The sequence below is a fragment of the Rhinolophus hipposideros genome, assembly GCF_964194185.1.
Source record: "Rhinolophus hipposideros genome assembly, chromosome: 3".
Classification (NCBI taxonomy): domain Eukaryota; kingdom Metazoa; phylum Chordata; class Mammalia; order Chiroptera; family Rhinolophidae; genus Rhinolophus; species Rhinolophus hipposideros.
Window position 1 is genome coordinate 96,778,500 of NC_138049.1, and position 288,358 is coordinate 97,066,857.

Here is a 288,358-nt window from a genome sequence, read left to right on the forward strand (position 1 = left end):
TATGAGCATTGCGCTCTAACAAACCGGCCGCCCTAACTTTTTTTTTTTAGATTACCTTTTAACCTTCCTCTTTCAGGTCTATCCAATGGTTCCAATCTTTACTGAGAGAAGGAATTTTTTTTTTTTTTTGTAAGAAAGCCACTGCTCATAGTGGCCCATGTGGGAATCGAACTGGCAACCTTGGTGTTATTAGCACCATGTTCTACCCAAGTGAGCTAACTGGCTATCCCCGATATAGAAATTTAAAGAAATAAAAACAAACAAGACAGAAAATTACGTGTGCCTTTTGGTAGCAAAACCGACCTCCTAAAATGAAGAAGTCCTTCTCCATTTATTTTAGACATATTCTGCCTGTTTTATTGCCAAAAAGTTTTTGATTTTCTCAAGAGGGTTCTGAGAAAACATTCCTCTACTTACTAGCCTTGCTGTAGTTATTCTATCCAAGCTGTGGCTTAAGACTTTGGCTGTCGGTGGTAGCAGATTTGCCTTTTAATATGAGACCTCTGACCAGCTATGTCTATGTTTCTTTTTATGACTTGTTGTGCCCATGAGTTAGTGGTTATCTGTTCCCTCTTCAGTGAAGAATAACTTTCTCTGTGGTGTCTTCTGAAACAGAACCCTTCTTACCCCAACACACACACACCTGACACACTGCCTAACTAGAAAGAAACAACAAGGTCAAACATTTCTTTTACAACACCATTAAATTAAAGTTATGATTACCTTCAGCAGTCCAGTGCCATGTGGAGTAGACATTTATATACATTTCCTCACCTATTCTGATTTTGGAAATCTGACATCCTTTCTAAATAGTTGCACCTATCTTTCCACTCTCACTTTCACCAGTAAAGATAAATGAGTTACCTCCACACATACCAAATTTCTGCCCCACTTTTCCTCCTCAGGGAAGTTCAATAGCTGTTTATATGTCTATAGCTATATTAATATAGCTATAGATGGATAGATACACATAATCTCATACTTCAGGAATTCTAAATCCATGTGTTATGAAGATTAAATGAGAAAACACATGAAAATATTTCTTGGTACTCAGTAGGCTCAAAAAATAGATGTCAATTGGACATATCTCTAGTCTCTACATAGAGATGGCATCTAAGGGTAGATTTTTTTTAAATGCAAATAATAATTCCCTAATGCATTCGTTTTCAAATGCATTTATTTTCAAAGTTTATCATATATTTATAGTATTGGCGTGCCAGTCTGTGTGCCTGTGTTTCTATTTTCAGAGGCAGTGTAAACTCTAGGAAGCCATGAGTGATTTATACTCATACTCTGAGTCTTCCCCCCACCAGAAGGCCTGATGCTCTGCATGATTTTTCCGTATACATGTGATGTTCATGGCTGACCTTAGTGTATGAGTATGAATCTCCAGGGGACTCAGGGAAAATGAAGTTAGTCTCCCTCTCACCTTCCATGTCAAATACTGCACATAGACTCACTCAGCTCCACTCCTACTCTCTTGTTGTGGCCTTGCTAAATGCTTCAGATAGGGAGCATTTTCTCAATTCCTTGAGACTTTGCTTTCCAGCAATTGTCATCACTTTGGCTCAAATAAACTCTTATAAGCTTTCCAATAATAAACAAACAAACAAATAAATAAGTAAATAAATAAATAAATAAATGCTTCAGATAAAATAAGAAAGACTACATATTTCCTGGACTCCTTGACAGCTTCAGTTCCGAGTCCATCAAGGAAACACTTCCGAATTTGGAAGGCAGGAATAGGAAGACGTCATACTTTTACTGTTTTCTGTCATTTCTGCTGGTGTGCATGCAAGTAGAGATGGGTTGGGTTCTTCTCTGATAACAGTGGCAGGAATCCCCGTGTCTGGTTCTTAGCTTGGTGGGTGTCGGGAGCAAAATGGTTCTAGAGCTTCCTGATTTCTCAACTTACTAGTGTTGACAGATTGCTGACTCCCTTTGTGGGCCACTTCTACCATCTTATTCTGAGGAGATATTATTGGAAGCTCATCCTAGGGCTCTTTGACAGCCCTTCAATCAATTTTGTAAGCATGTAATTCCCTTATTAAGGGTTGTTTAGACTAGCCAAAGTGGTTTCTGATATCTGCAGGTAGACCCTGACTGATAGATCTTATAAGCGCCCCCTCCTTTCACATCCCCACATTCCCTCCACCAAGGCTGGTGACTATAATTCTAGCTGGAAAACATACTCCATTTGCTTGAGACTTTGAGTCCTATAAAAGCTTACCAACTCTTGGAATATATAACCCATTGAAGGATATTCTCAACCAATTATAGCTCAGAACAATAAATTTAGATTTCTCCTGGTGAAAGATTTTGGATGTGTGGAGAAAAAGGAAGGAAGGAAGGAAGGAAGGAAGGAAGGAAGGAAGGAAGGAAGGAAGGAAGGAAGGAAGGAAGGAAGGAGAAAGAAGAGAAAGAAAGAAAGAAAGGTAGGAAGGTAGGAAGAAAAGGAGGGAGGGAGAAGAAAGAAAGGAAGAAAAGGAGTGAAAGAGAAGAAAGAGAAAGAAAAAAGAAAGGAAGGAAGGAAGGAAAGAAGGAAGAAAGGGAAAGGAAGGGAAGGGAAGGGAAGGGAAGGGAAGGGAAGGGAAGGGAAGGGAAGGGAAGGGAAGGGAAGGGAAGGGGAAGGAAAGAGATGGAAGGGAAGGGAAAGAAAGGAAAAGAACTATAGGCACAAAAGGCACCTTTGGAGAGGAGTTACCACGAATAGGGGAGAACCAGACGCTGAGCCAGAAGTTAAGTTCTGCCACCTTCACAGTTTTACCCCACAGCTTCCTCTGATTATGATGAGTTTGGTTTTAGAGCAGAGTTTCAGGAAAACCAAGTAACTGAGAAAGTGGTTGGAGAAGTCACCCATCTCAACTGCTCTCCTTGCTTGGTTCTGCATATATGATGCGAATTTCCCCAAATGCTCTGTTTAGCAAATAAAGAGTTGGCTGTGGTATCCAGAAAAATCCCTGACACTTTGTACCCTCCCCAAACACTCAGGAGAATTTTTTTTTAATTTAAAAGTAAAATGTAGTTATTTTTAAAGACAGCTCCCCATCTTGAAAGCATTTACATTTTTTTCTTCCCCTATTTACAGCCTATTTCCTGAAAAATGTTGAGAAGATTTAAGTGTCTAATATTTTCCAAGGCCATCTCATGATTCATCAGTTTATTATTTGTTAAAAAATCAGCCTCAAGAAACTGGCTTGAATGGGAATGTCCATCTGGATTTTCTCTTCTGATTTACTCATGGATGACACAAGAATGAATTAAAAGATTAAAAAGTCAATGTTGTGCTGAATCCCTTGAATAACAAAGAGGCCCTGTAAGACCCAAGTGAAGTCACCCCTCTCCTACAATATAGAATCACAAATTAATAGAATTTGTAACCAGAAGGGGCCTGAGACCTGTCACCTCATTTCACAGAGGAAGAAACCAGGCCCTAGAGAAGGGAAATGACTAACTCAGGATCACACCCTTAGCCAGTAGCGAAACTAGGATTAGAATTCAGGTCCCCTGAGATTTACCCTCCAGTGTTCTTTCTCCTACCTCATTATTTTCAAGGGTACCCTTTTTGATTATTCTGCCTTTTCCTGCTCTCCAGCTATTTCTACTGTAGTATGAGTCAGACACATTTCTCAGCATCCCTACTGTGTGAGAAATCAGAGGTTATTTCAATAGCTGAGCACTTCCTTTTCACTTAGAGCTCCATAAAAGTCGGGACTCCCATGGCCCTTATGCAGGTGAGGAAGATAAAGTTCAGAGATGGTTTGACTTGCCCAAAGCCACACAGCTAAGACTCAAGCTCAGGCTTCCACACCCAAGCCAATGTCCTTCCCAGAACATTCTCATTGGTGGCCTGCTACATGACGTGACTGCGCTGTCCTTTTGTTTTAAGAAGTATATATAATAAGCAGAATCTGGTCTAAGCAAAAGCCATCCAAGAGGGATTAATGAAGTACAAAAAGGACCTCATTAATGGGAACTGTCCTCTAAAAGGCAGGCCAATGGCAGTTACCTTTCCAAGGGGAACATTAGAAAGCAGTTTCTCTGTAATTTTCCAATCATTTAACTTTAAGATTTCTATCTGTAGAGTATACATGGTCTGCATGTCCTTTTAGGGTGGCCTGAATTAAGGTTGGCTTGAGCAGAAAGCTGCTAAGGTCAATGATTCTGAGCTATTAGCTCTCTTCGTGTATAATTGCTTAACTTATGAAAGTAACATAAATACATTACAGAGCTTTGAAAAACTTAGGAAAGCAAAATATATACCCATAATTCTACCATCCATCATGCTATTGTTATTATTTTGTATACTTCTGTTCTGTCTTTTTTCTAGAAGTGTTTTTACATAGTTTTAAGTGGTCTTCCTCTCATTTTCATTTCATTCATACAACATTGTATCCTCTTCCCGCCTCTGTGACATTATATCATAAATATTTTTCATGTAACACATTGTCTTGATAAGCATCCTGTTTAATGGCTGCAAAACAGTCCACCTTCTGAGGGTCCCATAACGTGTCTGTGATCCTCTGCAAGATCCATGAACATTATTCCAGTAAATGCCAAGAAATATGGAACATTATTCCGCATTCAAAGATCACAATGGCATTTATTTGCATTTCAGAAGTAAAAAGTAGTTCAATTAGTAATTAAAACATTTCCCCTTTAAAGCTGAGCGGTGAGAAAATCCCTGGGGGTGTGTCTGGTGAAAACAGACAACAGGATTAGTGGAGATCTGAACCATCCCTCGGCTCCTACTCCACTCAACATAATACTATAGGACTATATAACCAACCCTGGGACAGTTATAAATTGTCTTTATTCCTTATTGAATTATTCAGTCTACACTCATAATGAATTACAGGCTAACAACAGAAAGAATAAGGAATACTGTCATTAAAATATAATAAGTTAATGAGAAGCATTAAAATTATAATTCTGTACTGACACATACTACAACATGGAGGAACCTTAAAAACATTATACTAAATGAAAGAGGCCATGCACAAAAGGCCACACATATTGTATGATTCCATTTATATGAGATATTCAGAATAGGCAAATCCATAGAGACAGAAAGCAGATTAGTGGTTGCCAGGGGCTGGGGGGAGGGGGAGTAGGGAGTGACTGCTTAATAGTTATGAGGTTTCCTTTTGGGCTGATGGAAATGTTCTGGAATTAGAAAGTGGTGATGGTTGCACAACATCGTAAATGTACTAAATGTCACTAGTGGTAATTTTTATGTTACGTGTATTTTACCCCAATAAAAAATTATAATTCTGAAATTTTTCCTTGAGATAGTCCTTACCAGATACGTAAGTTTTATTTATTTTATCATTCTAATAACCTGAATTCAATCAAAACATGTCTGATATGTTAAAATCTGTTTTGAAAGTTGCGAAGAGGAATTCATTAATGGGGAATAATGATTATCCACACCCAAATTCCATTCCTAAATGTATTTGTAGAGAAGTATTTGCAAATAGCCTGAAATCTGTCTCTTCCCTTCATTTGGAAACAAAATATAAAAATTATAAAAATAAAACAGTTGATATTTTAACTAAAAAGTAAGAATCTTATACATTAGGCAATGAAAATAATTTTTGCCCACTTTAATGCCATGGTATGTAGTTTCTTTCAATCTATATTAAATATAGATTTTTGTCCCTAAACAAAACATAATAAATGACTCCACTTAAAAATGTATATCACAAATTATGCTTTTTCTTATATAATTATTTTAAAGTTATGTCACATATTAATAGAAGGTTAAATTTTGTCTTAAGAACATGGATATTAATGAAGGTTGTAGTAAAATAATATTTATCATATAATTTTAATAGTAGCTTATTAAAAATAAAATATTTTACAAAAAATTTTAAAACATATGTCAATGAGCTAATATTTATAAATACAATATTTTTGAAGTGCTTAGAACAATGCCAGGCACATATTAAGTACTATATGTGTTGTTTGCTAAATAAAAATAATGTAAAAATTACAAAATGATTTTTACAAATACTATGAATCTTATGAGATTTTACATGAGCTGACAAATGAGACTTGCATAAAGAAAAAAAAATTCTGTATCTATATACGTGCATATATAAGGAAAGGTAGGTTTATGTAATGATTCCACCCTTGTTGGCTATTTGGGTTACAGCCAGTGTCTTGCTTTTGTAAGGATTATTATGATGAACAGTTTTCCAAGCATAATGATCATTCTACAGTTTGTTATTTTCTTAGGGTATATTCTAAGAATTAGGGTTATTCGTCCAAATTTTAGGATGACATGTGTTACTTTTAATATGTGTCATCATCGCTATTCTTATCTGCTTATCTAAGCATGGGGGAAAATGTGCTTATGTTTAAAATGTCCCAACTCATACCTCCCCTGTACCAACTTTATCTTTTTTGATCTTCATAATAACTCTATAGAGTAGGAAGTGTTGTATTTCTATTATCTAGGTGGGTAAACTGAGACTTGAAGAGATAATCCGTTGTGACCTGATATCTAGGAGGGCATACACACTTTTAACTGTGGGGACATCAAGAGGGAAAGACTGTCTTGTGTGGTCAGTCTCTTTCTCTTGGCTGAAGAGATGGGTGTGTGTGTGCATGTGATCAATTTATTGTCATCATCTACAAGGAACCAACAGTCTTACAGTTAAAGATTGAAAAGATGGAAAATAGGTTGGAGAGGGCATCAAGGGTGACTGGTAGGGTTATGTGATGTATCCATTTCCTAGGGCTGCTGTAACAAATTACTACAAATTGGCTGGCTTAAAACAACAGAAATGTATTCTCTCTCAGTTTCAGAGGCTAGAAGTTTGAAATCAAGGTGTCAGCAGGGCCATGCTCCCTTCAAAGGCTCTAGAAGGTATTGTTCCTTGCCTCTTCTCGTTTCTGGTAGTTGCTGGCAATCTTTGGCATTCCTTGATCTGTAGATACAGCACTCTGATTTTGGCCTCTGTCTTCACTACGTCTGCAAAGACCCTATTTCTAAACATGGTCATAATCACAGATTCTGGGTGAGCATGAATTTTGGGTAGACACCAGTCAACCCAGTACACTTGCGTAGGAAGAGGCTGATAGTTCTGCCCTTCCCCACTTCCCACTTTGTGCCATGCAGTGGATAGCAGAGTGAAGGGAACCCCTTGGGCACAGGAGGCAAGATAGCATCTTGGGAGGCTGATGATACCCAGAAACAGAGAGCCTCCCCACACTCAGAAAGCCAGATATGGGCTCATCCCCATTTTCCTCCCCAACAGCTGCTGGAAGCAGGTTTTAATAAACAACTCCCATAGTCAGGATAACAGAGACTCTCAAAGGAAATGATGTACACGGAGCCAAGAATTAATAAATACATCATAAAAGAGAAGCACAAAATGCAACCCATGACTAGTATTTGTGAAACAGTTAATAGAACTCACAGAAGGTGATTTTAAGGGAAATATGATTACAGTCTTCGCAGGGGTAAGAGACATAATTGAACCCATAAGACAAAAAGGAACTTATAAAAAAGAGCCAAGTAGAGATCTTGGAAATGAAACGTTTTCAAAAGAAGGGGAAAAAGCAGAATGAATACAGATGAAGAACTAGTAAACTAGAAATGATAGCCAAGGATTCTTTCAGAATGTAGTACAAGAGGACAGAAAGTATGAAAGAAATGTTTAGAAACATGGAGGACAGAACCAGAGGTTCCCAAACCTATTTATTTTCCAGAAGAAAAAAAAACACCAGAGAAGATGAAAGGGAGGAAAAAATTTAAATATAATAAAAGAAAAATTTCCAGAGTTAAAGAAACACACAAGTCTTCAGGTTCAGGTTGGGAACTAAATAAGACAAATAAGAAATGATATGAGAGAAAGAGAGAGAGAGAGAGAGAGAGAGAGAGAGAGAGAGAGAGAGAGAGAGAGATTACACCTAGATACACAGAGTGAAATTTTAGAACAATAGGCATTAGAAAAATGCCTAAAAACATCCAAATTTTTTGAAAAACATTTCTACAAAGACTAATATCAGAATTTTCAATGGAGACACGTTGGACACAAGAAGGCAATAGAAATATATTTTCAAATTTCGAGAGAAAAATGGTTTTGAATCTAGAATTCTATACTAAACTATTCAAGTGTGAATGCAAAATAAATACATTCATAGATATTCAAGGACACAGAAAATTTACCACGAATAAAGTATTCATAGAGGCAGCGCTTACCTAGAAAAATGGAGGGAAAAATGTAATTCCCGAAGCAGTATCTTACCGTGTTTCCCCAAAAATAAGACTTAACCAAAAAAGCCCTAGTATGATTTTTCAGGATGATATCCCCTGAACATAAACCCTAATGCGTCTTTTGGAGCAAAATTTAATATAAGAACCGGTCTTATTTTCAGGGAAACACGTTATTTGAATTGTGAAACAGTTAATAGAACTCACAGAAGGTGCTTTTAAGGGAAATATGATTACAGTCTTCGCAGGGGTAAGAGAGATAATTGAACCCATAGTTGAACACCATAATAATTGTGTATTATTGAAGAAATCAGTGAAACTTATTGTAAATCCATATGTTAAGGTAATCTCTGGAAGAAATAGTAAGTACAAGTTTCATGTTTTAAAAAGGATAAAATAGGACAAATAAAATGCAATCAATCTTACAAAAGAGAAAAGAAACAACAAAAATTCAGAGTAAGTAAAAAAGGCAAAATGAGATGGGAGTTCAGATGTATCAATATCACACTGAGTGTGATTGGGTTAAGTTCATGGATGACAAGATAATCTTATATATGATTTTTAAAATCTAGCTTTTATAAGAGACACATGTAAAGTAAAACCACCTAAGAAGGCTGATAATAAAGTGATGGAGAGTTCTGGTTAAAATGGCGGAGTAGGTAAATGCTGTGTGTGCCTCCTCTTATGACCACATCAAAATTACTACTAAACTACAAAACAAACATCATTGAGAATCACCTGAAGTCTAGCTGAACAGAAGTCCTACAACTAAGGAGATACAGAAGATGCCACATCAAGGCTGGTAGGAGGGGCAGAGACACTGAATGGGCTATTTATCTGAAGAAACACAAAATGCTACTTTGAAGAGACATTAGCTTCCATATGTTCATTGCAGCATTATTTACAGTAACCAAGATATGGAAGCAACCTGGGTGTTCATCGATGGATGAATGGATAAAGAAGAGGTGGTACATACATACAATGGCATGGTACTCAGCCATAACAAAGAATGAAATCCTGCCATCTGCAACAACATGGATAGACCTGGAGGGTACTGTGCTAAGTGGAGTAAGTCAGACAAAGAAAGACAAATACCATATGATTTCACTTATATGTGGAATCTAAAGAACAAAATAAATGGACAAACAAAACAGAAACAGACTCATGGATACAGAGAACATTTTGATGGTTGCCAGGTGTGAGGGCGGTTGAGGGGAATGGGTGGAAAAGGTGAAGGGATTAAGAAGTACAAATTGGCAGTTACAAAACAGTCATGGGGATGTGAAGTACAGCATAAGGAATATGGTCAGTAGTATTGTAATTACTATATATAGTGTCAAATGGGTACCGGAGTTATCAGGTTGATCACTTCGTAAGTTATATAAATGTCTAATCACTATGTTGTACACCTGAAACTAATATAATATTGTATGTCAACTGTATTAAGAAATGAAAAAATAGTTTTAAAAAGTTTGCATGGTGACTGATGATTACTAGAATAAGTGGGGTGATCACATTATAAGGCATACAAATGTCAAATTACTATATTTTCACTGGAAACTAATATAACCAATATAATATTGTATACCAACTATACTTAAATGTAAAATTTTTTTAAAAAGAAAAAGTGATGGAGAAAGATATTCGAAGAAAAAATGAATAAAAATGAACTATGTCATTATATTTAAAGCAAATAAATAGAATTCAAGAAAGGCCTAGAAAGTGGATGTACCCAGTAGTAGCAACACTGATACCGAAATAGTGGTCTCTAAACATCATTTCCCACTAAAAGGAATGAGTGTTCAATTGGGAAAAGGCTGGTTTCAGGTCGGGGGTAGGAAAGTACAAGATGAGCCTGGAACAAGTTGTTGTATCAGAGACAAGAAAGCTAAATACAGAGAATGTCAGAAACACTTAGGAACCATCTTCAAGAGGCTCCAACTGGCCGAAGAGGTGACAATTTTGCATTAATAAAAATAATAACTGCACTGTATTAAAATACTTCAAATTTAAGTTCAGCATGATGCGATAATTTTAAAAAAAAATCCTTATTGGCCGCTTTGTGCAAGAAACAGGACAGAAAAACACATTAAACAACACCCTAGGGATATAATCACTAAAATCCAGATTGTAAGGAAAGTTTACAGAACGAGTGATTCAGTTCCTTCAACAACAAAAAGAATCCAAGGAAGAAAGAAAGTTTTGGGGGGATGGAGGGTGGGCAGCAAGGTGCTATATCGATTAAAAGAGACCTAAAAGACATACCACCCAATTCCATGTATAGACCTTAATTGGATCTTGATACAAACAAATACACTGTTAGAATATTTAGGAGATATGCAGAGAAATTTGAGCACCAACTGGGTATTTAATGATATTGTGGTAATGTTTTTTAAAAAGTTCTTATATTTTGGAGATAACATGATGAAATATTTATAGATGAAACGGTGATGTCAAAGATTTGCTTCAAAATGATAATTGCTATGAGTGGGTCATTTTTGGCTTTGAGTTAGTAAGTGGGAGTTTATCAGATTATTTTCTGTATTTCGATAAATTTTTTTAAAGTTAGAAAAAAGACACTAAGCCTAAGTGGTTTTATGGGTAAGTACCACCAAACGTTCCAAAAAGAGAATTTCTATGTAATATACTCGTATATTATTCTAGTGTTCCAAAGCTATCCAACTCATTTTGTGAGACCAGCAAAGCAGGGATGCCAACCTGAATATCAACCTCACTTGAAGGACAGATGTGAAAATCCTATTTAAATTTCAGTAATTTACAATAAATATACAACCGTATATCAATGACAAAGGGAGGTTAATTACAGAAATTCAAGAATCTAATTTTAACTTAGAAAGTTTATATAATTCACTACATTTACAGATTAAAGTATCTGATTATTAATTCATAACATTAATCTGAAAATGAGTTAATAAAATTTAACGTCTGTTAATGATTTTTAAAGAAAACTCTAAGCAGCTAGCTACCAAAGGGAAATTTCTTAAGTTAATAAAAAGACCTACCCAAAACCTTCAGCTATCATAATACTTACAGGTGATTTTAGAGATAATCCTATTAAAATAGGAACAAGACAAGGATTCCTGCTTTCATGCTACTATATAACATTAAACTGGGAAATCTAGTCAATGCAATAAAACAAGAAAAATAAATAAATGAGGATATTTTTATTTACAAGTAACAGAAAATCTAATTTGAAATAGCTTATACAATAAATAAATTTTATTATCTCACATAAGAAATACAGTTGGTTAATTCAGTGGTTTATAGACATCATTAAGGACCCAGTTCTTTCTATATTTTTTAATTAAAGTTTATTGGGATGACAATGGTCAGTAAAGTTACATAGGTTTCAAGTATACAATTCTGTAATACATCATCTGTATATCACATTGTGTGTTCACCACCCAGAGTCAGTTCTCCTTCCATCACCATATATTTGACCCATTTATCCTCATCTACTACCCTCCCCCTTACCCTCTGGTAACCACTAAACTATTGTCTGTGTCTATGAGTTTTTATTTGTTTGTCTTGTTCCTTTGTTGCTTTCAGTTTTATATCCCACATATCAGTTCTCGACTTTTTCTGTGTGACCTATTTCGCTTCGCATAATAATCTCAAGAAGATGTGGTTCTTTCTATTTTTAACTCTAACATACCCAGGAGGTCAGATTTGCCATTATCTCAAGTTTGCCCCTCTCACAGCAACAAGATGGCTCCCATATTATCAAGCATCCTATGTAAGTAAACCTGTGACACCAAAGTGGTGTTTATTCCTGTTTGCCTCTTTTCAAGACTGAGGAAATGTTTCCCAGAAGCACTCCAGAATATTTCATCACATCTTATGGCCAGAACTATGTCATTTTCCCATCCCAGATCTACAGAATAGAGTTCACAGTCTTCTCATGATGAACATTTAGTGGGAGAAAGAAAGAAAATCTTGGTTGTTAGACTACTGAGGTTTTACACTACTGAGATTTTGATGTGCTCATTACTGCAGCATAACCAAGCCTGTCCTGACTTGATTAATGAAACCTAAAGTTAATCAACATCTTTATCCTCCTTCTGAACAATAAATCCAGTCACTCCCTTTCCTTCTGCTGTGCTACCACACTTCCCTTCTTTCTGTAGTCAAACACTTTTATTAGTTTCTTTTGAATGCTTCCAATATTTCTTTAAGCATATACAAACAAATAAGAATATATATGTTTTTATCCTTTCTCTTGCATTAAAGGCAGAACATTATTACTAATTTGCACCTTTCTTTTGTTACTTAAAACAGATCCTAGAGGTCTTTTCCTATCAGTACATTAAAAGCTTCCAATTTTTTTTTAGAGCTTTGTTGTGCTCCACGAGTAAATAGAGAGCAGTTTTGTTTCACCAGTTTCTTATTGATGGGCATGTGGCTGTTTCCGATCTTTTTCTATTGTAGATGGTGATGCAATGATGAATTACCCTATACTGTACATACGTCACTTTGTCAGTGTTCAGGGAACATATAAAATTTCCAGAAGTGGAAATGTCAGGTCAGAGGGTAAACGAACTATTGCTAATTGCCTTCCATTATAGTTGTGTCTTTTTCACTCCTGCTGACAATATATGAGATGACCTGATTCCCCATAGCCTTGCTAACAGAAACTACTGTTTAACTTTTGGGTTTTTCCTAATTTAATAGTTATCTCAGTTTAGTTTCAATTTGCATTTTTCCTAGTGTGAGTTAAAGGAAGTTTACTTTCTTTTTATACGCATCAGAACCATTTGTATGTCTTTTTTCTGTGAACTTTCTATTCTTGTACTTTGCCAATTTTTCTTTTAAAATATTGATCTTTATTGGCCTTTTTAAATTGATGTATTGATATTGATAACATAATTCCTTATATACTTGGAGAATCAATGCTTCATCTATAATGTAAGTTGCAAATATATTTTCCCAGTTTGTCATTTGCCTTTCAACATTGCTTATAGCTTATTTTTCCATGCACTTAAAAAATTTTTTTTATATAGTCAAAATTACTAATCTTTTTGTGTGTCTTTTATGTTTTGAGTCATAGTTAGCTCTTAAAGAAATTCGCCCTTGTTTTTTTTGGATAGTTTCATTTTTTAATATTAAGCTTTTAGAGATATTTGCCTTTTTCCTAGTACATGATGAGAGGTATCGATTCAATTTTATGTTTTTTCCAGGTGGCTACCAGTTGTTTATTTAAAATTCTTTCTTGCCACTCTGATTTTGAGTTGCCATCTTTTCATACACTAAATTTTTGGATGTATTTTGTTTTATTTTTGCACTTTTTATTCTCCTCCTTTAGTCTGTCTAGTCATGCAACATTATCATACTGTTGTAGTTATTGGGATCTGTTAGTATGTTTTAATATCTGTTAGTATGTTTCGGATAGCTCCACCACATTGTTCTTCCATTTCAAAGTTTTTTATAGTTACTCTTGCTTATTTATTTTTTTGAATGAATGTAGAAACTTACCTATTTCCTGGAAAAAAATTATAAATTTAAGATTGATTGACAGAGAATGCACTTTTTACCATGTTGAAATTTTCTTTCAAAGAAAATGATCTCTAGTTCCATTGTTCAGTTCTAGTTTTGTGTCCCATAGTAATGTTTTGAAATTGCTTCATAAAGATGTATATTTCTTAACTTTATTCTTGTTTTTCTCCTTTTTCCTCCAAAGGATTTCAGAATTTAACCTGTTTGCTTTTCTTTACACTGAGACCCACTTTACACTCACCACCCACTGAGACTTTAGCTTTTTCATATCTGGGAAGCTCTTTATCTGTCCTTCAATTCTAGTATATGTGCTGCCGAAGCGAGCACATCTGTCCTTCAATTCTAAATGATAGCTTTGCTGAGTAGAATAATCTTGGTTATAAGTCCTTGTTTTTCATCACTTTGATATTTTGTGCCAAAATTCTTTCTGGTCTGCAAAGTTTCTGTTGAGAAATCAACTAACAGTCTTATTGGAGCTCCCTTGTAGGTAACTAACTGCTTTTCTCTTGCTGCTTTTAAGATTCTCACTTTGTCTTTAACATTTTGCACTTTAATTATGATGTGTCTTGGTGTGGGCCTCTTTGGGTTCATCTTGTTTGGGACTCCCTGTGCTTCTGGGCTTGTATATCTACTTCCTTTTCTAGGTTAAGAAAGTTTTCAGTCATTATTTCTTGAAATAGGTTTCCAATTCCTTGCTCTCTTCTCCTGATACTCTATGATGTGACTATTGGTATGCTTGATTGCTTGACGTCCCTGAGGCCCCTTAAACTAGTCTCATTTGTTTGGATTTTTTTTGTTGTTGTTGTTCTGATTGGGTGTTTTCTGCTACCTTATCTTCTAAATCACTAATTCGATCCTCTGCTTCATCTAATCTGCCGTTGATTCCCTCTACTGTATTTTTCATTTCAGTTATTGTAGTCTTTATTTTTGACTGGTTCTTTTTTATGTTTTCTATGTCCATTTTTATGTTTCTTATCTCTTTGTTGAAGTTCTAAGATCATTGAGCATCCTTATGACCAGTGATGTGAACTCTGTCTGGTAGATTGCTTGTCTCCATTATGTTTAGTTGTTTTTCTAGAGGTTTGTTCTGTTCTTTCAGTTGGGACATGTTCCTCTGTCTCCCATTTGGCTGCCTCCCTGTGTTTGTGTCTATATAGGGCTGCTATGCTTCCTGGTCTTAGTAGAGTGGCCTTACGTAGCAGGTGTCCTGTGGACTCAGCGGTGCAGTCTCCCTGGTCATCAGAGCCAGGTGCTCCAGGTGTGTCCCTTGTGTGCCCTCCTTTTGTTGTTGAGACTGGATTGCTGTTTGCATGTCAGTGGGAGGGATTGACCCACAGGCTGATTGGTTGTGAGGACTGGCTGTGACTACAGTGGATGAGCGATTGTGAAGTGCTAACTCTAGAGAGCATGGTTCACTTCGGTGCGGCACTAGTGCCTGTCCAGCCTTCCCTTTGTGCATGTTGTCCTTGAAAGTAGCCAGGTGATGATCTGGCCCAGTCTAAAGCTGGCCACTGGGCCTGCCAGTACTGGGGCCTCCTGGGTGGGGGCCCGCTGCAGGCCAAGTTCAGCCGCAGTCTGTATATTGCCCAAGGCACCTGGCATAAGCCACAAAACAATCTAGAGATGGCTGCCACTTGTGCTGTGCTTGGAGATGCCTTGAGAGGCCAAGACACAAACCAAGGCCAGCTGTCACTAGTACTGGGCTGAAGGCTGCTCAGCCAGAGGTACAGGACATGCTGAAGCCAGATGCTACTTGTTTGGGTTTTGTGAACTTTTGAGAGACTTTTAAAAAGTCCTCAGCGTGAGCCAAGGCAGGCTGTTTATACAGAGAAGCCACTGGAAGCAGCTTGGGTGGGGTGTGGTCTCAGGGAATCACTAGGGTGGGGCAGACAAAAGGTGATAGCCGATTTGATGGAGACTCAGACATGGCGTCTGCCCACATCTGCATGCAGGGCTGGGGAGGGTTCAACAAAGAAATGATGGCTTCTGCCAGCTCCTCTATCTGGGAGAAAGATGCCCCTCTAGCCTTCACCCTGTAGCTAGACAATTCGGTTCCTTCTTGTATGTTCCTGGAGCCTTTCAAGCCGCTACCACAGGGCTAGAGCCCAGAGCGATTGAGTCCATCAGTGAGTAAGTCTGTGTGTGGTCCTTTTAAGAAGAGCACCTGGCAGTACAGCCACCCTCTGTCTCACTCAGCCACAATCTCTGCTGGTTTTCACAGCCAGAAGTTATGGGGACTTCTTTCTCTGGCACTGAAACCCTGGGCTGGGGAGGGGCTGGGACCCCTCACTCAGGCGGGCAACCTCTGTAGCCAAGATATTTCTCCCGATTTTTAATGATCACACGCAGGTTTGGGACCAGCCTGTTTCGCATCTCTGCTCTTTCTACCAGTCGTGAAGTGGCTTCTTCTGTGTGTCCATAGTTGAAGGGCTTCAGTTCAACTACTTCAGGTAAGTCTCAATAATGGTTGTTCTGTGGTTTAGTTGTAATTGATGTGATCATGAAAGGAGGTGAGCACAGTGTTTACCTATTCCACCATCTTGACCAGAAGTCTGTGTGTGGTCCCTTTAACACCTGGGACTGTTTCCACCCTCAACTCACTCAGACACAATCTCCACTGGTTTCCACAACCAAAAGTTATGGGGACTGCTCCTCCTAGCACTGGAACCCTAGGCGGGGAGCCTGCTGTGGGGCTGGGACCCCTTGCTCCTCAAAGGGGGGATCTCTGTAGCCAAGATATACTTCCTGATTTTTGACCACCACCTGTGAGTGTGGGGCCAGCCCATTCTGCAACTCTGCTCTTTCTACCAGTCTCCATATGGCTTCTTCTGTATTTCCTTAGTTGTAGTACTTCTGTTCAGCTAGACTTCACGTGGTTCTCAATGATGGTTGTTTTGTAATTTAGTTGTAATTTTGATGTGGTCGTTAAAGGAGGCAAGCACAGTGTTTACCTGCTGTGCCACCTTGACTGGAACTCTATTCTTATGTAGTTTATCTATGCGTTGTTTTTGCTGTTACAGATGTGGTCTTGTTTTCCATTGCATTTTTTAACTGGTATTACTTTATATAGGAAACTTATTCATTGCTGTATATTAATTTTATATCCTCCAATTCACTGGATTCTATTATTTATAGCAATTTTTCAGTTGATTCTATTAAATATAAAATCATGTCATTTGAAAATAGTGACAATTTTACCATCTCTTTTACAATTCTCATACTTTCTCTTATCTAATTATATTTGTTAATATCTTCAGGACAATATTAAATAGCAGTGATAATAGTGGGTATTTTTGCCTTGTTTCTTACTTTTGCATGAGTTCTTCTGGTTTTCTCTATTAAGATTGACTCTGGTTTCAGGATTAATAAATCATGTCATTCATGTCAAATACATCATCTATTTATATTTTGGGGGTGTTTTTGAAAATCAACAATGGGTTTTGCTCTGTTCCAAATCCTTGTTAGCATCAGTTGAGATAATCATATACATTTTTATTTAGTATATAATGTTAGTGTTATTTCATATTCAGTAGTGTTGGGATAATTGGGGGGAAAAATAAGGCTACCATTCTCAAAATTAAATTCCAGATGAATTAAAGGGCGAAACATAAAAACAAAAACAACAACAACAAAATCACCAAGTTATGAAAGTATTAGATGAAAATACAGACAAAAAATTATATATATATGTATATATGTTTTCTGAGAAGAAGGAAGGATCCTTTAAATCAAACACACACACATACACACAAAATCATGCAGGAAAATATAGACAGATATTTATAACCCATGGGATAGGGAAAATTTTCTAAAGCAGGACACACATTCACAAAAAGCTTTACAGAAAAGATTGATAAATTTGATCCTCAAAACAAAACTATTCTTATAAAATATACCAAAACAAAAGTGAAAGAAAAGGCAAGAGGCTAGAAGAAAAGATTTGTATCATATATACAGTAACAAAAAATTAATATAAAAAATATGTTAGTCAGCAAGAAAAAAGCAATTCAAAAGAAAAATTGTCATAGGCTATAAAGAAGCAAAACAAAAAGCCAATAAAGATCTTAAAAGATAACTTTTATAGTCAGTCAGGGAAATGCAGATCTTAACAACAACATGATACTTTTTCTTAACTGTGACGTAGACAAGAATTTCATATTGGTTATGTCAAGGGCAGGCAAATATATAGAAAATTGATATTCTATATTCAGTTTCTGGGAATTTAAATTGATATAATCTTTTTGGAAGATGATTTAGTGATATCAAAATACTAAAAAAATGCATACTATTTTATGTAAGAATGATACTTACACAGCATACACATAATATATATGTATATATAATATATATATAATATATATAATATATAATATATATATACTTGTAGAAATTAATATACTCACTAATGTGTGTACATGTGAGTATATTAATTTCTACAAGTATTTTATGTCCACAAAAATTCATGCCATAATAAAATTTTGCTCATTTATAGTGTGAAATGTAACTCCCAAGCAGACCACATCCTTGCTTCTTATGGTCACATCATCCCTATCTGTCTGTCTCGCTCTAACTCTATCTCTATCTCTATCTCTTATCTCTATATCTGTATCTCAGCTACATAGCAAGTCAAGTTCTCAAGGACTGCCATGAAGTTAAAACAAGAAGAGATGGATGATGCTACTATTGAACAGTGTCCAACTCTGAAATCATGATGCATTCATAGCCAACAGCAAAGAGATTTAATTGATTTTTAGTTGTTTATAACTATCCTGTAGATAAAGCTTAGAAGACTTAGTTATAATGTAAATGTTATGAACCTTGATAATACAAAAGTCAAGTATAGATGACAGAAGGTACAAAGCGAAGTGTAGAATTGCTGAATGGACGGGTTGGGGAGCTAACATCTTAATTGTATAAGGAGCATTAAAAGCTATTGATAGAACAAAAGATAAAGGTTAGGATGTTATTTATAGTTATAAAGGTTATCAATAGAGCAACTAAAAGAGGAGGTAGAAGGCAGCTAAAAAATGAGCTAATTTTTTCATTTATCATATGACAGATTAAATAGATAATGTCTGATATTGATAAACCAAGAAATGGCAGTAGAAGCATATTTAGGAATATGGAAGTATATCAGTTAGGGTGCTTTTCCCCCAATAACAACAATAACACTAATTCAATTTTACTTGGATTGTAAGGAAATGTATTGGCTCTCATTACTAAAGATCAAGAGGTAGGGCAAGTTCAAGTTTGATCCAATCCAGTATCTCTAGCTCTGTTTTCCTGCACTTCTCTTGGCCCTGGAACTTATTCATGGGTTGGCTTAATCCTCAGACTGGTATCAAGATGGCTGTCATTCCAGGTCTTTCCACATTTCCAAGTCTTGAAAACACTGATCTCTAGTTCCCAGAAGGAAAATAAAATTTCACTTTTCCCACTCTCATTTAAGAGTCTTCTTACATTTTTATATTCCAAGGGAAAATAAGCCGATTTGCAGAATGATTGGTGGTGGGAACACCCATACTTCATAGAAAAGAAAGACTTGGATCACTTCTGCGGTAGAGGTTGAGCCATGTGGAGGCATGCCAGGAATATGGCCAGGGACTTGCCTGGGCTTAGGAAGTAATTATAACTTGTTCTTCAGTGGTACACCCTGCAGATTACTCTTAACTTCCAGTAGGTATAATTAATGTTATATATCAGTCCTAATACTGCTGGGAAAATTAGGACAGAACTGGTGCCCAGGCTTTGGGCAAAGACTTAGAAGGAAAAGTGGAATCCCTTGCCCTTGGGCAAAGATGGTTAGCAGTACCAGTCAGCAGAAGAGAGTTGTGTCTAGGAGAACATTGAGTTCCGAGGTGTGGATTGAGGCGAAGCTTCTCAAACACATTGGGGGATGTGTGTGGTAATTTAGAGCAAGTAATCTACTAGGAGTTTGAGTCATAATTATTTGGGTATAATTATTTGTGTATAAAGACAATGAATGACCTAATTTTATATATGGGTTTCAAATAGATTGGGTCTCACCCCAATCAATCTTCTCTTTTTGGGAATATTTTTCCCAGGAAAGATGTTCCATTATTCTACAGAAAAGTCACTCCCTTCTATAAATGAGTTTCCAGGAGAGAATTCATGACCTGGACAATGGAGGGAAGGCTCTCTATTTATGACATGAATAACTCCTTATCCACTTAGCTACTGATTTGATTTTTTTAAAAACTACTATCTGTGTGTCCTGTGTGTAGGTGTGCCTGTTTATGTTCAATCAAAAATTTTAGGGACCCGCCCAGTTGCTCAGGTGGTTGGAGCCCCGTGCTCCTAACACCAAGGTCACCAGTTGGATTCCCACATGGGCCAGTGCGCTGCACCCTCTACAGCTAAGATTGTGAACAATGGCTCTCCCTGGAGCTGGGCTGCTGTGAGCAGCCAGAGGTCGGTGTGAGCTGCCATGGGGTGCTGTGAGCGGCTGGTGACCGACTGCCTCAGCCAGGGTGGAGCGCAAGTCTCATAATACCTGCATGGGCCAGGGAGCTGTGTCGTCCACAACTAGACTGAGAAACAACAGCTTCAACCAGAGTGGGGCGAGGGGCATGGGGCGGAGGGGAGGGGAGAATGTGGAAGAAGTGGGGGGAAATTTGTTTTTTAATTTTAAAAAATTTTTAAAAATTATAGCAAGTCAGAGACTGGACCTGAAGATTTCTCCTTTCATTATCCCTGCCCTGTCACTATGTATAAATGGGTTTCTAATAAGAGATTCCATATATTGGTGATGTCCTTCTAGAACTATCTTTCTAGGACAGTTGTGTAGCTGGAGATGTAGCTATTTTGATCAAATATGAAAGAATCTTTAAAGGCTAGACAAGATGATCTGAGAAAGCAATGGGTTTTCTAATTCCTAGAGACCTTTATGAAAGGAAGGGATTGAAACTTGTCCTGATAGTTTAGCTGTTCATCTATCTATCTGAAGAAAGAGTGTAAAATTAGATATTCTTTCAAGGTCCTTTTCCAGTTTGGGGTTTTTACATATTTAAAATTTAAAAGCACAAATAAAATTTAAGCTTCCCATTTTATTTTGCCCCCAAGATAGATAAGTTTGACACAGAACACAGAAATGCTAAGTGGAAAGAAAAAATGTAAACTTGAATTTAAACTTGTTTTCCCTGAAAATGACAAATGTACTATTTGCCACAAATTCTATGCAGGTTTGGAACAGAATTCTTCTTCCATTTATTCCTAGGAATTATTGTATTTAGGTGAAATGCATAAAGAAGAGTGTTTCTTTGTAAATAAGATTTTATTCAAGGTTGGCAGCCATCAATGTTCTAGGAAATAATAATAGGGTAATAATCATTTGTTCTGCCTGCAAAGTGCTTTTCCCTGGAAGGACCTTGAAGAACATTTAGAAATGGTGACCTCATTAATCCCAGCCACGTTTGTGCGAAAGAACAGGTACACGTGTGTGACAATATTATAGACAGTCAAAGGGCTGCAAAGGAAATTTAAGTCAAAGGTCCACTTACAGATCCCTAGGAACAGTTTAATAATCATTTTCTTATATTTTAATCACTGACCACATAATGTGTTTCTCTTCCAAGAGTATGGGAACATCTTAAGTCTTTGGAATAAACGTTTTCTTTAAAACATAATTTCTTTTACTTGCCCAGATTATGAAAGTAGTGCATGATCATTGTGGAAAATTTGGAAAACAGGAAAACAGTAGGAAGGTGGAAAATGTCACAATAACCCCTCTCAAAAACCCACTCTCAAAAACAATATCCTTTCCTTCTTGAAATATCTGGAATGGCGTCTGATTTCTTCATCAAGCCCTGACTGATACATTGGGCCATATGGTTCAAAAATCTACTGTGGGAGTTTTTCATGCTAGATGGCTGGGGTCCATATCATAGGTTATAGATGCCGATTCAGGGAGGTCAGCATTAGAGGGCAAAATAAATGAAAGAAGACATGGTTAGAGAGAATTGTACAGGCATGTAAAGTCCTTGTTTCTCCTTTGCCTAAAATATAACAAAATTAACCAGATGACATTAAACCCAACCCATACATCTTTCATCCTGTGGGCTCCTTTGGGTCATTGGGAAAGCTTTCCTCATTCAACCCGTGACCTAGTAATGGCCTTCTCCCTTGTCTTTAACTGCCATCTCTTCTTTTTCTTTCTTTTCTTTGCATCTTACAGGTACGTTTATTCATGCCCGAAAGAAAATGGCACATCTACAAGCATACAGCGATGTTCCATGTTCCTATCTAACATAGCTTGCTGAAATTTACAGCCAAACGGACATCCATCTACAATACACTTCAAGTAAAGCTGGTTAATGACCCTGAGCAGGTGCAGGACTCGAAGTTTCAAAGCTTTACTTCTTTTTTTTTATTTAATTTATTGGGGTGACATTTGTTAGTAAAATTACATAGATTTCAGGTGTACAATTCTGTATTACATCATCTATAAATCCCATTGTGTGTTCACCACCCAGAGTCAGTTCAAAGCTTTACTTCTTTTATCAGCACTCCTAATTGTATAAACGATGAAGTCCATCAACCTCATTCTTACCCAAATCTCCTGATAAACCTGTGTGAATGTAGTAGGGCTTCATGGAGACCCAAACGTTTTAATGAGGCTTTGAAGCATCTAGGATTAATGGCTCAGGCCACCTGCAATCCGCACGGCTGACTTGAGAAAGTATTTCTTAAATAATGACTTCATCTGTAAGGATAAAAACTATGCAGTGGAAACAATAGCAACTTTTGAAATTGGAGCATAAGATCAATGGGATGACTTTAAAGGGAGCAATTGCAATATTAATGAGGATGAGGACTGTTATTGTTACCAAACTCAAAGTGTTCACCGCTTGGGCTGTTCTATTCAAGAACACAACGTGGTTGTCGTTAGTTTTATTTACTTGCAGCAAGTAAAGGAGACAGGGGGTTCACATCCAAAGCTCTTCTCCCTGAAGGGAGGCTTAGCCATTGCTTATGTACATTATTTGGTTAATTACACATTGATTTCTTCTTTACTGTTGGCTACACTTATCCATAAAGTGAGTTCCTGTCAAGCTCATCCTATTTACAGATGCATCTGCAAAATACTGTGCTACATTTTAACATTTAGCATTTTGTAAGAACTGCCCAGTCATTGAGACCCTTGTCCTAGCTGACATTATGGGTCAGAAGGAAAATATTTTCAAGCTTTAACAAATAGCTTTGGAGAATTTATCATGTGAAGGTCTGACAATTGAGTTTGCGAACTTGTTGCAACGATGTCGCTCACCTTATTTGATCTCAGAGGGATTATTCATTATGAATTTGTACCAACTGGACAAACAGTTCACCAAGTTTACTATTTGGAAGTGCTGAAAAGGCTGCGTGAAAAAGTTAGACGACCTGAACTTTTCGCCAACAATTCATGGCTCTTGCATCACGACAATGCACCAGCTCACAGGGCACTGTCTGTGAGGGAGTTTTTAGCCAGTAAACAAACAACTGTGTTGGGACACCCTCCCTACTCACCTGATCTGGCCCCCAATGACTTCTTTCTTTACCTGAAGATAAAGGAAATATTGAAAGGAAGACATTTTGATGACATTCAGGACATCAAAGGCAATAGATGACAGCTCTGATGGCCATTCCAGAAGAAGAGTTCCAAAATTGCTTTGAAGGGTGGACTAGGCATCGGTGCATAGCTTCCCAATGGGAGGACTTCGAAGGTGACCATAGTGATTTTCAGCAATGTAGTATGGAGCATTTTTTCTAGGATGAGTTCAGGAACTTAATTGTCAGACCTCGTATACTGTGTCAGGCACTGTTGATGATACAATGGTTAAAAAGCTGATCTGCCCTCAAGAAGCTGGACTGGACAAGAAGTGGATTTAACTGTGTGAAATAACAATGGCTTAAACATAAAAGTGTTTGTTCTTTTCCAGAAAAGAAGTCTAGAGGAAGTAATCCAGGAGAGGAATAGTTGTTCCATGAAGTCATTGGATACTGGGCTCCTTCTGTCTTTCTATTCCATTATCCTTTGCTGGTGGCTTCCATCTTGAAGGTCACCCCATGATTCAAGATGGCTTTCTTAGCTCGAGCTATCCCTTCTTCACCTCAAAAAGCATGATGGTGGAAGGAGGAAAGGACAAAAGGTCCAACCTTCCACCTGAATCTATTCTCCGTAAGCAGTCTTCCTGTAAGTTCCAGAAAACATTTCTCCTTATATTTCATTGATCAGAATTTAGGCACATGACCAGACTTGGAGAGGGTAATTTCCATGTGGGTTTATTGCCACGTAGAATAATTAGGGCTTTGTTACTAAAAGATGGGGGAGAATGGATGTTGGTGGCAATTTACAATTTCTGCCTTAAGAAACTAAAATCTACTTGGGGAAATAAGAAGCTATAGGCTTGAAAATACGATTTATAGCATACTGGGAAGGGCCAAGCAATGTGTTGCTGCAGTTTGGAAAAAGAAGAGATGGTATCAGGGCAGTTTGGGTCAGCTTCTTGGAAGAATTAGGATTTGAACTGCCCTTTGAAGATGTGAGACAGGTTCAGTAGGCACCAAAGAGTGCCAGCAGGCGGCACTGACGTGAGCAGAAGCCTGGAAGCCAGACAATGCAGATCAGCCTTGGGCAGGAGCAACACTGACCAGATGTGAAGCTGGGATGTAATGGAGTCTTTGGCTGGAAGAGAAGGAATAATGACTGATTTTTGTTTTTAATTACCCAAGGCGAAAGGGTTCCAAGACCACTTTGCCAGGATAAAATGTGAATACTGAATTTGCTTCCCAGTCACTGGAATTGACACTCCTATGTTCTATACATGACTCATGCCAGCCGAAATGATCGCATTAATTGACTTGAGTGAATTCCCCTAGTTTTGGATTGTCCAAATAGCACAAAGACTGTAATAAGTGAATAGATGACAATAGTAATCAAAATAAATACATGGGACGACTAAGACCACAGTCCAAGGCTATTAAATGGCGGAGGGGGCAGAAAAGTCTACCAATAGAAGGTTCTGGGCCCCTTTCCTAAATATTAATTGTTTACTTCATGATTCTTCTCAGCTCTAAACAGACCTTAAACTGCCCCTTCCTAATATGCTCCCATAAAGGATTATAAACTAGAGAGGAGGTTGGTTTAAACAAAGTAATCAGAAAGTAAGCAATCTTCTCTTTCTCTCTGGCTCAAAGCTTGTTTTGTCTGTTAGGAACTTTTCTCTTCAGTGCACAGACCTCAAGGTCAAACAGAGGTCACTCTTCTGCTTTTTGAGGTATGGGTGCTTTCACATTATTTGCTCACTTTTATTGCTGAGAATAACCATCCATTTGCCCACATAACGCGAGCCTCCCCAACACAAAGACTTGAGAGTGGGTGCTGGCCGGGGCTGGGGGCGGGGGATTAATCCCATTCCACACAAAGCAAACAAGTTCAAATCTCATCAAATGTCGGACTTTGCAGCAAGAATACAAACATTTCCAATTTAGCAAAGGAAGATAGAAATGTGACATAGAAGTATTCTAATCATTTAGTAGAATAAATCGTACCAACATGATACTAAAACTGTCAACTTGGTGGAAAGAAGAGGATAAAACTCCATTAATAATACAACAGCAATGCTTACTTTTTCACATGAGGAAAATTCCATTACAACAAACAGCCCGGGGCTCTCAAATTGCTTTTGTTCTAGATCAGTGGAATATTGTTATAAAGAATATATTTCTAGCAATGATAACTTGGATTTGAAGATGAAACATAACCGATGTTATAGAGTGAACGATGGTGGTGGTGGCACACAGGGCCACCTGTGAGTAATTTTTTGTGCATGTTTTAAAAGGTAGACCCTTCACGTGGGCACACAGCTTGGTAAGTGGAACGCAGGCTGGCACTCAGCTCCATTTGCCCCCTCAGCCAGGCCACAACTTACAACCTTTTGCAGAGGCCCTGGTTGCACAAGATTGTTCTTTTCAGACCTGTTTGTAAGGTGATTCTCTGAAATATTTTTCCTTAATTCTACCCCAGGACAGGACTCATGATATGCAGCCTTTTTAGTGAGAATGTTCTCTACGATAGAATTTCCCATTTAAGGATCTGAACAAATGCTTTTCCCCTGGTTTTAGAAGCTCTTCAGATTCATCCTCCAAGGGTCCTGTGAGCCTCCCTCCCTCAACAATGTCATGGTCCTGGGGCACCTGGCAAGATATGGGCCAAGAACATCCAGGATTCTCAACGGATGTGTGATCCCCAAGGGGACTGTCTTAGCGGGGGTTCCCCTAAAAGCAGGCCTTAAGACCAGGATTTGGATCTAAATCGTTTATTTCAGAGGTGGTCCCAGGAAACACAGCGAGGAGTTGGGGAATTGAGACAAGGAAAGAGGGAGTGGCAAGAAAGAATGCATCACTGAGCAGGCTACTGCAGTGAGCGGCTGGGGCCCGATCCCCCTGGGGACCCTCTGAAAGATTGTATAAAACGCGCCTTGGAATTGTCTCACTGAGAGCGAGGAAACCGAGATTTTTATTCACTAACTCCCACCCTGATTGATTAACGATTTTTCCTGGGAGTGTGGACTGACGTGCTACTGGGACCAGAGAAGGCTCCGGGCCAGGAGAAGCAGGGGCCTGGCATACGAAGCTGCTGGTGTACACAGGAAGGCCCACCTCTGCTGCAGGTGGGCTCTCAGGTGGGCGGAGGGGGTGTGGAGCATCGAGGGGCACTGACAATGTCTCCCTCAGAAGCCCCGGTCACACATCAGATCCTGACATGGCCATGGGCACTTTGTGTGCCCTCCTTCAATGTGCTGAGACAGAAAAGGCTTGAGAGTCATTTGTGAACTGAGCGGCCATTGAGACCTCTCTCACGATCTTAGGAGATTGTCCTTTCTCCCCCTTAACTCTCTAAACCAGTACCTTTGGATCTTCTGCATGTAACTGAACACAGAAAAGAGCCCATGTGTACAGCGTATTGGTTTCCTCAAGGTTTGCTTTAAGAGGAACAGAAATTAAGAGGCTGCTCCTTGGAGGAGATGCCAACAAGAGTAAAGAAGTTCTGGCAAACATGAGGGGAAAGGGACTTTCTACCCCAGTCCTCAGCCGGTCCCTGCCCACCAGCGTGGGTGGGCACGCTCTGGGCCTGGATCCTCCTGCTCACCAAGTCCTGCTGATGTTCCTTTATACCAGTGGTTCTAACTCTTCTGTGGTCAGCGGCCCCTCTGAGAATCAAATGAGAACCATGGACTTGCTCCATAGAATAATGTGCAAATACACACACTGGGATATATAATTTGCATGTAGTTTCAGGGGATCCACATACCCCCTGAAGCTCATCCTGGGACAGTCTAATAATTGAGTGATGGTATTGCATGGGTGTTTCCATTTCCCTCCATTTCCACAGGCCAAATGCCTCCATTGTGTTTGCCCCGCTTCCTGACTCTGTCTTTGATGTGATACAATGAAGTGATAAAGAGCCAGATAGCCAGGTATTATCTTAGCTGTGCTGCACATTAGCTGTGTGCCTTTGGGCAGAGCTCTTAACCTCTCTGTGCATCGGTTTTCTCATCTGTACAATGAGGATCATAATAATACTTACCTTCGAGGGTGGTTATGAGGGTCGGAGAGTTAGTAAATGGAAAACGCTTAGGGGACCATGTGTGGCTCATAGCAAGTGCCATGTAAGTGTAAGCTATTGTTATTGTTGTTGTTATTGGGATGGAGGCCATTGCTTTGGAAGGTAGAGACTTAATGGAAAGAGTTCAGCTTTGATGTCAGTCAGCAATGAGTGTAAACCTTTCCTCTCTCAATTACCAACTGCGCCATCTTGGGGTAAGTGAGGTGTTTTTCACTCTCATATCCAAAATTTCCTTATCAATAAACCATGAATTTACTGATTCTCAATAAACACTTTATAATGTCCTTTTTCTATAAACATGAAATCCATAGATAATATGATCATTCTACACATACAATTAAAAAATAATTATAATGCCCAGATATAAAGACGAAATAAAAGAAGAGTAGTATATCATCAAACTATATAAAATGTATAGGCCTAACTATAATAGAAAACACAGTGAAGTTGTCAGATCCTTCTACCTACGTATAGAATCACTGTGAAGGTGAGAGTTTCAACTGAGGACCAGTGTGTAGCTTGTATTGGTGACTTAAATGCCATGATCAATGTTGTTGAGTGTCAGATTTTTTTTTTTTTAATCTTGGCAAAGCTCTGAACAAAATGAAGTTAGAATCTTCTCTCAGTTTAGGTAGTAGTTTGCATTCCTGGAATAATCAGTGTGAACTCATTAAGACCCTCTGTGATTCGAGTTAGGCGCTAGGCTTGATCATTATGAATAGGCTTTCCCCCCATATAAATGTCCAGCAGGACTTTTGAACATTATGTGGAGCAGTCGTGGAAATTCTTCATTGAGTAGGACTGTCCCATGCATAGAAGGAAGTGTAGAACCCCTCGTCCCAGCCCACTAATACCAGTAATACCAATCCTCTAATCATTGTGATAATCAAAAATTCCCCCAAATTTCCAAAAACACACCCTGGTGGAGATATACATCTATCATTGAGAACCACTGGGTTAACTGGTCTTAAATTTAAAAAGCCTGAAAAACTCAAGACCAGAAAAAGCCTTTCTCAGTGAAGATTTTACTACAACCTCCACTTTGTGTCAACCTCTCCCAGAGCTCAGGACTCCATCTCTGGGGAAAGGGAGCAGAGCTGACGGGACAAGTGGCTACAGCCGGCCCTGGAAGGGACCTTGAAGAAGGTAAATGGTACCTCTAGCTTCTTCTAGGTTTGTCTCCTCCTTTATCCGCAGGGCCTTTTCCACTTTTTTCTCCATCTCAGGTTTTCTCTTTATTAGAACTCTCTTTCAGAAGTGGAGATGATAGCAGGAATTTATATCTTGGTATGAATATGTGTTAATTTTATATTTCTCAAATCCAAATGACCTATGAACATATAAAAAGATGCTTAACCTCACTACAAATTAAGGTAGCGAAAATGTATAACAATGATGAGATACAATTTCAGTCATCAAACTGGCAAAAATCTCAAAGTTCACCAATACCAAACGTAGGAAGAAAGGTGGAGAAATTGGTACAACCACTTTAGGGAGCAATATGATTTTATCTGTTAAGACTGGAAATGCTCCTGTTCCTACATCCCAGGAAATCTCCTCTTAGGTCTATACCTTAGAGAAACTTTATTTGGTTGCCCCAGGAGATATGTATGTTTGTGGCAGCATTGCTTTGAATAGTGAAAAACTAAATCAACTGGACCATTTAAATGTCATTAATAGATCAGATTCATATATCATCGTGTATTCATACAAGGGAATATTTGACAGCAGTTCCAATGAGGAATCACAGCTTTGTGTCAGCACAATGATAAATCTTAAAAACAATACAGAAAAGCTAATTGCAGGGTATGTAGAGCGTGACCATTAAAATAGTTTAAAACCCTGCAAAACAGTACCATATATTGTTTATAGATACATGAATATGTAGTAAAAGCAGAAAACATGTATGATAATGATTAACGCTGACTTCCTGATCTTGGTTATTTCTGGAGAAGAAAGAGAAATGAGATGGGGAAGAGTAGACACAGCCCTCAGTTGTATCTGCAATGCTTTTGTTCTCTAAAAAAATAATCTGAAGGAAATGTGGCAAACTGTTAAGGTTTAATGTGCTACCAATAGTGCTAGATATACAAGGTGTTCATTATATCTTTTATGTATTTCTATGAGAAATATATCATAATAAAAATAATTTTAAAATTGATGCATCTCTAAGGGGTATTTGTATTCTTTTTTAAAAAACCTTTTTTTAAAAAAAAACTTTTTGATTTATTTTAAGTGTGTTTTTCCAGGACCCATCAGCTCCAAGTCAAGTAGTTGTTTCAATCTAGTTGTGGAGGGCGCAGCTCACAGTGGCCCATGTGGGGATCGAACTGGCAACCTTGTTTTAAGAGCACTATGCTCTAACCAACCGAGTTAACCAGCCAGCCCCGGGTATTTGTATTCTTTTTTTTTTTTTTTTAAAGAGGTATTTTTTTTTAATGTTTATTGGGGAACAGTGTGTACTTCCAGGACTTTTTTCCAAGTCAAGTTGTTGTCCTTTCAGTCTTGGTTGTGGAGGGCGCAGCTCAGCTCCAGGTCCAGTTGCGGTTGCTAGTTGCAGGGGTCGCAGCCCACCATCCCCTGCGGGAGTCGAACCCGCAACCTTGTGGTTGAGAGGACGCGCTCCGACCAACTGAGCCATCCGGGAGCTCAGCTGCAGCTCAGCACAAGGTGCCGTGTTCAATCTTAGTTGCAGGGGGCAGAGCCCACCATCCCTCGAGGAACTTGAGGAATTGAACCTGCAACCTTGTGATGTATCCTGATTTAACAAATTATTTCCACCTTCTAAGCACTAGGTGCTGAGACAGAGAACTCAACACTGAATGAGATACAATCCCAGTCTTTCGACAGTGGTTCTCAAACTCTATTGTGCATCAGTCGCTGCAGGGCAGCTTAAAACACAGACGGCTGAGCTCACCCCTGGAGGTTCTGATCCACATCGTCTGGGGTGGGGTCTGAGAATTTGCATTCCCAACAAATTCCCAGGTGAAGTTGCTGCTGATGCTGCTGGTTTTGGAACCACACTTCTCCTTAAGTCATTTAACGTGACTGTGGAAGGACAGTCCTTATTCCTGCTATAAAGATTCCAAGAACTGATGGGAGAACTATTTTCTCAATGGCATGCTTGGCCAAGTCTCTAAAAGTAAACTTATGCTACCCACCCTGGGCCACAAGAAACACATCTTCCTGGCTTGTCAAGGAATGTAACTCTATCTTTTTCTCCATTCTTACTTGTGGTTGTATGTATTTCAATTCATTGCATTAACATTTTAGCTCCCTTGAGGCAAACATATGTCCAGTTTGGTGTTCACCCTACACACAATGTAAACAGTGGTTATTCTTGAGGGTGGAATTATGGGTAATTTAAAAATCTTTTTGCTTGGGCAGCCAGATGGCTCAGTTGGTTAGAGCACATGCTCTTAGCGACAGGTTTGCTGATTCGATTCCCACATGGGCCAGTGAGCTGGGCCCTCCACACTAGATTAAAGACAACAACTTGACGTGGAGCTGATGGGCTCTGGAAAACACACTGTTCCTCAATTTAAAAAAAAAAATTTAAAAATCTTTTTGCTTGTCTGCTTATCTAACATTTCCATAATGAATATTTTCATTATGAACAAGTATTAATTATATAAATGATATTATAGTAAAATAAATGTATATTAAGTTGTGTTAGGCTCTGTGATGAGGACGGAAATGCTAAAAAGTAGATGCTAAGAAGTCATAGGAATATGTACTTGCCTTTAAGAGGTTTCTGATCACATTCATAACAGAGAACGTATATTGGAACAATATTTAGATAAGACAAGGTATTCAGGAAACAGTGGTCATTGAGAACTAAATGAACAACTGCAAAGTACTACGGAAGAAAAAAATGATTGGGCTGAGTGGCCTTAGGACGGGCCCGTGGGACCAGCCTTAGATGATAAACCAGCTTGGCATCTGCCAGCACCTGGGCAGAGGGTGAGGGAGGATGCAGACGTCTTTGCAGACCCCCACGTTGCCTCTGTGACCTAACACAGCAGGTGTTCAGTGAGCACTGTTGAAGCGAAGTGAAGCATTGAACAATTATTGAATTCATATAGAAACTTCTTTTGGGCCCAAGTACAAATGTAGCATAATAGTGGCTCATACCCTTCTCAGACTGCAGGCACAAGACACAAAAACAGAAACCAAAATTGATTTCATTGTGTGTTTATGACAAGTCAAATGTAGGGGGAAAGTCTGTTATTTTCTTCTTTTATATCATTTCTGCATTGATGACTACATCCCAAAGTGCATCTATGAGTGTGCAAAGAAAGATCCCTCTGGACTGAATGCACCTCTTAGGTGTGCTCTCCACTTTTGCCCTTATGATTGGGGAGTTCTCTGTGGATCACTGTTCTTCTAGTTTCTCTGTTCAAAACTATACTTACCATGAGGGAGCATCTCTTTAATTCCTTGTGTTTAGATTGTTAATATTTTTCTCTATTTTAAAAGTACTGGGGAGGGAAGAAAAACAAAACAGCCTGGAAGCACAAAGTACCATTAAAAAAAAAGATACTCCCATGCTATTAATTGGATAATTTCCCTTTCTTTTAGCAGACTTTTAAAAATTACTATTAAGTATAAGTGAATATACAGTGAAAAATACTTCCATGCTATCTAACTGAATAATTTCCCCTTACCAGATTTGTTATTACTATCAAACATGGGTAGATATACTGTGAAGCTAATGAAGTTAAAGCTTCCTGACCCTCATTTCTAGAGTTCTTACCAAAGTCCTGTACCTAATTTTTGATATGTAATTGTGTTTTCCTTTTTAAAAGAGGCCCCAAATTGTAGAAGATTTGGGCTCCACAAACCTTGGATACAATCCTACTGATAAAAGGTGCTAAAGGAGTGTGATGTCAGCAAATTGTTCCCATTACTATTGCAGACAGGACACAGGCACCCAAAGAAATTTAGCACTATGGTCACTACGCTTAGAGCATCATTCTGTCCTTGGATTAGCCTTTGTAGAGTTGGCGAAAGCAGCCAAGGAGCTGTGTCTAATATGTAAGACTTTCTCACTCTCTTTCTTACCAGTTGCTTTATCTGGAGGGACCAGGGTGTGAAGGAGAAAAATGGCCCAATAAGTATAATTCATTTTCAGCAGCTCATGAATGTTCGTTTCCTGCCTCCTTCAACAGCAATCCAGAATTGAGCAAACAGTATAATATAGGAGAGCTTTGCCTTAAGGGGTCTGTGTGACCGAACCTCGGGGAATTTTAGTTCCAACACCTCCAGAGAAGGGGTCTTGAAATGATCATGAAAATAAGATATTTTACTATGTTTGGACCACATTTTACACTCTTCTGAATAAAATATCTTTGCTCTTCCTGTATGCTTCAGCCCCTCAGTATAAGCTCAGTGCCTTCCTCCCATAATTGCCTTCCCAGATCTAACCAGTCTAGAGTGAAATCTTCCTCCCCAAAACCTAGCACTTAAGATATGTACCATTCTTGAGGGTATTAGGAGTTTAGACTCCAGCTCCTATAACCATGTGATCTTGGGTAAGTGATAACATTTCTGAGCTTATAGTTACCTCATAATAATTCATTTCTACACTAATATGTGTTAATTTTGTAATTATAATATTTTCTGATGGCAATAATAATTCCTACTAATGTCACAGTTGGCACTAAGCTTAACTAAGACAATATATGTAAACATCTCTTGTAAACTATAAAATGCTATATACATATAAAGTACAGGCAGAGGTTATATTCCAAATATTTAATGACTGACAGGCACTGGTCTTGACCAATCAGAATAGTCTTCAGAACATAACAGTTCTAGAGCAGGGTCCAGTAGGCTCCCTGCTGGGCCAGACATTAACTCTTTAGTTGCTCGATTAAAGGAAGGTTTGGGGTTTCCTGAAGGAGAAGTTAAGGTAATGGGGTCTAGTGGAAAGAAATTGAAGGACTAGGGCCACAGCTATCAAAAATATTTTAATACTTTAACAAGTATTTTAACTTGTATATCCATACAACATATTATTGATTAACAAAGCAATACTCTTTTATTCATTTGCTAAACAATAGAGTTCAACATGAACCCTTATGTACATATTCAGTGTATGCTTTTTTCAAAAAAGTATGTCCAATCCTCTTATATTCCAGTGGTTTGTAATGATATTATAGAACTCAGTTAAACTTGACAAACACATCCTAATTTTTGAGGCCTCTTTTTTTCACTCTTAGAAATGTCCAGGATACAATCCAGCATTAATCTGCATACAAGGACCAGGAAAATCTCAACTAATAAGGGAAAAGAAAATCAACAGACACTAACACAGAGAAGATACAAATGTTGTAATTATGAGATAAAAAGTTTTAAACAACAGTTATAACCATGCTCAAAGAAGTAGAGATGAAAAAACTTGAAACAAATGAAAATATAGAAAGTCTCAGTGAAGAAATAGGAAAGATAAAAAATTGAATGGAAACATTTTCAATAAAAAACATTAATTAAAAACTCACTGGATGAGTTCAGTAGCAGAATGGAGATGACAGAGAGAAGATGACAGATCAATAGAAATGATTCAATCTTAACAATAGAGAGAAAAAAATGAACAGAGCCTCAGAGATCCATGAAACCATACCTAAAGTTCTAACATACATGTCATGAGATATTTAGATAATCCAAAAGAAATAAGGAAGGGGAAACAGAGGAACAAAAACCAGAAAACAAGTAGTAAAAAAAAGGTAACTATAAGTCCAAATATAACAAAAATTACATGAAAAGCAAAGAATTAATCACATCAATTAAAAGACAGGGATTGTCAGAATTGTTTTCTTAAAAAAGAAATCCAAAGATATGCTGTCTATAAGGAACAAAGTTTAAACTTAATACCATAAATAACGTAAATAGAAGATATATCATGCAAACACTAAGCAAAAGAAAACTTGAATGGCTATATTAATATTAGACAAAATAGACTTCAAACAAGAGAAATTAACAAGCATAAAGAGGGACATTACATAATGATAAATGGGTTACTTCATTAAGAAGACATAATAATCCTGATGTATATGCACTAACAACTGAGCTTCAAGATACATGAAACAAAAACAGACAAATTCACAATTGTCGTTGGTGATTTCAATACTTCTCTCTCATTAATAAATGAAACAACCAGACAGAAAATTAGCAAGGATATAAAAAAAGCAACACTATTAAACAACTGAATCTAACAGACATTTGTAAAATATTCCATCCAATAAGATCAGAATACATGTTTTTTCAAATAAACATGGAAACTATCAAGACAGACCACATCCTGCCAATAAAATAAAATTCAACAAATTTAAAGGAATTGAAATCATATAAAGTATGTTCTCTGACCATAATGGACTTGAACTAGAAATTAGTAACAGAAAGATAACTGGTAAATCTCCACACCCTTGGAAATTAAAGACATACCTAAATAATCTATGGGTCAAAGAGAAAGTCCCAAAGGATATTAAAAAATATTTTTGACTGAACAAAAAGGAAAACACAACACATATGTCAACTATACTTTAATAGATCACAACACATAAAACTTTGTGTGATGAGGTGAAAGCAGTGCTTAAAGGAAAAATTTATAGCATTAAAATGCTTATATTAGAAAAGAAGAAAAGTCTCAAATCAACAAATTAAGCTTGCATCTTAAGAAACTAAGAGAGCAAAATAAACACAATGTAAGCAGAAGGAAGGAAGTAATAAAAAGCAGAAATTGATGACATTGAAAACAGAAAAACAATAGAAAAAATTCTTAAAAGCCACAAACTTCCAAAATTCACCCAAGAACAAATGGGTAACATATACATTAAAGAAATTGAATCCATAGGTAAAAACCTAAAAACCAAACAAACAAAAAACTCCAGGCCTGTATGTTTTCACTGGTGCAGTCTACCAAACATTTAAAAAACAAATTGCACCAATTCTACACACTCTCTTCTAGAAAAATGGAAGAGAAGTCTATTTCATTTCATGGGGCTAGAATTGCCTTCATACTAAAACTAGACATAGACAGTACAAGAAAAGAAAACTACAAATCAATATTCCTCATAAACAGTACACAAAAATTCTCATAAAAATATTAGGAAATGAAATCCTGCAATATATCTAAAAGAATAATACTCCATGAACAAGTAGGGTTTATTTTAGGAATGCAAGGTTGGTTCCAAATTCAAAATCATTGTAATTCACCATATTAAAAAACTAAAGAGGAAAAATGATGATAGCATATCAAACAATGCAGAAAAAGCATTTGAAAACATCCAGCACCCATTCATGATAAAAACTCTCAGCAATCTACAAACAGAAGGGAAAGGGAATTGCCTTAATTTTGATAAAGGGCTTCTCCAAAATACCTATAGCTAACATCATGCATAATGGTGAAAGACTTTCCCCTAAGAGCAGGAACAAAGCAAGGATGTCCTCTCTCATAGTGCCTATTCAATATAGTACAGGAAGTTCTAGTCGGAGCAATAAGGCCAAGAAAGAAAGTAAAAGCCATACAGATTAGAAAGAGAATGTTGTGCCTATTTGCAGGTGACACAGTTTTCCATATAGAAAATCCCAAGGAATCTACAAGAACATGTCCTAAATTAATAAATGAGTTCCACACAACCACAGAATATGAGGTCAACTCACCAAAAAATGCATCATATTTCTATATACTTACAATAATAATTTGGAAACTAAAATTTAATAAATATATAATTTAAAAATTTAAAAAGAGAAATACTTAGGTATCAATTGAACAAAACTCATACAGAATCTGAATGTTGACAACTACAAACACCAAGAAAGAAATCAAAGGACATAAATAAATGGAGAGACATACTGTGTTTATGAGTTTTAAGACTCAATTTAGTTAAACATGGCAATTTTCTCCAAATAAACCTATCGATCTAATGCAACTCCAACAAAAATTCCAAAAGGATTTCTGGAGATATAGAAAAGCTGATTCTAAAATTTATTTGGAAAGACAAAAGGACCAGAATAGACAAAACGATTTTGGAAAAGATGGAAAACATGAAAGGAATCAGTCTACACGATTTTAAGACTTACTATAAATCAACAGTAATCGAGACAACGTGAAGGAATAGAGGCATAGATCAATGGTTCAGAATAGAATTCCAGTCATTGATTCACAAAATGTGGATTGTTGGCAAAGGTACAAAGGTCATTCAATGGATAGTCTTTTCAACACATGGTGTTGGAACAACTGACCATCCACAGGCAAAAGTATCCCACAAAAAAATCTAAAAACAAAAATTTTGAACTCAACCTCCCACTTTATGCAAAAATTAACTCCGAAAATGAATCATAGATGTAAAAATAAAATGTAAAACTAAAAACTTTCAGAAGAAAATATAGTAGAAATGTTAATGATTTGGGATTAGGGAAAGTTTTCTTAGACTTGATACTAAAATCCACCCCCCCAAAAAAAAAAAATGGATACATTGGACTTCATTAATGAAAACCTTTTGCTTTTTGAAAGACACTAATAGAATGAACAGCTACAGGGGAAAATATTTTAACTTTAGCACTAGGGGAAAATATTTTCAAATCACATATCCAACAAAGAACTTATACCTAGAAAAACTCTTAAAACTCTATAATATGAAAACAACCCAATAAAAAAAAATGAGGAAAGCATCTTGTTCTAGTTTAATTCTTATAATTCTTAAAACAAAGATGCTTATCACGATACTAGGAAATAATGACCAATAGCTTTTGTTTGTTCATTTGCAATGACTTTCTAAAATACTGTACTTCCTGGATAATTTGCATCACTATAAATGAGAACAAAAGTAATTGAGCTTTAAATTTTAATTCTGTTTAATATTATGGGAAAAGCTAAGCATTTTATTCACTTCCTTTTAATTCAAGTGATTAGCTCCTCCAGAAAGTTTTCTTTGACCTTGAAGTATGACTTCAGTGTCCCTCCGCTGCGCGTTGCCAGGTTCCTGTGCATACCTTTGTCACACCATCTCTTTATCTTACAGTATTAACCTGTCCGTGTCTTAAGGGGACCTTTCACTTTCTTGCTAAACCCTGTCAAGCAGTAATCACTCAGTGGGTTTGCTGAACAGCTAAAGGCTTGAAAAAAAAATTATTGATAAAATAATTAAACGACAACAACAACAACAAAACCCAATAAATCTGATGCTTTTAGAATGTTGCCTGATACATAGTAAATACTCAATAAATGTTCGTTCTTTATTCAAGAAATATTAGTGAGATATCTACTATGTGTGAAGCACTATTATAGGTAATAGGGTATTGTAAGCTACAAGCTTTTTAGCACATAGCTGTTAGCACAGAGCAAAATCCCTGCCCTTGTGGAACTTACATTTTTATGGGGGAGACAGACAATAAGTAAAATAAATAGGTGAAATATGTAGTTTGTTAGATGGTTATCAAAAAAAAAAAATAGGTGAGGGGCAAAAGACAAATATCTAGGCACTTCACCAAAGTGGATATGTAGGTGGAAAATAAGCACATAAAAAGATGCTTACTATCATTAGTTGTTAGGAAAATGCAAATTAAAACCATGATGAGATACGACTAGACAACTACTGTATTAGAATGGAAAAAAAGAAACAGTAACAACAAAAGCCTGACAGTACTTACTGATGGCAAATTTGTGGAGCAACTGGAATGCTCCTTCATTGCTGGTAGAAAATATAAAATGGTACTCAGCTAACAATTTGCCTATTTTCTTATAAAGTTGAACACACACTTACCATATGACACAGGGATTCCCCCTTTTAAGTATTTATTTTAGAGAAACAAATCTTAATGTTCACTCAAAACCTTGCACATTATATTGGCTTTATTTGTAATCATCGCCAAACATTGGAGACAACCCAGATGGCCTTCAATGGGTGGATAAACTGGGTACATTCATACTATTTAGCATTAAAATACGATTTAGCAATAAATACTCTTGCTAGTATAATGTGAATATTATTTAGCAATAAAAAGGAATGAACTGTTATTACATGCAGCAACATGAATGCATCTCAAAGGCATTATGTGGAGTGAAAGAAGCCAGTCTCAAAGGATTATATACTGTATGATTCCATTTATATAACATTCAGGACAGAGAAAAGGTAAAAGAGTGATGGCAAACAGACCAGTGGTTGCCAGGGGTTGGGGGTGGGGGGAGAGTGTGACTCTAAAGACACAGTACAAGGAATTTTGCCTTGGGTTATAGATCTGTCTCTATCCTGATGTGTTGCATGTTACACACAGAACTGTACACACACACGTCAATTTTATTTACTATATGTTAATTTAAAGAGAAAGAAAAGAAAGCTTACACCTAGGCAGGAGATCTGAATCCATCTGAAAGATACAGTTTGCCAAAATTTTGTGTTTCCTGTTCAATTCCAATTTTTTTTCCAAAAGGAGCAAACAAATATTCTTAAGTCAAAGCAATAAATTGTTTAAAAAAGCAAGAAGAAAACCAAAATCACACCTTCTATGTGTAGTCTCAACACAACACCAGAGTTGATTTATTAGGTAAATACTATCCTACACTGCTATACAATCACGTTTCAAATTATTAAAGGCAATAAGCTGAATTAAAAAAAACCTAGGTTGGAGTGCTTTCTGATGTGAAATTGTTACCATTCAGAGTCCTACTGTGTTGTTTTTCTTCATTGACTTAATTTCATTTTCTATTTCAGGATGGATCTATTGATAAGCACTCGGGCTAGTTTTATTTTACAAAAGTATATGTAGAGGGGTTCACAGTGGGTTATAAGCAATCTATTTTCTTTTTGCATGTATTACTTTTATAAACCAATAACAATAAATTATAAACACTCAAGTGAATTACTAACTAGAGTATCTTTCACATAGAAATTTTTTGGGACAGTACTTTATTTTGTAGGCAAGAATGGGCTTACTTACTCTAGGTATGAAACAAGTGATTGTAAACAAGTGCTTCTAAAAGGACTTCAAACAGTGAGTTCCCTTAAAAAGATTAAGTGTAAACAATTTGGCAGTTCCTCAAAAAAGTTAAACTAGAATTACCATATGACCCAGAAATTCCACTCCTATGTGTATTCCCAAAAGAACTGAAAACAGGTATTCAAATAAGTACATGTACACTCATGTTCATAGCAACATTATTTACAATTGCCCAAAGGTGGGAACAACCCAAATGTCCATCAACTGATGAATGGGTAAAGAAAATGTTATATATCCATACAATAAAATATCATCCAGCCATAAAAAGAAACGAAGCACTGATACATGCTATAGCATGGATGAATCTCAAAAACATTATGCTAAGTGAAAGAAGCCAGAGAGAAAAGGTGACATATTGTACGATTCATTCATATGCAATATCCAGAATAGGTAAATGTAGAGACAGAAGGCATGTTAGTGGTTGTCAGGGGCTGGGGGGAGGGGAGAATGTGGAGTGACTGCTGAACGGGTATGGGGTTTCCCTTTGGGGTAATGAAAATGTTTTGGAACTAGATAGAGGTGATAGCTAGACAACATTGTGAATATATTAAATGTCACAGAATTGTACACTTTAAAATGATTAATTTTGTGTTCTGTGACTTTTACCTCAATTAAAAAAAAAAAGACCAAGTGAGTCCCTGCAATCTTATTCGCATTTGTAGCAAAATTTTTGTTTTCCAAGGAAATGATAAAGGATTAATTTAGTTTAGCTCATATCTGAATAGTTAGGAACTCTGAGTGGAATGTAAATTAATCAGTGATATGTACTTTTTTGAAAGTGATCTGAATACAATAGTCCCCATTTATCCAAGCGGGATACATTCCAATACCAGTGGGTACCATAGATAGTACTGGACCCTATATATATGCTATGTTTTACCCATATACATATAGACCCATGATAAAGTTTAAATTTTTAATTAGGCACAGTAAGATATCAACAACATTAACTAATAGTAAAATAGAACAATTATAACTGCAATATAATTAATACAATATACTGTCATAAAAGGTATGTGAATGTGGCATTATTAAGTAAAATAAGTGTTACTTGAGCACAAGCACTATGACTCCATGACAGTCAATCTGACAACCTGGATGGCTACTAGGTGACTAATGGGTGGGTGGAATCTACAGTGTGGATATTCTGGACAAAAGGCATGCTTCATATCCTTGGTGGGATGGAGCAGGATAGCACGAGATTTCATCACACGATTCAGGACGGTGCACAGTTTAAAACTTATGAATTGTTTGTTTCTGGAACTTTCCATTGAATACTTTTGGACCTCGGTTGCCATGGGCAACTTGAAACTGCTGAAAGCAAAACCATGGACAAGGGGGAACTACTATAGTCTAAAAATGTTCAGAGGAATTGAGAAGTTGGAATGTCTACAAATCATATTGAACTCCCTTTGTACGAGCTCTCTAATGCTCCTCATGTGCAAAAGGTACCTCCAAACACTTAATAATACCATAATCCTCTGTTGGAGTACCTCTCTCCAGCTGCTATTGCCCTAGTGGCCCTTGCCATTCCTGGGATGTTGTGCCTACCACAGATATCTTTTGTTGTGATGTTGGCCTAAGTGTGAGAGAAGTAAAGGTGAGGGGGAATGGGGTGTTGTCGGCAAAATTTGATTTGGGGCCTGGCATGTTTCTAAAATTTTGAAATCCTGGGCTTCTGTCTTCACTTACAATGGCTCTTTCAAATACTCAAGACTCTTTTCATGAAAGTTCATCTTGTTTTTCCTTTGAAAGTGTGTATAAACCTGTGCATGCTGCATACAAATCATCATCCTTTAAAAATCACCCCCAAGTGCTTCACTGACATGCACTGTTTGTGTCATTTCCACTTTCTTTACTCTTAACCCTGATCCTGAGTACTTCAGGTAAAAGTCCTGAGCTGGGTATTCTCTGCCCTTTCCAGACTCACTCTTACCTTTTCCCATCATACCCTATGCCCTGCAGGCTGATTTCATCAATGGGCTCCCAGACCCCCCAGCTTCCTCGTTAGTTCGGACAACGGGAAGTACATGCAGGTCAGAGGGCAGGTTAGAGAGAAGTTGGGTAGTTATCACCTGCCTCCCTCTCTTAGGCTACAGGTTGACTATGGCTGTGTTCTTTCATAGAAGGCCACCACTTCCGTTGTGTGACCCTCTCCAATAGCTACAGCCATAGCTGTAACTTCAGCGACAGCTCTCTCCCTGTTCCAGCTATTTCTCTTTCTTGCCCTTTCTGACTTAGGGGTGGTAAAGGCTGTACGCGGATTTTAGTCCTTTGGTGCTAAACCATCCCTTCTATGGCATATAACACCGCTCAGAGGACTCACTGCATAATTTGTGGGGTCCAGTGCACAGTGAAAATGCAGGAACCTGTGTTCCAAAATTACTAAGAATTTCAAGATGGCAACCACAGGCATTGAACTAAGGGCCGGACTTTTCTAAGTGTGGGGGTCCTGTGTGACTGTGTAGGTTGCACATCCAAGAAGCCCACCCTGCCTGTACACTATTGTAAATAGCACTTAACTTAAACGCTCCTCAGTTACCTGGTGAGTGTGCCACCTGTTTCCTGCCAGGATCCTTTCTAAATACAAAGTCTCATGGGTTCTCTCTCCCACTTAAAAAAAATTGCGGCTCCATTAGGGGTTCCGGAAAAGTAGCTGTTATCTACACTTACGTTTAAACACTGTGCAATTTAATAGATTTGCATCTGCAGCAGAAAATTCACTTAATCTCTCCCTCACCCTCACCGCTAATAAAGCCACTCATTTGGGAACCATCGTGGGCCACCACAGCCCTTGAGTACCACTTACCATGTAGCTGAAACGTGTGACTCCCAAGAATACCTTCTGGGCAGGTGCAGAACTTTTAGCAGTGATTTCAACCAATTAGTCCCTTTTCATTTTTTGTATTAGATACAGGATCTACTACATATCCTAGCTTTTTAGTTTTTTCTTGGACCAACTGAGAACACTGTCATAACCTGGAACCTATTTTCTCTGTCTGGCTAGAAACTGGCCTGATACTGATTACTAAACAAGCACCAGTGAGGCCTCCTGTCTTGGGTAAGGCCTGCTCTCTCAACACCATCCTTAACAGACTTGGAGGTTGAGGTGACTATCGACGAATTATGCTGTCTTATTGGTTTTAAAATGGGAGACCTATAAGCCCTTCTGTGCCATAACTTTTTGCTTTCATTCCTTTCATTGGTTGTTACTGATTCAAGAATGGGAAAGAAACTAGAGTTTGAGAAATACCCCACAACCATATTGTTTCACTGCTTGAACTTGCCAGACTCCTTTGCTCTTGAGTACTAAGCCTTCGACAGTAAGGGACACCCATCACTCATTCCTAAAGCATACACTAGACAGTAAGGGACATTCATCGCTCATTCCTAAAGCATACACTGGACGTGTTCTGTTCTCAGGGTACCTGTTTTGGTCACATGGCCCCTTAGAGCCTTGTTCTGTAGCCTTGGAGAGAGCAGGAAGCACAGGTGATATTTGCTTTCCAAGCTCTTCTGCCTCCCCGCAACCCCCCATTTCTCCATGCCTCCAGTTTTTCCAGCTTTTAAGAAGCTCTCCTGAAGAGCCACTTTAACATAAAGGGACGTATTATGCAGAAGTGTTCACTTCTTTAAAGAGTTACCAAATATATTCTCATCTTTTCTCCGAAACACAAATTTTTTGGTCAAAAAGGATAAACTTTCATTTCAAATCAGGATCATATGTAAAAATAATTCCAGCTGTTGAAATTCAGAGCACCGAAAAATTACTCCTAGAACACATGGATGCTTGTGGGGCCTAAAACATTTCATTTGGTTATGAATTGGCTACATTTTCATTTCCATTAGGCTCTGATCTATTCTTGAGATAGGCGAATAACCAGTGTGGCCTCAGAAATGATCCTTCTCTTGACAAAGCCGCCAGCATTCCTTAGACTTCCAGTCTGGACGGCTGCAAGGGGCCAGAGAGGTCTTGCACCCAAACAACAAACAAATGAGGGAAAGCAGAGCCGCAGTTCTGGGCTGGGTGACGGAACTGTTAAGCAGAGCTGAGAATTTCACCCAGCTCATCAGATCCCTAATCCATTCGATTTTGAAGTGGCTCTGCAGAGATGTACATTTTGGAGGTGTACATTTTGGGGGAACTTCTGCCCGCAATTTTAATTTACCTGTTCCTGTCACCCAGTCCTCTTGCCCTTTTCCTTCCTGTACATTGTCCTCTGTGTGGTTGAATAGGTCCTTAATAATGGGTCCTTGCTATCTGCAGGGTTCATTCCCACTCCCCCAACCCCAGAGCTGGCTTACCTGCCTGACACAGGTGCTGTTCTGAATGTCTCACAGTAACAAAATTGCCATTTTTTCATGTCTACTATAAGCCAGTACTGTATTTCAATAATTTACATTAAAATTTCGTAATTATTAATAACAATTCACAACAGTTGTATAAACCTGACAATTAAAAATTTTAATGCTTTAGAATGTTTTATCTTTAAATTTATTTCAAACATTTCAAGCATTCAGTAGAAGGGAGAACAGTATGATGAACAGTTTCAACGATTATCCATACTTGGCTAATTTTGTTTTATCTCCTGTTTTTTTGTGGGGGAAGAGGTGATTGGAGCATTTGAAGATAAATCCTAGATATACTTTCACCCAAAATGCCTCATTATGCATCTCTAACAGATAAGAACTGAAGAAAAAATCCTAATGACAATGCCATTACCATATCTAATAAAATTAATAATTTAACATCTATGTCAAGTTACATTTTATTACCCTAATTGTCTCAACAATGTCTTTTTGACATTGGTTTATTCAAATCAGAGCCACCCAAGATCTAAACATTGCATGTGGTTTACTAGGCATTTTAAAAAGCATTATTTACATGCATTTGACCGTTACATTAAGCCAATGAAAAATGTATGGTCCCAGTTCAAAGGTGGGTGACCTGGGGCTGAGAGAAGTTAAGAAACCTATCTAAGATCTCATTGCTGGTGAGGGCCAGACTCAGAATTTGAACTAAGGTCTGCTCAAGTCCAAAGACTCCATTTTACTCCTTCTCCTCAGGCTCCCAGATTTTTTTCTTTGTTGCAGAGAGAGGCAAGTGGTTAAGACAGAGGTTTCGGGCTCAGGTTGGCCTGGATGAAAATTGGAGCAAGTTATGTAATCTCTCTGATCCTCTACTTCTGTCTACATCTGTAAAATAAGAATACTGTAATGATGATGGTTTGGGCTGATTAAATAGGATAATGCATGTCTCAGCAGTGCTTGGCACATAAAAAAAGCACTTGATAAATCTTAGTGAATATTATTAGTACAGAGGAGGAGAAAGAACCATGAAGTGTTTGCTTTTGTCAGTAACTCAGGAAACAATGGTTCACCATTGTTTATACAACCTGTTTGGGACTGAGGCTGAAGGGCTGGGAAGGGTGGGAGTACGGTGATGATTCTGCCTGGATTGGAGAAGGGAGCCCTGGACATAAAGTATTAAGTAGACACCCAAGGAGTTTTCCTGAGGCCTCACTTGGAAAAACAGTTAAATGCCTCCTGAAGGCTAACCCGAGTTGTCTCCACAGAGGGAAAACCATTGGGTGGCAGTAGGGGCTGGGGAGACTTCAATATTTGAATTTGGAGCTATGTAGATGCATTCAACATGTTCCAAAAAATGAATTGTATTTTAAAAAACCTCTTTTACCAATGGGGTAAGTGCTGAGAATGGGAAGACTAGAATCTAATGATAATAAAAATAATCCCCTTACAGTTTTTGCAGCCCTGGGAGAGCTTTGGTCATATAGGGCAGGACTTGCACCAGGATTGGGACTATTTATACCTGACTCGGATCTCAAAGATCCAAGGTAAATTTTCAATTTCAGTCATCCTCCCTGACACTCATTCTGAGTCCACAACCAGCAGTCAGATTTGGGATTGTTCACCCCTTGGATTGTCTTCAAGCATATGCATTGTTGAGGTTTGAATCTATTGGCTAAATAAGGTGTTTGTATGGATTGTCTGTGCATTTCCCAGGTTTTTAGGCCATAGATCATTTCTGATACTTAAATCACTTAAGACTCCGGGGACCTTATTTTCTAGAGTCCTTGGGAAGGGAGGGAGCATAAAACCCCACTCACAAATAATCAAGAACTTGCATGGAAACTGTTCTAAGGGCTTTATGTATGTTAATTCATTTAAATCTCATAATAATACTAACTGTAGGTATCATTATTCTGATTTTACAGGCAAAGAAAGAGAATCAAGTAAGATTAAGTAACTTGCCCAAGAGACTGCAGACTGACCATTAGGCCATACTACCTCTCGGTTGGCAGCGGGCCAATCACGTAGAGGTCCTTTGACGGTGACAGAAGCACCCTTAGCTGTGTAGCAGCAATACTTTGAGTCCCAAATCCCAAATCCTTCCGTCTCTACAGCTTCTGGTTTAGGAGCAGGAAAGACCGGGGTGTGAATTTCCTCATTGACCTCCGGCAATTTACTCACTCCCCCTTAGCTTCAGATTCCTTATCTGTGCTGGGGAGGAGTTTTATAGATTAAAAGACCTCTCCTCACACTACTGTGGGTGTGGGTCTGTGCTGGGGGTGGGAGGTGGAGAGGTTTCTGAGCAGTGCGCAGCTTTTCTCAGGTCTCTTGAGGAAATAGGGTGTTTTGAGGGTCTGTCCTGGCCAATTCCCTACCAGGAGGTCAGGCCCCCAGGCAATGATCGCGCCTTTTAAAGCTCGACAATTACTCCTTCGCTTAGAAAAGGGCTGCCACTGGGGCCAGCTCCGACCACTGCCAGGAGGTCTAGGGAGGGTTTTTTTCCTTGAGGGAGTTAGAGATTATTGTATCCTCAGGAAGGCTTCTTAGAGGTAGTGACAGTTGAGTCCTGAGGGTTTAGCAGGAGTTAGTAAGAAGTGGACAGGGAAGGGTTAGCGTCCCTCACCCCACCCTCCAGCCCCAGAACAAAGAAGCACGACCAGCTTACGGTATAGGAGGAGGAGCTGTAAGGGTGGAGTGGTCCGTAGAGGGGAAATCACAAGGGGGCTTCATAGCTTGGCTTTATTCTAAGAGAAATTGGGAGGGGTTTGGAAGAACGTAGTCAGGAGTTTTAGAGACTCCTCTAGCCGCTCTTGGGAAGAATGGGTCAGAGAGGGATAGGAGGCTATCATAGAAAGCATTCGGGTTGGAAGATGACCGACGACTGAGGAAAAGGGGGGGGGACAAGGACCGAGCATCCGAGCCTTTCTCAGTCTCCGCGACACTGTGCGCTATCCCTGGATTTTCTCTGCTTATGTGGAAGGGCCCCATAGGGGGCTGGGCGCCGGCCAAATTCTCATTGAGCAAACAGCCCAGAGCTCGCTCCTTTTTCGGGGGCTCTGGCCCAGGTGCCCCCAAATTGTCAGGGTTATGCGATAGAACTTACCACTGCTGAAGATGGAGAACCGTTACCCCTCAAAATACACAAAAATCTCGGCCGCTTTTGGCAGCAGACTCCTGGGTCCATGAACTCACGCTTTAAGCTCCCTTATAGCCTTCCCCCGCCCTGTCCACACCCATCGCCGAGTGGGGGTAGGGTGGGGGATAGTGGCGATGGTCTGGGGAGCGAGAGAACCTTATTTATCCTGCGTGAGATTTGGGGGAAGGGGCGCCACGATCTCTCCATTCTGCAAAAAGCATGGTTTAACTTTCCCTTGAGCAAAAAAGACTCGCCGCCGTGGGCCCTCCATGAGATAGATACCTCGAACCCGGCTCGAGGTGGTCTGTTGAACTGAACCATCTTTGGTTTATGTTTCCTGGGACCAGGAAAGAAGCCTGGAAATGCTGGGGTCCTGGGCTGAAGCGAGAGGCCACAGAGCCTTCGCGGGACCTGGGGGCTGTCCCGGTCTCGCCCTCCTGGCGCCGCCGAGGTTTGAACCCTGAGCTCGCCTTTCAGCCCGCGCCCTGCCCCCTGCTCGCAGCTGCTCTCGGTTTGGGTGCAGCGGTTTCCCCCGCAGAGGAGGAGGAGACAGAGCGAGGAGCGACTCCCGGCTCGGGTTTCCGCACCAATGCCGAGCGGCCCCGGGCGGCCCCCGGCGGCCGTCCCTCCTCCCCGGCACCACGTTCCACAGTCATGGCGCGCGAGGAGGGGCGAGCCCGCGTCGCGGCTGCACCCGCGCCCCCTCCCCTCCGCCGCCCGGCCCGGCCCCTCTCCTAGGCAACCTCCCTCCCCAGCCTACTGCGCCGCGGAGACGGAGACCCCCTCCCCAGAGAGCTGCGTTTCCAGCGCCGCCTGCAGCACCCGCTCCCCGCCCCCACCGGGGCGGAGGGATGGAGCCGCGCGCTTCGCGAACCTCCAGCCCCTTCCCGGGAGCCCCGACTCCTCTCCCAGCCCCTCCGAGGCGGGGGTGCAGTGGGGGTAGGCGCAGACCGTCTCCCTGCAGCCCACCTAGACCTTGGTATCTTTAGAGCCCTTTTCACAAAATAAGCCAAAAACCCAAACCCCAGTCGTTAGATTGCAAAGCGCGTTACAATAACCGGGACGGCTACGCAGGAAGCAATCCTGCACTGGTCTGGGTTTAAGGCGGCAGCTTCCCGGCCACGCCGCCTTCTCCTGGGCCTCGATTTTCCGGCTTCGCCGGAGAGTCTGCCACACCTCGGGGCTGACAGGTCCCGCGCCCGGCCGCAACTCGGTCCGCACCCCCCGCCCCATCCTCGTCCAGAGTCTCTCCAGCCTACAAAAGGTGCAACCTCACGCACATGCAGAGCACACAAATAAGGTCGGCAGCGCATCGCCGGGAAGATTGCGAACAATGCGCCGGACGGCCCGCGCCTGCCGGAGCGCGGTGCCCCGGGGGACAGGGGGCGCGGGCGGGGGCCGGGGCTGAGGACTCGCTGGCCGCGGCGCTGGACACCTTACTTCCTGCTTCCCCGCCCGCGGCCAGACCCAGCTCTGCGGAGGGATATCTCTCCCCTCCTCTGTCCCCCTCTCTCCCTTCCCCCGCCCTCCCCCCTTTTTTTTGCTTCTGCTCCCCCCCCCACTCCGCCTTTCTCCTTTTGCAAGAAAATAATTTGACAGTCGATTTGCTGACAGGGGAGGAATTTGCATCCTGGATTAAAAAAAAAAAAAGGCCGAGAGGAGCTTGGGAACGGTTGCTAGGGGTGGGTAATGGGTGAAAAAAGGGGGGCGCCGGGGAGCGGATAAGGAGGGTTAAGGGAGGGGGCGAGGCTGGGGAGCAATGCAAAAGGTAAGGCCAGGTTACCGCGGCTCGGCCCCGAGTGGGCTGCGGCCGGGGGAGGGGCGAGAGATACATATGTATTTCTGTCTCCCTAGCACACCCCCTTCCCTCTAAGCGATGGCTGAGAGGCGGTGCATGCAGATGGGGAGTAAGTTTCCTGAAGGGGAGGGTGGATGCACGCGCGCGGCCCCGCGCTGCAAATTTTCACCGGGGAGGGAGAGTGGCTGGATGCGGAGAGTTTGGAGTTGCTTGCGGCGGAGGACAGGAAGGGGAGCAGGGCCGGGAAGGGGGCTGGCGGGCGTTATATCTGGGAGTAAGTTTCCAGGATCAGGAGAGCCTGCACGCTTGCTTGCTAGTAAGTTTCTGGCCGGGGAGGGCGCGTGGGGAGGAGGAGAGGGAGGGGTGCATGTATATAGAAGGGGGGAGGGGGGAGCAGATTTCCTGCGGGGAGGCTGAATGCATATGGAGAGTAGATTTCCTGAAGGGAGGGTGGAGGCGTAGACGGACCGAGTAAGTTTCTTGCTAGGGTGGTGGCGGAGGTGGTGGGTTGGTGCTTTGAAAACCCGGAGCTTCCTACCGGGGGTGGGGGAGCACGGGCTGTTGGAGGGGGGCCAGAGGCCAGGTTCCCTGCTGGGGAGAGGGGCTTACATCTGGGGAGTATGTTTCCTGGCGGAGCGATATTTGTTTACAGGCTGCGGGCAGTACTGTAAGTGAGTAGCGCTTCGAGAAGGCGGCTCTGACATAAATTAATATTGAAATTACTCCATCAGCTTTGCTCGCCCCCCATCTCACCCCCCGAGCGGAGATTGGTCTTGTCGGATTGCCCATGCACTTGTTGCAGAAACAGCCAAGGTAGGCAAGAAGCTTAAGTTTCATTTTTAAAAAAATTAGTTGGGGGATGCTCCGTGAGAAGACGGGGGTGGGGGAGGGGAGGGGATAAAGTGGGGGACAGAGAAGGGAAAGTCTCCCCCCATTTCTTTACTTTCAGTATGTTAGTAGGGCCTTCTCTCTGCTTCCCTTCTTCCCTCTTTGGGCTGCACGGCATCCCAGCAAAGGGGGAGGGGTGAGGTGGGCGCTATAATTGGCAGCCCCGGCCTAAAGGGTGGTGGTGGGGCTTGCAATTGAAGGTTGTGATGTTATAAAGCCTTCATTCTTCCAGCCAAGAAACCGCAGGACCCTAGGGATGTGCCTTTTGGGGTTTTTGACATGATGCATGTGTGTATGTATTTGCGCCTGTGGGCTCTGTGGGGGCTGGGTACCCCCCAGAAGTTAAAGTGGCCACCCAGATGGGAGAAATGTGTGAGGGGTAAAACCTGCCCCTCAACTCCCCAAACTTCAATTTGGGAGACTGGGAAGTTGCTGCTGCTGGTCTGAAGAAATAGATATTAGAAAACAACACAAAACCACCCATTCACTGGCAGAGGCCGAGAGCACCTGGCCGGCAACCTCTGGCCAGCCCTGGGCGGCATGTACGCCTGCCATCCTTAGGTTAAAAGAAAATGACTTCTGGTTCTTCCGTGTGCCTTCGACTGGCCGGTTAGAGCCAGCTTTGTGGAAACTCTTCCCAGACGAGACGCGGCTTTGGCAAGTAAACGTGCTGAAGCCGGTTGCTGACAGCCTGGCCTGGGCTGTCTTGTGAAGTGCGTGGAAGTGATGCTTAGGAACGAGGGATCCAGGGATGGCTGAAGAGTTCTTTAAAAAATGCCTCCCGAAAGCCGGCTAGATGCACTTTTTAGCAGACCGTGGAGAAGAGCTTGCAGAAAGGAGTTTTTAGTTGTCCTAGTTGGTACCAACCTCCTGCATCATTAACTGTTTCAAGAAAGCCTGGTGAGGGAGGATGTGGTTTTGATGCCCACTGGAATTATAGCAAGCCAGAGTACTCAACAGTTAACTAGTTCACCAGCAGTCTTTGCTTCTGCTTGCCTCTGGGTGCCTGGTTCTCAGCCTACTGGTTTCTGCAGATGGGTTGTGGTGCTGTCAGGTATCTGCATGATGCTGGGGGTTTGAACTTGCCAGGATAATAATGTTAGCAGCAGAGGTACAAACCCAGGCATGTTTCGTAGGGTCAGGGTAAACTCTAGACAGTGCGGTGAACGAAAAGTTGGTTAAGCTTTCTGTTGTTCTGTAACCAGACTCAATAATAGCAGGGGGGAAAAAAAGCTCTCTACATGTTACTGATGGACAGACAGGCTGTTTTCCTTTCTTTCCTGCCATCAGATTTCCAGACTGAGAATTTGATATTGGCAGCTTGACAGTTGAGTTTGTTGGAAATTAAATATTATTGCCATTTATCAAATGTTCCTAACTAAGCATTAGTTAAACAAATTAGCTATTATTTTTACCCTGCTGAAAATCGGAGTCTGGTTGGTGTGTGTGCTGGGAGGGTAAACATGATCTTTATGTGTGTTTATCCCAGGATAGTGGAATTATTGTCATGCCTACCCTCGAAGCCAAGAGCAGCCCTTCAGTGATTTTTCCTTATATTTATGAGATTTATTTTATTGTCTTGCTTTGGCCATTAATCAATTCACAGGAGCTTTTTTTCCCGCCTCTTCTGCTGGGAATGTTCTTGTGGTAATGAAGGCCCATGAATCATAATTCATTCTTTTTTAAAATATTGTGGTGATTTTCAGGATTTGATTTATAGGAATTGATACCGGGAGTGACACACCTCTTTGGGCCCCACCCTTTTAGGCATGTCCATTTTTGCCGAAGGATTGTTTAGAAGCCAGCTTGACATCTCAAGAAAGAGCATTTCCTTTCTGCTTTATGGGCACTGAGAAGATTAATTTTTACAGGTTCAATAGTAAACATGGGTCTTTTCACAGCTTTGTAATCAGGCTTTCACATAGAGGCATGTGTTAATATCACATAGCATTTCTGTGAACTTGCTGCGAAAACAGCAAGTTGTTGTGTGTGTGGAAAGTGCTCAGTTTTGCCCCCTTTAACCTGCTTGGGCCTGTGTTTTCTGTTGAGGTATGAGCATTAATCATAAGAGAGGACTATGGCTAATATAATAAAATGTGTGGTCACAAAACCGAAGCTTATTTATAATATTCTTTTCTTCCTCCTTTGGTGGTTGGGTTGGTCATAATAATCAAAAGCATTTTTTAGGGGGAGAGGGAGGAAGTATAAGTATTTTCCATAAGGTCAATTAATCAGAAAGTGTTAACGTTGTCTTTCATTCTTTAGTTGGTTCAAGTTTACAGTATTTGTAAAGTGACAAAGGACTTTTAACGTGGTTTGATGCTCAATGCAGGGAGAGAAACATCATTAAAAAGTGGGGAGGGTACCAGTTTGTAGCATTTCTAGGCTTTGCATGTTTTATATTAAAAAAGCACAGTTTGATCCATGAGTTCCATCCGTGTCGGAACTTCTACGACTCCGTCTATGGAGAGAGGTCTCCAGAGGTCTCTACAGTGTCTTCCTGGGCCAACGGCCAAATTGCTTCATGGACTTGGGTGAGTTGATTAACTTCTGTTTTTGTCTTCTCATGGAGAGAGTGGATTTGTACCTTGGCATTCCAGAAAAGACTCTTGAGTGGCTTGCTAATCTTGGCCTTCAAACGTAAGGAAATATTTAGGAAAAGTCTGCCGCTGTCTTGGTTAAAAAAAAGGTGCATGATTGATACCCAGTTATTTGTACTAATAGAGAATAGGGCACATAATTTCAGGCACCAAAAATAATTTCAGTTCATCTTGGAAGTTTCCCTACAGCCAGCTGGTTCACCTATCTAATTATGCTTGGTCAAGTCTAAGGTTAATTGAGCAGTTATTCCAGGCAACAGAAGGAGATAGTCTGGCAGATGAGGGGGAGACCAGAAAGCCTAGGGTGGCTTTACACCACCTTCTGTGGAGAAATCACATGTTGGTAATTGGGATTTGGTTGTATATTTGCATTAGGGTCATGATAATGATATTGTATTGCTGTCACTTCTGGAATATCAGATACTTCACCACAGGCATTTTTGGGGAAAAAGCTCTTGATATTTTTGTTGCACATTGATGTGAAAAGTAAGGATCCAGATAAGTGACTCAGATCCTGGGCAGTACAAGTGGGTGCTGATTGTCCTGCTGTAAAAGCAGCTGAATTCAACTCATTTTACTTCTGACTTCATAAAACTGTGATTTAGGGAAGAGAGAGGATTAGAATCAGCTGGGATCTTGTGGATTAGTAATATTTTTGCATTTGCTTGTTGGAGGGGAACCAGTAAAGAGGAAAATAAAACATAGTTGATTTCTTTTGTGGGGAGAGGGAGAGAAGAGCAGCTGGATTCCAGTTATTAGCATGCTTTTCAACAAGGGTATGGTGGCATTTTAAGGAATAATATATAGGCTTGATAACGTGAGTTTGAACCCATGGCTCTCTTAGTACATCTTTTCTTCTGTGTTAAAGAGAATACACAAGAAAAAGCCCCTGTGATATTTTCTAAGAATTTTCCAGTTCTCAGGGCAGCTGCCTGTAGGGTCTTCTGGTTAATTTGGGTTTACTGAGGAAATGGATAATTTTTGCTTTTTTCTCGTGGCCGGCAACAAGCGGGGGGTGGGTAGGATATGCCGAGCTATTGGGCTGTTGGTTCAACAGTGTTAAAACTTTTGATTGCGAGTAAGGGGAAAAATAACCTGTGTGGCTAAATGGCAGTGATAACTCTGGGCTCCTAGAAGGTAAAAGGTATTTTCATGCCGTAAGTGGCTCTGGTTTAGTCATTAGTACCCTTGGCAGCTACTTATTGAGCACCTACTATTTGGAAGGCACTGTGTTAAGCCTCCGTTGATAATTCCAACAGACATCATCATCTCTCTATCCATCCGCCACCCCACCCCCTGATTTACAGTCCAGAGGGGAGGTAGACATGCAAAGAAATATGTATTGCAAAATGTGATGAAACCCCAGGGAGCAGTGACCTGGACTTACTTAGCTAAAGTAGCCTAGAAAAGCGTCTCTGAGGATTGGGGGTTGGGGAGACAGAGGGCACCAGGCAGAGGAGAACCTGCAATGGAAGGACCGTAAGCTTTGGAAGGCACAGGTGGACCAGGCAGAGGGAGAGACGGCAGCATGAAATGGGAGATGCTTGTGCAGGGCTCTGGGGGTTTTGAAATGGTTTGGGTTTCATTCGAAGTGTAGTGGGAAGTCATTGATAGTTTGCAGTGGGAAGTGACACCCCCTCACTCACATAGAAAGGGGATTGCATTGGTGGAGAGGGACAGATGTGGAATTGGGGAGCACAGGGAAGAGGCAGTTGGAGCAGGCCAGGTGAAGAGGTGACAGGAGGGGAGCAGGTGGATGTGACATGCACATTAGAGTTAGGTAGAATGGGCAGGGCTTGCTGATGGATTTGGGAGGGGGTGGGGAGGAGGAATCTAGGATAACAGGTTTCTGGCTTGACAGTTGGGGAGATGGGTGGTACTATTTGCTGAGATGGAGAAGAGGGGAGAGGGAGGGGAACAGCATCAGGCTGTTTGAGTTTGGGCACCGTTAAATTTGAGATGCCTGTTAGACACAAGTAGAGATGGTAAGCAGGCAGTCTGATACAGAGGCGTGGCCAGGCAAGAGATGAAAATGTGGGCACCACCGGCCAGGGGTGGTATTTTAATCCAGGACTCTGGATGAGATGTCCCAAGGAGCCTGAAGAGAGGAGAAAAGGCAACGTGTATGTGGGTGTGAGTGATAAGGCCAGAAAAATCACCATTGGATTTGGCAAAATGGAAGCCATTGGGGACTTTGTGACGAACAGTTTCAGTGGAGTGATGGATTGGGTAGGAGTGAGAACGGAGAGGGTTGGGCGGGGCGGGGAATGTGAAGTGAGGAAACTGGTAGTAGCATGTGTAGACAACTTTTGGGCAAACTTGACCGTGAAAGGGGGGCAGAGAAATAAAACAGGAGCTGGAAGGACATGTGGTAAAGGGAAGGTTTTCTTGTGATTTTTCTTTTTTGGGGGGGGTGTGTGCTAATAGGAAAGATCATTGGAAAGGGGGTTATTGATCAAGAGCAATGGATTGAGTCAGCTGAGCAAAAGCCCTTGAGGTCTGTGGCGGAAGATCTGGCCTTTCCTGGAGGAGGGACACTTCCTCCATTTGGCTGGAGAGAAAATCAGAGAAGAGAAGGTGAGGGAGCTGTGCTTGGACCCTCAGGTGTTCTGCCTGTCCAGGCTGAAGCCACACCCTCCTGGGGAAGGGCTTTGGGCTCAGAACTTGACACCAACCAGAGCCTGCAGGGGTTAAGACTGCATGAGAAAATTGTACTGCATTTTTCTGAACATTTGACTGCATTACTGAGCAGTACAGAGGAAAGAGCAGATTCTTTCGCTGGGGGAAAAGAGTCTTCAGTTAAAGTTATTTGGGCCTCATATTAGACGTATTTGAAAACTGATTGGAAAAAGACATCTGTGATTTTCAGCCCTGTTCAAAAGTTGGTGGGCACTGTGTCATATGTTTTGAACAAGAAGCTAAAAAAAAAAAAAAAAAAAAGGCAAAAGGCCGCCTCTTTTTCAGGCTACCTTTCATAAAAATATGCTGTAGACTGCTACCCTCTGTGGCCAACATGGGGTCTGTATGGAAGGTGCTCAGGTGAGGAGAGAGTCAGAAGACCAGGGTTAGAGTCTAGCTCTGCCTTTGGTTCTGGACAAGTCAGCCTCTGAGCCTGTCTCTGCATCTGCATAAAGAAGGTGATACCATCTGTCTCCTCGCTGAGTTGTGAGGATGGAATCAGATAATGTACGGAAAGTGCTGTAAACTGTAAGAGGCATCGTAGGTACACAGGCAGCAGTGAGGTGAGCTGATCTTCAGCCAGATCTCCTTTTCAGATATCAAAACCAGATATCACAACCAATGAAACATTTCCCTTAATTTCCCAAAGCTTCTACTGAAAACTGTTCACCCTGTGCATTCCCACTGACGTTCCCTCCTCAAGGCCACTTTCTATTTGGGGTTTTTCAAGACCTCTGTGATCCCTTTAGCGAAACTGCGCTTACTGTTGGAATTCTGGCATCTGAATGCTGGCTGTCAGTCAGTGTAGCTTCAGACTCTGATGCCATGTTTAGAATTTGAGTCCTGTCCCCCCAAAGGGCCAAATTAACTTGGTTTGTGAACTGGGTGCAGGGGAACCTTGAACCTACTCCAGAAACCCTACCATAGTCCCATGGTCTAGCAGTCTTCATGTGGATTTAGTGTTTCGTTTGCAAATGAAGATTGTTCTATAAAGGCGAGTCTACCTAAAAACAGCCCTTAGCCCTTACTTAGTCTTACTCTGTGTGCTGATTTAAAAATCATTTCCAGTTTTAAAAAATATCCAGTGCTTTTCATTGATGGGACCCCTGCAATCTGTCTAATAGGATGAGGCTTTCTTTTCTTTTTTGTTTTCTTTTCCTTTTCTCCTCTCTCTCTCTCTCTCTCTCTCTCTCTCTCTCTCTCTCTCTCTCTCTCTCTCTCTCTCTCCCTTCTGTTAATTTTTATTATGAAAAATCTTTAAACATGCACAAGAGCAGACAGACTAGTATCATGAATTCCCTGGCACCTCTCACCTAGATTTAGCAGGCAGATTTTGTACACCTGTGGATAACGGGACCTCTTGCATTTATATAATAAATATAAGTTGTCAGTTTTGAGATATCTGTGAAGCCGATATCAATCTTGTTTCATAGAGGGGAGAATAATCAACGAAAAATCAGAGAGAGAGGAAATGGATGCCGTCACTGAAATAACTAATGTTTACTTAGCATTTTATAGGTTCAAAGCCTTTTTGGTATGTCTTATTTTATCTGTCTTGCAATAACCCTAGGAGGTAGCTAATGTTCTCATTTTGTAGCTGAGAAAGGGGAGCTCAAGAAGAAGAATAGAAAAAATATAAGTATGTGATTAACCCAGAGTCACATGTCTAACAAGCATCCAAAGCCGTTGTTTAATGCCAAAATTTGAACGGTCTCCAAATTTGATGTACTCTCAAATAGATAATGCCGTACAGAATTACATAAAAATGTGATACAGAATATATGCAAAAGATCATGGAAACCAACATGGTCATCTTGGAATTTCAGGCTTATTACTCCAGTGACCTTAGTTGGAAATACTCAGATGACTTAAGCATGTTTTGGGCATTACATTTTTAAAAAACTTGAATTGTCTGGCTTAGTCTGGAGCACACAGCTTTAAGGCTGCCTCATAATTAAAGCCAAAACTTGACTTTAACAAATCTCATGGCTATTCTCCATCAGCCTCCTACTCTCAGCCCTGTCCCTTCTGTGGGCCCCTCTGTGGAGGACCAGGACAATCGTGGTCGTTTCTACATAGTGTGGCCTTTAGTCTCCAGGCTCCAGCTTTGGATATAACTGGGCCCTGAGCAGTTTGCTACCTTCGAAAGCTTCTTGAGGGCCCCAGGGGTTTTTGTCATAACAGAGGCTGCTCTCAGGGCCTCTCCTTGTCTTTGGGAAACCGCCTCCAATCTAACTTCTTTGAAAGATTCTTTTAAAAAGGAAAAGAAAAAAGATGGATTTGATGCCCAGGGAGTTTTAATAGGAGTGTCTCTTGAGTTCCCTCTGTTGTCATCACAATGGGAGATACCAAACTCTCTTAACATTCAACTGAACGATACCAGTAATGAGGCTGATTCTTAAGTATTGGGACTTGTTCACTTTTCTTTTTTAATTGGATGAACACATGTGAGCTGAGGGGTTTTCATGGGGAGCCACAGTAGGTAGGACGTTTAGGGGCCTCCTTCCTTTTGAAGAGTATGAGCTCCTTTAGAAACTGGTATGGAATTCAAAAAATTTCACTGTGCAGACACTCATTCCTTAAATCTTTCTTGAGGGCTCTTATGTGCCGCGTTGTGGGTTAGGGCCATGGGGTGGTCCCGAGGGGATGCACTTGGGCTCCTGCAGCCCTTGGTGCTGTTGTCATACTTAACCACTGGGCGTGACTTCCACCCTTGGGGAGGGCAGAACTGGGTCATCACTCATTTTTGTACCCCCAGCACCTAGCACTGAGCCTGGCACTAGTTGGTGCAGGGTAAATGCTATTTAAGAATCTGCTGGGTTTTTTGGTGTGTGTGTGGGGGGTTTGTTTGATTTGCCTCTGGTTTCCTCCCCACTGGTTCTTGTTGGAGGAGAAACCCAGGCCTCTCTGCCACCAGGGTCAGTTCTTGCAGCCGCTGAAGGAGACCAGACTAGAGAAAAATGTTTCCTTCCCTCTGGCCCCACAGCTTTTAGCTGGGGTGGTTTAACTGAGCTCTCAAATGCAAATTTGGCCCCATCCCCCACCCCCTTTAATAAGTGACATTTTGTTAAATCAGTTATTCAAGGCCTTATCTATATTTCTGTCTGTGCTGGCTTAGTCAAAATAGGAAAGAGAGTGAATATTAGATTTCTTTACCCGCCCCCTCCGCCCTCCCCTTTGAGCAACTCTACGTAAGATTTCTGATAGGGGAGGGGTGCTGTGTCCTTGAAGAAGTAAATGCTGCTACGTGCAGAAAAAATGTGGAGGGCTTTGACTTGTAGCGAATGCTGTTTTTCAGCAGCTGTGATTTTTCCATTTTTCTTTTTCTTTCTGTTTTGATTAGTGGAACTCATTGTGCTCCGGGGTTGAGATTGCGTTGGGGGAGGGCGCAGAGGGAAAGGCTTTTACTGGGAGCGCTGGAGTTGGGGAGGAGGAAGGAGAGAAGGGATTTATTGAAAATATATGTCTACTTCTGCTATGATAAAGCGGCTGGCATGTACAAATGCAAGGGGGAAATCATTATTGTGGTAATGCAGGCAGAGCTCTGCTTTCTCATTAACAGAGCTTAGCCCACGTGGAGGAGGAGGCGGCGGGGCTGCTTTGAGAGTTGGGGTAGTCAATAGGAGAAACTCAGGGGATGGCCTCCATCCCCCCCCACCCCCTCCAGCTGCCTTCTCCTTTCTTTCTCAGATCAGTTTGTAACCTTTTCAGAGCTGCTTGTTGGATTTCATGGTCTCCTTCCTCACCCCTGCCGCCCCCAAATGCTGTAAGGACTGTTTAATTTTTAAAGTTAGAGGGAATTAAAATACGTTTTCTCTTGGGGACCTGAGGAGAATTTTGGCAACACTTTGTGAGTCAGAGATTGGATCATAGCCCCTGCATCCCAGAGGGCACCAAGAAGCAGCAATTTAGGGGCTTAGAAATTTGCATATTCTGTGGGGGTTATCCAGATGGGGGTTCCAGAGCACTTTAGTGGTGGTAGCTACTGTTTATAGAGAACTTACTCTGTGCTTGGCCTTGTGCAGATGTGTTAGTTATTTCAGCCTCACAACAATTGTAGGAGGCGAATGTGATGCCCACTGTTCATTTGAAGCAATGGCCTCAGGGCATTTCAGCACCTTGCTTTAAGGACACGCAGGTGATGCGTTGCCAATCTCGTCCCCAGACCGAGGACTAACTCCAAAGACTTGTTCCTGAACATTAGGCTGTGCTGCCTTTAAAAACTGGCTGGTTGCTTTCCTTGTACAGACGTCTAGATGCTAGGAACCTGGGCAAAATAGAGCCACCCACAAGGCCTGCCTTGGATGCTTATGGGTAGAGTGATCAAGAAGTTCATGAGGACTTGTCAGGAGTCCCTGGACAGAACTGTCATTCTAAGGAAGGTCAAGGTTAGGGGCTCACATCTGTGTGAGAAGAGGTCAGTGCCCCGCCCCCATCCCTGCCAGGCTGCAGTGACTTTGCTGACAGTTTCTTCACCAAGCATTTATTGAGTGCCTCCCATGTGCCAAGGTTGAACCAGTGGCTGGAAATACCAGGACAAATAAGAGATGGAGCTCACAGTCTAGTGGAAGATGGTTATGAGATCATATAAATATGATGCACAGTGAGGCCTGCCTAGAAAAAGACAACATTTCAGAAGTAGTAAGTGGGAGAGGCTGTGCAGAGCAGCCTTGGAAGTCTTCAGAGAGAGGTGGTACATGGGTGGGCTTGTGTGGGTTCAGCGGGAGGGAGCAACAGATAGCATGGTGAGTATAGGAAGCCACATGCAGTCTGGCCTGACTGAGTCATCACTTCAAGGCTTACCTATCTCTTCATTTTCTATCACCTTCAGTTTAATACTCTAGAACTGTCCAATACTGTAGCCATTAGCCATGCATGGCTATTGAAATTAGTGAAAGATTAAATACCATTAACAGTCCAGTTCCCCAGTTGTACTAGCCACATGTCAAGGGAACATGGAGAGCATATAGAACATTTGCAATAGTGCAGAAAGTTCTGTTACTAATGCTGCTCACACACTTCTCTGTGAGATTTCTTCTGAATGGAATGTTTCCTCCTTTGCCCCTCACCTGGCTCACTCCCACTTCCTCCAGAGGCCTGCCCTAAACACCCCATGCTGAGCTTCCATCCCACTGGCCATCTGGATTGCAACAATCCCTTTCTGTGTCTGTCTCCCCGACAGGACTTTCAGCTTCTTAAGGGCATAAGCTGGGTCTCGTTTATCCTTGTGTTATGTCCTGTTTATCACTGTGTCCCCAGCACCTGGCTGGAGCCTCACCTGTAGGATGTTCTCAGTGACAGTTGCAGGTGATGAGGCTGGAGAGGTAAGTGGGGATTGGGCAGAGAGGACCCCGTGCCCCATTATGGTCTTGACCCTGTAGGCTGTGGGGGGTCACTGAAGAGTTTGGGATGAGGAGGGGTGTGTGTGGGGGAATGGGGTCGAGGCAGATTTATGTATTCGAAAGATCCCTCTGACATGTGTGGAGGACAGGCTGGAATGGCTGAGGCTGCAGATCAAGATACCAGTTAGGAAAGTGCTAGAAACACGGGCAAGATAGCTAAGGCTTGGGCTCTTAGGCCGTTGCAGTGATCTTGGAAGAGTAGTATCACCATCTTGCCACGTCAGGACCTCCTACCATTTCTGTCTCCATTTTGTATGCTCTTCAGTTTGTAAGGGAAACTCAGAAACACTTTCCTCTCACTTCTTCTGGGTCCCTCAACCCTTTTCCTCTTTGAGGCCCCTGGCCATGTGTGCTGTAACCTCCCCTTTCCACTGTCTGCTTGGTTGGTGGGCTGCCCTCTTTCCCCCTTCCCTTTCTGCCCTGTGCTCACCTGTTTGTTTCCCCTTGGGGTATGTCGTCTCTTGTCTAAACCCTTGAGATGGCATCTGAGCAGAAGCTCAGAGCACAGAGCGGTTTTTAGCCTTCTGTTTTCATCAGCTTGTGCCAGGTTCTTCTCTGAAGACAGTTTTGGGTGCTTACATTTAAGAAGCTTGCAGAGAGAGTTTTGAAAAGGAATCTGGGAAGTAATGAGATCTATCTAGTCTTTTTGAGACAGTTAAGAAAGAACCAGGATAGCAAAATTTAGAGATGCTAAGAGGATTATTTTCTTGTGGAAGGTGGAGACAGTATGCTTTGGCCATGGTGAGCTCACATTGTATATGTTTGGGAGATAATGATACGTTTCAAAATACAACAGCTGCCTGCTAAGTGGAGGCATATGCCGTCATTTTACATATATTACCTCATTGGTCATATATGTAAGGAAGGCATCATTGTCCCCATTATACAGGTGAGGAAATGGAGGCACAAAGGGGTGAAGAGGCTGGCTGAAGGGGTGGCTAGTAAATGGCAGACCAGGGATTTAAACTTGGGAACCAGACCCGGGTGGCTATAAAAGCAGGTGCTTTACCTCCTTTCTTCCCATTGCCTTACCAGCCTGCGCAGCCTGCGTTGTGTTCAGAAATATGGCTGTTATAATAGAGTGGAACGGGCACCACACCCACCATCTGGGGTATTCTGGGACAGCAGTCGAAGTCTCAGCCTCATCTTCCTTGACCTTAGCACCTTTGCTTTACTGGCCGAAAAGGTTTACTTTGAGAGTCAAAGGGGATAAAAGATACAAACGTGCTTGGAAGAACTATAAGCCATACTTTTACTCTTCTGCGTAATTGCTTTCTGAACGGGCAAAGTTCTGTGAGGGTCGGGTCCCAGGGCTGTATCTGAGTTTTGGGCAGGATGTACGTGTGGGTCACACAATCTCTATTGTTAACTTCCAGAAGTGCTCGGGCCTAAACGTGCTCTCAGCTCCACCCTAGTTGTTCCACATGGTTTGGAGGAACGGTTGGTGAGGCGCTAGACCTTTGACCAGAGCTGGAGTGCCCTGCATGACCTTGGGTAAGGTCACTTCACCTTCCTAAACCTCTGTTTCCTGAAATGGTCACATCGACTTGGATGGGTCATTGGGAAGATTAATGGCAGAATACACATAAGAACCAGCACCTTGGTAAGCCGTATGGTGACATATATTTGTGGAATGGAAGTCATGGACTCCAGTCTGTTGAGCAGACTCTTGGCCCATCCCCTTTCCCTGGTCAGAATGTCGTGGCTCAGGATTTACACAATATCGTGGATATACACAGTATTCTCTCCTGCTTTTAAGGCCTGGAGAAGATGTGATTCAAAGCTTCATTAGAGCTAAGAATATTTTTCACTGAAGTTGTGTAAATGATAAGTAAGAGTTGTTTATAAAACTTTCTTTTGGAGAGGGAGACTACAAATAGTACACGGTAATCATGGAGAATTTGGAAAATACTGAAAGGTATAAGGAAGAAAATAAAAATAGTCTTTATTCCTTCCTGTTAACATTTTAGTAATTTCCTTCCAGAATTTTTCTAGGCAATATAGTCTGGTAATTAAGAGTATGAGCTCTGGAGTCAGACTTCCTGGGTTTGAATCCAGGAGACTTCACTCACTGGAAACAATAACAATGACCTGTAGGGCTGGGTGAGGTATAATGAGATGACACATGTAAAACATCCTCGGCTGTGCCTGGCACATACTAAGTTCTCAATAAACATTAATTATATTATATTGTAAAATAGTATTGGGGTTGTTTTGAATGTGCTTTAATATATTGATTATTAAATATTCCTTGGAAACTTTCTTAAATACTTGTTTACTGTCTTCTCAAATGGATTCAGTGTTCAGTAAATATTTATGGAGCACCTACTGTGTGCCAGCCACTGGGTACCCTAATTTATTTAACTCATTATTTAATTAATAGTCCCTATTATTAGAAACTTAGATTGTTTATCATTTTTGACTAGTATAAATAATGCTTTGATGAACATCCTTGTACTTAAATCTTTGATCACATCTCAGATTAGTTTCTTAAGATAAATTCCTGGAAAGGAGAATTCCTATGTTAAAGAGAGTGGGCATTTTTAAGGTTCTCAATAATATTTCCTAATTGTTCCTCACAAAAATTTAATAATTTTTATTCACACTACCAGCATATGAGAGTACCCACCTCTTTTCAGCAGCCCTAATAATACTGTTTTTCAAAAATGGTAATTCTTGTGTAGCACGGATTACCTTCTAAACAAGAAACATCACTTCTCTGGGCTCCATTTTTTCTTGCTGCAAGGTGGAGTATGCATGTGTCTTGCATGATGACTATTATTTGTTAATTTAGCAAGATCTTTGTATTTCTGTTGTGGAAAGACTGCAGATAACCTGCATTCCTATCAAAAGTGATTCTTTCTGCTGAGTTAAAATTTCCTCATGTTTATGGGAAGACGACTTCAGGAGTGCTTCTCTCACACCAAACACCAAGTGAGTGAGGAGTCATTCCCTGTCTGGGGTGCAGAATATGTCAGATATCTGGTCAGTGTAGGCAGGCGAACAGCATTCTTCACTCTTACGAACAAATGTTGCTAATTGGCTGCAGAATTATAGGGTCTCCATCCATTTTCTAGGAATTTGTACTTTTTGAAACTATAGGAAAATGAAGGCTACTTTTACCTCCCTCAACTATAAGAAAATACTGTAGTATTTTTATATGAAACTAAATATTAAGGAAAAAATTATTCGACTGAAAATGCTGAAAAGTATAAAGAAAATGAAAACCAGTAATCTCATCATCTTGATAGAACCTCTGTTAACAAAATGGTGTGTTTCTTTCTAGTATTAATCTATCTATCTGTCTATCTATCTATCTATCTATCTATCTATCTATCTATCTATCTATCTATCTTATCTATCTGTCATCTATTTGGATGCTTTGTATGATTTTTTGAGCCTACCCTAAATTAATTCTTTAACCATTTCCTGGACAATACAAGCTTCTTATGACACTTAGACTCCTTTTATCACCTTAATGCCTTTTGAGGCCTTGTTGTGATTTTAATTATCTGTATATTAAACCCCATAAGTCATTGTTTTAAAAAGTCAATAATAACTTAGATTAATCCACAATTTTTACTCTTTTTGGTGTTCTTCATTTCTTCTTGTATAATCATGCTCCTGCTCCTCTCTCGGATTAATTTCCTTCTGTCTGAAAACTCCCTTTAGTTTTTCGCGTGTGTGTGTGTGTGTGTGTGTGTGTGTGTGTGTGTGTGTGTAGAGTGTCTGCTGGTATCATAATTCTCTTGGTTTTTATTTGTTTGAAAATGTTTTTTCACCTTCATATTTGGAGGATATTTTCACTGGGTATAGAATTATAGCTTGTCTTTAAAAAAATACTTTGAAGGTATTATTTCATTGTCTTCGGGATTCCTTCATTTCTATTAAAAAGTCATCTGTCAATTTTATTGTGGCTCCTTTGAAAGTAAAGCATTTTTTTCTCTTTAGCTTTATTTTTTAGCAGTTTTACTAAGATATGCATATGCATAAGTGTGCGTGCACATGGAGTTTGGAGAGCTTCTAGAATTCATGGCTTGATTTTTGTGTGTGTGTCAGTTTTAGAAAGTTCTCGGGCTCTTCAAATAGTTCTTTTGCCCCATTATTTCTCTTCTCTTAGATTTCATGAGATACCGTATACCCTTTCATGGTATCCTACATGTCCCTGAAGCTTATTTATATTTTCTGTGCTTCAATATGACTTTTTTTTTTTTTTTACTGACCTATCTTCCAGTTCACCATTTGTGTGATTCTCTTTTCTCTGGGAACTTGGCCTTGGTCAAATCCAGGATATCTTCATAGCCCTGAATTCCAGTTTTTGTCTTTCCAGTCCAGGAAGAAAGCTGCTGCGAGCTTTAATTTGCTGCTTTCTGTTTTACCTCAGTGTTCCTTCTACCAGATTAGAAAATGTCCTGAGGGGAAATGTTAGCTACTGATATACACCTCACTGAGCTTCCCTTTCCTTTAGAGGTGTAGTCCCTCAAGTACTAGCTGTCTTGTACTTCCATACTTTCACACAGTTGTTATTATTGTTATTATTGTTTGGTATTTTATCTGTCTTTTATAGGTGTTCTGTATAGGAGGGTTAGTTTAATAGCTGTTTTGTCATAATAGCTGAAAGTGAAGTCTAATTTTGTATCTTTTATTATTTGGCATTGTACGTATTTCTGTGTCTTTAAAATTTCTTCATTAGGTGATTTTTAATATCTGCACAAAACCCTTGTTTACTTTATAATCTACTCAGTCATTCTTTTATTGTCAGATATTTAAGTCATTTCCCATAATTTACTTTTGTAAATAATGCTGCAATAAATATCTTTGTGCCAAAACATTTTATTAATATTTTAAAAGAATGGAATAGGAATTACCAGAATTGAAAATATTAATCAGTAGGGATTGTTTTCATGCATAAGTCATGTACATAATAAAAACTGTAGACCTTTTCTCTCTGATGGTTCAGAAGGAAGTTTCCATTTTCTAAAAAAAAAGTATTTTTCTTTCTTTGGAAATATTCATATAATGCTTACCATGTACCAGACATTCTTTTACGTGCTTTTATAACACAAACTGTAATTCTGCTAAAAGCCCTAGGACACAGGTACTAAAAATGATCCTATTAGTGCCTATTTCTAGGGTCCTCTTCGTTACTGGCTCCTTATCTTTCTCTGTCTTTGGAACTGTCCTCTGTCCCATGTCCTCTCTTGCTGGGTCACCTCCTTCTTGTCTCAGGCCAGGCACGGCCTCCTTTCTCATCTTTTTAAAGGTGAGGAATCTCTGGCATTGAGAGGGTAGATAACTTGTCTACTGTCACACAGGTAACTTCCAAAGTCACACACGTAGCCAAATGCAGAGCTGTGTTGTACATTCTGGCTGTAGATCCCATAGCCCATGCTTTTAGCTACTACACTGTACCACTTTGAGCTAATTGTTTTATTTTATTATTTTGGTTATAAATTTTTAAAAAAATTTCTTTTTAATTGGGGAATATTGGGGAACAGTGTGTTTTTCCGGGACCCGTCAGTCATTATCCTTCAATCTAGTTGTGGAAGGCGCAGCTCAGCTTGAAGTTCAGTTGCTGTTTTCAATCTTAGTGGTGGGGGAGCACAGCCCACCATCCCATGTGGGAATTGAACCGGCATCCTTGTTGACAGCTTGTGTTCTGACCGACTGAGCCCATCCAACCACCCCACCGGCAGCTCGCTGTCTTCTATGTAGCTGTGGAGGGCGCAGCTCACTGGCCCATGTGGGACTCGAACTGGCAACCCTGTTGTTCAGAGCTCCCGCTCTGAGCCATCCGGCCACCCTGAGCTAATTGTTTTAATGTATTTATTGCTTCCTTTCTACCAATTTTAGATTATTCCAGGGCTTCCCCAGCCTTTTCTTCATTGGGCATTATTTTTCTCCTCTGCAGTGTGGTTGCTGGGGGATGAGTGTGAATGTGGGGACAGTTTGGGGAAGGAGGTGCCATGGACAGAAGTTGCTGTTGGGATTGGGGCTGTGTGATGGCAGCTCACTTTATAGAGTGACCAGGGAAGGTTGCCTAGTGGCTGGTGGTGAATCTGTTGGCAATCCCTGATGTGGATTTAATGACAAGGGACTTTCTGCTTCCATCTCTGGTTTGACTGGTTAGTGTTAGCTGGGCTGCTCACTCCCTTTGCAGTTTAGAGAGGAAGAGTAATCTTTCTCTTTCCTCTCTTCCCAGTTCCACTTAACATCAGGATAAAGAGTAGAGAGGTATAAAGAGAGGGCTCATCCACTGACTGGAGTATCAGGCCAGCCACAGGGCAGCAGAGATTGAAAAGGTTAAGCGCTGGTGCTTTGGACTTAGTAAACTAACTGCAGGAAGTGGATGAAGAGGGAGGCACCTGATGAATTTTGCCTCTCTTTGGAGCTTTCTTTACTTTTCCATGTATATCTTCGTGTCCCTTTCTGTTTGTCACATTTTCCTGGTACCCATTCCCCTCTGCATCTTATTACTCACTTTGCCTTTTGGGTCCAGAGTTGGTTGGAGGGGAGTGTAGGTATGAGAATTGGCTGTTTTTCTTTGAGTTGTTTGAGTTAATAATTTGCAATGATTAGTTAGAGAAGGTTTTGCAGGGGAGATCGCTTTGAGCCCTTTTATTCAATCGTACCAAAGGAAGTGGCCAGGAAGAATGGTGGGAGGGCAGAGAATGAAAGGGGAACCTATCTCTTCCCTGCTTACAGCCTTTCAGTGGCCCCTTCCTCAGTCATTGAAAGCCAGAGTCCTTACGATGGTCTGGAGACACTGCCCCCTCTCCACCGTGCTTCTGTGACACTAGCTTCGTTCTACTGTTCTCCACTTTACTGAGGCTGCTCCAGCCACTCTGGCCTCCTGGCTGTTCCTTGAACATACCTGGCATGTTCTTGCCAGGGCCTTTGCACAGGCCATTCTCTCTGCTTGATTGCTCTTCCAGAACCTAGGTACCCACCTGTATTACTCACTCTCCTCCTTCCGGTCTTTGCTCAGGTGTCTCTCTTTCTCGTTGAGGCTGCTGGAGTTAACCCTGCCTTCTGCCTGATTTCCCCATCCCCTTTATCCGTTTTTTTCCTTTTCCCCCCAAACACTTTAACCTCGAACATCTCATATAGTTTACTTGTTCATTATCTTTATCGTCTGTCTCCTCCCTCCTAGACTATGAGCTCCCAGAAGCCAGGGATCTTTGTGTATTTGCTCACTGCGGCATCCTAAGCACCCAGAATCCTGCCAGACGCCTAGTTGGCACCTAGGAAATGTATGTTGAATGCTGGATCCTTGGGGGGCTCTGTAGGAACCCCAGCTCAAGAGAGTTATCACATCTTAGAATCTGGAAAATCTCTTTGCCTGTAGGAATTTCTTTTAAATGAAGATTTTTATCATTGTCATCCCCTTCCCCCTTTCCAGTTCATTTAAGACTGTTATGAAACAAAACTCATTATGCTTCAAAATCTGACAGAGCTGAGGCCCCGGGGAAAGTGAGAGGAGGCAGCAGTGACGGGTGCTTCCTTGCATTCCCCTGCCTTGGTGTTCTCATGTGGTTGGTCCACTTAGGATGGCTTGAAGTCCACTGGGGTAAGGTGAGCAGGGTCCCCAGACCTCCTAGGAAGGGTATCTCTGAGGAAGGGTTTACTGTCAGCCAGAAAGGAGAACGCGACCTTCCTGCAGTGAAAGGTTTCTCCAGTCACCAGTACTCAGGGTGGAAGGAAAAAGGCAGGCTGGAGAGAGCCGAGAGGAGAGAGGAAAGAGAAGTGAGAAGAGAGGTGCGTTTCCCGTGGTTCAGTTGAAGGAATTAGGGATGTGGTCTTCCTTGAGTGTGACTTCGTTTTCACTTAAAATAATGAGTGCATTTCATTCATTTGTTTGGTAGCAGCTATGGAGTGCCTCTTGTGGTACAGACAGGCCTGAAGGGGCTGCGGGCCTGGGAATGATGTCAAATCTCTAGTCACCGCTCCTTCTACAGGAGGGACATGACCAGGGGACCTTGGGTGTAACCCAGTGGCTGAGAGCCAGTGTGTTGAACTTCTCCTGGATCTGTGGGTTCCTGGGAAGTGGGAAGGCCTGCTGGGAATAATTAATGTGTGTGGAAGGGAGGGAGGAGGCAGCGGCCTATGAGGAAGTGGCCTAGACTCCTCCCAGCATTCTTTTTGAAACATTTCCCTAAATGAATCCATGCTCAGGCTTTTCAGAGTGGGGTAGACCTGTCTCCTGACTTCAGCAGGCCAAGGATTTGTTCTAGGCCTTAGAGCTCTGATTCTGAATCTCCTTTGGACTCTTGGTTTTTCTTCATGAACACAGGAGGAATATTCTTGGATCAATACAAGAGTATAACAGAGTTATTGATAGGCTATCAACGTTTAGTGGTGTCAGATGTGGAGATCTGAGAATAGGCCTGACGGGAGCCTTGGCTCTTAAGACCTGGGGTTTCACCCCTACCACTCTGCCACCCCAATCTTGGTATCTCATCTGCTAATAAAGTAGCAACACTAACTGATTATAGTTTCACATCCTTTCATTTCCTCTCTCCTATCTTCTGGTTCCCGGGGCCATAATGAGCTTCAGAAAGCCACTAGCAGAATGATTAGCCTCTGAGAAGTTGAGTCTGCAGAACTAAAAATATACAATTGCCTTATAATGCAGATGTACTGATACATTAAGGGGAAAATAATAGAGCTTACAATTGTTTACTGATGCATTGTCTCGGCCAGAATTTACATAGGAGATAAATGAAGTGCTTTCACCCTGCTTGGTTCTCGGCCTGTATCTTAGTTGTTTAGAATATGAGGCTAAGACAGCCAAAAGCCTGCTTTGAGCCTCACTTGGGTATTATTACAGCATCTTGACAGGTTACCCAGACTTGACTCCTGCTACTGGCCCAGGTGGCCTGCCAAGCGCCTACCTGCTGTCTGTCACTGCGTCTCTGGACTCTGTATGACTCAGTGTGCTCCATCTCTACCACGGGAGAAGAAACTGCTCTAAGACGTCAGGAGTCTCTCCCCTCCCCCTTTTCTTTCCTATTTGCTGGGCATCTGTTATCATGTGTCCTTTGTTCTTATGTGTTAGCTTGATTTGAGCTTATTTGAAATAACTAATTCAATAAATATTATTGAATCCTCACTCTATGCAGAATACCAAGCTAAGCATTAGATGAAGGATCGGCAAACTTTTCATAAAAGGCTAGAGAGTAAATATTTTCAGCTTTGTGGGCCATGTTTCTGTCCTAAGTACTCAACTCTGCCATGGGATAGACGACATAGAGTATAGACAAGCAGCTATGGACATACATGGACGCGTTGCCATCAAACTGTCTTTACAAAACCAGGGGGTGGGCGGGCTTTAGCAGGCAGGCTCCAGTTGCTTACCCCTTCAACCCCTTCGTTAGAGATACAGCTACGAAGAAAACAGACATGACCCTCAGGGAGCTTTCATTCTTGCTGGGAATAATTCTTTGCTACCGTTGGTAGCATTGCTTTGCAACTCGTTATACATAGTTGACAAGTAGCTCTGCGGGGGAGGCATAGGAAACTTAAGCAACTTTGCTAAAGAAAAGGTTCGAGTGAACACTCAGTTCCGTTTACATTATCTACCAGTGTCCCTGGGGGTACTGTGTATACTTAATTTGGCATATAGATACTATTTTTGAGTTGCTTTTTCCCCCCACTTAACATAATTTCACCTGCATATTTCCATGCATTGGCCTGGATTGTATAATTTGAATGGTTATATAGTATTTCTTGCTGAGGTAAGGCCTGTCTTGTGCCCCAGGTATAGTAGGTATTTGTTAGATATTTGTTGCCAGTTGCAGTAAAAATCTTTTCAAAGTTGAAAAGGAGCTGGTTTCTGCAGAACCTCCATTGGTTAGAAGAAATTGGGAGCGCCAGGCATGGGTGATGTCCTTGTGTCACCTCTAGCATCCTGCAGCCAGGGGTCTGCCAGGTTAGTGTGTGTCCAGTGCAAATGTTTATGTGCAGATGGACCTTTTACTTGAGCACCACTCCCCCAGTGCAGGGAGAACATCTGTGGACTGTGGAGAACAACTTGGAATCTGAGGAGCTTTGTGGGGGTGATTGGGGAGGAAAGGCAACCCCTTGCAGAGAAGTCAGAAAACCTCAAGGTATAGGGTAGGCACAGGTGTGTGGAAAGGGAATGGGTTCTGGGGCGAGTCAGACCTGTATTTGACTCTGGCTCTGGGTTTGTCCCTTATGTACCGTGTGGATACTTCCTTAGACTCTCTGAGCCTGTTTCCTTTGCTGTAAAATGGGGCGGTCATATCCATTTCCTAGAGATGTTGTAAGGATCAGATGAATAATCCAGTAAGCATGTAACAGTGCTTGCCGTATAATGAGCATGCTATATAAATAAGAGCTGTTACTATTTGGTGTGAAGTGTGTGGTCCATTATTAGGCCCACAATTACAACAGTAGTTATTTTACTCTTATTGGTTTAAGGACCAAGACTGGACTTGGCTCTGTCCTCTGTGGACCTTTCCCTCCCTTCAATCCAAGTTCAGAGGCTCTGTAATACCTTATCTCTGTCCCTACCTTGATACCTCAGTTGGGGAGATCAGACGCTGACTCATGAACGCAGGCTTTTAATAAAATCAGGTTAGAGCCTGAAGACTAACTGGATCGTCTCATTTACACAGCTGTTCATGCATTTATTCATGCAACACATACACAGAGGCTCTACTTTGTGCTTGTTGTAAAATGTGCAGTGGTAAAGAAAACAGGCCTGGTGATGGGCTTTAATCAAATAATCCCACAAATGTTTAATTATAGACTCTGATAAGAGCTGTGAAAGAAAAGTATAGGGCATTAGGTTGGGAGAGACACTTAATTCCATTAGTAATCATGGAATACAAATCACAAGGAGATTCCATCTTATCCCCATTTGATTGTCTGTCAAACATTGAGAAGTTGTGTAATAGCAAGCGTCGGAGAAGACATCGATTGCTATGGTCCCTTACATACTGCTGGTAAGGAGGATAAACCGATGCACTCACTTTGGAAACCAGTTTGGGATTATCATTTTGTAAAGTTGTACATGCACATACTGTATGGCCTGGCATTTCCACTGCTAGGTACGTAATAATCATGGAAACGCATTTATGTGGGCACCAGGAGATGTATACTAAGAATGTTCCTAGTAGCACTGGGAGAAAGCTGGAAACTCAAATGCCCATCAGCTGGAGGATGGGTACACACATCATGGCATCTGATGGGCTGTTTATAGCAGCAGCATGAACCAACAACATGTACTTGCAGCCATAGGAGTGAATCTTAGTAATCTAAGGTCGAATTTTAAAAAGCAAGGACCAGAATATTCCATATAGCATGGTACTTTTCAGTACATTTTAAAGTCAACAAAAAGTTTAAAATACATTGTTCAGTGATGCAGATATATATATATATATATATATATATATATATATATATATATATATATGTAATAAAACCTTAAGTGTTGGGTGGTGGGTGTGGGAAGTTCCCTTCTAGGGGAGAGACTCTTGAATATTTGTGACAAGATCTCCAAGTACCATGATAGAAATGGGCGTGAGGAGGAACCGGCTCACATTTGAAGGCCTAGTAGACGTTCTTTGTTTCTGCTTTGGAAACTTTTTCTTGTCTTTAAACCCAAATTACAAAATGTTAACCATCAGAGTAGCGACACTAGGTACATGTGTATGCATTTTATTTATTTTTTAGTACCACGAACGGATCTTTTGATGACCACAGGTGCAGATAGGAAATGGGAAACTGTGGCTGTATCTGATATCTAGCATTTCCTGCACATGCAAGGTGGTGCTGGGAGATCTCAGCTCTGAAGGGCTGGGTTTGCAACCAGGTGGGAGATTCCCTATCACGGGGCTGCTTTCACCATGAAGGGACAGGCTGGCTGGGTGATGAGGCCCCTCGGTGTGGTTCCAGGTTTAGCAGGCAGAGCTAGTTCAGAGATGAGTAAGAAGGGAGCATTTTCTGGGGGTAGATTCGGGTTCTGATAGACATATCGAAACTCTTCCTCACTTTCGCTCTTCTCGGCGATGGGCCTTGAGGCGTCCTAATGTCATTTGTGGAAGGACAGAGTAGGAACTAGAGGGAACACCTTAGTGTGAAAGAACCAGAGAGGAGTCGGCTGGGTGGTTCAGTGATGTAGAGATATATGTATGTAATATATATATATCTACCGTGTTACCCCCAAAATAAGACCTAACCGGAAAAGAAGCCCTAGGATGATTTTTCAGGATGCTCATAATATAAAATAAAACCCTACCATATTTCCCCGAAAATAAGACCGGTTCTTGTATTAATTTTTGCTCCAAAAGATGCATTAGGACTTATTTTATATTACGAGCATCCTGAAAAATCCTGCTGCGGCTTATTTTCTGGTTAGGTCTTATTTTTAGGGAAACACGGTAGTAGATGAGTTCCTCTGGAGATGAAGAGTGCATCTGGTGGGAAGGTCTGAAAAGATGTTCGGGTCAGGCTGCTTGACCTGAGGTGACCTAGAAGCCACTGAGGAGCAGAGCACTTGCTAAGTGGGCGTGGCCCTTCTGGACAGCAGTGAATGAAGGAGGAAAGCTTGCCAAGGAAGGAAAGAGTCCAGAGGAAGAGATGTAGATGAAGTGGGATCGGGAAGCCAGATCACAAACAGTGAGTGACTGCGAGAACACGGAATGCTTCAAATGCTTAAAAATTCACCATGTGGATGATGGTGCGAAGTTGTTCTGTGTGGTTCCAGAAGGTAAAGCTAGGATTGAAAGGTAGAAGCTACAGGGGGAGATATTTGGTCTTCGTAAGTCAGTGTTTTTCAAAGTGCAATTTGCAATCTATTACGGGGTTGTGTCGTCAATTTAGTAATCAAGACTGGCAATTTAAAAAACTGAAATAGAATAGGAAGGAATAGAATAAGGGGCAAAAAAATCATGAGTGGATCAGATGTGTATGGATTAGCATTGTTTCTTGAAAATAATTTGTTCAGTTTTCTATATATTTTTTGACAGAATGTTATGGTTTTATTAACACAATACAATGTGCACAAAAGCTGTCTGTTCATTTGCTTTGCCGTGCAGCCTGGCATTGGGATTGGTGACTGATGACCAGCTGGGCTGGTCTTTCCACAATGGCTTTGCGGTTCTGAGGAGACGTGACAGTCTCAGCACAGAAAGATTTATTGCACATCAGCAGCACTTCCAGCTCCTTGACATTGTGGACCAGGAACTTCCGAAAGCCATTGGGCAGCACGTGCTCAGTTTTCTTGTTACTCCCATCACCAATGGTGGACATCACGATCTGGTCCTTGACTCTTCTGTGCACCTGGTTATTGTCAATGCCCTGGGTTTCCGCCAGTTATGCTTAATGTTGACATATCTTTTGTCTGACTGGTGCTGGATGACCTTCTTGGTCATTTTTTGATGATCTTGGGCTTTATGACGGGTCTGAGGGCAGCCATGATGCTGAGTAGTAAGTGGCTGCCACCTTCATAGGCAGCGCTGAGGAAGAGAGCTATATGAGTATATAGAGATTTTGTGTATTGTGTCATGATATAAAGTATAATTTCTTTGATAGGGATAAGGTGGAAAAAGTTGGAAAACTATTGTTATGAGCTACCATTTAATAATACTATTCGCTGTTTATGGAGCGCTTACGCTGGGCTAGGCACTTTGCTGAGTGCTTAATAATATTTTCTCATTGAAATCTCACGATGACTTTTTCGTGCATATATTGTCATCCCGATCTTAGCAATGAGGATATTCAAGTTCAAAGAGGTTAGGTGACTTTCCCAGGGTCCTGGAGCATAGAGGAGACCGTGTGTGTAATTGAACCCACGTCCAGGTCTCTCACTAGCCTTTGGGAATAACCTTTGAGAGTGTTCCCAAAACGGCCCAGGCTGCCTGGAAAAGGGCTGGAAAGTAGGAAGTGTTCAAGCAGAGGCTGAGTGGCCACCTGTTAGGGACAGTGGAGATAGGGGCTTGGACTGGATCATTACTCTGGATCCCTGACTGTTCCCCCTGACATCATATGGTATGGCTCAGGATTCTACCTGTACGTCTCAAGGTCAGTTCCAACTCTTGGGTTTCTTTGAGTCTCAATGGGACTGTGATTTAATTAACAAATAGAATTAGATTTGTTTGCAATTGGGACTTCCTTTAAACAAGTGTCTGATTTTTCTGTAATGACTGTATATTTATTTTATGATTTTTTAAAAAAGTTATTAAAAATAAAATGTTTTTTTTTGGTTGTCAATTTTATAATTTAAAAAGTCATTAAAAAGGAAATAATATTGCAATGCAACAAAGAACTTTAATTAAGAATTCTTCCTGACAAGTTGGCGAAGACAGCTGGCAGCTGGCCGTTTCTCCTCTTCTGTGGGCTGGGGGAGCTCTGTGTGGACTATGGGAGGCGATTGGTGGATAGATTCTTTGTGTCCTACAGCTTCTATCAGTTGCCTGGACCAGCCCATCCTCCCTGTACAGATCGGGATGACGCAAGGGCCGTGGCTCGGGGGAGCCCCTATTCCCTCCTAATTGCAAAGTGAAGCTTCCATTGATTCCCTTTAAAGCAGGAAAGGGTCTTAGATGTCATCTCCACTAACCTCTTCACGTCAGAGAAAAGGAAACTTAAGTCCTGAAGAGGGGATGTGACTTTGCTTTGTCCTTTGCCCATCTCACAAAGGGCAGAACCGTACCCACTCTCCGATGGGTTGAATAACGTGTTGCTTCCCCAAGAGAAAGGGGGTCCTAAAGGCTGGTTGTGGTTGGGGGGGAATAAAGAGAGCAAACCAGTGGCAAACTTTCTGATTTCATAGGGAAGTTCCAAAGTGGAGGTGAGGGGCGTGTGATTTAGTTGAAAGAACCTCGATCTGGGAGTTGAAGGACCTAAGTTCTGCTCCCAGCTTTGAAACTCACTGTGTGATCTTGGGTGAGTGGTTTGCTCCCGGCCCTTGCAGGGCAGATTCATTCTTGTTTCCTTAGGTATTGCTTAGTCAACTTACCCCTAGCAGAACATGTCCTCAGGTGTATTTCCTTTCAGAGCCAAAGGCCTAGTCTTCACCGAAGAGTTGTCATTAGCTATATTCTGTAGAATTTTAGGCGACAGTACAGGAAATTCTCCAGATTGGTGGGTGCTAGCCATCGGGGAACTTAAAGTATGGCTGCTGCATGATCATGGGATGCTATATCTCCTCTTCAACCAGTTCTCAAGTTCAGGTATTGTGTTTTCTGAATGCCCACAGTACAGTAGGGTGCTGAGGTTCTGTACATGTTAGACACCTGATTCATTGAATTGATAGCTGTGTGTGTGTGTGTGTGTGTGTGTGTGTGTGTGTGTGTAGTTTCTGGATCACATGGAGGCGGGGTCCAGGTCTACCTTTGAACAATCTGTTGATGGACCACCCGTCTCATTTCCAAGCATGACAGGCATGCAGCTTGAAACACAGGCCACCTGATTTCAGAATAGAGCCCTGTCGAGGAGCTCTCTGGTTTGTCATGGGGTTGAAGTGGGTCACTCTGCGCCTAGTTTGGTGACCTGAGGGGAGGTGGGGAGGAGCAGAAACTTCTTCCAGGCTTCCCAGTTACCCAAGGAGATGGGAGCAGTAAAGAAGTTGCTAGGATTGGGGCAGATTGCGATCGGTTTCCAGAATCTTCTTAGAGGATCATAAAACAGCTGATAAATTTCTCTTGCATGGTCCATCGCCGCCGATAGGAGATGCTCACTGGTTAAATGTGTTTTCCCTTGATCCGGATGTAATGTAATGCAAATGTTAGCTTGACTGACGGCCTCACTGAGAGGAAAGGCAAACGGGGTTGTTGTTGGGTTTGTTTTACGCTCTGTTATCAAGGCTAATAATATGACGCTTTAAGGCTTTATGACTTGATTAGTGGCATCAACACTTGAAAGAGCTGGCTTAGGACTGCTGTGAAAGGTTACTGGGAGAGTAATTAGATGGTGGTTGTGAAATGCAGGGGTGGTTTCCATTTACTAATAGCTTCGAGGGAGCCCTGCCTGTTACTGAACCCTGCGGTGAATTTTTTTTTAATAGATAATGAGTTGGTTAGTTTGGGTGCTCTGCTGTAGACCCCAGACACCCTTCAGCTCTCTCTCTGCTTGTAATTAATGCCCATAATCGGCTGCCTGCTACTCAAAGCCTGGCCCTTGGATCAGTGGCATCCGGCATCAGCCTCCCCCCCACCCCGCCCGGCTTCTTAGATGTCAATGCAGAACCCACAGTTGCAGAATCAGGATCTGCAGTTTTCACAAGATCCTCAGGTGATCCGGGTATACTGTAACATTTGAGAAGAGCTGGGCAGAACACAGATGCCCCCTGAGGTTAGAGATTTGTGGCAATGTGGTTTTTATTGTGTAGTGCAATAAACTATTTAAACCCTAGTGCCCTGGTATGATTCCAGTCTTTAATTAGAACCTGGGCACTGTGTGTGTGTGTGTGTGTGTGTGTGTGTGTGTGTGTGTGTGTGTGTCCATTGTCACTTGTGGCATCGGTATAGGGTTGTGGTTTACGGCCCTTCCCCACAGCTCACCGAGTTCTTGGCACAGCTAGTCATTTCTCTGAACGCAAGTCTGACATAATAGAATATGGGGGTGTGGCCAAAACTCCACTCTATTCCTGTTACTGCCCTGCAAAGGAGCCCCCAGTGGCTCCCGCTGCCTGCTGTGTCATGTCTAAACTTCTCACTGGGGCTCTCAGGTCCCCTGGGCCCAGGCTCATCTGCCTGCCCCCCTCTCTGGCCAGGCAGCATCCATACCGCATACCATCAGCGCACGGGGCTGATCCTCCTTTGGGTCCCTCGCTTGAAGTATATTTCCCACTGCCTCTCTGAACGCCCAGAGATTTCTCTGTCCTCTGTACTCTTCTTTGCTCTTCTGAGCTACTTTGTACGTAGTCGTTCTGGGCCTTGTTATTACTTGTGGGCAGGTCTTTACCTGTCACTCAAATAACAAGCTTTTAGGGCAGGACCCTTGTATGCCAGGTACCCCAGGCATCTGGCACGTGCCTGGTGATGAACACCTGTGGCTTCCTTGATGATGTCTCTCCATCAGGAGCCTGAGGATTTGGTGTGAGTGAGGTGAAGTGGCTGCCGGCCTCAAAGGTGGGGTAGGGGGAGGGCTCTGAAAAGAAGCTCAGAAGAATTGCGAAGGGACTCCACTGAGGGAGGTGGAGGGAGTTGGGTCAGTTGCCTACAGTCCTTCCTTGATGGGACTGGAGGTGCACGAGGAGCAGTAGCGTGTTTCTGGTTTATTGCAAAACTATCTGTTCTCTTCGTACATGAATGTGACGGTGAGAAACGATAAGGTCTTAGGAGGAGTCAGGGGATGGGTGCAGAAATTAGGAACCAGGCTGTTTGGGGTGGAGGCTATATTTACTTCTTACAGTGGTGCTGGTAGGATCTTTTTCTAAGTTTAGAAACAGTTTATGTAACATGAGAGTATGTGTTCTTTAAAAATTAAAACAAAAACCCAAACTGACACCAGAATAGAATAAAATTTAAACAGACCAATTATCATAGGAGAAATTGACAAAGTTATTAAAGAGTTTTTTCTTAAAATAGTTGTAGGACCAGATAGTTTCACAGGTAAATTTTTTCAAATATCGAAGGCATTGGTGATTCTAGTGCCATTTAAATTCTAGAGCAAACAACAAAGGAATGCTTAAATTCTTTTTATGAAACTAGTGTAACAAAATGTGACAAAGGAACAGCGTGTGCACACACAGAACTGCAAAGTGATCTCAGTTTTGCATATTGATGCATAATCCTAATAACATGATTAACAAATACAATCCAGCAGCCCAATGAAAACACCCCATGGGCATATGGGTTTCAGAACAGGAATGCAAGGATAGGTTACTTTTAGGATTTCTATTAATATTAAAGGATCTAAGGAGAAAATAAGATGCTGAAAAGGTTTATGAAAAATTAAGCATCTGTTTCTAATAAAAACTCATAATGTAGGAATAATTAGATATCATCATGAGAAAATACATCTTTGTCAAGCTGGTAGCCAAATTTTGCTTAGCATAGAAATGGTGAGTCTTAGATGCATTCCCATTAAAATCATGATTAAGCACCATAATTATATAACCTTGTTTTGGAGGGATAAGCTAGTATAATTAGATAAGAGAAAGACATAAGAGGTATGAAAACTAGAAGAAGGCAAAAGTAAAACAATTAAAGAATTCAGTAAGGTAGTTGGGTAAATAAATAATACACAAAAATCAATATCTTGCCCACATAAACAATACCCAACTAGAAAGCATGATGGAAGAAAAAAAAATCTATGTAAGCAACAAAAGAGATAAAATATCTAGTTATAAGCTTAATAAAATTATATGTAACTTCAGTGCTACAAAGGGGCATAAAACACTTAAACAGAAAGATAATATAACCCCAGCAAGAAAGAGTCAAGTGTTACAAAAATATCACTTCTATACATTTAAAATGTGATCACAATAAAATTACCAGTAGGATTATTTTGATGGTAATAAAGCTGATTCTAAGTTCATCTGGAAAAATTTACATGCAAAAAATTATGAAAAAGAAAAGGGAGTGTCTAGCTCTTAATAGATAGTAAGTATTTTAAAAGCTACAATAATTAAGATAATTTAGTATTAAACAGATTAAACAAGTGATGAGTCAGAATAGAGAAGCCCCCCAATAAATATGCGTGTGTGTGTGTGTGTGTGCGTGTGTGTGTGTGTGTGTAATTTGCGATAAAGACAGTATTTCAAATTTGTGGAGAAAGATCGTATCTTCACAACTCGATAGCTGTCTGGGGCGGGGGCAAGTGTGCAGAAAGCAGGATCTCTACTTTGTGCCTTAGACCAAAATAAGTCTATCAAAGATAGATCAAAGATTTAAAGAAAAAATGAAAGCATAAAAGTACCAGAAGAGTTTTCTACAGTCTTGGAATAGAGAGACCTTCTTAAGTTCGACACAAATCCCAAAAGACATAAAATAAAAAATTGATAAACTTGATAACATAAAAACGAGAACTTCTGCATTAGAAAAACACCACAAAGTGAAAAGGTGATAATCTGAGGAAAAAGTAGTTGCAACTATATGATAAAAGCAGCTAATTTTTTTTTTAATATGCAAAAATACAGAAGGATCTTGGACTTGAAGGATGGGCAAAAGACAGGAACAGAAATTCACAGGAAGCGTAAATGACTTGTAAAAACAGAATGTGCACAAATTCTCTTCAAATAAAACATGCAAATCAGAAGTACAGTGAAATGGCATTTGTGACCTATCAGATTAGAAAAGATCAAAACATTTGCTAATACACTGAGTTGGTGAGGGTGTAAAGAAAAGGTGCTTTTGTGCATTGCTGATGAAAGTTAATGGGTACAGCTGCTTTGGAGGGCAGTGTGTGCTATTTATCTAAATTATAAATGCCCATGTCTTAGGACCCTGTGGTTCCACTCCTGGTTATCTGCCCTAGAGAAGCATTCACGTGCACAGTGTTCGTTGACCATTGTTGTAATAGTGGAAAATTGAAGACCACAATGTAAATATCCATCAGCGGGATGGATAAATAAATAAATATTTATTTAGTAAGGGCTAAATAAGACTGGGACTGTTCAGACCATTAGTGGGGTCAGTAAATCAACTTAATGGGTTGTGACACAGTGTGAAACAGAATAGAAAATAACCGAGTGCATTGCACATAGTGTGGTTGACTATTTGGTGAGATTTTTGTTTCAGTTTTGCATATTCACAAGTGTGAACAGTTTTGCATATTCACAAGTGTCACAATAGAAAATATATTTCTTACTGCACGACTCAGTCCAAAAACTTGGAGAAACGCTGCAAGAGTAGTTGAAAGGAGTATATTAGATTGATACCTTGGGATACGAGTAGGTCTCAAAAATGTGATGTTGAATGATGAAAGCAAATTGATAAAAGCGGAACGATATGTACAAGGTGATGCCATTTTTGAAAAAGAAAACGGCATATTTTTGATAGTATCATATGTATGGTGGAATCCTGTATTCCTACAAAACAGGCCTCCAAGATGTGCTGCATGCAGGCTTAGCAGGGGTGCCCTTTGGGGACTGGAGAGATATTTAGAGCGGCCTCAGCTTTAAATTGCATGCTTTCATTTGTAAAACGGAAAGTATGAATGTTTTGCTTATACTTACTCATTTAAGTGATTAAAAAATGTTTGCACATTATGGAAAGACTTTCCAAGGAACCCATTGACCCCAAGTGCTTTTCTTTAAGTTTTTTTTTCTTTGCCTTTTTAAAAATTCCTCTTGTTACTGTTTAGTTAAGTGTCTTTCTTTCCTTTTGCTTCAATTTGGGTAGCTTATAAATTTGTATCATCTTAACTTTGTTTTTCAGTTATTAGTTTCCAGTTTCACTTAAAATTCCTTAAACAGTGTATATCAATGGCTCATTTATAGAGGCTTTTATTTCTTTTCTAACTTTTGCAGTTAATTCTTTTGAAATTAATTGGTCCCATGGTTTAGTAATTTCATTGTTTTTCTAAAAGCCAGCTTTTGGCTTTTGTTCTTTCCTGATGTTTGCTCACATTCTCATTTGTTAATTCTATTTTCACTCTTAACTTTTCTTTTACCCTTCATTTTTTAATTCCCTGAATTTCCATCCACAAAAATCCAGCAGTGCTTTTTTAACTTTAAGGTGCACACGAATCACCTTGTTAGATGCAGGTTCTGACCCAGCAGGCGGGGAATGAGGTCTAGAGGGAATGGCACTTGCTTTTCCTTTGACCAGAGGGCACTAAGTCTCCAAGTGTCCGGCTAATCAGCAAATCCATTAGCTGTATAAAGATGATGCTTCTAACTATTGCAATAAAATTCATACTGTTCTCTTTTAAAGTCATGAAGATGCAAGGCCTTGACCCACCCAATCACTTTCTCTGGTTTCAATAGTGACCACACACTTTCCAGATGGTCTGAGATGGTAGAAGAGCCTTTGTGGCTACAGAATGTCTTTGCTCATACTTGGTTGGTTGAGCTGACTGGCCTGGGCTCAGGACTGCTGTCTAGCCTCCACTGATTTAGCTGGCATTTGGATCAGTTGTTCTGAGCCTTTTGATCCATGGAGCCCTGTGGGAATATGATGGAAGCTATGGACGTCTTCTTCAGAAATACACCCCTATTCACGCACACCAAAACCCCCAATTTTTCTTTTGTTTGTATGGGCTTCAACTATCCTGAAGTCTGTGAATAGATCATAGGACCCCTGATTTCAAGGGTACTGCTAAGGGGAAGACTCCCAAGATGAGGAACAGAATCCATCTGGTCCAACCCTGTCCACTTTACAAGAGAAGGAAACCAAAGGTCAAGGTTTTCAGCCTTTTATTCGAAGTCAGATTCTCCATGTTCCACAAGCTCCCGTTCTAAATGCAGGTGGTGTTGTCTGTGGCAGCGGAGGGCCTGCTTGGCTAGACCCTGGTTCTCATTGCTGTCTTGCAGAGCTGAAAGGGTCATACCCACCCCAGACCCACCCAGCCTGCATCATCCCAGGTGAGGCCAGCGCCACCGGTAACTTCCTGCAGTTCAGCCCTGACCTTAGCTCTTAGAGTTACATATGGTCTGAGGAAGTAGAGACTTAGATCCCTTCCGGCCAGAATTCTGGGTTCAGACACTGTTCTGGATTTGACAAGGCAAGGCCTCCTGCCTTGTTCCTGTGTCCCGTTTCCTTCTCTAAGTCTCAGTTCTTCTAAGAGGCTTGTGTGTTGTTGGTTCCTGTTCTGCTAACATGCCTGATATCCGGGTTCTGTGGTGGGGACCAAGACCCAGGGTAGGCCCTTTGCTAGAGAGAGCAAGTGGTAGGAAAACATCAGTTTGAATTCTAGTTCATCCATTTACTGGTTGTGTGGTACTGTGGGTAAATTATATGTAACCTGACTGGCCCAGTTTCTTTGTATGTGTGATGGGAACTATAGAATATACCTCCAAGGGTGGTTGGAAAGATAATTGTATAAGGTGTCAGGTTCAGAGTATATGTATTGATAACCAGTCACTAGCATGACTGGTCCTACTTTCAAGGGTGGGAGTCTTGCTTCATCCAGCCAGCTGGGTGACCTTCCATAGAGGTCCCGATGCCTGTGTTACAGAGGGTCACCTGTCCTGGCTCCCTCCATCACAGGGCTTTGTCCATCTGTTGGGACTGTTTGTCACTTCCATCTTATGCTGTCTCCTTCCTTCCCTGATGTCACTATGAGCCAACTTCTAGCTGGTGATCTCCAGTATTTCCTCGGCCAGGAGACCTGCCCAGGGACGACAGCTCCTCTGTGTGCATGGAATCGGGCTGGCTTGTCTATGCCCTGCTGATCCCAAGAAGGATTTTACAGATCAATTTCACTTAAAAATGAAAAATGCAAAAATGCAAAAATCATCAGTGAAATAAATTAATAGGTGAATGACCTAACTACTTCAGGAATTATTTATTGAGCAACTCCCATCCACTAGTGGTGGTGCCTAGTATTGGTGACCTACCCATGCTTCTGTGTACAGGGCAGTAATCGAGTCGGGTTGGGGGGGCAGAGACACACACATTTGACTGCATTTTAGTCCCCGAGACAAATGTGATAACGGAGGGCGGGCGGACAGTGGGATCCCAGAGAAAGGAGCTGAGAACTCTGCTTCGGGAAAGTGAGAGTTGGGAAGGCTTCTTGGAGTAGATGACATTTGAATTGGTTCTTGGAGTTTGATATTTCAGTATTCTTGTCTGTTAATTTTTCCAGATGAATTTTATAGTCACTTAGGCGCTTGAAAAATTACCAAGCAGGGCTCATTCCAGGAATACATGTCTGGTTCGATACAAAGACTAATCTTAATAGAAATAAACCATAAAATTCAGAACATTCAATATTTAGCACAGTGCCTGGAATATAATCAATGCTCAACAAATACTTCATGAATGAATGAAGTTGGTCTCAGTAGATGTAGAAAAATACTGGAAATAATTATGATTGCATTATAAAGCATCATAAAACTAAAAGTAGGTGTGTTGGGGGGATTTACCCCTAAGTATGATAAAAAGCTTGCTTGTGTATAGTCATATACGCAGGCTTCCCTGCAGATGCTAAGTGGAGAAATACTAGAAGCATGCCCCAAAAAACAGGAACTAAACCAAAATGTCCCTTATCACGACTCTTATTTAACATAGTTTAACAGACTCTTGTCGTAACAATATAGGAACAAAAAGAAACTAGAGGGATTGGTACAGGGAAGGAAGAGATAAAAATATCGCTGTTTGCAAATGACACAATTTCTATTCAAAGAAAATTACAAAATCCTACATGGCTGCTTCTGATCAGAAGTTAGAGCATTGGAAGGTCAATATCCTAAGGGTTTTGCCTAGATTTCACGTCCTGGCAGTTCAAATATCAATGAAATACTTTATAAAGCATGAAGAACAATAATAATAATCAGGAAAAATTGGTGGGCAAGCTTACCGAAATATGTTTTGAAAATCTTTCAGCAGTGGGTTCCTCTAAGCAAACTAAGCAGGTAAGCTGTAGTTATTAAAACTGTACAGTATTAGCATAAAATGGAAAAAATGGATCTAAATAAATGGAAGACATATAAATGACAAATTTAGAAAGGCAAACCAATAGTGAAAGAAATGATTTTAAAGTAAATGGTTCATGGGAAAAACTAGATAACAATATGGAGAAAATGAACTCAGATTTATGTCTCACCATATGTTATAAATTTTAGATGTATTAAAAACTTAGTGTTAGAAACTCTTTAAAACTCAGAAAGCAGGTGGAATATTTATCCTCACTGATGAGAGCAAGTGTTTTTGTGAAAATTCCATAAAAACGATCACTGATGAAATGGGATGTGTTCAACTCTAAAAGACGACAATCTGTAAAATAAAAAAAAATACCCATGCACCCAGTCATTTTATCACAGACTGTGTGGCCTGGGGGTTGGGGTGGAGCTCTTACAGTGACATGTTTATAGCTGGGCGTGACTCAGTAAAATGGATTTTAAAAAATAATAATATCATGTTTCCCTGAAAATAAGACCTAGCCGGACAAGCAGCTCTAATGCATCTTTTGGAGCAAAAATTAGTATAAGACCCGGTCTTATTTTACTATAATGTAAGACTGGGTCTTTAATTAATATAATATAATATAATATAATATAATATAATATAATATAATATAATATAATATGATTAATGTAATATAATTAATATAATATAATATAATATCGGGTTTTATTTTACTATAATATAAGACCGGGTCTTATATTAATTTTTGCTCTAAAAGACACATTAGAGCTGATTGTCCGGCCAGGTCTTATTTTCAGGGAAACAGGTAATAGAAATTGTGCTAAAGGGGAAGGTAATAGACAAGGGAAACAGTTGTGATAAATTGGTGGATGAGAATATGTCAGAACTGATAAAGGTCTTTAAGGCAGACAGTGAGATGATATTGGTAAAACAACAAGGCACGGGGACAGATCATTTCATATGAAGTCCAGTTGATAAACTGAGATGTGCAAAAGCGTTCAGCTTCCTAAACACAAAAGATAGGTACGTTAAAACAGCTCTGCGGTAGTATTTCAGTTGGCCTATTATAGTAGTGACAGATATATCAAATTTATAAAGCCCATTGTTGAGGCCCATGGTAAAGAGAACAGGGTACCCCTAGTGTTACTTAAAAGGGGAGCAGTTTTTCTGGAGAGCATGGCTGCTTTGGATGACGGCAGCCGTGACATTGTTCATGCCTTTTGACCAGTGTTTTTGCTTATGGGAATAAGTCCCAGACACAATCTCAAAAGGGCAGAAAACCAGTTTGTCCAAAGATGGAGGTGGGGGGGGAGATGGAAATAATCCCAATGTAGGTAATTAAGGAATTAATGGGTAAGTAAACCCTGTGACAACAGTACTGTGGAATACTAGGCCACCTATAGTTACGTGGAATAAAGTTCAGTGCAGCAAGAACATGGATAGCTTACCTGCGTTAGTGGCAACCAAAATCGATGCAGACGTATTGATAAAAATCTGGAAAAGTGCAGGGCTTATTTGATGTGTTTTCGATCGGGTTCCACCCCCCGCCCCCTGTCAAATTGTTAATATGTAATTCAGGTTTTTAAAAGAAAAAAGGAAGGGGGAAATTCTGGTAGTAAAAACAGTAAACGTAGGCAACGTGTTGTGGTAGAGAGAGCACTGGGCAAGGCATCCACATGGGCTGGGTTTGAGTCACTGCGTTGCCATGTGGTTTGGGGCAAGTCACATATCTCCCCCAGCTCCCTTGTTTCCACACCAGAAGGAGGTAATGGTGACACCCACAAACTAGACCCCAGGCGTTCTTGGCTTCTGAGCAAACACTCTTTTCATTAACTGCTTTGCAGAATGCTGGGGTCCCTCATGTTGTCCCCATCTCTGCAGAATGTCTGTAGCTCAGTGGCAGGTCCACTTCGAGTGTGGCAGCAGAAAGCGGAAGCAGACGAACATGTTCCCAAATAAGCAACCTAGAGAGCCATTGCACATAACCCTGAGAAGGCACTGCAGCCCCCAGGGAACAAACGTGTGCCCTTCCATTCGGAACCCCACATGGCTCGAGAGGAAGAGACTTAAAGAGAACATTCTGGCAATAGGATTTAGATGTACCATGCTGTTGAGCTGCTTTAGAAGACTCGCTTGTAGAGAAGGCAAGAAGGGAAGGAGGCCAGCCACTTGTCTGGTGTGTTCAGGACACTTTGGGGTCTAACTAAATTGCCACTAAATTCTAGTGACAAACTCCTCTACTTGGCAGCTAGGTGAACTTGACCTTCTTAACCCGAGCTCCAGTTTCCTCATTGTGAGGAAACGCTCCATCTCCCTAGTTTGTTGTAAGACTGACTTAGGCTGTTGCGCTTAAATGTTCTCTGTGCTTTCAGTTACGGTTTGTCAGGATTTTCTCCCTGGATGCATGTCAAAAAAAGGCATGATGCTGGAATCCCATAGGGAATACAGAACTGTCTGAGTTATTGTCCCTGCCTCTGGGGCGCTTTACCCAAAACCCTACAAAGATATAACCCAGAGGGAGTGATTACCCAAATCCCTACAAAGGTATGTCATGAGAAGGCAGCAAGATTAGGATGGTGTTTTTAGGATGAGGGAAACGGGGGCCATTTAGGGCAAGAGGCTAGTGACTAGTCAAGAGGCAGAACGATGTGCGAGAGAGAGTTGGTATTTGTGGGGGAAGATTCTAGAAGGCCTGAGATGGATTTGTGTAGCCCTGTAGGATGCACTGAACACATCCATGTCTATTACCTCATGGGAGCCTTCTAGCAACCCTGGAGATGAGGTGAGCTTTGCAGGCACGGAAGGGGTGTAAGCTACTTCCTGGGCTGACTTGGGCCTAAGACAGAGTCCTCTTGCCTCCTCTCCTGTGCTCCTTCATCTGTACCACACGCCTTCCCTCTCAAGATGAGTCGTGGACTCTGACTGATGAGAGTTCAGCTTCTCTGAGTGAAGAGAGGGGGAGAGGAGAAGAGGATGAAAGAAGGGCAGGAAATTTTTGAGGTGGAGAAGAGGGAAAGTGAAGGTCATGAAGGGGGTCAGACTGATATGTGGGAGGCAGTGATTAGGACATGGGACCTGGAGTCAGTCACCTGGGGTCAGTCCGTTTTACAACTGCCAGTCATCCTGACCAAGACCAAGTTAATCCACTTTTCTGAGCTTTATTTTCTCCCTCTGTGGAATGGGGATGACCATCTCACTTCATATGGGTCTGGGGGAACCAACTCATTGGGAGTTGTACATGGAAAATGTTTGGCGCTAAGACTTCCATACGCAATAGCGGCCATTATTATTTTTGTGATCACAAAGGATTGGTGCCTCTCGGAAATGATGGTGTTTCTGTGTTCCTGGATTTGCTGTCTAGTGGGTCAGTAACACTTTTTAATTTACATAGGCAGATGTGAGGGTAGATGCTTCTCTCTGTCTCTGCCCCTTTCTAGGTTCAATTTAAAGCAACTAACCTTGATTAAGCACCTTCTATACGACAGACATTTGGTTCAGCAATTATACATACATTAGCTCATTGAAATCTTCCCACTAATTCTTTGAGGGCAGGTTAATTATTTTTGTTTTTCAGATTAGGAAATTGAGGCTTAGAGCGTCCCACAGGAGGAGATTTCTGTCTGGATCCCTGAGCAAACATACAGTGGAGCACTGTGCTGGGCCAGGTGGTGGGGGGCCCGAGTGAGCCAAATTTCCTGCCCCTTCCTCGTCAGTGAAGTGGGGTGGTCCTTTATCGCTGCCCTTTTCCTTCCTAACTGTAAGAGTTTGAGTCAAGGTACTTAACCCCTCTGTGCCTTGCTCTTCTGTTTGTAAAGTGGCAGTGATAGGGTTATTGTGAAGATTAAAGAAGTTGATACCCAAGGCTATGGCTGTAAGTGGTGGCTGCAACCTCAGGCACTCTCCAGTCCCGTCCCCCCCAAAGGGACCTGTTTTCTGGCTTTAGCCTGCGGAGTCGGAGTCCGTATATTAGCCTTGACTAACTATATAAACAGTGTAGTGACTCTCCAACCTGCCGTTTGTGCCCTCAAGCAAGAGGAGTGTCTGAGAACTGCAAGTGTGAACTGAGCTCCACTTTTGATGAATCCAAAGAAAGCTCAATGTGAGAATTTCTGGTGAGAGAAAGCAGGCAGCCCTAAGGTACTGTGCAGACTTCTTGGGGCCTTTGGTTCTACAGTTGCTTAGCTAGCACAGGAAGGAGGAATTAGCCAAGAGAACAGTTAGAGAGAGGGTAGGTTCCAGAGGCAGGCGGGAGGGGAGTGTCTCGCTGAGCTGGGAGGATAGGGAAATGAGGTTGGGTGGGGCTCCTGACTGAGCAAAGGCCTATGAATCAGCCAGAAGCCTCAGGCTGGGTGCCGTGGGACCCGAGGACAGGTTTTCTGAGAGCTGTGCTTCTCCCAGTTGTCTTGGCTGTGGTATTCGGGACGACTGGATCGGGGTCGGGGGTAGAGAAAAAGGAGTCCTCCTCCTAGAGGAATGAAAACCCATGATGTGGCCACAGAGAAATCTGAGTGGGAAAGGAGGTAGAATTGTGCTCCAGTCATAAGGTTGAAAAAGTGAGAGTAGAATGGACACAGTGGGTGACGCCTTGGTTGTAGAAGTGTGCAGGAAAGACGAGGGTGAACCCCAGTTTTAGGGCGATGATCGGGGGTTTGGCAGTACCACCAACAGAGGTGGGGGGAACCCAACAGAAACACAGTGGAAAGATGTGGAGCTGAGCTCACTTGGGGTCATGTTGAGTTTGAGAAACCTGTGAGAATGCCAGGTGGAGGCATCTGGTCAAAAGAATGTCTTGGCTGAGGTTGGGGTGCTATCTGCACGCCAGTTCTGGTACTTGAAGCCACAGTGGTGGATGAGACCAGCAAGCAGAGTGTGGGCCGGAAGAAGCATATGGAGGGTGGAGCCCCGGAGGGCACTAACAGGTATACTGCGTTTCCCCGAAAATAAGACCTAGTCGGATCATCAGCTCTAATGCGTCTTTTGGAGCAAAAATTAATATAACACCTGGTCTTATTTTACTATAATGTAAATAGGCCAAAAAAGCAGGTCAAAGTGAGGCCTATACTGGGTTGAACAGTGTCCCCCAAAATTCATGACCACCAGGAACCTCAGAATATGATCTTATTAAAAAATATGATCTTATTTTTCTATAATGTAAGACTGAGTCTTATTTTATATTATTTATATTATCTTTATATTTATATCATCTTATATTAAAATAAGATCCGGTCTTATATGATACAATATAATATAAGACCGGGTCTTATATTAATTTTTGCTCCAAAAGATGCATTAGAGCTGATTGTCCGGCTAGGTCTTATTTTCGGGGAAACACGGTAGGTCTGGAGTCCACAGATTTAAAGTGTGGGTATAAGCTCCAGAGTGATTTTTATAAAACAGCCCCACCCTGAATGTACCCCCACTCTGCTGCTTAAAATCTGCCCCACCACCTGCGAGGAGAATCCAAACTCCTTAACCGGCGTGTACGGCTTGTCCAGAGCAGGCCTTGCATTAGCCTCCTAGGGCTGTGGGGCAAAGTCTCAAAAGCTGGGTGACTTAAAACAACAGAAATGTATTCTCTCCCAGTTCTGGAGGGCAGAAGTTCGAAATCAAGGTGTTGGCGGGCTTGGTTCCCTCCAAAGGCTCTGAGGGCGAATCTGTTCCATGTCTCTCTCCTAGCTTCAGCTTGCTGCCAGCAGTCCTTAACATTCCTTGGCTTTTGACCCATCCCTCCAATCTGCCTCTGTGGTCACATGGTCTCCTCTGTGTGTCTGTCTCTGCTTCCTCTCCTTATAAGGCCACCAGTCGTTGGATTAGGGTGGGCTTGAGATGAGAATGACCCCATGTTAACTAATTACACCTGCAAAGACCCTATTCTTTAGTAAGATCATATTCTGAGGTTCCTGGTGGTCATGAATTTTGGGGGGACACTGTTCAACCCAGTATAGGCCTCACTTCGACCTGCTTTTTTGGCCTTATTCCCACCTCCCCCACCATGGCCTCCTCTTGGGAAGATGTCCAGAATCATCCCAGCTGAGGTTCATGTTCTTGTGAGCTTCTCCCGCTATGTGCACTGCAATACTCTTTATTGTGCGTGTCCTCCACGGGGCTTGAGCTCCTCGAGATGTGACTGACCTTGCCCGTCCCTCTTTAGTACAGGTAACGTGGTATCTGAGAGCCCAGCCCCGAAGTGCTGTGGAAGGGGATTTGAGTCCTGGGTCTCCGCCTGACTAACCATGTGACCCTGCTCTACCCTCCCAGCCTCAGTTTCCCCATCTGAAGTGAAAATTTAATAAATTAAGTGAGAAAACATGTGTACAGCAGCTAGTGCAGGACTCACAAGTCCAGGAGGGTAGGTGCCATGTTTGTTTATTTTCCTTTGTGGATCTGGCACTTGGTAGGTGCTCCATAAATATTTGTTGAATGAGTGACCGCATGAGGAGACTTGATGAGAAGTGACACTTCTTTGTTTATGGATGTGACCCTTCCTTAGAAACCCCCCTTCTTCCTGCCCTCGGTCCTTAAGAGCTGGGTAATTACACTTTGAGTTTCAGCTAAATGCTGACGAGTGGCGAGTGGCGGTGAACAGGGGTCGCAGTTTGAGTCAGGCTCCTAGCCCTGCACCCAGCGTTTCTCTTTCATGTGGATGGAACAAACTTTGGTTTATTACATTAGCGGTACCTATGGTGGCTGCAACATATGAGTCACCATTTACAGTAAAGCTTTCAGATGCCCGGCAGACACATGCCAGTCGGGAGAGGCAAGGCCTCCCGCAATCAGGCGATCTAACTATGAGCCCCTAAAAAGACACATACAGTAGTTCTCGAGGGCCCAAGTAACAGGAAGATATTGGGTGACGACGGCCCACAGTCCTCTGAAGCTCCCTCCTTCCCAAATTTCCTCCTGGAGTTTTATTTTGATCTGTAAAACAGTTACGAGCATATTTTGAAGTCAGTGAAATAAGTCTGTGCAAATTTGTGTTTGCTTGTTTCTTAACTAGAGGTTATGCTTGTGTCTGGTTTTGGTTTTGCGTGGAATATTAAAAAAAAATTTTAAGGGACCTACTCTTGTTTCTTCATCATGGGCCCCTGAGAGCAAAGCTTCATTCATATCCTGAGACCTTTTTATCCTGAGAGGTAGGAACTTCTTTGGCTCCTGGCTGCCTGCAGGTAATGGTTTTCTTTTCCTTTCAAGAGATGAACCTGTGAAATTCCATTTGGTCTGCAGTGGTAGACAGGGCTTGGGGCATGTCAGTCTTTGAGGATGAACTCAGTTGTGAAAAACTAAAAAGCCTCTCAGGCAAAAAGGCTCCCTCTTGCAGGTGGGGCTGGGTGGGGCAGGGTGTGGGGAGTGGGGAGTGGCTGGAGAGGCTTTCATGGTGTGCCCTGTACATGCCCGGCACCATTCTAAGAACTACAAGCGGGCTACATGGCAGGGCTTGGGGCATTCATGAGATTAAAAATCTGATGAACGGTGAAAACAGTTTTGTGCATGTCTGTGTGTATATCTGTGCCACGGGGCCTTGGGTAAATTATATAACCTCTCAGCCTCAGTTTCTTCATCTGTAAAATGGGCCTACTGACACTTTCCTCAGTTGGATGGTTTTAAGGATTTGATGACATATTTAAGGCACCTCGTACAGTTCTGGTACATAGTAGGGCTCAAAAAGTGGTACCTAGCTGTAATTATGAGAAGTTCTCAGAATCTTTTATTTTGAGAGCAGGATTGATGGAGGGAGCCCTTTGGTGTTCAGAAGACGGGAGTTAAGTTGTTCCACTTAGATAATCAGTGGCAACTCCCCCGCCCCTTTTTTATTTGATGGTAATTAAATCCATGTCTTAAGTTGGCTTCTGTGTTCATTTGATTGGTTTCTGCTTTTCCACCTTGGATTTGCTGTTGATCCATGTGGAATACCCTCTTTCCCTTCCTCCTTGGCCCTTCTCCTCCTCTTGGGCTTCTCTCATAATTGGCCAGACCATGCTTTTCTGGTGTATTTAGAGGATGACCATGAGCCCCTGCAATTCAGTTTACACCCTCCCACATGCCCTGGCCAGTCAGACGGAGGAGGTGATCCTAAGGCGTGAGTCAGGTCTTGAATCTCCCAGAGATTTTTGTGCCTCGCATGGAAACAGGAGAACATCTATTTGGGATTCTGACGTTTGGGGCTCTCAGGGACATAGCCAAGGTATAGGGGAGGGGTGGGGGCAGTGGTGACAGACTCTTTGCAATCGGGCCTTTGGGGACATTTAGAATAATGGTTGCCATTGCTGGACGTTATCTGCAGTGAAGGACCAGGGAGAAAGGGACCGTCATTGCTTCTGCCCTTTTCCTCAATGTTGGTGTCTCCCAGTCCATTCTCCTCCCATCTGCAGCTTTGGAAGGTGGGGGTTGTTACCTAGAGCAGAGCACCCCTGCTTCTCGAATTTGTCACAGTGACATTGTTGCCTCTTCCAGCCTGGTGTTTACTGCCCTCCAGAGGGTACAGGCCTCGGTGGGGGGACTTTGTGTCTTATTTCTGCAGCATCCCCAGAGCGCACCCTCAGTAAGCCAGGGAGGGAGTGAATGAATGAAGGGCCCCATGAAAGCCCCTCACAATGAGCGAAAATTCAGACAGGATGGAATTGCTGACTCCTACCCCCCCGGAAGGGGGCAGTTATAATTTGTTCTTCTCTTTTCTTTGTATGTGTTTGTGTGCTGGGCTGGGTAGCTGTCATTTTAGTTGTACCACACTGAGGCAGAGAGATCCCTCGGCTTGGTTTTCCTTAGTGTAATGGTAATGCTTTAGGGTATGGCGGGCCAGGGACAGGGGGACAGTTCGTGACTGGCACCAGGAGTGTTTTTCTTGCACAAGAGATACGGGTCCTATGACCTCTGTTTCATGATCACTGGACCCAATGGGAGAAAGAGCCTACTCATGTCGGTGGACCAGACATGGGTGGCCCCTCGCATAATAATCAGGATTCTAACGCGGTTCTGACTCCAAAGATAGTGTTCCTTGTGCTGCACTGACTCCTGGAATACTAGAATGCTCTAACAGTGGCATTCCAATCCGCCCTGTGTCCTGTGGGACCTGCTTGGAGAACAGAAAGAGTGTGAATAAGTGTTGGTCACCGAAAGTGATTGTATTCCCTGCTGCACTAAGACGCTTTGACCTTGAGGGGTGGGAATCAGAAATTGGGACAGAGAAGCTGGACTCTGTTCCCAGAGCCCTCAGTGACCACCGAACAGGTTCGGTACACCGTCGTTCCCAGCAAGCCCTGGAGCTCCTCTCCTGCCTACTCCCTCTCAGACCCCACTGTCAGTGTCTGGTTACTTCAGATTAGCATTGGGCCTGGCAGTGTCTGCAGCAATGTGCATTCCTTTTCTAAAGCCTTCAATCTGGAAGAATTCTCTAGTCCCAGTGTTTTAAATATAAAGCTACATACATCAGGATTGCACTGGCCATACGCCCCAGGGCTGCAGCCCCTCAGAAGATGTGGGTTCTTTTCTGCCTAAGTGTTGGCACCTGAGATCACCTTCCCTTCAGCAGTGCATCTTCTTTTTATGCAACGAGGTACTGGAGGAAACCTAGGTCCTGCAGATAGAAAGTGGGAAAGATAAGAAGACCTCACTATCTAGGGAGCTCTGGGGCTGGAATCTGGTTGCAGTGGGGCCTATACTTTCTGTTTGATTGTTGTAGGTTTAATAAGCTCTCATCTGTCATGGAAACCATAACACAAACTGATTACTAAAATTTGACTTGGTTTAGTGAGAAACCTGTACGAGGGACCCACTTCCTCTTGATTTTTGTTTTATTTTTAAAAATTCTGTACAATCTGTTTCATTTCTGTTCCTCTGGACTTTTCTTGTAGAAAAGTCACAAACAACGTACGGTGAAAACCAAAACCATTTAGAAAAATAACACAAGACCCAGGGGAATACACAGCCCTTTTCCTCCACGTCCCCTTCCTTCCCACCTTCTGGTTTCATCTTTCTGTATGGCAGGTAGATGTTGACATGGAGAAACGCACGCCCATAGAGGGGATGGCAATTGACTGACGTCCACACTGGAGTAAGACTAGAATCAGGTGTATACTGCTTAGGTTCCGGGACAGTGCTCCTGCATCTCCCCAGAGGACTGGTATTAGGTTTGGAATATGTTCTATGTCAGTGTGTATTCTTAGCCTTTCCTCCTTGCGGTTTCATTGGCTTACTTAACATGAGTTCTCACTAAAAAATTGTTATAATAATGTATTTTATGTGGTCTGGACAATCTTGGATGGATTCCTTCCCCATCCATCCATTTATCCGAAATATTTCTTGGCCTGCACTGCACAGGGCAATATCCCAGGCAGATCCGGAAGGTTTGAGGGATGAGAGAGACAAAATCCCACTTTGGAAGAATCTTTTCTTTGGAGTTGGGGAACAGAACCATAACCCAACTGTAATACAAAGCAGAACAAAGTAAGTACTTTAATAAGCACGCAAGCAAAATGGAGTATTGGAAGGGGAGTTCATTTTTGTTACGAGATGCACTGGAGCTGAGTTTTGAAGGATGAATAGAATTTTGGTGCTGGGCAGTCTATGAAAAGGCACTTGGGGAAGTAAGGACCAAGGGTATGCCATGGCCACACTCCTGATTCCTTAATACCACACTGCACACACAGGAGATCCCATCCTGGTTTTAAGTGGTACTTGCCCAGTAATGGTTTTGCAAAATGCTTGGACCTGCTTCACTTGAGAGTTAGGGTTGGAAATAGAAGGTTGGCATTAGGAGATGAGTACTTGTTGAGTGTTTTAATTACATTTATCAAAAAGACACACATCATCTCATCAAGAACACACAGCCAGCAAGTGCTGGAGCTGGATTTGAACTCAGAACTCTCCGAATCCAGGACCCCTGATCTGCTCCTTACCACTGTCTTGTCACCTTCCCCTGGGAAGTCACTGATGCTAAGCAGTGATTCTCAAATGGTAGGACTCAGGTTGCAAAGTAGAATTGGCTTCTGATTGGTGGGAATGCTTGTGAAAATCATTTGCTGTCTTAACTCACATAATTTAAACTGTCTGTGATTAGTGGAAGGAATATTCCCATTGTGGTCATGCTTTCTGGAAGCCCCTCTGCAGTGTGCTGTTTGACCGGTTTCTCAGATAATAAACTATAGGTATACTGGAGGTGCCAAAAAATGTATACATATGACTTGTATTCATATTTTGTTACCAATATATATTGAGTATTACAATTTTAATATAGTTTTTTTCCTTTCTTAAAATGTGTCTCCATGTTTTGGCACCCTCTGTATTATTTTCTGAGGAGCAGGTATTTTCTGATCTATGACCTGAACTGGCAGTCACATCCTGTGCTTGAATGGGTTGTTAATGAATTCCTAGTGGAGACAAGCTTTCGAGCTGGCAGAATTGGCCCAATGTCCTTCTGTTTGGTGTGGTGAATTTTTGTTGGACCAACTAATGCCCTTCTATGAGATCAGAAAGGGGAAACAATGAGAGCGAGAGGGGTGAGGAACAGTGTGGCTGAGTAAGAAATGGCACTTCCTGGGGACACGGGCAGTTGATTGGACGCTGGGAATTTGAGACCCATTTTCCCAAGTGGTGTCTTGAAACATGAGGGGTGTGTCAGGTAGGTGATCGTCATTCAGGGAGTAGGGTGGGTATTTGAATCTTAATACATATTTGGCAATAATGAAATAATACTGTAATTCTGGAGTATATCTCAGTCATGCCTCTTTCTTGTCATTGTTGGACCCCTCTCAGGAAGGGTTTGTGTAGTCTGTGTTGTGTGAGGAAGGTGTCTGAGCCAGTCGATTTTGTCACATAAGTGAGGTGCCATCCCCATGGCAGGTCCCAATCCTGTTACACAGCTAATTTATTGTCCCCACTCTTCCCTTTGGTTCCCTCTGCCTCTTTCCTCTCCTTCCTTCCCCCCTTTCGCCATTACAGTACAATTTTAGTTTGCAGGATTTTTCCAGGGCTGCAGATCAGTTAATCTTAGAACCCGCTTCTCCAACAACATCTTGCCTTTTATCTTTATTCTCTATATAGGGTCTGGGATTCAGCTCCTAAAAAAAAGTTTAGAAACCAGATGCCTAGAGTGTTTCTTCAGTGTTCATTGTCTGCAGGGTGGCCTGAGGGTTTTTGTGAGGGAGGGCCATACCCCCTGCTGCAGGTGCATGGGGGGGGGCGTTCTGACAGATGTGCCTGATCTGTTGCTCTTACTCTGCTTCTGGAATTTGGGTCCTTCTAGCTCTTGGGGTACTCATAATTCTCCTTTCATCCCAGCCTGCTGAGGAAAACAACTTGTGAGTTAATGAATAAGTCCCAAGTTATAAATAAATAAATATATATATATATATACTCTGATATAATACTCATTTCACAGAGTAGGAAGCTCAGAGAGGTTGAGTGACTTGCTGGAGGTCACACAGTTTATAAATGAAAGGGTCTCTGACTTGAATCCAGATCTGATTCTAGAATTCATGATTTTTTACCACCATGCGCATCAACCATGCTTTTTATCTATAGTAAAAAATATCATTCTCCATCATTGCCCCCTCTTGAGAGGTGGGCTGGGTAAATTAGCACTGTGTAAAGTCATGTAATATGTGTCTCTCACTTTTATTCACTTTGAAAGTACTGCGTTTGGATGGTCAGGCATTTTGGGCTTTGATGATTGGCCGACGTAGGAGGGTTGGGGGCTCAGGCTCCGAGTTCTTGGGTACAGTGAAAGTCAGGGTGAGAGGAGAGGTCTGGGAGGCTCCCAGACCCTGACCCAGATAGTAAAGTCACACATCGGGGAGCTTCAGAGCACGGAGGCCATTGGTTGCCCTCCTCTTTCTCTAAATTTTTCTCTCACTTTTTCTTGTCTTCTTCTGGATTTCTGATGGAACCCTTGGAGTGTGGCTCAGCGCATGAGGAACCTGGAACAACCTGCTTGGAAGGTTTTAGGTGTGAAGGGGGCGGGGCCCAAGGAGGACTGGAATTGCATGTGTGTGGAGTGGAGTGGAATTGAGATGTGGATTGCTCGTCCATTGATTGCAGAGATTGGGGTCCTAGTTTGGTTAAACGGTGCACTCAATCCATGGGTCTCAGCAAGCACAAAGTAGTTTAATGTCTCCAGTATGGAACTGTGTGTTATGCTCTGTTCAGGCAATACGTCTCTTTGAGTTGTGACTATTAATTTGATTTCCCTTTTCTAGGGTTCTCCATACATACCTCTGTTTGAGGGAGTGGCTACAGGCCTACTATAAGGGCTTAGACACACTCATGAAACTCTGGAGGGAAAACTTGAAAAGAAATCCGTGGACTAGGTTGCTGGAAGAAAAATACAGCTAGCCTGTGAGCCCCCAAAGCCTCAGATACATCCAGAAAACTAAGGAGAGTTTTTCATTAGCTGGTAACTCTTTCTCTCACCAGATCCCATTTAAAAAGTCAAGTGTGGGGAGAAGGGATCAGGGACTGCCAGGTTCATTGAGCCCCAGTGGACAGAATCTCTCTTGTTGCCTGGACGGGGCCAGCGAGTGACAAACCAGAGCCCTCCTTAGCCTTACTGGTGGCTCAATGCTCTCTCTTTCCTGTTGCCAAATATTTACTGAGAACCGAGTACTCCAAAGCAGGAGCTTAAGAACTTTAGCTCCAGTTCTGGACACCTCATTTAACCCTGATCACCAACTCTTGGGTTGCTAGTCATTCATTTTCTGGGTGTCGGGAGGTGGAGTGACATGTCCAGGCTTTGCCCAGTGGGCTGCCCTCAGCATATAGGGTTTTAGGAACCATAGAACTGTACACTGAGATGGGCTTTCCATATCACTTTTGTCTGCCCACCCCTGACTTTGTAGAGGGGTGGCTGAGACCCAGAGAGGGGAAATTGGCTGCTTCAAGGTCACACAGCTCCAGGCAGAGAGCCAGCTCACAGAACTCACTCTTTGGAAAGGGGTCTTCCAAGGCACCGCCCGACTGCCCTGGGATGCCAGCGCTATCTGCCCTGCCCCGTTTCCCTTGGAGCAAGTGCTGGCGTGTTGGATGAGAACTTCATGACTTCATTTCAGATAATGCAGTTGGATACAGTTTGCCTGGTGGTTGCCTAAATTTAAATGAAGTGGGCTGGGGTGGGTGGTAGTGAAGAAGATTGGCTTGGTGCTTTCATTAAAGCACAATGTGTTGGGGGAAGGTTTGATCTTTATTTTTACTTCACTGAATGAGGAATGAGCACAGAGCTGAGGTTCCCCCCCCCACCACCACTTTCCCTTTTCTTTCTTTTTAAAATTATTATCTTTGTATTCTGTAATCAGGACTGGTGGTGCATTCCACTTTCAGCCTGATTGTACATTAAAGTAGGTTGAACTGGAATTTTTTGCCTTTCATGATGGTCAAGTACAATTTTGGGGCAAGCTACTTAAACGTCTATAGATCAATTCTGGTTAGACTTCGGTTTCGTTTCCAATTCTGGACACTTGTGGGCTGCGTGATCCTGGATATCCTTTCTGAATTTCATCTTCCTCCTTTGTAAAATGTTGGTAGCAATACCTGCATTTTAGAGTTGCAGTACATCCGAATTCCCATGTGTGAAGCCCCTGTCATGTTGCTTGGGTTGTGGAGGTACTCCTGAGTTATTATCAGTTGCCCATCCTCCTCTGTGCCTACCAGGCCTTGCACCCCACCAAGTTGGGAATGGATCAGGGGACGAGGTTGAGAGGATAGGGCAGGAGATTGGTATGGAGGCATGTGCTGGTATATGTTTGGTGCAGAGGAGTTGGAGTTTTGGGGAACCTGGCTTGACCCCTTGGGGGATATGAAGCAAGTGTCAGAGTCCTGAGTCCCTGGACCTTGGCCCAGAAGAATGTCTTTCTGGTGGGGGCTGGGAGGTCTGTCTCTGATTCTTTGCAGTTAGCCTTCTCAGCCTATGAATATCCCGATTTTAAAATACGGTCAGATTATTGTTTCTCTGGTTATAAAAGCAACGGGTTAGAGAAAAGTTGGAGCATACAGGCAAGCAGAAGAACATAAATATCCACAATCCTACCCTCTGGGAAGAAACCAGCGTGAGGATTTTGAAGTCTCTGTCTCCAGTTTTTCTTTTCCGGTGCATATATACATAGGATGTGTTTGCCTGCCTGTTAATTTTTATAAAACTGGAATCTTAGTGCACGTATTATTAGGCAATGTGCTTTTAAAACAATATCCTGCGAGCATTTCTTAGTGGTAAGCTGTTCTTTAAAACATGACTTTGGGTGGTGGCATAGCATTCTGTTATGCGGATATTCCATAATTTATTTAACCAGCCCCCCTATTGTTCGTCATTTAAATTGCTTTTCATTTCTTTTGCTCCTTCACCTCATGCTGCAGTGAATTGGGGAATGCAGATTTCAATAACAATTCTCTGGTGAAGCATGCTGAACCAAATGGTTTCAGTAGTTTCAAGCTTTTTCAGCCTTTACATGCTCCCTAGATCTTTGGGCTCTGTTAGTGAATTCAGCGCCTAGGTGAGCACTGTTCTCCACATTCTACTCACCCTCCAACCCCTTCTCTTCTTGGAAGCCCTAGTGATCAGGGTCAGTGGGTACAATGAGAGCTCATTGCTTCCCCAGAAGATCCTGGTTCAAGCCCTAACAGTGTCGCTCACTAGCTTTTTGACACTCTTATTTCCTTATCTGCAAAATGAGGGCAATAATACCTTTCTGATGAGATGGTAAGGGTGAAATAACAATCATGGCCTCCAATGTGCTTTGTTACCTGAAGTCCCATAAAGATGTTAGTTGTTAGCATTGACCACTTGGCCCATGGCTCTTGACCTTGAGGTAAGTCCAATAATTATAGGACTTAGTTGAGTGGGGTGCTGCAGCTGGTTCACACCAGCTCATGAGAGTGGATTGGGCATATCACTTCCCAACTCCACGTCCACTGTTCCTCACATTGATTACTAGAAATTGGTCATAGTGAGAGTATTTACACCATGGAAAGTGACAAACACTAAAATCAAGACTTTTTTTTTTGAGAGGAGGTCGTTAAGCATTTACCAATACTTCACAGTCTCGAGTGCACTTATTTGACATTTGATTGTTTTGAATTTGAGTTTATAGTCTTTCACATACAGGCAGACCACCCCAGTAAAGCAGTATCACAATAAAGTGAGTCATAATCTTTTTGCTGGTGGAGGATTTTGCCTTCAATTTGTAAAAAGCACATCTGTGAAGCGCAATAAAGCGAAGTGCAATAAAACGAGGTATGTCTGTATTAATGTCTCATTTTCCCCAGCTGGACCTACAAGCTCTTGAGGGCAGGAATTAAATATTTTAAGACTTCAATTGCTTGGATGATGGCTACGACAGGGACCCATAAAGCAGCATTTACACAAATGAGCTCATGACTTTATATGGAAACATGTTTCACTAAGACTTAAGTTAAGCTCTGAGCAATCCATAGTAGCCATGCAGGCCCATGGCCCCTTCCTCTCTTCACGATCCTTTATAGATGGGTCTTACATACACAGAATTTTAGTTATTTAGCCTAAAAACTGCCCGGGGAATAATAAAGACATTTTATTTCCCTGTGTTTCCATCGGTGACTGTAATAATAACGGCTAACAAGTAATAGCCAACATTTATTGATTGTTTGCTGTGTGCCAGGTACAACCTAAATGCTTTTACAGTCATTTTCTTGTTTAATCCTCTTTCTAGTTACATAAAGAATATATTAATATTATCCTTGTTTTATCAATGAAGACAACATGAAACTTAGAGACAGTGAGTAACTTGGTGATGACTGAGAAAGATCTAGGATTGGCTGCTCATTCATTCATTCATTCATTCATTCGTTCGTTCCTTCATCTGTCTGCTGGCAAAAATAACTCCAGAAAATCCACCAAAAGAACAGTTTATTCGGGAAAAGAAAAAAAAACAGGGTCACCCCAGAAATGTGCAAATGGACACTTCTGACCGGCACTCCCACCAGCCTCCCACATGAAGAAGAAAAAGCCCCAATTCCTAAATGGCCTAAATTCTGTTTATTAGCATCCCTCCCCTGGAAGTTACCACAAAGTTTAACAGGAAGTCAGGACTAGAGAGTTAACAAGGGGCCCAGCTCTGCCCATAGTCCTCCCAGCTCTATGGTTAGTCATCTTCAGATGCCCGTTCACTTTTATCACGTCCATCCAACATCTGACTCCTGCCATGTGCCTGAGTGCTGTGGGCCGTCAGGATGAACAAAACCGGCCCCTTCCCTCATGGAGCAGTCCTTCTGGTGAGCAAGACAGATAATAAACAAACATGCAAACATATACTCCAATGCCAGGTGTTGCTGAGGGCTACAAAGAAAATCAATCAGGGGAAGGACATAGAGGCTGATGGGGCAGGGCTGGGGTTTGGCTGTGTGGATTTCATCCCTTGATGTCTGTCTCACTGCCCTTGAAAGGCAGCCCACCCTGTAGCTAGCCTAGCACCCAGTAGCTAGCCTAGCGCCCTGCGCACAGTAGCCCCTCATCATAATTTTATTGCTTAGGTGATTGGGAACAAAGCCTTATCCATGGGGATAATACAGGAAGGCACCCTGAGAGCTCCCAGTAAGCTCAAATCAGGGACAGATACACCCAGGACCCCGCAGTGTACTGACACACATCCCGAGGGCTCCCAAATGTGCTGGGCAGGTGGAGCGGGCAGGAGGGCTGAGCAGTGAATGTGGCAGGAAGAGAATGAGCTCTGTAGTGGTCCGGGTGGGAGAAGAGCTGCACAAGTATTCTCATGATACACATGGACATAGGAAGGCACGGAGGGCAGGATGATTCCTCCAAGGCCACCCCGTTGTTCACTGAGGGTGGAGCCCAGTTTTCTATTCCCAGTCCTGTGTCTTGTGCAACACCACCATCTCCCAGATTTTATTTTTTTTATTCCTGGGTGGGGAATAATGGCAGATGGGTTTAGGGAACTGCTGAAGGGCAGCCCCCTGATTCCAGGCATCCAGGGGCCAGAGTGGGTTATGAGGACAGGCTACTTTACCCCCAAAAATGTACTTCTAGAAGATGGGGACTTCTAATGTGTAACAGACAAAAAGTATTTTAGGGTCACCGTTCCCACCCATATGCATTGTGGACCAGTCTGTCCAGTGTGGTGGAGCCAACATTTATTGAGCATCGGCTCCGTGTTCATCTGATAAGATATTGAAAACCCTGCCTTGGGAAGTAAGAGTACTGGGATCCAGTACCCGCTCTGCTCTTAATAAATTAGCTTTGTGATACAGGTCTTGGTCTCTGCGTCTTCCTCTGTAAATGGAGGGGGCTGGCCAAATGGCTTTTGATGTCCCTTTTTGCTCTGACCTTTATTCCAAGCCAGAGATTAGACAGCATTTAAGTCTTTCAGTTTCTTTCTCAAATGGGGTTTGCTCCGTGGAGTGCAGGGTTCGGGGAAGGATTTAAGGGTTGGAATGTGTCGCCTTCAGGGAATTTCTTGGTCTGTGGGTGCTGAGTATTTTCCGGCTTGGTTCCCAGTTCTAAGCCACCTGGTATTCGCTAGTGGTTAGGTGGCCATTGCCCACACAGGACGTTCCCCACAAAGTAAGGCTCGCCCACAAGTGTTTTCCTAGCATACCGCTGTTGACAGAAGGGGATGAAATTTTGGGTGTACTTTCCTAATGGTTGGACGGTTGTGATTTTGTGTCTCAACACGGTCTCATCCTCATCCTGGTCCCCCCATGGCCTCCCACTGAAACCTTACAGTGATACCAGAGCAAATGTATGCTTCAAAACTAAAAAGTCATGAGGTGAGGAAGCAACAGGAAGTGGGGAAGTGAGCAGAACAAAGCTTGCGATGTGTACTCAGAACGCTGTTGACCTTTTTTTTTTTTTTTTTTTAGTTTTAAAAATCATATAGTTATCTTAAATTGTTGAGGTAGAAGTTCTTGTTTGTTTTTAAAGGTTCAGCTTCTTAAGCCTATGGAGAGAGCGTGTGGTGGGTGTAAAACAAATTTAGGGAAGATGCAAACCGCCCTCCCCCTCTGCTAGGCAGAAGGTATGCAAATTCATGTCAGTCAGTGTTCTCCGGGTCTGTTTGATCCTTTCACTCCACTTTTCTTTACTGAGGGCTGGGGAAAGTTATTTAAATGGCTCCTGTTTTAGACTTTCCTTTATAGGACTTCATTTAGCTCTTCTTGAATTGAAGATGGTGGGGAAAGTGGAATTCTGCCCCCACATTTCTTCTTTTTCTGCCTGTACCTTAGTTTCTCATTTCCTAACGAGTGACTTAAAAAGGAGAGAGGGCAAATTCGGTCATTAGTTTCTGGTATTGTGAGGGCCCACGTCAGCTGACTTTAACAAGACCCCATCAAGCATTGCGAGAACTGTCGCTCCCTAAGATGCCCCTCAGGGGGGAGGGGTAAGGGCACACTTCACACGTTCAGGGACACACTTCACATGTGGGGGGGGATCACTGGCTGGCTAGATGGAGGGAGGGATGTTAGTTTAGACAGATAGCTTTTCGTCTGAAGAGCAAATATGGGCATACGTTTGAAACTACTGATAGAAGCTCTTTGGATCTTGGAGCCCAGTTAGCTCAGGTTGAATTAGCTACCTTGGGGCTTTGAGTGGGGTTTGAGCCAACAAATAACAGTGCTAGTGATGAGAGCTGCCTGTTTGTAGAAGCTTCACCTGCAGTTCCCCCGTTTACCCTCCTACCAAGGTTATGAAGTTGGGAGGAATTACAGGTGCTCAATCAATAATGGCTGGATAATATTAATTATGAAATAATGAAAGCAGGAATGGTAAGCCAGCACTTACTGGGCACCAAAGGCCTAATGCTGGGTTGCAGGTATGATCTCATTTAATGCAGAGGGCACTCCCTTGTACAGATAGTTGGGCAGTGGAGGCCTGGAACAATAAACTTAATGACGCGAAACGATGGAGCAGGTGTCCTATCCCTTATTTCATTTGTGTCACAACTTGTGTCTCCTACATCGCCTTCTATGTTCACTGGCCTCAGTTTCTGAGATGGCTGGGTTTGGGGTGTGGCCTGTGGCCTGGCAGTTGAATGTCTCTCTGGGGGAAGCTCACTGGTCCAGGAGACGTCCTGAGCTTGACTCCGTTAACTTCGCTGACGGATAGGCAGCCTTGTCACTGATACACAAGCACACCTGGCTACCTACCACAGCCACAGCCTTGCAGATTTATCTGTCAACTGGAAATACATCAGGGCACAGGCTATTTTAAAGAAAAGTTAAGGTGTTTTTTTCTTTCTTTTTTAAGCCACTTCTCTTCCCAATTCTATTTTATGTCTCTGGCATTTTGGCTTTGCCACGATCAGATTATACGTAAGGGCTGCTCTGAGTGTTTGAGTTTAAGTCTTGGTGGAAGGGTTGTGTGACAGAGGCTCTTTTCACTTGCGAGACTTGGGGCACATAACTTGGGCACCTTCCTACCTGCTTGTGGCTTCATTGCTGTTTTGTGTTTTTTTTTTTATTTTTTTATTTTCTTGGAGTAGAAGTATGGGGGACACAGCAAGCTAGACGGTCAGCTAATTTAGCAAACTTGTACACAGTGAATGGAACAAATAAGGCATGGGACTGAAACAGCTTTATATAAACCCAAGCAGGATTGCTTCCAGTGGAAATTTGGCATTTATAGGCTAATTTTGGGAGTACCCAACAACTTGCTAGTGGAGTCCCCACCTTCTGAAGAGCCCACACCTTAGGTGTCTCTTACTCTGCCAATGCCACCAAGCTGTCTAGAAGCGTGCTAGGCAGTGGTGGTGCTAGCTGGCATTTTTCAAGTGGGTAGAACTTGGGGAAGAAAGGTAGAGATTTAAGGCAAATCTCATGGCCATCTGGTTTTCAGTTTTTTATGAATCAAACAGGCAGAGAAATTCGTTTACGTGATTGGAAGCTGTATCACTCGACTGGTCAGTGGCCACAGTGCAGCCCTAATGTGAGGCCACTCAGCCCCAAGTCCAAGGCCATATACTTGGGCCCAGCTCCCCTCTCTCCCATTCTTTTGCCCTTGGGAGTTGGGCACCATCTGACTGCTTGACAGATGAGTATATACGGATGCAAAATCATTCTAAACCTTTGGTCCAGTTTCATTTTACTATTTCCCATCCTGTTCCAATATTACCTTAATCAAGTTACCTTTTTTTTTTTTTTTAACTCCACAAAGAATTCAAAGCTGAATCTTTTAACAACATATATCTGCGTTCACCCCAGGTTCTGTTTGTTATCTCTCCCAGTTGCTTTTAGTGCCCTGAAAGCTAGATGGCTCCCTGGATGGAAGCTTGCAGGTTCACTTTAGCATTTGGTCTGTGTTGATTATAAAATTCTTATGGGCCATGAACATATAAACTTGGCTTTTATTTATTTATTTATTTTAATTAAAAGGTGGCTCTCTATCTTTGCTTAATTATTGAAGTTCTATAAGGAGTTCAGTGTTCAGCACTGGGGAGGGATCACCTCCCCCGCTTGCCCAGGGACAGGGAGCGTGAATTTGAACAGTTTAAAATTGACAGTATTTGTGGCTTAGAAACCCACCTTGTCATTAACCACCAGTGAATGCCAGCCTGAAACATGTTCTTGTGCCAGAGTAGACCGCAAGGTTGTGGGAAAACAAAGGAAATGGAGGGTAAGTTAGAAGTAAAAGGTAAAGCCTGGTGGGTGGGGGCTGCAGAATAGAGGAGAAGGGAAGGCAGAGTGTGGCTGGGTACACTTGGCCTTTAGGCAGGCTTGGACTTTGCTAATGAGAGAATGTTAATTAAATATTGTGAACTAAACATTGGTGTTCTAATTTCTTCATTTCCTTAGATTTATATTTTGAAACTTCCAAGGAAAAGCACCATAAAAGAAACAGATCACATTTGTTAGAGGGGAATGGATTTATCTCCATCAGCCCAGCTTTGTCAAGTTAGACTTAATTCATCCAGGACAGTGGTTCTCAACTGGGGGTGATTTTGCCCTCAGGGAACACGAGACAATGTTTGGAGACATATTTAGTTGTCACATCTGTTGGGGACTATGTTAGAGGCCTAGGATGCTGCTAAATATCCCACAATGCATAGGACAGCCCCCACAAGAAAGAATTACTAGCCCAAGGTGTCAGTAGTGCTGAGGTGGAGAAACTTTGATCAAAGGGCTTGGTTTCTGTCCGTTCATCCTTAAACGAAGTAGAGTCTTGACCCTGGGCTACGGGAAGTACATACTTCTACTGGAGTGGAACCACCAGGTCCGGAAAGCTTACTGCTCCAAAGATCTAAAAGGGTCCCCCAAATTGGCACCTTGGTCCAGCGGTAATAATTTTGCAGGTAGAATCATTTTTCATCCTTTCTTCTAACCATTCTTCATCTTGTTGCTCCATGGATCTTGCTTCCAACATGAATTCTCTCATTTAGTGTGTTTTGCCCCCACCCTTTTCAAAATGCTATAATTGTTCTTGCTTTTCTACCTAACCCAACCATCTTAAGGTTGTATTGGACGGGCCATTAGTCCTGCGTGGGGAATCTGCTTTTCTCTACCCCCAGACAGGTTAACGGATCTCCAAATTGCTGTTCTGCATAGGATGCGTCCCACGTGCCATCCCCCCACATAGAGAATTAAAAATAAGAACTATTTAATAAACTGTAGACTTACCACCAGTCAACTATAAAACACATGCCTCTTTCAGGCTACTTTTTGACAAGTTTCAGGTAAGAGTGATAGCATGTTAAATTATTAGGCAGTTTTATGACTGTGCAGGGAAGATTTATCCTTTGATGAATAAATATTGCCGTAGCCCAATTTAGAACTTGACAAATGCTGATTTACAGCTTAAAATATACATAAGGGTGATTTTATGATGAAGTGGCAGTGGTAGTGGGGTAGGTTTAAAAGTGATGGCTGTGTGACCTTTGAGTGATATGCCATTAAAACACTGCCAGGGGCAGAGCTGCAGGAGGAGTCTCGGTGCCACTTGGGGTGCCTGCCACTCCCCATAGGTATCAGAGTCCAGTTCCCTTTGTCATGTATGCGCAGCTCCAGCTCATAGTGCACGATTAAAAGCGCGAGTGCCCCCGGGACCCTAGCAGTCGATCCTGCATTGCACCTTCTAAGGGATCCCACTTGCCTGCATGTGGAACTTCAGGGTGGCAGTGGTCCCGTGTCCACGACAGTACACTTTTCAGATAAGGACGGTAGTGTTGAGGATGAATGCTTTCAAAACCTAATTGAGGAGGGAGACTGGTGAGTTTCTCGTGTGTTCTGGATGGGCTGACCAGCCTATGTTTGAATCAAAAACACCTGGGGCATTGGCACTGACAAATATGGATACTTACAGGAAGAGAAGATTTATAATTGAAACAGACCTGTAATATCTGTTTCATACACACGTGAATAATGACGGTAGAGTTAGATCAATTACAGTCTTTTTCTGTTGATTGATTGATTGATTGATTGATTGAATAGTTAGTGCGTGCACGCCGTATAAAAGGTGGACGTTAGGAAGAGTCTAACATAGTGTATAGCAGTTCTTCCTTCCCTTCCTGCCCCCAGTCTCCCAGTTCCCTTTCCTAAAGGTAACCAGTGACTAGCTTTTTGGTTATCTTTTTCAAAGGTAATCTATGCATTTAAATGCACATATGAACACAGTCTTTTCAACAATTACTGGCAAACCGTGCATGTCATTCTGTGCCTTACGTGTATTACCTAACAGTATACATGGAAAATGACTCCATATCATGGCATGGAGAATGCCCTCCCTGTTTTTCACAACTGCAGAGCATTCCATTCCATGGATGAACCATGATTTATTAAAGCAATCCCCTGCAGTGGATATTGAGGCGGTTTTCAGTTTTTTTGTCATTACAAACCATACTGCAGCGAGTGTCCTTGTATATGCACCATTTTGCATGTGTGGGAGTATGTCTGCACGATTGATTCTTAGAAGTGGAATTGCTGGTAAAAGCATATATCCGTCTGTGATTTTGGTAGACATTGCAAGTACCCTTTCAAGAAGGTTGTAGCGATGTACACCAACACCCTTAATGAATGAGGTATCCTCGCCAACACAGTGAGTTATCAAACTTTTTGATCTTTGCCAACCTGATAGATAAAAATTGGTATCTCAGTTAGTTGTCATTTGCATTTCTTTTATGAGTGCGGTTGAGCATTTTTTTCCCACAAGTCTAAAATCCATTTCTATTTCCTTTTCTTGCAATTTATATACTTTGCCCATGTTTCAATCAGGATGTTGGTCTTTCACAATCATTTTAATTTGGTATCCAGTGACCCATTTCTGTGTTTGGCATTGCTCACTCCCAGGGCCTGAGGCAGACTATATTTTCAAAGGAGGCTTTGGAGAGTGGGATGGATCGACTGCCCTGGTGAGGAAAATGGGTGCATTTTCTTGGGTGTGGCCATTGCGGCCTTTGAGGCTGTGGAGTCCCCAAGCCCTAGTGGTTTCTCGTCTCACCCCTGCAGAGCTGGCAGCAGCCTGACTCAGGCAGAGAGCAAGTGCCTACTGGTGTGTGGAACACATGAGGATTGATGGCTTTGGGGGATGGACATAAGATGGCGGAAGCTGGGGTTGGGCGATGGAGTGGGGCGTGGGCATCCAGAGTACTGAGCATGCGCATTTCAGCAGAGTCACGGGAAAGAGGCATGGCAGCTACACTGAAAAATGTCAAATACTTGGTGCCGGAGAAGTCAGGGACAATAGAATGTGCTTATTTTTCAGTAGTATGGCAGTTACATTTTCAGCACCATGCTCTATGTTTTGTTTTACAACCTTGAGACACCTTTTCATTGAAGTTTAAACAGAAAGCAGTGGTTCTCAACCAAGAGTGATTTTTGCCCCCCCCCCTCCCGCCCCCATCCCACTACCACCGCTGCCCCGGGGCGTTTGGCGATGTCTGGGGACATTTTTTTGATTGTTACATTTGGGGTGGAGGAGAAGTGCCACTGGCGTCTGGTGGGTAGGGGCCAGGGACGCTGCTAAACATCCCACGGTGCACAGAACAGCCCCCACAACAAAGCGTTTTTCGGCCTGAAATGCCAATAGTGTCAATACAAGAACAGCTCTCACGTAAAGCAGTGGGGTCCAGTTGTTAATCTGGGAAAAAAATACAATCGATCCACTCTTCCCTTCAGCTTTCAGACATTTTGGACCCTTTGCAGTGTCCCAGTTAGACCCACCAATGTGTTACATTTAGATGCACTTCACCTGAAAAGGTGTGGAGGTTGAGGAAAAACACATTGAGGATTTTGTTTGAAAATGTAACTAGCACACCGTTTAAAAATGTCTTTCCTATGTTTTCTGAGTTTCAGACACCCTGTGTGCTTCCCATGGCAGCTAAGACCTGTCACTTCCACTTGTTCCTGCTCTCTCCTTTCACTCTTAAGAATATGCCAGATACAGAAAGGGAAGAATTTTTTTTAACCTGAGACTCCTGAAAGGAAAGAGTCATCAATGCCAGCAGGGTGGCATTTTCAGGGTCTCCAGGCTCTCAGCACGGTGGGAAGCGGGCACTGGGCCCTGCTGGGCTGTCTGAGTCTCCAGCACCCCAGTTTCCCAAGCCTTCAAGATGCCTGTGGCCGGATGATGGCCTTTCAACCCAGAGGTTCAGGGGGGCCAGCAGAAATACCCTAGGATTTCCCTCTTTGATTTCAGAGAGGGGGTGGCTAGGAGCACGTGTTGGGGACCCCGGCTGCCCAGCTGAAATCTTCCTCCCGTCTGTGTAACTTTGGGCAGGCCTCATTTGCCTCATCTGTAAACAAGCAGTCGAATTAGCATCAGTTGTGAAGATCAGCTGAGTTTGTGGAAAGGACTTAGCACAGTGCTTGTGTTAGTTGTTATTATTATTTACTATTACTATTATTGGTTTCAGCCTTTGGAAGTTCCAACCTTCTTGCCCCTCCTTTGCAATTCTGTGGAAACCCATCGTGAAAATGAGCCAGTATCTCAGATGCCATGGGAGCCCATAGTGGCTTCCCTGAGTCCACATGTACACCAGCGCCCCTCCCCTGCCTGGGGAGGGTGGGCTCTGCTTCTCCCCGGAGGCTCCAGGAGCTTTTGCTGAGCCGACCCCGTCTCTGCTCACCACCCCCATCCTCCTCCAGTCTTTTCAGGGAGGCATGGACCTGTCTCTCTGAGATGAGTCTCCTCCCCATTCCACTCTTCTGATTTCAATTCCCACAGCCATTTTCCCACTCCCCACCACATCTTTTGGTGTGACTGCCTTGGAAAAGCCCAAGTTGGAAGCTGCGGGGATGGCTGTCTCTGGGCTGTGGGCCCGCATTCCATGCAGAATTTGGCTTTGGTCAGGCCTGGGCTAGTAGGCTCCCTAGGTGCATTTCAGCCTGGCCTCAGCCACATTCCTCAGAAAGGGTTATTTATAAAATGGGGACAGCCTCTGGCCAGAACATATGAACAGGATACCAAAACATTGTTCAGTGAAGCCAACTTTTAATTTCATTCAGCTTGGAGGTTTGTATTTAGATCATTTTCATGGATTATTTAATGGCCGGGGATCACAGGGTCTCATGTATGGGTGGGAGATTCAATCTCGAGTGCTTCGATCAGCACCTTGTTTTAAGAAATCACTGAATATACGGAAGACTTCTGCGATGCAGGGGGCAGCGGAAGCAAAGGGGCAGATAAGCCCTGTCCCCCAGGAGCTTCCAGTCCAATGGGGGTGTCACAGTCCCTGACGTCAGGCGCTCCCAATCTGTGGGGGGAGATACAGCCCCAACCCTCATGGAGCCCCCAGTCTGATGGAGGAGGCGGCGTCAGAAGAGGCATAGGACGAATTCCCAGTCTGCTGGGTGAGATAGTTCGTATTCTTGGGGAGCTCCCATTCGGATGGGGAGAGACAAACCCTGCTTGTGCAGCCTCATGAGGGAGACCTGAGTCTTGCTTACTGACCCAGTTTGATGATGTGTGACACAGAACCCTTAAGGAAATGATGGAATGGACCAGTTCTTAATCTCATAACTGTCCTTTCTCGCTCCATGCTAACAGTGGGGGAGATAGACGAGCTGTGGCGGCCCAGGGAAGAAGCAGATGCAGCAGTGCCTCCTGATTTGGCTGTAGCAGCCGCTTTCACCGGCCTCTGCAGGCCGAGCCCCACCCTGAAACATGTGTGCAGGCTGCGCTATCTTTAGTGGTCACCCTTCGTAATCTTTAGAGGACGTTGCTGACGTGGCTGCTTCCTGGGCTGGACCTTTCTCCCTAGAGAGCTGTGTCTTTTGTGGGGTGAAAATTTGCTGTCAGTCAGGGGAGGCAGTGGGGAGCTGTGGGGGGCTTCTGACCCTTGGCTGTTGTTCCTTGCCTTTCTCCAAGTCGGAGGGTGAGACCCTTTGGGCAATCCATCGTAGGGTCAGAAAATGAGAATGTTATAGAAGGGACATTAGACATCCAGTCCTATCTTCCCATTTCACAGAGGAAAGTGTGGAGGCCCAGAGAAGGGAACTGTTTTTTGCACTGCTGCTTAAGAGGCTGGGCTAGATCTGGTTTCTGAATCTAGTCCCCTAGCACAGGCAGCCTGGTAATAACAGCCGTCAGGGTGGGTTTGGTGAAGCCTATGTCAGGTCAGTTATTCCATTGCTCAGAGCCACACTAGACTCCTGGTTGTTCCTCGAACGAACCAGGACATTCCCACCTCAGGGCCTTTGCACTTGCTGCTCCTTTTGCCGGGAATACCTTCCCCCAGATAACTGTATGGCTCACTGCTTCCCCTCCTTCAGAGAGCCCTAACCTGGCCATCCTAAATAAAATGCCCTCCTTCCTTGGCACTCTTGTCCTGCTGTGTTTTTCTCCAGAGAATTTTTCACCATCTTACATGGTATCTATTCATTTATTAACTCTTTTCCTTGTTTCCTCCTTTCAGAACGTAAATCTAAAACACGATCTGTTTTGTTCACTGCTGTGTCCCCAGCAACCAGAACGTGCCCGGCACATAGTAAGTGCTCAGAATCTATTTGTTCAATGAAGAAAAGGAGGAAAGGAGGGAGGGAGGCATGGAAGAATAAAGGAGGGAAAGAGGGAAGGAGGAAGGGAGGGAGGATAAAAAAATTGAGATCGAAGGAATCCAGGCACTTGGTGTTAAGGATGGTTTGATTTGGTTTGTCTGTGCTTTAGAAAAAAAGATGAAACTTGATGGGGTGGTCGAGTCCCATTACTTTCCAGAGGTCGTCTGGACCTGTCTCTTTGGTGTGATGAGATGGTAGCACTTCCGGTCTGCCCCAGAGTTCCACGCACCCTGCATGATCTTTGTACCTATCACTGGAAAAAACTGGGTTAAACTTCACTCTTCCCAGAAAAACTGTTTACTAAATGCCTTGGATATGGAAAGGCCCTGAAACCTACATTGGAGCTCTCTGACCCTTCACCAAATGATGGAATATTGCACTGGTGGAAGGAAGCCATATCTTCTTCCTTAGGGTTTTAAATAAAAGTTTCAGTTTTTTTGTACAATTTGACTCTCTTTCCCCAGTGACAAAGACAAGTACTAGAAGATTCGAGTTGAGGATCCAGGAGAAAATCGGGGGCATACACCCAGTATATGAGTTTTGGCTGGACTCATGAAATTGGGAGGTTGGAAGGGGAAGCTGTAAGCTCCCAGGTTCTGGTCCTGCCCCCTTTTTTGTGGGTGGCCCTGGCCGGTTACTTCCCCTCTCACAGCATAGCTTCCTCATCTACAAAATGAGAATTGGACTAAATTTAGGGGTGGGGGGGTCAAGGCTCCTGGGGATCGATATGGATGGGTTATTCCTAAGGTCCCATCTAGACATCAACATAGACAGCTGCGTCTTAAGTTTACTCCTCTCTTTGGATCAAATACCATATTTTTGGCGAAACCCTGGCTTCCTTCATATGCTGGAAATAAAGGTGACAGTTATTTAGAAGAGTAGATGTTTAAAAAGTTTTCTCAGTGCCAGTTACTTTAGTAAGTGTGGTTTTTTCCCTCTTTCTTTCTTTCTTCTTGATCTTAACCTATAAGTGATTACAAGATCAAACAAGTTTCAGTTTGAGTCCCCCCTACTTTACAGTCTAAGCCTGTACAGAGTTGACTTATCACATTTACTTTCAACTAGTCTGGCTGTTACGTGGAGGCCTTAGCAGCCAACTGTTAGCCCTCAGGATAGGAAGACATGGTCTTGGGCTGTTTGTAAGCTGGGTTTTCAGCATTACAGTAGGTAGACCTGCCACTTCTCCCCAATTTACCTGCAGTCCCCCTTCTCAGCATCCTACCCGACTGGGTGAGCTGTCATGCAGCAGTCTCTTAAGGAATCATGTCAAGTTTCAGTCCTTTCCCAAACCCCTGCCTCTTGCCCAGGACCATCTACATAATTTGCTGGGCCCAGTGAAAAATGCAAAGGTGAGGCCTCTTGTTTAAAACTTAAGACTTCCAAGACGGTGACAGCAGTGCATTAAGACAAGCACGGGGCCCTGTGAGTCTGCACAGGTCACAGGCCCGGGGAAGCCAGCTCTGCTCTTGCATCTTCCGTTACCAGGACCATGGAGATTTATACAACACGTTTTAAGAGTCATGACAAATTCCCTCAGAAGGAATTTGAGTTGTTTCTGTCACAGCTGGTGTGATACAGGGTTACTGACCTGAGCCGCTGTACTGTGTGTTTGGAAAATCACACCAGCCCAGTGTGGAGGGTTTGGTCCACGAGTGCTGGGGGGAGGAACAGAGAAGGGTAGTGTACAAATGGTTGCACTGCCCAAGCAGCCCCAAAGGTACTGGCCCTTTAAAAAGTCTTTTGATGGGTAAACACAATGTGGTACATATGTACAAGAGAATATTATTTAGCCATGAGAAGGGAATGAAGTACGGACACATGCTACAACAGGATGAACTTTGAAAACATACCAAGTGAAAGGAGCCTCACACAAAGACCATCTATTGTATGGTTCCATTTGTATGAAATATCCAGAATGGGCAAGTCCAGTCCCTAGAGAGAGAAAAGGGTTGCCAGGGAAAGAGGAGAATGGGGTGTGACTACTAATGGGGTTTCTTTGGGGGTTATGAAAATATTCTGAAATTAGGTAGTACCGATGGTTGTACAACCTTATGAATATGCTAAAAACCGCTGGATTGTGCAGTTTAAATGGTACATTTTATGGGTCATGAATTATATCTGAATTTAAAAACGTAGTAAAAAAAAAGTCTTTTGAAACTCTCTACCCCTCTGCCCTTGGTGGGTGTTGTTGGTTCAGTGCGGGAGCCCCCTTCTCTCCTTCCTGCCTCCCCCTCAGTCACAGATAATCTGTTGAGCACCCTTTATGCAAAGCTTGTTTTCCAGGAAAGATCTTCTGGAAGCATTCATGCTAAGCGGATATGTGGCTGCTAAGACTTAGCCTCTCCCAAGGCATTTGCATATTAGCTTATAAAGGGAGAAAGCTTTTAGGTGAGAGGGATGAACGTTTAATTTTAGAATTCCAAGTAAGAGCAAGCATGTGTGGAAGGTTTTTTTATTTTTTGTGGGGTAAGGGTGTTCTCAGTGGCTCTGGAGCTAGGGGTGGCTAGGTCCCCTTTCCACACACGGATCCAGCTGATCCCAAGGCAGGGCCCGCTTGGTGGTGAGTGGCAGGGTAAGAAACATTCCATTCAGGACAAGCAACTTTGCCCTGACCTGGCCAGGCTACCTTTAACGTTTTCCAAAGGGGGACGTTTTGGCTTTGGAGGCTGCTGGGAGGAAATACCCTACTGGTCAGATTTCATTTCTCTCGTTAATGAGGTTGATGGGTTTTGTTTTTTTTTTTTAATTTTTATTGGGGAATATTGGGGAACAGTGTGTTTTTTCAGGACCCATCAGCTCCAAGTCAAGTCGTTGTTGTTTTTTCAATCTAGTTGTGGAGGGCGCAGCTCACGGGTCCATGTGGGAATCGAACCGGCGACCTGGGTGTACTAAGCACTGCACTCTAACTAACTGAGCCAACCGGCCACCCAGTGAGGTTGGTTTTTGTATCAGGTGGTCCCAATTTGAGACAAACACCTTACCCAGCTCTTTTCTGCTCTCAGGCCTATCAGTTTGGTCCTACTTGTCCTTGCCCTATGCTCCTCTTCACATCTGTGGCCTTCCTCCTCCTTCCCCATTGTCGCAGCCCCACCCTTCAACTCCTAGTGTAGTTCAAGTGTTTTCTCCTGAGAATCCCCTTAGTCAGTAGTAAGCCCTCATCCTTCATGTTTGTGTGGTTCTCAGATCCCGAGACCTTTATCTTAATCATCTTTGGATCTCCAGTGCCTGGCACAATTCCTGTACACAGTAAACACTTAATGCTTCTGAATTGCCCTGAACCAAGGCTGTGTTTGGCCCTGTGAGGGAGTAGGAGTGACGAAATCAGCAAGAGACATGCGGGGTAAACTATAAGCCTCAGTCATTAATTGATAAGAGACAAGGAAATGGCATGTGTGATATGATGGACGGGAATCTGAACTCCTGCTGGATATGGATGGGGGCATCTCAGAGCTTCATGTCATGTGAGATGATGAGCTCAGGACATCCCAGGAGCTGCCCCATGGAGTAGTTGCTTCCGTGGAGTATCCTTTTTTGAAAGATGTCTTAGATTTCAGGCTTCCATCCTTAGCCAGAAGGATCCGCGTCAGCAAATATTTACTGAGTGCCTGCTGTGTACCAAGTACTGATCTAGAAGATTCTGTCACTTTGGAGGAGCTCCGTTGTGTGATGGGTTTGGAGGAGCCCAGGGCCTTTGCATATGCCCTGCCTGGGTTTTGCTTTTCCCTCAGCTTCTTGAGTTTTTATCTCGATTCCTAGTGATAGTAAATTCGCACGTGATTGCTCTTGGGTAAAAAAAAAAAGGCATTGGTGCTTATATCTTAAATACTGCCATTCACATTGCCTCTGAAGAGAGGAAGGGAGGAAGAGGAAGACACTTCAGCCCTGTGCCTCCTGCTGCCTTGGGTGAATCGGCCTGTCTCTGTCAGTCAGGGTCCCAGCATGAGACAGCTGGCACATGCTAAGGGTTTAACTGGAGAGACCTAATGAAGGGGAGTGTTTACAGAAGTGTGGGCAGGTTAGGGAAACCCAAGGTTAGTGAGGCACCCCAGGGCTGGCAACAGTAGGAAGCTGTTACCTTCCCTAGGCCAGGAGGTGGGAGCTCCAGAGTTGAGGAGCAGGCGCCACCCCCACAACCCCCCACCCCACCCCACTACAGTTGTGGTGCTGAAGGGACACAATGCCAAACTGTGGAGAGGTGAGAGGAAGAAGGAAATAAATTTGTATTTATTACAAGGAAGTTGGTGGTCCAGGATGGGTAGAAAATAGTGTGTGTGTGTGTGTGTGTGTGTGTGTGTGAGAGAGAGAGAGAGAGAGAGAGAGAGAGAGAGAGAGAGAGAGAGAGAGAGTTTAGTGAAGAATACCCTGGCTGCCTGGGCATTCTTATGTTCAGCTGGCTCTTACTTACACTTCTTAGGTTACTCAGGATGTGACCAGTCAGCCAACCAGCGTTCCCTTCTTCCTAGCACCATGGCTGTTATAAAGAGGAAAGTGCTCTGTCTGCATCAGCAGGATGGGTACTGGGTAGTTTCGACTGTAGCAAGAATCACACATACAGTAACATTCATTGATGGCAGGCCCTGAGCGTCGTAAGCATTTTACATGCATTCTGTCATCGAATCTTTCCAATAACCCCAGCATGTAGGTGCCATTGTTACCCTCATCACCATGCTGCTGGTAAAGCATGCGGGACTGAGTTGGTAAGTTGCCCAGTTGCATAGCTAACAAGAGGCAGAGCGAAGTCTGTCTGCCTCCTGAATGCATACTCATAATCTCTCACTGCCTCACGGTCTCATTCCTCCGTAGTGGGGCCCTCCCCACCCTGTGGTCAGTGCCACGTGTGTGCTGGTTCCACTGCCTGGGATGGTCTTCCCACTTCCTCTCCACTTGAACCCAATTGAACCCTTTTTTCAAGACCCAACTCAGATCTCACTTCCTCTATGAGATCTTCTCCAACCCCCACCCACCCAAACACAAACCTTTCCAGAGGCAGGGTGTTCCCCAGCTAGTGTGCATGCAGAGATCTCCTCAATCTCCCAAGGAGACTCCAACTGATAAGAGCTGAGAGATTTGAGGATTGGTTTTCTACTTGGTTAGTAAAAGGCCACTGAAAGCCAATGGAGGATTTTTTAGGAGGAAGAAGAAGCTAGAGCTGAGTCCAGTAGGAGCCTAGAGTCTAGTTGAATGTGTGGAGGAGAGAAGGTGGCACATAGCCCTACCTAAAACAGCACAACACTTTTACAGAGCAGCGTTTCTCCATGGACAGATGAAGGTAGCATCAACCAAGCAGTCAGGCCTAATGGACGTGAAGGAAGAGCCAAAACTGGTAAAAGCTTCCTTCTTACAGGACAGGGCATGGGTGCCAGTCTAATACCCTCCACATGGGTTTCCCAAAAGGCCCCACAGGTTACAGAGGCATCTGGGTGGAGCACGGTCAGTCTGTGTTTTGGAGTTTCCAATTTCTTCAGAAGTGTCTCTTGAGAGTCTCCAGAAGTTTTGATAATTGTCAAACGTCCTTCCCGTTTGGGGCTGACATCAAGGAGAGGGTTAAGCACCATGCCCCTGGCCCCGTCAAAAGTGACCCAAGACCACTTAGGAAGACTTAATGTTGCCCTGGGAGGACCTCAGCCTGCCTCAGTGTGGTATTGCTTAATTTCATTTCTTTTTTCTCTATTCCTATTTTTCCCACCCACTCCTGTTGGCTTAGACCCAACTAGATACTGGAAGGGTAGAGCAAATTGTGGGGAAGCAGTTGGAAGGATGAGTAGCAGATGAGAGGTGGAGAACCCTTTGCTTAGGCCTCTCTTTGCTGGCCCTTGTACATTTTGCTGTTAAGCGTCTTTGGATTTGTCTCTCTGCTGGGCCTTGGACATGCTCCAGGCATTAGGGAAGAGTGGAGACTGCGGAGAATTCCACAGTGTACACTCCATGTAAAGAGTTTCTGGGCTCCTGATCTACAAGTTGTAGGTTTAAATGTTACTTGGAGTAGGTATGGCTGCTTGCCTTGGTGAAGACTTGGGAAGAAACCACATAGGGGTGGGTGACACAGCCTGGGTAGAGACTTAGAAATGGGATCAGAGGAGACACTTAGAGGAGACACAATTGGTCCATGTGGCTGAAACTCGGGGAGCAGGAGGAGATGAAGGTAAGGAAGTCAGACAGGTCTCAGAAGGGGCTTGACAGCTGTGCTAGGGCACCTCTTCTACATCTGTTCTTGGGGGCTGGCAGGACCTGAGGCAGGCTTGGGGTCAGTTGCAGCAGTAGACTCTGCCTTAGGCAGGGGACAGAAGCCAGGGCAAGACGGGGGAGAAATCTTCCATTTTACGAAAAGGAGATTTTTCTACATGCCAGACTGGGACCGGCTCTGGAGCCTTTGCTTCTCGGTACTTTATAAGTTCCAGAGATCAGATAATGCTTTGGTTCGGGTTTTAAATGATCATTATTCCTTTATTACATAAATAAAACATAATAAAAATAAAGAGGAAAGGGAAGTGAAATGAATGTCACCCATCATTCTACCACCCAGATATCATTTATATTTAGAACTTGGGTACGGAGCCTTCCCGAACGATTTTCTGTATTTACAAAGTGGAAGCGAACCATACATATATTTTGTAACTTGCTCTCTGTGTGTGTGTGTGTGTGTATGTGTGTGTGTGTGTGTGTGTGATTTTTGTCCCATTTAAAAAATACACACTTGTCCAAAATTCAAACGGAAGGTGTAAAGAGAACTCCCCTTGCCCTCCTCCCCCCTGATTCTACTCCTCAGAGGTATCTCTCCTTAAAAGTTTCTGCTATATCTTTGATGAGGAAGAAATTTAGAAGAGATAATGTATATGGAGAAACAAACTGTAAATCCTGGTTGTTGTAACTGGTACAAATATTAGCTGTCAGATGTCAATCAGAAGGAAAGGTTTAGCGGGACTGGGAAGTAGTTTGTCTTCCGTGAAGGGATTTTCAGAAATAGAAATTGTGAAGTTAGGGAAAGGAGGAGATGGAGACTTTCTGAGGCCTGGGTTTTGTCTGGATGTGTCACACAGGTGTTGGTGAGGAGCAGGGTGAGTAGAGGTGAGTGAGACTGTGTTGGTCAACGCTTACCTCCTGGAAGGGGCTTGGGATGCAGAGGGTGACAGTATGCAAATGAGCAAGAGACTTGTCAGGAAGCAGTGATAGTAATTGGTAGGTATTTATAAAAATACCCTTGCTTGACAAAAGAAAAAGTCGGCAACTCTGTGTTAGTCCCCCAAATTCAAAAACCAACAAGATATTCACAAATCTGTAAATACTTAAAATCTGAGCAACACTGCAGAACTGGACTGGGGCTGTAAGTGTCAGGTTTGGTTCTGGTTTTGTCTCTGACCGAGCAGCCTTGGACTGCACCTTAATTTCTTCTGATCTCAATTTTCATATCTGCCCTAGATCAATGATTTTCAACCCTGGATGCCCATTAAAATCACTGGGAAACTTGCTTTAAAACCCCAATACCAGAGCCCCACTCCAGTCCAAATGGATCCAAATCTCGGGGAGTGGGAATTTTTTTAATGCAGCCAACGTTTGAGAACCCCTGGATCATCCTAATTGCTCATTTTAGCCCTAAAGGGTTGTGATTCTATGTATTGCATTATAATTTTGTACCTTTCAAATACTGTGCACAAATGTTGTAAACTTCTTACATACCAAGAAGTCTTTTTATGAAAAACTCCCCATAATTCTCATTAGGTCAATGAGGTAATGCTAACGTTCTTTCACCAGTAAGTCAGAATCATAATAAAACATCAAATAATTCCGTTTTGACCCAGGAGTTGAAAGCATGGACTTTAATTTTTTATTCCCATTTTGAAAAAGCTACTGACTGGAGGCCTCAAGCCACATCCATTTATAAAGAAGACCCTGAAAAGTTCAGAGAGAAGACATTACTGGAAATGTTTTTGCTAGAAGATTTGTGTATCCTGTAAGTTCCAAATTAGGAGGTCCAGTTTGGGGAGGCTTTATCAGATCTAAATTCTGCATGGAGTAGGAGGTGTTTAAAGAGACTCGGTGCTGTTTTATCTTTACCATTGAAGTTTTTGGTTTTGTCTTCCTAAATGAGTCATTTTTTTTTTAAAAAGGAACCTAACTTGGGGAGGTGGGGAAACCACTGCCCTGCCGGAGGTGCCGAGGGTGGGGGCGGGCAGTGAAGCTGACAGTCAGGAGACTGAATTTATAATTGGGCCGTTCACCCAGGAGGGGTGGGGCCAGGGACCTGTGTGCTGAGGGTGGATTGAGACCAGCAGGACACAACCTAATGGGGGGCAGGGCCGTAGAAATGGTACTGATGTTACTTATTAATTTACTGAGTATTTTCTGGAGCCCACCCACCTCGTATCAAGGCTCAATCCACAGATGCTGGGACATTGTGAACAAAGAGGAAGGAACCACCAAGTGTTCACTCTGGTTGGGGAGATGGGACACAAATCATGGAGGTTAGGCGTGTCCATCTTTGCCCACGTTTGCAAAGAAATGAACCGAAGTTATAGCGCCGCGTACCCGTGTCCGTGGTGCACGTGAAAATGTTAGGGTCAGACAGGAGTTCACAGGAGAGAAACATGGCAGCCTGAGGACCCCACTGTGGAGGGGGCCTGATGAAACACACTGGCCACGCAGCCACATGGAGATCGAGAAGCTGTGGGACCCTGGCACATCACTGCCTCTTTCTGTGCTGAGTTCTCCCAGCTGAAAAATGACCCCACACACCTGTCACCCAGGCCCCTCACGACTGTTCAGAGTGTCCGATGTCCTACATGCCTGAGGAGGTGGGAGAGGGGCACAGTGGGGAGTTGCTACAGACCTTGGCCTTGGAAAACCAGAGCAGCTCTGTGTGACTGACCCAGGGCTTGGGGTAAGGAGCTCCCTGGCACCCAGGAAGAAGAGTTCTGTGCATTTGGAACATGGCCAGGCACAACCCTTGTATTCCACACTGACCCCCCCACCCCACCTCCACACACACAGTGCTGGTTTTTGTCTTTTCTGAGTGGGGTGCAACCTCCTGCAGTTGTGCATGCGTGTTTGCTAAGTTTGTCACAAACTTCCTGTTTGGGTTTGGTCTGAGGCTCAAAGCATTGTGTGTTTTGAAACCTAGGCGCTCACAGAGGTCCAGCGTTTCTCACTTAGCGGCCATGGGGTGGCCCTTCTGTTCTCCCTTTTGCTGACTTTTGCCAGCCTTTGCAGACCTTCTCGCTGGGAAATGCTCTGTAGCCTCCGTACTTGTTCTGATTAGTGAGGGTTGGGGCCGTGAGATCTGAAAAAGCTGGAAGGAGGGAGGGGAACAACACTTTTTGGGCCCTTTATATAATGCCAGGCACTGGGCGAGGTGTTTTTATACATTGCTTGTTTTATTTAGGCCTCATGTTAGTTCATGCAGAACCAGGCTCAGACAGGTGAAGTGACCAGCCCAAGGTTGGACAGCCACTGGGTGACTAAGTCAGGATTCGATCCCAGACCCAACTCTAGAGCTCCTGTTATTTCAGCTATGTCATGAGGCCCACACTACGCCCTTGGTTCCACTGGTGTGGGAAGATCTTGATTTCTTATTGGACATCTTGGAGATAGCATCACCTTGGTGTCTACAGTTTTCTCTCAGACCCTTGCTATTCTGGTGCTGCTCATTCTGTCTGTGTGGGGTGTGTGATTTGATGGCCCTGAGTGCTTTGCTGACTTTCACTTTACCCAGCCATTCTCCCCGTGTGGCCCTGGGAATCCCAGAATTGTTGTGTGGTCCATGGCTGACGATCGAAGTGGGTGAGGACCAAGTCCCAATTTCCCAGAATGGAGAATTTTTTTTCCTATTTCTGGACACCCGGCACTAACCATTTTGCTGGTCACCATAAACTCTCCTGAGCCAGACGTCTCACATTTCAAGCTCTTCCTTGAAAAGGGAAGAAGATAGAATCTCTTTGTCTATGAAAGTGTGTGACGGGGTAGCTAAGAAAGGATACCAAGTGTATAAGGGCTGGAAGAGAAGGGGAGAGCTAAATCCAGCCACTTTTCACCTTGTTAGGAGAGCTGTTTAGGGTGCCAGACTCTGGGTGCTCCTGCAAAAGAAGAATAGGTGTGCTTCCAAAAACCTCAAGAAGGCCCTGAGTCCCTTTTCTTACCCATCCCAGGTCTCTTGTATTTTCTGAAACACTAGAAAGATATTCTCTGAGTTTTATCAGCATTGCTCTGTGGATCAAGTCATGTTTTCCAGTGAAGACCCTGTGTTGAGTAGTGTGCAGTTCCAGGCGTTTTCAACACAGATGTTAATTATCCTCAAGGGGTTTGCAGTCTACTTGGGCAAAGGGAACACCTGCCAAGAGAAGCTAAATACAGTAGATTCAGAAGAGCAGGGTGAGCTCTGCAAGCTGGGGTGGTGCCGCTCAGTGGACTGCAGGGGAGCAGGCTGGTCAGAGGGGGGAGCTGCAGGGGGAGGAATGTGCCCAGCACTGGGACCTTGATGTGGGGGTCATGGAAAGGGGAGGAGCTTACTGGATGGGGTGGAGCAGGGGGTACGTATGGGCTACAAAATTGAAGAAGGGGGTGTGCGTGTTTATGAAGGATCCCAAGGGATGGCTGTGGAGTTTGAAATTTTCCTGTATTGGGGAGCCACCAGAGCCAATCGAATAGGACGGGGATAGGTGAAAAGAGCGCCAGAAGAAGGTTCATCTGGAAGTGTGCACTGTAAATGGGGGTTGCTGGGAGGTGAGTTAGGTAACATTTATCCCGTTGAATTTTAGGGATGAAATGTTGAGGGCTTGGGCTACAGTAGTGACATGAATATAGAAAAGAAGATAGAGAGGGGGCGTTCGGATGGTGGCTCGGTTGGTTAGAGCGTGAACTCCCAACAACGAGGTTGCCAGTTCAATTCCCGCATGGGCTGGTGAGCTGCGCCCCTGAAACTAAAGAATGAAAATGGCAACTGGACTTGGAGCTGAGCTGCACCCTCCACAACTAGATTTAAGGACAGTGACTTGGAGCTGATGGGTCCTGGAGAAGCACACTGTTTCCCAATATTCCCCAATAAAATAAAATAAGAAGAAAAGTAGATAGAAAGATGGACGGTTTCAAATCCCAGCTCTGTCACTTAGTACCTGTGTGACCTTGAGCAGATTACTTAATCTCTTGAACCTCAGTTTTATCATCTGTAAATAGAAGCTGAAAACACTTCACAGGAATTCTTGTGGGAGGGTTTTAACTTGTGTCGCACCAAGCGTATAGTAGGTACTCAGCCAGTAAGTAGCAGTGCTCTCATAGTGTGAGAGGCATGGTTTGTTCTTCATTGGGAGGAATTGGCGGAGGAGAGAGGGAGTCCTCAAAGGGTAGAATCTGGAAGTCTGAAAGAATGATGCAACCTTGATGGAAATGGATGGAGCTGTTTGGGGTCCCCGAATTCAGTCTTAGGAGGACTGTCCTACATCCAGGCTGCCGAGGGCCTGTTCCAGAAACCCCACAGCCACGGGGTTTGTGCCTGTGTGAAACCTCCAGTTTCAGCTGCGCCCTCTGTGCTGCTGGCCAGCAGCCAGCTCTCTCTCCGTGCAGGGGATAAGGGTTGGTATTGGTTGAGGCAAATTGAGGCAAATTGAAGGAAGTGCTCCATTTCAGAACCCACACTGCTCTTGCATGAGTCCCCCCAGCAGTGAGACCATTCAGGTTCCTGCCCCCTCTCCTAGGTGGGTTATTGACATCTGGGCTCACTCCAGCCTAGTTTCCTTCCACTCAGAGAAGGACATATTCCCTCCCCTTGGCCAGAGAACCTTATGGTACATGGGTCCTCCTGTCACCTATAGCTCCTGGGACTTCACTCTCTTCAGTCATTCAGCAATAAAGTCTTTCCTCAAACTTTCACACCCCTCTATTTCGCATTCTTTTTTCTCCTTTTCTCATAGACAGAAGTCTGGAAAGCATCTGCCCTTCGGTTTTGCTCCTTTGTGGACACAGCCCACTCAGGCTGGCTTCTGTCTGTGGAAGGGGTGCCTGGCACAGGGAAAGGACCTACCTGGTGGATTTGCTGCAGAGGGCTCCTGCTTTCCACAGTCACTGCCCTCTTTAAGGTCACCCGTGGCTTCCATATTACCACACCCAACGGACACTTCAGTCCTTATCTTTCTGGACTCTTTGCTACTTTTGACACTGTGGACAACTTCCTCCTTTTTGCAACTCTCTTTTCTCTTGGCTTCTTTCATTCCACATATCTTTCAACAACTATTTCTTGAGCACCTACTATGCGCCGGGCTCTGGGACATACCTTAATACGATGTCCTTAATTCTCAGGGAGGTTATAGTCTAGTGTGAGAGAAAAGGGATAAAAATATAAACAAATGTTAGATAGTGACAAAGCTACAATGGAAAGTACAACAGAAGGGGGATAGAAAGGGTATAGGAATGGGATTGGAGGGCCTCATGGAGAAGGTAACATTTGAGCAGAAACCCGAAGGAAGTAAAGGATGCCTGGTGAAAGAGTGTTCCCGGCAGAGGAAAGGGCAAGTGCAAAGGCCCTGAGGCAGGAGCCTGCTTGGGATATTTGAGGAAGCCATCGTGGCTGAAGGAAATTGACAAAGGGCAGAGTAGGAAGGGACATATGGGCCCTGTAGGTCATTTCAAGGACTTTGTGTTTAACTTTGAGAGAGATGAAACACTATAGGAGTGTTTTGAGCAGAAGAGTGATTTTTAAATGATCACATAGGCTGCTGTGGGGAGCATGATGTAATAGTTTGCTAGGGCTGCCAAAACAGAGTACCACAAACTGGGCAACTGAACAGAAATTTATTGTCTAACAGTTCTGGAGGCTAGAAGTTCAAGATGAAGGTGTTGGCAGGGCCATGCTCCCTCTGAAGGCGCTAGGGAAGGATCTGGTCCAAGCCTCTCTCCTGGCTTCCAGTAGTTTGTGGGCTTGTGGCAGCATAACGCCAGCCTTCACATGATGCTCTCCCTGTGTGGGTGTCGGTGTCCAAATTTCCCCTTTTTATAAGGACACAAATCATATTGGAATGGGGACCCATCCTACTCCAGTATGAGCTCATCTTCCCGGTTAATTATATCGCAACGACCCTATTTTCAAATAAGGTCATATTCTGAGGTACTGGGGTTAGGATGTCAATATAAGAATTTGAGAGAGAGAGAGATACAATTCAACCCATAACACAATTCAATGCACATAAAACATGGATTGTAGAAAAGCGAGGGTGGAAGTAGGGAGACCAATTAGGAAGCTACTTCAATAACCTAGTGAGAGAAGTTGCTGGCTTGGACCCAAATGGTAGCAGAGGAGATCGTGAGAGGTGGTGGAAGTCTGGATATATTTTGAAGATAAAGCTGACATCATTTGCTGATGCATTGGACATGGAGTCCCCCATGGAGGGAAAGGGGAGTCACAGTGACTCCTGCGTTTGGGACCTGAGTAAGTAGAAGAATGGAGTTGGGTGTCTTTCTCTCGTAAATCCTCTCCTTCCTTGGAACTTTTCCTTAGCGCCCTCTGCAGGGTCCTCTTCCTGGGCAGGTCCATCAACTGTTGGGGGTTTTTAGGGCTCCATCCTTTGCTGGTTCTAGTCTCTTTCCCTGATCGATATGATCTGTTCCCCTGTAGAAGCCAAAAATCCTGAATGTGCTGTTTGGGTCACTCCTACAGGCCCTGGCTCTGGAGGATGCTGAAGGAGGAAGACACAGAAGCAGGACAACCCTGAAAGATTAAGCGTCTTAACCCTGAGACAGGTAGCTTCTCTGAAACTCTTGGTATCTGAATGCTTTATGACTAAAGGGGTCATAAGATCATTTCTTAATCATTATGGTGTGGAAAATGGCCCGAGAAGCAGGGGGTGGCTGCTCTGGGCCTGAACCCCTGTAGGTTTCTGAAAAACTTTGCCTGGGAAATGGTCAGTGATTGTGGAGTCACATAATGGAATTCAGCATCACTTGGAGTGGGGCTGAGGGCAACTTTGCAGAGTTGTGACTAGTGAAGGGTCCAAAAGACATTCATGGATGGTAGCTCTACCATCGTGTTAGGAGGGAATTAAACATCTCTGGAGAATTGTATTGTACCGTGTTTCCCCCAAAATAAGACCTAGCCTGACCATCAGCTCTAATGCGTCTCTTGGAGCAAAAATTAATATAAAACCAGGTCTTATTTTAATATAAGACTGGGTATAATATAATAATATAATGTAATGTAATATATAATATATAATACTAGGTATAATATAATACTGGGTATAATCAAATCTAATACCGGTATAATATAATATAATATAATATAATACCGGGTATAATATAACACCAGGTATAATATAATATAATATACCAGGTCTTATATTAATTTTTGCTCCAAAAGACGCATTAGAGCTGATGGTCCGGCAAGACTTTATTTTTGGGGAAACAGGGTAGGAGGCCGCCCTTAGAAAGTAGGGAGTAGGAGGCCACCCTTAGAAACAGAGCCTCTCAGAGGCAGATTCCCAGATCAAGAGCTGGCCCTGGGGCATTTCTAGTGTTTTTACAGCTCTAGCCCTGTGTTCTCTTCCAGATTCAATTTGTCCCTCTAGAAAATGGGCACATAGCTGCGATTCCCCTGCGAGGTCCCCCACAAAAGCTGTCTGAAGGGTCAATACATTTGTGTATAAACAGCTTTTTTTTTTTTTTTGAGGTTCAAGCCCTGGTCTAAAAAGAGATGGCTATTTTCTGCAGTTTCTCAGTGACACTGGGGGAGGAGGGTAGCAATGTCTAATTTGATTCTTTTGGGGTGTGCGGGTCTTTTTTCTCAGCAAGTGCCACGTGTTTTATCTCTCTTACGTGAGGCTCAAGAGTTGATTCCTTCTCTTTCTTTTTTGTTGTGACTAATTTTGATTGAACTTTTAAGCCATTGTGTCTTGGGATTCCAGTAGGAAACAGATGGTTCACTCAAGTGGAGTACTCCAAGAGACTACTGAGGGGACTGTTTATAATGGCGTGGGCAGGGTAACAGAAATCAGCACGGGATGTTGAAGCATGTCAGGGCTAGTAGTGTCAGGGAGCCGCTCGTTCCCATGCCTAGGCCTGAAAGGAAGGGGGCAGGAGTGATTAGCAGAACTGGAAAGAAAAGCCGTATGGAAAGGTCTCTGGTAGAAGGATGTAGTCAACACCATCACGGCTGGTTAAGAACCAAGAGAATCAATATCCTCATTGAAGTCCCCTCAGTTCTCCTGTCTCCTACTGATGCCTCCCAATAACAGGCCTCCTCAGTGGAAGCCAGAAGGTGGGGAGCCAGGTGGATGCTGTCCACCAAGATCAGGACCTCTGGGGACGCAGAGCTGAGTGGAGAAGGCTGGAGGATAGATACAGAGATGCAAATGGAAAACATCTGACCGAGCGTGAGATGCAGATTGCTTGGGCTATATGATAAAAGATACTTCTTTTCTTTCTTTTTTTAATTAAAGTTTATTGGGGTGACAGTTGTTAGTAAAGTTACATAGATTTCAGGTGTACAATTCTGTAATACATCATCTATAAATCCCATCGTGTGTTCACCACCCAGCGTCAGTTCTCCTTCCATCACCATATATTGGATCCCCTTACCCTCATCTCCCACCCGCCACCCCCTTACCCTCTAGTAACCACTAAACTATTGTCTGTGTCTATGAGTATTTGTTTCTTTGTTTATCTTGTTCCTTTGTTGTTTTCAGTTTTATATCCCACATATCAGTGAAATCATATGGTTCTCTACTTTTTCTGTCTGACTTATTTTGCGTAGCATAATAATCTCAAGATCCATCCACATTGTTGCAAATGGCACTATTTCATCTTTTCTTATGGCAGAATAGTATCCCATTGTGTATATGTACCACATCTTCTTTATCCAATCATCTATTGAAGGACACTTTGGTTGTTTCCATATCTTGGCCACTGTAAATAAAGCTGCAATGAACATCAGAGCACATATTTCTTTCAGGATAAATGTTTTCAGATTTTTTTGGTAAATACCCAGGAGAGGGATTGCTGGGTCATATGGTAATTCTATTCTTAATTTTTTTAGGAACCTCCACACTGCTTTCCATAGCGGCTGCACCAATCTGCATTCCCACCAATAGTGTATTAAGGTTCCATAAAAGATGTTTCTACTGTAGAACCCAAACCGTTGGCTGTGAGGGCTGGAAGGGGCAACAGAAATCCTCTAGTCAGACTTAGTCCTTTTTATAGTTGAAAAGATCTAGGGAAGTCAGGTGACTTGCCTAAGACCATTCATTAATTCATGAAAGTGTTTCTTCAAAACCCGTTATATTTTCTGTAGGAAAATAACACAAAACACTTAGCGCAGTTAAGAGACAGTGTAAAGCAAAATCTGAGCAAGTGCTAGAAGAATCTATGGATTAGTGCTTATTTCTCATTTATCAGTTTGGATTCTTTGGAGTTGTGAATATCAGAAAACCAAACTCAGAGGGGTTTCCACAGTACAGGGGATTAATTTATCAGCTCATGGTGTGCCCTGCAGAGTAAGTTATAAACAGCAGCTCAGCATATCATCAACCATCCAGTTTCTTTCCATTTCTGCTCACTCTTCCATGGTGTCAGTTCACCCTCAGGCTGGCTTCTCTCCTGGAGGCGGAATGACTGCAGAAGTTTTTGGGCTCATAATTGCACATCCCTGTGGTTAAAAGTAAAGAAACATCCCTTCTAGTCCCTCCCCAGCAAACCAACCCTGGCATTTCATTGGCCAGAACAAGTCATGCTCATTCCTTAGCCAATTCCAATGGTGAGGTGAGTGCCCTCTGTTGATTGGTGGGGTGGGGAGATTTTTCTTCTGATTGGCCTATCCCCCTTTTGAGGGGATAGTGTCAACTTTCCCCAAAGCACCACATGAGGGTGAGGTTCTGGGTACACAGAACTCTGGGCACTGTTCAGGGGGGAAAATGGATACTGGGAGAGTGGCAGCTGACACCCACATACTGTATCATCTATAATAACCTTATAATTTGGACTAATTGTTGCAGGTAATAGTGAGAGGAAACCGACTCTTAACTAGTAAAAGCCTGAATTTTAAAGTGTTTTAACACAGCTTAGTTTCAGACAGAGTCCTCCCAAACGGTTCCTGTTGGAAGGCTGGCAATTAGCATACATCTTAAAACCTAGGACCTTCTAGTAGGTTAAATATGCCTTCTGCAATCCTGTTTAATTTCTAATTTGCTTATTCAACCTTTTTATAGCCAGAGTAAACACTGAACTCAAATTTTGGGTCAGTGGAGATTAAATTACAGTAATAAGGTTCCTCATTTATAAACTCATCTATAAAATGGGAATAAGAATAGCCCCTACTTTATAGGCTTGTTGTAAGGATTAACTGAGGTAATTTAAGTAAAGTGCCCAGTGGCCCAGCGGCTGGCCCAATAAATGTTACCTTTATTAGAGTCATATATCTCAAAATATTGTCACATTTATGTGTTTAGTGCATATCTAATCTAGGAAATTAACTCTCTTCGCCACAGATATATTATCTGCCACTGATTAGTTCTGTTAGAGATGAAGTAAATAAAAGTATTTAACAATTTAGTAGTTATGGAATTTTTTATTTTTTTTTTTACTGAAGTGGGTTTTTAAAAAAAATTATTTTGGGGAAAACCTAAATAAAGAAAATTTTAGGTAACATAAAGTTAAGTTAAAGGTAGGTATGTAATCCCTGGAAAATAGGGATTTTTAATTTTGCTCTAAAATATTAATGTGTTCTTAGTTGAAAAATCTTTTAAATAGTTCATGGCCTGCCACGACCTATTCCAGCTGATTTTCTTGCCTTTGTTCTGAGTTTGGAGTTTGGGGAGGTGCAAGTGACCTTCCTGGGCCTTGGTTTCCCAAACCAGCCACACAGTCAGGCTTTTTTGGGTGGATGGATTTTAGGATTGCTTGGATTAGGAGAGATTCTGCAGTAACCAGAAGCAATGTTGGACATTTATTTCAGCTGACAAAATACTGTGATTCATTTTCTAGAGCCTCTGATGCCATAAGGCTGACCTCTCAAAATCCCAGGAGGATGTAGTGTCTTGATTTGGGGTTTCACATTAGCAATGGGGAGAGAGCACAGATTGCATAGTGCCCCCAAACTCTTATCACCTGTGTTCCAAAATCTGAGAGAGACAGCTTTGTGGATCTGGGGTGGATAGGGTGCAGCAAGGCGTCTGCAGATAGACGAAAAAGTTCTGTGGACTATAAATGTATAGACCATAAAAATTTTCATCCCCTCTCCCCTGAATATTGATTAAAATTAGACTTAAATTTTCTGTACGTTGTTTGTTGCCCCCACGTCTGGTCACCATTGTGATAAATAGATGAGAATTAGTGATAACTACATGATCGACCCTAAATTCCTTGGTGCAGGAGGTGCTGTAGATGAGTGATTCTCACATACAGATTGCCTTGGACCAAGAAACTTCCAAAATAAAAAGATTGGTGGGGTTGGCTTAGGGCTACCAATTTTTTATTTTTACAAGGAATGATGTTTTTAAAAATCTAGTATCTATCACCACAATTTCATAACAGAAGACTATCTTGAGGCTAAAATAGAAGGAAAGAGATAAGAATAAAATATAAATCTTTACATTGAAAACAATCAGCTTTAGGAAGAATGTATAAACTGTTTTTATTTTTCTGATATCACCTGTGAAAACTACATCCAGGATGGTTGCTTTGCCATCTATCCATAACAAGTGTTGGGGAGAAGAGAAATTATCTATTTAATGTGCAACTGTAGGGGGTGGAAATCATACCAATTTTTTGAAGCCTCTCTTGGAGCCTAGGCATTCTCTCAAGTCATGTCTCTATTTGATTTAAAAGGATGGGAGAAATTTCCTTGAACACATCTTGAGAAATCCAGTTCATTTTATAAGGAAGAAACTATTTACTCTCAAGTCATTAACTTAGAATTGTTAGTTTAATTTTTCACCAGTAGGAAGAAAATCTTGCAACACCTAAATTGTTCAAATTAAAAGATATGTCAGCAGTTTTTTTCCCACAATGAAATCCTAAAACGTGAATTATCTGTTCAATTTGATTTGGCCTTCAGTTTTGTGTGGTATGAAACACACACACACACACACACACACACACACACACACACACACACACACACACACACACACACCTACCTTAGTTTGGTCTGAAACACCCCAATAAGGAAAGGGTGTTTTTGACAAAAAGCAATGTGTACATCAGTCACTGGTATGTGTTGGTACTTGTAGCAACAATTAGATGTCGGAGCTGCCAAAAAAGTATGACGTTTTAAGATGCCTTTGGAGTCATTAAACCCCAAACATACACCCAATCACCCCTGGCATCCAAAACAGTAATAAAAATGTTCCTCTTTCTGCTTCACTTCATATGCCCACTTGGCTTGGCCACAAACATGTTTTGCCTTCCAGCCAGGGATTAAGCTTCCGTGTGAGGCCATGACGTGTGAAAGCAACTTCCCTGCGCTGATTGAGGGGCAGAAAAAGACTGTTTGCATGCCTACATGAAATCCTCAATGAAACTGTGGAATTCTAGAACCTAAAAGGGTGTTGAGGTCCTTGCCTTCCTGCCAGGTTATCCTAATGCCCATCACTTTGACTGGCAAGAGCTGTCCTAATCCTAACTTCGCATTGAGCTCAAACGTTTCATGGGTTCTCTGTGAACAAGGACATGGACTAAAATGTGTCTTTGTCAAGCAGAAGCAGACTGTTCTGTGGCTCACTCACATCTGCAGTTCGGGCTCTGTTCCCAGCCTTGTTCTCGGGCCTGGTGTTACTGTTTGAGTCCTGTTTATAGTCTCGCATATGCTCATACAGCATGTTCCAGCAGATACTCCATCTTAATTTGTTGAAACTCCTTATCACTTGTTTCTCCTAAGGTGTATCTTGCTCTACAGCAGGCCAATCGATCCACATAGCGATAGCTCAATGTTCTCTTGGACAGATGTTACCACAACCCCCTCGTGGTAGTCAACTCAAGCTGCCATAGCAAAATATCATAGACTGGGTGGCTTTGACAATAGAAATTTGTTTCTCACAGTTTTGGAGGCCTTGAAGTCCAAGATCACGGTGCTGGCAGGGTAGGTTTCATGCTGAGACCTCTTCTTTTGGCTTGTAGGTGGCCACCATCTTGCTGTATACTCACATGACCCCTTCTTTGTGTACTCTGGAGAGAGGAAGTTCTGGTGTCTCTTCCTTTTCTTATAAGGGCACTAATCCCATCATGGGGGCTCCACCATCCTGGCTCATCTTAACCTAATTTACTCCCAAAGACCTCCTGATAGCATCAGATTGGGGGCTAGGGCCTCAACCTATGAACTTGGGGAGGGGGATGCCAACATTCAGTCCATAACAATTCTGAATCTTTATTGGTGACTCCTTGAATGCTCACAAGGTTGTTAGTTCAGGAACCCTGCAGTAAATAGAGAAAGCCTTAGACTTGCAAGTTTCAATGGCTGTGGAAGAGGTGCAGTGTCCTACATCTGGAGAAGGTGGCTTGGTGGACCAACAGTTGGAAGACCTTTACCACAGAACTAGAGGTGACCTGGCATCCACTGATCTGCTTGCCGTGCAGATATTACTGTGCTGCTTCCACATGTCAGCGATAAAATCGTGGTTGCTAAACTTGGTCAGCCTCAATGAAATTTGGATGGTTCGGTATTTACTATTCCCTGACCACTTTCCATAGCCTCCTTTATGGGCCTCTGAAAAGGGAGGCCCTTGGAACCAAAGCCTGGGAAAATGGGGTTTTTTTCTTAGCACTTTATCATCTTGGGCATTTACTCCCTTTTCATGGGGAAAAGAAAGGCAATAAATTATAATAAAAATGTTCCCTGTTCCATTAGAGATCAATATCTTACAGGATCATTTAAAATGTGTACAAACATGCTAATGTCCACTAGGCCACAGGCACGCACATGTACACACACACACACACACACACACACACACACACACACCTGTGCCAGGTGGAATATTTTAAAGCATAAAAAGGCCTTTGAAAATCTTAAACTTTCAAGGAACAAATAATTCCTGTGTTATATAAACTGTTCCAGGATTTGTAAAAAGATGGAAAACTTCCAGATCCTCTTTCGAGCAAACGTGACTGATAACAAGTTTGGCAAGCCCCCAGAGGGAAGCTCTATACCAGTCTTACTTAGGCACGTAAAAATTTTAGATAAAATACTAGTGAGTAGATTTCAACAATAGAGTGTGAATGTTTTACCTACCCAAGTAGGTTATATTCCTGGAATGCAGGAATGGCTTCATATGCATATATTTTTATGTGATTCACATAAATTGTTTAAGTAGAACTATGTAATAATCTTATTAATTCCAAAACTGCATTCAATCAATTCAACTTCTAATTTTTACAAACTGCATGAAGAGAAATATATAAAATGACCATTCCTTAATATGATAAGGAAGACTGAATTCAGACATTCACTGGCATTATACTTACTGGGGCCTTAATTAAAGGTATCATTGGATACTATTGAGATCAAAACAAAAAGCGATGCAGAAAGTTATAAAACAGTAACATGAAGAATAAATATTGTAAAGAAAAGGATAAAATTATCATTAACTACAGATTGCTTAATTGCAGGCCAAAAAGACTTATTTCTATTTCTAGATGGTAAGATTAAAATGAAAGATTTGGCTATTTCTGAAGTTAGTTCACAAGTCTAAATGCCATTCCTCTCAAAGTCCCATCAGGATTTTTAAACTTTCACAATATGGCTCTAAGACTATTTGGAAAAATAAGTAGAGGAGAACCCTAAAGGGAATTCTGAAAATGGTTTTAGGGGAAGGGAGTTAGATCTATTGGGTATTAAAATATATAGCTCTACCAGATATTTAAATGCATTATAAAACCTTTGTAATTAAAACACTATAATGTTGGCATAAGAGGAGGAAGTATTAAAAGATAAGTGAACTAGGATAGATCCTCACATAAATAATTTAACAAATGATAAAGAAATCACAAATCAGTGAGAAAAGGAAATTATTTAATAAATTATTTTGATGCCTCATTAACAATTTGGAAAGAATTATTTTGACTTCCCCAAAATGAATTATGGTTGGATTAAACCATTAAGTGCAAAATGTAGAGGCATAGGAAATCTATAAACTTGAATATTGCTTAGAAAGAAAAAAGAAACATTCAAAAAGGAAAAGACAGTCAAACTTCAGGAAAATCAAAGATTTCTTCATGTGAAAAACCAGTGGGGAAACAATAGACTGGGAAAAGATATGCAGTAACATGACAGAATTAATATCTTTATTATGTGAAATGCTCAAACAAATTAAAAAGAAAAATTCTAAAACCTTGGTAGAACATTTGAACTGAGAACTACATACAATACTAAACAAATATATGGAAAATGTTCAATTTTGTAGTAAGAGATACATAGATTTAAACAACAGTAAAGTACTATTTTAACATATTAGCCAAAAAATACATGTTTAATGATTATCCCCAATTCTGGTGCTATTGCAATGTCCTGAAGCAAGTTTAAAACATGTTGAAGAATCCATACTATTCTTTCATACATTTTGATCCAATAATATCACCTTTGTGGATCATCTTCCCATATCCTCCCATGAAGGAAATTATACAAAATATTAAATAAGCTATTCAGACAAAGATACTCCCTGATGCATTATTTTCAAAGCAAACACACGAACAATTAATGTCTAACAGTTGGGTAACTATAAAATAAAATAGTCTTCTTTCAGCATAATGCTCTACTATGGTTAATAATTATTTTGAAGATATGTAGCAATATGACAAGATACGTACAATATAATTTTATGTGCAGAAATTGCAATATAAATTGTGGTATAGGTGTATATAGCTGTATATATATATATACACATATATATGTGTATATATATATATATAGCTGTATATAGCTGTACCTATATATAGCTGTGCTGTTAAAATGAATGAACCATAGCTGCATATGACAACACAGAAGAATCTCAGGAATTATATAACCTTAAATAAAAGTGTAAGTTGCAAATTAGCTACAGTGTGAACCCAATTACATAAAGTTCAAAGGCATGCAAAACTAACGATATAATGTTTAGACATGCATATGCGTGTGGCAAGACCTGTAAGACCAAGTCAGCATAGACAAAATTTCTGGATAGTGGAGGGAAGAGAGGACAGAATGAGGGAGGGCCCCGTAGGGGCTAACTAGGGAAGTGGTCAAGTTCTCTTCCTCAAGCTGAGATATGGACATGTGTATATATTATCACTATTTTTTTATACCCTTAACATAAACTACAAAGTGTTTAATGTATTTAATGTTAACTAAGGGAATATTAAGACCCATATTCACTGATTACAATTAGGTACAAAACATGTATCCCTAAGAAAGATGGTAAGGAAATATGTATACAGGTAACAGTGACTGTTGGAGGGGTGAAATTATGGGTGGTTTGTTCTTTTGTTTTCTCTCATTTTTAATTATGTGCTTACATTACATTTTTTAAGAAAGAAAAGAAAGGAATAAAGACAACTACAATCATAGGATGATTTAAGCGGTAAGTGGAGGGAATACCATTGTTTCAGAGAATGACAAACTTCACCACTAAGGCACAAAGGGAAATGGACTTCAAATGTAAAAGGAACATGTTTGGGGGGATAAAAGGCAGTCCATGAATAGTCACTGATCATCTTGTGTGACAAAGCACTGACCTAGCCTGTAGTCTGAAAAAACTTTTGGACACTGAGTTTTGCTGAATTACTGACATGGATGAATTATCAAGGTCAGCATTTCTTTGGGTTCCTTTAAAAATTTTTCTTAACTTTATTCTTTTGTCTCATTATAAAAATACTACCATTAATTTGAAATATTCTTACAGAAAAATAATAGAACCCTAAGTTGATTAAACATTAGCAATAAATCTCAGTTGAAAGGAAATACGAGGGATAGAGGAATATGTTTAAAAGATACCATGGGGATGCGAAAGAAGTTCTTGGGATATATGACCCATATGTTCAGTAAGTAAAATGACATGGAAATGGGGTGGGATCGCTATGTAATAAATTCAGAAAAACTCAAAGACATAACCAAATGCAAATGTAAATCTTGTTTGGATCCCGACTTAAATAAACCAGTTGTAAAAAGGCATTTATGAGATAATTGGGGAAATTGGGACACTGACTGAATATTTGATATTGAGAAATTGTTAATTTTTAGGTATGTTACTGTTATTATCTTAGTTATGTTTTAAAGATACATGCTGAAGTATTTATGGGCAATTATTAAAACATCAGATATTTACTTTAAAATAATGCAATTAAGAGTTTGAGTATGTTACATGTAAAAAATCCTTAATGGATTGGATGAATGATATATCTAGAAGTTATGTTAAAAAAATCCAGGGGTATGGGGCATAGCAGGGTATAAATGAAACAAGGTCAACTATGTATGGTAATTGAAACTAGACAGTGGGTACATATATTCTTGTTATTTTGTATATGTTTGGAATTTTTCATGATAAAACAAAAAATAAAATAAAATTCATATATGTTCATAGTTAAAAATGTATAAAATATAGAACAGTATAAGGAAGGAAATGAAAGTCACCCATAATACCACCCCATTGGAGATAACTACTATTAACAGTTTGATAAAAATCTTTCTATAGTTTTTTTCTTATGCATTTACAACACATGTTCTTACACATATATGTTGTTAAATAATTAAGAAATTATACTATCTGTTTTCTATCCTGCTTTTTTATATTGTGGTCACTGTTGTACTTTAGTACATTTAAATCTTCATCATAATTTAAAATTATGGCTAAATTATTCTAGTATATGAATACACACACATGCCATCATTTTATTTTTTCTTACCAGTCAGTCCCTTACAGATGGGTGTCTAAGTTGTTTTATTTTTTTTCTATTCAACCAATTTTTCTGCATACTTGGTTATATCTTTTGACAAATATCTTGAATGTCAAAGAGTTTTTAAGTCTTTTTTTTCCTATCATGCCAAACTGCTTGTTGGAAATGTGATACCATTTTGAACTTCCTCCTGTAGTGTATATGATTATCCATTTCATCATACTCTCAGCAACATTGGGTGCCATCTTGCCAATATTTTAAATGTTTACCAATCTTGTTTTAATTTTCATTTTTTAGTATTAGTGAGTTAATACTTGTTTTAATTTTCATTTTGTATCTTGTTTTAATTTTCATTTTTTTAGTATTAGTGAGTTAAAGTTTTTCATTTCTTATATTGTGAGTAGGTATTTATGTCTTTCCCGCCAATTTCTGTATTTATCTCTCACTTATTGATTCATAGGCATTCTTTACATAGTAAAGGACACTAATATTTCATATATTGTAAGAATTGCAATTCTCACCCCCACCCCCCGGTTTGTTGTTTGTCATTTAACCTTGGGTCATTTTTGAATAATCATTTGGAATTGTTTTAGTAGATTTTTAAAGGTTATAAATCTAGATTTTTCCCCCCCTTTAAGCCTTTGTAATTCTCTATGTTTTTAGTTTTGGAACTTTATTATACATATATATATATATATATATATATATATATATATATATATATTTAAGATTTTATTGAGGAAGGGAAACAGGACTTTATTGGGGAATAGTGTGTACTTCCAGGACTTTTTTCAAAATCAAGTTGTTGTCCTTTCAGTCTTAGTTGTGGAGGGTGTCATTCAGCTTCAAGTTGTTGTCCTTTTAGTCTTAGTTGTGGAGGGCACAGCTCAGCTCTAGGTCCAGTTACCGTTGCTAGTTGCCGGGGGTGCAGCCCACCATCCCTTGCAGGAGTCAAACCGGACCTCGTGGTTGAGAGGATGCGCTCCAACCAACTGAGCCATCTGGGAGCTCAGCTGCAGCTCAGCTCAAGGTGCTGTGTTCAATCTTAGTTGCAGGGGGCAGAGCCCACCATCCCTTGCAGGACTGGAGGAATTGAACTGGCAACCTTGTGGTTGAGAGCCCACTGGCCCATGTGGGAATCAAACCGGCAGCCTTCGGAGTTAGGAGCACGGAGCTCTAACCACCTGAGCCACCGGGCTGGCCCCTTATTCCATATTTTAGTAGGAGATTTCATTATATAGCATTGCCCTCTGAAGTTTGCTTTTTTATTTTAAAAACTTGATTGGTTGTCAAATAAGACATGTTTGTGGTAGGAAAGAATACATTTTAAAAATGTACCTATAATTTGACTACTGTTCAATGTGTTGAATAAAATTTGGTAGTTTTCCTTTCAATAACATTTCTACATGTGTATATTAGTAAGAGTAACACTTGCTGAAGAAGCAATTAAAAGCCCAGGTATAACTTAAAACACAGTAGAGGCTTATTTTTTCTTACTTGGTCCAACATTGGTGCTCCTGATTGATTGACAGTCCTCCAATGAATGATTCAGTGGTCCAGGCTTCTTCCATCTTATGATTATTCTATTCCCTAGGGCTTTGGGGTCCTTTGCATCTAATTGGCACATGGAGGAAGAGAGCATGGAGACTTGCCACTTTCTAACCTCTTCTGCCTGAAAGTGCCTCACATCATGTCCACCTATATTTCATTGGTGGGAATAGTCACATGGCACTGCATAGATACAAGGGATGCTGGGAAATGTAGTCACTGGCTGGACAGAAAACTCTACATTCTGGAAAGAGCATGACATTTGTTGGACATTTAGCTGAATCTGCCACCATTTAATATATTTATAATGTATATTATATATATTTTCCATAGAAAATGGAATCATCCTATTAAGAGTTTCGAATTTTTAGCATAATTTTGTAAGCATTTCCCTATCTTTAAAAATTTTTTTCAAAACCTTGAGTTTTAATGTCTACATATTATTCCCTGTATTGATATATCATAATTCATTTTTCTATTATGGTAGAGTTAGGTTTTTCTAGATTTTTATTACCATGAGTAGTGCTGCGATAAATCCCCTTGTGCATAAATCTTTGTGTATTCCTCTGATTATTTCCTCGGGGAAAATTCTTGGGAGTGAACTTGCTCAGAATTAAGACTGGTGATGCATATTACCAAATAGCCCTTCAGAAATGTGGACTAATTTACACTTTCATCAAGTAGTGTCTGAGGATCCTTATTTCAGATATTCTTGACTATCCTGGGCTTTACAGTTGTTGTGTGTTTTGCCAATTTGTGGAAAACAGTACTGCATTGTTTTAATTTGTAAGCTTTACTTAGTAATGAGTTTGGACATTTTTTCATGAGGCTATTAGTAATGTTGATTTTGTGTGTGTGTGTGTGTGTGTGTGTATTGCCTCATTGAGTTTTTTCTCATTTTGATTTTGCAGTGTTCCATCTTTTTTCATTTAAAGAGACTTATGCAGTATGTTGTGTTAACTTGTCATGTTATAAATATTTTTATCCAGCTTCTCCTTCCCTTGATTTTGTTCCATAACCTAGTTTTTTTTTTTTTAGATTAACCTCTGTAGTTGGAACCCTGATGTGTGATATCACACCCACTGAATCTGCCTGATTAGCTGTACTCCTGAGATTAATACCATTTTAAAAAGCAAAGCAGATTCTTTTTTTGACCCATCAGATGGTTCGAATGGTTTTAATATGAATTTTAGTTATCTGGGAATGAGGGGGTTTAAATTAGTCATCAAAAAAATGGACTTGACAAGAAGGATTTGGGGTACTGGTCTAAGTTACCCATGGAGATAGTGAAATTGACTTCTTTCTCTTTCCAGGATGGTATCTGAGGACTGCATGGTTTTAGCTGAGTAGCAACAGGGTCTCAGAGGCCCTCTGGCTGTTTTTCAGTTAGATCTTATTAAAAACATGTGGTAGAATGGCAGAAACCCAAACTAGGGGTCAAGGAGTTGAGTTGTAGTCTCAACTCTGCCACTAAGATTGTTACCCTGAGCAAGTCACTTGACCACTAGAGCTCTCAATTTACTCACCAGCAAAACTTGAGGGGTTGTTGTAGGCGATATTTGGGGTGCAGGAATTCCATGGCTTTGTGGTGGGGTTCTCTACAAGGCCTTTTTCACATGCACTTCCTATGCTGACATGTGTCAGGTGGGTGGGCGGGTACCAGGGAGAAGGTTAGTCCCTTTGGTCTCCCGAGTGATTTATGAAAGAAATCAATCCAGTATATATCTGTTCCAGATATAATGTGATCTAAATATGATATTCTCCTAATAAGATTAGACGAATCTAATATGGTTTTCCTCTAAAACACAAATACTGCACCACTTTTAATTGTAGTAGCCAAATTAAATTACTCATCCCAAATTCAATTTCTAGCAAACTTAATTTTAACATGAGCTCAGTACTGCAGGCCCCAAGTAATTTTTTAAGATATAAATCAGTAGGGTACTGGTATTGTTTCTCTGGGCCCTTCATTGGTTCCCATAAAAGAGAATAGGTAAACATCTGGAGGAAACATGCAGAAGTAGAGCTGAGATGGGAACTCTCATTCTTCAGCTTATCATTTAGGGTTCTTTTTCTCCCTTCCATCACTTAAGTCTTATTGCTTATGATTGCCTTTCTTCTTCTTCTTCCTTGATTGATCTCCTTAATGTCTTTACCCCCTTAGGGGACACTAGGTATGAAATGGCTCCCTAGGTAGTTTATGGAGCCACAGGGATTTGGTGATGGACTAGAGAGATTTATAGTGTTGCGTTAGCCAGTTTTTCTCATTTTATATAAGTTAGGTGACAGAGTAAATGAAAACCAACTCAAACTGGTTTAAGCAAAAGCAGAATATGCACTGGCTAATGTGATCAAGCAATCCAGATCCTGGCATCAGGTGAGACTTTATCTAGGGCTCAATTAAAGTGCCAAAGACCCAGTTTTTCTCCTTCAATCTTAGTTCCGTTCTTAGGCATGATCTCTCCTTCTGTCCCCATGACGGCAGCCCACAGCTCCTGAGTTGGCCTGTTTCCTTGTTTTCATCCAGTGAGAGTAAAGAAGATGGCTTCCTTGGTGGGTCAACCAAAGGCTTGGAATTGAGCCCCTGGTTAGCTTGACTTGGATCCTGTGCTTTCCTGAGCTAGTACTATGTGGAGGGGCTTGGACAAATTGACTATCTGGGAAATTCAGAGGACTACTGGAAAAGTAGATAGGGTAGGGAAGCTGGTTGGTACTTCCAAACCACCAAGATAAATTCATTATACAGAGCCTTCTGCCCTTCTGTTTCTCCAAGCACTTAGGCTTACATTCTCTCCTTTGGACTGTACATGACCCTGGGAGGTAGGTAGGACATGTTCATGGATGAGGAAGTTCACCATGGGATCAGTTGACCCCAGGCCTTGTCATTATTGGTGGATCTAGGACCAGACTCGGTGCCTTCTGAGTCTTCATTTCTTTTCACTGTAATGCTGCCTTCTTTCTACCGATCCGTCCCACCAGCCCTTCCTTCCCATTCCCCCAACGCCGGCTCAGCCTTCTTCATTAAATAGACAGTCAATAGTTGTTAACTTGTTATTGACTGATCGGTGTGCCATCAGACCAAACGTGGCCTTTCTGCTCATACTTTGTGAATATCGTTATAACAAAAATGCAATGTGGTCGATTCCAGGTTATGAATTTGTACATTGTCCCTGGTTATTCATTTTCTGTTTCCCTGAGTTATGGGGTTTTTCTGACAGAAGGACAGACATACAGAAAGGAGCTAAGGGTGTGTGTGTGTGTGTGTGTGTGTGTGTGTGTACACCCTGGCTGGGCATGCATGCACACAGACTTACTGACTAGCATTACAAATTAAGTATGTTTCCATGTCCGGCCTCCTTAGTGTGGATAGGTGAAATTAGCTTTGATACTTGTCTTTCCATTTCAGTGTAACTTGTATTTGTGAAAGTCAGTATTGGCAAGGTTCCCATTTGCTCAAACCAAAGAACTGTGCATAGGGGTGCCATTTAGAAACAGTTTGAGTAAGAACTATGCATTTGCTTTTCATGTTTTGAAAAAAAAAACAGGTACCTATTGTCTTCTCCCTGCCCAGAAAGCCCTCCCCCATCATCAATATTTCTTCTCAGGTTTTATTTCCACTTCCTCTGGGAAACTTTCTCCGGCTCTGCTTCTTGTGGTGCTGAAGGTCTGCATTCCACAGTTAGCACTGTATCCCGTGATGCACTAATTGCTCCATTTGTATGGGTTTTATTAATATCTCCTTAATCACTGTTAACCCTTTGAAGTCTGGGGTTTTTTGTGTGTGTATTTTTAATTGTTTGTGTTTTTTTTTAAATCCTCCACAGCACTTACCTCCATGTTGAAGTGAAGCGGGTAATCAGTTGGTGTTTGGTTCAGTGACTGGCATAGGGCTCCACCAGGGTGCTTTCATTTCACCATCCTGCTTCTAATGGCTTTAGTTGTCTGGTTACTTGTTCTCTATTTCTCCAGTATAGTTCTTGGCACATTTTAAGGGCAAAGTAAATATGTGTTGACTGATTGAATGATTTTTACCTTCTTTATACCATCCCCTCCCACCCTCTCACCCTGCCACTCACTTTCCTGTTCATGGAACCATAAGTTCTTTGAAGGCAGAGACTGTAGCTTATTGTTCTTTGTGTTCTCCATGGTACCTAACAGTGTCTGCTACATAGTAAATGCTCAATAAATCCTTGTTGAGTGAATGGATTTCATGGGTGGGGAGAAGCCATTTGGTACCTGCCTTGGAAAGAAGCAGATGGGAATTGAAGCTCTGAGGGGGAGGAGGTTGATTGAGACTGGAGGGGATGGGTTCAGGAGCTGGGTGTGCCAACCTCTCCTGCTTCCTTTGATTTCCAGGCACAGTTAAGGCATTTCTCTAAGGGAGAGTGCTGTCTGCGTCTTCTCCCCAGGTGAGCTCAATGCCTGAGAAATAGTTGAATAAGGAATAGTGGTTATGACGTTAGGTTTTATTTGTAACAACAACAATAAAGAATTTTCTCCTCGATCTGAATCCCTTTAGAAATCTATATGGTTGAGATGAGAGGACGCAAGCCAGAAGGAGGAGCATATGGTCACCTCGCTGTGTTGATCTCTTCCTTTCAGTTGCCCCGGGGTGGGGGGTGGGGGGAGGTGCTAATGAGCCACAAAGGAAGGGAGAAAGGAAAGGTCATCAACCCCTTAGCATTCCTGCATATGGTACCTCTGGATTGACCGGTTCATCCTGGTTTTAGTCCTGAAAGTCCTACGTCCCTGGCAAACCAGGCTGGGTGGTCACTCGAGATGCTACTTGTTCCGTTCCCTGTCCTGGCCAGCTCTCTTTCTCAGTTCCTTTTCTGTTTGCAAAGTCCTTGATTTGACATTTTTCCTCTTCCTGCCTTCTCCATTGCTTCTACCCCTAGCTCTTTCAAGCTAATCCAGCCATTCCTGCATTTCTCTCTCAGGGGCCTTTTTGCACACCAGTGTTCTGAATCACTGTGGGTTGAGCAGTGTTCTTGGAAACTAGATGTATTTGTAGGTGCTGCCTTCTGATCCTCTCGGGCTCCTTTGGGCTCCTGAAATCAACTGTGCTGTGGAAGCTTCTGTCACATAGTTAGAACTTGTCTGCCTTCAGGGAGAGTGAGCCCTGTCTGCAGGAGGCTATTTGTACACTTGCAGTCAGGCAGGCAGGGGGAGCAGCAGTGTGGCGTGGCTCTGCCCTCAGTACCATGCTATGGGCACTGAGGCCCACCTCCCTGTCTGGGTCTCGCCCCTCAGCTGTCTTCCCCTTGCACCATGACCTGCAGCTCTCCCTGAGGCCTAGCTGCAGCCTGCCCTCTTCCCCGAAGCCTCCTTGCCCCCACTTAACTCTTTGTTCTTAGAACCCTTAATTTCATACACGGTAAGTCCTACTCCATTAAGTGAGTGTAATTGTTTTCTTCTGCATTTATCATCTGTTCATCCTTCTTTGAAGGCAAGCTTCTTATCTTATGTTTCCTTTCCTTCTACCTCACAGCACCTGGCTTTGCACTGGGCCCATAGCTGGCCCCTTACTTGCTACCTATTGTTGATGGGCAGCAATAGATATCAGTGATTTGTGGGTGACAGTAGATTGGTTCCGTGTGCACACCTGTACACACAATACGTTGGCAGCATGAGGAAGAGGAGGGCTGAAATTGAGACTGTGCCCTGAGCCAGACCCAGGATCTCAGGTCGATTCAGTTATCCCGACTTCCTCTTTAACCCTGGCACGGGAGAATGAGGCTTCTCGAACCTAAAGTGACTTTTTAGTTGCAAAATACCTCATTTTATGTATTAGCTTTACATTTTCTGGAACATGCCAGTATAACTTTAAAATAATCACAGAAGATTAAACAATTCTGAGACTTCTCAAGAGACGCAAGAAAGTGGGTTTTGATTTTTATAGAGGTTTTCTTTTTTTGACTCGTTCCCTTTTTGGAGGAGTTCTGGAGGAGCTGCTGCCGAGTCCCAGACCCTGTAGACCTAAATTCTGTTCTTTCCATCAGCATTGCTCTGGCCCGCTACCAGGAAGGTGGGTATTTGGAGTTGTTGCCAGTCCTAACCTCTTGCTTGGGTCTTCTGTAACCAGCTGCGTGCTTCTGCTGTGTGTGTGTGTGTGTGTGTGCGCGCGCGCGCGCGCACGTTGCGCAATTGTGTTTATTTTCGAACGTAAATAGCGTTAAAAATTTTATAAGAACAATACATAGTCTTTGTAAAACATGTAGAACAGGGGTGTCCAAACTGCGGTCCGCGGGCCAACTGCGGCCCATGATCCATTGTTAATTGGCCCGCAGCAAATTCTAAAAATATATTTAGTTTACTTAAATAAACCAGGTGAGGCAGTACGTACTTCACCTCGAGTGAGTGGCCCGGCTGTTTGTGTATTTTACCGCATATGGCCCTTGGTGAAAACCATTGAAAAAAGTTTGGACACCCCTAATGTAGAAGGTAGTTAAAACTGTCTTTACTCCTGTTTCTTAGAATAACCACAATGAACATTTTCATCTGTTATCTTTCTAGATTTTTTTTTCTGTGCATTCACACATATGCTCAGATGCACGCACATCCTCACACACAATAGTATATGTACACAGATGGGATCATTTTATATAAAATTTAGGGGCCTCTTTTCCTACACAATGTATTATGGACATTGTCTCTGTGCCAATAAAGAATAATGTATCATTTATTTAGCAAATACTTACTGAATGTCTAACCATGTGTCCAGCGCTGTTCTGGGTGCTGGGAATACAGCATGGAGAAAAAAAAGAGGTAAAACTCCTTGTGCTCGTGGAACCTATAGTCTAGTTAGGGTGACTGGCAATATATAGTAGATTAGAAGGTGATAAGTGCTATAGGGAAACAATGAGATAAGGAAGGTGAGTGGAAGTGTCGGGGAGGGCCGGGAGTGCATTTTACAGTTTTAAACAGGATGGTCAGGTGAGAGGAAGGCCGTGGGACACGCTCTGGGGCTATAATGTTTAGTGAACAGCATGCACTGTAAGGTGACCACTGGGGTGAGGTCGGCAGTTGTGGCTGGAGGAGACATACATACCCTCCGAGCCTTAGGAGTGCTAGGCAGGGACCACGCAGACCCCTTGTGGGAGCAGATGCGGATGTGAGTATCTAAGCACTGTCCTATGTTAGTCATTAGCAAAAATAATGAGCACCCCTGGTAGAACATGTTAGTTTTGCAAAGCAGTTTTTAAAATCTGTTATCCCGGCCCTGTTTACTAGCTGCATAGCTTTGGGCAAATCACCCACCCTTTCTGGGCCCCAGTTTCCTCATTTATGAAATATTAGGATTCCGATACAGTTTAAATGAGTTCATCCAAGTACACAGAACAGTGCTGATAAGCGCTATTACCAAGAAGTTCAGCTATTATTATTACTTTGTTTCATTTATTACTGAGACAGTCCTGTGGGGAGGATGGTATGCTGAGTTCAGAGATAAGGAAACTGAGGTGCCAGGAGGTCAGCACCACTAGTTCGTAAGTTCAGAGCGCTAGTGCGTGGTGGAGCGGGGTCTCAAACCCCCGGCTTCAGAGTCCGGGCCCAGCCTGGTCTATGCAAGTATACGCCTTCTTCCAGCTGGGCGCTGCTCCCCCTGCTTTAAGCAGATGCCTAGGAGACATGGCCTCAAATTCCCTTCACTGCCTTTCTGATTGCTCTGTACATTCCTCAGAAGAGATGCGGCCCTCTGGGGTGGTGAAAGCAGTACTGGTCGGGGTAGGAGGCAGGAAGCCTATGGCGCTTCTCCAGAGAAGCTCTGCGTGGCATCGCCACTGCTGTCAGTTTGGTGTCAGTGCATATTTGTCTCCTTCCCTCCCCTCCAATTGTTACAGATACTAACTTGTGAAGATTCCTGGTAAGGACTCAAAGAAGAACATAATAATTAGTGACCTTTCTAGCGTGAAGTTTCTCACTGAGAAATACCCCTCCCCTTGGGTCTACAGTAAATTGTTCAAAAAAACTACCAACAACAATACAACCAAACCCCCAAACTGTGATCGTTTGCTTCCTTCCCAAAGGTCTCCTTGTAGCAGCCTCACAGCTCACCAGGTCCTAACAGACCCTCGTGTGTGGAGGCTGTACCCTTAGTACAACACGCTTTGAAGGATCCATAGGTCTGAACGGAATGGGGGGGACTAGGGTTTAGTCAATGCCACCCCCCCTCCCAATGCACATAGACAACCTGAAGTAATGCAGCACCTCATATACCTCATGTCTACTTCTCTGAAATGGAACGCAGAGCGTGTGTTACCATAGAAACCATAACATAAATGGTGGCTACATGCATTTAAAATAGCACTATTAGTTTTATGCTGCAGGTACATTGTAAGTTCAGAAGGCTTTTGTGTGGGGGCTGGCCTGGGAGTCTAACCATCATTTTAAATATGGTTTCTGTGGCGACATGCTGGCAGGATTCTAAAGAAATTACTTTTAAGCAAACCTTCAGAGCAAGTTGTTTGTAAAAGGGAAATTGGCAGTCACTAATTTATAGTGTATTTTCTTAACTACCTCGTGGGGTTTCTCATATCCCAAGATTCCAGATGGAGAGTAAGCTCCTGGGAAGTCCTGTGACAGATGGATGGAGTTGTGGCTCAACAGTAGCATGTTCAGAAACGGCGTCAGGGTGTTGGTATGAGGTATGAGTCAGTGTGGTGGAGCTGCCAGATGCTATGACAGAGCAGAGAATCCACCACTAGCAAGGTAACCGGCGTGGGCGGTGTACCTGGGCACTGGACCCCACGATGGGCCCACGTTAGATGGGATGCTTTAAGATTGGGACAGGACTCCAACTTTAAACCAAGTCATGAGAGTAGCAGATGAAGAAAGGGGGCCTAGAAAAGAGAAGACTTGGGAGGAATTTAATTGTGTTTAATTATTGGAAGCATCATCATGTGGTCCCCAAAAGAGACTGATAAGAGAGACATTGTAATAATTACAGGAAAGAGTTTAATAGCCAAAACTACTGAAGATAGGAAATGAGTTGCTTTAATAAATAGTGAGTTCCCCATCATTAGAAGTGTGCAAGGAAAGACTGGCTGGCCACTTGTGAAGGATACCAAGCCCTGGATGAGTTATTAAACTAGACTTCAAAGATCTTTGCTAACCTAGAGCTTCTGTGATTCTAGGGCATAGGTGGAAAATAAATGTAATGTTCTGGGCCTCCTATTCAGGGTGCTTAATAGTGGCTGCCTGGAGCAAAGGTGAGAAGGGTTTGGGGCTGGCTTAGTCTGGGCTAAGCAAGTAGGAGCTCCTTGATTGATTAGCAATGTCTGCCATGGCAGGGGGCCAGGTTGCAGGATGCCCAGTGTTAGCCATCTCCTTTTCAGTGGTGATTGTCTGTTGGTGAACTTTGGCTCAAGTCAAGCAGAAATAAGGTGCCCAGCCATTCTGGTTTGCCCTGGTTTGAGGGAGTAATCGGGGCCTGGACTTTCAGTTTTAAAATCAACAGTCCCAGGTATGGTCAGCAGCAACTGCGCATTGGGCTTCTGTTTCTCCTCATGGTGTGCTATGACCATCTTTATCTGCTCAGAGCATGAGCGTGAGGCTCTCTGTCCTCAGTAGGACCCGAGTTAGACGCATGCAGAATAAATGAGTTGAATGCAGTTCCTGGGAAATGGTTGCAATATCCTTGCAATTAATTAATTTGCTTAATTAATTAAAATGACTTCACTAATTATATGAACAGGAGATTGCACATTTCATTAGACTGAGCAGATGGCTGCACTAATAATTACCAAAGCCTGGGTTGCGGGAGGTGGGGGTGGTGTGTGTCAGCATATGAATTGATATTGAACATTTAATTGCCATCCTTTCTACAAATAAAGTTGAAACTCCTATCCCCATTGTGTCCAAGATGGATTGAGGAACAGATTTTTGGTTTTCTTCGGATTGTGCCAGGAAGTTGTGGTAATTTGCTCTTTGTGACAGGTGATCATTTTCTTCACGTAGGAGCTGGCCATGGAAGGGGTGTGGGCTTCGTGGCTCTCGAGGAGGGTGCCACGTCAGGATCAGGCTCCAGCATCGTTCAGACAGTTAGCTGACCACTGAATTGTGATAGTAAGTCAGATCTCCCAGAAAAATAACAGGCGCCTCATCTCCTTCCTCCACTGCATTGTCCAAACCTTGCCCTGTCTTCACCCTCCGCCGTCCCCGGGGCCTTACTTAGACTCTAAGGCAGACCCATGGATCCCCCCACAGAATGAAACCCCTGCTTGGAGGCACACACGAGCCAGGCAGTACCTGTACTCGAGTGATTCAGCCTCACCTAGGTGAGTGTTTGTTTCTGAAACTTCTCACTGTGATGATAAAGATGCTGATTATTGGTGATTGCCCAGTACTGAGCATCCCCTCTGGGCCAGAAACTTCCCACACTATTTGTAATCCCTGAAACAACCCTGCCCGGCACATGCTAACTGACAAATGAGAGAGCAGAGGCTTGGAGAAGTTAAGTAACACTCCTGGGGCCACACAAAGCTGGGTTCATACCCAGAGCTTTCTGTATATAAATCCCCTTGTTCTTTCCACCCCCCCCCAACTCTGCTGGTAAATGATTTGGGGTCATGAAAGTCCCGCACCCAAATCTGAAAGGACGTGAGGGGAAGCCACGAAGCTGTGCTCACCACTGTACACAGGAACTGCTTGGGAGATAGTCACCACCGAGGGGCTCTCGGCGCCTTAACTGGCAGAAGCCTTGGAGTAACCGGTTCTGAACAACTTCTCATTGTCCACAGCCAAGTGCTGGGCTCATAAACATTACTCCTTAAAAACCAGTCAGTTGGGTATGTTATGAAGGAGTGAGGTACTGGTCAGAGAAAGTTCCAGAAAGGAATAGATCATTTCAGGAGAATCTTCAGAATGTCCATTTAATGTGATCTGAGAAGAGCGTTTTCTCTTTTCTCCTTTGCATTCATGGTTGGGGAAAGGTGACCCTTCTGAAGCTTCATGTGTGTTATGTGAAGAAAAAACAGAGCTAAGAAAGGGGAAAAAGTACCACTTGTAAAAGCACAAATAGATCAGTTCATGTACTGATGAATCAATATTGAACATGGCGATAATATTCCTGTTTGGGCACATTGCAGTTAAAAATGCTACACCTTCTATGGCGTTCCTCATGAACTCCCATCCCTCCTTGGTCTGCCTGCCAGCCCCCAGGGTCATCTTGGGTTACTTGTCCATCCCTTGAAGTTTTTACTCCACACTCCTTATGAGCTAGAGCAGGAATACGTGGTGTGTTTGAGTCACAAAAAATTGTGAATCAGTCTTGAAATGAGGGAGCTCTGAAAATGTGACTAATCTCTGTAGCATGTACAGGTAAGAAATGGCTGTTTGGTTGTGACTGGCAACTCCCATGTAATTTCTAATTTTGACTGGTTGCTGTTGTTTTGGGGATGGGCTCAGACTTGGCCCCATGGTGGGTGCCGTGTGGAAGGAGACAGTGCCATTTGGACACAGTTCTTGCCTGGGAGCGCTTCACAACCTGAAGGAGGCAGAGACGTCTTGATAGTTGCAAAAAACAGGTCGGTTTGAACATATGTTAGGTGGTAACCTGAAAGATGGAAATCTGAAACTTAATAAAGATTAAAATGTATTTTCCCAATCATATACCCAATTAGATGCTGGAGAAAGGCTCCAGGGCCCAGCCAGGTAGTGTCCAAGCCAGGTATGAATTGGGCTAATTCATAAAATGTTGTGTCTGTTTACACATATGTTCTCAGAAGTAGTTACTTGTTCAAGGCCTTCTGTCTCTGTTGATGTGTCAGCCTGAATGAGTTGGCTGAGTCTTGATACCTGCTATGAAACTTAAGGTTTGTTAAATATAAATGCACTTGAGAAATAGCCTTGTGTACTTTCATTAGCTCGTAACGGTAATCCAAGGAGTAAAGAAACATAATGGAATTTGCTCATTGTTCTTACAGCTTTGGGTAAAATTGGTATGTATGCTAAAGTTTCCAGAGATCAGGCGAGGGCCAAGGATTGGACATTCAGCATTGACGTTTCAAAATGAGGTGTGGGCATCTGATGTACTGTTCCACTTAAGAAGGTGAAGCAAATGGAGGGAGAGGAGTGAGGATAGGAAAAGACCACAGGCATGCTTTTGGCTCTACGTAACAGAAAAACAAACAGTGGCCTGCGTAATACATTTTGTCGTCAGACAAGAAGTTTGGTTGGGTGTCGTGGTCATCTGGGGTTGGTCTGGCAGCTCAACAGTGACATTAAGGATAGGAGTTTTTTCAGTCTTTCTGCATTGCCCTCCTTACTTAATGTTTTGGCTTTTTGTTCCCATGCTTCTTGTTTTGTCAGTTCCCGGAGTATGATGTGGTTACCCCTAGCTGCAAGGGAGGCTGGCGAAGGGATTGTTTAGCTTTTCCTGCCTCTGTAGTAGAGATGGGTAAGAGGGCTTAGGAAAGGCTGGTGGGTTATCCAGCCACCTGTTGGACACAGATCAGTTGTGGGGGGGGGAAATAAATCACAAATACATATCGACTTGTCACCACAAAACATCAGATGATCCTGGGAGTTTCCTATGTGTGGTCTGTGAATGGAATCCCAGATAGGAAGGAACCCTGGCATGACGGTGAGGAAGCCCTCTTTTAGGTTCCATTCCAACAATGTGGCTGAACACTCCCAAAGTCTGTGTGTGAGAATGCAGACTGGATTCAGGGAAAGCCATGTTAAATACTGCTGGGTGGGAGCAGAGACCAGAAGGGAGCCCTTTGTAGGTAAAAGTAGTGTCTTTGTACATCTACCTTTGCTCCGGTTTCCAACCCATATTCTCAGAAGCAAGACTGCTGCTTTTCAGAAGTAAATAGTAGAGCACTTGTTAACTGCTTCTTAAATTTCATTTTAAGATGCATTTCCTTTAGGACACTTGGTTCTGATAGTAGCTCAAAGTCTGATGCATCTTTAGCACCATTTTGAATATCATGCCTGTGTGGAGAGAGAGAGGGAGTGTGTGTGTGTGTGTGTGTGTGCGCGCGCGCGCGTGCGCACCGCACGCACACACACCCTTTATTCACGTCGCTGTGGCCCAGGTCACTTTCTTCTCATTGCCTCACAGAATCCCAGCCTTGTCATAACACTGTCTCCCAATTTCTTTCTTCCGTCTTTTCTTTATCCCTCATGTGATGGCTCTCCTTCACTGTGGTGCTCAGCAGAGGCCAGATCTATGATACATGGTTCTTGCTGCTTTTGGTCGTTTGGTTATCATTTTGAGTCCTGCCACTTCCCCACAGCAGTGAGCCAGATGCCTTTGATCAAAAAAATGTAAGCTGGCTCATTTAAATGCAACTCCTTGCTCTTCCTCTAATACTCTCCAGCAGGGCGTCTCAAGCTTTAATGTGCACACAAATCACGCAGGCGGGGATCTTGTTAAAATGCAGTTTCTGATTCAGGAGGTCTGGGGTAGGGCCTGAGACTCTGCATTTCTAGTAAGTTCCCAGGTGATGCTCATATTGCTGACCCCAGGTAGCAAGGATCTCAGCGCTGGGGAGTTTTTAATAAATACCAGTGTTGGGACCCCACCCCAGACCGGTTACATCAGGGTCTCTGGATGGCAGAGCCTGGGTATCCGTCGGTTTTAAAAGCTCCGAGGGTGAGTTTAACATGCAGCCAGGTTGAGCACCACTGATCTGGGACTTTCCCACCTCCGTGCCTTGGCTTACGCCATCCCTCCACTTGCACCTACCCCATGAGAGTGCTATACATCCTTCAAGGTTTAGCTCAAACACTGTGTCTCCTGGCAGCCATTCTCAATCCCCACCATGCTACCACTCTCCCTTTCCCCTGCACCCTCATGGAGGATGTCACAGCTGCCTGTCTTTGCAGTTCTGCCTCACAGTGTAGGTGGTCTGAGCTCACAGTGTAGGTGGCTGCCTCTCCCAGTAGCCGAGGCTGGCCGTAAGGATGGGGACCACACATTCATCTACAAGTGGGGACTCGGGAGTAAGTCAGATTGTTCCGGGGCCCAGGGACAACCCACAGGGGCCTCAGACCTGCTACAGCTAATTTCTCTTGAGTCTCCTTGAGGAGCAGGAGAGGAATTAGCACTTGCAACCCAGTTTTTCCAAGAGGAAAAGGCCACGTGGGAAGAGATGCTTTGATTGTGGGAGAAGGTCAAGGATATTACACTTCTTGCTCCACTGCCCTCGGGCTGCACACAGCTCATCCAGCTCAGTTCTGAGATGGGTCCCTTGGCCATCTGCCCACGGACCTTCTCTGACCAGCTGCTATCCCGCTGGACGTGGGGCAAGCACTCCTGCAGAAAGCGTGTCTCAGGCTCCTCGTGCTACACTGGCACTGAACAGCTCAAGGTGCCCAAAGGACGCACCAGTAGCTGGAGTTTCTCTGGCACCCTGCTGCTTCCGTTTTTTTCCCCTTTCCAGATACACACTCTCCCTTGCCCTCCAGGACCCTGTTTCCCCTGGATGCCCTCCTTAAAGAAAATCATCCTGTATTTTTTCTTCTTTTGGCACTTGCTAGGGTCTATAGGAACCATGATCACCCTCCACCATTCTCCCAGTATCTTACACATAGCCTGGACGAAGTAGGAGCTTAATAAATGCCAGCTGAATGAACACTGAGCACCAGCTGCTGTGGCTTCACCAGGCTACGTGGTATGTTAACGGCAGAACCGAAGTTTGACCCCAAGCTGCAGACCACTCAGTCCCGGGTGCTGTGAATTTACCCTGAGCCATACAAGCCAGTTTCCTCAGGTCATGCTTCTCAGCCAGGGTTTGGGAGCGAGGATCTGATAAGACGGTCTTCATTTGCGCCACTCAGTTCTATGCACGTGTGATGGGAACCCCTCAAAGGGCCCAGGAGATGCAGAGCTTACAGTGGGGAGGGAGGGGCGATGATGTTTCCTTTGGGATAATCTTTCTTGCAGAGGATGGCTCGTTGTCCCCTGCATCTACAGTAGGTGGAAAAAGACAGCCTACAGAAGACACACTTGCTGGGAAAAGTGGACAGGGATAGAAACGGGCATTTACGGCTCCCCACTCTAATGGACCTCCGAGACTGCGGAAGGTGGAGCAGGAAGCTGCTCGGAGAGCCTCTCAAGACCGGGATAAGGTGTGACGATCAGGGATGGGATGGTGGCATGTGGCAGGTTAGTTGGACCATGAGGAGGAAACGGGGAAGAAGAATGGTGCCTCCTGGGATCCTCCTCCTTTCTTCCTCATCATCTTCCCTCTTTTGTGTTTTTGCATTCATTCATTTGTTCATTCCTCACTCATTTAAATGTTTATTGAGTCCTGGCTATGACAGTCTCTGGGGATATTGCAATGCAAAACAGGTCCTCATGGGGATTAGGCTTCACCGTCCAATATAATCACCACTAGTAATGTGGATATTTAAACTTAAATGAATTAAAATTAAGTAAAACCTAAAATTCAGCCCCCTCTGGCCAAATCACTTAGCCAGATTTCAAGTGCTCAGCAGACTAATGGCTACCACACTGGACAGCGCAAATATAAAATGTTTCCACTGTTGCAGAAAGTTCTACTGGACGGCACTGGCCTTGAGTCTAGCAAGGGAGAGAAGCATTTGTTAAATAAGCAGACAAGCACATCACGTGGAGCCATGGAAAGCGATAGGAAGACGAAGTAGAGGGGGGCATGTCAGCAAATAACGGGGATCAAATCGAGTTGGGGGCAGCCAGAGTTTCCTTGAGAAAGTGATGGCTGAGCTGAAGTGGGACCAGATTGCAAGCAGGTGGACAGGAAAGTTGGGGAGGAGAGAAAAAGGGAGAGAACACCAGAGTTAATGCAAGAGAAAATGTCTAGACACAGCATATTGCTGGCATTTGCAGGAAACGGCTGGCCCTGCACACACATACGTTGGCTGTTTAATCCAGAGCCGCGTGGAAGCACACACTCTGGATCCACATTGCCTGGGGTCAGTTCTGTTTACTTAAACTCTTAGTGCCTCAGTTTCCTCCCCTGTAAAATGGGCACAATAATGTGTACATGATAGGGTTGTTGTGAGGATTAAATGAGTTAATGCAGGTAATACATGTAAAGCACCTGGAGGTTTCTGGCACACCATAAGTGCTATTAAGTGTTGGCTGTTATTGTTTTTCCCAGTGCCCTTGACTAGGCAGCAGGGGGATGCTCTTCCTCAAGCTGCTTGTAGAATCAAGGGGTACCTGGTGCTAGTCCCAGCACCTGGGAATAAGGCTTCTGGGCTCTTGGCTCCCACTGCCAGGGTCCCTACTGTCCCCTCCCCACCCAATTCCCTCCTCTCTGCATTTATTCCTCACAGCTGACCCCATAAAGGCTTGGTTTGGCTGTGCAGACGGCACAGCAATTACAGTCACTTCTGTGTCCCGAGTGCCATATCGTCTACTAACCATCCGCAAGGGCAGTGCTGACACTCGTGTGTCAGATTCACATCATTACAAATGTTAGGACTCGAGAGAAAGAAGCAGGGGTGTCCAAACTTTTTTCAACGTTTTTCACCAAGGGCCGTATGCGGTAAAATACACAAACAGCCGGGCCACTCACTCGAGGTGAAGTACGTATTGCCTCACCTGGTTTATTTAAGTAAACTAAATATATTTTTGGAATTTGCTGCGGGCCAATTAACAATGGATCATGGGCCGCAGTTGGCCCACGGGCCGCAGTTTGGACACCCCTGATCTAGCTGATGAGAAAGCTGAGTGAGCCAGGATCGTCCCTCCGATTGGAACCCCAGTGTCCCTTCTGTCCCCCACCCTGTGTCACTCAGGTGCATGCAGGGTGTCTTGATGTCTGCTGTTACCACGACCAGATCGCTCACTCACAGGTCTGAAACATCAGAGGGTGCGTTCCCCCCCCCCCCCCCCCCGCTTTCACCCCATTTCGCCTTGTCAATTCCAGGGCCTCTGGGGGCCCTTGCCTGGGTGGGGTCTCAGAGTCCAGTTCCCTTTTCCCATTAGGCAGTTGAGGCCCTAAGCAGAGCCAGGACGTATTCTCCTGGCCCCACTGTCAGGTCTGTCCTCAGAACCAGCTTTTTTCAGCATCGAGAGAGACCACTCTAAGTCGTCAGGCCTACATAGGGGATTTGCTGTGTAGAATGAGTTCCCGAACAGGCTTTTTTCTACCCACATCCAAACATCACCATAACTTGGCCCATCCAAGCAATTCTTTCTTGTAATGAGATTTGATATATGAGATTGGCCTGTATAAAATTGCTGGGTTATGTAATTGTTGAGAATATTAGAGTTTGGACTTGGGTGGCTTTAAAATGTAAAGGAGGGTAGTAATGGTGGGACCTGAGATTAGTTGTTCTGGAAGGAGTGAGTGTTTCAGTGGTTGCTCCTGGGGTTCCTGTCTTAAGCTTGCCATAACCCCCCACGACTCAGCCGCCTTCAAATCATGGGGTTCCACTTGCCTTTCCGAAGTTTCCTTTGTTTTATTTTTAGATTTCCTCATTTATCCTTCCAGGGCTTCTTGGCTTGCATATACAATGCGCGCACGCACACACACACACACACACACACACACACACACACACATGCTCACATTCACATATACATGTGTGGGTACCCCTTTGAGTGTATGTGTATTATGTATTAACTTCCATATATTTGTTTGTGTATACATATTATAGTTTCTATTATATATAATACAGTATACTGGGGGTGCCCCAAAAAATACATACACTTGGCTTGTATTCATCTTTTTGCTATTGGTATGTATTGAGTATTATAATTTTAATACAGTTTTTCCTTTCTTGAAATGTGTGTACATTTTTTGGGCACCCTAGTGTATGGTACTAGCTTTCATATATATGTATACATAGATGTATATACATGTCTGTTTTAGGGACCCTGGCTGAAAGCCTACCTAGTACTGCCAGCCTAAAAGAAAAAAATCTCTGTGCTGCATCCTTGAAATTTTCCATTTCTTTATGGTGGGGGGTGGTCGGATGTGGCCGTTGGGATTCGTCACTGCCCTTGGCCTCGGCATCTCTGCACCCGTTGGTGTCTGTGGGGCAATTTCCTCTTCACGTTAAGTAAGCACGAGAGGGGCCCATGTGGTCCGTGGAGGCGCCAGTGAGGCTGAAGTCAGTAACGGGGCCCCCTTGGATCTTGTAGTTGTTTCCACCCCTTGTGCCAGATGGATGGGGGCTGGGAGGTCCCTTTCCCTAATGGTGGCATGGACTCTGCATCCTTCTTCAGGGACCAAGGTCAGTTCTTCCCAGGCAGAGTGAGGACCAGCAGGGAAGAAGCTTAAGTGACCAACGAGTCAGTTGCGCGATAGAAACACATTACAGAACCCCTGGACACCTGATTCGTCTCTCACGAAGCAGGTGGTAACTTACGTATGTAAGGCCTTAAGCATTGGTTGCAGTCGTGAGCTCCCCAAAACGTCGTCTGAGCCCAACTCCACGGTTTATGTGGAGTCCAAGAAAGATAAAAGTGAGAAGTGAAATCAGCTTCTGAAAATTAAGACACATTCTCATTTTCTGATGATTTTAATCAGGAACCATCTGCATTAACACCAGCCAACACGGGACCGGCCGCTGTGAAGGAACAAGCCCTTCACTGATGAGCGCGTCTGTGCTGGGCTGTGGGAAGCCCGGTCGTTCTGTTGGCTCACACACCCACACTTCCTAGAACCTCCTCAGGGACACGATTGGTTCTTTTGCCTTCCAATAGTCCCTGGAATATCATGGGTGCTCTCTCTACATGCGTGTTTATTTGTTGGAAACATGACAGAGGGCTGGTCCATAAAAGCAGGCCAGGTTCCTGTCCTTTTCTCTCTGCTCAGCAGAAAGGTGTGGCATCACTGAGCCACACCTTAGAGGCTCCTTAGAAGACCCTCGTTTTACCCAGTGGGAAACATTTTCCCTTCTTGACCTATGTCTTAATGGCCAGAACACAGCCTTCTGGAATTCTTAGAAGGAGTGAGCACTATAACAGGAAAATAAATACTGACTATCTGTAAGAAGCCAGTGGAAGCAGTCTTCCTCAGGCCATAGGTAGTTGCGAGAGCCCTTTGGGCACATTTACAGAGGTAAGATTCACGGTGATGGGGAGAGAGGTCCATAAAAGGAACAAGGCTTGTCTCCTTGCCTTAGAGGGGACTGTCCCATCCATTGGGGAGTTGAGACTTTCGCCTGCCTAAATGGCTGAACAGAGATGTTTCTGCCCTCAGCCCCCACCCACATGAGTTCTGTCTCCCTTTCACTTTCGCCTGCACCCCAAGGAGGTAAGGTAGCTTTGCCGTGAGCTTCACCTCTGAGAGAGCCTTGATGGTCCACAGGAATCCTGTAATGGATAGTCTGTTTTCAGAGCCATCGTTCTCTCTGGAGATGTAAGGAAAAGCCAGAGTGGGCAAAGCTTCCTTGGGCTCAACCCCACATCCCACCCGTCCCTCACTGGACCCCTTCTTTGCAAGGCTGTCACTCCTGGTTTAGTACATTTTCTGACTTTTCAGAGAAAAGAATGGCTAGTGACACATTTTTACTTCCCTGGAAAGTTCTCCATTCCCAGTTCTTTGGCAGAGTCAAGAGAAGGAGGGGCGCTGAGAGCAGATGGGACTGTCCATGTGGCCTGGGGACGTACAGGTCCGTGGCAGCATTGCTAGTCCGGCTTTACCCGGGATTCAGAGTGGCCCAGAATGCCAGGGCTGGGAGGAATGGCAGCCAGCACTTGCCCAGTGCCTCCTCCCTTCTAAGGTCAGACCCTCCCCTAGGCTCTGAATCCCTTCCCTTTCCTGCTCGGGGGTCTCCAGCACCCAGTGGCCCTTCACTCTCCTGTGTCTCTGCCATTTCCCCTCTGACTTAACGGTTAGCAGCTGGGGAGCTTATTTGGGTGACCCCCGGGGAACTGGCCACTACTGGGGATGACCGGTTTGTCATTCAATTTATCTGGAAAAGGAACCTCCAGTCTCCTACCTGCAAGGTGCATGCAGGTGAGAGGGAGGGAGTGACCGAGAGCAGTCTTCTGTTTTCCGACTTCCAGTTAGTCCCCATTTTCAGTCTTGTTTCACCCTCCACCCTTACCCTTCCTCAAGCTTGTCATATGCAGATTAATATCTTTGCTTTTCTCACTATCTGGAGTCTGCCGAGCAGAGCACATGCACCCTTCTAGTTGTCATTCACCTCTATGAGCCGTCTGTCCTGCCGTCTCAGCCACACCTCCTGTCCATTTGCAGTCTTCCTATAATGTATTGCTAATTGCCTCTTTCCTGTTCTTTTCAATGTTGTAAGTTAATACAATTAAAAATTTCCTTTACTGTCATTTTAGTGGAGTCTTAGAAGTAAAAGGAGGCCTGCAGTCTAATTTGGAATGGCTTCGTAGTATTCCATTCTCTGTGTGTTCTTTCTACTTACCTAGTCTCGCGTTTTGCACATTTGTGTCATCCCCCGCATATTCATGATGATTTCTTAAGGGTGAATTTCTGCAGGTAGAATTTCTGGGTCAAAGGATATGCAAAACTTTTGAGATGTTTCTGGTGCCTATTGCTAAATTTCTCTTCCTAAATGTGATACTCATTTGCATTTCCACTAGCAGGACATGAATGTATCTGCTTCTCCACACTCTAGTCAATGCCGGGTCTCATTGAACGTGTGTTTTTGTGTACATGTGAACATTCTGCAGGATAGGTTCCTGGGTCAGAGTGCGCACACGTTAAAAGTTTTTATAGACGTTGGTCAATTTACCATCAGTGTATGAGCACGCTCATTTCTTCCACATTCTTGCCAGTGCTGCAGTATGATATAAAAATCTTTTCTCATTTGGTAGGTTATTTTCATCTACATGTTATTGATTTTCCTGAGGCTGACAATTTTTCATGTATTCATGCCATTTCTATTTCTCCTCTCATGGATTACCCATAACCCATTTTTTTCTTTGTGTGTTTATCATTTTCTTATTGATTTTTAAGCACTTTATATATTAAAGATATTATTATGCATGTGGCAAATTATGTTTTCATTTTGTTGACATTTAATTTTGTTCATCCTTCATTATTTATTTCCACAGACAGCTGTTAAGTTTTAAATAGTAAAATGTATCAGTCTTTTGCCTTCATGGTACGCTTCTGGAATTACCTGAACCTTGGGCTTCCTGGGTTTCCTTTATTTGGTTTGCTGAGGCCTGACTGATGGGCTGAAAATGTGTCTGCAGCTGAATTCCAAGTTGTGGTCCTCAGTTCCTTCAGAAGAAGGGCAAGCTCACCATTTAAAGTTCTGGGGGCCCCTGAGGGCTGCTTAGTCACTGTAGGGGTAGGGGATGGGAAGGTGGGAGGTTGGCCCTGGGGAAGAGGCAGCCCCAGCCTCAGGTCATAACTCCATGTTATTGACCTGGGTTGCCACTGGCCACAGTGTTCGGGACCCACCTCACATTGGGGTGAGCCATCCACGGCGGAGGGGGAATGTCACGGGGGTATGGACATGATGTGAACAAGCAAGGCTGCTGATCTCCATGAGTCCCTCCTGCCTCTAGAGACTGGCCTCAGGGGGCAGTGTTGGCCACTAGGGCTGCTGGTAAGAGGAGAGAAGCTGTCCTGGTCCAAATCCATTCTCACTAATTAAGCCTAAAAGGAAGTTAAGACAAGACGAGTGGGACCAGGGCTTTAAAGGGCCCACATGACTTGGTTCATCTCAGGCTTCCTGTGGTGGTGGCAGCACAGAACAGCCTCAGATGATAAGGGACGGTATTGTTTCAATATAGTGGCTTTACCTTCCAGTGTGTGTCTCTCCCCAGTGCTTACTGTACTGACTTGCCTCCTTCTTCTGCATTTATCAGATTTGCTCCTGGTGAGACCTGCCCGGGGAGGAGGCGATTGGGGTGGATGCTGGTAAATTGCTCTCAGCAGCGACTGCTGAGCATGAGCGGGGACTTCCAGGATCGGGGTGGCTTGAAGCCCTGTTCTCCCCGGCCTGGAAAGTAAGATCAATTATAGAACAGCGCTGAAGGGAATTTTTTTTGAACTTTCAGCAAAGCAGGTCCTTCAGACCTATTTGAGATACTTTGACTGAATTTCCAGAGTGGCTTTTAAGACTACCTAGGGTGGGGTGACCCTTCAGGATGGGTAATTCCACATTTCCTCCTAAAAATTAGGGATAGGAATTGGGACATAAAAAACCATAATCAGGCAGGATAATTACAAAACGACTCCTTCCCTTTGCTCCTCAGGCACTCTGAGTTTATTCCCCTCTCCAAGCCTTTGCCCTGGCAGTGCCTTCCGCCTGCCCTGCCTGTTCCCAGATCGGTCTGGGCTGACCCTTTTGTTCGCTTAGGTCTCACTCCAGTGTCGCTTCCTCAGGAAGGCCTTCCCTACAGCCCTAGGTCAGGTAGCACCGCCCCCCACCACCGTGCCACTCGCCCTCATATTACCATATTCTCTTCGTAGCACTTACAACATCAACTATGATAGTAGTCGCTAATATTAGTGTCCCAACCACGTGCCAGGCAGTGTTGTAAAAGCTTTCCTTACATAAATGCATTTGATCTGCGCATTAACCTTATGAGAAGAATATTGTTATTCCCATTTTAGAGATGATAAATGAAATCCAGTCCCGAGAGAGGTTAATGTAGTAGTTTGATACTGTGAGTCCTCTATTGAGTAAACATTTATTGAGCACTTATTATGGACCAGGACCAGGCTCCGTGCTAGGATCTGGGAGTACCAAAATAAGTCACAGTCCTTGAGTTCAAGTCATAAGGAGACCAGTGTTCCAGAACCGGCTGGGCCAGTTTTGCCCTCTTGGAGACCCTGGGGCAAGTTGCTTACACAAATCATGTGCTTTCGTTTTCCCATCGGTAAAATAGGAATCAAGAAAGCTGCCCTCGTGACTCCTTGGCGTTCTTAGACGATCTGTTGGTGAAATCACTTCGGAAAATGCACAGGGCAGTACACATGCAGAGTCACTGGGCAGCCTCACTCTGAGACTAGGAGACGGCATATTCTCTCTTCCTACCTGGATGGAGGAAAGATCGAGAATTAGCCACCACACATCTCTGCCTTGGTGGTCCTAAGTTCTTACCAGATTCCACCCCCTACCCTTATTTGGAGACATTTTATAGTATCGAGGGATTCTTAAATGTCTCACAGATTCTAGCTAGGATCTCAAAATCATTTTTCGGTCCGCTGATGTAAGCGACACTGTACTTATATAACCAACTGGTCAATAGGATTGCAGGATTCAGGGCAGCAGCCCCATCTGATTGAGGGTGGTGAGTTTTATTGTCCAGGGACCCAAAAGTCCCTTCCTTTGCCTACTACTAATGGCACTTTTTCAAGGAAGTTGTTCTTATTCATCATTAGACTACCAGCCTGGCTGTTTAATTCCAACAGCTGGTGTTATTCTGGAACCTAATGCAAGAACACTGTTTTGCTTCCTATGGTTTTTGCCAAGACCATTAGCTAAAAACAAGGCCGTGGTAATAATGAGAGGTTGGTGTGTGGTGGGGAAACAGCACTGTGGAAAGGAGTTCTTCCTTCTCGTCATCCTCTCAAAAGGGGAGATAAAGAATGAAATGTCCAAACCTTTAAAGAAAGCAAGCCAACGTGTCTGACCCCATCCTCCTAAAAAGGATGTAAGGGGGTGCTTTGGTCTCTGGTTCTTGCCTTGGGCCCCACCTGCCTTTCTGTCATCCATGGTTTGTTTCCTGTGTCTCATTTGTTACGCGAACTGTTAATAACCAAACATGCCCTCACAAGCTGGAGAATATTTGTTGAGTGATAAAGCAATTATGTTATAATCTCCCATTTTCCGACAGGAACAGACATCAGGCCTGTACAATCTGGGAAATATCCAGGTGTCAAATTTTGTTGAGTCTGGTTTTTCATTCATTTGCACTGTGACCACCCTAACGCCGGTCCCTGTCACCCCATCCTCTGCATGCATCCATCCATCCATTTCTCCGTCCATCCGTCCCGTGGAGCACTTATTGTGGGCCAGGCCCTGAGCTAGGATCTGGTGATATAAACATGAATAAGTCACCATCCTTGCATCCCTGGGATTCATACATTAATAGCAGAAAACAGGAGATCAGTGAAGTTTCTAACTTCAGATAGTTGGGGTCTAACATTCCCACTATCAAAGAAAGGCAGGGTTTGGTCGAGAAAAATTTAATAGTGTTGATGAGCCTGTAGCTGAGTCTTAAAAGACAAGCTAAGTGCTTCCCTACACCCATCATCCCTGCCTCTCTTCCTTCCTCAGATATAAGCACCTAGTAGGACCACGTCTTCCACCTTATCGTCCCCCTACCTCCTCTCTCATTGACATGGGTTCAGGTCCTCCCCATGTAATTTCCCTCTGCTTCAACAGGTCGTTTGATCCAAAAACCTTGGCAATGTCCTCTCCCAAAAGTAAAGTTCCAGCTCCCGAGCCTGACATTTGGGTCCCTCCATTATGCTGTCCCAGTCTGACGACCAGCGTGATTCTCATTCCTCCTGTGATCAGACAGACCTTGCTGACCCCCTAACATGTCTCACACGCCCCCTCTCCTGTCTGTCTAATTCCACTCGCCTGTCAAGGGCAGAACAGGACTCTCCTGTTCAGAAAACCCTGGGGAGACGTGTTGCCTCCAGGTTTGGGGACTGGAGGCATGTGCGGCTGCACTTTCCTTTGAGGCTCATCACCCTACACTGTATTGTTATCTTTCTGTGCTGTTCTATTTCACTGTCCTTTTGTCAGTCGATGGGATCCTTGCTTCCTATACCTTGTTTCTCCTCTGTGACTAAATGCAAGGCCTATATGTGGAAGTCATCTGTCTATATTCGCTAATGAAAATTGAGGGAAATGACATATCCTTCATTACTTCTTCCGGGCAATCCCTCAGTTCTGCTGCTGAACTAGAGAAGGTCAAAATTACCAGTCTGGGCAAATGTGTGGTTTATCTAATCCACTTTTTCACTCTTAGATCAGTGATAAGAGAGTGTGAAATGTATGAGGATTATTCTCCATCTGTCCCTCTCCTCCCAGTTCCATTCTCTGCCCTCTTGTGTGCTGGGAGCCTGGCCCCAATGGATTGCGTCAGCTGGCTCCTTTACTTTACCTGCTGGATTTCACTGGGTCTGGCCAGTAGGAGACACCAGAAGCAGATCCAAGAACAGGAGGAAAGATGGGTTGGAGTATAAATATTTCCGAGTTCATTGAGCTCCAGGAGCACTGTTTCCTCCCCGTGCCCCCCCCACTTTGAGGTGGTAAGGGCTTCTTGCTGATGCTAGTCTCTGGGTGCTGCACCATCTACGTATATTGGTTCCCTTAACCTTCCCACATCTCTGTAACTGGTCCATTCACCAAATTATTTTCACTTAAACCCTTTTGAGTGCCATCTATAATATCTTAACCAGTCAACCTTACAGGCTTCGTTATCTGGCCTAGTAATTAACCCCATGAATTGATCTGTTTTGTTTTCTTGTAAAAGCTCCCCCACCACACACACCAGAGTAGGGAAGGGACACATTCAGAAGAATTTATAATAAAAATAACAGTCTCCTGGCGCCTTCTCTCCCTAACCCAGTCCTACTCCCTTGGGCAACCACTTTTAACTCTTGCAGTTATTTTTTTTCTGGCATTGAACTCCTTATTTTAAAAGAATGCCCTTTTACTGTTACTCCTATTTGAGACACTATCAACTTACTTCCTGTTGTGATAGATGACAATTTAGCTCACTTATACCGACCGCCCTTCTACCTCCCCTCCCCACATCCTGACAACATAGTTGTATCATTATTTATAGTTCCTCTATTTGATGAGCTTGATAAGTGAGATTCTTACTATCCTGGTTCTTCTTCGTTAACAACAGTATCTCTTGATTCATCTCTTGATTCCCTGCTTCATGAGATGAAGATGTTCGTGTCCTTACTCCAGCTGCCTTCCCCTTCCCAATTTCTGTCATCTCTCTCTTTACTTGTACATAGCGTGATAGCATGATAGCATTTTTATTTTGTAACTGCCATTAAATCTTCTATACTTTATCTCTCGGTGGATCCTAAAGACTGAAAAATCAGCAGATAATTTGTCATTGTGAATGTACCAACAAACAAGTCATGCATGGACAGTCCCCCCTCGGACATACGTGTTTGGTTTGCCTAATGATTTTTTTAAAAAATTTCAGCCAACGTTCTAAAAAAGAGAGCATTTTCACAAAAGATTTCATGTTTGGGGTATTGTTCTAAAAGTCGGGAGATCTGGCACATGGGGTCTGATGTCCCATACGGTGACATTCTGCTGGAGGCTGCCTGCTCTGCAGTGGGCATGCCCTGTCCTGTTTGCCACCGTTGTGCCACTCATCCAGTATATGCGTGTGTGTGCTCACCTTCCTCTTCTGCTTTAGTTCATTTACTTATTTGTCTGACCCTGAAGACATCTAAGTGTGTGACCCTGATGCCTGATCTCTTACCTTCTGTGGAGCCAACTGATATATTATGAATTCTTTTTTTTTTTTTAACAGCTTTTTATTTTTCCAAGAGTATCTCGTTGTTGTTGTTTTTAACCATTTGCCATGATCATATCCTCATTTTTCTTCCTCCGCTCCCCCAAACTCTCTAGCCAGTTGGGTATTTTCCGTTATTCTCCGTTCCTTCCAGAGTTCTCTAGTCTCTTCAAGTTTGACCTGGTTGCTCCCTAGGACTGCTACACAACTGTCATCTGGGATTTTCCTATACTATTTTACTAGGTTAGTTCTACTGCTGCTGTGGAGGGCTTCAACTCTTGTGAGTGAGTGTTAGTGAGGGTATCTAACTGCCTGTGCCCACACATACCCGGACCTCAGAACACCATGAGAGAGATTCTGGTGGAACAGAGTCACTATGAGGCAGCCCCTCCTGCTCACCCTCCCCCCAATTAGGAAGGCTTCCCTACCCAGTGACTGTGGAAGGGTTCTGGCCTGCTTCTGCACTGAGACATTTTTCTCATTTCTAAGTGATGAAAACCTCATCTAGATGCTCTTTCCACTTAAGCGGGACCAGCTTTTCCAGATGACTCATGGGGATTATCCGTAGGGTGGGGAGGAGGGGCATGGGTGCAGTGAACTGCATGTCAGAGTCATTGGTCATCTCGGCCACTGCCCCAGACCTGTGGACTTCCCTTTGGGGAGAAATGAAAGCTTGCCACCTGAAGTGCTATGTTGATCAGTAGCCAGGAAGCCTGATTCCGGGTGCCGCCACCCGCAGTGGAGCAGAGAACAACCCATTTGGTAGTTGTAACCAAATTTGAGATCATACTGAAATGCCCTGATTTTCTAGACCCCTCTTGCTTCCTCCTTTGCTTCTTCCTGCTATTGTGTGGCTGGGTTTGATAGTCTCTCTCCCCTCTCCCCATATCAAGCCCTCCCAAGTCCCTTCTCAACCCATAGCTATTTCTCCTGGTAATTCCATTCCTGAGTCCTGGGCTGTCTACACAGCGGCCTCAACCTGCGCCTTTCACACTTGTCAGACCTGTAGCATTCTCCAGCCCTTTGTCCCCTTTACCGCAACAGGGTGGCTCCTCTCCCCCTCATCCAGGGTCCTGCCTTCACTCTTCAGGGACATCAACTGCTGGAAAACAGATCTCAGTGGCGTCTGCTTGCACGTAACCTCACCGGCCACCCCACATCCCATCTCCTTTGTCTCTACTTCAGGAGCTCCCTCTTAGCTCTAAATTAGGCCGGAGTGACCTTACCACAGCTGTTTTGCTCCCACACTGACTCCTGTGTTGTCAGAGCTGATCCTGGCGTCTTTCTCATTCGTCTCCGCACACGTATCCTGGGGCGAGATGTGCTGGGTGCGCCCTGTGTGAGGATCACACGCTGGCAGGCACTGGGATTCCTTAGTACTCGGGGCTTCTGTGGATAGAGACTTTGTATCATGACTTGCAAGGCTCAGGCTCTACACTGGTGCTTCTCAACTTCCGTACTATTGACGTTTTGGGCCAGGTAATTCTGCGTTGAGAGGGGCTGCCCTGTGCGTTCTAAAATGTTTAGCAACATCCCTGACTTACATCCACCACATGCCAATAGCACTTCCCCGGTTGTGACAGCCCAATATGTCTCCAGACATTGTCAAATGTCCTCTGGAGGGCAAAAATCACTCCAGGTGGAGAGCCACTGCCCTACGAGATGGGAAACCCCTCCCACCACTCATGTCTCTGTCCCACCCACTGTGCACCTGCCCTGCGCAGGCTCAGCCCGCCTCAGGGCCATTCTGCTGTTGCTTGGAATGGTCTCTTCTCAGATCTTTTCAGATCTTCACTTTTCTTCTCGGTCTCAGCTCAACTGACACCTCCTTACCAAGGCCTTTCCTCGGTGCCCCATGTGAATAATCTGGTCGCTCCTTCATATTTTTATTTCTGTTTTATTCATTTTTAAATCATCCTTAGAATCTCTCTGACTTCATTTCCTTCTACTTTCTTCCTCATGCTGCCTATTCCAGCCATGCCATTGTTCTCCTAACCCTCAGTTGCATCAGGCACGTACCTGCCTCGGGGCCTGTGGCCTTGCTGTTCCTTCTGCCTGGGATGCCCTTCCCCCAGGTCTCCCCATAGTTCCCTCACCTCTTCTAGGTCGTTTTCCAGATACCATCTCAGAGAGGCCTTCTTTGACTGCTGCCCATTTCATGCTTTATTTTTCTTCATGGTATCCATAACCATCTAACATACCATGTCTTTTAATTATTTACTTTATATCCTGTTTCCCCTATTAAAATGAGAGCTCCGTGAGGACAGGGGGTTTTGTCTTCCTTGTTCACCATTGTACGCATAACTGCCCTAACATAACAGTGGACATTGGAAAGCATGGAGTGAGCTGGGCTTCTTGCTGTGAAGCCAGAAACTTAATGTGGATGAAGAGTCTGCTGTCAGGGTAAAATTATCCTCTCAAGCATGTTTTCTTGTGAATAGGGATATTTACAAAGCACAAAGTGATGAATTTGCTACTAGTTCTTTTTTACTAGCATGAGGCAGAGTTGTGACTGTAGCTGTGACTTAGATTTACCAGTCCTTAGTTGAGGTTTCTCTTTCCTAAGACGTACGTGCACTTACCTAAAAGGAGTTATTAGTTTGTCATTAATTATAAGCCACAGGAGGTCAGGACCACTGTTATGATGGCTCCCTATAAAGGGCCATGTTTAATAAGTGCTAAATAAAAATGTCTGCTGTCCCCTACTATCCAGGATCTTTTTATTTTTCATCTCTCCCTACTCCCATCTTGTTCTTTTGCTTTTCCTCTTACTGGGCTCTCTTCCTTATCTGCAAATCCTCATCCTTACCTCTATGACCCATAAAGATCCACATCTTCCAGAAAGCTGAGTGGAAATGAGTCAGCAGTATCTTCCTTTTTGGAGCCCAGGAAACCCTAAATATGACCAGGCGAGTTCCCAAGGCCCCCAGCGTGGGTAGCCTAACATTTTGAAATCCAAGGTCTTCCAAGAAAGCCCCACCACGTGTGACATCGGGCATCTGGCCAACCCTGCCGGCCTCCCCTCAGAGATTCTCCATCACACAGTCATGGTGCCAGTAATCCCACCCCTGGGGCTTCATGGAGGTTCTTGGGTTTCAAATGAACTCCCTGTTTTAGGGAAGACATCCAGGAGAAGGCACAACCAAGCCCCTCTGAATCCTGGCAGGGGTTACCGGGAAGGCTCAGATTCGGAGGTGACAGATCAAGAGAGGTGGGTGGGAGAGTCAGAAGGGTGCAAAGAAGACCCTGTCTCCAGCTTATGTAACCACTCCAAGAAGAGAGAGCAGTGGGGCTCCCTCCGCAAGTGAGTTCCTGGCTGCTTGTCATGTGAAGAAAACTGATGTGAACGACACTTTCCTCCTCTGCTTCCTGCCCTGCTTTTAAATTCTTTATATCTTGAATAATGTGAATACAGGAGCCTCATACTTGGAGTTATTTTTACAAGGTCTCCTCTGTGCTTCAGATGACTCAGAGCTGGAGCCTTCTCTTGAAGATGTTCCTTGGGAAGTGCTGGAGAGATGGCTGTGCCCTAGGCGAGCTGCGGGTCAGGAGTGGGTGGCCTGGTCCCTGACCCATCCTGGTCTTGCTTTTCTCTTGGAGCCATGTCCACGGGAGGGAGGAAGGCCTGGCTGAAGGCAAAAGCTTCTCCAATTTCCCTCTGCCCAGCCAGCCCTGCCTTTTTCTCACCATTCTTTTCCACTCCAGCAGAAAGTACCAGGCCTACTTGCCAGTTTAGAGAGGAGCAGAGGACACTGTCCCCAGGGTGGATGCTGCAGGCTACCAGTAGTCAAGGGGATTTGCAGGCCCCAGAAGGCTGGTGGCACTAGTCTAAAGGCATGAAATCTATCGGCGCAGTGGGCACCGTGCACCAAGAGAAAAGGAGGATTAGAGGAACCTATTTTCATATCTCCTGCCACCCCTCATGCCCGTTTGTTCTTTGAGAGTAGGGGCTGCATCTTACTCACTGTTTCTTCCAAACACCATGCCTGGCACGAAGCCCCATTGAAGGTGTGTTGAATGGGTCAATTAATGAAAGAAATCCCCCTTCCATGGGTAAAGCTGAACTGCCAGGATATGAGGATAGCAGGGACCCACGTGCCTGTGGGGGGTGGTCAGTTCGGCGTCTGCTCCAGAGGTGCGTGCCCAGACTTTGGCCCATGGACCGGAAGTTGTCATCACTCTCCGCGTACTCATCGTGTTGTTTGCCCCTTCATAAGCACTCTGAGAGACAGAGGTCTTGTTTCCACTTTAAAGGGGATCGGGGAGATTGGGTGGCATACCCGTTGCTGTGCAGTTAGGAACAGGCACCGCAGGATTATTCTGCCCTACATCCCCCGGCTCCGTGTCTGTTTCCCTGACGTGGCTGCGTTGCCCTGAAAACTCAAGAGACTCTGGAAGTAGAGCCTTTCCTGCTTTTGGAAAAGACTCCACGCCCTCCTCCATTCACAGCTGTAGTGCCATCCTTCTGGGAACACCAATCCTTTCCCTTCTGCTCTGCCTGTAGCAGAAGAGCTGGGTCTTACCCATCCGCTGCCCAACAGCCCTTGGAGGAATTACGGTGGCAAGGCCCCTCTCAGACTCCTCTCCTCTGATGGCTTTGGAGAAAGGGGGACTATTGGCGAATATCCCTTTTTCCTCCTGCAAATCTGCCCTAGCCCCCACCTCCCTTTCCTGCTGTCTTCTCCCAGAACACACAGCTCTCAACTTAAAACCTAAGTCAATCATTTGGAACCCAGAATGCATTTTCCCGTAGAAGTCGCTTGAACTTCATGCTTGGTCTCCTCGTGAATATCTGAGATAGAATATTAATAACACTGGCCGAGTAGAGAACTAGTGTTAACAGTAATGATTCCGTTCATTCATTCATTCATAATAAGTCATCTCCATCGGTTGCCTAGAAGACTGCAGCAGCCTTGTAACTGGTCTGGCCTTTCTGCTCTTGTCCTCACATAGTTTGTTCTCCATGTAAAAAGTTTAATCAAACCCATCTCTCCTCTGCTCAGAGCTGTCTAGTGTTTTCTATCCCTGCTTCCTGGCCCCTGCCTGCCTCACTGACCTCACTGCCAGCCCTCTCCCCCTCCACCAATCTCGTTTCACCAAAGACCCCAACACCTGCTGTTCCCTCTGCTTGGAACTCTCATGCCTCCTTGAATTACCTGGTTCAATCTCAGTTCATTCAGGTCTCTGCCCAGATGTTACATCTTCAGGGGACCTTTTCTGGTCGCTCTTCAGATAGGTGACATCAGATGACTGTTCCCCCATCGCTCCTCTGTGCCCTTACCCTGGCTTATTTTTCTTCATACACCGTTACGCTACTTGTGTATTTGTTTACTTGTGTACTCCTCACCAGAATGTCAGCTCCACATGGGCAGGGACCTGGTTTCTTTTCTTTACTGTTCTATTTCCAACATGAGAAGACTACCTGACATGTAGTACATGCTCAATAAATGCTTTTAAATAAATAGATGCATGAACAAATGAACAAATGCTGCTGTCTGCACTTGACCAACAGGCAGACTTTGGTTGCCCGTGGAATTTATCACCCATTCCAAACAACAGTGCTAAAAATGAATGTGTGCCTTTCTTAGCCCATGGGATTCGAAGTGTAGGGACTTCATTCTAGTAATGAGTTCATAGATTATGAACCAGGACTTCTTATTCTGCATTCTTGTCAAAAATAGACCCCTGTTGGCTTAGGGGGTCTGAATTGAGCAAAGGAGGGGGCGGGGCACTTGGGTCTCATGAGTCTCCTGCCTCCAGTTTTACTGAGAATGATGTTTTTCTCGACTCCTTTAGAGCAGGGTTTCTCACGTTGGCACAACTGACATTTTGAACCAGATGTGTTGTTGTGGGGCTGTCCTATGCATGACCGGATGTTTAGATGCCAGCAGAACCCCCTCCAGCTCTGACAACCAGAAAATGTCCCCAGACATTGCCAGGTGTCCCTGGAGGGGCAGAATCACCCCAGATTGAGAACTCCTGTGCTACCTACCATATGCTGGAAGCCCCTCACAACAAAGAATTATGCCACTCCAAAAATCAGTAGTGCCAAACTCTAGAATACTGCTGTCCAGTTGAATTCTCTGCAATGACAGAAATGTTCTGTTCTATGCTGTCCAACATGACAGCCGCTAGCCACACTTGGCTAGTGCAGCTGAAGAACTGAATTGTTATGTTTATTTCATTTTAATTTAAATAGCCCCTGGGGGCTCGTGGCTACCATGTTGGGCAGCAGAGCTATAGAGAGACAGTGCTACTCAGAGCAGTGTACACATGACTATCTGGTAATAGCAGAGTCAGATTCAGCACACCTTGGATTTGGACTAAGAGTCTACATTTCTAGTAAATTCCTAGGGGATACTGGGGACCACGTTTTCAGTAAGATGACCTAAGTCTCTAACCAAGAGTATTTTGTACGTGTAAACACAAAAATGACATTTCTGCCACCTGGAAGAGATTGTGAAAGGACACCGTGGCATAGTATAGGGCGATGGGGAAAATAAGGTCTGTGGAATCGGACAGTATCCACTGTTAATCGGCTGTGTGCCCTGAGCAACTTACTTAACCTCTCTGAGCCTCAGTCTCCTCATCTCTGAAACAAAGCAGTGATCATTCCTTCCTTGCAGTGTGATTCTGAGATACTGTATTTGAAAGCACCAAGCTCAGTACCTGGCATACAGGGAGTACGTGGCACAGGGAGTACTTGGCACTCAGGGAATAGCTGCAAGTGTTCATTGATTCATCTAAAGTAAAGGCATCATTTACACCATTCAGCCCTGGCATTGAGGCCATGCCGGTGACCCCCATGTCAGAATAATCTCAGAAGTCCTTTTATAAAGCAGGTCCCTGGACCCAGCAGAGGCCTGCTGAGTCACACTCTGTCATGGGGGGGCTCAGGAAGCTTTTTATTTTTTCAATTGAGGTAAAGTTCACATAACATAAAAGTAACTGTTGACCATTTCAAAGTATATAAATGTGTGGCATTTAGTGCACATACAGTGTTGTGGGACCATTACCTTTGCCTAGTTCCAAGGCGTTTCCATCACCCCAAAAGGAAACCCCAGGCCCACTGAGCAGTCACATCCCATTCTCCCCTCTCCGCAGCCCAGCAACCTCTGATCTGCTTTCTGCCTCTGTGGACCTACCTATCCTGGGTGTCCCATATAAAAACAGTCATACCCTGTGGGACCTTTTGTGTCTGGCTTTTTTCACTTAAAATGTTTTTAAGGGTCACCCATGTTATAGCATGTATCAGTACTTCATCCCTTTTTATGGCTGAATAATATGCCATTGTATGGATAGACCAGATTTGTTTATTAGTCAGTTGATGGACATCTGGGTCATTTCCACTTTTGTGGCTATTGTGAATAGAGCTGCTTTGAACATTCGTGAACAGTTTTGGGGGGTGTTGAGTACCTTCCCCTCCCCCCATTTCTTTTGGCTATGTACTGAAGAGTAGAATTACGGGATCATATGGTGATTCCATGTTTAAGGTTTTGTGGAACCGCCACACTGCTTTCCAAATTGGCCACACTATTTTCCCATTCCTACCAGGAAGGGTTCCTACTTCGCATTCTCACAATACTTGTTTGTTTTGTTTTTTCATTCTCTGGCCAACCTAGTGGGTACAAAGGGAAGGTTCGGTCTTTTTTTTTTTTTTTAATACATTTTATTGGGGGATATTGGAGAATAGTGTGTTTCTCCCAGCTCCAAGTTGTTGTCCTTCAATCTAGTTGTGGAGGGCGCAGCTCAGCTCCAAGTCCAGTCGCCGTTTTCCATCTTAGTTGCAAGGGGTGTAACCCACCATCTCATGCGGGAATTGAACCGGCAACCTTGTTGTTGAGAGCTCACGCTCTAACCAACTGAGCCATCCGGCCACCCTGGGAAGGTTCATTCTTAAGTTCTCCGGGTGGTCTCTATGGACACGTAAGTGAGAGAACCGCTGCATGAAGGAGAGTTCACCCTCACAGCTAGTTAAATGACAGTCTGCTTTGCACAGCATTGTGGGACTCGGTTGAGCAGTGCTTTGGTTGGGCTGATGAAACCATCAGGTAATTGGAGTTGTTGCTTCGTGTACTGTTTAAGAGGTTGGATTTTTTTCCCCATACATCTTACTGTCTTAGTCCATTTGGGCTGCTGTAATGAAATACCACAGACTGGGTGGCTTATAAGCAATAGAAATTTATTTCTCACAGTTCTTGAGGCTGGAAAGTCCAAGATCAAGGTTGTGTCCTGGTGAGGGCACTCTTTCTGGTTGGTAGCTGTTGCCTCTTCTCTTTGTGTCCTCACATGGGGGAAAGGGCTAGGTTGCTCTCTGGGGTCTCTTTTATACAGGCACTAATCCCATTCATGAGGGTTCCCCCCTCATGACCCAAGTACCTCCCAAAGGGTCTATCTCCTAACACCATCACTTTTGGGGTTTAGGTTTCAACATATGAATGGGGGGCGGGTCACAGACATTGAGACCATAGCACTTATTCCCTCCCCTTTACTAAGAGTTAACTGAGTGAGTAGGGACAGCTTGCTATTGGCTTGCCCTAGAAAGGCCAGATCAGCGTGGGTGGCTTGCCTCCCATGAATGACTTCTCCCACCCCAGTGCCCCATGGGTGAGTTTTTGCAAAGCATCTATACTTACGGCCTGGTGCTGGCCTGGAGGGCCTGTCCCCGCACTAACTGGTTTTGAATTCTTCCGGTTTTAATGCAATTTAATGTAAAGTTTTACATTCTACTGCATAGTATAGCTGGGCCTGTTTTATTTTTTATTTTTTTAATTAGGGGATTTCACCCCAAATATTTAAGTGTATTTCGGGAACACATCAGGTTAATCTGTGGCTCTGAGGATAAAGGTGATAAACTAGGGTTGGTAGACAGGTGTGTCGGGGGAGGGGCTGTAGGAGAAGCACTTACTGAATGGGAACAGCATTTCTCTCTGACAATGAGGAGTTTGTTTTCCTCTTCAGAATGTCTTCACGTTTAATCTCTGGGGTGGAAAACAACATTGAAGTTATACATTGTATCCCCACGAGCAAAGGGAGCAAGGTCCTACTGTATCTCCCTGGGCCAGTGGGAGGTAAGCCCAGCAGCACCTGCGGCCTCCTTGAGTCAGCAGTTCTTACCGGTGGCCACATATTACAACCAGCTGGCAAGCTTTAAACACTTATGTCATAGGTTTGTGGTAGAACCCAGGCATCTATGTTTTGTTTTAAGCTCCCTGAGTGATTTTGATGTGTAGTCAGGATTGAGAACTGCTCTGCTAGCCCGTGGGACACAATGGTGAAAACTTCAGTGCCCACACCCTAGTAGGGCTCATAGTCTGGAGACACCAACTTGTTTGTCACATAATTCATTACAACTGTAATAAGTGCTGCTGCACATTTAAGTTTCTGGAAGGTCAGAGAAGTCTCACTGATGCTATAACTTGAAAGCTAACTAGACATGAAGAGTATCCTCGTTAGAGGGACCAGCATGTGCAAAGACCCTGGGGTAGGAAAGAGCTTGGAGTGTGTAAAGACCTGCAAGACAAGCTGGTTGGAGCTGTGAGTGGAGGTGAGAGGGCTGAGGAGGGTAGAGAGTGGATGGTGGCCTGCCATCCATTGTCGGCCTACGATGAGCCCATCTGATGTGCTCGCAGTGTTTGAGTGTCTCTGGTATTGATGTGAATGGCCCGGCTTCTGTGTTCTGGAATAATCAGGTGCATAAAAGCCTGATTAAGGGATCTGCCTTTATCGCATAATGATCTGAGCAGGAACCACCTCCTCTAGTGCATGCAAATTATTCTTTTCCCAACCTCCATGGGGGTGGGAATGGGGCAGCAAAAGAAGAGGAGAGGGGATGGGAGTTTTCCCCACATCTGGAACATTTTCAGGCTTCCCTGGCTTTTTGGGGTGTGGGGTGTCTCACTTGAAAATTAGGTCTTCTCCCATGTCACCATCATCTCTTCGTAGGAGAACTCACTTGACGGAATGATTGGCCCCCAAGTGACTAGAGTCTTAAGATTTCTCATTGCATTGATTACTCTCCATACTATTTCTTAGTGTTCTTAGATTCAGTCTACAAATTTAATTCTTCTTCCTCCTCCTTGTTTTCCTTTTCCTCCCCCTTCTCCTTTTCCTGCTTTTTAAAATCTGTGCCAACTTCTAATGTGTTGTAGATGGCATGGAAGGAATTCTTCACACCTCATTTGGCCCTGCTTTCCGTTTCAGAAGCTCCATAGTTTCTATCCTGTGTCCCGTCCCTCCCCCAGCTGAACCCTCCCCCTGGCCCAGTGGGATGTAAGCTGTTCTTTTCATTTCAACTGCCTTATGGCTAAAGAGAACCCTTTCTCTTTGGTTTGGGCCCCTTACTAGCCATTTAAAGTGTTCCTTTCTATATATTATTTTTTTCTCTCCCCAGGACTCTTACATCTTCATCCCCCCCTAAACTTTAGCCACAGTGTGGTAAGATAGCCTGAGTCACCGCCAGTGCAAAAGGGAAACTGAGGCCCAGACAGCAGTTAGGGGCAGTGGGAAGACTGGCCTTGCCTGGTGACTTGCCAGTCGTGGGTCCTTGGAAGGCACACAACCTTCCAGGGCCGTGTCCTCACTGGGAAAGAGATAAGTAAGATTTCCATCCCATAAGGTGGTGTCGTAATGAAGTAAAGGAAGACCTTCCGGGCTTCACATTCTGGCTCCACCACTCAGGTTTGTGGTCTTGGACAAGTCAGTGAGCCTCAGTTTCCTCATTTGTAAAACGGTGGTACCAGCTGTGACTCTGCAGCATTTTTTGAGCTATGTGTAGTCAGGATTGAGAACTGCTCTGCTATCCCTTGGGACACAGTGGTGAAAAAAGCAGACATTGCCTGTGCCCTAGTAAGGCTTGGAACTGTCTGGGAAATCCCAGCACCATGCCTGGCCTGTATGAGGCTTTCAGGATGGGGTAACTAGCTCTTCCATCTCCTTTACCATCTGGGACTTGGTTGTTTGTTCACGGGAATCCCAGTCATTCATTGTGGATGTAGAACTCCCTGCCCAGCTCCTGGGTGGAGCTATCTATAATTTCCCGGAGAGGACATTTGGATCCCTCCTAGGAGACTGAGCCTAGAGCCGATGAGTTGTGACTCAGTGATGGACAGCCCTGGTGTGGAGTGGAACTTCCAGCGAGGACTGCTCAGCACAGTGGCTGGGGATCCTTGTGGGCACACCAAGAAATGGTGAGTCATCAGGACCCCTGGTCTGTGATGGCTGGCCCTTCTGCCCTTGCAAAGCTACTTTGCAGCTCAGCACTGTCTGGGAAATTTGTTTTGTGGATTCCTGTTGATTTTTCTCATGGAGGGATGGGCATGGCTGTCCCCACTCACTGGTGTGCGGGGATAGGAACGCTGCCACTTACCCAAGGCCTGCTGGGAGCCAGGCAGTGTGCTTAGTGTGGGACTTATATGCTTGCTGACGATGTCCCTAGGACCACTGCAGGGAAGGCACTGCTAACCCGGAGTCACAGAAGATCAAGGCCAAAGGGCCAGTGAGGGATGGGGCCAGATGTGAACCCAGGTCTGCTTGGCTTCAAAGCCCATGTTCTGTACGTGAACTTGTATGATCTTTTGTAAAGTAACATCCACCATGAGGCTTCTCCAACAATAATTAATAATAGAATGTTTGTGTACATCCTCAAAGCCACACTCTGGGTCAGTGAGCACTGACTAATTTTTACCACTGGCCAAACTAATTTTTACCACTGGCCAAACTGGATTTCTCTTCAACCGCTGTTGAAGAGAAAATACATGAGTCCTAAGCTTGTTATAAAATAGGACAAGGTGACCGCTGTTTTGGTTGCCTTGTGCCAGCCTGGAATGAGGGAGAATTTAGCAGATATGCACCTTATTGTCCTGGTAACTTCTTGGGCACTTTTTGGAAAACGTACATGTCTTTAATGCTTTCCCTGAATATGACAGGGATGGAAGCATGGTGTAAGGTCAAGACCCTATTTGATCCTTATTAGAGCTTGCTTTCATAGCTAAAACGGGCCATGTTTCTTCTCGTCCCAGGACCTTTGTATAGGGTATTTATTGTGCTGGCAACACTATCTGCCCTGCCTGTTTTGCTTCACTAATTTATTCTTAGGGTTCAGATTAAAGACGAATTCCTTAGGAAAGACCACTGACCCTTTTCTGTGCTGGGTCTACCCCGTCATGTGCTATTCTAGCAGTAGCCTTACTTCTTTAGAGCATATCACTATTATAGCTATTTCTAATTACTAAAGTTGCTTTCTCCCACTATCCTGTAAGCGCCATGAAGGAAGGGACCACGTTGGCCTCAACTGCTGTATTCCTACTGCATCGCACTTGCGTGGTACATATTAGGTACTTAGTCAGCATTGGATAGATGAATGGATTGAGCTAGTTTACTTCATTTACTTTCCCTTAACTCCAGCCGGTAGACTTCTTAGCAGGGAAAGGGAATTTTAATTACCTGTTTACATGTCTCGTTTGGGCCTCTTTGAGGAAGAACCCATCTTGAGAACGCCAAGGTCTAGCACAGCACCTGACATACAGTAGGTGGCCAATAAAAAGTGACCACGTGGTGTGGTTGTCTAAGCTTAATGCTTGCCCATGAGACAACTAGTTCCAAGGACTGATTCATGGAGAACATTGGAGAGTTATTTTCCCATGTTGAGAGTAAGGCCAGCACATTTATTCATGGAAGCTGAGGGAAGTACATTCCTGCTTCCCACCCCATGCCATGGTCTGCTATTCAGGTTGCCAGTTACTGTATTGACTTATTTGTATATAAATAGTTATTTCCATAACCTTCTCTTCTCCAACATTCAGAGATAATGATATACAATCTTTGTAACATCACAGACATGGCTTCAAAAGCATTCTATTGCTATAGGAATGTTTATAATGTGCTTATCGCTAGTATTTCATGAGCAACAAACTCCCAAATTGCAGATGATTTAGCATTTGAAGCAGGGAGGAAGAGTGTATGTGTGTTTGCATTTTTAAAAAAAGACTTTGAAAAGAAATTTTTTTCTGCAGCGTTATCTTCTTGTAAAGTTTAAAATAAGCACTACTTAAAAGCGGAGAGTTTAGAGGAATGAGCACTTTCTCTTAAACATTCAAATGGGTGAAAATGACTTGTAATCTCTCCCTCAAGTATTAAGGCAACAGGCACTTAGAGGCTTTTTTTTTTTTTTTGAGCTGGCTGTCACAGACAAAGGATTTCTCAATTTTTTTTAAAAAATTATTTTTATAGCATTAAATAGTAGGAATGAACACCGGCAGCCCTCTTGACATTTTGGAAATGATTTATTTTCTGAAATGTCCCCGTTATATGTTAATAGATGACACTTTGTTCTTCCCATTCAGAGCAGTAGCTTCAGCTGGGGTTGCCATAGTTAGGGTTGGAAGTTCAAGGTGAAGCCACAACTTTTGACCAGGTTCCATGAGCCTCCTGCTCTGTTACCTGAACCCACTGCCTCTGTCCGAACACCACAAAGCCAGACTTTCCCAAAGTCCCTGCCATGACTCTTCTTCCTGGAGAGAGACTCACTGAACTCTGAACCAAGAGATCAGCAAGACATCGTAGGAAAGTCGCCCTCTGTGAACTTCTACTGTAGCAGTGCTTCTCGACTGTGGTTTGTGGGATGGTCTGGTCTGCAAACGGTTTACTGGTCCACGAGATAAGTACAGATTTTAAGAGTAAGCCCTTAGAAACTCTCATACCGATTTGACAGAGTAATCGGTTGCATTGAATAATTAAAAAGTAGGCTTGTACTTTGTATGAACATTTTTTCATTTCATTTCTTTAGCAGTTCATTTTTATTATATTTTATAAAAGTATTCATTCGTGATGGATTAGAAATTAAAGACAACTGGTCCTTCATCACGAGTACAGTCGTTTGAGAAGCCCTGTGCTGTACCACTTGTAAGCTGCCTCTGCTCCCCCGTGGGACAGGTAGGCTGTTGAATGAATTTGGGGAAATCGCAGCACTTACCACATTATATTGTAATGAAACACGTGTCTGTCTATGCGTGTCTCTCTCTCTCCCTCGCTCTCCTGTTTCTTGAGAGCAGGGACTGCATCTAGTACATCTTCATAGCCTCATTCCTTACAGCCCTGCCTGGCACATTGCAGGGCGTGGGAAACATTTGCCTAATGCCTGCCTGCCTTCTCTCCAATGACAGGAGAGTGGGTGAGGCCAGCCTCGGAAACGCCCAGGGCTTCTGGGTAGTGTCTTCTACAGGCCGGTGATGGAGAGCTGGGAGCAAAGGATGAAGAAGTGACCTACCCTTCTCTCTTTCCCACAGAACCAGGTCTCCTTTTCCCACCTGCCCAGCAGCATGAGAGCAGCATGACCGGCCGGCCGCAGGAAAAGCCCCCAGAGCCAGACCCCCAACTCAACCATCTGCTGCGGAGGTCAAGGTGAGCTTACTTTTTTTCTCTTGGAAAGTTTAGGAATTCTCATTTTAAAACTCCGGTTGCTTTTGTAATCCCTCACCATGTGCTGGAAAAATGGGCTTTCCTGGGACATGGATAAACTTAGTGCGCGTCAGCCTAACGGGGAAAAACGTGCTCGTTTTGGTTCATGGAGAGGCCAGTGGTGGAGGAGATAGGACACTAAATTGAGTTTCTGGGGACTGAAGCTCTCATTATTCCTTCCCCACCTCCTGAATCTGGGACCTTGGACAGATCTTTTAGGGACTGGGGACCCAGGAAATTTGGGATGAAGGAATCTCTGGAACAGGATGGAATCAAAAGGACGGTCAGACTAGACTGAACCTCCTGTCCCATTCAGCTTCATAAGAGGCCTTAGAGGTTCAGCCAGGCCAATTCCCAGCCAATACTGAACAATGTGCATTGTTAGAAAATTCTTCTTACTGTTGGGGCAAATTCTTCCTCTCTGGGATTTCTGCCTGCTCACCTCTGCTCTGCCTGCTCATGGGGAACCACAAAGACTGGATTTTCACAGATTCTTTCACATGACCCTCTCTTCGGATTTGAAGATGGCTGTCATGACTCTGCTTCCTTTTTTGTATAAATTCTGCCTAGAGACTGGCGCCACTCACCTTGTCCTCTAGTTCCCCTCTGCGTAGGAAAGGACTTCATCACCTCCGGTGACTCACTCGACCTGTGCTGTCCTCAACAGAGAATCCTTCGTTCACCATTCATTAGGGCAGGTGGTCCTGGAATGATGTCATTTTGTTCAATGTCGTTTCAATATAATGTTGATGAGATGCTGTGAGAACTTAACTCTTGTTTATATCTATTAGCCTATGGTAAAATTGCTTTCGTTATATGTTGTTATGCTTAAAGTCACGGAACCTATTGGTGACATTAAGTGAGGACATACTATACTTTACTATAGCTATTAAGAGCCTCCTTTGTGACTGTCACTAGCTAGACTCTAGAGATACATGAGTGAACAAGAAAGATAGGGTCTCTGTCTTTTTAAAGACAAAATAGGTTTGGATCCTTAGAGGGAGTTGGAAATAAGAATTGAACCATTTCTGTGTGTTCCTTTTCTATATTTCATCTCTTTTCAATTTTTTTCTTAAATGTTCCATGAGTGAAAAGAAGGTGTATTCTCTAATTATTTGATATAGTTTTCCATGTACTCATATGAGCATCAAAATAAGTTAGTTCATTATGCTGTTCAAATCACCTACCATATGTCCTTTTCTGTTTTTGTCTGATTAATCTATCGGTCAGTTACTGAGAGAAGTGTGTTAAAAATGTCCCACTGGATTTGTCCATTTCTCCTCGCAGTGCTGGCATTTTTGCTTTATGTATTTTAAGGCAATGCTATTTGGTGCATAGACGTTTACAGTAGGTATACCTAATTGATGAGTTGGAGTTGGGACCATCTTGATGTTTTCCATTTTTTCTGCCTTTTTTTGTTGTTGTTGTTGAGGTGTTTTTCCCCCTCATTCCATTTTCCATCTTTTTATTCGGAAATTATATGTTCTGTATCTGTTCTTTCAGTGGTTACCCCAGCTATTCTAACAGGCATGCTTAATGAAGTATAAAATTAATCAGTGTCTTTGCCTTCCTCCCAACCAATACAAGCACCATAAACTATAATTCTAAAAAAAAACAAAAACTATAATTCAAAATAAAACCATCATTCTAACCACTGCTTCTCCTAGTTTATATACAGTTGTTATTTTGTGTTTTCATTCTGTCCTGTTTTGGGTTTTTTTTCCTTAATGGTTAGATATTATTCTATACAGTGTATAGATTTACCTACATACTTATCAGTATCTTTTCTCACCATTCTTTCATGAATCTGAGATCATTTTCCTCTGCCTAAAATAAATCCTTCAGCATTTTCCTTTAGGGAGAGTCTGTTGGTGGTGAACTCGCAAGTTTTTTCTCTTTTGGTTTGGTTTGGTTTTTGTTGGTCTCAAAATACCTTATTGTGCTCTCAGTTTTGAAAGGTAGCTTTACTGTCAGATGGGTACTAGATTTGTTGGGGTGATAGAAGGGAGGGGGCTGGGGGGGCAGGCTGAAGAAGTTGAAGGCATTAAGAAGTACAAATTGGTAGTTAAAGGTAGTCATGGGGATGTAAAGTGTAGGGAATATAGTCAATAATATTGAATAACTAAGTATAGTGCCAGGTGGGTACTAGACTAGTCAGGGGGATCACTTCTTAAATTATACAAATGTCTAACCACTATGCTGTGGTTAATATAAAATAATATTCAATGTCAACTGTAGTTGAAAAATTAGAAAGATGGGGGAAGGTGAAGGGGAATAAGTGGTCCAAATCTCCAGGTAAAAAACAAATTAAGTCACAGGGATGTAATGTACAGCATGGGGAATATAGTCAAAAATATGGTGATAGCGTGGTACAGTGTCAGATGGTTGCTAGGTTTATCATGGTGATCACTTCTTTAGGTATATAAATGTCAAATAACTATGGTGTACCCCTGAAACTAATACAATACTGTATGTTAGCTACATTTTTAATAAAAATATATTTTTTAAAGTAGCTTTACTGGATATATTCTCATAGGTCATTGAAGCCATTAATCCACTGACTCCGGCTGTGAATGTAGCTGTTGAGAAGTTGGCTGTCAGTCTAATTCATTTATAAGTCACCTGGCATTTCTCTCTCTTTATGTTAAAGATATTGTTTTCTTTGGTGTTCTGCAGCTTCATTGTCATGTAATTAGGTGTAAATTTCTCTGTCTTTATTCTGCTTGGGTTTTGTTAGGATTCCTAGAGCTAAAGATGGGTGTCTTTCAACAATTTTGGAAAATTCTCACCCTTTATTTGTTTGAATATCACCTCCTTTCCATTCTAATATCTCCTTCTGGAACTACAGTTAGACTTATGGTCGACCTTCTCATTCTATTTGTATCTCTTAACTTCTATTCATATTTTTAATCTCTGTGTCTCTGTGATGTCTGAACAATTTCTTCAAATATGTCTTCCATTTAACTAATTTACTCTGTCTCAAATGCTGTCTAATCCATCTGTTGAATTTTTTTCTTTTCACTTCCTTTATTTATCGTTTCTAGTTCTGGTCCATTATTTTTCTTGGTGGTTTTCTGGTCTCTTATTTCTTGCTCATATTTCGCAAATTTGTTTTTGTTTCTTTACTATATTGAAGTAGCTATTTAAAATTACAGAATTTCATGTCTAGTAATTCCAGACTCTGAAATCTTTGCAGGTCTGATTCTGTTGTCTGTTGGTTCTACTGGCTACAACTCACTGGGCTTTGTTTCCTGTTTTTGTTGTCTTCTGTGAGCTGCTTGTTTCTGTTGCAACTTTATCTTTGAGAATTATTTGAGTTATGGGTTGATGTTGATTTTTTCCAGAGAGGATTTGCATTAACTTCTGCTAGTTGTCTGGGGGCACCACCAACCAAAAATCACTTTCATTTTCTACCTAAGGCTTTTCTGGTTTCATAAGTAGCCTGAATTCAAACTGCAAGCCTGTGTGAGATCCAGCTTTTGGTTACAGATTTTCAGGAGAGACTTCCCCTCACTAGGTTTCCTTCTGTGTTGTGCTTTTATTTCTCATTCACTGAGGGTGGAGCCTTTTGGAGCCCCAACTTGAGGAGGGACCAGGCTTTTTCTCCTGTTTCCTGAATCCTGTGCATCTGCCATGGGGAATATTGAATCTCTAGGGTTTAGCAGGAATCCTCAGGGCAAAAGCCAACTTTGCTGCTAGATAACCTCCCAAGGTTCCTGCTTTGGGTTTGCTTTTGGTCTCTGAAGAATCCTTTCATTTGTACCAGCCCAGCAATGTGTATACAATTTTTGTATTTTAAATTTTATCCAGCATGTTAGTTACTTCAATTGAGAAGGTCAAGTAGGTATCTAGCTGAAACGTACATTCTTCTCCACTGTAGCCCTGTGGGATAATGACTGTCCTTGTTCACAGAAAAGTGACCCAAGGCTCAGAGAGGACATAGAACTGGTTATAGTCACCGGACTACCAGGTGATGGACCAGGAAGGAGTCTGTTCCTCTCCTATCCCCTTTCCCCACCTTTCCTCTCCCCAAAATAACCTTTACCGGTTTTTTTGTGTATGTTTTTTTTTTTTTTTAGGAATTAGCTTTATGCTCACAAAGGATATGAGCTCTTACCAGAACACTTTAAATAGCTGGACAGCTTTGTAAAATTTGTTTATGAATCTATTGTTTATCTTCCCTGGGAGAGGAAATGGCTTCTGCATATTTTGTGGCTTGTTTCTCTGGCCGTCACCAGCAACTTTCCTGCTCCCTTCCCATCCCACAAAGGTCTCCTGGACCTACAGCCAGATCTCAGGGCACTTCTCCAGATGCCAGCTTCCTCTTGTCCTCATGCTACTCTCTCCTTTTCTCTCTCTTCTCTTCCCTGTGCTCCTTCTTCCTCCCCACACCCTCATCCTTCCTGCTATTGGTTTTTCTATCTCCTGGTGGTGCCCCTTTCTTCCAAGGGGAGGCCTCAGAGCACAGTGATAAGAGACTACTGTGCTGGGGGGGCAGGGAAAGAGCTCTGCCACTTACTGGCTTAGTCTCTCTGAGCTTCACTTTCTTCATCTGTAACATGGGGACAATAGATGGAGCTATTCATAGAGCTCATAACACAAACTTGGAGCATTATAAGCACTCAGTCCATGGCAGTTAATGCTGCTGTGAATGAGAACAGACCCCTTCAAGGCCCATGCTCTCGTTCAGTGTTGCTTTTACGTTAACAGACTGGTTTATGAAATGTGGTGAAAATGGAGGCAGAAATCTAGGGTTAAAATGGGATTCCCAGCCTTACTATTATGTTCTCCAAACTGAGGTGTTTGTAAAATTAATATGAGGGAAAACAATACACTGCTCTGGCCAGTATTTGCATGGGTTCTGGAAATGGAACATTCCAGCATCTCCGTTCTCCCTCCCAGTGTGCCCTGTCATGGAGCCATGAGGGGCTGGCATCTCATGACACCACTCACTGGGGAGTTGTCCCTTGTGGAGCCCCCAGATCCGGGGATGGCGCAGCCGCTCTGCTGGACACATGTCTAGCAGGGGTTGGAGGAGTGGTCTTCACTGTCCATTTTACTTCCATTCTTATAGCTGTTGTGACACGTTTTATTTCAGACACTTCCTTCTAGTAAGTGGCTTTATATCACTCTCAAATTTGTATCACTTCCTGGTTTGATATCTATCAGGCAACAACTTTTTACAGCACCTGCTGTTTTAGTATTCTAGTTTTGTACAGTGGGCAAGTGGTATTAAAAAACTGCGTAGTCGTTGTAACTCTAAAATTACTCTAAAAAGTAAAGTCTATTAATTTAAAAGACGTTGTGACCAAAAAATGCACAAAGGATAAACCACCTTCATAAGATTCAGGGTCAGGTATCCTGAGTGTGTTTCCCAGGGGGACAGCACCGTGCCCTTGAACAGTCAGGGAAGGCTGGAGGAGGTAGACTGGAGCTGGCCCTCTGGGGGCAGGTAGCGTAGGGTGAGGCACTGGAAAGGAGCCTGGTGCATTCTGAGTGTAGCAGTGGTGTGAACTGAGGTGGGCCTTCTCACTGAGACTCAGTATGGTGCTTCCAGCCCCACAGATGGCCTCTGTGGCCCTTCTTGGAGAGCCATTAGCATATCAAAAGCCCTGAGAAGTCCTGCAATTAATGTGTGACTGCTTCACCAGGTTTCCCAAAGTGTGTTTGACCACTCATGGCCCATGAACATGGTAGTCTTGAGTAGATTTTGCCTTTGGCTTCTGTCTAACGATGCTTTGGTTCACTCCAGGCCACCAACTCATTTTTGTAAAACAGGGATTGGGGGAACTTTCTTTAAAAATGCAGTCTGTGAGTATGAAAAACATTTTTGGGACTAGACCACTTGTCTTCTTTTTCCAAGTATTGCGCAAATATCTAGAAGGGTGAGGGTTTCTAAGAGCCTGAGCATAGATGTTGCTGGAATTAGGGAGGGGCTTCTTTCTTCTCCACACTCCCAAGATCATGTTCTGGGTACTTGACACCCAGCTGAGGTGTCTGGCACAACTCCACCCTATCCCCCACCCCGCCTGCAAACCTCAGTCTAACAGCCTCTGTCCTGATGATGATTCATGCTTCCTGTCCCTCCTCCATTTTAGTTATTCAGAGCTGTGAGCCAAGATTGACTACTTGTATCATCCAACTGGCCTTACCCATGGGGAGCTCAACTGGTAGATGAAATATTCTTCATTGGGTGATACCCCAGGTTGAGTTCCTGTTTGCCAAACCCTTCACAGTGAAATGAGGGGTTGTCCTAGATGCAGATGTGGAGACCGTTTCCAGAACCCGGAAGTCGGGACACATCATGTCTGGGGCTATCTGAGGAGTATGGGGAGCTGGGGTTATTGTGGGTATAGAGATAAGAGGCACCCAGACAAAGGATTCGTATGCTTGCACAGCCATGTAAAAGCCCGTGGGAATATGTTACAAACGGAGTCATTATGAGGTGCTTGGACATTGACCCCCCATCTCCTTCTTACTGTTGGGTGATCTACCTTTGAAAAGTATTTTTTAAATATATTGTACTAGTCACATACATTATTCTTTTTTTTTAAATTAAAACACTAGAGCTGGAGCTCAACGCTCCTCGGATAAGTTCTTCTACTCACTCTCTTCTCTTTTTCAAAAGATGGCAGAACTGAGACTGAAATCTAGGTGTCCTGACTCCCGGCTCTTTCTTCCCCCCCACTAGGCTGGGATCCTTAGGGATCAGGTGGCAGTGGTGGAAAACCCTACTGCCTCAGTAGACAGGCAGGGACCTTCTCAGGGAGCCCTTGTAGATCAGAGCCAGAGGGACCTTCGTGCAGCCGACCGGGTCCAAGCTCATTCTGTGGAAGCTAAGTCTGAGGCGTAGGGAGGGGAAGTCATTTGCCCAACAAGGTCACAGGGCCAGTCTCCTTTTCTGTTTGGTCCGGGTTATCTCTATATTGGGTTTGCATTTCCTGAATACATAGCAACTAGGTGGGAGGTAGGGGTGGAGGGCAGGGGAAGTGGGCTTAAAAGAACACTGTCTGAGAATGTTTAAATTTCCTGTGAGTGTCCCATGAAGAAGGAGATACTTTGTGAGCACACAATCAAGAGGACAGAGGGAGACTTGGTTTAGGTCTATAAGACCAAGAGTGGAGGGAATAAGGAGAACAAAATGAGAGCTATTCGGAGAAGGCTATGACATTTTTTCCACAGAATAGAAATTAATAGGAGTTTGTTTCTTTGCACTTCCATGATGCCTTCTTGTTTGTATTTTTTTGGAGAACTCTCAAGTCACTTGGGGACTCTGGTCTCATTTTAGTGGCAGTGGTTTTGTGGTTGCTGGGGGCTCTTTGGTCAGGGACCAGAGGCCTTCGGCTCTTATCTCCCTCAGGTTTGCTTCTTACCAGCACATGTGATCCTTTGGCAATCTCTTTCTCCCTCGGAGCTTCCACAACTTAGCTCAAAATTGGAATAAAACTTCCCGATGAGTCTGCCTCACAGAAAAACAATGGGTGTGAGCGGTGCCCCGCAAATGCCTCATCTTTTCTTCTCTAACATCTGCGAGGCTGACTGAGCTCTGAGAGTGTTAGGAGCTTCCACTGGGAAGGGTCTCATTTCTCCATCCAATCAGGTAGCAGATGTGGGCCTCCAAGGCCACCCCAGGCCTGCTTCCCTGGAACAGCTCTGCCAGATAGTGTGTCCCAAGTTCCTTAAAGGGGCCCATTGTTTAAGCAGGCCACGAGGCAGATATGGACAGAGTTACTGCCAATTTTCTAGAATCTTTGAGAGCTGGAGGGCCCCCTTGAAACAGGAAGGGAAGTAGACTGTCTCCTTATCTGGTGTCATGAGGGAATGAAATGACTCTTTCCGGGTAACTGGGGCACACCCACTTAGATTTTTTTCTTTAATGATAACCAAAGATATTCTTAAGCATTAGATGGCCACTAAATAATGACTTATCTTTTCCTCTTTTGGGGTCTTGAACTGCTTGAGAGCTAGGCCCCAGAAAGCAAAACCCTCCTTCATTACCAATAGCCATGTTGGACAAGTTGGCCTGACCAAGGGCCACATTCAGAGCCCTCCGTAGGTACCTCCTAAATTGCACTGAGCCCTGGAGAACTGTAAGCTTCTCTTGCAGAGGCCATCCTGCCCCAGAAAGCTTCCTTCAACCGTGAGCAAGTCATGTGAGCATCTGTGTACACTCTGTTTATTTCTCTGCCTGGGGAATAGTACACTAAATGCACTTCAGCCTTTCCAATGTCTCTCGGGCTTCATTATAGATACAAGTGAACGTACCGTGATGTAGTAGTGCTTTTAGGGGGTAGCAGGGCACGTGAGGTTGTTGGTCGCTGTCCCAAAGGGCCCAGACCACTGAGGTTTTCCAGTAGATGGTTTTTCTCTCTTCCTTTCTGAATCCACTTCTGGCAGGTCCCGCCCCTAAACACCATTCTCCTAATTGAAACAAAAGGAGGACTTGAAGGTTGCCCAGGAAACAAATAACTAAACTGATTCAATCACGCCTGAGTCATTGAGCTTGATCTATGCTGTACCCAAGTCAAAACAAAACAACAGAAAAGCCCCATCCCAGGTGGTGAGCCTTTACGAGACTTCACTGGGTACCACACACGTTCCGTGCGTTCTCTGTTTAATCTTCACAAAATCCCGGACCATTCGGTATAGTTGTTCCGTTTTTACACATGTCAAAATTGAGGCCCCAAATTTTTTTTTAAAAAAAGGTTAGGTCAGCCTGGAAGATTAGGATTTGAACTCCGGTCTTCTGACTCCAGAACTCATGGTCTTGGAACTTCTGTGAGGAAAATGCTTGTTACATAACCCCTTTGTCTCTCTCCGTGAGAAGTGCCTGATGAATAAAAGCATTTTCCAGGTAGTGGGAGCTTAGCCCTTAAAGCCTAGGAATAGAAAGGTTTTTGGTCTAAAGGGCATCCATTTCTTTTTCATAATTCCGAGTTAGCTCTCTTCTACCCTTCAGAAGTCAAGGATAGAGCTGGAAGGATCCAACAAGGGGGAAGTAGTAACATCATGCTAATCAGATCTGCAATGGGTGAACCAGGGCTGCTGAGAAATATCAGAGGAAGCCTCCTCCTGGCGTCAGAGGTTTGGAGGCCTAGCCCTTTGTCACTAATTGTGTGGCCTTGGGCAGATCATCCCCTGCATATGAATAGACTCAACTTTCAAGTAAAGAAAATAATTCTGACCTTACAGTTTGTAGTGGGAACAAAATATAAAATAGTGTATGCCTGTGCTGTGTACGGTGCTTTCCAGAATGTTCCTATTGGCTGTAAGGACATTCACACCCTCCCATGAACCCTTCAGTGTCTCTATCAGAGACTCCACATTGGTCCAGAAGATTCCTGGCTATGGGAGGCCTCGTCAGCTCTGAGCTTCAGTGACGTCAGGCAAACACACCCCGTGGTCCCCAGGGCAGGTCACATTGCATCTCTGCATGGATCTCCTCATCCCAGGGCTTTTAAAAAGATGGAGCCATGAGCTTCTTAACTCTTCTGTTCAAAAAAGAAAAGGGAGAAAAAAAAGAGAGGGAGGGGATAAAAAATGATTCTCTTTAACCTGTGGCTTTTTTCTTTCTGCCTCCTTGCTGTGAGTGGGATTGCCAGTTAACTTTCTTTTTTTTCCAATTAAAAAAAATGGTGTTCTGGGTGGGTGATGGAACATAATATTTAGACATGTTGAAGTGACAGCTGATGGGTATGTTGTCAACACACCCTCACCACAAATCATGTTCCAAGGGTAGGTGGGGAGATTTGTGTGTAAATGCGTGTGTGCCCAAACACACTTGGATTATTTAAAGTGACTGGGAGGGTCCAGTGACCCTTAATCAAAATCAGTTCCTGTGGAAGGTTAGCCCCAGGAGATGGTCAGCTCTTCAAAGAGGGGGTGGAAAGCCGCCTTCCATTGTGAATTGAGGGGATCTTTGTGTCAGCCTGTGGAAGCAGAAGGTCTCTCCTCCCTCCCTCCTTTCCTCTCTCGTGTCCTTAGCACCCAGTGGGCGCCCTGGCCCCGTTTTCACTGACCCCTGAAGACAGTTGATGAGGCACTCCTCCCAAGAGGTATGATGGTGGCAGTAGATAGAACAGTTGGGAAAAGGATGCTAAGTGGTATAATAAAGACATGTGGACTGAGTCCTAAGCCCATTCTTCCTTGCTTTCAAGACATTTTTCTTTATGGTCCTGCATTCACTTACCGCCTATTGTCAGGGGACTCACAAACCTCTCTGAGCCTTGGAGGCTTCTGTCCAGCTGCCTCAGTGACAGCTCCTGTTGTAGGTCTCAAAGCAAAACTAAACTTACAGAGTGCTACTCATCTTCCCAGATGTAAGCCTAACATCTAGGCATCATCTTGACACCCCACTCCTACACCCCCACGCCCATTCCGTCACTAAGTTCTGTCCGAGTCATCTCAAAATGCCCTTCTTACCACCCTCATCCAAGCTGCCTGGCCTGGACCACCGTGAAGCTAAGTCTCCCCATATCCTTGCTCATCTTCCCCCAGTCCGTTGTCTGCACCAGGGCTCCACAAACTAGGGCTCATGCGCCAAACCCCGTACCCAAGCCATTGCTTGGGTTTGTATGGCCCACAAGCTAAAAGTGGTTTGTACGGATGAACATTTGGAAATGTGGGAACACTGACTTTGAACATCCTTAAAGCAGAATGTTAGCCCTGTAAAAAAAAAAAAAAGTTCCATTCTTCTCATTAGTAGATATGTATTACAAAAAATTGTACTCAATTATTATTATAAGTTTCCTCAAAAAAGAAAAATTGTAGAAATCTGTTTTTTCTTTTATTATGTAAGTGTCTACAGCATAGCCTATATTTTGTCTCTAGGCTGTGGAGTCTAGAATATATGCTATCTGGCCCTTTACAGGAAAAGTGACTGACCCTGGTCTACACTGCGGCCTTTTCAAAAAGAAAATCCTGTCAGTCACACGTGCTTTTGTCTCTCTCTCTCTCTCTCTCTCTCTCTCTCTCTCTCTCTCTCCTCAGAACACTGTCATGGCTCCCCATTGCTCTTAGCATAAAGGTAAAACTCCTTACCCTTGAGAACCCGGGGCGGTCTGCTCCTCCCCACTCACCATCCTTGACCCTCCATTCCCACCACTCTGGCCTTCTTTTCGTTCCTTATGTCCACCATGTCCCCACCTGCCACAGGGCCTTGACTCTGTCTGGAATGCAGCTTTCCACGCTCTGTTTTCCCTATTTTAGTGACAGAGATGGCTACATCACCTTTACCTGTTCAGAGGGTCCTCCCCTGACCTTTCTGCTGAGGTCATGGCTCTTCATTAGCCACTCATCACAGTCATAGCATTACATTGGACCATGTGTGACACGCCACAGCGCGGACAGCAAGCTGACACCATGTCATGTACCCATTAAATCCACTGCGCCTGGTACAGAGAGGGCACTCAGTAAATATCTTGTTACAGTGACTGGCTGAGAATTAGGGGAAGACTTCATGAAAGATGATGTTACGGTTGAACAAGACTTGTAGACCGAGAAGATGGCGAATAGGAGAGAGATTTCAGGCAGAGAGACCAGCATTCTGGACATGGCAGCTCTCTAGGTCAGATGCTCAGGGTGTGTATGTGTGAGTAGCTGGGTGAATGGTTGGAAAGGTAGGTGAGGCCAACTTGTGAGGGGCCTCATGTACTAGCCTGAGCTGTTCGGATGCTTCTCCTGTTGGCAGAGGGAGCATTGTGGGTTTTAAGCAGAGGGGTGGAGGGGCTGGAGGGGGTGAGGCCAGCTATGAAGACACTGTACCATAGACGAGGCAGCGGGGATGAGAGAAGATGGTCAGGGAAATGCCGTGGATGTCAACGGGAATTGATAACCTGTTGGAAGTGGTGGGGAGGTGGGCTCTTGGGGTCCCAGGTTTCTGATTCAAACTCCTCCAGTTCTTAAGGTGTGTGAAAAGAGTTAGGGCAGGAGTAGATAGGCGAAAGTTTATTTGGGGGCCAGGAAGCAGAGGGGGTAAATGCCTGCAGCCTCCATTAGTTTCTGGGATGTGGGGTCAGGGTCAGGTCCCTTAACTGTGGGGGGATTTGCATCAGCCAGAAGCAGCTGGGCACTCAGACTAAAGAATGTTTCCCAAACTGCTCCTCTGGGGGTTAGTAGAACACTAAGAAGTTGGTAGGAGATCTTACAGACCTACCTTTCCTCATTCTTTTCCAAAAATGTGATGTCTAATTTGTCAGAAATCCTATCTTGAAGCCTTTTGGGGGGAAAAAATAGTTTCTCTCACTTCAGAAAAGAGCCTACCCCACTCCAGCTCTGCTCAGCACCACGGAGAACCCAGCTCTCTGCCCCCAGAGTCTGTGCCTAATCCATAGACATACAACTAACACGTGAAACACACGAACAACAATGCAAGAAGCTGTAATTCAATGACATTGTGTGTTTTTGTCGTGTAGTTAAAGTTCACAAGGCACATTCACACAGGTGAAGCTGTCATGCACCAGCTTCTACCCAGTGACTGGCCACTGACCTTCCACCACAGCACCCCACTCCTGCACACTCACGAGTGGATTTGGGGCTAAGCCAGCACCGGCTGTGTTCCCAAACCTGCTTATGCTCGTTGTACTTGTTATTATAATTGCACAAGTTAATTAAATGTGATATAAGCTGATGACCTATGCATGCGGAAAAAAAAAAAAAAATACGGTTCCTATGAAAAGTAAACTGAATGTTTTGTAAAGAATTTATAAAAGCAAGACACCCAAAGGCAATTGCTGCCAAGTTAGCTGTCAGCAAGACGATTGTTGAAGATGGGCCTTAGAGGGTGAGAGAATCTGAGCGCACCCACAGTTCCTTTGCTGGTATCCTTGACTTCTGGCTCCTTTTTACAGAACTGGGACTGAAAAGTGATAGATTATGCATTATGGGGTTTACACATAAAAGACAAACGGAGAGCTCTGTTTAACAGACCTATGAGCAAAGAAAAGGCCTGGACCTTGCCTCAAAAGATTAGTAAGAAATTTGTGTTTTAAGTTAAAATAAAATTTTAAGGCATGAATGTACTGCTTTTAAGTGTACAGACAGCATTTTTCATTGTTTTATTACATCTGCTTAGTTTTTGAAGAAGTAATTCCCACGGTTCCAGAATTTAGAAAAATATAAAAGCTATAAAGTGAAAAGTCTTCTCCCTACTCTCCTTCCCGCTCAGCCCATAGGCAACTATTACTTTACTAGTTTCTTGGATCTTTCCAGATTTTCTTTATGCATAACAAGCAACTATGAATATAATAATATAATCCTTAGTATTCACTGATTCCACATTCACAAATTCTCCTACTCTCTCAAATTCATTTGTAACCCCAAAGTCAATACTCGTGGCGCTTTTGCAGTCATTGGCGGACATGACAGAGCAGTGAAACATTGGAGTCACCTGACACCCAGTGAGGTGGATCAAGGTGACACTCTGCCATCTTGTTTCAGCTCTCATGCTGTCATAGGTTAGGAGTCTCTGCTGTAAGCAACTTACTAGGAAGGGAATTCTGAACTCCCAGGTATTTATCCTAAAGAAGTGCTCACAGAGGTTTATAAGGGGACACGTCTAAGAGTGTTCACCACAAATTGACAAGGTCGTAAAGTGCGATGCATGCATGTTCCCACCTGGTGTGGTCGTTGTGACTGGCGTGTGAAGGACCTGACACCTGCCTGTCCTGAGGTTAGCGCCCAATACATTTTAGCTATCGTGATCATTCTTCCTTCCCATTTGCTCAGCGGCCTCTTAGTCCAACTCCTCGGCAACCCCTATACGGCTGGCTGTCTTTCCTGCTGCGCTCCCATCTGCAGCCGGGTCACCCCCTGTGTGATTCGTCTCCATACAGGCCTGGAAAATGCCTGGGCAGTGCTGGGCACATGTTTATGCTGGTGTCCTAGCCTTAACTGGACCACATCAGCTCCCTGAGAAGGGGATTGGCTCCTTCACTTCCTGATGTTTAGCCATACACACAGGGTTGGTGTTTGACAAACTTGTCTGATGCATTTCATAAACATTGAGTGAATCTACTGCAGTCTAAACACTGCTCGTGGCATGGTAGAAAAGGGAGGGAGAGACATTAAAACAGAGGTATTAAGACATAATTCTACTGTAGAGCTTAAAATCCAGTATTACTTGAAAAATACAACACTCAAGGCGACTGGCCTGGTGGAGTAATATTTCCAACAAGTAAAAGGATACCTGGACCTGTAAAACCTTCACCTGGGATTTGGTTCTCACACTCAGTCCAAGGCCCCCGTCTCTGGGGCCCCCGGTTCTGTTCTTCCATGGCAGCTGCAAGGGCCCCTGGTTGATATGTCACTTCAGTCCCTTGGTTTCGGAGCAGTAAAAGGAAGTTGTTAGGGCAAGAAATTGGGACAGTGAGATAATGGGGGGCAATGACCAACAGAATATCTGTCTTGAGCCTGTCCAGATAGGTTTGGGGGCTTCCCAGGGGGATGTAAAGGATTAGCAGAGGAAGGAGCAAACCCAGAAAAAGGCCAAGATACCCTCTTGATTCCCTAAGGCCGCTCAGTGTCATTCGGTGGACAGAATCCAACCTTGTGGTCTTTCCCGGCATCTGCACACAAAACTCCTGCCAGCGGGAATGTCAGGTGAGGAGGGTTATGGGGAATGTTCGCTTCCAGCTGTATTCTAAACTACTTGAATTCTCAGATGTGTCTATAAATTAAAGCATACCGTTTTCCTTAACCTTGGCATGCTGAGGCTTGGAACAAGGCCCTCCTGACAAAACTGGTCTCTGCGGCTCCCTTTGGCTTGTCCGTTGCAAATCTTCTGATTCGTTCCTTGGTCTGTTCATTCCTGGTTCCCCTCCTTCAGTAGCTTTCCATGGGCCCTGGCAGCCTGGTCAGGGTGCCCCTGGGTTGGGCGAGGCTCCTCCGGACCCTTGAATGAGGAGCCCCTCTCCTCTGATTGACAGGGCTGCCCTCAGAGAGCTCATATCCACAGGGAAGGTAGGGATATAAGCGGTGACCGGTTATTATCTCTAGGAGGCCAGAACCCAGTCCAAAGGGGTCTGGAGGAGGGAGCCACTCAGGAAATGCTGCTGGGACGGCCTCCAGCCCCCGACACCAGAGACCCCTCTGGTTTGTTTCTTGACTCCCAAAATTCTCCCAAAAGTCTTAGAGCTCTGAGCCAGAAGGGCCATGGGGGTTGCTTATCTCAGCCCCTTATCTTACAAGTGGCCCCAGGATGGGGCCTGTTTGCTCCTGCTGTTTACAGAATGCTTTGGTGTGGCATTCGCATCATAACCTGGGGTACCTCCCATCTGAATCACAGGCAGGAGAGCCAAGAGAGACCGACAGCCCAAGCACAAGCAAACACCAATGCAGTTATTTGACACACAAAGGAGCATCGCAGACTTTGTTACTCAGTGAGCTGTGAGCTGTTTCCAGAAAAAAGAGGCGGGGGGGGGGGGGATTCCTTTGAGACACTCACCCCTTCTTTTTCACACAGTCTGATGTCTTTGAAGGCCACAGGCCAGGCCAAACTGCTGCTCCATGGGGGAACTGAACACCTAAGTACAGTAGCCTCCCTGGAATCCTAGGGTGTGAAAATGCGGGTCAGGTGTGATTCCATCCAGGGGGCAGTGCTGGCCGGTCCTCTCCCCATCGCCCTCTGCAGCGGAAGCCAGCTTGTGCCTGGCTGGAGGCTTTCTTGGTAGCTCAGCAACCAGGGTGGTGCGTGTGGGGCTTGATAGAAATAGAGCCCTTAGGTGCTTGACTAGTATTTTCTTAGGTTTATTATTGACTCTGAGGATGGCACCTCAGGGCCCAGATCTGCCCTCCAACCACCACCCCTTCCCCTCTGTCTTCACCCCCTGGGGCTTTGTCAGAGGAGCTGGAAGGAAATCTCCCATTCTCCCAGCCCTGCCCTGCCCTGCCCTGCCCTGCCCTGCCCTGCCCTACCCTACCCTACCCAGGACAGCTGCGGGGATGGGGAGCCTTTCTCTGGCTGTAGTCACAAGTGCTGATTCATAAGGCCTGAGCCCCAAATCCTCAGGGACAGAAGTGAAGGATCCTCCCTGTGGGCTCAGGCCCAGACTCCGCCAGCTGGCATCCCACTGAGACCCTCCCTGAGTCCCCAACAGCCGGGGTTTGTCCACTCTGCCTCCTGGGTCCTGGCTGGAGTGACCTCACCTCCTTCAAGGTCCTTCTCTGCTGCCTCCTTGTGAAATTTCTAGGAGTCTTTAGGAAGCCCCGCCCCCCACCCCAGACTATAAGCTTAAAGACACAGTTTGCCGGGTTTTATCTCCCTGAGTAGTCCCAGCACAGTAGGTCAGCAGTGTGAGTTTGTATGACAGAATATAAAGGACAAGACAGGACATAGAGGCCAGTCTCCGGACCATGAGGCCGACAGCCATGACCCAGTCAGATCTGGTACAAATTAGGTCTTCAGTATGGCTGCGGATCCTGAAATTCTCCTAGCAGCTCCTCCTTAGGAGAAACTTATGATTATGAAGTCATGAGGGCTTGAGTCACTCAGGAATTGTGTGCGAATTGTTCAAGTGTCTCCCCGGCCCTGCCTTCCCTCTGCAGACCTCTTGTCAGCTTCCAGCTACTCCATTGCCCCTCTCACTGCCCCTTATTCAGAGTCAGTGCCCGTATTCCTCATCTCCCTGCCCTGTCCCAGCCATTTGTGGAAGGGGGTAGTGGAAAGGTTTTTACACTCGGGACCATGGCTGTCTCCTCCAGGAAGCCACCGTGGACCCCTGCGGTTTTCTTTCCTCTCCCCACGTCCTCAGCATCCATACCCTTCGTGCCAGCTAGAGAAGGAAAGGTGGTGGTCACTATGGAGAGACGATGTGAATTTCCTGGTAGAGAACTGCTAACCCAGAGGAGAGAGCAGTGAGAGTGAGGACCAGGAGCTTGCCACCAGAAAGTGAACCAGCTCCAATCTTCCTTTCTTGATGGGGAGCTGTCCACAGGAAGAAAAGTCCAAACTCCCCATTTTATAGGTCCCTAGGCTGTGAGTTAGGCTTCTTCCTGATTCCTAGGGCTTGGACGAGCAGTTGATGCCACAGGGTGAGACTGAAAGATGGAGTAATAAAGATCCTTTGCTGCCCGAAGGAAGCCTTGAAAATCCTCTCACAGCTGAGCGTCAGCATGAAACCCAGGGCAGGGAACAGTGGGGCCGTGAAGAAACAAGAGTGAGCCAGTCCCTGTGTGCGGAGGGAGATTTCGGTGCCAATTACCATCCTGACAGAACTCATCCACGGTCATTGGATTATTGGATTATAAAACACCCACCAGCTTTATTTAAATGACTAATCAGAAAGCGTTTAGAACAACATCATTGCTATAAGGGAGACCGTGAACCATAAGCCCACATCTTGGAGAAATGCCTTGGCTTCTGCCTCCTTTTGGGAGTTGGGGAGCGAGCTGGAGGAAGAAGACTCCCTGAGGAATCCAAGTTCAGCTCCTTTGACAGACCTGAGAGGAAGGCTTGACTAAAACCCAAGCCAAGTCATTTGGGGAATTGTGTATACAGTCTCTGAATGTCGGAAAAAGGAAAATCCTTTTGGTTTTTCTTCCTCAAACAAGCGGTGGTGGTCTGGCAGGCGCAGGGTGTTACCCCTCCTGAATTGTAAGCAAACAAGTCTGCTGAGACCTTGGCCAAAGTCAACTTCCTCTCTTTCTCTCTCTCTTTCTGGTTCAAAGGATGGTCCTTTTGGACAGACATCCTCCTTGCAGACTGTGCTCCGTCTCCTGGGGCCCCTGGAGATGCCGGGAGGGAGGGGACAGGGACTTTGTTGCCCTAGAACAGGAGACAGCAAACTGTGGCTCGGGCCAAATCCAGTCCACGCCTATTCTTGTACGGCCTGTGAGCCAAGAAGGGTTTTTACATTTTTAAATGGATGAAGAAAAATCGAAAGAAGAGCAATATTTCCTGACATGTGCAAATGATATAACATTCAAATTTCAGTGTCCATACATAAAGTTATATTGGAACACAGCCACGCCCGTTCATTTACATATCGTCTGTGGCTGCTTTTACACTACGCCTGCAGAGCTGTGACAATCAGATGGCCCGGGAAGCTGCAACTTATTTACTCTCTGGCCCTGTACACAAACACTCCCCCACCCCCTGTGCTGGGAGGTCTGAGTCCTTTAGGGCTCTGTGCCCGCAACAGAAACTGGTAAGTTCCGGGCCTCAGTCCTTATGAGAAGCATGAAAACCTCGGGGTGAAGTGCCTGCTCTGGGTCTCTGGGTCTCTTTTGCCTGGCTCAGCATTTCCATTCCGTGAGCACTTATTTGAGTATCTGCTGTGTCCCAGTCCCTGGGGACACAAGATGGGTAGGATGCTCTCCCGCTTTGGAATGACTGCACAGCTAGAGGGGAGGTGGGCGCGGAAGCAGGTCATTTGACTGTAAGGCTTTGGGGGGGAGCATAGAGGGCCCCTCGGGTTCTGAACAGGCATTTATTTATTGAGCCCACTCCAGAATCCCAGAGTCTTGTTCTAAGGAAGGAATTGACCAAAGAAATGTAAAAGTAGTAGTTCTGTTAATTACTTCATGAATGAGTAAGCCCCTGGTGCCAATTACCCAATAGGAAATGTTGTACATAATGAGCAAAACAGTTACCTTATTAGAAAAATAATAAAGACTTGAATCCAGAGTGGGTATTATCACAATTCTATGAGATTGACTAATCCACCAAGAGCAGTCTCCAGGTTTTAAGTGGTATGTTTAAAACAGCCTTTTGATAAGATGCTGAACTGAGGGCCTGGCACGCTCACTTCTGTGTAAAAGGGGTGTGAATGGGATGTGTACATTTTATATGGGCATAAAATGTCTTTAGAATATACAAGCACCTGAGTGAGTGTCCCAGGAGGGGTGCTGGGTGTCTGGGGACAGGTGGGAGGGAAACTTTTTGAAAATAACCTTTTAAAAATTTTTGCTCTAACTTTTCACTTTATGTTGAAGCATGTATTTGAGTAATTTTCATTCTTTTGCATACTCCTTTATGCTTTTTGAATTTTGAACCATGTGAATATAGTACCTATTCAAAAATATATATAAATTTAATGGAAAATAAATAGCACATGGTTTTGCCATTACCTCCTTATGTATTTCTAGGGAGGTCATTTTCCCTCTTTTTCACGTAACCTGACTCTTGATTGTCTGTGAGCCAGGCACTGTTCTAGGCCCAGCAGTTACGTCTCTGGGCCTCAGTTTCTTCATCTGTTATGTGGGGAGATTAGAGGACCTGTAAGGCAGTCTTCAGTTTGAGAGGGCATCAGACTCAACAGGAGGATTCAACATTAAAACACAGACTGCTGCCCCCTTCCACCCCCAAGTTTCTGATTCAGTAGGTCTGGGTGGGGCCCAAGAATGAGCATTTCTAACAAGTTCCCAGGTGATGCTGATTCTGCTGGCCCAGGAACTACACTTTGGGAGCCCACCTCTGACTTTCTAGGGTTCTGTGCGTATAAACTACCTTTCCAGTCCTGAAAATATCAATGAATGAAGAATAGTTTCTGTAGCTCAGAACACAGAATGATCCCCTCCCCCAGCAGTGTGGGAACACATAACAAAGCACACACGCCAGCGGAAGTAAAATTATCCAGCTTCCATTTCACCCACAGCGGCAGGGAGGAAAGACACAAAGTCAGATCATGCTCAGAGTCTGATGACTTTCAACAAGTAATTCTTCCTGGAGCAGGTGACTTGTACAGGATTTCCAGGAAGGTTGAGTGGTGAGATTTAAGCCAGCCATGAAATCAGCAGGCCTAATGCCCACAGCATAACACCGCTGGACATCTTTTTAAGGCCCCTACCATTTATCCCCACCTTCCTAATTCAGCCTGGTCATTGGTGACTTCCTGACAAGGACATGGTTCCCCAGCGTGAACCCCTACACCTGACTCCATGCCTTTGTGCACGCTATGCCCTCTTCTGGAATACCTTTCCTGGTCCTCTTACCTCTATAAGCCCTATCTATCCATCAGGACTATCTATCCATCTTGATTTCATCAAGATGAAATCTAGCTATTCTCCATGAGAACTTAACATCCACTCAGAGCCTACACTGACTATCTTTTTCTACCAATTCATTGAGACACTTGATCATCTTATTTTTTTCATTCATTGATTTATTCTTTCGACAGATATGACCCCTCCTTATTGGAGGGGCTACAATGTGCTGGGCTTGAGAATAGAATCATAAGACAAAAATAGATACGATCCCTGCTCCAATACAGAAAGATTCATTACTCTAATAATCGCACAGGTAGAAGTACGATTACAAACTGGGAAGAGTGGTCAAACGAAAGCAATATGGTTTTATGAGAACATACATAAGAAAAGCCCCTGATGTAAACTATACTAAGTTAAGTGCTGAGATCTGAAGGATGCCCAGGACTTGACTAGACGGGGGAGGGAAGCTCTCCAACTTGGGACCAGCATGTGCAAAGTTCCTATTTTGGGAGGCAGCATTGGAGGTTCAAGGAACTGAGAGGAGACCTGAATGGCTGGAAGGGAGAGATGGGAAGTGGGTAAAGAAAAGGAAAACCTTCATCGTGAGTCTGGGGACAAACTTCGTGGCACCCTATGGACCTTGTTAATGATTTTGATTTTTGACCTGAGAGCGCTAGAATGCCATCAAAGAGTTTTAAACAGTGGGATGATGGGGTCAGAGTTACGTGTTGAAAAATTCATTCTGCTGTTGCTATCTGAAGATTGAAAACGGGGAGACCAGTTGGAAGGCTATTGAAGTAGCCTAGAAGACAGATACCATGTCCTGAATTAGGGTGACAGTGGTGGAACCAGAGAAAAATGGATGGAGCTAGGAAAATATGAGGAGGTCAATTGATAGGTGGCAGTAGTTGATTAAGGGAGAGGGAAGAATCAAGGGCGAGACTTTGGAAGAGCATCCATTTGGGGGGCGAGGATGTTGAGTTTGTCTTTGAACATGGAAGTGGTGAGGTGTGGAGTAAGCAGCTGATCAGGAGCATAGCCCCTCTGAGCTTGGGGTAATCACTGGGATCAGCAAGGTATGTGTGGGTGGGTGAGGATGTCGAGAGAGAGCATGTGTGAAAAAAGGGGGGGTGTCTCCTCAGACTGGGTCATAAGCCCCTGAAAGGCAGAGCACTTGGAGGAAGGAGAATCACTTCCCACTGGCAGCATGGGGATGTTTCGTTTCTCCCTCTCCTCCTGCTCACTATTATCCGAGTTCAGGTCTAATTATGTCTCACCTGGATGCATTAGGAACCTGCTAGCGGCTAACCCACTGCTCACACTTGACTGTGCACACAAGTGACTTGGGAGGGTCTTGATAAAATGCAGATTCTGATTAATAGATCTGGGCTGAAGCCTCTGAATTTCTAATGAGCTCCCAGGTGATATGGACCACATTTTGAACAGTAAGGGGAGTTGGTCTCCCTACTTCTGAAGCTCATTGCTTTCATACCCAGAATCCTTATGCCTCAGCTCAGAAGCCGTCAGTGGCCACTCATGGCTCACGCATAACTTCATTTTCAGGATCTGTTCCAGCCATCTTTGGCCAACCCTTGTTTCCTCCCACTGCTTCCCTTCATCCACCCTTCATGCCACCAAACTAAACCCCTCCCTCTGAATTTGTCTCCTTCTCTTGTTGTTCAGAAAGGGTCAGAGACCAACTCAGACTAGCTCCCAGTTGGAGGGGGACTGCTGCAGTGGTCTTTGAACTTTTCTGCTTAAGAGCCCCCTTAAAAGGATTTTGTAAAACTGTTTGCCACCTCACATGTTTTTAAGCTTACATCTACATTTTTAATCATACATTTGTAGAAGAGGCAATTCCTAGTATATTGTGAACATTGATTTTTTTTTTTAATTGAGGAATATTGAGGGACAGTGTGTTTCTCCAGGGCCCATCAGCTCCAAGTCGTTGTCCTTCAGTCTAGTTGTGGAGGGCGCAGCTCAGCTCCAAGTCCAGTCACCCTTTTCAGTCTTTAGTTGCAGGGGGCACAGCCCACCATCCCATGGAGGAATTGAACCAGCAACTTTTTTAAGAGCACCCCTCTGACCAACTGAATCATCCGGCCGCCCCTGAACATTGATATTTTAAGTAAAAACTATTACATCATTGTTTTAAATTTACCTGGTAGCATCTAAACATCATAGCAGCCTAATAAATACCCACCATCATCCTTTTTAAAAATGCATGAACACTTTCTTTGTTAATAGCCAGTGTTCCTTTTTCTTCTTAAAATTTTATTTGTTTCACTTTCCCCATGGAATTTTCTAATGTAATACATATATATATATATATATATATATATATATTTATGATTAAAACTTTTTCATTTGTTTATCATATTTCTCTAACAATTCCATACGAAGTTAAAACTTTTTTAATTTCCTGAAATCATGGAGCTCTAAGTATTAAAATTTTTCTTCTGGTTTGATTTATCGTTACAATTATTAATTGTATGCAATTGATCAAAGCCACATACTTGTATTACTAATTTGGATAAATAATTAATAACCATAAAAACTAAAATTATATTGAAAATGCATCTCTTAGTGAGATGGTGATGCTAGATGATTTTTTTAAAGCTTTTTTTTTTATTCCACAAATAATATTTTGAATTTAATTGTGTTAAATGCCGAAAGGAGAGTACATGGAACTATGAGAGCAGGGAATATAGTAGATTCTGGGGGCAAGAACATGTTCTTGGTAGAACTGATAGTTAGGGTCGTACTTGAAGGATGTGTAGCAGTTGGCCCCGTGAGAAAAGAAAGAAAGAACATTCTAGACAGAGGAAGTAGCATGAAGGAAGGGCCCGAGTTGGACAAGATGGTAAAAGGGGTTAGACCACAGTGACATAATTGACATACAACATACGCATCTATGTATGACCAGGTCAGAATGTTCAGTTTGAGTTATCACAACAGAGTGAACACATCTGTGCAATTCCTACCCAGTCCCAGAAATAGAATATTGCCGGTACTGGGTTATTTCTTTAATTTATTTATTTATCCAAGGAAGAATGTTATTTATTGCATGGGACATGAGACAAGGAGCCGCATTGATTTTCTTCCCTTTTTTCATTGATATGCACTGAAAACCCTGATTCACACAAACTAGTGGGTAGAAATACAAGTTTGTTAAAGCAGAGTCTCTCAGTTCTCCATCTGCCTCTGAGTTACATGCCAAAAATCACAGAGTGATCACAAACAATTATATTTTAATTACTTCTGGTTGGCCCTCCTATTAATAATAATAATAATAATAATAATAATAATAATAAAGAATGGGAAAACACCCAGCTTGCAAAAAAGATATAGTACACATTAAAGTTGCTTGCTTTCTCAATTTTCTACGTGTCTTTTTTTGTGGTGGCCAGTGGCTTAATCCCTGGGGCGGTAAACCCAGGCAAGATTTGGATGGGATGGGTATGAGGTTTGCCTTGCTTTTGTAAAGGAGGACGGCTTTGTGGAAGAGCAGGTATAAAAGAACACCTTGCACCTCTGGCACCCATCAGTTCTAGATAAGAGTTTCTGTGGAAGTTGAAGATGTGGAAATTGATTCTCTTGAAACTTTCTCTTAAAACTCTGCATGCATGTATAGTGCTTAGAAAGTCTTCGAGTGCTCCCAAGGGTTTGCACACCTCAGTTTGAAGTCCCCAAAAGAACCTGTATGGACTCAAGCCAGACTAGCCACAGTGTCTCCAAATTCCTAGTTCATGTTTCTAAGAGACAGAATCTGATAGGCCCAGCCTGTTTTTTTCGTGCCAGGCCACACATAGGCTTCTGGTCAGGTGGTCAGCTCTGTGCACAGATGTTTCCCTGAGCAGGGGCCAGGAGGAAGCAGGTAACTGTTGACCTAACAGGCAAACTTACAAGTACGTTACTCCTCCTTGAAACTGTCTCCAATTCTGTTCTGCCGGTAATGTGCACTCTCCAGTCTATGAGATTCCGTATGTGTAATGTTTCCCTTTTTAACACATGCGTCTCTTTCCCTTATGTCATGTGCTTACTCATGTGACCCATCACCTTTTCTTTTCCTGTTTTTCCTTTTTTTAAAAAATTACTTTTTAATTTCAGGTGTACAAAACAATCTAATAGTTAGACATTTACACCCATCACAAAATGATAACCCATCACCTTTTCTTACCATAAGCTTCTCAAGAGCTGGCCCATGTCTCAATCATTTCCTTGCCTGTGCCTTATATTTTGAAGGCGTCTATTAAGTATTTGTTGAGCAGATACATTGATTAATGAATGTCTTAAACTTCTTCATATGTACAGGTCCTAGAATAATGCTGGGCTTTCGATAGCAGGATCCCAGAAAAATTGATGAATTAACCAGTGAGCAAAACAATTGAATTAACAAATCAATAAACTGAGAAGCCATTGGGCAATGGCTTGAAAGTGAGAGAGTCCCATCTCACGTGAGGGTCAAGATGTGTAGAATCAGTATAAAGGGTATGGTGTGTATGAAACTGGCTATCTCTAATCAAGACTCCTGTCTTGTATTTATTTCTGTAACTGATCATGGTAGATATAATTGCTCATTGGAAAACATCCACGTAAATCCTTCCTGTTCTTCGCATCTGTCTTGCAGGTGTGAGCGGCATCTGTTCACCACGGTGGTGTTTGGTCCATACCTCAGCCCGGGTGAGGATGTAAAACTCCCCAGTCTGTACATGAGTGGTACAGGCCAACAGGAACACCTGGCTCCAGCCACGTTCACAGACATGTCAGCCGTGGAGTAGTGTGGACAGTTTCTCTCACCTTCTCAGGGTTTCAGTCCTATTGGATTTGTTTCACTGACCTTTTTTTATGGTTTTGTGGCTGGACTTTCACAATCAAGGCAGGCACCATGGGAGATCAGCAACTGTACAAGACCAACCACGTGGCCCACGGTGGTGAGAACCTTTTCTACCAACAGCCACCACTTGGCATCCACGGTGGGCTGAACCACAACTATGGGAATACAGTCACAGGGGCTGGAATGGAGGCCCCTCAGGCATCACCCATTTCCCCCCACTTCCCTCAAGATACTCGGGATGGCCTAGGCTTGCCTGTTGGCTCCAAAAACCTTGGCCAAGTGGATACCTCGAGGCAGGGAGGATGGGGAAGCCATGCAGGGCCTGGAAATCATGTCCAGCTACGTGGCAACCTGACCAACTCAAACATGATGTGGGGGGCACCAGCCCAGGCTGAGCCCCCCGATGGCTACCAATATACCTACTCCCAGGCCAGCGAGATCCGGACCCAGAAACTCACCAGCGGAGTCCTGCACAAACTAGACTCTTTCACCCAGGTGTTTGCCAACCAAAACCTGCGGATCCAGGTCAACAATATGGCCCAGGTGCTGCACACCCAGTCAGCAGTGATGGATGGAGCCCCTGACAGTGCCCTCCGCCAGCTGCTGTCCCAGAAGCCCATGGAGACCCCAGCACCAGCTCTCTCTTCTCGCTACCAGCAGGTGCCCCAGCAGCCTCACCCTGGTTTCACTGGTGGACTGTCCAAACCAGCTCTGCAGGTCGGGCAGCACCCTAGCCAAGGGCACCTGTATTACGACTACCAGCAGCCACTGGCTCAGATGCCAGTGCAGGGAGGACAGCCACTGCAGGCCCCACAGATGCTCTCCCAGCACATGCAACAGATGCAACAGCACCAGTATTACCCGCAGCAGCAGCAGCAGCAAGCTGGGCAGCAGCGCATGTCCATGCAGGACATGCAACAGCAGCAGATTCGCCCACCACAGCCTCAGCAGCAGCAGCAGCAGCAGCAGCAGCCCCCACAGCAGCAGCAGCTGCAGCAGCGGCAGGGTTCGATGCAGATACCTCAGTATTATCAGTCCTCACCCATGATGCAGCATTTGCAAGAGCAGCAGCAGCAACAGATGCATTTGCAGCCCCCTTCTTATCACAGGGACCCCCACCAGTACACCCCAGAGCAGGCGCACGCTGTCCAGCTGATTCAGCTGGGCTCCATGCCCCAATACTACTACCAGGAGCCCCAACAGCCCTACAGCCACCCCCTCTACCAGCAGAGCCACCTGTCCCAGCACCAGCAGCGTGAGGACTGTCAGCCCAAGACGTACCCAAGCGACCGGCAGACCCAGGCCATGCTGAGCTCCCATGGGGACCTGGGGCCTCCTGATACAGCCATGGGAGACCCAGCCAGCTCGGACCTGAACCGGGTCAGCGGTGCCCTCCCCCATCGGCCGCTCCTGTCCCCCAGTGGGATCCACCTCAACAACATGGGGCCTCAGCACCAGCAGCTGTCTCCCAGTGCCATGTGGCCCCAGGTATTATCACAATGGAAGTTTCTCCTGGTACCTCAGCTACAGGGCCAGCCAGGGCTGAGTCTATGCAGTGTCCAATCCTCTCTCCATCCCCTTCCACCCTTGTGTTCTTTCTTCAGTCCATAAATGTTAACTTACATGTGCCAGACACTTGGCACATGGGTCTATACTAGGCACTTGGAATACAGAATCGATTTTGACTCAGTCTTTTGCCCAGAGAGCTTCTAATCTCACTAAGGGCATGGCCAAAGCACCGCATCAGGTCCTCAATGATGCATGTGACAATCAAGGCCTTGAGTCAAGTGTCAGGGACCACACAGTGGCAGCGTCTTAGGTCTGTACCTAAGCGTCCCCCTTAGGTCTGTACCCTCAGGGTATGCCCTGTGAAATTGTTCCCCGTTTGCGAGGGACAGCACATTATGACAGCAGTTCTTAAAGTATTACTCAGGAGTTCCATAGAATGTTTAATGTATGTTACCTGGGGTGGGGGTGGGGAGGTTCTGTGGATAAATTTGGGGTTTCTTAAAATGAAACAGGTCGCAATGCTGCAGGGCTTCCCAGTGCCTTTAACATCCTAATGTGCACTCTGAGTCCCCCAAAGAGGATAACACAACGTAGGTGCAGAAATGAAAACCTTAGCTGCCCACAGGATCCAGGCAGTTAAAGTGAATAAGCAAAATGGCCTGCTGTGGGACAATAGGAGTGGTGGCAACTGTGGTGGCCTGGAGAGCAGATGCCCCATCTAATGGCATTCTTATTCAGGACTTGTAACAACAGTGTACCCAAACAGAACACATCTGTAGGCCAGATTCAGCCCGTAGGCCACAGTTATTAAACTTCGATTGTTTCCCAAATGTATCTGACCACAAAATAGCCTACTGTGTGCTGGGTACTGTTCATGCCTTGGCTTGTCCCAAGTGCTACACTCATGTGACAGCGTGGTCAAGAGAGGAGGGGACCTTGAATAGAAGGACCAGATTAGATGGAGAGAGGGCTCTGATGGAGGTTGAAAGCTAGAGATGAACTCCCCTTAGTTCTGTTTTGTTTGGGCCTCAGGCCCAGTAGTAACTGAGGGCCTTTGTGATATAAGAATAAGGTGACATGGTCAGGCTGGAAAAGAATTCCAGCAGGAGGTCCCCTGGCGTGATGCTATTTTGTTTGCTCTCTAGATCTGTGTGTCTTATGGGAATGGAACCTGTCTCTGCACAGAGTGGGTGGACTGGGAGAACAGAAGGAACGAGTGGGGGGTTGAGTCCTGCTGGGCTTGTGGCTGGTGGCAGTTCCTGGAGTGGGCCATGGTCTCAAGTTAGGGAGCAGTCAAGGGAAAGAAGTGTGAAGTGTGGAAGAGGGAGGGCACGAGCAGCTGTGAGCATGGGCAGAGTCCTGGAAGTGCAAAGCTGGGGTTTCTGCTGCTCAAGGACTCCTCCCGTCAGAAACACATTTTTTCTTGCTTCTTTCTTTCGGTGTCCTGCATGGCTCAAAATTAGATGCACCTACCAGATGGCAGAGCCCAGCCAGGTTCCCCTGAGTCAAGGTAGGATGGGTACAGGGAGGCTTGTTGGTATTTTAGGAGACTGGGAGGTTTTCCGGGGTTGTCTCTCATGATTCATTTCCAAATTCAAAGTCAATTCCTCAAAGAAGTTTATAGGAATAATAATAGCAGCTATTGTGTTTGAGTGCTCGCTGTGTGCTAGGCATTCTATATTATCTGTAATGAAGTAACCCAGTGAGGATGGGCATAATTACCAGAGGCCTGGCCCAGAGTGAGCCCTCAACCATTGTTAGCTGTTATTACTATTATTTTGCAAATGAGAAAACTGAAGCTCAGCTTAGAGTTGCACATCAAGTAAGTAGCAACGCTGGGATTGACTCCAAAGCCCATGTTCTGTGCACTGTCCATTCATTCGGTCAGTGAGTATTTATTGAGTACCTACTGTGTGCCATGCATAGAGCTCAGCTTTGAGAATGACGCAGTGAATAGTTCAGACTTATTTCCTCCCTTCATGGGCATGGTAAATAAAGACCTACCCAGAACTGATAGAGTGCTATAACGTGTGGTCTGGAGACTGAAACAGAGTACTCAGACACACGTCTCTTAAGAGAAGGTTCTGGAAGAGGCACACCTAAGCTGACCCTAGAAGGGTAATAAGCCATAGGTGGGAAGAACCTAGCACCTGAAGGCCTTGAATGAAGGACATTTTGTTACATGGTTTTGAACAAGCGCTTTCCCACTTTGAGCCTCAGTTTTCCATCTGTAAATTGGGTATAGTACCTGAAGGGTATTGGGGTGATACAAGTGGGGCCATGGACGTGGGAGAACTGGATGAATAAAACGGGTTTATTGTGGGGTGTGAGGTTTTGCAGTAAATCACTGTTCCCCTTCCTCAATGTGTGTGTCTTCTCCATTTGGCCCTACCCTGGAGCAGTGGCCAAGCAAAAGGAGTGTTTGGGGAGCAGTTTGATGCCAAGAACAAGCTGACATGCTCCATCTGCCTGAAGGAGTTCAAGAGCCTACCTGCCCTGAATGGCCACATGCGGTCCCACGGGGGAATGAGGGCCTCCCCCAGCCTCAAACAGGTTAGCAGGAGCCAGCCCCTGTCCTTGCCAGGCCATGTGCTGCTTGCTTTGCTTTGCTGCTGTCCAAGAGAGAGGTGAGCCCCGTGAGGGCACCTGGGAGGCACAGTCCTTTCCCAATAGGAATGCTTAAGCTTTGATGCTGTGAGCCGGTTAGGTCAAACAGTTCCCACTTCCACTGGCCTCGTGAACGAGGGTCAAAAACGGGTGGTACAAAATCCTTTTCGGGGATCTTAGCCCCTCACCTCCTGGAGAAGACAGCCAAGAAAACATGTAGATGCCATATTATTTTTAACTTGGCTGCTTGAAGCTCCCAAGATCAAGGTCGCTGGGGCCTTCCAGGTCAATAGTCAATGGCCAGGGAAAGCTAATGTGACAGCCAGGCTGTCAGTCTGCATGTTTATTCCCCAGCGCACTGATCTCTAGCATCAAAGATCTTTAAATATCTTCACGATTGTCAAGGTAGGATATCCATTCCGTTTTAGTAGAGTTAGATTAAAATTCAAAGAATTTCCTCAATTCTTTGAATATTGTTGCTCTTGATATAAGTCTCTGGGATTAACTCTCTGTTCACCAAACCTTGAGATTGCCCAGGTCACGCCATATCTTGACCATAACCAAATACAAGAGCTTTGTCTTCTGTTTGATCCATGAGTAAACTGAGGCCCATAGAACGAAAAGGTCCTCCACAAGAGCTTAGGTTTTCTTTTCTGATGGTAAGTCCATATCCTTTACTGGAAAAGCCATGACCACCACCAAAAATATTAAGATTTGTATTAATATACAAAGGATGTATGGTCAGGATGTGTTGAGACAACAGTGCGTGGTCGTGTCCACTGCCGACTGGCGTCCCTTAAGCCCAGGAACCCCGAGTTGCAGGAAGGAAGCCACCGTGCCGTGGTCCTCTGTCACCCACGCATGATGTCCTGGAAGCTCCCAGTGCGTTCCCCCTGTGAGAGCTGCTCTCAGCCCGGGATGAAAGCCTTTATTGTCTGTGTAGGAGGAAGGAGAGAAGGCCCCGCCACCTCCGCCTCAGCCACTGCCACCTCCGCCGCCACCACCGCCGCCGCTCCCTCCCGAGGCCGAAAGCCTCACGCCTATGATCATGCCCGTGTCTGTCCCTGTCAAGCTTCTCGCACCCAAGCCCGGCTCTCAGGGCTTCGCCAACAGCGTCGTTGCTGCCCCCTCCGCCAGAGACAAGCCAGCCAGCTCGATGTCGGACGACGAGATGCCCGTGCTCGTGAGGATGACCCTCTCTCCCCCACACTCACCCCAAGGGGCTGTCCCCTGCACGCCTGCTGTGAGTTGCTGCTCTGCCCCACCTGCCTGGGGTGGGGACATCCCTTTGCTTTCTTGGAGATGGGGACAGATCATCATCCCAGGGTCCCTGGCCTGAGCTCAGAGAGGGGTTGGCCTCTCAGGACTGAGCCCCAAGGCTGCCTGGGGGAATCCCATCCTTGTCCACACTGCTCGATACCCAGGAAACACCTGGTACTCTACCAGGCGAATGGTCTGGGTTAGATCCTGAGAGACCTGATGGTGTTCCCACACTGAAACGGAGATGATCACTCAGCTGGTCATCACAGTTATTGAAATATGGAAGTATTGGCCCAGATAATAAGTAGCTATTGCCCAGGACTCTGGCCCCTCCCACAGGATCTCCAGAGCTCCCCAAATCCAGCAACCAAAGATACCACCCCTTCAGGCAGTAAATAGCCTTGGCATCCATTCTGATGGTCGGTCTTACCAGATGCTTAATATTTCAGCATCACATCTGTGTAAATACCCTTGGAGAACCTAATTCATTAAGGTCCCCAAAGGAATTCCACTGAGAAACACCCACCCCCAATCTCAGGAAAGCAAAGAGATTTGTGTTTCTTATTCACTGCTCAGTTTTCTTTCTCAAATTCCAAGTACTTCACCCAAGTAGCTCAGCTTGGCTCTGGACAGAGATCTCTATCTCTTTTGTCTCTCTCGCTCTCTCCCTCCCTCCCTTCCTTCTTCCCCCCACCCCCAGTGAGTCTGTACCCCACATTGTTGACTACATCAGATTTGTCCCCTCCTCACAAGAGGTTGCTGGGTCATATTTGTCCAAGAATTGGTGGCTGCTGGGGTCCTAGGACGCATGAAGGTGGGGTAGGGCCAGATCAGGAGCAGGGAGGTTAATTAAGAGAACTAGAAAAGACCAGAAGGAGCTTTTTTTAATTCTCTATGTAATATCAAAGCCTCAGAAGAGGAGAGACTGATGGAGAATTCTAGGGGTGAGGATTCTCATAAGTTGGCAGGGTTAAGGCCAGCAACAGGCAGAGAGATAACATACATGATATAGCCAGACTCCCTCTTTGCCCAGCAAGTTCCTGATTTGATGGGAGAGACACTGTTTCTGCCCTTGGAGAACTCAGCAGCCTGAAGCTGCGAGAGATGGTTCCACGTCAGACAGGAGCCGGAGCCCCAGGCAGCATACCCCCCCCCCACCAATTCAAGACAGATAAAGACCAGGGCAGCCCTGGGTATAGCTGGAGGGGATACCCATGGGTAGCTAGAGTAGAGACTGGGGAGGGCAAGGGAGTTTGGTACGAGTTTGCTCAGAAGGTCATCACAAGGGGAGTGCTGAGCAGGGTTTTGAAGGCAGAGATGAACTTGGCTCTGTGGAAGGGTGAGACCATCGGTAAGTGGGGAGATAAGCTCAAGTGGAAGCATGTAGGTGGGATCGAGTACATGACACTTGATGTAAAGAAATTAAAATCTTTGAGTTTTTAAAGATATTTTAAATATCTGAAACATTTTAAAAATATTTTTAAAATGTTTTAAAATATTTTTTGGAGGAGCCCTGAGTTCTAGTCCCAACACTGCTCGTACCCCGCTAGGACACAGGCAGCTGACACCCTCCTCTTCTCAGAGCCTCAGTTTCTCCCCAGTCCTTCAGGGGTTGGACTCAATGGGGAGCTTTTACAGCCTCTCAGTGCTGAGCCCTGCCTCCGGAATCTAACTAGCTGGGTAAGGTGCTCACTTTGGCAGCGCGCATACTAAAATTGGAACGATATCGAGAAGATTAGCATGGTCCCTGCGCAAGGATGACACACAGATTCGTGAAGCATTCCCTATTTAAATAAATAAATAAATAAATAAATTAGAAACCAATAATAGCTTGGTAGGGGTAGAACACTATAAATGCGTCCTCTCAAGGGACATCCAGGTCTGACATGCTGGGTGGCTTCTGTGGCCCGGGTCTTAGCGCCTTGCCTGGAGGATCCGAATATCTAGTAGGCGTAGTAGGACCTCAAGTAAAGGAGCCCACTAGGTACCTTTGGACCTGTGATCGGAGGTCTGGATTCCGGTGTACTGGGGCAGGTCACATGACTTGGAGGCAGTTGGTCACATGACCATGACCAGCCCTTCCCATCAACCCCTGCTGCCTTCTACTCAGGCGCCACCCTGGGCTCAGGCATTGCCAAGGACTGCAGCTGTGACAGGCCCTGCCCTGCACGAGCTGGGAAGTCACCACAGACTGCCCAGAGCCTTCCTGCAGGTATCTCCACGGCCTCTCCCGACTTCACAGCTGCCTCTGCAGCCGCACGTAGCTCTTGGCGGTTTTCCTGGGCTGCTGCTGGCACACAACCCAGGCCTTGTCTGTCTGGCTTTGGCATGCCCTGCTTATCTATTTACGTGCATATGGTTACTTACGACTAGATCTTCTTTCCAGACTGTCCCTGGTTCTGCTGCCATAAACTAAACCCACCCTCCTGACGGGAAGTCAGTGGAGGACGAGGGCTTGCTACACGTGCGCCACCACTGCTGGGAGCAGTAGTTGAGGGGTGCTGAGCGGGGAGGGTCACCAGAGCCATGATTAGGAGAGCACGTGAACCGGCCGTTTAAAGGTGGCTCTCCCTCCGCCCTAAGGTTGCCTGAAAGGAAAGCCCCGTGTGGGTCACTGGCCCTGGGAGCCTCGCCGAGGCCTGAGCCTGCTCTTCCTGCCGCACAGCCTCTGCCCGGCGTCCCTGATCGATTGTTCTGTCCCCTCCTCAGCGCATGTGTTATCGGTCCCTGATACTTGTCCCCGGGGAGACAACAATTCTGTGCCCTCCGGTCTGGGGAATTACAGGGCCCACCCCGCTGGATTCCACACTCCCGATGGGGACGCAGTGATAGGCGAGAAAGAATGTGACTGTATTCCTTCTGGCCCACCCACGGTGCCCACCAACCCCACGTCTGAGCAGACATTAGGGGTTTCCTCCAAAACCAGGTTTCTCTTGGTCAAGCCAGCAGAACCTGCCTCGTCTGAAAACGGATGTGGCTGTTTCTGAAGACCGAGGATGCGGGGGGTCAGACAAGTGGAAGGGGGTCCCCGTGGGAATCAGAGTTCCCCTTCCCTCAAGCGGTGCAATCGGTGTGTGGGGGGAACGCATTAGTGTTTGAATCGGATCGTTCTCCCCGTTACAGGAAATTCCCAGGAAGCCTCAGCCTGGCGGGGCCAAAGCTGAAGAGCCGCTCAAGATTGTACCGGAGAAGAAAAAGTTCCGGCACCGGCCGGAGCCGCTGTTCATCCCGCCACCGCCCTCTTACACCCCCAACCCTGCCCCCTCCTGCTCGGGCGCCACCCTGTACCAGAGCCAGCTCCGCTCCCCGCGCGTGCTGGGGGACCACCTGCTCCTGGACCCCGCCCACGAGCTGCCCCCCTACACGCCCCCGCCCATGCTGAGCCCGGTGCGCCAGGGCTCAGGGCTTTTCAGCAATGTCCTCATCTCGGGCCACGGCCCCCCCGGCGCCCACCCCCAGCTGCCTCTGACGCCCCTGACGCCCACACCGCGAGTGCTGCTGTGTCGCTCCAGTGAGTTGGCCCCTGCTCCTCCTCGGGGATCCCCGGGCTTCCACCCCTGCCTGTGCTGGGCACTACCCTGGGAGGTCTCCCTTTCTTTCGTAGTCTCGTGCCACAAACGTCTGTAGCGTTTCTGCTCTAGGTACCAGGCACTGGACTAGATAGACCAGAAATACTGAGAATCAAATGTGGTGTATTGATCCCCAGGGAATCACAGTCTCGTTGGGGAGACAAACCCCTAAAGCGATAATTGCAGTCTCTTTGAGATAAGGAAACAGTTGAAGTGTGCATACGCTAAATAAGACTGCTGTGGATAATCGTGTAAGACACCCAAAATAAATGTGCTAAGGAGATGTTCAAAAAGGACTAGGTTTGATGAGCAAGACCAAGCCTATATAAAAATCAAGGATGGGGGGGTGGCGAGCCAGCCAGATGGCTCAGTTGGTTAGAGCGGGAGCTCTCCACAACAAGGTTGATGGTTGGATTCCCAGCTTCGCCCTCCACAACTAAGGTTGAAGACAACACCTTGAGCTTGGAGCTGAGCCACCAGTGGGTGGCCGGTTTGCCCAGTGGTTAGAGCGCAGTGCTCATAACACCAAGTTCGCTGGTTGGGGTCCCACATGGGCCAGTGAGCTGCACACACCCCCACACACAACTAGATTGAAAAATAACGACATGGAGCTGATGGGTCCTGGAAAAACACACTATTCCCCAATATTCCCCCCCTAAAAAAAAATAAATGTTTCTATTTTTAAAAAATAAAATAAGTAAATCAAGGATAGAGAAGCCTATAGCCAGGATCTCTTTCTAGAGCAAGAATAGTTTCATAGAAACAATACAGCTTAGCAGACCAGAGTGGGGCAGCTGGTTTCTTCTTACCCGGAGGAGAGACATGGGTAACCCTAAGCCAGTTGGCACCACACTCCATCCAGCTCCTTGCAGACAGTTGGGAGTAACTCTGGTGTGGACAGAAAGGCGAGAGCCCTACTGTAACTGTGTAGGTAACTGCTCATTTGTTTTAGTTTCTTCAACACCTTTTCCCTGTTGACCAGTGACCTCTGGTTTTTGTGCTCCAGACAGCATCGATGGCAGCAATGTGACAGTCACCCCTGGGCCTGGAGAGCATACCATTGATGTTGAACCGTAAGGAAAAGCCAATTATTCTTGAGAACATAAGCCTCAGCTGAGGAAAGGGATGAGGAGCTTTGAGAAGTGGAGTTATTACTTCTGGGGTCAGAGTTCCACTGAGGGAGAAGCTGTAGAAATTACAGGATCATGGATCATGATATTTCTCGAGTACCATTGTTTCCTGGTAATTGCCAGTGTTCTGAGGCCTTTGCCAAAGTCGAAATAGTAAAGCATGAAGCCCTGTGTTTAGAGCATCCCCATCTCCGGCTCCATAGGACAGTTGGTTTGTGGCCACATGTTTTCACATCCCCAGTGACATTGAGGCATCTCTTACGGTGCCCAGCTCTCTATGAGGCTTCTTTCAAATATTTTTGCTTCCCCCATCCCCTTTTTAGGATTCTTGGCCAGTCCTCCAAATGGGCTTGTTGAGTAGTGGGTGGGTGGTGAGGGGTATAACAGGAGAGGAAAGTGGTTCTTTTCATGGATAAGCACAGAAATGAGCCTATGGTAGAGTGATGAGTAGATTGAGTCAGGAGTCAGAAAACCTGAGTTCCTGCACCATTTTGTTATTTGATCATAATCAAATTAACCTTTCTAGGCTTTAGTTAACTCACCTATTAAATCGGAATAATTATCACTGCCTTGGTTACACCACAGGTCTTTGTAAAGTTAAGATGGCATAATTCATGCAAAAGTGATCTGAAATGGATAAAAAAAATGAAATAAGCACTTTGTATTTGTCCCATTTTTTCCTGGCTAAATGGTGTCATCAGTTATGTCCTAGGCAGCTGTTCTCTTGGACTTAGCACCCTCTCTTTCTCAGTTCTAGAGCTATGAAGCCCCAGGCTGACTTCTCTCTTGCTCCTTGCAGTATCTCTCCCCAATCTTTTTTTTCTTTTTCTTTTTAATTTTTCTCCCCAATCTTAAAGCTGTTCCTTATCCCAGTGAAAAGGCCATGCCTGGAATCTTAGGCTCACACTGTGAGGAAATGCCCCTACATTCTTCTTGCAGAAGGAACTGGTTTCCTTCTTTTTCAAGTTTCTGACAGTTACCCTTGGCCTCAAATTGAAGACCACACTGTTGTTTTTCTTGTTGTCATTAAAGACGCATCAACATTGGTTTGAGATTCCAAGCAGAGATCCCAGAACTCCAGGATATCTCTGCCCTGGCGCAGGACACACACAAGGCCACACTGGTTTGGAAGCCCTGGCCAGAGCTGGAAAACCATGACCTCCAGCAAAGAGGTATTGGCATGTGGGAAGAAGTGGGAGGGGAAGGCTTCATTCTCTCACAGGGATCTCTGGCTCCAAGATCTGTGTGTTTTCCCGTGATACTGAGCTCTCGCTAATGCAGTGGCCTCTTGTTCCCAACAGTGGAGAATCTCCTGAATTTTTGCTGTTCCAGTGCATTGCCAGGTGGTGGGACCAATTCTGAATTTGCTTTGCACTCTCTCTTCGAGGCCAAAGGTGACGTGATGGTAAGGAACCATGAAAAGTAGGCTTCACAGTTCATTTTCTTCATGTCAGAATTCTGAGAAGTATTTTCCCAAGTGTCTCTTGTCCCGCATACCATATAACCAGTTCATGAGATGATGACCAGTCAACGTGCCTCCACGTTCCTTATTTCAGTGAGTAGGTCAGAATTTTAAAAACTGCCGGAAAACCTCCAGTGGAACTTCTGTTAACGCATATGAGTAATAATTAGGGGCACCCCTGTCTGGGGAAATTAGAATTACTTTGAAGCAATCTTGTGTTTTTACATCATAAAACGTCTCCAGTAATGGAGGTAGTTGGTCTAAAACAGCCCATCGTGCTCTGCTGATTGTGCTCCCTACCTTGGAAATCCGCCAAAGTTGATGTCCATAGAAACATTTTTTTCCCTTAACCAAGATGAAGTGTTTGCTTCATTCTTCCATCCTCGACACAGTTCCTTGGTCAAACCAGAACGTTGGCACCATCTTGCCAGAATCAGAGCTGACCATTTGCTTGCTCAACCTGGACTCCTGGCGAGATCACTCAAGCACTAACCTGTTTCCCCTCTAGTCAATACATGATTCTTCTACCAGATCTAGCTTTCTACCTTTTGCGTTTTGATTTTATGAAAACGTGAAAGGAAGCAAATGTCCCAATTCTACCTTTTCATGAGATTATTTGGTACCCTTTAAGGATTTTCTAGAATGTTGGAGAACTCTCCTTAACCCTTGGAGATCGGTGTTGCAGAACAGCCCTTGTTGACTTTCTAACGTGCACACAAATCACCCAAGGACGCTTGTTAAAATGCAGGTTCTTATTCAGGAGTTCTGGGGTGGGGCCCAAGGTTCTGCCTTTCTAACCAGCACCCAGAGATGCTCACGCTGCTGGTGTGTGGGCCACATTTGGAGTAGCAAGATTCTAGACCTTGGTCTACCCCTAAGCCATCCACTGCTCAACTCCGCTGCAGCTTTTTTTTTTTTTTTAAGTCAATAAGGCTGAAGAAGGTAGATTTGAAAGGGTTTATTTAGCGAGGCTCTGCGAGGACAGCGTCTGATACAGTCGTTACTAATACAGCTGTTTATGTTCAATTGGAATGGAACATGAGTTTTCTGCACAGTTACAAATCACCCACTCATTTCCTTAGCGTCCTTCCCCAGAGACTCAGCCTCCATTCAGAGGAGGTCTTACCATCTCTCTCAGGTTGGGGCCATCACCAAGCAGGGAGTGGGGTCGGACATGACCAGCCGGCTGCAATCATGGGCTGGGGGAGAGTTAGAGGAGCAAACCCTGTTGGGTGCTGACCAGAAAGGAACCCCAATTAGGGGACTCTCCCTCTGGTTTTCCTTCCAGCACCCCCAACCCTGGGCTCTGCCCTGCTGACCCCTGGTCCCCATTAGGTAGGTGGTCTTCCCAGGACACACAGACCCATTACTGACTCTGGCCTTTTCTCTCCCATGGGTCTGCAGGCTGCTCTGGAGATGCTGCTGCTGCGGAAACCAGTCAGGTTAAAATGTCATCCGTTAGCCAATTACCACTATGCCGGTAGGTTGCCAGGAGCCCTGTGCCCTGTTGCTTCCTGGGAGGGGTTTGTTTGCATGTTTGGTCGTGTCGGTTTTTAATAGTAGATAGCACGTTTGCTGTCCTAATCGCCACTTGTGATCTCAAGGCCTTCTGGGGCATCGCTGCTGGGGTAGTTTGGTCTGTTGGCTGGTCTCCTGTCCCTCACGGGTATGCCAAGAGCTGGGTGATAGTGAATAGTGCCTGCACAGGTGGCAGCGAGACTGCATCGGGGTACAGAGCCACAGAGGGTACAACACAGAGGCAACAACACTGAACAGCAGCCCCTCAGCTTTAGAAGCAGTAGACATGGTTCAACTCTTGCGTTCACCCCTTGGCCTTCTTCTGCAGTCTTTGTTCCCTCACCTGGAAAACGGGGCTCGTACTCCATCCCTTGCAGTGACGATTAGAAATAGTATAGGTAGCCCCATGCCTGGCACGTCCTGGAGGCTATTGTTATTCATTTATCAAACATTTATTGAGCACTTCCTGTGTACAAGGGACTGTGCTAAGTGCTAAGATGAAACAGACATGGACAGAGTCCTACCTCATGCAGCGGGGAGTGTAAGGAGGAGGCAGTTGTCAAACAGCGGATCGCACTGACAGCAGGAGCAGTGGTACATACACATCTCCACACGCGTGTGTCTTCTGAGGATGTGGGTTAACTAATGAGGGCATCACCAATAAGAGAGAGGGAGAAGACACCTTTGAGCATTGAATGGAGTAAGAATCATGCGAAAGAAGGAAACAGGTTGGGGACCCTAAGAGATGACAAATGAAATTGAGGTCAGAGTTTTTATTTCCATGAACTGGCAAACCCGTCCATTCTGAGGGTCACCACGACGTTGCCGGGGTCTCTCTTTCAGAGGGGATGAGACCTCCAGGGCCCCTTGGTCATTAATCCTTTACAGGCTTCCTTAGTGCTTCGAGCAGACCCTACATAGGTAGGTGCCAAATACTTGAGTGGGTTTGGAGACCTAGTAATACTTTTTCCAGTCCTTGGTCCAGGCAGCCAGATAGGCCTAAGCAGAGGGCTGCTTTACAAACACTGGCGAGTCCTCCGTGGGCATCTCATCCCCTCTGTCGCTGGCCTCACTGAACGTGCTAGTCTTAGGAGTTGACCTTCCTGCCTGTCATCACAGGGTGAAGGCCTCAAGCTACTCATTTGAGCCCAGCAAGCCCAGGATGTCTGCCTGTGGGTCACTGTCAGCACACAGGCCACTAGTTTCTAACTTTCTGTATGTCACGTCACACATACATGGACAAAGGATAAGAAATCCATCAGTGGCCTAAAGGAGCGATTTTAAATATTGTCTCCATCATTTCCTGCTTGGTGTCTGCCCTGAATGTGGGTAGAAAGATGTAGGAGTTCTCCCTAATCTGCAGTGCGATCCTCTTCTAATTCTGAATGTCATCTACCGTCCATTAAACCCTGTCTCAAGCTTCTTTGCATAGCGGGTGAGACGGCGGATGAGAAGGCGCTTTGGAACCGTCTGCTGCGAGATACAGCTGCCCTCGGCCCTCTGGGCTGCTCAGCTCCAGCTGTGAGCAGCCTCATCTGGGACCCCAGTCCCCTCCAGTTTTTCCCAGTGTGTCAAGAAAATGTCATTTTTTTATGTGTGACATGACATTAAAACAAAAGATTAGAAAGTTAAGGACTAGCAGCCCCCACCCCACCCCAAACAAAACAAAATGAAAACACTAAAATAATACGAGGAACTTTGAAATTCGAGGGCCTTTAATTCTGCTAAAATGAATTGATCTGTTGGGGTTGGGGGTTCCTAGCTAATCCTGTGCCCATCCCCTGGCCCTTTCCCCTACAGGCAGACCAGGAAGGACTGGTTGCTTCCTGGAATCATTTCAACCCTTGGAGGCAAGAGAGGTGGGGCAGAAGGGTGAAGGGTTGGTAATCTGGCTCGCTGTGTCTCCCCAAGAAAAGAGTGCTCGCCTACATTTATTAGTCATTTGCCTTCTCGAGGAAATGATTACAGACTGGGCCCCAGAGAATCTCCTAGAATTATGAGCAAAAAGGGCAGAGGTCACTGGTCTCCAAAGTCTGACCAGACTCCATCCGCTTAACATTTCCTTTCCAAGCCACAGGGGAAACCACAGAGTATACCCCATCACAGGCTCCTTGCCCCATTCTGATGCTCCTTATTTGGTTCTGGGGTATTGACAGATCTCTGTGACCCCATCCTGACTTGGCCTTTGTGCCAAGCCCCCCTGGGCTGCTCTCTAGGAGGACTGTCTGTCAGTTCAATTCGTCACCAGGAATGCTATCTTGTGGATGTCTTTTGGCTTCCAGCTCTGTGGCTGTGGCCAGTGTCACCCCACCCCGACTCCCAGCTCTGACTCCTGGCACTAGAATCACTCTCCAGGCTCCCAGCTGTCCAAAGAGAGAAGTCAGATCTCCTAGGCCTATCTGTGTCCTGGAGGGAAGGTGGAAAGGCTGGGCTCAGGGAGGGAGGCTGCAAGTTAGGGGGAGACAGAAACAGAAGCCTGTGAAAATCACGTTCCTTACTTTACTCATGACTTTCCCTTTCCCATCCCACCCCAAGCAGTTCAGTAAGAAAAGGAAAAAGTGACTGATGCAGGGGGCCCAGCAGAGACACTGGTGTGGGTGGGCAGCTCGCCCAAATCTTGGAGCTGCCTGCCAAGACCAGAGGAAGGTGCTGTTGCAGTGGCTCCCAACACGCTTTAATCCACATCAAGGTGCTTGGCCCAGCCCTCTCCCAGCAACCTCCACCCAGGTGTGGGTAGCAGTTGTTTGCAGTGGCTCCCAGTTGGCAGTTGGATTGGGTGGGGAGAACTTGAGCTTGGGGAGTCAGGATGCCTGTTTGTGATTAGAGGGCTTGCGGCATCCTTGGTTTTCCATTCAAGTGGTCATTCCTGCAGATGGGTGCAGAGTGGAGAGGGAGTCAGAACCGGCACTGGGCTTCTTGGCAGGTGTTCAACAGAAGCTACTATTGCCCGCCCCCACACACACACAGCCCAAGTACTCCTGAAGCCTGACCTAAGTCAGAGATAGGGAGACCTGGAGGAAATAAACACCCACTCAGTTGGGGGAAGCCTGCTCTCGGTCTTGGAAGCTGCCCCAGTTTGATGAGGAGACAGCATTACATACTCAAGCGAATACTTTGCAAGAAACACAGCTGTGATATCATTTCCCAGGCACTCTTAGCCGGTCCTCTGAAAGGCAGGAACTGAGTTAACACTCTCTTGCTTTGCCTGACACCGCACTTGTAAAGACCAGGGTTAGCGGACGGGCTCAAGTTGTACATTCAGATTGAGGCCTCCCTTCCTTGTGCTTCCAGAGAGAACTTTGGTAGCAGCCTACTTCACCCTGCACCCCTAAAAATATATTCAGCCTTCACCCACTATGGAAAACCTTTCACGGAAACGAAGGTCTGGTATAAAAACAGTCTTTCTTTTTCTACAGTGCACGTATCTTTCTTGTATAACTGCATTAACAGCGTCAATAAAAGTTTTTAAAATCTTGCAGAGGGAACGGCCCTCTTTAAAAGATGCAGTGCCCAAACTTTCTGTCCCCCCTCCAAGTCTCTTTTCAGTTGCCTGGGTTCGCTATAGCTCGCCCCCAAATTTAGCCACAGTCCAGAGGCTGTTTCCCAGCAACAGACGCTCAGAACATTTTTTCCTCTGGATACTGTTCCAGCAGCAGTTTCCTCCCGCTAATTAGGCTCTTTGTAATTAGCCTTAATCGTCTTGTTAGGGGCCCCTGCTGATACTAGCCCGATAGCCAGGAATCCCCAGGTATAACAAATGAGTGCTGGGGGAATGTCAGCCCGCTAACCCTGTATGCATGCTGACTGGACAGCAGGGATCTTCAAGAGGAAGGCGAGAGGAGGGTTTGCGGCAGCCCCCTGCCTTGGTTTTGCATTTGATCCTGGACTTGGTCCAAGATGCATAATCTAAGAAGGGCTGGCTTAGAAAACCTCGTCTGAGAATGAGGAGAGTGCTCCTGTCTGACAGAGATTGCAGGGACCAGAGATGCCTGAGCCTTCCCTTGACGATTACAGACAGGGTTTCCGGGGCAGGGAGCGGAAGACAAGTTACCAGCAGCCAGGAGGAAGGCTGGATTCATTCATACACAGCACAGAGAACACTGGCAAGACCTGGTGGTCTTCGTTAGTGCCACTAAGGCCTAGGTCAGCCGGGGACAGCGTGTGTCCCGTAGCTGCAGGCTGCTTGGGAATCTGCTCTCCAAGAGGCCAGTGAAGATCTAAAGCCTTTACTGTGTACCTGCGTAGCACCAAACGCTCTCCGTCCCAGGGTGTCCCAAGCCCCACGTCACGGGAGAGGAAACAGACTCAGAGACGTAATGTAAACCTGTCTGGGGCCACAGAAGGTGGAAGTGGCAGAATCAGGTTCCCAGCACATGGTCTCCTGATTCAAATCACCCTTTTCGATCACAGCACAGTGACACTGGGGAGAGCTCATTCAGGTATTATTTCTACACACCAGGCTTTAACCTGGGAATTCAGTCCAAGAGCCCAGGGGTGGATTCTCAGCCCAGTGGGAATCTCATGATCGGCGTGCAGTGAAGATGGAGAATTCACAAAAACCCAAAGGAGGCTGAGTTTTATGCAAACCAGCCCCAGTGATTGAGTCTTTCCTGGACCCCCCCAAAATAGGACTCCGCTTAGAAATAGGCCTTATGTCTTGCTCCAAACAGCCCAGTACCATTCTCTATGACCATCTGCATATCCTACTTTCTTTTTTACGGAGGAAAAAGACGACTGAATATCAGGTTTAGCCAGGAAGGCCGATGCACCAGCCCAGCTCTGCAGGGCCTCTTTATTGGTCTGCAGATCTGTCAGGAACTGGTCCCACTCACCTCTCCAGCCTCTTTTGCTCTCCCTCTGCTGGAACCCATAGCTGAACCACATTGGATCCCTGCTCACTCTTTGAACACCTCCATTTCCTCAGCTATAAAATGGGTAACACCCAGTGTGGGGACAAAACCCCAAAAAACAGTTTCCAGGCTCTCGGCCTCACATAGAAAGGTGCTGGCTCGGGTAGTAAATGGCCATCAACTGTGATCAGATGCCAGCAGCTGTGGCTAGTTGGCCGTCAGCTGTAACCAGTAAGCCATTGGCCACTAATATAATGGCTGTGGCTATGCTAGCAAAAAGGAGAATGGGGGCTAGCAAGAAGATGGTGGCTGGCAAGCGCGGACTACTGTTAGGCAGATTATGTAGATCCTGCTTCCTGTGTCTCCAGCCCAGCCGCCAGCGAGAATATATTGGTTTGACTCCCCTAACTATGGCTCCGTGGGTGTTCCTTTTTGGCCTTACCGTGTCCTGCGTTCTTGGGCGGGGAGTGGGAGCTGAGACCCTGCACGACAAATGGCGCAGCGAGCAGGGTCCCCCGCACCACACCCAGTCTTACAGGGCTGCTGGTAGCACCAAATGACTAATACCTGTAAAGTACTTAGAACCTGGCACATAGTAAGCACTTACAAGTGTTAACTTCCCCACCCCTCCAGCACAGCATTTTGCATGCAGTACACACCTAATATCTGTTGGATGGATGGATGGATGGATGGGAGGGAGGGGGGATTGGATGGAAGGATAGATGGAAGGGAGGGAGGGAGGGAAGGAGGGATGAGTGGATAAATGGAAGGGAGGGAGAGAGGATTGATGGATGGAAAGAAGGGAGGGAGGGAGAGAGGATTGGATGGATAGAAGGAAGGGAGGAAGGATGGATGGAAGGAAGGGAGGAAGGAAGGGAGGGAGGCATTGTCTCACTGCTCTCTGACTTTGCACACATACTTCCTCTCCCCAGAATTCCCTTCCATCTCCTTCTTGCCTGACTTGCTTCTGGGTCCTTGAAAAGTCAACTCAGGTGTTTTCTCTACCTGGGAGCCTCCCAGCTGCCCTAGTCCTCACCTGAGTGTTGTGCTCCTCCCTCCTGCCCCATTGGCACCTGATCGCTGCCTTCCTCACTGCCGCCACCACCGTGAATGCAGTGGCTTACTGGTTTGTCTCCCCACTAGACTGAACGTGAGGAGGTGGCGACTGTGGAACCCCCCGCATTTTGAGGAGCGCGTGCTACATACATACTTGCACTCATGACCATCATCATGACATAAAAACTGTAGCTAAAATTGGCTGAATGCTGTTTTCCAGTTACTAACCTCGACTCCTTGTTCATTATCTTTAACCTTCACAAAAATACTAAGAGGTGGGGGCAATCAGAATTATTCCCACTTGAGTCTTAGGTTCCATAATGTGTCAGCGTCGAGACCATAGCTGAAATTTGAACCGAGGTGTAAGGGCTGCTAACCATTGCACTACACTGGCTTTTTGTTCAGAAAGGAGTTTGATGGGTATTATGTCATTTACTGAACAGTTATGTTTTGTAACTTAGCCAATCAAGTGGGGAGACCGGTGAAGCTGGAACCAGCAAAGTGCGTAGAACTGTGAGCTGTTCTTACGAAGATTGTGTTTTGTTGTAGGTTCGGACAAGTGGACCTCCCTAGAAAGAAAACTGTTTAATAAAGCACTAGCCACTTACAGCAAAGACTTTATTTTTGTACAGAAGATGGTAAGTCGCTTGAAACTGAATTTGGGAAATTGTACACCTAAAGATACATAGATATGTTTGGTTACTGGCTTCATGCTGTCACCAAAAGGATGTCTGTTCCCCACCCCCACCCCCCCAATGGTGAAGGGTGGCATTTGTTATGGGGTGGCATGGCCCTGGTGTCGGGGATATGAGGAGAAGGAAGACACAGATCATTTGGACATGGCATTGATGGGGGTTATTTTTATCTTAATAAAAATGTGTACTTTTTGCATTCTGTCAGAATAAATAGAGCTGGGCTTTTGGTTCACAATTTACGTCGCTGATCTCATGTATACGTGATGATCTATCATGTTTCTGAAAGAACTTTTTCCTGAGAAATTAAAGAAGGGAGGATATGTGCCCTCTTCCTAGCCAGTAGCAGTTTCTGGTTTGGGGCCCCCAATCGTAATGACAGTGATAATAAAAACAATACGTGTACGGCATTTCACAGCAAAGTAGAACTCTTTCACATAGATGAAATAGCACTTTATACAGCAGATAATGAACTTAATAAGCCTTAATTGGCTGAGAGGTGGTTTAAGCTAAAAGTTAAAAATAATTCAAAGTGTGTTTCAGTAGTCTGATGAATGATGGAGCCATATTGTATTGTTAAGGTCATTAACATGTGCAGGTCCACAGAGAACAGGGTCACAGGTGACAGCTTCCACTGGCTCCAGGCTGGGCCGATGGTCCCCAGGGGTGTCCTGGGTACATGTCTCCTGTCCTTAACCTAGGGCCTTGATGAACGAGAATCAGAATAAGTGGACTTTCTCTCCAGCTTGCCTTCATCTCTGGTCTATCTATATTCACTCTTGCCTTTCCCTGCCTTGGAGGCCACCACTTTCTTTGTACAGCAGCTCCTATGCTCGTGTTTCTGGAATCACCTTCCCCAGGACAGACCTGTCCTAGGCCTTGTTCCTTGCTGACTATTGATAGATTCGTGTGTCCTGCTTGCCAGGCAGTGCAGGTTTTTAAGCAAGGGCTCTCTGGGACACTATGCTCATTGCTTGGGTATTCTAGGGTAGAAATTCAAGGTGTCAGGTGGATATGAAGGGGGCAACTTTGGGGAGAAGGACTTCTGGGGGTTCCCTTCCCATCTCACCATGCAGGGGGCCATGTTCCCACCCTCCAGGGTACTAGCAGCCTTTACCTGCCTCCAGAAAACCCACATTATTGAACCTCAGTTTTAGCTCAGAGATCTATGAGCTACACAAAGCAATCTTTCTCTTTAAAATACATTTACCTTTTCCCATTTTCGGGGATGAACAGAGCAAGGCTTATTTCCTGCAAAAACTGAGCTCTTGTCATGATAACTTTTGCCTCATGTTCCTGTTCAATTACTAAGGGACATTTTTCATAAGTAGATTTTGAAGGTCAACAAGGAAGAGAACCAAACACGTTCAAGCATGTTGAACGAAAATCATGCTGCTTTCTAGGTTAAAAAAAAGGAATAAGATCTCTATGAACTGGCAGGAGAAAATCTCCAGGCTATATTGTGAAAAAAACCAAGTTGCAAAACTATATATATTTTCTTTTGTGAGGAAAAGGGCGGGTAAGAAATGTATTTCTGTGTTTGTTGATATATGCATAAAGAAATTCTGAAATGATACCCCAGAAATTAGTAAGAGGGATTACCTGTGTTGCAAGGGAGGGAAGAACTGGATAGATGGAGAATAGGCAGGGGAAGGAGATTTTTCATATAACTATAAGGTGTGCCAACAATGTATATACTTTTTAAGAAAGGATAAAACTGTATAATTATAATACTCGATATATACCGATTACCGATAACAAAAGATGAATACAAGTCACATTTGACTTCTGCAATTACAAGAGGCACTCACAGTGGTTACGGTCAGTTTCCAGATACTTCTGATGATGGCGAACTACTGCTTGAGACAAGATAACAATTCTTAAAATGTGTATACTTTTTTTGGCACCCCCTGGTATATATTTTTTAATTGAATTGCATAAACCTACAATCTATTACAAAATTAAATTTTCACAAAAGCTTGCTGCTTTGCACCCTGCACACTGCTGGAGCTGATCCTGAGATGGCTTTCTTGGCAGGTGAAGTCTAAGACGGTGGCTCAGTGTGTGGAGTACTACTACACGTGGAAAAAAATTATGCGGTTAGGGCGGAAGCACCGGACACGCCTCGCGGAAATCATCGACGATTGTGTGGTGAGTGAAGCTGCCGAGTCGCTGCTTATTCTGGCCCCACTCCCACCCCACACTCAGGTTAGTAAGTGACTGGTGTTTGGTTTGGCTTTGCTGTTGAGGTGGCCGCAGTGAGTGGGTGACAGGCCAGCTCTCTGCTGGGATTCAGGCCTTGACTTCCTGGTGTAGAGAGGTCAAGGGAAGGTGGCTTAGGGTTTGACCTGAGGCTCAGCATTCAGTTAAGGAGGTGAGGTAGAAACTAGGGAGTGAAGCCAGGGTGGTCCCAGCCTTGGGTGGTTGGTTTATAAGCAGGTGCCCTGGACCCCTGGCATGTCCCTTCCTGATCCTTCCACATCACGGATGGCACTAGGCAGAGAATGTAATGTGCCTCCGAAAGATGCAGGAGCCCTCAGCTTTTACCACAGCTTTCATAAAGCATTCCATAGTGCCAGGAGTGCTCGAGTATTGAGGAATTGGTGAGCAGGGTGTATGTAATCATTCTAATGCTCGTATCAACGTTTATCCCTGACCAATATCCCCGATCAATATTTCCTTCATTAGCAGACAGTCAAAATTGTCTGCATATTAAGATTAAATACATACTAAAGACAGAAGCTCAGAGTCATCTCTGAACCCCTTATGTGTGGCTTTGGTAATTAATACCACTTTTCATCTTTGTGAACTCTCTGCATCCATAGCCAGGGGAAATCTTCTCGCCCACTGTAGAAAACATTACCTACATGTACGTGTGTGTAAAAGTTGCATGTCTTTAAACAAGTTACTAAACCCCAGCCTCTGTCATCATCAGGGAACGTGTTTGGAACTCATGAATGGTGTGAATATTTGTAATTATATTTTCATTCCCAGTCGTGCCCCAGTCAGTGTGTTGGCACATGTGTGGATTATTCTCTTGAGCAGACATTTACATCGCACTTTCTACATGCCAGGCATTGCCCTAGGCATTTTATAAATATTGACTCATTTAATCCTCATATCAGTTCTCTGAGGTAAACTGAGGCACAGAGTAACTTAGCCATGGTCAGTGGCTGGTGAGTGTGTTGTCTGAGCCCAATTCCCTTGTGTAATACTTAAGAGAAGTCAAATGCAAATTCGCTTGAAGAAGTGTAAAAACACGTGGACTCATTAATGCTCTAAAGCCCAAGTAAGCCCAGCTATGAAATAGTTATGCATATGTAAATTTATATTTGGTCCCAAATATAAGAGAAAGTAGGTATCTCTGGAATAGAACAGAATTGCCATTTTGACCATCAGAGAAGGCCATATTCTGCAGTAAGGGTTTCCTGTGACCAGGGCTTTTGTTTGACTGATTAAAGTAGTGATTTCTTGTATCAGAATAGCCTTTTGTTCATCTGTGACCTAATGTTTAAAAAAGCAGTGTGGCCTCATCAGGTTCAATCAACTAAAACCAATTGAGTCCCCACAACGTAAACAGCAGTATGTCTGTAGCACAGTGGGTGAACCAGGGATATTAACTGGCCTCTGTCCGTATCCACCCCGCAGGAGAGCATACGAGTATATTCCAGTTGGGAAGATGTGACATACACAAGTGGAAAGTTTACCGTGAACCCCAAGAGTTTAAGAGCAGTATGAGATGAGAACCAGAAAGTCTTAGATACAGCCTTAGGCTCTCTCTCTCTCATCTAACTCCATCATTCCACAGCCAGACAGTTGAGGCCCAGAGAGGGCAAGGGGCTTTCCCCAGGTCACACAGAGCATTATTTCCCAAATGAGTCGAATGGACGGTAACCAAGGAAGCGTAAAGAATCCTGGCCTGGGAGACCTAGGACCTGGCCCCTAGACATGCTGACCTGTAAAATGGGGCAAATGACTTAGATGATTTGGAAAGACCTTCCAGTTCTAGAATGTTCTGGGCTCTGCCTGAGCCATGTTTTGGAAGAGGGCAAAATCAGAGGCTATGGTTTCCTAAGGCAAATTGGTGTCTCTTCGGCTTGGGTGTTGCCAAGGGCCTAGGACAGTGTCTGGCGTAATGGGCACTCAACACATGTCTGATGTGTTGAGTAAACATTTTTCCAAGGTTCAGAGCCACAACCCCTGTATAAACTCCCTGGAGGGAGACAGAGTGAAGAAGGAGATTCTGAGCGAGGAGTGCTGCTCAGGGAGATGTTACCACGCGAGGCAGAGGAACCATCGTGGGCCAGCAGAGCTGTTCAGGTGGATAGAAAGGCCCAGGCCAGCGTGGAGCTTTAGACTGAGGAGGAGAGGTTAAGACGGTGCCCGAGGACCCCTTGAGCTTATTCACCAGGAGCCAGGATTAGCATGGGTCAGGAGCAGGCACACCTTTGTGACCTGTGAGCTTAGGGAGAACACAAAGGTATGTGCAGACACAGCTCTGGCCCCCAAAACAAGAAAAGCCTCATTTAAGGCCAGCGCGGTAGCTCGCAGCTCCCTTCGGGGCACTGTGAAGGCGCACTCAGCCTTCTGAGGATAGTTCACCAGGTAGGGGTGAAAAGTTGGGAGCATGCAAGAACTGGAGAGGGTGCAGAAGATGCTATCCTAGGACAGGTTTCTGCTCTTGGTTCTCCATGCCTTTCTGGCGCGCCTGGCGTGGCCCTCCTGATGTGTGTCCTCAGTGTTCCATTAAAGAGACAGGTGACCATTCCCCCCCAGATGGAACATTCTCAGGTGGCTTAAGGACTTTTGTGGGGAGAAGGGGAGAGTTTGTGAGGAATGATTGCTCTTGAGGGAGTCAGTGGTCAGAGAGCCCAGCTGTTCACTCAGCAGGCTAGTTTGACTTTAGCCTGAAGCCATCACAGGCCCTCCCACCCTTGCAGACAGTAGAAGGTGGCCAGGGTGGGCTCTGTTAAAGAGATGGGAGGAAAGGATGCTGACCACACCTTCCTGTCCCCTGCCCATGCTCATGATCCCGCTCGGGACAAACCTGTACATCTGGCTGTGACCAAAATTGAGCACAATTCAAGGAATCAACTGACACAGTTAACTGACTTGGGAAGACAGCGATCAGGGCTCCAAGAGCAAAGCTCACCCCGGTCTAAGCGCCTTAGGTACTTACATCACGGTCCATTGATGACCAGGGGCATGTCCTCCTTCCCTTTGACGTTTACAGGCAGCTGGTTCTAATGGTTCTAAGAGGCTTAGGATCTCTGTGTTTGAGCTGAAAACCTAAGCCATGTCCAGGTGGACACTTGTGCATTTGTGGACATTTGCAGCCGGCCAAGGAGTGAAGAAAGTAGAGGTGCCGGAATCCGATAGCCCAGGTTTTATTTACATCTCAGTTTAACTTCTTGACCCACCATGTGGCCTTGGAAGAATTAGTTCTCTGGCCAGTTTTCCTCATTTGTTTAAAGACAAAACGTGTGTACAGGGTTGTGGAGAGGACTAGGGGTGTGTGTATGCACAGCTTGACTCAGCAGGCATTCAGTATGTCGTCATCACCATCGTTCGTAACCCTCACATTGGTCTTGGAGTAAGTTTGGGGCGTTGAACATTTGCAGTTTAACTTACAAATGTCTCATCATACGAATTCCATGTGCATGCCTGTGAAATAAAAATCTCCTCAAGAAGCTCTTGGAATTTATATAATATTATTAATCAATGTCACCCCCCAATAAGTTTAATTTTTTTAAAAAAGAAACTCTTACTGTGGACACTCCAGGCTTTGCGGACTATGTTAACATATAACCACCTCCCTGCCCTATATTTGCCCACCTTCTACCGATTTTAGAATATTACTAAACGTTTCATTTCACAGTACATCAGAAAATGACCAGCTTTTCGATACAGAGTTCTCCATGTTAGGCTTTTTGTCCTATCTTTGTATATCTTAGCCACCTTGGTGAGCCATTTGACTTGATGATAAATCATTTTGTGAACATGTATTAATCACCAATTGAAATCAAACCTAATTCCTGAAGAACCTAAATTCCTGAACCTAAATTCCTGAGACATATATAATGACAGTACAGTATAATTGAATCTGTAATTTTGTGGCTATATGGAACATTTCTTCTAAGAGTTCTTAAGCCAAAAAATGACATTGTGAGAAAACTGTAATTATAACAAGTACAATGAAATAGCACCATTGTCATTTAAAGTTATTACACAATTTATTTTACATGCCGAGTTTTGGGCCCTGGGCTGCTTAATGAACTGATATTTGAGGCCAAAAAGTTCCAGTTTTGTAAAGGAATGGAGTAAACCCTTGGAGTTTGACACAACGTGGTTTTACCTGAAACTCTTTGAGTTTGGAAGATGGTGGATTCCTAGGGGAATAAGACCACTTAAGTAAAATCAACTTGTATGTTTATATATTAGTAAGAAGCCTACAGCTTTTATTATAAATTACTGTAGATGTCTAAAGCCTACATCTGTATTCACTGAAGTCTTTCAGCAAATGTAGTTATTACTAATTAATCCTAATTAACTTATTAGAAACTGGGATCATTTCTTAAATACACCCTGTTACTACCTCATCTCAAATATGCATATATGATATTAAATACAGACACGACTGAGCCAGTGAGTGGGGTGCTAACTGCCCCGTATTATACTGATGTTGTCTGTCTCCCTCACCCCCAATCCAAACTGGAGAGAGGGAGCTTGTGGTTCTGGATCACAGAGTACCACTACTCTCAGAAGTCTTCACTCTTCTTGGAAATTCTTGGTTTTGGGTTCTAAGAATCATAGGCTCACCCAGAGTTACATCACTGTTGGGGGTAAACCAAACTGGAGCCCACATACTCTAAGCAATGGGTGTGCAAAGAGAGCGTGGCAGACGACAAATGACCATCAGGGCTAGAGGCAGCTGGGCATACCTTTCGTTTCCTCGTTTGTAAAATGAGAGGACTTTTTACAGCCTATTCAGTGACATAAAGCACTTTGTAAATTGTAACACAGACGCTGAAATGAGGTTGACGTAACGTAGAATTCCCTTTCCCTGGTCCTCAGTCCTTTCCGAGCCTGGAGGAGCCAGCTTCCCTCACCTCCCCCACCCCCACTGAGGACAGACAGTGCAGAATAAAGTTGTTAAGTTAGTTAAGCAGCGGATAGACTGGACCTCCTAGATCCCTGCCCTCCATCCCAACCCATCCTGGGTATCTACTCCTAGCTGCTCCGTTAACTTACTATCTTGTCAGCCTTGATGAAGGCGAGGCCCATCTGCTTAATTCTGCACATGGTTGCCCTTCTGAAGTAGAGAGAGAGGACATGGTAGCAGAGAGGATAATGATTCATAGAAAATATTTTTCTGTCACCCCAATAAGCTTTCATTTAAAAAATATTACTAATTACCCAGAGACTTGCCAACATTTCTTAATTAAATAAATCATACACTTTTTTGCCAGCTTAAAAAAAAGAAATTGGTCATGTGGTATCAGTCTGACCCATCTTTGTATAGTCCCCCCATCTGTCTCTGCATGCCAGAAATTTTGCTTGACAGTTTACCTACATTATTTCATTTGCCCTCCCTCACCCCCCAAAAATATTTGTTCTGATTCTTCATAAAATGCCTTGGAAGGCATTTTTCCTCCAAGCCCATGATTAGAGGCCAGGAAAAAAAAAAAGCACACGATAAATAAAAGGGAAGGAATACCCCCTTCCATTTTCACCCCTTTTCAAAGTCATTGTGGTTCATTCTCTGATTCTCTTTTCTGACAAGAACAGAGCAGGAGTGTATCAGAATACGGTGTGTCCCGTGCCTCTACAGCTCAAATCAACACCTCAGGTGTCTTGCATGGATGTGTGTGAGAAGGCCTATAAAACAGTTTATGATAGGTCTTTAGTCTCTCTCCAAAGGGTGCCGCCGTATTGTGATTGTTTGAAAACCCTCCTCACTGCTCTGGGGAGACAGAGTGAGGCAGAGAGACACGTAGTGGGGCAGCTTGCCTGGGTGTTAGTTTCAAGGTCTGGTCTGCTGGTCTCAAACAAGGGGGAGAAGCTCTCCAGGCAGGAGAAACCTCTCCTGTCTGCCTTAAAATAGTTTTGTATAAGTGATGGGACCCAAGGTAGGACAAGGAGGACTTCCTTGACCTCAGAATTCCATTCGCCCAGTGACCGACCTTGTAGAGACCGTGTCCCTCCCCAGAGGGTTCTGTCAGCCGTTCCTCATGCAGAAAGACAGCGATGCAGCCCCGGCGTCCAGCCCCTCTCCCCTCTCCAGGCCTGTGGGTTCTGTTCATCACTAAAAATGCCATTGGGGACTTTCTCCCTTTTGCTTTTATTGCCTTAACACTAGACAAGTGAAGAAGAAGAAGAGTTAGAGGAGGAGGAGGAGGATCCGGAAGAAGATAGGAAATCCACAAGAGAAGAGGAGAGTGAAGCGCCGAAGTCCCCCGAGCCACAGCCAGGCCCAGTCCCGGCTCCCGCAGAGGGGCCACCCCTGCAGGCCCTTGGCCAGCCCTCGGGCTCCTTCATCTGTGAAATGCCCAACTGTGGGGCTGTAAGTGTCTCTGCGTCCTCCGTCTTCCGGGGATCTGGGACTAGCGAGGGCCAGACATATGGCTGTGCCTGGCGTTTTGGAAGAAATGATGCATTTGAGAAAGGGAAGGGATGATGCATTTCTGCAGGGAAGGTTTGGCAGAGGGAGTTCCACGTTGCTGTGGTATCGTTTCGTTCATCCCATTGACTTACTCGTTCGGCCAGCAGATATTTCTGGAGTGTCGTGTCGTGTGTCCAGCACGGTGCTACGTGCTCAGAGGCCATGAAATAGGCCCCTGCCCTCAGGAAGCGTGTGGTTCAGAGCCGTTCAGTGTCGATACCGCCTTGGCCTCAGAACGGAACACTCCATTTCTCGATGCCTCTCTACTCCTCTGGGCTGTGTGTCACACCAGGTCATGCCCAGTTGATTTAAATACACTGGGAGCGCCCACAGAGGATTGGCCTTCTGTAACATAATTTCAGAGATTTAGCTCCACTTTATTTGTATTCTTTGGGGGAAACAAAAAAGATTTACTAGGCAAACTAATCATGTAAACAGGATGAAATGGGAGTTTGTGTAATTACTTAGCCTAGTATTTTTCAAGTACGGTAGCAGTACCATTTAGCTAACATAAAACCAGGTCACCATTCGATCAGTCTTAGCACGAAAGGAAGGCCTTACAGAATCTATACTGGCCTAGTCCAAGGCTCCCTGTGTATTTTAAAGGATATTTTTTTTAAGTTGTCTGCTTTGGATTCTCAATAACCCCCCCCCCCCGAGTCCCCCACTAGTCTGAATTAATGAGATTTCCCAAATCAGATTTCTTAAAGCCAGGCACACCTGCACAGACAAGTTTTAGAGGTATTACTCAACAAATGAACGTTTGGGGTGGCCAATTAGCTCAGCAGGTTAGAGTATGGGACTGGTAACATGAAGTTTGCTGGTTCGATCCCCTCACAGGCCACTGTGAGATGCACCCTTCTTAAAAAAAAAAAAAAATGAAAATTTTGCTTCTTTCACAAGAAGCTCTGTTTTCCTCAGATTAGCACTTATCTTTGTTTGTACATTATATAGAACAATACTGTTTTCCAGAGTGTACTGAATGCTGTTTATTGAGTCTGTCACTTAGATAAAGAAAGCAAGTCTTCAAAATATTTAGATCCTAAAGCAGAAATTCATTTGATTTACGTTTAAGAAAAAAAGGAAAAGGCTAAAAAAAAAAGCATGTATGCATTTTGCATTATCTTTGAAAAGAACATAAGAAATTGCTAGCTTGTTTCTATCTTTGACGTTGAATAACCTGAATGCTTCTCACCCATCATTGCCATTCTGTATAGAGCACTTCCGTATAGGGATAATTAAGATGTGACTTTAAGTGACAGTACTTCTTGGTGAATTTGTTTAGAAGTTGGATGCTTCCTCAAGTCATAGTTTTAATGTACAGTAAATTCTTGACCAAGTGGGATGGCATCTTTCATTTTTTCCAAGCAGAAGGGCTCAGCGAATACTTTTTAATGAGCTTTTCAAATCACAGGGGGAAAAAGCATGTTCGTTTTTTAATCCTTGACTAACCATGGAAGTTTGGGTTGCTAAATCAGCAATAGGTTTTTGTTTGTTTTTTCCCTGTAAGACCATAAATAGCTCATGAACTTGACACAGAGTAGCCACCTACAGCTGGGGGTGGGGGAAGGGATTCCTGTAGCTGATGTATTTAGCAAGCTGGGAGTCAGGGCTTTTGGAATTCGGGGTTGTGGATTATATCCCTTTACAACAGTGGTTCTCAACTGAGGATGATTTTGTTTCCCCGGAACATTTCACAATGTTCAGAAACATTTTTGTCACAACTGGGGAGGTAGGTAGCATCTGGTGGGTAAAAGCCAGAGATGCTGCTAAACATTCTGCACAATAGCCCCCCCGCAATAAAGTTAATCCAACCCCAAATGTCAGTAGTACTGAGCTTGGAAAACCCTGCTTTATGGCAAGCTTTGAAAAATTGTCAAGGTCTTTCCCCTTTTATCATCCTGTAATCAAGCTTCAGTAATGGGCTACTTATTGGGGTTTGGATGTAACCTTTATGTCAGCAGCCAATCACTGTTTTTCAAATTGTGTTTCTTAGAGTTCTAGGGCTTCCTGGGGTGGGGGGGAGCTCAGCAAATCGGCTCAATTTTGGGGTGCTGTCTCTTATTTCGACCAGAGCGCCTTTGCTGTTAACTTTCATCTTTTGAGTAAGAGCTGATTTGTTAAATTAGAGCAGGGAAAAGTGAAGAAAGAAAGAAGGAAAAGAAAGTGGAAGAGAGAGGAAACTCCTTAAAAGAAGTTTGAAAGCTAATCCCAACCCCCTCATTTTACAGACGGAAAGAAATAAGGTGGACAGAGGGGGAATGGCCTAACAGCCACCCTATTAGACAGAGGTGCTGGATCTACATAGCCCCCGAGCCTGCTGACTTCCAGCTCTGGCCTTCGCACTGTGCCATGCCACCTCTTGTCTTCTGGTTATAGCAACGATGGGGTTATTTGATTGGCACGGCATTTGTGGTTGTGCTCTTTGATCTCTACTTTCTATAGCATATGCCCCAAGTTTGCTCATGTAAAACCACTGCGCCATATCATTAGACACTGTTTCAAATATCCCATGTTTTACCATTGAGTAACTAATAACCCTAATTTCCTTTTCAGGACTGTAGATGTCATGTCACTCCCTTTCTTCCCCAGGTGTTCAGCTCCCGACAGGCACTGAACGGCCATGCCCGCATCCATGGTGGCACCAACCAGGTGACCAAAACTCGGGGTGCTGTCCCCTCTGGGAAGCAGAAGCCTGGCAGTGCCCAGAGTGGGTACTGCTCAGTGAAGAGCTCACCCTCTCACAGCACCACCAGTGGCGAGACAGACCCCACCACCATCTTCCCCTGCAAGGAGTGTGGCAAGTAGGTGGAATTGGACCAGGGACTGAATCTTAAGTTTGTAATGGATAATTGCTCCCTGGGGGTCGGGCCGAGATGGTTTCTTCAGCCAGAAAGAGAATCCAGACTCTCCAAATTCTTTCTCGTACCTTTCCTGGGGCCTCATGGTGCCTCAGGGTGGATGGACCTTATCTCTGACTCAGAAGAGGGTCATTCTGATGTCTTAAAGCCTAATAAGGATGGACACCTTCAGAGAGCAAACCTCAAGTGGCGAAACTTCACTCTTTTCCAAATATGGTAGATGGGACTCTGATTCCTGCTTCTTCCCTTCACACCCAAACCGTATTCACAAGTGTTGCTTTCTTTGCACCCTGCTGACTTTGAGAGTGGCTCTAAGCCACCTAATCAGGAACTCTCTGTAGCAGAGATAGCTTTCCTACCACTCCTGCTCATTCCTGCACCCAGGGCAGACATCACTAATTAATTACCGCTCTGTTTGCTACCACAGTAAGACAAGACTTCAGATCCTTTCCATCATAATGCTTCAAGCTGGCCCAATCAATTGATCAGAGTTAACTCACAAGATAAAACCCATTTGTCATCCATACTCTCTTAAGTATAATTTAAAACAATAACTAAGGGGGGAAAAACTGACAGTGGGTAGTAATAATAACAGCTAACATTTACTGAGCACTTTATATGCATGAGGTCATTGGATCCTTACACAGAAACTCCACGTGATGGCAGATTCTGTTTGTATCCTTGTTTTACAAATAAGGATTGAAAATTAGGTAAAATGACCTGCCCCAGGTCTTACCACCAATAAGAGCAGAGCTGAGATTTGAACCCGGCTGTGTTGAAAGACAGAAACTGGGCTCCTGACCACTGCTTCATCCTGTTGGTTTGCCTTGTTTATTTATTTACTTCAGGTAGAAACTACCATTGCTGGTAAGAAGCACATGGTTCCCTCCCACGGCCTCTAGTATAGAATTCCAGTTTACTTCTCAGTGAGTCTGCCTGACTGGAGGGGTAGTGCATGGTCATGAGTGACATCCTTTAGCACCCTGGCCGAGTTTCTCTGCCCATAATCTCCAGTGCCTCAAACGTGAAGAGAAATGTTACCTGGAGAGATCCTGACCAGGTGGCTTCTAACTCTACCAAGAGAATATCCCTAGTTATATGAGTGAGACCAACGGGGATCTCTATTTACAATACACATTCTCGTGGTATATTTCAGACAACTTAATATTAGCTGCCATTTATCAGGTACTCACTATTTGCCTGGTACTCTTTTAAAGGATTTTATAGGTATTAATTTCATCTTTGCAGTAGCCCCGTAAAGCACATACTTTCAGTAACTGCTGTTTTACAAGCAGAGAAACTGAGGCATAGAAAGGTTAAGCTGCTTGTCGCAGTGTGTAGTCGAGTAGGGATTCACACCATGGAGGCCGGTCCCCGGCCCATGCTCTAAGCTCGACTCAGTTCGGTGGCGCCTGCCAAAGTGGAACTGGGGGCTCTCTTCCCTCTTTGAATCACAGAAATGGGGGAGATGGATTTAGGTGTCAGTCCCCTCTTCTCTGCTCTGAACCAGGACGTGATACCATCTTTATGTCACCATGGAAGAAATGAACCCTGGGTTCACCGTTAAGCTTATTTACCTTAAATAATGAAACTTCCTCAGACTGACTCCTGTTCTCTACCACCCAATTTCCTTGGGGTCATGGAGGGTGGGGGGTGATCCAGGTCTTGACAGTTTCCTGTAAGAGGAGCCAGCATCTTCTACTCACTCTGCTCAGTTTGCAAGTCCTTATTCCACCAGGTGGAGACAAAGGACATTTTAACAAAAATTAGTATTTCCAGCTTCTGGTTCTTTCAGTGGCATCCATTAAATGTTTTTTATGTCTTGTGTTTATGCTGCTTGGGATCTCTTTCTACCATAATGCCAGTTAAGACTTGATGGAAAACAGAAATATGTTCTGGTTTTCCTAAGGAGGAATTAGCATTACGTAAATGTTTGCAGAACGCCCCTTTTAGCTGCTGAAATTCAGTTTTCAGCATGTCCAGTTGTGGTTCATCAACTCTGTTTTGACTGTTCTTAGAAATCATATGCTTTTTCCCTTTATGAGCTCAGGAATGAATAGAGTATTTATACCACCCACCCCTCCAAAAACAGGCAGTCTCACATCTGGGCAAACTTTTCCTGAAAAAGGCCCAGCTAGAATATTTTAGTATGCAGGCCATATTATCTTTGTCACAACTACTCCGCTCTGCCATTGTATTGCAAAGGCAGCTGTAGACAACACATAAACAAATAGACGTAGCTGTGTTCCAGTAAAACGATTATTTACAGAAACAAGCAACAGGCTGGATTTGGCCCATTGACCATAGTTTGCAGACTCCTTATCCCAGGGTTTCTCGACCTCAGCACTGCCATTTCGGGCCTGATAATTTCGTGTTTGGGGAAGAAGGGCTGCCCTCTGCATTGTAGGATTGTAGAGGCCAGAAGTACCTCACCCCACCCCCAAGTTGTGACAATCAAAAATGGCACCAGACATTGCCAGATGTTCCCTGCAGAGGCAAAATCATCCCCAGCTGAGAACCGCTATTTCATTCTAAAGCAAACAGTAGGAAATAATGATAATAGGATGACCAACAAGAAGGAGTCTCAGATGAAGAGGAGTGCTGAATGCAGCTCAGAAGTCAAGTACAACAAAGACAGAAGAGGGGCCATTTGATTAGGCCACACACAGTTACTGGTGGCCTTAAGGACAGCACTGGGCTTAGAGAGGGTGGAGGAAGGGAGGGGAGGAGCTATACCAAGTGTGTGCAGATCTTAAAGAGTCCTGACTGCGAGAGAAAGGGCCGGGGGCCTGAGAGGGATGATGGGTTGTTTTAAAATGGGAACTACCAGAGCTCTGCAGCCTGGGTTGGGGATTCTCAGATTGGTAGAGTGGATTTGGTTAGTGATGGAGAGAAAGAGGGAAGCTGCAGGAGGAGAAAGGGCACGTATTCCAGACCACAGGCGGACAGGAAGGCCTTTGAGAATTTTTCCTCCATTGCCGCAGGAAGGAAGCCTGACACTCTAAATGTGTTCCTGTCCCCATCTCCTCTCTTTGTAATGCTTGGAGAGGAGCGAGGTGAGGTGACAGGTCCCTGGAGGGTAGAAGGTCCTAGGGGCTCAGGAGCTGAGGACTCTGTCAAAGCCCCCCCAGACCATGTCAGACCATGCACCTGCTATTTCCTGTAGGACACCTGGCTTTCCAAGAACCCCGTTCCTTCTAAATTTCACATGCTTCTTTTTCTGCATTTTTAGAGTCTTCTTCAAGATCAAAAGCCGGAATGCACACATGAAGACTCACAGACAGCAAGAGGAACAGCAGAGGCAAAAGGCTCAGAAGGCAGCTTTTGCAGCTGAGATGGCAGCCACAATCGAGAGGACTGCGGGGCCCGTGGGGGCGCCGGGGCTGCTGCCCCTGGACCAGCTGAGTCTAATCAAACCCATCAAGGATGTGGACATACTTGATGACGATGTTGTCCAGCAGTTAGGAGGTGTCATGGAAGATGCCGAGGTCGTCCACACCGATCTCCTCTTGGCTGATCAGGATTCAGTTTTACTTCAGGGTGATACGGAACTCTAAAGCCCTGGGTGTCACCTAGAGACATCGAAAACTCACGGCCTCCATCTTCATCTTCAGTCAGGAAACCTGGACTGCCTGCTTGTTTTGTAACCATTTTAAACTACCTGTTTAAAAAGTGGTCATTTTATTCAGGTTGAGGGAAAAAAAAATCCAGTTTCTTTTCCTTTTTATTTAAAAAAAATTGTTTTTGTGGAAGGTTGGGGCAAATAAATAATTGGCACAACTCTGTGTAAGAGGTGTGCCGGTTCCCATGAGCTACAGTTACTGGTGACCTTGAGAAGAACACTTAGGCTGAAGTGCAGGGATAAGAGTCCAGCCGGAGACGGTGGAGGAAGAAGGAGCTACACCATGGGCTGCGTTCCCATGAACTCATTCCTGGCAGGGAAAGAACCTGACTTTTGTGTTCTTTGGCTTTCAGATGTCAACCATCCTGGCTGCCTTTTATCCCAAAGCTTGCAGTGAATGAGTGAGTGAGTGAAACACGCTGCCCTCTTCTTGCTGGGGCCTTGGGCCTTCCTTTCCCACTGAGTTATTTTTTGTTCTGACCTCATTTTGTAATTTGCAGTGAATTTGGCATCTCTGCCAGGAGACTGTGCTAGTGGGTAGCTTTCCCGAGAGCAAAGGAAGCCCTCGTGTGCCATGCTTTCCTCTAGCACACACATCATTTGAAGAGTTGACCAAATGGGAAAATGAGTTTTTTCCCTGCCTTGCCTGTCACTCGTTGGCCTGTTTCTAGGAACTGAGTACTGTATAATTTCAGGCTTAAACTGCCTGGCAATGATTTACTAAAGACCTGGTTCCTAGAGCAAGTGCAGTATCTTCCAATGTTCCCTGCGGACTGGGGGGCTCTGTTGTGAGCTCAGTGGTCTCAGAGTTGTGTTTCAGTGTGAGCCCCCTGGAGACCCGTTGGGAGGAAAATAACCCCAACTATTAAGTTGCCAGGGCTGTTTTAAGGGAGGGTGGTTGAGAGGCACACGTTAAATACCTAGAACGCAAAAAAAAAAAAAGAAAAAGTGTTCTTTTGCCCAAAAACTGAATCGGAAGAGCCCATTCTTTTTTACAACACTGTTAACGATCAGTGGAGTTGTGAAATGACTCTGCCATTTGGAAGTACTGTGAAATCTCGTTCACTTGGAATTTTGCTGTAATTCATCTGTGTTGGACCAAAGTTTACCTTGACGCTAACCATGATGAAAAGGGTTTTCTAACAAATTTGATAGCAAATAGGCGGTGTGATCAAAAAACACGGTGAATGTTTAAATAAAAATTTATTACAATAAAAGACACATTGCCATTAATCCGCCTTGAAATTCTCCCCCTCCCTTCGAACACACTTATCCCATCATTCTTACCACTTTCTGAAGCAGTTCTGGAAGTCCTCTTTCATGAATGTCTTAAGTTGCACAGTCGTGGCTACCTCGATGTCCTGAATCATTTTGACTTTGGGGAAGAGCCAGAAGTCACACGGTGCCAGATCCAGTGAATAAGGTGGATGAAGACACACTGTAATGTGTTTATTTGACAGAAATTGCCATATACCAGAAGCAATGTGTGACACGGAGTATTGTCATGATGGAGGATGATTTACAGCACACTTTAAAACGCACCTTCTCTCAACCATAGCTTACACTTGACTGACTAGACCGAACAAGTTGAAACTTGTCACACACTGTTACTAAGGTTCGATGCACCACTTCCCGTATTGAAGATCTTGCCTTTCTGTTAAATGGCACCCAGCAGCAGCATTTACCGTATTTTGTGATCACAATGGAAAGACTCTATGTCACGTATCACTTCTGGTACGGCAGTTTCTGTCAAATGAAAACATTACAGTGTGTCCTCATCCACCTTATTCACCAGATCCAGCACCGTGCAACTTCTGGCTCTTCCCCAAAGTCAAAATGACCATGAAAGGAAAACGTTTTGAATCGATTCAGGACATCGAGGCAGCCATGACAGTGCAACTAAAGACACTCATGATAGAGGACTTCCAGAACTGCTTGAGAAAGTGGCAAGAATGATGGGATGAGTGTGTTCAAAGTGAGGGGGAGTATTTTCAGGGGAATTAATGGCAATTAATCTTTTACTGTAATAAATGGTTTTGTATTTAAACATTCACAGTACTGTTTGAGCACTCCTCATACAAGGGAAATAGCATTAAAGCCAACAAAAATGGTTTCAGATACCACTCTAGCTACGATGTTTGCATTCAGACAATGAATGTATTCATTAAAGTCATTTACCAAAGCACTTGTAGAATTCTCCGAACTACGTAACTCTGCCTCCTCCTGTCCCTGTCATCAGGGATTGCTATTTGTACTTGAAGGTAATAAACCTGTAATCCTTCAAAAATGTCATTTAGCTTAGGCTTTTGAGCTGAGTCAGACTGATCCGTTCCCACTGTTAGGGCAAATGAGTGTGCCCCTTCAGACTGTACAAGGCCCCAGCACAAAGAGGACCTCGCTGGAGGCCCCCCTTCTGGTTTAATGCTGTGTGACTTCCGGAGAGGGGGCTTCCTAGTCTTGCCCGTCCCAGGTAGGCTGGTTCCCCAGCTTTTGTAGGTGCTGGGCCACTTTGCTGGCACATTAATAGTTTGACATTAGAGAAAATGTCAGCGGAAGCATGAAGATAAGACCCGAGTATCCTTTTTAACTTTGACTCCACAAAAGCACATAACTCAATGGCCCACAGCAGCCCCTGCGGGCAGTGTTCTCTGAATCTCAGGAAAGCTATGGGCAGAAGATAAATACAAAGGTTCTTTTCATTGCTGTCATTCTGTTTTCAGAAAAGAGGTCTTGGAGGTTCCCATCATCTTTCCTTTAGGGGAAAGTAACTTTTCTTTGCTGCCATTTCAGACAGGTTATTCTCTTGTACGTTTTAAGTTCATAACTGCCTGGGCAGTGTGCATCAACTTCGTGGCAGAACCGTTCCAGAACCATTCCAGTTAATGTTGGGCAGTGGCATCTGTTCCAGTGACTATTTCCTTCTGCTTGTGAATGTCTGAGAGTGATTCTGGAAAGGTTCTGCTCTCCGGTCTATCAAAGGAGCAAACACCCAGAGAAATGTTTATAAAGCAAATGTATTCATTCTGTTTGGAGACTTGCCCAGCCGTTCCAGTTTTAAACATTAAAAATAAACTGAGTTGCCAAGGAAAAAATATAATGCACAATTTAATTTTGATTTTTTTCATGCAGTATAGTGTAAGCATTTTTGACTTGAAATAACCAAAGAACTCCTCCTTAATGAGAAAGTTCAAATTTCTGAATTAGTATTTCTTGACAATATCAACTTAAAGAATTGACTTCATAGTAAAGCATTGTACTTATTTCTTTTCTGAAATGATTCTGCCTGCATGTATGTGTTGTGTTTTAGCTTCCCCCACCCCTCCCCACCCCAAAGAACTTTTCTTCCTAAAGGTCGATGTCTTCAACATGGTTACTGTTTACTATCAGATGGTTTTTCATTAGTGAATTGAGATCTCTTTGAGAAAGCTTGTATATAAAAAGTTAACAGATATATTTTATGGAAAAACCCATCTTATTTTCAAATATATTTAACTGCTGTTATATTTTATTAGAGGAAGGTTGTAAATATTTTCTAGGAGTTCTATTGTAAAGAAAAGTATTTTTGAAAAAACTTAATGTAATAAAAATTAAGACGTTTTTAAATATTGGTTGTGATTGCTTCCTGTTCTGGGCTTCGTTATGTTCTATTCTCAGCAAATGACTTGCATGCCTTCTCATTTCAGGATGTAATTTATTCAGGTTTGCACTATTATAAGTTGACATCATAATATCTAGTATGCTTAACTGTATTTTCCCGGAATGCAGGTCCCTTGGTCCATGTCAAGAGCACTATGTATAGCATATTCATAATTTTTCTTTTGTAATGTGTGTATTTTTAATAAGGATTTTATGTAACATTTTGGCAAAAAGAGGACAGTATTTTCTAGTGAATTTTATAATACATTTTGCTAAAAATGTTTCTTCCTAGGTCAGTTTTTGTTAAGGTGAACCAAAAGTCTTATTTTACCAGGGGTTTCAAAAAAAGTTTGAAGCTTGAAAGCAAAGTTATATTTAAACATCATATGTAACAAATAAATAAAGATGTTTTATAGACTTGTCCTAAAAAGGTGCATTCCTTAAAAACAAAAACAACTGGGGCATTCTAGGTTGGTTTCCCCGAGTGGTAAGCATTTATTTTTATTTTTTTAGTTATCACAATAATTTTTTCAGAAAGAGAGCCAGGAGAATTTACTTTAAAGGTTCCAGTCGTTAGCCTTCTCAGAAATTTATTACAGTTCCTCTAGAGAGGCATTCTTCAAATAGAGATGTAACCAAATAGACACTGTCCTATTTATTTGTGAAATCCTGATTCAGTATTGCATCAGCTGCTCTGAAAATAAAATGTTATCTTTTTGAGTTTCATTTGGCTTTAACATTCCTTATTTCTAGCTACTGAAATGACTTCTCTAATGCTGGATAAATGCTCATTTGCCCGTTAGTTGGTTTCTATAGACCCATTTCGAGGTCTGCTAGTCAGATTTAATACTCATTAAAGTGCCCCCACCCCACTCTGGAGGCCAGGACTTAACATTTCTGCTACTCAAGCAGTGGATGAGGCACTTGCAGGGATGGTAGTCTCTAACCATAGTAGTCAACTGGGGTGTAGGGGCGCTCGTATCCACATGGGTATCTCACAGTGAGCCCTCTACAAAGTCCAGCCCACCCTGGTTTGTGTGCATTGCCAATCTGACTTTCCAAATTCTAAAGAGTATGTTTACTTTTTAATGGTCAACAACAAACTTCAAGAAAAGTCTGAAATGGTGGATTTATAGAGTTTGCTTTAAGTGGGACATACCTGTTAAGACTGATCTAGATTTGTTGTGTTGTTTTTTACTTTAATTTTAACTGTCAATGTTAGACAGTCCTATGTCTATCAAGTAAAACAGCTGTTCCTCTAGAAGCAGTGTGCATTGAGCCGCCAGTATTATAAATTTAAATTCTGCTTCCAGGGGCTCAGATGTTCAATCTGAAGACTTTTCTCCTACTGTTATAGTCATTCATTCAGTTCTCATGAGCCCCATGTACCAGGCATTATGCCACACTATATTATACATGGGGGAGTTGAGTGTATAAAGATGACTGTGACATCATTCCTTCCTGCCAAGAAATTTAATTCCTAGAACATACAGGACCCTGGGAACTGATCCAATTCCACCATTGGGAAGAGCAAAGGTCATGTTTTATTAATATTCTGAACCCTTTCACCATCACCCACACATACCCAACAATTTAAAATAGGTGCTTAGCAACTACTTTTTCATTAATTACAAAAAATTAACCTCTAATCTTCCAGGTATGCGTGTGTGTGTGTGTGTGTGTGTGTGTGTGTAAATAACACCTGAATATACCTAAAGTCAGTTCTGAATTCCCCAGACTTCCTCAGCCACAGCCAGCCAGCTGAGGTTCACTCTAGGAATGAGGGTGGGTTTTAATGTTGACCAAAGCAAAGCATAATGAGGAGTGCATGTTTACAAATTAAATAATATAGCCCTAAGTGAACGACAGTGACCGTTGGATCACAGATATCCCTGTATAGAAGAGTCAAAGGGCTGATTATTCACTTTATGTAAGAGAATTTTTTGAAAAGAGCAGCCCTACCCCCACCCACTGGCCAAGGGGCAGTGTTTAACGTTTCTGTTTCAGTTGTAAAGGCCAGAACAGCCATACATGCTTGTTTTGCATTCCAACATACATGCTGTTACATACAATACTGATCTCACTTTTGACTGTTTTGAGTCATTCTTCTGCTTGCATAATTTTATTTTTGGTAGTATTGCCATTTTTAACCACTTTATGGAGACATGATTGACATAAAAGCTACACATATTTATTGTATACGACTTGATGAGTTTGAGATAAGTGCATTGTCATGCGGGGTGGCCTACATGGTCTCTGGTCCCGCTCCCCACAGAAGAACACAGGATATGGTGAGGCCGAAAAGGAACACCCACGGAGCCATAGGTAGGGGAGTCATACCATGTGGAGACAGAACCCCAGAAAGCAGTTTCCAGGCTCTCGGTCTCATAGAAAGGTGCTGGCTCGGGTAGTAAATGGCCATCAACTGTGATCAGATGGCCATCAGCTGTGGCTAGTTGGCCACATTATGATTTCATGCATAATCATTAAAACATCACAAACCAAGAGAAAAGGGCTGCCTTTGGTGTTTTTTTTTTTTAGCTTTTTTGCATATGTTTTGTAAGCAACAAATGTTTTTGTATAAAAGTTTCATGTCTCTTGCTATTTCTGCTGCTGTTTCTAGAAGTGACCGTTGCATTTCATGAGCAACCAGATTATTAAAAGTTGTATTAATGAGGAAAAAAAAAATAAATAAAATAAAATAAAATAAAACAGAACTGGTGCAATCAAAATATGATATAACTTAGAAATATTTGATGCACATACTTTTTATTTTTCCTGGACATAAAGCAAGGAGTACTTTTATCAGCTATCCAGAATCATGTGACCTCCTGCTCAGCTACATTAGGTAAAAGGTTGAAAGTTTAGGTCATAGGTAAGAGACCTGTAATAGATAGGCTAAACTTCAGAACACTGTTCTTGCCCACACACCAGGCCGAGAGCCCGTCTACATCTCCACTGTTGGCAAATCCTCAGTTTGTCCCTCACAATGACACCCGCCTTGCCCCTTCCCCCCCCCCCCCGGCTAATTGAACCAGGACTGGCACCTTTTTATATCAAGCTAGTAGGCCCATAGGCCATTTGGTGACACATGGCATGGCTTAGCCCAGGAAAATGGGAGGACCAAATAAAATTCCCAAATTTGTATGAATGGAGAAATTTGGTGAGCCAAAGGCAACAGGCAGTGGCCACGTGCTCGGCAGAGTTCTGAGGAAGCAGAAACTATTTGTAAGCAGAGAGAGCCCATCAATAAAGAGACCATGTTTGGCCTCCCGAATGGACTGGACATCTAGTCCTTACAGTTGCTTTGAGCCTAGGTACTTTTTTAGTGGCAGGAGCAGTCCAGGCCACACGTTTTTAAAAATAAAAACTAAACACCAGAAATTTTCTTGCAGGAAGGTGGGGAAGTGGAGATAGCTAATCTTCGAATCCAAAAGAAACTTAAATAGAACTGGTGCTGATCATAGAGTCTGCCCACTGCGGAGGTGGAAAGGCATTGAATAAGGGTCTTGAAGATGGTTATTGGTTCAGCTGTAACTAACTAACCATATATCTTTGAGTCATTTCATCTCTGAGCCTCAGTTTCCTTATCTATAAAATTAGAATAAAATGTATGTCTTCTTACGAGGATCAGATTAGGTACCGTAGGTGAAAGTTGTTGAAAGCTGTGATGTCACCGTCATTGTGGCTTCAGAATGCTCACCCAGCTGAGACTACTCCAAGAGGGCGGAGGCCAGCTGAGGAGCCATCATGGAAGTGCCTTATAGAGAAACTGATGCAACTTCAGAAGCTGTAACAGAGTTGGAGAGCTGTTGGAAAACCCTACTGGCTGAGAGAGAACAGCCAATTTTGAAGGTCGCCATTCAGAGAGGGAGCCTCGTTCTGCAAAGGGCATTGGGCAGCCTGCCCAAGTGAGGCACCGCTGAGCACAGCAGAGGCACACAGGTTAAAGTGTGGTGTTTCCACACTCTGGGGTAGGACCGCACTGCGCATCTCTGCCACAGTCCCACACGGACTGAGTTCTAGTAAACACAGGCCAATCTAAGGGGCAGGAAGACTGGTTTGGGGCCCTAGATCCTTCATCAATTTGTGTGATATTGGGCAAATCATTCTACCTCTTCCTTGGTTATCTTGCCTGCAAAATAGGATATTACCTACCTGTCAGGAGGGGAAGAAAAACACAACTTTACATTTGCACAATACTTTAGTAAGATGCTACAAAATGTTCTCATAAACTTGATTTTTAAAACATTTTTAGGGCTGGCCCGGTGGCTCAGGCGGTCAGAGCTCCATGCTCCTAACTCCAAAGGCTGCCAGTTCGATTCCCACATGGGCCAGTGGGCTCTCAACCACAAGGTTGCTGGTTCGACTCCTTGGCTCCCGCAGGGTATGGTGGGCTGCGCTCCCTGCAACTTAACAATGGCAAGTGGACCTGGAATTGAGCTGCGCCCTCCACAACTAAGACTGAAAGGACAACAACTTGACTTGGGAAATAAAAGTCCTGGAAGTACACACTGTTCCCCAATAAAGTCCTGTTCCCCTTCCCCAATAAAATCTTAAAAAAAAAAAAAGTTTTTAATCTTCTCAACAATCTTGCAAAGCAGGTGAGGTGGAGAGAACTTTATAGTACAAATAACGGATGACATTTATCTTGCATTTATTATATGCGGGGCATTGTACTAAACATCATACATCAGTATCTCGTTTAATCCTCACAGCAACTATTATTATCATCTCTAGTTTATACATAGGAGAAAATTGAGGCTCAGATGGGGAAGTAATTTGCCCACAGTAACTCAGCTAAGTGGTAAATGTGGTTTACGACCCAGATCTCCCAATTATAAGTCCAGAGTTCTCCATTAGACACGTTGCATACGTGAAAGCATTGGGGGAAATAAAGCTTAGAGAACTGCACAAATGGAAGAAAGTTTTATTACAGCAAACCCCAGTTATAAGCCCTTTATTTATTTATTTATTTATTTTAATTCAAGTTTATTGGGGTGACAATTGTTTGTAAAGTTACATAGATTTCAGGTGTACAATTCTGTAATATATCATCTATATACATCACATTGTGTGTTCGATATAAGCTGATGCTAAATTATGGTGGACATTAATACCCAGACATGTTTTGGTTATAATTTTTGGTTTGTGGTAGTAGGTGAAGACAGCCATTGTAAATTCTGAAATACTGGAATTAACATAAGTAAATGAAGACTCAGGAAGATCAGTAGGACAGTGGTGTACAGGATGGCTGGTACAAAAATGCCAACTGGTGTGGGGAAGGAAGGTAGGATTAAGGGACATACCTGTTTCCCCGAAAATAAGACCTAGCTGGACAATCAGCTCTAATGGTCTTTTGGAGCAATAATTAATATACGACCCAGTCTTATTTTACTATAAGACCATGTCTTTAATATAATAATATAATATAATATAATATAATATAATATAATATAATATAATATAGGATCTTATATTAATTTTTGCTCCAAAAGACGCGTTAGAGCTGATTGGCTGGCTAGGTCTTATTTTCAGGGAAACACAATAGCTACAAGGCTATTCCAATGAGGTAAAGGGGATGGGACATGGGCTCAAAGGAGTGGTAAACTTTTTCTTTTCATGAAATTGGGATATTGTTAAATGTTTTTAAAATGCAGAAATGGAAATCAAATCAACCATGAATCCCCCACCTAGAGATAACTGCTGTCAACATATTAGTTACATTTTTTTTCCAATCATGTGTTTGTTACGTTTGCCTCCAACAAAACAGGAACGACACAGGACAAACACGATTTGTATCGGAAAACATTGCTGGAACTTAATAACTATCTAGACCTCCGCTGAAAGAATTTTTATGAAGATCGGTACACGGCTGGGAGCCGACCTACGTGAAGCCAGCTGGATTCGCAGCCCCACCCTCCAAAAGCGCCGAATTACGTCTCTGTGTTTGTGCCTGCGCCAGAACACGAGCATATACGGTCTCCCGCGGAACGCGACGGGCCGCGGACGCGCTGTGACCCCGGAAGCGCTGTGACCCCGGAAGCGATCCTGGAAGGCCGGGCCGGCAGCATGGCGGCGCGTGCGGTGCTGCGGGCCGTGTGCGGGCGCCTGTGGCAGGTATCGTGCCGGCTGGGGACACTAGGCGGGCCGACAGGGACAGGAGCCACAAGGTCCGACTGCCACCAGTCGTTCTGCCCCTCCGGAGCCTTCCCCTGTGTTTATTCCGCACGTCGGCTCGTTGTGGGCAGGAAAGGGGCAGGAAAGGGGCCGGTTTCCTAGCTAATTTTCATGGAATAAAACATAAATGAATGAGTTAGGGCAAAGACAGGCACAGGACGCATCGCAGAATGCGAGAGCTGCAGAGGAGGCTGGACGTCCTGTGTCCTCCGCCCCTCGCTTCACGTGTGCGGAGGAAACGGGGCGCGGAGGACGAGGAAGGTGGCCGCGCGCGTTAGGGGCTGAACTGGCGCGAGAGCTTGGGTTCTTCCCCCGCAACTGAACCGGGGTGACCGGGGTGACCTCCCCGCGCGGGGCGCCGAGGTCCGGGGGGCACTGGAGTCGGAGGACCGGGTGAAATACCCTCCGCGTGGGTCTCGGGAGGAGCGGCGGTTCCCGCGGGTTTACGGCCTCGGCCCGCAGCCCGTTCCAGCCTCCAAGGGGCCCAGGACGCCGGAGAACTTCTGTTTTTGTCTGAGTTTAGCTGTGGCTACGTAGCTTATGAGAAAATAAAACTCAGACTCCTAAAACTACTAATCCATTTAAAGGGATACCGATGCACTCGTTACGTGTTCACAGTTTTATGGAAAAAAGAACAGGTTTTCCGAAACGTTTAGCGAGAAGAGGGGCGTCGCTTTACCGGTGTGGCCAACCTCTTGGACGTGCGATTCCAGAGGAGACGGGCGGGTTCGCAGGTGTGCTGCCCGCTCGGGGCTACGCCGTCAGGTGCATCCCGCAGCCTCTGGAAGACGGCGCGGCTCACCTGTGGGAGGATGGAGTGGGCACGCGGCCAAGAACACCTTGGTCTTGCTGTGAAAATAGTTGTCCTCTCCGAAGCCCCCTGGGAGTGTCTCGGGCCACACTTGGAGAACAGCTGTTCTTAAGAAGAAAAGTCAGATGACGTCAGTGGGGGTTTGAACTACTAAACTTGGAACTACTAAAACACCCTGACTCAGACACCTCTCCACCCGCTCAAAAGAAAAATGAAAAACCACTCAAGGTTGATTTGTGGATGTTACAGGACTTTCACAACTTTGTAAAAGCAGACAGTTACACTGGGAGAATAGGATTGGGAAGTGTCCTATTCTTCAGACCCGCGACTAGACTGATTGTTGGGGTTTGGGGCCCAAGTCGGGGGAGGGAGTTTTTCTCTTTGAGTCTATGAGGACAGTGGCACGCACCTCTTCCTGTCTTGTCTTGTGCCCGATTTCCTTTCTTTGTTTACCTCTTTGATCCAAGGGAGAAAATGAAAGTTTTTATTTGCCTCCGTCTTGGATGAAAAAAGGAAGAAGGACAATAAGCTAAGAATAGGCTTTTTAAGCATACTTAGGTGACCCTCAATTGTTTTAACTTTTACTTGTGCCGCACGGGTGTTCTGATCTTCAAAGTATTTTTAAGGGTTTTACCATGCGTCCTCTCTCTCAGGTTACACGTTCAAATCTCAGGAAAGTTTGAAGGAAAAGCAGATGGCAAATTCCATTGCTATACACAGTACCTTAGGTGTCCTACATCTAGAAGTTTTGGTCCACTAGGGGGAGCTGACAATAAAGGATTTGGAAAAGCCACAGTAGTGGTGTAAGATGGGTGTAAGTTTTAGTGTATATTTCGATTTATTTATAAGCTAGTTATCCCAGCCAGGTCAAGAAACACATATGCTGGGGGTAAAAAAATGTATGAAAATTTCAAAAGAAAGATACTTTAGAATTCTTATTCCAACTCTTAAATTATAATAACACTTTATTGCTGAAAACTATTCAGGCAAAATAAATATTATATTGAAGGACATTTTAATATGTTTTAGGTTGTTGCAAAAGTAATTGTGGTTCGAAAGGTTAAAAATAATTTCAAAAACCGCAGTTACTTTTGCATTAACCTAATTTTTTTAAAAAAGGGAAAATCAAGCCACATTTTTCTTCTTTGGTAGCCACATATTTAATTTATAGCTGTTATTTTAATGTCAGAATTGACTTTTTACTGTTCTTCTAACCTTTAAGATACATAGATTCTATAGTATTTTGAGAGTCCTTTTTGATTATCAACTCTGCCATTGTCCTCTTTTTATAAAATAAAATCTAATTTGGCATTTTAGTTACCCTAATAGCTAAAATAATGAGATAGCCCTGTATTTGCATCATTGTACATATTTTGACTTTTTTGGAAACTATGAATGATTGAGGGATCAACTTTAATTCTAACACATTGCCTTTTTTTTTTTTAAGAGTTCGAGGAATTTTTCTGCCAACAGTTCTAAGAACAGTACAACCAAAAATGGTGGCTTTCTCCTGTAAGTATTATGTAATTGCATGTGCTACGTTGAACAAGAAAATGGGCTCTTGTGCTGTTTTACGTAGGTTTCTCTTTTTTCTTTTCCCCACACACAGCAGTACCAACATGAAGTGGGTACAGTTTTCAAACCTACACGTTGATGTTCCCAAGGATCTGACCAAGCCTACAGTATGTACTCCTTATTTCTTGACATAAGAAGCTACATTAGCAATACATTTTCTTCGTTATTTCATGTGGGGTTGTTTCCCAAATACTTTATGACTAAAACAGTTTTGTTCTGGAATACTGGCAAATGCACACTGTGCCTGAGTATTCTCTACTGTCCCAGGCTGCGCATGTTCTCTTCTAGGGTATCAAAGTAAATTCTAACGGAATAAATTTTTTACCCCACATAACTGTGCGAATGCGTAGTCTTTTGCTTGTAACTCAGCCTAATGTGAAGAGATGTCGTAATTCATGATGCAAAAAACTTGATATGTTCTAGAAAAAATTTTTTTCTTATAGCCGTCAAGTCTTTGTTTTCATTTTAAGACGTTTAGGCGGGGCCTGGACAGTGCTTACGTTCATTGTGAGAAAGAACATTAGCACAAGTAAAGAAAACCAGAAGTAGCTGTGCAACCTTGTTTCGTTTAAGTAAAAGCCATGATTTCATTAACCCAGTTTTTGTGTTATTTGTAATTTACAAAGAAACCTTACAAATTTCAAATCTTTCCAGTTCCACCTTTCAAAAATAACCCCTTTTCACAGTTTGGTGCGAATCCTTCTAATCATTTGTATGTAACCATTATATACCAGAATGCAATTGTATTACACATAATATACTGCTGTTTCTTTTTTTTCACTTAGTAGATACTGGATGTATTTCCATGGCAATACATATACAACCTGGGTATCCAACTCAGATGCCTTCATGGGCCAGACCTGTAGGAAAGATGACAGGATGGATACAATGGCCAGCTGTGCCCTTGATAAGACAGCTGCTACTTACTCTAGCCACTTGTTGCCATGTGGGAAATCAGAACTAGTGATGCCAGATGGTCTAAATTTTCTAAGCTAAACTGAAATCCAAATTTTTATGTGAAATCTCCTGATTTTTATTATTTGCAACAGTTTTAAAATGTCTTTAAAACACTATAGGAACCAATCAGAACATATCTTAAGGCTATATCCCCCCTTCCCCTGTCCCCCAACTTGTGAGTATATTCTGTTCTTCCACCAACCCTATTTGGGGTAATTGAGAGTAAATATCTAGCTTAGGTTAGTAAATAGAACTCTTTTCAGGGGCAAAGTAATTAACCCTGAATCATTGGATTAGTAATATAAATTACTGGTTTAATGGATGATGAAGTGAAGGTAATTCACCTCTTGGAAGAAAGTCAGAAACGTCAAACCATTATTTCTAAGATTTTAAGTATTAGGGTGAAAGAGGTAGAAGTTAATGTACAGTCAGTGTCATAAATGTTTTAATTAGAAATGAGTAATTTTTCTGTTATGGCAGGCAAAACACATGAATAAAACCTAATAAAAATATGGATAGCAGTTACTCACCTTTATGTAACAATGTTTTATCATTTATAAGCACTTTAATGTGTGTTTTCTTACTTATTCCCTAAAGAAATGCTATGAGCTATAGCCTCAGTATTCTGTTTTCTGTATGAGAAAACTGAAGTGCAGTGAGATTATATGACTTGCCCATTGTCATTCAGTAGAAGTAGCAGAGTTTAATTCTCAGTGCAGGTCTTCTGACCAAGTTACTTTTGTTAACAGACCCACAAATCTTTTCTCATTGTGAATTTGGGGCTCGATAACTCTTAAGTTAGAAGGTTCCATTAGTGATTTTGCAGGTTGCCTTGAAAGTCCTTTTGGTTTAAACTGTATTTTAACAGATTCTAAAGGTTATTGTGCAGATCTGAATGCGATAGGATCTAGATACCTAAGCTAACAGTGTTAAGATGTTACTTAGCATTTTTCTCCCCATTTATTACTAAACTCTGAAGCTGAATTGAGGGTAACATGTTAAATTTTCTAGTAGTAAATATTAGGGGAATCATGACTGAAACTTTTCTTTTTGATTTGAAAATTGTAGATAACCATTTCTGATGAACCGGACACATTATATAAGCGCCTGTCAGTTTTAGTAAAAGGCCACGATAAGGCTGTATTGGACAGTTATGAGTATTTTGCCGTGCTTGCTGCTAAAGAACTCGGTATCTCTATTAAAGTGTAAGTATGCTCTTTCCTAATCTGACCTGTCAGCTCCTGTAGCATGATGTACTGGGAAAATGGTGCTGGACCCAGCTAGCTTCTGAGTTCTTAAAACGGGCTAGAACTGATAGGTAGGGAGAGTGTAGATTTGTCATATTATCCTAAGCAGGAACAGCCCCTCCCGTCTGCTAGAATGTTTGAATACTAGAATGAGTGAACCAGGAAAATGAAGACAATCCTTTTTCTACGAATGGCATAGACATAAGGAGACCCGAGGAGCCCTCATGTCTGGGATCTCCATGGGGCCGGGAGGCAGATGAGGTGAACAAGCAATCCTTTTAGATCCGTTGGATTTAATGATCTTTGGCTAATATATTCCTTGTTTCAAAACTGCTCCAAGAAACACCGCTCACCAGTAACTTTATGCCTGAGCGAGGTGAGCTTCATACGCGAGGTCACTGCAGAGCCAAATATAACTACCTCCTTTGTCTTGTCACCTACTCCTTCTGATGTCAAACAAGGCCCATTTGGGGCTTTGCCAGTCTTGCCTTTGAAGAAAATCCGAATAGAAGGAACCCACGTTTCCCATAACAGACTGTAGTATTGTGATTATCGATGTGTCTATAGATTTTCCTAAAATAACACACATACAGCAGATGTTACAACTATGTCTAACACAGTGGTGCTACTCCTTACAGTTCGTATATTTGGTCAATACGGGGCTTCCAGGGTGTGAGAGATGGAGGCGTGTGTATATGTATGTGTGCGTGCGTGCGAGCGCGTGCACTTGCGTGCCAAGGCTCAATTTCTGTTGCTGTCTGAGGTGTTTATTTTGGCTTTATGACAGCAGTTGGTATAGCATAGATGACAGTCTTGACAAATAGATGTCTGTAAATGGTAGTTAATGCCTGTAATTGAGTGTGAGCCGAGCCTACAACATTGTGGAATCATGCTTTGATATCAGTGACTAAGGTTTTAACATCACTTAGCTTAAGTATGTTGTTTTGCCCATTAATTTTCAGACATGAACCTCCAAGGAAAATAGAGCGATTTACTCTTCTCAAATCAGTGCATATTTTCAAGAAGCACCGAGTTCAGTATGAAATGCGAACTCTTTACAGATGTTTAGAGGTGAGTTTGTTTCAGACATTCAGGCATTTTTGAAATGCCCAGGTTTCATACTAGCGTATCACAACTTTCCTTTTACATTAACTGGGTTGATTTCCCTGATAGCTGTAGAGAAGGTAAATGTCGTTTTGTGTTTATGGAAGCGACAGATAGTGAAATCAAACTCAAAGCCATCCTTTCGAGTAGCTCATACTTTAACTCAGTAATGCCGATTATGCTGACTAATTTTTATACCATAAGATAGCACTTGAACTAATTTTGCTTACATTTCAAAAATTCTGGTTAAGTTTTCACACAATCTAATAATTCTTTTCACAGGCTGACTGGATTTTCCGTGTCTGTGGTGGGCAGCATTAAGGCTTTTCATTCATCTGTTACTCATTTGTGCATCGAGTAGGGTCAGCATAGTCTTGGGGTTAAAGAGAGCATGGGTTTTGGAGTCAGCCAGCCAGGGCCCATTCCCGGCACTTACTAGCTGTGTGCCCTGTGCCTCAGCTCCTTCACCTGTAGAATGGGAATAATAATGGTACCCATCTCATAAGGCTAGTGTGAGGAGTAAATGAGATGTTTATCTAAAGTACTGAAAATGCTTTCATCACTTAGTAAATGATTGATGCATGTTATTAAAACAAGTATTTATACATCTTTTATGTTGGAAGCATTGAGGATACAAATATGATTAAAACATAGTCCCACCCTTTAAAAAAAAATCCACCCCAAATTTTTATCCCATGTACAACAGGAACACTCTACCATGGAGCGTGCAGAAAATCTTACACCAAGTCTATCTTATAATCTAGTCTTGTGTTCCTTTTTCTTGAGTTGTGTTGTGAAACTTATCAGTATACTGCTTTGCTGCTGTGCTTGCCAGCTGGGTGTCATGGAGCCCTGGCTTTAAGGCATTTGGGGGAAGGGGGTTCCAGGGCAATGCTCAGTCCTGTTCAACCAGAGGATATACACTTCTTTTAAATTGGGATTCTGTGTAAGATTTCATAGAGGGCAGGAAAGGCTCTACCACTTTTACCAGTAAAACTTAAAGTTTCTGTTTTAGCAGCATAGCATGAACCAATTTCGTGTTTGAAATTTTAGTTAGAACATCTAACTGGAAGTACAGCAGATGTCTATTTGGAATACATTCAACGGAATTTACCTGAGGGAGTTGCCATGGAAGTTACAAAGGTATGACTTTAATTTCTGCCTCTGTTGGGGGAGATCCGTATTGGCTCGCTGCCTTCTCAGGAGCTTCCTAGGTACAATCTGAAAGCACCTCTGGATGCGGAGGACTTGGAAAGAGGAAGAAAGAGGCAGACCGTTCCAGAATGATAGGTGGCAGGTTTAATAAGCAAGGGAACTTACTTACCAGGTTTGTCTTGGGTGGCTGCAAGGTGGTTAGATTTCCTCACCCACCTGCCAAATCTTAAAAGTTTATTAGAGGCCCTAACTGGGGTCAGCCACGTATCCTGTCAGATAGTCTCGACACCACATTTCTGTCTCAAGGCTGTATCCTTGAAGCAGCTTCTGGGAGCAGGGAAGGCAAGCAGAGCACACATTCCAAAATGGGAGGGGACAAGGAGGTTCCGATTGCCCGGGTCCAGCTCGCAGGTCTGGCAGTCTGGTCGTCTTGATGACGTTCCCCAGCAATCTGTATTGTTATGATTCGTTACAGCCTGGACTTGGCCCACTGAGTGGAGAGAGGGGGGCCTGTAGTGGACCTGGAAGCAGAGTTGCCAAAGTGGTTGGGGTCTCCGCGTCCCCAGGCAGTGGTGGCAGCTCAACAGAATTCTGCCACTGCAGCCACATTCTCCCTGAGCAACTTCTGAAAGTCTCCCTCCCTCTTAGTAGTTGTCTAGACACGGGGACCACATTAGCTGGCAGTCCCTGGAGATCACTGAGGAGCAAATATTAATGGATTATATATGGGAGAGTTTTACATACCATCAAGTTTTCTTCTATCTGTTTCAAAGCCCTACAAAAAGATGAGAGGGGGAAAGGAAAAAGAGGAAGATTTAAGGGAACAAAATTAATAAACCTAATTTGTGGTTAAAGAGTTTAATTAAGTCTACATTATATTATAGTTTTGTTTTTCTCTTTTTAGACAAAATTAGAACGGTTACCAGAACACATCAAGGAGCCAATCTGGGAAACGATACCAGAAGAAAAAGAAGAAAGCAAGTCATAAAGTCTGAGAGCGACCACTCGGGCCAGCTTTGGGAATGAGAGTGGACCAGGCACGTACAGAGAAACGGAGAGCGCTTCCAGTTGAGACAAGGTTGAGTTCACCGAACTGCTGTGTTGAGGCCACGTGTCCTGATCAGTTGAAAACGGGATGGAGCGGTCATGATCCAGTGGACTACAGTGAAAGAACTACTTTATCTGTCCTTTTGTACATTCTTTTATTTCAGTTCTGATTTTAACAAGTGTGAGTAAACCATTTTGACTCCTACGCATCAAAAGAGTCCATTTATATTTTGTCATTCTGTTATTGTTCGGTTATTAGTTTGTACTGACTTTCATTTATGTCATTCTTCTGAAAGTGAATGTTTGAAATACTCCTCACGCACATTTTTTTCTTCTGAGGTCCCTAAAAGGAACCTTTAGTTAATTTGATTAGTTTAACACTGAGCAATTAAAGTTTTTGATACTTACCTTAGTGCAGGCTGGCATATGCTTGTTTAGGGGTGATGACCTCCACTTTTATCTCGTTTGAGCATTACATTCCTGAAAACTCGTATACTTTGCAGCACGTCAGGCACACCTGTGGCATACACTGAACTCTTGTAGCCCCGATCCTTACAGAGCTGCCTAAAAGGGCCACTATGATGGAATTTGAGCTGTCAAGAAATTACTGCCTGTGTCATTTCGCTATTCCTGTGATTTATCCATTCAGGAAGCTTTTATTTTAACTTTGTGCCCAGAACTGTAGTAAATACCAAAAACTGAATAGATATAACGGCTTTTGAAAATTGTGCAAGGCACAGAAAATATTTTCCTTATTCAGTTATATCAGTTCCTCACTGATAAGAAGCCCTCTTTCTATTGGTAAATGGCATTCTTTTTGCTTGGAGATGTCTACTTTTCCATGAAATTAAATAGTCGTTCAAGCCCTGAAAGAGGCAAGACTACAATGGGCTGAAACTGTTGGAGTAGCAAACCCAAGGGAGTGATTCGTTTCCTTTTTACAGCAGAATCAGGTCCGTGTCTTCTGTGGTTTCCTTCACATCTTTGGAGTAGTTAGGACTTCTCAGTTCCCCCCGCCTCGCACTGGAATTCCTACTCTGTTTTCCTGACCGCCTATCAGGTGTCATGTTTTGAATGCACTCTGCTTAGGTATCAGACTTCTATTACTGTCATTACCATGGGAAGAATGACAGCCTTGTGCCCCATGACCTCATTCTGTTCGCAGCTCCGTTGTTGACTGTGTCACTTACAAATGCCTCAAGCACGCTGATCGCAGATAGAAGCCTGGGGATTAAGAACCAGTCCACAAAACAAGAGCCATATAATGGTAATTACATCTAGCAAAGCAGCAATTTGTGGCCCATTTTTACTTTAAAAGAAATACTTCTTTAAAAATAAGTGTAGCTCTTTTGTATTTTTCTTACAGAAACTATGAATCACTGTAGTATAGTAGGATGATTTATGCACACTCAGCTCCAATGATTCCTTGGAAGGTGTGAGCCATTTCCAGCTGTTTTCTGACTAAATTAACCTATAAACCAGATTTCTTAGTTTAGCACTTCACAAGTTATATGTTAAAATCTTGTTTTAAGATAAATACGCAAATAAACTACACACATGACAAAAACTAGTGATATTTCTTTGACAAAAGTATTTGGCATATTTGAAGCCAAGTTCTTGATATAAACAAGGTAACTTCTTTAACCTGGTAAGCTGAGAAAGGTGGTTTTTTTTTCAATTGGGTTTTCCAAGTAAAATGCTTATTCTGAAAATTACAGTTAATGCCCTAATGCCCAAGTCTCACTTTCTGTCCATGGTGAGGATCGGAAGTGGTGAGAAAAAAGGGGGCCTGATGGCAGAATAAACCAGAAGGCAGGTAGAAAATGAGATTATTTTTTTATTGAGGTGTAGCCCTGAGTTCATTGTTGCTTTCTCTGATTTGAAGTATATTTTCTTTTCACGTTCAATAAAATAGTTATGGTCTGTTTAAAATTACTGATAGGACTCTACAGATTCAACTTGTTCACTGCCGAGTTTCAGTGCTTTCTAAGAGAATTACTTATATGTTCCTTTGGTCACGTAGACATGCCATAGTAAATACATAAAGCAATATAAAAATATTGTTTTAAACAAGTAGTCTAATTTTTTTTTCTATCACTTCCTTTAATTACGTCTTCTAGTAATCTTGTTAGCAGACTTGGGGAAAATACTAGATGTATCAGAAGCAAAATATCATTAAATAACTGAATTATTTAAATCTATAAAAAATTATACAAAATGAACATTGCAAGTATGGAAATAGACCAGAAGGAAAGAATGAACAACTGGTTCTGTAGTAGCCTTTCCACCCAGTCTGGGGGACATCTAAGGATTTGAACCATAGCCAATTCCTCTTATGCCAGATATGGGTCATATGATCTGTCATGACTATCAATAAAAAGTGCACATAGTTCAGTGTCAAATGTCCCGTGTTATCAAAGCTATTAAAGCTGAGCACATTGTTTCGTTGCTTCAGGACCTTTTCCCATTGCTTTCTTCTGAAATAGCAATTTCAGACGTAAGAAATAAAGGTCAGATTGATGGGGTAAATTACAAAGCAGATGCTTGAAAGGTAATGAAAAACAGCATCTAGGCCAATGGGATTTTCTCTGGTATCCTCAGCCTATATCATCATAGGAGTCGGCAATGATTTGTTGGGGGAATAAAGATATTGACCAGTAACATCATTAATTATATTAAATAGAAAAAGTAATTAGCAAGCAGAAATTCTAAAATGCCAGCCTTCAAATCTCTGCCTGGGCTCCAATGCAGGGTAGCTTCCTGGATACGAGTCCGTATGATGACTAGCAATAGAGGAATTCCCAGACAATTCAGTGTAAAACCAAACTTAGGACAAGCAGTCTAATTTCTTAACGTTCTATGTGCCAGCTACCATTCCCCCCTGCCCCGTTCTGATGTTATATTAAGTTAGTTTTACTATAACACTAATGAGTAGCAGAGTAGAGAAAACACGGACGTTGGAGTCAGAAAGCCTGAGTCAGATAAGAGTTCAAACCCACTAACTGCAATAAACTTGGGCAAGATACTGAACTCTGTCAGAGCCTCAGTTTACTCATTAGTAAAATGTGGGTAATCAAATGTGGGTACTTACTAAGGCTGGAGTATTAAATTAGACAACTTAGAAAGCACCTCACAGTACTGCATAGATAACAGACATTCAATAAATAATAGTTAATACTAGGCGGCAGTACAGATTTGATGATACTCCAGATAGCTGTGTGCTGAACTGTTTAAAAACCAGCTGGAAAGGACCTCAGAGTATCTCCAAAGTGAGGATAATACTTACCTTCGAGTGGCTGTGAAGTTTAATTTCGATGAGAAAACATGTAACGTGCTTATTATAATCACCATACATTATGCCAAGCATTTTGCATAGACAGTCATTTATAGATACTATCGTACTTAATGTTTATAACAACCCAATAAAGTACTTACTATTATCATCCCCATTTCACACGGCAGGAAACCAAGTTAGGACTTGCCCACTCCATCACCCTTACAGTTTACAGATGAAGCTGAGACAAAAAGGATAAAACTGATGTGTCTGAGTTCAACTGAGTGACAAGGACAGCCCAGAACCTAATTTTTAAAGACTGAGGGACTTTGATGTCCACATAGTAAATAACAGAACATGCAAACCTGAAATCCAGATTGATTTCCCCTTTCACATTAGCAAAATGTACTATTTCCCCTAAAGATTAAAAGTAAAGAGATTTACTAGAAGTAAAAAAATGTGAGGAATAAAATATGTAACTGGTATGAATATGATGTATGTATATGACACAAAAGTGTCATATACAGTGGACTCCCTGTGGTCTCAAGATCCCGAGTGTCTGAGGGGGCGCGAGTTTAGGCTTCAGCAAGGAGGGACCTACTGGGTCACAAGAACACCGGTATGGAGGTGATTTACAGTAGGGCTTCAGGCCAGGCCCATCTAGGGCTTAGCAGACGTAGACTTGTTGTTCAAGCATTTCTTTATTCCGGGAGCGAGGCTTATGGCTGACTGCCCGCGGTCCCCAGGGCTCTCTGCAAATCCCCGCTCAGTTCCTGACGCTGCCCTCCATAAATCCGTACTATTGTTACTCCAAGCTATCATTTCTCTCTATGGAGCCCTAATCCTCTTTCAAACGATATATTTATAGCTCAACAAGCTCAGCGGTATTTCTGGGGCAAGTCAGGGGCAACTGACCCACATGAAAAGCCAATTGGATTTGAGATTCCTCAGCCAGAGGCTAAACCAAGTTATATTTCATTCATGAATTTCTTAACATGAGCACAGGTACCACCCTTGAATCACTTCTTAATGTTGCTTAAATATCAATAACCATGAAGAGTTGGCCGGGGTGACACCATCTCCACACCAGGCCAGAGCCACAGCAGCTGCAGGACACATTTGTCTTCAGGAGTGACGAGATGGGGAAAAGGTTGAAAATCACTGGGCTAGGTCATCTTCACGGCCTCTTCCAGTTCTAAAGTCCCATTATCTTTTCACATCAACAAATGTTTGCTAACCCAGGTGCTCTCAAAGGAGTCAAAAGGAGTTGTCTTTTAAAATTAAGGAGTAATAGCTCACATTAATTCAGCCCTGACTCTGTGCCAACCACTTTGCTCACTTCGTCAACAAGTATTTGAGTTACTTGTGTGGGCCAGGCACTGTTCTAGGCACTGAGAATTCTGCAGTGTACATGGTGAAGTCCCTCTCCTCAAGGATCTTAGACTCGATGGGGAACACATGATAAATAAGAGAAAAAAAAGAATGAGATCATTTCAGCTGCAGTTACATGCTGTGAAGAAAATGAAACAGGATAATGTCAGAATTACTTGCGTGGCTACTTAAGGCGGGGTTGGGAAAGTGCCCTCTGAAGAGGGAAGAATGTCAAGAAGGAGGCAGCCATGTTTCCACCCTGGGGGAGAGCAGTGCAAGCCATGGGACCAATCAATGCAAGACCCAATGAGCTTGGTGTGTCTGCAGACAAGGGCAGAGAAACATGAAGATACAGTAGGCAGGGGCTAAATCATGTAATGTCATGGCTGCGGGGAGGAGTGTGGATTTGACGCTGAGAGTAAATGGGAAACCATAGGAGGTGTGGAGCAGGAGAGTTACAGGAGCTGATTTATGCCTTAGAACACACTACTCTGGTTGCTGGGTATGGATTGTAGGGAGGAGGTTGGCAAGAGGGGGCAGCAAGACTGGTTAGGACCTGCTGCAGGGGACCAGGTAACAGGATATGGCCTGGACTAGAGTTGCCGGAGTGGAGGTGATGAAAAGGGGTTGGATTCAGAATATAGTTTGGAGGTGGAGCTGATGGAATGACCTACTAATAGATTAAATTGAGATCTGAGAGAGAATTCAAGGATGACTCCTACATTTTGGCCTACACAACTGGGTAAATGTTGTGGAGATGTGGAGAATGGATTGGGGGAAAAAATCAATAGTTTAGATTTGGCCTTGGCCTTGGCTTTGCCAAGTCTGCAATCTATGAATCTGTAACTTCTGTAACTCATGAATCTTGAGTTACAGAGAGAGGTCGAGGCTGAAGATGTAAATTTGGAAGCGAGCAGCCTACAAATAGTATGTAATGGCGACATGAAGAAGTTCCTGTAAGGAGAGTGTAGGTAAGTAAACAAGAGAAGAGTACTGGGGACAAGCCAAGCAGGCAGATACTTGGTAAGAAGGAGGAGGTGCTAGCAAAGCAGGTGGGCAATCAGTGGGGTGGGAGTGAAATCAGAGCAGTATGGGGTCCTTGAAACCGAGAGTATTTGGAGAAAGGATTCATTTGGTGAATCTGCTGGCAAGTTGAGTGAGAAAAGTAGGTCATCGGTGACCACTGTATACGCCTTTTCCATGGAGTGACAAGGGTGAGCCTCCAACTGGAGGAAGTTGAGGTGAGAATAAGAAGTAAAGACGAGGACACAAAACAGCTTTGTCTATTGCTACCTTAAAAAACACCCCGCCTTTAGCAGCCTAAAACAGTGCCAACATTTATACTTTGCACACAAATCTGCAATTTGGTCAGGGCTCTGTGGGGACATTGTCAGCTCCTTTTGGGATCAGCTGGGGGCCGGAGTCCCTCGCCCACCCACACGTCTGGTGGTTGAGGCCTTCCGTCAGAACCCCTACATGTGCTTTGGGCTTCCTCACAACATGGCAGCTGGGTTCCCAGGGCGAGTCCTGAGAGAGAACCTGGCAGAAACCCCATCGCCTTTAATGACCTAGCCTTGGAAGTCACATGATGTCCCTTCTTCCCATTCTCTTCAGAGTCCCATCCAGGTTGAAGAGGAGAAACGACTCCTCCCTTGATGGGAGGAAAATGTTAGACCAGACCTACTTCTGCGCCATTTTTGAAAAACACATTCTGCCACAAAGGGTTTTGTTGAAAGGAAAGCCGAAATTAGGACATTAGGTGGAGGGGGAAGTGGGCGTGGCCAATGGATCTAGGAAACCAGAGTGCCGAGGGCAAAAAATATTTTTAATTTCTCTTAAGGGTTTTAATTTCTTTGAAAATCAAAAGAATGAGTTTAATCCAGTCAGAACAGGACTGGATCATATTCATCTTTATACCACAGAGTGATAAAATATTTTAAATATTATTTAACCCATATTTATCTTATGACTTATGAAGGTGAAAGTGTGGTCGCCCATGAAAGTCATATTGGGACCGTGAAGGTGGGGTCAAAGCAGGATTTTTGTTACATTACTTTGTTTTAATAAAGATGATATTAAAGCATGTCTTCAGATGGGAATGGTCCATCAGAGAAGGATAAACTGAGGATGCAGAAAAGGAATAATTGTGGGTAGGAAGTGCTTAAGTAGGCAGAGAGGTGAGATCTAGAAAATCAGTGAAGGAGCTGACAGGTGGAGGAAGTGGGAAAGGGACGCTACTTCCACTGAACCAGGAACAGGGCACAGTGCATGGGTACAAGATGCAGAGAAGTGTGTCTGTGGTGGGAAGGTGAGGTGGTTGTCTGACGTTATTTATTTGTCTGTGAAGTGAAGCGTATGACAAGGTCATCAGCTGAACATGGGAGCGAGGGGAGGGTTTGAGGGCAGGAAGCACGGAATCATCATCTTCGGGAGAAGGAGAGTGAAGTCAGGAGGGAAGAGTATGTAGTACGATCGTCCGGTTTTATTTGACGGGTGTGCAGCCAGCATGATTTTAGGATTTTCTCCAGCCGTGTTCAGCCTCCTGGGTTCAGGTGAGGTGTTTGTGCATAGTTAGTGATTAACTTGAGCCAGGCTCAGGTTTTGACAAGTAGTCAGAGGGAGAGAGGGGTGCAAAGGTCAAGGAAATGGCAAGTGTGCTGGGCTGTAGATAAGGATAGGGAGGAAAGCGAGGATCTGTGGGAGGTGACAGATGTTAAAAAAAACAAAACATCAGATCAACAAGTTGCCCGTCTCAATGAGGCTGGTGAGTTATTGGAGAGCAGGTGTCGTGCAGGGTGTCACACAGGGTCTCTGCTCCCACTCCCCACATAAGAACGCAGGACATGGTGAGGCCAAAAAGGAACACCCACGGAGCCATGGATAGGGGAGTCATACCGCTATAGTCTCGCTGGCGGCTGGTCTGGAGACACAGGAAGCAGGAGCCACACTATCCACAACCTGCCGTCTGCTTCTCTGCCAACCGACCTCTCCTGCCAACTGCAATCTGCGCTTGCCCGCCCAGCCACCATCTTCTTGCTAGCCCCCCATTTGCTGCTAGTGTAGCCACGGCAGTTATATTAGTGACCAATGCCTCACTGGTTACAGCTGACGGCCAACTAGCCACAGCTGATGGCCATCCAATCACAGTTGATGGCCATTTACTACCTGAGCCAGCACCTTTTCACGTGAGGCGGAGAGCCTGGAAACTGCACTCCTGGCTCTGTCCCCACAAGGTGTTAGAATAAGTGAGCTGGAGGAAAAGGTGGTGATGATGTTTGAATGTTTCAGAGGGAGCACGGAAATGCCTGATAGGCAGGCCTGGGGTATGGCTCCCAAACTGTGCATATTTTGGAAAGAGCTGGAGCACTCGTTAAAACACTTAATTCCTGGGCCCACCCCCAAGGTTCCTGATTCAGTAGGCAAGGTGAGGCCCGAGGATTTGCCTTTTTAACAAGCTCCCAGATGCTGCAGATGCTGGCCCAGGGACCACAGGTGGACTGGAGGCCAAGGTAGCGTGGAAGAAAAACTCTTTGGAACGAAGGAGATCAAGGACCTGTGAGGCCAGAGTGTGGGGTGAACCAGCTCTCCTCCTAGAGGCGAAAGACTCTGCTGACGCTTGGAGACACTTGGTGACGTCACCAGTGAACAAGGGCAACAAGAATGAGTACATGGAGGGGTCCAGTCAGATGTGGCTTCGGAGGGACTGGCATTTCTGAGGCAGAAGAAAGAAAAGGTGGAGGCAACGATGAAGAACGAGGAGGAAACTAGCCCTATTCTCCCGACCCTGAGGGATGTGGGAGAAAAATTCATCAGCACTTGAAAGGATGACAGAGGCAGTGTGGTTCTATCATTGGGAATGGCAAGGAAACTAAACAACTTTGAGAGATTAGAGACGAATGCAGGCAGAAAGCTTTGCTAGAGGAGGTCAGACCTAGAGATATACAAAACAATTCAGGGGTGCACATGCAATGGGAGACACGCAGTGTTGCCCCTGAGACTACAAGACTCACTGGTAGGACTGCCCCTAAAAATCTTCTAGAAAAATCATTGATCCAGGTGTTCTGCTTGCTTGGAGGTGTCATTTTTATGTTACATTAAAATAAGCATGTGTATATAATTGACTCAAAAACCAATGTGCATGAACCTTTCCTCTAAAAGTAAGAGACTTCAGAGATATGTTAAGCCATGCTCCCAGACCCTACTCACATGTTCACATTTAGGAAAAAACAATAGGTCTTGGGTGAAGGGTGGGTGTTGGAGGGAAGTATTTGTACTTTAAACTGGAAAATGAGAAGCTTCCAAGACTCCAGTGTGATCTGTGATGGATCTAAAGATAAACGTGCTGCGGACTGAGTTAGGCTGGGGACAGATCTGCTCACCTGGTACCCTTCACATCACAGATTCTGCTGCTTCTCATTGGACCATGTGGAGGAGCAAGCCCCAGCTCCCCACCAAATCCTATTTTATGGGCTAGGAGTTGGTCTTGCGTCCTCTGTGGACTTCTGAGTCTCCCGTGTCTCCAAGATGGTCCTCTCTGGAGCTGTGTGGCACCCAACTAAAGGCTCAGGGAGTATGTATGAGATGGGAGGGTCTCAGCCTGTTCCCAACTGTCTTCACTCCAGCCTCCCACTGCCTACCTCTCAGTGCCCCCTTTTCAGAATCTGCTGGGTGGCTTAGATGAACAGGAGGGGTCAGACTGGGGGAGCTTAGCAGGCTGGACGTCAGACCTTCCAGGGGACTCTTCTAATGATCTTAGGGCGCTTAGCTGGCCTGGTCCCGCCCCCTTGTCGCCGACCCCCTACACTGCCCGTCATGTTCAGTTGTCCAGGAGATGACGAAGAAGGTGGCTGAGCAAAGGAAAGGGAGGAAGAAGACCCTAACCTAAGGAATCAATCAGCAGAAGCCCGGGGAAGAGGCACCGACGCTTGGTCTGTAACATTCCTGGGGGCAAAGATGGGGCAGCAGTTCAGCTGGGAGAAGGTGAAGACGGAGGGTGAGATGGACGTGGCAGAGCTCCAGGAGTGGTACAAGAAGTTCGTGGTGGAGTGTCCCAGCGGCACACTCTTCATGCATGAGTTTAAACGTTTCTTCAAGGTCACAGGCAACGAGGAGGCCACCCAGTATGTAGAGGGCATGTTCCGAGCCTTCGACAAGAATGGGGTAAGGCCCTCAGAAGGGGAGGACTGGTGGCCGGTCCACCTGGCACATTTCCCCTCCTTGAGTGAAAGGATCATCCCTGTTGGGGGCTCCCAGCCCCCCAGTCCTCCTGCTCTTCTTTTCTCTCCATTTCCCTCTCACCTTTTCTCTAAAACTCTTCTCTCTCTCCCCCATCTTTCTGCCTCTTCCCATCTTCTCTTCCCTCCTCCCCGTCTCTGTGCTTTCGTCTGACTCTCCGTCTCTCTTCTTCCTGAGAGCTGAAGGTAGGCTCGGCAGAAGGGCACACAGGCCAGTCTCTCTGTGTATTTCAGCCAGGGCTCTGTAGCCCCAGGACCTGGTTTCTCCCCCTCTAGAGCCCCTGCCACTCTAACAATAAGGAGCAAAGGAGCTGTCCCAAATAGGATGAGCTATCTTGGCATAGATCATGAGCTCGCCCTTTTGACTCTCTGAGTTGTGGAAGATTCCATGACGCCATTCAACCACAGGGTTTCTTTAAGCCCTCCAAGGACACCAGCAGCTAAGATAATACATTTTGTAAATGTGCACCTAGAAATTGAATTTAAAAATTGAAACTTCTTCATTACTTAAGGTCATCCAGTGCGGCACTTCTGTAATGCTTTACCCCATTAGGGTTGCCTCAAATACCTATTTCAGCTCTCAGATAAGAGGAGTGGGTTGACCTAGATAATTAATCATAACAAAGCCTCAGCACCCCACTTCTCTGTGCATGGAGAACTTCACTTTCTAGGCTGAATCACAGGAATGCCTCGTCGGGTCTGACCTGGTCCTGGTACCAGTCAGTGCCTATCTCCTCAGCACGGGTTGGGGGCTGGGACGGTGGGGGCAGCGTCTTCAGTGTAACAGAAACCTCCTTGGAGATGAACCCTATAAACTCCCTCTCAGGGCACAGAGTGGGCAGAGCTCCCAAAGCTCCTCCTTTCCTCAGTCTCTGAGTCAGCAGCAGCCCTGCAAGGGAGCCAGCAGAGTTTGTTACTTCAAATTAAATGATGAGAAAACTAGAGCAAAAGGATATGAATTGATTTGCCCAAGTCCTGACTCCAGCCAAGTGCACCTGCCCAGAAATAAGTTTGTTTTCTGGAGGAGAGAAAATGATTTTTTTAAAAAAAACTTATTGTCATAAATATATCAATCTTCCCCATTTTCATCTAGAAATCCAATGTAACAATTCAGGGTCTCCAAAAGAGATTATTAAGTCCCTAGGCATAATATAGCTGTACCCCTTATCTCGTCGTACAAATTAGCATATACATTAATCAATGGCTTTTTTTCCTTTCTTTATAACTTTTATTTTGATAGGATTTCAAATTTACACAAAGTTGCAAGAATAGTACAAGTAACGACCATGTACAATTTATCCAATTGCATTACTTGCTTTATCATTCTCTCTCTCTCTCTCTCTCTATATATATATATATGTGTGTGTGTGTGTGTATATATATATATATACACATACATATATATATATTTCTTTTTTAAGAGAAAGTTGGAGACATCACACCTTTTTTACCCCTAAGTATTTCAGTGTGTTTCTCCTAAGAACAAGGACATTCTTTTAAATAACTTAATACAACCATCAAAATCAGGAAATTTACCACTGATACAGTTCTACTACCTAATTGACAATCCACATTCAAGTTTGGTCAGTTTGTCCTGACAATGTCCTTCAGTGCTTTTTTTTTTTTTTTTTTGGTCTGATGATGCATTACATTTTCTTGTTCTCTCTCCTTAGTCTTTAATTTGAACTCTTTAATCTCCGCTTTTCTTTGTCTTTTCTAATCCTGACATTTTTGAAGACTGCCAATTATTTGGGCTTGTCCAGTGTTGTCTTGTGATTAGATTCGGGTTTTACACTTCTAGCAAAAATGCCATAGAAGTGACATTTGTCCTCAGTACATCACGTCAAGGGGCACACGATGTTGGTTTGTCCCGTTACTGGGGCGATTAACGTCATCATTTGGTCACGTGGTGTTGGCCATGTTTCTCTTCACTGTAAAGTTACTATTCTTCCTTTGTAATCAATAAGCATCTTATGGGGGGTACTTTCAGACGAAGTAAATATCCTGTTGCTCATCAAATTTTCATCTACTAGGTTTGGCATCCATTGATAATTTTCTAACTCCACCATCCCTTCTTTATTTATTAGCTGACATTCTACTGGAAGGAAGAGCTTTCCTAGAAGGTGTGTGTGGGGACAAAGCCCCCCAAAAAAACAGTTTCCAGGCTCTCGGCCTCACATAGAAAGGTGCTGGCTCGGGTAGTAAATGGCCATCAACTGTGATCAGATGGCCATCAGCTGTGGCTAGTTGGCCGTCAGCTGTAACCCGTAAGCCATTGGCCACTAATATAACGGCTAAGGCTATGCTAGCAAAAAGGATGGGGGCTAGCAAGAGCGGATTGCAGAGAGGTGGATGCCGCCGGTGAGAATATAGTGCTATGACTCCCCTACTTATGGCTCCGTGGGTGTTCCTTTTTGGCCTTACCGTGTCCTGCGTTCTTACGTGGGGAGCGGGAGCAGAGACCCCGCCGGAAGCCCCGCACGACAAATGGCGCAGCGAACAGGGTCCCCTGCATGACAGTGTGTTAAGTTCCTCTGTCAGGGATTGAGCCTTCTTTCTTTTCTCTTCCCACTTAGTCTCTCTCTCCAAACCCACACCTAACTCCACTTTCCACCTTGACAACTTTTTTTAAGGAGAGCACAGCTCACAGTGGCCCATGTGGGGATTGAACCGGCCACCTTGATGTTATCAGCACTACGCTCTAACCAACTGAGCTAACCGGCCACCCCAACCACCTTGACAATTTTTATATCAGCCAGTCTCATTTCTGGGCAACTGGTCTGAGATTTCTGGGGCAAATAAAATAAAAAGAGCTCATAGATCTAGCTCACATGCCAAAATCTGGGGTGATGAAAACAGAGGTTTGCTTGGGAGGAACATCTCGTCTCTGCTGCTACTCTCCCTTGTAACACTCCTCTCTGGTGGTTGCCCTGAGACGCACTGGAATGGAAGAAAAGGGAGAATGAAGCCCAAATGTCATTTGGGATCCTTATGTAACTTGTGTTGGGGCCAGGATGGTGCACAAATGCCCAATTCAGGGAGAAACAGGGCAGATAATCCCACAGAGTAGATCACACACCTGTCGCTTCTGCTCTTACTCTGGAGTAGATAGAGATGTTTCCATCACCTTGGGCCTCTGTGGGTAATTAAGGGCGGGCACACAACTGATGAGCGTAGTGCCGGCTGGAAGCTTCCCAGAAATGGTCCTGGGGTTTGCGGTAACCTCATAGGTGAGCTCACTTGTCAGGAAGGGGCTACTCTAGAATGTGCATCTTGTAAGGCAAAGGTGTGGGGACAGAGTCCCAGAGAGCAGTTTCCAGGCTCTCAGCCTCACGTGGAAAGGTGCTGGCTCTGGTAGTAGATGGCCATCAGCTGTGATCAGATGGCCATCAGCTGTTATCAGTTAGCCATTAGCCACTAATATAACTGCCGTGGTTATGCTAGCAAGTGCAATTACTATTAGCAAAAGGGTTGATGGGGGACAGAGAAGCGGATGGCGGATTGCAGCTAGCATGTGCAGTTAGCAAGCGTGGATGGCAGATTGCGGATCCTGTAGATCCTAATTCCTGTGTCTCACCCGGCCGCCAGGAGACTGGGGTGCAAGAAGACCCCCTGTTGGGGTACTAGCGGATGTTTGCTTTTGTCTCAACCAGCCGCCATCGAGACTATAGTGATATGACTCCTCTGTCTATCGCTCCGTTGTTGTTCCTTTTTGGCCTCTCCATATCCTGCATTCTTGTTCTTGAGCATTACAGAGGGATTGTAGAGGAGGAGGAAACTTTCCTCTACTCTCAAGTTTCTTGTGGCTGATCTAATAATCAAATAGACATGAGCTGGATTAACAAGAGAAAATAACCAAGTTTTAATACATGCATACATATGGCAACCCCATATACGTGAGAGAGTCAGAGACCCCCACATGCACAGAGGTTCAGAGACAGAAAGGGAACATGGGTATATGAGACATTCTGAGCTAGGATTGAGGTAAGGTGTCTTGGGGGCGTCAAAGGGTCATTGCAGGATGGTAGGAAGAGCAGATGTGTGTTACATAAACATTTGCCCTGCCCTATAGACAGGTCAAAAGAGGTTATCTCTGATAATTTCTTATTATAGACAAGACCCCTAATTCAAGTTCTTCTAGGTAGTTAAGGGAGGGGCAGAAGTTTCTCTTGAGCCCGTGGCTAACACTGCCTTTAGTTGAAAATAATCCACATACCACAGAAGCACATCGTGGGGTGGTTTCTTCTGAATTTCCACAGGATCATTGTGGAAAGTGCATCATACTGAGAGAGGATATTGTGAGAAGGTTCCAGACAAAGAATGGAGGAGAATCCAGAGATCTAGAGAGCAGGGATTTGCCAGTGGTTTTGTTTTTGTTGTTATTGTTGTTGTTTTTGTTTCTTTCCCCTTAATGCTAGACACCAGGCTCATTTTTTAGACCATGATAGTCTAAAGTCTTGAGTGGAATAAGAAAGTTCTCCCCACTTGATGAATTAAAGAAGACAAGTAGCTTGGAAGGCTCTGCCTTAGGCAATTTATTCGACCTCTGAGTCTCAGGTTCCTCACCCATTAAATGGGGATAAGAGACCTGAGAGAGATGAGGTATGTAAAATAGATGGTCCCTACCAGCCACTTTTTTTTTTAACTTTTATTTATTTAAGTGTGTTTTTCCAGGACCCATCAGCTCCAAGTCAAGTAATTGTTTCAATCTAGTGGAGGGCGCAGCTCACAGTGGCCCATGTGGGGATCGAACCGGCAATGTTGTTGTTAAGAGCACCGCTCTAACCAACTAAGCTATCCAGCCATCCCCTACATTTCCTTATTCAACTCTTATTTAAAAAGAAACATATGAGCTATTTTTAGTAAGCTTAATAAATCACAATTACTAATGACAATAGCCTTTTAAAGAACCACCAATCATTACATTGCATGCCTTAAACTTACACAATGCTCCTTAAAAGGCTATTTGCAATCAATCTCAGGAAAGCTGGGTGAAAAAACTGGAAACAAGTCAAATAACCTGTGAGTGAATGGAAAACGGACTAGGGACCATTCAGTCAGTGGGGTACTACTCAGCCATAAAAAGGGAAGGAACTTGGATGAATATCCAGGGCATTGTGCTGTGTGGGGGAAAAAAACAATCTTAAAGGTTACATACTGTATGATTCTATTTCTATTCCATTTTCAAAGTGAAACTATTACAGTGATGAAGAACAGATCAGTGGTTGCCAAGTGATATAGTTGGGAGAATGATGAAACTATTAAGAGGTAACACGAGAGAGTTGTGTTGATAGTTACTCATATCTACGCATGTGATAAAATTTCATGAAAGTATATATCCACAAAAACAGTGCATTAAAGACGAGTGGGGGTGGGGGGAGGAACAAACAACCACTGATAGCATCTAACCTAAAGAAATTATTGCAGATGTAAGAAAAAATATAGTATATGCCCGAAGAGGTTCATTAGTTAAAGTAAAATATTAAAACAAGGTTCTGCAAGAAGGACTGCCCAGTACCCCTCAAAAAAATGATTTTAAATAATTTTGCAGACATGGGACATTTAAAAAGAAAAAAAATCCAGGAAACGAAACTAAAGCTACAGTCTGACCTCAATTAAGTAAATACATAGTGGGGGGTGTGGAGGGCCAGAAGGAATTATATAAAAGATGCTGAATGAAACACTTCAGGAGCTGAGGTAGCCTCATTTTATTTTCTTCTTGGTTTTTCCTTAGGCTTTTTTTGCGATGTCCCTCATTTTCTGCCATGTTTTCCTATTGGCTCACACCTTGCTCACACAGGCACCCCTATCTCGGGCTGCGTCTCCGAGTGGCCTGACCCAGTGGGACAGTGGTGCTCTGAGCCAGCAATGTCATTTCTGATTACAGTCATTGGAATGACAGACACTCTCGGAGGAGCCGATAACTCAGGTTTTGGATTTGAAGAGGTATTCCCCACCCTGAAATACGTGAGGTCACGAGGTGTATGTGGGAACAGCTTGTGAAGGTCCGAGACCCTGGCTGGACAGACCCACTGCAGCCACCACCACCAGCCTCTCACGTCAAATTCCTCTGGAATCAAAGCTTGGTCACCCCCTACTCCTTGTTTACTGCTTTGGGAATAATGGTCGCTGTCCCATTTCTGTTTGAGGAAGGTCTCGTTTCTTGGTCAGAGACACCTTAGAAGTGGACTTTGCCCTTTCTCCATCCTCTGGCCAGTGAACACCTGAGCTCTGACCCCTGCCTTCCTGGGGGGGGGGGTGCAGGCCTGGTCTTCAATTGAATGTCCACTTGGGCATAGAGGTGAGTGGGGATTGGAGCCACCTCCCTGTCCACCTGCCCTTAGGCTCAGAGCAAACAAATGTGCAAAGGAATCTTTCAATGGGAACACTGCTTTCTAATCTCCTTTCAAAACTACCTTGATTTCAAATCCAGATTAAGTCGATCATTTAGTCATTGATTCATAAATATTTATAAGACCCCGGTTCTGGGCATGAGTGGCACTGTGTTAGACGTGAAATAGAAACAGAACCAATGTAAACCACTCTCTTTTCTCCAGAAGCATATCATGTAGCTAGAGAATGCGACATACGAAACAGACAACAATGCCAGAGTAAGTCCCAAACTGTGCAGAGTAGGTAGCAGGAGCTGTGAATGTTAGAAGAGGGAGAGAGAGAACCCTATGGCTGACATGGGCCAGGAAGGAAGGCTTCCAGGAGGAGGGGGTCCGTGAGCTGAGCCTTGAAGGACGGGTAGGATTGGGTGATCATGGAGACTGGGGAAGGATGCCAGGATGGAGAACAGCACGAGCAAAGAGTCAGAGGCCATATGGGTTGCAAGGAAGTGGCGAAAGCCTGAGTTTGTAGGGAAGGATGGCCCAGAGTAGGGCACATACCTGCACTCTGGACAGGTGGGGCAGTGGGCAGGAGGGGGCTCACAGCTCCCACTCCCCATGCAGGACAACACCATCGACTTCCTGGAGTATGTGGCAGCCCTGAACCTGGTGCTGAGGGGCACCCTGGAGCACAAGCTGAAGTGGACCTTCAAGATCTACGACAAGGACCGCAATGGCTGTATCGACCGCCTGGAGCTGCTTGACATTGTGGAGGCCAGTGTCTGCCCGTGGGGCCCGCACCTGGGGCTCTGAGGGCTGAAGCAGGGGCTCCCGGGGCTGGGGTTCTGGAGGAGGCCCTGAAGTCAGAGTGTGCTTTCTGACCATGGCTAGAAATCAGATACAAAGAGATAACAAAAAAATGCCCATGTGTTTGCAAAACACTTCTAAATACGCTATGAATCAAAGAAATAATCTCTCTCTCTCTCTCTCTCTCTCTCTCTCTCTCTCTCTTCTCTCTCTCTCTCTCTCTCTCTCTCTCTCTCTCTCTCTCTCTCTCTCTCTCTCTCGCACTCAAACTGTTGTGAACTGAAACTGAATCTAATGCAAACATAACGTAACAAAACTTGTGGAATGCAGCTAAAGCTGGGCTTGCAGAAACAAATACATAGCCTCAAAATGTATTTATTAGAAAATAAGAGAGGAGGAAAATCAATGATCTAAGAAATCATCTCAAGAAATTAAAAAAAGGACCGGCCCAGTGGCTCAGGTGGTTGGAGCGGTGTTCCTAACATCAAGGTCGCCGGTTCGATTCCCACATGGGCCAGTGAGCTGCGCCCTCTACAGCTAAGATTACGAACAACAGCTCTCCCTGGAGCTGGGCTGTCGTGAGCAACCGGAGGTTGGCGTAAGATGCTGTGTGCTGCCATGAGCAGCCGGCAGAGAGCGTCCAGTCTAGGAACTATGCTTAATCCTCATGTTTGTGTGTCTCGTCCCCATTTCACTTCACAAATATTGCCTCACTGGGACAGGGAACAGGGCAAAGGAGAAACCTGTTCTTCCCGATCCCATCTAGTCCAAACACCTGAATCTCCCGTGATCTGATTTCACACACATAGACACACACATCCATAAATGCACTAAATTCTCTTTTCCTCTCCGAATCTCTATTTTCCTCTGTAAAGTGCAGTTTAGACCATCACAGATACATCCCTCATTAGCGGTTTTAGGCTTCAGCTCTGGCGCTTACAGTGGAAACGCCCATGACATTGGGGTGGGGCGGTATGTGGGGTCGGGGAGTCCTCATTTGGAACTAGGCCAATGGGACCCTGAGAGAATAGCCTTAGGACAGGTCAGTTTTGATTTGGATCTGGGTCCTGTGGTCCTCAGATGCACAGCCTGCAGGGGACGCAGGGCTGAGGAACATGGGTGGAGGGGGCGGGGTGGAGTTTGCAGGATCCCATCAATGCCTCTGGGTTTTCTCTGGCAGGCGATTTACAAGCTGAAGAAAGCCTGCAGGGTGGAGATGGACGCTGAGCAGCAAGGCCAGCTGCTCACGCCCGAGGAGGTCGTGGACAGGATCTTCCTTCTGGTGGATGAGAATGGAGATGGTAACAGGGGCAGAGATGGTGGCCCACTCCATAGCACCCCCGCTTCCTGGCCATGTGACCTTGGGCAGAGCTCTCCTCTTCTTAACTGGTGTCCTCATCTGTGAACTGGGTGTGGAGAGAACTAAATGAAATTACAAAGGGGGACACTAGCATGTGATGTCTGTAAGAGTGATTACAACTCCTATTGGAGTTGCTGATGGAGGCCAGGCAAGCATAGCGGAAGAGTAGGGGCTCTGGAGTCAGGCAGACAGGATGATACATGTAACCTCTCAGCTTGGTCTCAGTTTCCTCATCTGGAAAATGGGGATAATGATGCTGAGAGGAATAAAAGGAGCAATGTATTTAAGTACCAGGTATAGGGTAGGCCTCCATTAAGGCTACTGGGGCTCTCCTTCCTGTAGCTTGATGCATAGCCCCAAGGCTGTGCAGGGAGGGAGCTATTTGGGAACACACCCAGAAGACCCCTGAGGAACATTTCAAAGGTACCATGGGCAAAAGCAAAACTTTAATTACTTTGCAAAGAAAGCCCCTTAAAGGAACCCTTGTAGGTGTCAGGAGATTCCTGAAGAATCAGAGAATTGACAGGCCCCAAGCTTAGACCCCGAGGCTGCAGGCTTGTTTGGATAAGAGCTGTAGGCGCACCCTTGTCTCTTCTTGCCCCCAACCTCATTTCTTCCGTTCTCCTCCATGACTGTCTCTCCTACCCCTTGCTCAGGCCGGCTGTCTCTGAATGAGTTCATTGAAGGGGCCCGACGTGACAAGTGGGTGATGGAGATGCTGCAGATGGATGTGAATCCCGGTGGCTGGATCTCTCAGCAGAGGCGGAAAAGTGCCATGTTCTGAGGGGTCTGGGACCCTGGGAGCCCTGCAGGAGTCCACCGACCCCCCCACCCCAAGACTCTGGGCTCACCAGTTTTCGGAGTAGTGGGAGGGACCCTGGCTCAGCCTGCTTAGGCCCACACTTATCCTGGAGCCCTGTGAAGGGGGTGGGGTTGCATGGGGAGGGGGAGGGGTTATTGGTCTGAAGCTGTCAACAGGGCACAGTCCGTTGGCAGGATTTACTAGGGTGGTGAAGGGAATGGCTTACTCACCCCCTCCAGCTGCCTCTGGGAGAACTATGCCTTGGCTGGGTGGTTGTGGGACTCCCACAAATTCCTACGTGGCTCTTAGCTGGAAGCAGGGGCAAACGGAGAGGCGGGGTCCCATAGACCAAATTAACAACGAGGGCGCCCACAGAGTGTGAAGCAGTGTGGTAGAAGGCGGGGGCTGGAAGGTGGTGAGTCTGAAGAAAAGGTGGTGGGCTGGATAATAATTACATCCCCCCAGGATCCTGATGAGTGTTCATGGGAGGATGGAGGGATCCTCCCCACTAAGTTGTCACCACCAATGGTGTCAACAAGGGAAAGCAACAAAAAATCAGGCTGTGGACTCCTGCCCTTGGAGGGGTCAGCTGCCCTTAAAGGGGCTGCTTCAGCTCTGCCCTGGAACTGCTCCCCCAGCGCCTGCTTCCACCTGCCCACCCCTCTTCTCCCCATCCAGACCTCCCCCATCCCCCACATTCTCCTCTCCAATCCCCTCCCCAGCATGGACCTTCCACGCTTTCCAGCCACAAGCTGAACCATGTCTTCTTCACAGATGGAAAAACCTTCCCTCTGTCTCTGGGGGACAGTTGGGGGCTTGACGACCTGGGTTTGAGGTCAGGTTTTGCCTCCAACTTCTATGTGACCCAAGACAGCCACTTCTCTGCCCCGACTTTGGGTACCTCCTCTACACAGTGAGCAGGTTGGACTAGACTAGCAGTTTTCAGGTTATTATTTTTTTAGATGTGGACTTATTTTTGTTATACAAACTGTTGTGTGCAACCCCAACTTAGAAACTAGATTAAAAGGGAGCCGCTCTGGTTGAAGGGGGGCTGAGCAACTCAGACCCCTCCCACCTCTGGAGCCAGAGGCACCTCTGAAAACACAAATTAAAAACCAGGGTCCTGGACCAGTGTCACCCCTGTGAGACCATTTAAAGTGGCACTTGGAAAAACACTTGTTTTACGTTGAATAGCTATGTTTTCATGTTGATGTATGAAAAATAAAACTAAGTTTGTTGAACCTGTGATTTCATAGGTATGGTATTCATATAAAAAGGTTCCTTTAGGAATAAATTTTGGGTAAAAATTCGTTGATGAAAAAAAGTAAGAATCCAGATATGCCCTGAAACATGAAGGTTGTATGTAAATGAGGTTGGGGAAGTGTTGTCTTTATTCTATGCGGATACCCTCCCAATGCTGACCTTCAGGATTTCCCAAGAGGCAGTCACCAAGAGAAGGAGCAGAAATGTCCACTCCCTGCTTTTCCACGTTGCCCCCGGCATTGACCTCCACTGCCTCTCCATTTGCCCTCAGACCCTGGCTGGCTTCCCAGTCTGAGGCGGTCCAAGAGATGGACAGGGTGGGGGTGAGCAAAGCCCACCCTCTCATCTCTCCAGGAGGCTCTCTGCAACCTGGGGCTTCACTCCCCTTTCCCCTTTTTCTCCTTCCCACTCTGGATTTTTATTTATCCCCCGCACTCCCTCACACCCAGCTGAGGTGAAAACTCAAAGCCCAGAAGAAAGAGCATCTTTGAAAAAATGGGCACAGCTGCCCTAGCCTCTGTCTCTCCTCAGGTTCTTAGACAGGTATTCCTAAAGTTGGGGTGTACAAAGAGTGGGGATGATGCCCCCCCCCGAAGCAGACTGCTCCACTCCCTAACTGATGTCAGGTGTCACTGCAGTAAGAGGGATTTCGGTGAGACCAAGGATGGTCAGGTCACATGCAATGAGTCACAGACATGTGGGAAACCACACAGCACCATATGTCACCCAGGGGCCAGCAGGGGACGTATGGGGGTGTTGTGCAGTCACTTCTGAATAAATAAGGATTTCCTTGGGATAAAGGAGGACTTTCTACAGTACCACCCCACCTTCTCTCACATTTTGGCCGACATCCAATTGAAACGGACCCTCCCAGAGTGAATGACCAGGCATGAATACACGCACCATGCCTGGTCATTCAGCCATGATTCAGAGCTGTACTGCCATCCAAACAGTCTTTGTCTCCTTAGTAACACTGTAACTTTTTGAAGGAGTCTATTTTTTTCCTATAACTGAAGCCCTGGGAGATGCTCCCTAAAAATGGACATGTTGACCCCTTATTATTTCAAATTTGGTAAAATGTAAATCCTAAGAGATACCCTCAATTTGCAACTAAGAAAGCTCCTCCCCACTTTACACAGCCCCTACATGTAACACAGATACATCACGTAGAATGTACCTCCAATCTCCCACACACGTCACCTTCTTCTCCACGTACAACCCCCAACTCCTCTTTCATGTTCAACGTCAAGGATCAGCTCCGGGAGGCAGTGTCTGAGTCAGACTCGCTCACCGGTCCCTGTGCTCTTACAGGAATCCATTCATAGCTTCTTTCAGCATATTTTATTATAATGATGCTTAGCCTGTGAGTTCCTTGAGGATGAGAATGGTCCTCTTTGCACATCTGACATCTAGCATTAGTACATAGTAGGTGTTCAATAAATGCTTGTTAAATGGTAAGAACGAATCAATGTGAACCACACAGGTAGGCTCTGATGTCCTGGGGCTCCTTGCAATACCCGGATGGAAGCTGCGGCCACAGGATCTGTAGGATTCCATCAGAGTCCCCGGAAAGCCCATCTCTGCTTCAAGGGCTTCCATGTCTACAAGAGAGTGGGACTGGAGAAGCTGGGGGAGGGGCCAGAAGGGGCATGAGAGGAGCCTGAGGGCAGAGGGATGCTGAGGAGTGTCCCTAGCAGGGAGCACTCACCATGGCTGAGTCACCCAGAGGGATCAGATACCATCCTTCACCATCCCCAGCTTTGGATTCCTACCCTTCTGCTGCCACCGTGCACCCCAAAGAGGCGAGCTGAGCCTTTGAGTCCAGGAGACTCTATCTAGGATTAAAGCAACAATGGCGACTCCAGCACCACCAAACACCCCCTCCCCAACACAGAAGCATGGTGGGGGTGGTGGGCTCAGCCAGCTGCCTCAGCGGCCCCAGCGCCAGCCCCCTCCTCATCTTGCTCGCAGTTCTGGAGCCTGCGCACAATGCTGGTAAGGTCCAGGCTTCGTGTCAGTGTGTCCAGGAGCGTCTGGTCCTTCTGGATGCCCTCCATGAACTCCTCCAGGGACAGTTCCCCTGGGAGAGAGAAAGGGAGTCGGGTGTCCATGTCTACCTGGTAGCGTTAGACCAGGGCCCAGAGCTGAGTCTGTCGAGGGGGACAGGCCAACGCCAGGAGAGGTGGCTGTGAATGGGCAGGCAAAGGAGCCAGAGACGGGTCCAAGGATCCCTAAAATCCAGCGCTGTGGCTGCAGCCCTACACCCTGGTGACCCCTCCCCTGGGGATCCTCACCCCCAACCCCGGGCTCCTCACCATCCCCATTGATATCGATCTTGGAAAACACGGTGTCTGTGAACTCCTCGGCACTCATGGTGGAGTCGCTGCAGGGGTTAATGGCTCGGATGGCCTGCAGGGAAGAGGTGAGAGGACTCGTCCTAATTTGGTCTCAGGGTGGGAGTGGAGGCAGTAAGAGCTCTTCTGGCTCCCAGCCTGAGTAGGGCCGAGGTGGCCCGAACAGCAGAGCACGCGGTAGAGGCAGAGCTAGGACTTACCAGCTTGTACAGTCTCTAGGTACAGATGAAGAAACTGAGGCCCAGAGAAGGAAAGGAACGTGGCCCGGGTCACGCACGTGGTGAGGGTCAGAGCTTCCAACCCCTTCATTCCATCCTGTCCCCTTCTGAGATTGCAGTTCCATCCCCTGAACCCAACCTCTGGGCTCTCGGATGCTTGTGGGGCTCTGCCCCCGGCCCCGCCCCCACCCCACCCCCCACCCCCCACCCCCCCCACCCCCACCCCCCCACCCCTCCCCACCCCCCCCCCGCCCGACCCTCTGCACCTGGAGTTACCCGGATGATGGTGAGCAGCTCATTGCGGTCAATACATCCATTGCCATCCACGTCGTAGAGCTTGAAATACCAGCGCAACTTCTGTTCCACCTTCCCCTTGAGAACGAGGCTGAGGGCCGCCACATACTCCATGAAGTCGATGTAGCCGTCCTGGGCGGGGGCGGGGCGAGGCCACCTTGAGCCCAGTCCCGGCCCCGCCCCACGACCCTCCCCCTTGATGCCCACCCCCATCTGCCCGGCGCCCTGCATTCCAGACCCTGCCTGCCCCAGAGCCTGCTGATCAAAGTTGATAAACTAACTCCCACTCGGTTATAAATGTCTGATGCTATCTCTTCACAGGCATTTAGGTTCTAGCTGTCACTGGTCTGCTTTCCTGTTTCTCAGACTTGAGCCCTTCCAGTTGCATGAAGGTGCTTGTAGGTGGGAGGAGAGAAGCCGAATTCCCAGGGATGGGGGTGTGGTTTGGAGGAGTTTTTCAAAGATGGGGAAAGGGCAGAAGGTCGTTGTGGAGGGAAGGAGAGCCTTTCTCATTCTTTATTCTTCGAATTATATTCAGCACCGACTACGTGCAGGGTTAAGGGGGCAAGTTTGAATCCTGGTTTCACCTTCTCAAAGCTGTGGAATCTGGGACAAAGGACTCAAATATGTCTCTGGCCCTCGATTTTTTCATCTATAATAATTACGATGGTACCTACGTCTATGGGATTGTCAAGGGATTAAATGAGCTCATGTATGTAAAGCACTCAACACTGCCTGGTATACAGTAAGTACTCAATAAACGTTAGCTATTATTACTGCTATTACTATTATTATAAAGAGACCACTATGCCATCATCATGTGTATTCAGCAACAACACATCTGGACAGGACATTGTAGAATCACAGAATAGCAGCACCCAACTTTGCTAGGGTCAGAGCAGGAGAGGGGCTTAAGGTGGCTTCCTGAGGGAGGTAATGCCCTCATTCAGTCCTGGAGGGGTTGGCCACGGGGGACATTCCTGTGGGATATTTCTCCAGGTGTCCTGCAAATGTTTACTGGCTGACCCTCTGCTCGGCCCTGTCAGCCCTACCACTGGGGTCAGGGAAGCAGGGAGCACAGGCTGCCTCTGCCCAGTCCCCCCCCACACACACACACACAAGCCCCGGTGAGGCTGGGAGAGGGAAGCCTGTGTCTTGCAAAGAGGCTGAGCACCTGAACTCGGAATCCAGTCCCTGTTCCTCCACTTACAACCATGACTTTGGAACTGGGAAGTTACCATGAGGCAGATTTTGGGTCCGCGTGAGCTCTTTAACAGGCAGAGTTGCCCCTGTGGAAGGGCCAGCCTCATGCAATAATGAGCTCTCTGTCAATGAGGGTGTGCAAGCAGAAGCTAGAGGACTGCTATTAGGGATGTGGCAGTGGCTGGGCAGGGTGGCCTCTGAGCTCTGGTTCCGTGCTGGTCTTTGGCCCGAGGCAGGGCCTTCACCACTCTGAGCCCCACAGTGGGTATCATGATCATAACAAACACTTACATGGTGCTTTCCCATGTTCAAGGGCTTTGGCACACACCTTAGCTCATTCAATCCTTGCCCAACCCACTTCCCAGAACCGTCGTCAGACTGGAGCAAGGTCCCTGTGCAATAATGCTGAGAAGCAAGGAAACTGCCAAGGAGTTTTCCTCAGGGCGGGGGACACAGAGTGAGGATATTTTTGCTTTTCATTTTTTACCTTCCTGTACTGTTGGAAATTTTTACAATGAAGGAGCTGTATTGCTTTTGTAATTTTTTTTTAACGACTAAAAAAGAGCTTTGGAAAAGTTATGGGTTTTTGTGCCAGAAAGACCTAAACCACTTCTTAGGACACTTCTTGAACAAGTCACGAGGCCTCTTTGAGGTGCAGTTTCCTTAGTTGTAAAATGGAAACGACATTACGTGCTTTTCAAGATTGTGGTATGGATTAGATTCAGGACCAATACCACAATACTATAACAATACTAACTTGCTTCCTGTGCGGAGTGTTTTATTCGCTTTACTCGTTTAATCTCACAAGCACCCCTAGGAGGTGGGTATTAATATTTTTGGTCCCATTTTCAGATGAAAAGCTCAAGTTGAGAGAAGTTAGGCCATGCAGCTAACAAATGACAAAGACTTGCCCAGAAACTGAGTCTCTATCCTATACGAGATTTACTTTGATTAGGGGCACCTGGGGGACTACCAGGCATAGCCAAAACCAGGCAAAACTTCGAAGCAAGCAGAGCATATGCTTGTCCCCCAGGTCACACTCCCACTCCCACTGCTGTACCCCTCCCCTCCAAGCCTGCCCAGTTCCCTAGGATACAGCTCTCTTCTAACTTAGGAGCTGGCAAATATTTGTTTCTGCAAAGGACCAGATAGCAAATATTTCAGTTTTGACAATATGTAAACGAATGGGTGTGGTATGTTCTAATAAAACTATTTATAAAATTGGCCCCTAAGCCATCGTTTACACACCCCTGTTTTTTTGTTGTTGTTGTTAATGTTTTTACCTTTTATTTTGAAACAAGTTTAGATTTTCTAAGGAGTTGCAAAGGTTGTACAGAGCTCGCACATGCCAATCACTCAGCTTTGCCTAATGTAAATATCTCTCATAACCAGGGTTCATTTATCAAAACTAAGAAAATTAACATTGGTAAATATTATTAACTTAAACTACAGACTTTACTCCGACTCCACCAGTTACCCCAGTAATGCCCTTTCTCTAATCCAGGATCCAATCCAGGGTACCACATAGCCTTTAGGTCACATGCATTTTTTTTTTTTTTTAGTTTTATTTTATTTTATTTTTACATCCCTCACACCGTGAACCCCCTCCCCCCATCCACCACCACGCCGACCTCACACCGAGCCATCACATTATACACATAAAATTATAGTTGGCATTCATTAATGTCCAGCCTCTGTACACACCCGTTTTAACTCCTCTCTGTCTCAGAACGTCCCAGTCCTGTGTGCCATCGCCTAGCCAGTCTGCTAAAGTGCTCTGTACTCATGACAATGGATAGAGGCGACGATGCCCCAGGTGATTTATATCATGGTGTCTATGAGGCACTTTAGATGTTACAAAGATGCTCTTCATTTAAATAAACATATATTTAAATTAATGTGTATTATGAAATATAAAACCAGCCCATAAACTCCTGATTTCTCATATATTCATTGATTCATATAACAAATATCTATTAAGCACCTACTGTGTTCCAGGCACTGTTTTAGGTGCTGAAGATGCAATAATGAACGAGACACAACAAGCCCTGCCCTCGTAGAGCTCACATTCCAGCAGGGAGACAGACAATCAACATAGTGGCCAAATGTTATTCAGTATCATGTATTAGGAGATGAGACGTGCTTGGGGGGAGGAGGGGACTAGGAATGCAGGGATAGAGGCTAGTCCCTTTTAAATAGAGTTTAAACCAGGAGATCAGGGCAGGTATCAGTGGGAAGGAGACATTTGAGCAGAGCCAAGCAGAATTCTGGAGGAGGAGGGTCCCAGGCAGCACCGAGGCCCTGAGGTGGGGGAATGTGTGGCATAATCGAGGAAGTCAGGTTTGGGACAGTACAGGTGCTGTACAAAAATTGAAGAGATGGCATATGAATGACTCAGGTTAGGCTAATACAAGGTTGGTGGGTTGCCCCTCCCTGGTGTCATATGTGTGACTTTAGAGGCTCTCTGTAGACCTGTCTTGATCCAAAGGGTTTCTTTAGCAGGTGAGAAGCTAAGCTATTTGGGTACATCTGGGTATAAGGTGCTGAGGCTCTTCCCCCTCCTGTTCAGCAATCATTGCTGCTTCTGGAGGATTTGGGGGGTCCAGCCTGCTGGCGCCATCCCTTCTGGTCTCCCTCCCTCCAGCTCCAGGACGCTGCTCCCTGCTCCCCCTGCAGGAAAGCCCTCTGACACTGACCTTGAGGCTGGGACTCTAAGCCCATAATCTGCTTTGGCCCCTTGACCCCGAATAGTAGCAAGTTTTAAATAGCTTCTGAGCCCCAGCTTTCCCTAGAAACCTCGCCTACAATGGAGTTTGGACCTCCGGGCAGTGAGGGGAGTCTGGAAATCTCTGGGCAGCCTCTTCCCGGCTTGCGGTGAACACATGGCAGCACACCATGATGTCTTCATCTTTCGAGTGAGCGCCAGCTGGGTGGGGATCAGACAAGGGGCGGGGAGGGGGGGCAGACAGGGTTGTGGGTCTGGGTTCTTCCACCACTTCGCCTTGACTAAATTGTTCCAAATAAATGGAAACGTTTGCTATTGAAAACCAACAACTATCTTAGCTAATGCTCCCGACATCCATGGCAGATACATCCATGGTGAATAAGTGGAGGCTGAGGGGAGAGAATGGGCTCAAGGTCACCCAGCTGATGAAAAGCAGGGGTCCAAACTCACAGTTCCTAACTCCTCTTTCAGTGCCCCCTCTAGCTTATCTAGCGGTCGTCATCCAATGCGTCCAGGGGAGATATATTTGACCTCTCGCAGACCTTTCCACCCACTTGAGAAAAGGGGAACTGAGGTTACTGGGTATTTTGGAGTTGGAGTAGCCTGGATTCCTCGGTGACCAGGCCACCCTGCCTATGCCCAGGTCTAATATCCACAGAGCGCGATGGGTGACCCAAGGAATGCAGGCCTGCATATCCCAGACCAGCCCGGGCTGGAGCCTCCTCACCCTGCTCTGTACTCTCCACTCCTCCTTCTGCGTCCTTGTGAGCATTTAGGGGCCTGTGCAAAAGCGCAACTTACAATGCCAAGCACTCATTAGGGGCTCAATGACTGTCTTGTAAGGGCTCACACCTGCTCTGGAGTAAACCGAAATGTGCGTGGAGGAGAGACAGAGGGAGCCATTCGTTTCTGGTTGTGGGTCCACTCACTGCAGAACTCTTTCTTCCCCTGGAGAGTGAGGGCAGGGATGGGGTCCGAGTGCCTAATTCACAGTGGGCGCTCAATGAACGTGAGATCCATGAAATCCCTAATGTCGACACTCAGCCTCCCCAATAAACAAAGGGCTGTGTAAATGAAGTCACTCCGCCAGCAGACACTGCTGTTCTCACACCGGCTCCTCCTCACCCCTACACTGGTCAGATGTCCCCAGGTGTCCCTCCAGCACTCCCCACCCAGATCCCTGCTCACGTTATTGAAGTCAAAGGTCTCAAACATCTGCTCCACATACTGGCTGGTTGACGGGCTCAGGTTCTTGAGGCCAAAGATCTGGCGGAATTCATAGAGGGTGAGCTGGCCGGAGGGGCACTCGGTCATGAACTTCTTGTACCACTGGTGGCACTCGGTGCTGCTCAGCTCCTCCACTGACTTACCCTCCATCACGTTGCCCATTGCCCAGGCCAGCAGGAAGCCGAGGCCCAAGATGGACAAGTACTGTGCCCCGCTGTTCCCTGCACAAGGGAGACTTGGCTTTTTAGAACTGGGCCCTCCTCACTCACGGGCCCGAGTTCTCCAGATCTGAACAAGAAAGGGCCTGAGGAATCAGTGCAGGGAAACTTCAGGAGGAGGTAAGCAGAAGGGAGAAGGTGATGGGGGCTGTACAAGCTTACACCCAAATCCAGGGGATGACAGAGAACCAGTGTTACATGTCCTCACTAAATCCTTGCAGCCAATGGGACTACTCCCTGGGAAAGAGGAGTGAAAATAGAACAAAGCTTAGAGGAGCAGAGGCCCAGGATTACAGCTTTGAGCTAATAGGTGAGAGGATTTTCTTATCCAGGTTGTAGTCTCCTTATCGCTTGTGACCAGGACAGAGTGGGGGGCCAGCCAACGGCTGTTCTGATCCTGTGACCTCTACTCCCTTCTCCTCCTGTTTTGAGTGGGTTCTCAACGTTTCTGGTTTCTCTCTCAGACGCAGGATGGAGGTGCATATGAGACAGACGATGGTTCCTCTTCCAGAGCTGGGCCAGCTGTGGGCTCTTCACAGGGATGCTATGTACAGTCATGCAGGCTGTGCACTCCACTTGGCCATAACAACCAAGGGGTTCTAATCACACCATGGACAATTAACATCTGAGAGCACCTGGGTGATGCAGTGTGTGTGGGCTTCCAAGACGAGTCCTGAGCACTCAGAGGAACCCCTCCTACATAAACCTGCACAAGTACACATACCCATACAGATACACAATCACTGGTCCTGTTCTGAACACATTCTCATATTCCCAGAGATTGCATCTTTCCCATCCTGGGAGGCTTGAATTCAGCCCTGCATCTGATTCCGAACCTGACACCATCACCTCCCCGGGGCATGGGAATAGGGGCCATTGAGTGTGTGCCTAGTGTGTGAGAGAGAGAGCTGGCACATATGTGCATGGGTGAGCTGCTACCTGGTGTTCCTGGAATGCTCCCAGGCCAAGCCTAGGGGCCTGTCTATGCAGCAACAGCTTTCTCTGACCCGCAGTGGAATGTTTTCCGGCCATAGACTTTCAGGTTGGTTTATTTATGGAACCAACATCTAGGTGCACTTAAGCTGGATAATACTGGGAAAGCCCAGAGCTAGCACTCATTCATTCTGCCTCTTCCCCTGATTTCCCTTCCTCCTTTACATGTGGACCATGCCAAGTCCCCTACTTTGGCCAGAGGGAACCACTACCCACATTTCTGCTTTCCGAGCAGACACTTGGACGTGTGTTGAGGTTGTGCACTGATACACTAGTACAAGAGTGTCTTTTATACTTGAAGAGGTACCTTTGTGTGTGGGGGGGGGGCGAGGGAGGGTTACTGCAGCTTATCTACCCTCTCCTGACTAATACAAAGACTGTGCAATTTTACATACTGCACAAAATGTCATGAGTCTTTCTAGCAGCACAGGCTTGCCGAGCCCCTCTCAGAAACCGCAACAGCATTTCAAGTCCTTCCAAGACTGCAAGGCTGCAGGAGAGCCTTCTTTACTCCAGGCTGCAAAGCCCTTTTTCTCCCAAGTGAAAACTAAGGAGGATTTTTATATACAGTGTATGTATGTAAATGTACTTATATTTATATAAATTGTATAATATGAATATATAATGACATTAATTTATATAAATATGTTCTATAATCTATATTATAAGTAACATATAGTAGATACCAGAGTACATACATATGAATTGGTCAAGCTATGCTATAGTGAAAAATCACTCTAAAATCTCAGTGACTTCAAGCACTATACGTTTATTGCTCACACTACTGGCTGGGTGACCTTGAGCAAGTATGTTAACCTCTCTGGGTCACAGTTTCTTCATCCTTAAAAATGGAAATTATGGAGCCCACCTGATAGGGTTGTTAAGATTAAGTGAATTAAAATTAATATATGGAAAGCATTTAGAGCAGGGTCTGACATAGAGTAAGTGCCCCATATTAGCTATCACTTTATTATTTCATATCGTTACAGTGGCTGTTATGCCGTTGACTTTAGAATCTAGGTGCAGTTGCAGTGCATCTCGGGCACAGCAGTGTCCCTAGATGGCAGCCAATCATGCCTCTCGTCCCTTTCGCCCTTTCACCATGGCCCTGGATTGTGTGTGAGGACAGACATCCATCTGACTCACACAGGACAGCTACCAGCTGTGGTCAGGCACTAGAGAATGTAAGACCGTCATTAAAACAGTACTAGGTCCAGGGGCCGGCCTGGTGGCTCAGGTGGTTGGAGTGCAGTGCTCCTAACGCCAACATGGCCAATTCGATTCCCACATGGGCCAGTCAGCTGCACCCTCCACAGCTAAGATTGTGAGCAACAGCTCTCCCTGGAGCCAGGCTGCCATGAGCAGCTGGCGGCCAGCGTGAATGGTTGGCAGCCGTTGAGAGCTGCCGTGAGCTGCCGTGAGCTGCCGTGAGCTGCCGTTAGCTGCCGTTAGCTGCCGCGAGCTGCTGTGAGCTGCCGTGAGCTGCCGTGAGCTGCCATGAGCTGCTGTGAGCTGCCATGAGCTGCTGTGAGCTGCCATGAGCTGCTGTGAGCAGCCAACCGATGACCGGTGACCGACTGCATCAGCCCGGGGGGAGCGCAAGGCTCATACTACCAGCACGGGCCAGGGAGCTGTGTCCTACACAACTAGACTGAGAAACAACGGCGTGAACCAAAGGTTATGGAGAAAAGCGGAAAAAGAGGAAAACAAAAAAAAACAAAAAACAGTACTAAATCCAACTTCATTCCCAACACCCTGTCCTGTTGCCTGCTTCTACTAAAAAGAAGCTTGAAAAACAAGAAAAATTGTTTTCCTAGCCTCTCTTGCAGCTAGGAGTAGCCACATGATATGGTTCTGGCCAAAGTATGTAAGTGAAGGGATCTCCCATAAAACTGTCAGCTGATTTCTCAACAAAAATGTTGCAGGCCAGAAGGGATTAGCATGAAATATTCAAAGTAATAAAAAACAAAGACCTACAACCCAAGATTACTCTCTACCCAACAAAGCTATCGTCTAGAAATGAAAGACAGTTAAAGAGCTTCTCAGACAAGAAAAAGCTGAAGGAATTCATCGCCACCAAACTAGCATTACAAGAAATGTTAGAGGGACTCCTTTAAGATTTGGGGGGAAAACATATAAAACATATGAATAATAACATGGCAATAACTACATATCTATCAAAAATCACTTCCAATGTAAATGATTAAATGCTCCAATCAAAAGATAACGTGCCTGAGTGGATAAGAAAACAAAACGCTTACAATATGCTGCCTTCGAGTAACTCACTTTAGATCAAAAGATACTAACAGACTGAAAGTAAAGGGATAGAAAAACATATTTCATAAAAATGTAAAAAAAAAAACTGGGACAGCAATACTTATACCAGACAAAATAAACTTTTAAACAAAGGCTATAACAAGTGACAAGGAAAGACCCGGTAATCCCACTTCTGGTATCTAAAGAAACCCAAGATGCTGTTTGCAGGGGACATCCATTTATTCATTGCAGCACTGTTTACAATGGCCAAGATGTGGAGGCAGCCTGGGTGTCT

General features: G+C 44.2%; 4 protein-coding genes and 1 pseudogene across 9 annotated transcripts; 3 read left to right on the top strand and 2 right to left on the bottom strand.

The window, feature by feature from the left end:
* Positions 1-48,839: 48,839 nt before the first annotated feature.
* Positions 48,840-239,737, top strand: TRERF1 (transcriptional regulating factor 1). Of its 3 annotated transcripts, none has more exons than XM_081033312.1 (19): positions 48,840-48,926; positions 49,342-49,423; positions 111,499-111,570; positions 125,277-125,359; positions 178,691-178,805; positions 203,416-205,110; positions 206,595-206,641; positions 207,534-207,684; positions 208,682-208,981; positions 212,122-212,509; positions 213,574-213,640; positions 214,730-214,869; positions 214,999-215,102; positions 216,564-216,639; positions 223,133-223,221; positions 225,313-225,426; positions 231,635-231,838; positions 234,530-234,741; positions 238,031-239,737. In XM_081033312.1, the coding sequence occupies exons 6-19, from the start codon at positions 203,674-203,676 to the stop codon at positions 238,353-238,355; spliced, it is 3,654 nt and encodes a 1,217-aa protein (XP_080889438.1). In that variant the 5' UTR covers positions 48,840-48,926; positions 49,342-49,423; positions 111,499-111,570; positions 125,277-125,359; positions 178,691-178,805; positions 203,416-203,673; the 3' UTR covers positions 238,356-239,737. The 3 variants fall into 3 exon arrangements, with proteins under 3 accessions (XP_080889438.1, XP_080889439.1, XP_080889440.1); XM_081033313.1 differs by having other exon boundaries at positions 208,682-208,921; XM_081033314.1 differs by lacking the exon at positions 231,635-231,838.
* Positions 72,034-73,623, bottom strand: LOC308494554 (large ribosomal subunit protein eL32-like; annotated as a pseudogene). Its single transcript has 2 exons — positions 73,202-73,623; positions 72,034-72,231 (listed from the first exon to the last, which is right to left on the bottom strand). The product of its transcript is annotated as a large ribosomal subunit protein eL32-like (transcript).
* An 8,360-nt stretch (positions 239,738-248,097) lies between the features above and the next one.
* On the top strand, positions 248,098-256,544 carry MRPS10 (mitochondrial ribosomal protein S10). 3 transcript variants are annotated; one of them, XM_081041109.1, is made up of 7 exons: positions 248,098-248,176; positions 250,495-250,559; positions 250,660-250,729; positions 252,648-252,784; positions 253,789-253,897; positions 254,984-255,073; positions 255,990-256,544. In XM_081041109.1, the coding sequence occupies exons 1-7, from the start codon at positions 248,129-248,131 to the stop codon at positions 256,071-256,073; spliced, it is 603 nt and encodes a 200-aa protein (XP_080897235.1). In that variant the 5' UTR covers positions 248,098-248,128; the 3' UTR covers positions 256,074-256,544. The 3 variants fall into 3 exon arrangements, with proteins under 3 accessions (XP_080897235.1, XP_080897234.1, XP_080897236.1); XM_081041108.1 differs by having other exon boundaries at positions 248,104-248,176; positions 250,657-250,729; XM_081041110.1 differs by lacking the exon at positions 248,098-248,176 and adding an exon at positions 249,229-249,275 and having other exon boundaries at positions 250,657-250,729.
* Positions 256,545-265,730: 9,186 nt separating this feature from the next.
* Positions 265,731-275,294, top strand: GUCA1B (guanylate cyclase activator 1B; the record flags this gene model as incomplete). The annotated part of the gene is made up of 4 exons (XM_081036731.1): positions 265,731-265,937; positions 272,968-273,117; positions 274,331-274,451; positions 275,167-275,294. 4 exons carry the CDS (start codon positions 265,731-265,733, stop codon positions 275,292-275,294), a joined length of 606 nt encoding a protein of 201 aa, XP_080892857.1.
* Positions 275,295-278,491: 3,197 nt separating this feature from the next.
* On the bottom strand, positions 278,492-284,758 carry LOC308496022 (guanylyl cyclase-activating protein 1; the record flags this gene model as incomplete). Its single annotated transcript, XM_081044558.1, has 4 exons — positions 278,492-278,655; positions 278,891-278,984; positions 279,424-279,573; positions 284,558-284,758. 4 exons carry the CDS (start codon positions 284,756-284,758, stop codon positions 278,492-278,494), a joined length of 609 nt encoding a protein of 202 aa, XP_080900684.1.
* Positions 284,759-288,358: the final 3,600 nt, after the last annotated feature.

Excerpts from the sequence above, each read along its gene's own strand:
- MRPS10 (XM_081041108.1), top strand. The coding sequence starts at position 248,129 with ATGGCGGCGCGTGCGGTGCTGCGGGCCGTGTGCGGGCGCCTGTGGCAG. Across the intron at positions 248,177-250,494 it reads TGTGCGGGCGCCTGTGGCAG|AGTTCGAGGAATTTTTCTGC; the intron begins GTATCGTGCCGG and ends TTTTTTTTTAAG. Across the intron at positions 253,898-254,983 it reads CTCTTTACAGATGTTTAGAG|TTAGAACATCTAACTGGAAG; the intron begins GTGAGTTTGTTT and ends TTGAAATTTTAG.
- TRERF1 (XM_081033312.1), top strand. The coding sequence starts at position 203,674 with ATGGGAGATCAGCAACTGTACAAGACCAACCACGTGGCCCACGGTGGT. Across the intron at positions 205,111-206,594 it reads CCAGTGCCATGTGGCCCCAG|ATGCACCTACCAGATGGCAG; the intron begins GTATTATCACAA and ends GCTCAAAATTAG. Across the intron at positions 215,103-216,563 it reads AGGCCAAAGGTGACGTGATG|GCTGCTCTGGAGATGCTGCT; the intron begins GTAAGGAACCAT and ends ATGGGTCTGCAG.